At 40.0% G+C, this 278727-nt stretch overlaps 7 protein-coding genes and 4 long non-coding RNA genes across 20 annotated transcripts; 6 read left to right on the top strand and 5 right to left on the bottom strand.

Moving 5' to 3' along the window:
* Window positions 1-49413: 49413 nt before the first annotated feature.
* On the top strand, window positions 49414-58101 carry LOC147229288 (uncharacterized). Its single transcript, XR_015106846.1, has 3 exons — window positions 49414-49440; window positions 55052-55143; window positions 56118-58101. It is a non-coding gene; the product is annotated as an uncharacterized LOC147229288 (long non-coding RNA).
* A 640-nt stretch (window positions 58102-58741) lies between these two features.
* On the top strand, window positions 58742-62028 carry LOC147229289 (uncharacterized). Its single transcript, XR_015106845.1, has 2 exons — window positions 58742-59592; window positions 59781-62028. It is a non-coding gene; the product is annotated as an uncharacterized LOC147229289 (long non-coding RNA).
* Window positions 62029-71321: 9293 nt separating this feature from the next.
* On the bottom strand, window positions 71322-77060 carry gdf6a (growth differentiation factor 6a). Of its 2 annotated transcripts, none has more exons than XM_086154652.1 (2): window positions 76470-77060; window positions 71322-72611 (listed from the first exon to the last, which is right to left on the bottom strand). In XM_086154652.1, the coding sequence occupies exons 1-2, from the start codon at window positions 76849-76851 to the stop codon at window positions 71635-71637; spliced, it is 1359 nt and encodes a 452-aa protein (XP_086010778.1). In that variant the 5' UTR covers window positions 76852-77060; the 3' UTR covers window positions 71322-71634. The 2 variants fall into 2 exon arrangements, with proteins under 2 accessions (XP_086010778.1, XP_086010776.1); XM_086154650.1 differs by having other exon boundaries at window positions 71322-72674.
* A 2831-nt stretch (window positions 77061-79891) lies between these two features.
* Window positions 79892-90023, top strand: sybu (syntabulin (syntaxin-interacting)). Of its 7 annotated transcripts, none has more exons than XM_086154647.1 (9): window positions 79892-79995; window positions 83574-83626; window positions 83841-84027; window positions 84441-84641; window positions 85802-85901; window positions 85983-86135; window positions 87398-87556; window positions 88326-89179; window positions 89270-90023. In XM_086154647.1, exons 2-9 carry the CDS (start codon window positions 83603-83605, stop codon window positions 89482-89484), a joined length of 1893 nt encoding a protein of 630 aa, XP_086010773.1. In that variant the 5' UTR covers window positions 79892-79995; window positions 83574-83602; the 3' UTR covers window positions 89485-90023. The 7 variants fall into 7 exon arrangements, with proteins under 7 accessions (XP_086010773.1, XP_086010774.1, XP_086010775.1 ...); XM_086154648.1 differs by having other exon boundaries at window positions 87401-87556; XM_086154649.1 differs by having other exon boundaries at window positions 84495-84641; window positions 87401-87556.
* Window positions 80593-83671, bottom strand: LOC147229292 (uncharacterized). Its single transcript, XR_015106773.1, has 2 exons — window positions 83547-83671; window positions 80593-83473 (listed from the first exon to the last, which is right to left on the bottom strand). It is a non-coding gene; the product is annotated as an uncharacterized LOC147229292 (long non-coding RNA).
* A 1846-nt stretch (window positions 90024-91869) lies between the features above and the next one.
* On the bottom strand, window positions 91870-98552 carry ebag9 (estrogen receptor binding site associated antigen 9). Of its 2 annotated transcripts, XM_086154642.1 has the most exons (8): window positions 98461-98552; window positions 98253-98287; window positions 97758-97852; window positions 95995-96076; window positions 95670-95825; window positions 95356-95466; window positions 93848-93939; window positions 91870-93658 (listed from the first exon to the last, which is right to left on the bottom strand). In XM_086154642.1, the coding sequence occupies exons 3-8, from the start codon at window positions 97838-97840 to the stop codon at window positions 93541-93543; spliced, it is 642 nt and encodes a 213-aa protein (XP_086010768.1). In that variant the 5' UTR covers window positions 97841-97852; window positions 98253-98287; window positions 98461-98552; the 3' UTR covers window positions 91870-93540. The 2 variants fall into 2 exon arrangements, with proteins under 2 accessions (XP_086010768.1, XP_086010766.1); XM_086154640.1 differs by having other exon boundaries at window positions 98253-98548.
* Window positions 98553-98954: 402 nt separating this feature from the next.
* Window positions 98955-108912, top strand: ttk (ttk protein kinase). Its single transcript, XM_086155847.1, has 25 exons — window positions 98955-99098; window positions 99598-99685; window positions 99780-100002; window positions 100183-100289; window positions 100377-100520; window positions 100622-100736; window positions 100834-100915; window positions 101000-101112; window positions 101353-101437; window positions 101573-101681; window positions 101797-102019; window positions 102220-102326; window positions 102833-102976; window positions 103055-103200; window positions 104890-105038; window positions 105300-105429; window positions 105940-106032; window positions 106157-106314; window positions 106516-106667; window positions 106778-106902; window positions 107487-107567; window positions 107646-107822; window positions 108313-108409; window positions 108490-108575; window positions 108655-108912. The coding sequence occupies exons 2-25, from the start codon at window positions 99598-99600 to the stop codon at window positions 108718-108720; spliced, it is 3000 nt and encodes a 999-aa protein (XP_086011973.1). The 5' UTR covers window positions 98955-99098; the 3' UTR covers window positions 108721-108912.
* A 2841-nt stretch (window positions 108913-111753) lies between these two features.
* On the top strand, window positions 111754-166835 carry bckdhb (branched chain keto acid dehydrogenase E1 subunit beta). The gene is made up of 11 exons (XM_086154653.1): window positions 111754-111981; window positions 113341-113418; window positions 118126-118194; window positions 121082-121215; window positions 123070-123225; window positions 125187-125295; window positions 128700-128797; window positions 130077-130187; window positions 149613-149699; window positions 163924-164075; window positions 166383-166835. Exons 1-10 carry the CDS (start codon window positions 111786-111788, stop codon window positions 164062-164064), a joined length of 1179 nt encoding a protein of 392 aa, XP_086010779.1. The 5' UTR covers window positions 111754-111785; the 3' UTR covers window positions 164065-164075; window positions 166383-166835.
* A 43243-nt stretch (window positions 166836-210078) lies between these two features.
* Window positions 210079-212957, top strand: LOC147229296 (uncharacterized). Its single transcript, XR_015106856.1, has 3 exons — window positions 210079-210578; window positions 211404-211461; window positions 212925-212957. It is a non-coding gene; the product is annotated as an uncharacterized LOC147229296 (long non-coding RNA).
* A 24225-nt stretch (window positions 212958-237182) lies between these two features.
* On the bottom strand, window positions 237183-242700 carry tent5aa (terminal nucleotidyltransferase 5Aa). The gene is made up of 2 exons (XM_086154654.1): window positions 241360-242700; window positions 237183-240943 (listed from the first exon to the last, which is right to left on the bottom strand). The coding sequence occupies exons 1-2, from the start codon at window positions 241783-241785 to the stop codon at window positions 240164-240166; spliced, it is 1206 nt and encodes a 401-aa protein (XP_086010780.1). The 5' UTR covers window positions 241786-242700; the 3' UTR covers window positions 237183-240163.
* A 13440-nt stretch (window positions 242701-256140) lies between these two features.
* On the bottom strand, window positions 256141-278233 carry ibtk (inhibitor of Bruton agammaglobulinemia tyrosine kinase). 2 transcript variants are annotated; one of them, XM_086154656.1, is made up of 29 exons: window positions 278096-278233; window positions 276516-277341; window positions 276088-276184; window positions 275882-276006; window positions 274046-274156; window positions 272584-272754; window positions 272287-272404; window positions 271854-272034; window positions 271333-271456; window positions 270106-270283; window positions 269663-269816; window positions 267815-268199; window positions 267411-267658; window positions 267246-267332; window positions 267063-267145; window positions 266762-266799; window positions 266565-266661; window positions 266347-266448; window positions 265826-265943; window positions 265598-265658; window positions 263770-263897; window positions 263408-263520; window positions 263105-263247; window positions 262770-262888; window positions 262420-262518; window positions 262142-262300; window positions 261021-261230; window positions 258280-258412; window positions 256141-257839 (listed from the first exon to the last, which is right to left on the bottom strand). In XM_086154656.1, exons 2-29 carry the CDS (start codon window positions 276837-276839, stop codon window positions 257714-257716), a joined length of 4032 nt encoding a protein of 1343 aa, XP_086010782.1. In that variant the 5' UTR covers window positions 276840-277341; window positions 278096-278233; the 3' UTR covers window positions 256141-257713. The 2 variants fall into 2 exon arrangements, with proteins under 2 accessions (XP_086010782.1, XP_086010781.1); XM_086154655.1 differs by having other exon boundaries at window positions 263105-263250.
* Window positions 278234-278727: the final 494 nt, after the last annotated feature.

Genomic DNA, 278727 nt, shown 5'->3' on the forward strand with positions numbered 1-278727 from the left:
TGAGGAAACACTGTTAATGCAGTCCTGTGTTTTTTGGATGAAAATCAACAACTATTTGCTAACATGTTAGAGGAACTTTATTAGGCGATAACATGTCAATGTTGGGTTTACAACTTGTTTAAGTGCCTCAAAATCACTTAATAATGCTCTAAATAGACTTTTCATGGCAAAATTCCTACCCTTGATGCAAGCTCAATTAAACCCTTCACGATAATAGCCTTCAGTATCAACACAATTTTCCACTGCACACGTAAGAAAACTGAAACTACTGTGACTCCAACTTCAGTGGAAGTGTTCACAGACTTCATTTCTGAGAATCTCATTTGATTGTTTTACGCGTCTCTGCTCGATAAAATAGCAGTCAAACCGCTGAAAGTACTTTCACTGATCCATGTTGGATTTCGCAGTGGCCTTTAATTGTGAAACTAAAAAACCATTGGCCAATGCATTTTTATTATCAGTTTAGCACGGCTAAAAGCTCAAGGGAGATGAAAACAAAAAAAGTGTCCAAAACTTGAAGGAAGGAGTCCAGTCGAGCTTGCATCACGCAGTGGAAAAATAAGTCTTTATCGGGATTTATCGAGTTGCCCAGAATGTCAGAAACTATCAGTTTATTCTATGGTTTGAAAATAGAGTGGTTCTGTCATCTCTACTCAGGACACTTCAATTTAATTTGGTGTTGTAAAATTCCTTTATTCGAAATATCGAGTGTCTGGGAATGACGAATAACGGCACAAACTTCATGGTGTTCACCCTTGGAGTCGTGAAAGCCTCGCTGGATCATAACAGTAAGTAAGTGGCTCCTCAACTGGAAAAACATTGGCTTATAGTTGTAAAGACCTAATGAAGCATTAGCTCATACTGCTCCAGCCCCTAATGCGCTCCCCTTGTCTTTCTCAGACGGAGGAACTTCTGGCAGATTTAACAGGGGAGTCGGGCCTGATAACGTAGGTGTATATTCCGTTATCTCTCGGGCAACCTGTTGCTCCTCGACAACGAGACCAAATCTTTGCAACCTCCCCGTGGCTGGAGGTTTGTCATGCGCTCTGCAGACAGCTATCGCTCGGAGCAATTGTTGGTAAACACTACTGAACTGCTTAGCCCAGCGACAGGTTTCTCTAACCGTTAATCCAAGCCGTAGAAGAGACCCCCTCTTACCCTTTTGACCCTTCCCTCAGTCCGAACCCCCTCAATTCCTCCTCCTCCTCCTCCACCTCCTCCCCCTCCTCCGTGGTGGTAGTCGATCGGCCTGTGAGATAAGCCTGGGTGGAATTCCCGTCTGGGTGTTCTTGGGAGTGACCTGGGTGGTAGAGGAGTGTCAGTGAAAATCACTCAGCACTCTGCTCGAGGAGGAGCCAGTCTGAGCCGTGGAGATATTTCATATCATTTTATATCTGTTTCTCTTTTCAAATCCTCTTCGTTCACTCATCATTTTTGACTTTCTGTTGTATCTCGAAGATTTACGGTCGAGCGAGACGGCTAGAGCGAGACAGAAACTGATTCAGAACTAGTTAGGAACTTGTGTGAACTTTTCACAACCTCTCCCCCAGGGTAAGACGGGCTTAAAAAGTCTTGTTGTGCATGAATCAAGAAATGAGCTTTGAGCTAAAAAAGAGCTTGAAAATGGCACCAAGAATGTGATCTAATGCCAATCCGATTTCATAGGCTTATGGAAAAAAATTATATTTGGGTCAGATTACTTTATAACAAGACAAAGTTCTATTTTATACGAAAAAAAGAAAAAAAAGAATGCAAAACCACTTATAAACTGCCCGGATTTTATAGGGGTAACCACCGGGGATTGTTGTCCTCGTGCAATCGTTGACTTCTCATCAAGGTATAGGAAGATCCGAGATGAAATGCGCAACTACACGCTGAGTCCAATCGACCATATTTAACCAAGCATCTAGTACTTCCTTGGAGACCACAGATCCATGTTGTAGGGGCCGGTTGTCTGGGAAAGAATGTAAGGGGGCTAGAGTGGTGCGGGTTAGGCAATGGCCTGGCTATTGTGCCCCAGGAGAAGGTAATTAGGAAGTGAAACCTTGACCAGTTGACAGCAGGCTTTGTTCAGGAGCGAGTGGGCCAAGAGAAATGCTTTTGAAAGCTTTATAACTTTCTTTGCTGAGGTGACCTCAACCCCTTCCTCCAGGAACACACTTGGGAGATCATATAAGTTTCTGAAGAAAAATGCATGGAAAGAGGGTTAAGTGGTATTTATTGAAAGAGAAGAAATCTATATGCGGCACGGTGTTTGACAAGAGTACCAAGTGAAATATACAGTGTACAGTATCTGTTTACGAAAAATGTCATTCCTAATTCATGTTAAAGTGTAGTTCCAGCAAATGATATTTATTTCTTTTCATACTGTACAACTTCTTATATTTGAAACTTTACAAATTCTAATAATCATGCAAATAATACCTATATCCGGGGCAAAAATCAATGTTCTGTGTAGCACGAGTAGAGTAGCACGGCCCACCACCTCTTCCACAGAACTGCAGCTGCAGGAGGAGCTGCTTGCCAACCCATAATCAGCGTGTTCTTTCCTGCACTGGACATTTTTTTCTCCAGCTTTAAAATTTTACATGAGCCAAATAACCAGCATCACTGCGGTGAGGGCATCCAGCACCGGCTGCCTACGCCTGTCCTGTCCCTGCCGACCCCTCTCGGCTTCTAAACGTGGCAGGAAAAGTGTGAACAAGGCTTTGGCATCTCGCAGCTCAGTTCATCACCACCGGCCGGTTAGAAAGACGTGCACACTTTTTGGACAGCTGCTCTACAATTTCCTGCAAAGGATTAACTCCTTGTACTTCTGAATCCAGATTTCAAGTATTAATCCCTGACTTATTTTGACATTAAAAAAAAAAGAATCAGCTTTGTTCAGTTTAATGTCACAGTGTTTGAACTTGGAAATAGATGTTCTGTTTCATTTATGAAGAGTAGCTATAGGTTAACAAGATAACACTTGATGTGTTGCATGTGTTAAAGCAACACAAAATCATGTTTCATTCCGGAAGACCATTTGTTCAATTCCTTGGAATAATAATAACCATCTTTGTCCCTCTTAGTGCATTACAATTGTATCACTAGAAACTTGTTGGTAGAAACTTTGGTGGAAAAATGAATATGTCAAAAGATAGGAAGTGTAATCAATAGCCTGCAGAACTGAGAAACATGTCTCACATTAAAATATGGCAGTATTACAAGCATGTGATCAAGAGCCGCAATAGCTGACATTAATAAACATTATCAATGTATAGTGTAACTTGTTTAGTGGGGATATTTGTGTCAAAAATGTATCCCATATTTCATGAATGTTGTAAATAGACCGTATACGTGATATATTGCCTCGGCGACCATTTATCATGTCGCTGGCTCCCTCCAATAAAGCCTGAAGGCGTTAACAAGATAACAGTAGAACCTTTGCTCGATTGACCTCCACTAGTTTTGCATCTGCCTTGCATCTGCATTGTGTCTACATCAGGTGTGCTTTGTGTGACTGCTGCAGAGCGTTCACTACACCCGATCGGGTTTACCAGTGTTATTGCGGTTGCCCAGCTACTGCCAGCCCCTCTATTTACGAAAAATATCTGGCCTCGCTTATGGCTATCGTTTCATTTTCCGTAGCTTTATCATGCAAGTATCTTGCAATACCAGAAAGGGACTCTGCACAAATAAAAAATGGCCAGAATTGTATTGACAGTTGAAGTCCATGTAACTATTAGGAGATCTAATTGCACTGCCTCCACAACCAAAGTAGACTGGGCTGTGTAAGACAGCCATGTTGTAAAAAAATGACCTTACTACCACGATAATTTGTACAAAGCTGTCGTAATCCGACATTTACCAAGGTTTCTTTTAATGTCTCCATACCTTGCGTTTGAAACAAGGCATCGCTGGCTATCAATTGAACTCCTTCAACTCTGTTACCATAAAATACGGTCAATATAGAACCAAAGTGCGACGGAAAAACCCGAGGGCCGTCGTGGAACGATCACGTCTTTAACCTGAAAAGGCCTCAACCACAACAAACAGATTCCTCCTTGCTTGGGTTTGAGCATTAGCCTTGCAGCCAGTCTATAAAACACCAGAGAGGACAAGAGGAATCTAAATGTACTTTGTTAGCCTCTTTGTTCTCCGCCCTGTTATGGGAAGCCTTTCGGCGGTTTTGAAAGACACGTTTCACCCAAAGCTTGTCAACAACTTTGATTTTCCCTGCGTGTCTGTTTTAGAATAAGCAAATTAAAAAAATAGATGCATGCTTCGCGAGGGAGTGAGTAAATCAACATTAATGAGTGTAATTAAACTTCACTTTGAATCGCAGGCTATGGCTCCTGTGATGCCGACAGCTTAGGCAGGAATTAAAGCTAATTTGTCAAAAGAATGTTTGCTTGTTTGGAAATATGTCATGGTACTAAATGACCCAGACCGGTTGCTTTTAAACTTACCGTAAATAATAAAGGTAGAATAAACACGGGCTTTCGCAGTGAAGGATCAAATATATCATCACTGGTGTATATCTTCAAACACATGTCGCTGTCATGTTTTGGAAAAAAATACATCACCTACTTGAGGTGGTTATTCTTAACATCACACAGGTTTTATGAAGTTGTTAGGGAAAAATCTGTGGCTTTATGGGTGGTTTTTCACTGCTGTCGTCCATCGCTTACGTCTCTTAGCACAGGTGTCACAAACACGCTTTTCCAAGTAAATGAAGTCAACCGATTGCTCTTGATTTTCTCCTAGAGACTGTTAGACTGGAATGGGGATCAGTCATCTGTGACTGCAGTGATTAAATTTTTTATGTAGTTGACAGAGGAGTTAGAAAACGCCAAGGGACATTTAGATTGATGATGGCATCCATGAGGCCAGTATTATGTCACTCCGAATGAGGATTGAAGAGACAGAGGGATGACATTTTTACAGGCTTGGTACTTATAAACAATTGTGTGTGCATTGGTGATGTGAGACACGGCAAACGCAGAAACGCGGGGAACCAATGCGTGAACACAAGGCATGAACTTCTTAAGCACTTTACCATAAAACAAGCAATCTATTGCTGCCCCACTCTTTGTATTTAGTTGATGTGTTTATATGGGTATATATAAGTGTGGTGAGTGCCATGGTTGGCTTATAGGGCAGTGTTTGATGATGAAGTCATCAGTTTAAGTAAACTCCAGATGGCCGGGCAGAAAGTAAAACAAGTGCCATCTGCTTAAATTCAACTGCTGCTCGATTACTCCCCTCTCCATCTCCCTTTTTCCCTTCCTCTCTGAGTTGGCACAGCCAAGAGCTGGAGGACTCAGAGCATTAATGCCATTAGTTAAATGTTTCAGAAGAGGCAGCCAAGCACAATGCATTACACCAGCCGTGCCCGCTGCAACAAAAAAAAAAAAAGAATTCCCTGAAAATCGACTTCAGTGTTGACTTTTTATGTCGAGTTATCTGCCCCATAATGCTTTCGAACCGCCGGTTGTTTTCTACCATTAGCATTGCTTGACTACAGTACTATGTTGCATGTCCGTTAATACTACTTAAGGTCATTTCTTTTCAAAATTATAATGTTGCACACTCAGTACAGAGTTATTTTTTTAAATACTTTAAAGAAGCAGATACTAATTGGAGCATTTATCACCATAAATAAAGCAAACTAACATCCTGAACCAAAGAAGGGAAAATTTCCTTCCTTCATGCAGTTGTTGCGCAGGTCTCATGTCAGGCTTTTTCATAATGGAGTATTAATACATAAAGTGTTTCCTCCTGGAAAAACAAAAACGGAAAAATAAAACATCAGAATAAAGATTTTTTTGCTGCCAAATGTCAGTTGCGCAATTAATATTTTCATAATGTACAAATGCTCCAATCTGGTTAGCTCCAATGGTTTCAAAGAAAAAAATAAATACATTTTATACATATGTTGCTTTTAATGTGAGATCCAGAGATGAGTTTTCAGTGAAATTGTACCTTTAATTATATAACACACACATGTTTTTCTGTTTGCAAATAAAGTTTAGCAATAAAAGGTTTGATTTGTTTTGATGTGGCCTGAAAAGCTTCCAAAATGTGAAGAATCCATCTCATGGGGAGCATTACAATCAGATCTACTTGCTGAAGGCTGAAATAAGCTGCTTTATAAACATGCTTTCCCTCTCTTACTGCAGGTGCAGGTCTTTATATCACAAAGTGCCGTATTGATAAACCTTACATTGTATGTCCTTAAACTATGCACCAACAAAACTGAGTTAATAATGCCTAAAACATGATCCCTTAAGGCACAGATCTGTGAGAGAGAGGACCTTTTTTAAAGCTCTAAAGGACCTAGATGTCTTGAAGGCTTTTGGAGTTGCAGATTTCTGGGGCAAATTTCCTGAAGTTTCCTATAGGCAGAAAACTTACCATCATGGAGCTGCCACAATGAAAGAAAAGCATAAACTGGTTCAAAAATTCTCACCACACCGGTTTGACCAAACACATCAAACCTTATTCATTTATTCAATTTTAGTTATTATCCTCTCTTTGCGGACTTCTAACTTAATATATACATATGTATATATAATGGTTTGCAATGGTTTGCAGTGTGTTACAGTTTTGTGTCATAGATGACGTGAGGTCCTCTCTTTATGTCAGATATAAAGTATAAAAACCCCAGCTCAACTATGTCATGCATTAGGCTTTAATGAAGTTTTCTCTCATATAAAAGAATATTACTAAATAGTTAGTCAAACAGAACATTTTCTTCAAATGAAATCCATTGTTAGCCACTCCAATTACATAGTTATGGTCTGGTTGGATTTAGTCAAAAAATAAATAGATGAAAAATAAAATTATTTGGCAAGGGGTTAATAAACAAGTCTTGGCCAGATGTTGTCAAACAGTTTTTAAACTTGAATAGGGCTCCCTCACGCATCTGCTACTGCAAGGTCCAGTCCAATGTTTCTTGTTACCAACCAGTGCAACAATAAGCTCCTGATATATTATTCCCATTTGTACATATGCATCATGTTTGTGCATAATTTTAATACATAAGTGCCACCACCATGTAATGAGGGTTTTAAGGGGCTGAAATTACATTCTGCAGGTACACTTTTTGTTGATAACGGACATTCCTCAATGCATTCCTACATTAAAACTGAGTTAAGTGTGTTATTGTGTTCTTTGTGTTGGCAAATATTGCGTATTTCCTGTTACCAGTTTGACTTTTTTCCACATAAAAAAATACAATGAATGCTATATACCATGTGTGTGTGTGTGTGTGTGTGTGTGTGTGTGTGTTTGTTATTTTATTGTATTTATTTAATCATTTCAGATGCAAAACTTTCACGCTGATGCTTAAAACATTGGACTTTACACATCGGTTACACTGTGTGTCCCAGAAGAAAAACAGGACCAGTATCCTTCACCGCTGTGTGTTGTAATTAAGCCCACAGCTGGCAGTTCCCATTACGCCATCAGAGCAAGCCGGCAGTCCTGGTCTATGGCACTACAAGCCCTCCGCCTCACCTCTCTATCCACCGCCTTTTCCTCTCCTCAGCACCTGTACATTGTAAAGAAGCAGTGTGTCAGCCAAAACAAGCCCGCAGCTAACATATTGATGGAGAGTGTTTGTTGTGAAACACTTTTGTGTAACACATAATCTCCCCCACCTTTGTGTACATTTTCACATCCCGCCTTGCTGACTGTTTTTGCCAGATGGGGAAAATGTCCACACGTGGTTTTATGTTCAGTAAAATTCACACCAGCCTTTTATATCTGACAGGAAACTACATGGAAATGTGGCATAATGGAGAACAGGCAAGTGTTTGCGACGATTGGTATGGGGCGACCAAGCTGATGCAGAGCAACGAATGAGGGATTCCAGCACATCTGCCGCCCTCCCCTCCTTTCTCTCACTCTGTTGGCTCCCCTCCCTCCCAAGTGTTATGTATTACAAGAATTTTAATGTTGTGCCGCTATGAGTTTGCCCGCAGCACACACCAAAAGTTAGGCTGTCCCTGTAGGCTGAATCTCTCCTGGCCAAGATCAGCTGTCTGACAGCAGAACAGCCCGGGGTAAAGACCGGCCAAATTACCGCACACACTATTTGCACAAAACTCTGTAATAATTTTCACACTTACAAACATACACGCTACCTTTGTCAACAAAATAATTTGCCTCCAGGTGCGATGTGATTTATATGGAGGCATTTTAAAGGGATGAATACAAAATGTCGCTGTCCAAATGCATTTCACACGGTGGGAAGGCTTATGCAACATTTTGGAGACAAAAACCAAAAAACCCTTAATGTTTGATAATGATATGCACATGACAGGCAATAGCTGATATCTTGCCTTTTCCAAATTCACTCGAATTCCACCCTAAAACTGCTGCAGGTGCTGCTCATGCACACTAAAAGGTAAAAAGCAAAAAATGAGCAACCACCGGGGTCACAGATGTTATTGCTCCGAGTGGCGCTGTCAAACATAAAAATGACCATGCATTTTGTTGGTCTGTCTCTCTTTGTTCATGTGTGTTTATGTAAGAGTTTCTGTCAAAACATAGAAAAAAAAGATAAATGTAGCTAATTAAAAGAACATTTCTTTGGTAGTTGCAGTAATAGATACCTCATTGTGGGGTCCTGTGGCAATATTCCCTTTAACCAATCAAGGCTATTGTTCCTATTGAATTTGACTGCCGACTTTTTATTCATTTATTTTTTTTAATCAAGAATCTTACTTATCATTGCTGCGCACAGTGGCAAACTCAAATATAAAAATACGTTAAATAATATTATTTTTGGTGTCACGTCAGGAGGGCTTGTGGAGGACCGAGACCGAGAACAAATGGAGACACTTAGCTCCGGATCCGGAGCCAAACTGGAGAGAAACACGGGAACATTAGCACACCTGTTGCACCTTCACCAAGAATGGCCTGCGCATATGTGTGACCCCTGCAACATGTTCCAGATGAATGCAATTAAACAGTAAACTGGAAATGCTTGCCTTTGATTAAGTTCTACATAAATTGGTCACAATGTGTCCGGGGAGAGGCCGGTTACTCCATCGGTCACCACCCAGAGCGACGGTGAACAGAGTTTTGCAATTAGTCCACCGTTCGCTCCTCTCCTCACCTGCACGTGAAGGCAACACCGAGGTCATATGGAAGAGACGGCTATGTGAATTCACATACGCGCACAAATACAGACGCACAGATTGCAGACTTCGCGATCAATCACCGAGAAGAGCTGCGAGGTATCGAGCTGAGAAGAACATGTACGAGAAAAGAGAGCTTAAGAGAAAGCACAATTTCACAATTTTTTTTTTTCCTCTTCTTTATTATTTGACTCCGTTAAACATCATAAATCCCGTGGATGGGAGAAACTCAGTGAAAGATTTATATCCCTTGCCTTTTTCTAATCCAATATCCCCTCCTCTCCAGCCATTCCCAAAATGGTTTGGCTGTGAGGGCTCAGTGGAGGCTCTGCTTAGGGGAAGAACACACACACACACACACACGCACACACACCCTGAGTGACCAGAGCAACAAGAGGAATGTAGCAAGTTGCGCCACATCCCAGCTGGACTGACAGTGAGAACTAGCGGTGTCCTCCTTTCCACCGAGGAGGATGAAAGGACATCAGCACGTTTAAGACACAGAAGGAACGCCTGGAATTAGGGGAAGGGGAAGCTCTCCAACAGGGGCTTGCCTGAGAGACGACCTCAGTTCACTGCACAAGCTAAGAAGACGAAAGATGAAAAAAAAAAAGGTAGAGAGCGAAGAGAACTTCAAAAACATCCCAAACACCGCACCTGTGATCAATTATGAACGGCAAAATTAGAGAGTTACTAACAAAACCCTGGCCTGTAATAATTCATAATTATGAAAAGAGCAGCAAGGAGCTTGTAAGGTTCACATTTACTCTAGAGTGTGAGTGTGTGTGTGTGTGTGTCTGTGGATGTGTGTGTTTGTGTGTGACATACGATGTGCTTTAGTTTGGCACGTTTTTGCCAAACTAAAGCACAGACGTTTGGCCTGCCTTCTTTAGCTGGCTCCTTGCTCATCCAAGGGGTCAAATAGATGTAATTATGGCTTTTAATTTTTTTTTTAATATGCTTATTCCTTGACACACATATATGCATATATGTATGTAATCTCAAATATATATTACATATATACACATATATAAACATACATATACATATATATATATGCATATTGTAACGTCGCTTTATTCCCAATAACTTCTCTTGATAAAAGCAGACTCGACTCCGCGCTCCACATCACTGCTTCCATCTTCCCAATCCAACCCCCGTGTATGTATATACATATTTATATATATATATTTGTAATAAATAAAGGTTTTCTTCACTGAGTTTCTTTCTTTTTTCTCAGACTCCCCTCATGTGAAACTGCACAGTAAGATTAATCATGTGGCCTTGAATACCTGCATGAGTGTTGTGAGGACACAATGTGTATAACTCAATCAAGAGTGTCTGCACACAAAAAAATCCTACAAGTGGGATTTTTTTTAATCTTTATTACCACACTTTATGGTCGTTGAGACAGCTCTTATCTCAAAAAGGGATTACAAAAGATAAACCTGGACGATTGTGCCACAAACCTGTCATTCTTGTTTTTTTCCTTTCTTTCTTTTTAGCACAATCGTTTAAAAAAAAATGCAAAGTCGAAGGCGTAAGCTGCCCCCACACAGATATTTGACACACAAGAAGTGTGAACTGTGATGCTATAATGATAAAACTATCCCACTTGATCATTGCGGCTGCTTAACCTGTCTGAAAATCACTGTAGAACTAGTCAGACATGGTCTCACCAGTGGACATTTCTGGCACAGCGGAGAGGAGGAGGAGGACAGGGATGCAAAATGAAACTCGTTTTCAAACAATCCCCTGGCCAGAGAATATCCCAGAGAATACACTCTCCCTAAAAGAAAATAAATAGAATCTCCTGTTCGGGTTGGATCGCTGAGAAATAAAGACATTTTGCCTAAAGAGCTCAATATGTAGTGGGTTAGCACAGAAAGGTAATTTGAGGAAAAATGTGCTTCTTTTTCTTTCGGCTGCTCTCTCCGGGGGTCGGCACAGCGAATCGCCTTAATCCATCTAACACTATTATCTGTATCATTTCTCTCACACCAACTAACTTCGTGTCCTCTTTCACCGCATCCGTAAATCTTCTCTTCGGTCTTCCTCCAGGCCTCCAGGCTGGCAGTCCCATACTCAGCATCATTCTACCAATATAATCACTATCCCTCCTCTGCACATGTACAAATGATCTCAATCTAACTTTATCAGCGGTGGAGAAAAAACTGTGCTACATGAGCCAAAACAGAAAAAAGTAGTTGTGTACTATAATGAGTAAGTAGTTTACAGCACCAATGTAAAACACAGAAAAAGTTGCTTGCTTCAAAAGAGGATTCTCATTTTTTAATCACAATTATTATTCTGCAAATCAATCAGTTTAAGAGAATAGGCAAAAATTCCAATTTCAGAGTTAGTACCAAAGAAGGAACGGGGTTGGCCTTCTGGATAACTGCATTTGCAACTATTCTAAACCAAGCAATTTGCTACCTCACAGCTTGAAAGTTCCCTATTCGATGCAAGCTGGGGCATTACTGTGTGGAGTTGTGTGCAAACATGTTGTGTGTTGTGCGCGCTCCCTTTCCCCCCGACAATCCAAAATCAGTCAGTAGGTTAATTGAAGACTGTCCCGTCCCCGGTGGATAGTCCTCTGCGAACAGTCTTCCGCGTCTTGCCAATGACAGCTGGGAATGGCTTCGTCTGAATCACGATCCTACGCGCAACTCAAATCAACAAACTATAAAGGGGTTGATATTTTCAATCATTCTATTTGAATTACAGTCGGGGGACACGGTTTCATCAGGAATACGAAGGGTGAGCACACAAACACTTCTGTTTGTGTTCTAACTCACTATATTTGACACGGATTAAATGTGTTCAGGTTTCAAATATAAATCAATGTAAACATGAAAATAAGGTCCTGTTTATTACAGGTATTTTATAACCCTGTCCAAAATAAGTGGTCTCTTGAAGCCTAATGTCGTTCAATGAGGAAAAGTGTGTTACCAGAATACTGCTATTCTTTCTTGCCCAACCACATAAAAAAATGACATGATAAAGGAACATTAACCACTTACAAAATCCAATGGCACTATTTTTGTGGGTTTTCAAGCATGTGCATGTAACGTAATCTTTCTTCCCAAAAAACATTTGGTTGGATAACATCCATTTCCTTTCTGGAAGTACATGGGCTTTCAAAATGAAATGTGTCCTTTGTGTTGGGAAAACTATTCTGGGGTTGGTTTTCACTGAGGCTCAATAATTCTGTTTCAAAAATGTTGAACACAGACTTGGAAGAAGTGGGTCAGCAATCCCACCTGTCAAAGTCTGGTGTCTGTTGACAGCTTGCAACATAAAAACAACCCAAAGAGGCTGAAATGATATCTAGTATTTTGATAAATGCATGGGTATCAAAAGAACAAGAAATTCAGGTGTTTGGTGGTTTCAACCAAAACAATGTGTACTCAAATAAAACATTTCATCCCAACAAGTGTATACCATCACATTTGTTAAAGATCACTGCACTTTGAATTTAGACAGACGGGCAGGAATACTCTGCATTGCCATCAAAGTTTGATCCATTGAGTCAGGAAGCAAGGGTGAGTTTTTAACAGTATAAGCGTGAAATCAGTCTCAGTACTATGTGTTGCAAGAAGTGTGATTAGGTAAATTAGCCCAAAATCTGGCATTTTGATTATGTATCATTTACAAAACATATTTGGTTGTAATGTTGTGTTGTTCAACACAAGATGCAAAATTTGCATATTTAACTAAACAGGTTACTTCCTACAGAAGTTCTCAGATGACTTTGCCATCGTGGCTGTATCAGCGGCGGCCAGGAGGCTGAGCACAGGAGTGTGTTGGACAGGTTTGTGGAGTGGTGTGAAATAAACCATTTGCAACACAACGTAATGATGATGAAGGAGTTGGTGGTGGACTTTGGGAAACGGAGGACCTGTCCAAACCCGTCTCCATCTATGGGACAGATGTGGACAGAGCGGACGCGTACAAGTACCTGGGCTTCCGTGTCGACGATAAACTAGACGGGAATAAAAACACATGTTCGTATACAAGAAAGGTCAGAGCTGTTGTTTCTCAGGAGACTCCGGTCTTTCAGCGTCTGCAGGGCCGTGCTGTGGCTGTGACTGTGGATGTTTTACCACACTCTGGTGTCCAGCGTCATCGTCCACATTGTATTGTGCTGCAGCGGTAGGTTGATGGCAGCTCGTTGGAGTTGGACTTGTTATTGGAAGTGTTTGAGAGGAGGTTACTGAAGAAGCTGCTCAGTGTCAGGGATATGGCCTCTAACCGCTTGTATGCTTTACTGAAGTCCCACCAGAGCGCTTTCAGCCGTAGATCAAGACCACTGTAGAGCGCCACAGAACGCCACAGACGGTCTTTCTTACCTGTGGCCATCAAACTATATAACTCATCCCCTTTCTGCAAGAAGGAAACCTGACAGCAATAAAATCAATATCACATTTTGTGTGAATGCATGTAATGTTGGAGCCCTCCAGCAAAATGATTTCCTTCGGGATTAATAAAGTTCTATTCTAATCTACTGTAAGACATTGGCAGGTAATCTGACTTACATATCTTTACTTTTACACTTTCCATACTCTGCATTTTCTAAAAAGCACCATATGTAATTGCATCTCAAGTCAGGAATGTAACCTAACTAATCCTAAATTGGAATTTCCCCATTGGGGGACGATTAATGGCCCTTTCCATTCTATTTTAACCGTCCCATCTTTCTTGTTAAAAGAAATTGATAAAAAAGTGCAATTAAATCTAGGTGTGTAAGCTTGAAATTAAACAAAAGATTGTTACAAAAATAAAAAATGTTTCATCAAAAGATTTCGTAACTCATCAGAATTACAGCAAAATAAGGATTTAGCTTATCCAAAAAATCTGTTAAAATTATAGTACATATTCAACTTCTCACATTCATGTATTCAGGTTTAATCCAAACAACAACAACACACTCGAACCGAGTGTTTATATAACATTTATTTATCTTTCAAGAAAGCTGTTGAAAGTGGATTGATTACAGTTTTATAACAATTAATATCAAAACATCAGTAGGCCAGTACCTGTGGAATACTGATATACCTAAATTAAAACCAGGAACAAATAGTTGTAGTCTGAGAGACTTAAATTATGCAAAGAGGGTCAAGTTGCTCAAACAGTTCGCCTGCAGGGCTGGCAGGGTGAGGTCCTACCGCTGTGGACTCGAGTAGCAGGAGGTCCAATCTGTCTCCCGAAAAGCTTCAGCGCTAGCATGATTCTCATTAAGTTAACAGCTTGCCGTCAGCACTGAGACAGGAAGTCAGACTGTTGTGTCATGATGAATGCTCTCGTAAGGACCACATGTCATGGTTGGAGGTTAAAGTGACTGGAAACACAATCTTACCTACTCATTTGAAGAGGTATTCTGACGGGGGGGATGGGGTTACATTATGTTTTTGCAATATATAAAGTCTTTTTGTTTTTTCATTCATCTTGACAGGTTGACTCAAATTTCTCAAGGAGCTTTAGATATCATCAAATGGTTGTTTGTTTGTTTTTTTGTATTAGTTTATTTCCTCCAGTTTTACATGTCTCCAAATACTATTTCAAAAAAGATTAGATTATTTTCCCTTGTTAATTTAGTCAATTTGAATTGTAAACAAATGACATTAGGTATCCAAATTGTAAAAATGCAACAGTTTGACTACTAGAAAAAAAAAAATCAGTCTATCTGTGTTTAAATTACCAGACTAAAATCTGTATCACATCAACTTGGAAAAAGATCTTTTTTCCAACATTTTCATATTTTTGTCAGCAAGTGTTGATCGATAGATTTAGAGAGACAGATAAGAAAAATATATTAGTGTGCCATAAAAACACCAGTCTTTACAATGCAAGGTGCTAACCCCACCATCAGGAGCAACTGAGAGTTTGCTCAGGGATGAATCCACATGCAAACAGGAGGAGCAAGGATTGAACCGCTAACCTAATCTAGCAACTTAGCCATAGTCACCACACAGAAGTTGTAGCAGTATCCAAAATACTTTTAATATCTGATAGATCATCCTCACTGTAAGGGAGGACTTCTCATCTCAAGGCTGGTCAGTCAGATTATCTGCTCAGATGATCCTGTTGTGTCAGGGGTTCAAATATACTCTTAAGTTCTTAAAATGGATTGGATCGCTTTTTTTTTTTTTTTTTGTGAGAAGTTTTTGTGCATTCCAGCGTGAAATGTCAAGATACAAGTGGAAACAACAAACAACAGCCTACCTCCTTGTTTGTTTATTTCTGGAGTTATGTTTGATCATATGATATTAATGGCAATGCTTGGAGGCGGGAGGGTGCAGTAAAGCAGCAGCAGACAGGCAGATAGTAAATGAATTAAAGATTTATTGTGACACAATAGGAAAGTGGGTCACTGGAGCACGTACATAAAGCTGCAACGCAGAACAATTGTTAATTCTCAAATGAAACAGAAAACAAGGAGAAGAATTCGTCAAAGCAGGTTGTACCACTGAACTAAAATACGATAAGTGAATTATACAGCGGGACGTGTATATTTTGAGAACAAGCAGTGAGCTGATAGAAGTTAAATAGATGACACAAAAGAACGATAGATTGAGCGGTATTTCATATCACTCGTTATGACTGCGGTCTCCCGAGTTTTAAAAACTTGAAAGATTTGACTTGGAAAAAACCTGGAACTTAAACTGAGCCAAAAGATGTGGAAATTACTTCAACAACACCTACATTATTTGCTTTGCAATACTGCAAAACTAACAACCGATCAATTCAGCAGAGACAAGAGGAGGATCTGATCATATATTCACGCTTGCCAACTGTGTTTTATTTGATCTTTTAATATCAAGCACTGTTCTTTTGTTCTTTTTATTTTTGGCAGGAACATTAATGTGAAGCAAATGCATTTTCCCAATTTTGGTTGACGCAGCTGATGTCAAATTCCTGTAGCTTTTTCTAGTTCCCCCTTTGGAGTTACTGTCTACTCACCACTACCTGCGTTTAGTAGATTATAGCACTTATTAAAAATCAATGGATAACGGAGCAAAGCAGCCATCCTAATAAATTCCACGATAACACCCCCACCCCCCAAAACGACGGCTCCTCCCTCTCTCTCTCACCATCTCAAACCAACCCCCAGCTCTGGTCCATTGGCATCTTTCCCGACCCCTGCCAGTCTCTGGGAAACTCCCAGCGTGTTCCCTGTTCCACAAGGAACAGCAGGAAATGAGTCTCAGTGAGCGCTGAAGTTTAATAAAAAATAAATGAATGGGGTGTCCCTGGGACAGGGTGAATGAAGAGTTGGAAGGGGAAGCTGGTACCCTAAAGTGGAGGATAAGCAGAGAGAGGAGGCAAAAGGAAAAATCATGTATAAAGTTTGAAGCTATTACGGCGTGTTTCTGTACATTGATGAATCGGGGAAACTGAAAGCAGCTGGGATGAGGGTTCTTGTGAACAAAAGTGGCAATGCAGATCAGCTAGCGGATCATTTAGAATAATCTAAACCTCCTTTTACCCTTTCTTACTATGACCGGTGGGCACCGGGCCTACCAATACAAACTCAAATTGCTCCCTGGGTTCGTGCGTGTGCGCGTGTTTGTGTGTGTGTGTGTGTGTGTGTGTGTGTGTGCGCGCCATTAATTGTGTGCACAGAGATAGCTACATATATCCCTTACCTTCCTCTCCGGACACAATAACTCTCATGCTCTGAATGGAGGGACAAACATTCCAGACATGCCACATGTTGTGGCTGCTAGCGAATCATTAAACTGTGGAAGAGAAACTGCAGGATACCCTCTTTTTCTCCCATGTCTTCTCTAATTACCCTTATAGCTTTAATTGATGTTAAACATGAAACTAGTATTAAGAAAAAGAATAGAAGGAAAATGTAAATCTGCAGCGCATTTGGAAGGAAACAGCTATACTTCATGTTCCAACGAGGATATGTGATAACTTTCTAAATGATGGTGGGTATTATCTCCCTTCAGCAGTTGACTGCTCCCAGGATTACAGCTCAAGCTGGGCCTCCAAACCAAAAGTGGAAAAAAAAAAAATCATGAAAGAAACATGACAAGAGAGCGGTAAAAAAAAAAAAAAAAAAAGCTGAAATAATATAAGTTTACGACACGAATCAAACTCCGAGTTCCTCTTGGAGAAAAAAAAAAAAAAAAAAAAAAACGGTGGGTAATTTTCAAATGCTTGTTGGATATCTACTCAAAGCTCGCATGCCCTCGGGGTCCCGGCACCCCTTTGAAAGCACGGCCATCTAAGTGCCTGAAGTGTAACACCAAGCAGTCTATTGAGAGGCAGGTGATGTGCAGAACAAAGGGAGGATTCAGCACCTCAGTGACACAGTGGGAAAGAGATGAGTGATTATTAGCCCCACAGTGGGCCTTGACAGACCATTTAAAAGCCGCTTCCTTTGATTGTGACAGTGTAATTGTTTCACAGATACAATCACGTTGAGCACTTACCTGAGGCAGAGGAAACTGGACTTTCATTAAAGTGTGGGATCGTCTCCAGGCTGCTCTGTAATTGTGTCTGTTGTCTTGTTTTGTGATGTTGTCGGGCTCTCCCCTCTGCTCTGAGGTAATCCGGAGTTGTGTATGAATGTGTGTGAGAGCGTGTGTGTGTGTGTGTGTTTGGTTTGGAGTGTGGGTGGGGGGGGGAATTTGACTGTAGGCTATTTCAAATCTGAAACAGCTCCAGATTCCGCAGCATTTTAGAATCAAATGCAATAAAACAAATGCATTTCCAGTTGCAGATTTCACGGGGGTGATCGTTGATAGAGCGAGCTTCAGAAATGCGCTCCTTACCTAAGTGGAGAAACGTCCTGCAACAGTGACAGGACGTGAGAATAAATCAAACTCGAGCAGTGCAAACAAAGCAAAATAAACGGTGAGGAGAGTTGGAAGTTTTCTCACTTAATCCTGGCCCCTGCAAAAAAACATGAACTCACCATTCTGTTTGTTTTTGATTCAGCAGGCTGAGATGACACAGTCTGTTGGGTGCTCTATTGGCCATGTGGTCTGGGTCCATTGAGCGTGGCTGTGTGTCCACGACCTGAGCTGATTAGATAATAAACCACAGAATGAAGAGAATGGGCAGAGCATGGAGATAGTCAATGTGTTGGAAGCTTGTTTTTGCACCCCCCCCTCCTCCTCCTCATTCCCTCTTTTTTTTCTTCAGCTTTTCCCACTGCATCTTTTTACAAGGATGCTCGACACTGGATGAAAAACGTCACCGGCCCAAACGTGTTTAGAAACCAAGTTAAATGTTAACATCCAGTTAGCAGTGCCGACATCAAATGCATTTTAACAGACTTGGAGTTATCTGGTGTGTAAACACAGGATGTTTGTGTGTTTGCTGTAGAAATTACATAAGTTGAGAATTACCTGTGGATCGCAGATTTTGCAAGATGATAAGTAAAACATACAAATCACTGGTGCTTTGATATCTTTTGCAGATGTTTGATTTAAGAACATTAGTTCTGGTGTAATAACAGACCCAAGCTCTCTTCCAAACATGATTTAGTATGAAGAAATACACAAGCGCACTGCTAAAAGCTTGACATAAGAACTCTTCCCCTGCTGTTTATTTCTCAATTTCCGAATGTGGTGTGAAGTATTTTTTCATTAAAGAAAAATAAATTAGTGTTATTTTTGTTAAAATCAGTTACGCTTTCCCTTTGCATGAAATACAATCTTGTTGCCCTTCCTCTCACTGTTGTGTGAACCGCTCAATTTAAATGATGTATTTTTATCGTCAAAAGTGACAAAAGTACACTCTGGAAGCTTGAGTGTGTGTGTTTGTGTGTGTGTGTGTGTGTGTACAGTAAAAGTGCCAGTGACCCCTTGCCCTCTATGTTCATGCATAAAATACCCAAAGCTAATTTGAAAGCTGTCGACGGGTACGGCACAGATCAAGAGCAATGACGGGGAAGCACAAAAACTCCGTGGTGAGGAAGACAAATAGTAGATTCTCTGTGGGTGGCATAAAGGAAAACAAATTTGTTTCTGCTCAATTAATATATTTTATGACAGCAGTGATTTCACCTGAATGTGCATTAACTGGGCAGCAGAGTAGCGCGGTGGTTAATACTTCCGCCTCACAGCAAGGATGTCGCTGGTCCGACAGCAGGCCTTTCTGTGTTGAGTTGGCGTGTTCACCCCGTGTCTGCGTGGGTTTCTCCCAGGTTCTCTGGTTTCCTCCTGCATTCCAAACACATGCAGTGGTTTCATTGGAGACCTTAAATTGCCCAGACGTGTGAATGAGAGAGTGAACGGTTGTACGTCTTTATATATGGACTACAGGACTGTCTCGGAAAATTAGAATATTGTGATAAAGTTCTTTATCTTCTGTAATGGAATTACAAAAACAAAAATGTCATACATTCTGGATTTATTACAAATAAACTGAAATATTGCAAGCCTTTTATTATTTTATCGCTGATTATGGCTCACATCTTAAGAAAACTCAAAAATCCTATCTCAAAATATTAGAAGATCATGAATTTTTTTTTTTTTTTTTTTTTTTAATTGCATCACAGAAGATAAAGAACTTTATCACAATATTCTAATTTTCTGAGACAGTCCTGTATATGTGATCAACTAGTGGCAGATCCAGGGTTAACGCCACTTCTCACCCAATGTCAGCCGGCGAGGCTCCAGCGGTATCAACAAACAATGAGTGAATGAATGAATGTACATTAACTGAAGAAAAAATATATTCAACTGAGAAATTGTTCCACCAGAATGCCCGTAATAGCTTAATAATTCAGTCGTCATCCATCATGAAATCACAGAACTTAATGCCTCCATGCAGAAGGATTGCTTCTTGTCACTGTTTGTTTCCTTTTAAAGTTATAGGCAAAACTACTATATTGCTGCTCACACACTGCAAGTCTCAGATATCTGATAAAATCAAACGCTGATACACCCCAGAAATTCAAACTGTTTTATCAATAACAAAAAGAAGAAATCATAACCCCGATCCAGGGTTTCATTTTACATTCATATAATGTATGAAGTATTCCTAAAATGGGATTATGTCCGCTGTTTCAGTAAGTCAGCTTCATGCTTTGTTAGTTTAAAAAACATGCAAAAGTCATTTCATGTGACTGCTTGGAACACGGATACAGGTCTTATCTTCCATATGAGAACCAGCTGTTTTTCTTTTGTACTTTGTTTCTCATCTGCATCCTTCCGAGTCTCCGGACAACTGCAACGATGTCTCTTGCTGTCACTGGCACGGTGGTTGGACAGCAAGCTCATGGCATCTGGTACGAATAATCGGTTATAGCTTTTATATTAGAAAATAAGGATTTACTGATCATCTGACAAAGATACATCACTCAAGCGTGGCCAGTTCTATTCCTTTAAACAGAACGCAGAATTATGGTGAGCCATAACTAGGCCAACATCATGAGGAGTTGAATATAAAGTTCTTATTAGGAATTGTCTGAAAGCTAACAATAGCAGTTAAGGTGTTACACTGCCAGATGACACCAAAGTTGCACATGCAGCCTATTTGGCATTTCTCACATCCCATGGATCAAATTCCTTCTCACCGTAAATCTAGGGGGCAGCGGCCCTGATCAACATTAATTACTTGCACTCCTCCCGGAGGAAGTTCACTCACTTAACAAATAACTGGATCGGCTGTTAATGTGAGCAAAAACTTAGCATGCACGTGCATGTGTGTGTGAAACTGGAAATTGAGTTACGATAACAGGAGATGAGCAAATTGAATTCTCACACCATACATCCTTTCCAAGGGACAGCCCAATTCCTCCCTCCTCCGCCGGCTTGCCACCTCCTCCTCCCTCGATCCCCCAACCCCGCCCGACCCCCCTTCACTGCCAAGTCCCCTGCTCTCTGTTTATAAGTGCCTGAGCCCCCAGAATTTAAAATAATAAGATCAGGTTTCCAGGCAGGTAAGTGCATCCAGACTTGTTATCTGTGATATCATTGTTTCTTCAGCCCTCTTCCTCCCACTTGCTCGTTCTTTTCCCTTATCCCTTCTCTTTCTCTCCCGCTCTCGCTCCATCTCTACTTCTTTCTAGAGTATCTCCCGCTTTCCTAAAACTGTACAGTGAAACACAATACTTTGCATTATATACTTTGTAGAGCAGTTTCTGCCGCATCTTGTCATCGTTTGGGTGACCGGCTGCCGTTTGAAGTGCTCTCGGGTTCAGGGCTCAGCGTATAACGGTGACGGCTCGGCTGCACAACAGCGTATTATTTACCCTGATGGGGTTAATTGCTGAATAAAAGAATGGTTCTTTTCAGTTGACCATTGTAAAGCTTTGCCCACCCCTCTTCGGAGCCCTCCTCACCACACACTTGCCTAACTGCATTTCACTATACGAATGAGCACAAAGATCAGAAATCTTCATTTACACGTGAATAAGCGACCAAATAAGTATTAGTACATGTACAGCATGCACTAATACGGGTATCATACAAGTATGAAAAGTAAAGCCAAGACTGTATAACACCGTAAACACGCCCACCCTCCCAACCCCATCGGTGCATGTGTGCGTGTGTGTGTGTGTGTGTGTGTGTGTGTGTGTGTGTGTGTGTGGTGGAGGGTAAAGGGGATGGGGGTGATAATCCCCCGGCTTTCCCCATCTGATCATCACTGTAGGAGGTGGTATCATTGCGCAAAAATGCAAGCCTCTGATCACACACTGTACAGTCGCTTATTTAAATGAAACTCACAGCGCCTGTGTAATCAGATGACATATGATGGTATGAAATGAGACTGAGGGAAAAATTCGTATTGCAAAAGAGGGAGGGGGTTCCTGCTTCAAAGTGGGAGGGAGAAAAGTGGAGAATTTGTGGAAGAAAAAGGGGGTGAGGTTAAATAGCTCCCACACTATAGGGCAGGATGGCAGGTTGGATAGGGCTTGACAAGTCCCAGAACAGTAGCCTCTTCTGATCCCCATTAGCAACAGCCTGACAGTATTTCTCCTTTGAAGAACAAAAAGTCAACACTCCATTTGTGGAGATAAGATGCAGGTGAAGAAGAGAGCACGGAGCCAGAAAAACGGTTCGAGCTATACTTGCTTGGAAAGACGAAAAGGTTAAATCATTTGATCTGCCATTCGGCTCCATTGAAACAACGTGTACATTCCATGTTCTGAGCACTGCTAGTCAGAGGTTGCCATGCTTAATGTTTAATTGAGGTTCTCTATTGCACTTTTTTTTTTTTTTACTAATTTTGTGGTATATAAACATCAATGCATGTAAATTTTAACTGCATAACTTCCCCGCCTTCTGCTTGTTAACCAAACTGCAATGGTATTTACAATGTCATAAATTTGAAAACTTTGGATATGTTTCCATTTTTGCTCTGTAGTGATGAGTGCAGCATCTTAAATATCAGCAGTGTACAGAGCAAGTGCAATAAAATACACGTACTGCTAATCTTGTTATTTTTGAAAATCTTCGGTATTATTCAGCTCTTTCCAACAAAAGTGGGGATCGTTATATTTAGCCAGACAGAGAAGCTGAAAAGCATTTCTGTCTGTTGACACAGTTTCAAACACGGAGCGGTCTAAGGAGACGAAAAGAGACGATCGGCCAAATACTTTTTGTTTAATTTCTCCAAAGACCTGCACCTTTAGTGAGGTTGTTGCCATCCCCTTAAATCCTGAAGGAATCAACTGTGAGTAAAGTTCTCAAAGTTAAGGATCTTGGAAACGAGTTGAACTAAGAAAACCCTCAGCCACAATGAACCTTGCTTTGAACGGAAAACACATTATTTATCGCTTATTTTTACACATTTTTGTATGAAGAGTTGTTGTAAAAATGGTGGAACATGACTATTTACTTACTAAAACGACAGCTTTATATAAAAAGGTAGGTGGTGGATGTGGCTTTGGATGAACCTGCAGATACAAAGCTTTGGACTTAAGAGTTCCCACTCGACATCCCGGTCTCTTAAAAACCTCAGACTCTCCAAGTGAGACCCCCTTTTAGCAACCATAGTGTCCCATCCTGGCCCTTTTCAAACAGGCATGTATTGATTAGCATGGGGCTTTCACTGCTATCTACCTATTAATTATATGGCTTTCATTAACACTGAGCTGATGAATGGTCTCTGTTGGAAAGGCGAGTTAAGAGGAGGTGTTAACACAGCACCTGCCTGCACTCATGTGGCCACTTATTAACCAACAATGACCTTCCACATCATAAACTCACTGGCCGGCTATTTGCTGTCTAATAAACGGAGCCCCTCTCCCTCGGCTTCCCCTTTCTCACTCAGCCCCCTCTACATCAGCCCCTTTAGAGTTTATTGTTCTGGAGAAAATAAAATAGATGCCTCTAAACTTCGAACACCTGGAATCAACTAAAAAACAGATCCATGGGAGCAAAGAGGACTTAGGTGGCATAGGTGGTTAATGGGTTGATGAAGAGCCTTTCCACAAGCTCTCTGAAAAGAAGATTCTCTCTTGACATTGTGGCTAATTGCAGCGGCTCATCGGCTCTCCAAAGCGTATCTCAAATTACACTTTGGGTGCACTTTGCAGGTAGAAGTTCTTCAAATTGCAATTGCACAGAATTATGACTGTGTCATTTAGATTTCAGAAGTGACTTTTCCTTCTTTTCTTTTTTATTAATTGAGTCATTCCATTCTTACGTCTGTTTACGCACAGACCCAATGAGATTTGTTTTTCTTTAATTCCGTCATAAAGATTGATTAATCAATTCCCGCCGGTTCTGTGATTTGCTTTACAAGTCGATCTCCTCCGCGGATCTCTGAAAGCTGACAGCTCCGAAAGGTTCAGCTAAAAGAGGCAAGGTTCTAGTACACTTGGTGGTAGTAAAGTAGTTGTTTACATTTCTCCAACTTTTTTCCAAAACAGTTTTGTCCTGTTATGAATCTTTGGTCTCAGCAGGCCTTTACAATATAAACTACCTGCAATGTAAGATCATAAACATTGTCCCGTCCAACAAGTGGATGTTCCTGACAAAACCGAAGGAGGTGGGCAAAAGTTAAATGTTCGCTGATTTAGTACAGCAGAACATCTATAGCTTCTGTTTGGTTGCCAGCAGCCTGCGACTTTGATGAAAAAATTGGACATTGAACAGAGATTAACACTATTAAGACGCCTTTGGCGGATGACGAATAAGTAAATTGCGAAATATGATCTTGCATGAATTAAAAATTTGAGTAAATAGCCCAGAATTTATTACAGAAAAAGTTAATTTCTGTCTTTGTCAGAGTAAGTAGATCAGTGTATTAGGCCAGTGCTTAGAGTGCTCTACAGTAGACTTGTGGATGGAGACCTCTCAACACAAGGCTATAGTTTAGTAGATCTCAGACAGACATAATGGTCGAGTGCTGAGCCACTACTCAGTCCCTCCACAAACCAGGGAGAAAAATGGGAGAGAAAGGCCTGGTAATGGCCCTAATGTGAGGACGTATTTATTTCATCCACTGGCCCAAGTAATTGGCTGTCTTTCACAGTGGCCTTGGTTAAAATGCCGAGTGATGGATGGCAGTTTTGACAGAGGTTAGCTGGCTTCGTTTTCACCGCTATTCTTCTCTCTGAGACATGGATCATGTCACTGGCTCTGGTGGAATGATCTACTATGAACCCTGGATGTCCATTCGAACTAAATCCCCTCTGAACATTAAATGAAAAAAATAAAAGAAAAATGAAAAAATAAAAAATTATGGAAAACAAAGGAGCTATTTTAAATCAGCTGAATGTACATATTTACCACATACTGGAATCTTATCCCGTAAATAATCTCTTTGCGGTATAGGGCTGTTGCTATAATAGTATAAGAAATATTAACTTTTGAGAACAAATCTTAGTATAGCAATGATGAGGGGTAGATTTGGAGCGGAAAGCACACAGCACACCAATAAAGAAAGTCATTGCTAAGCTGGATGAGAATTTGAGACTATAAGTAATATAATGTAAAATAAACTCGGCCAATTCCAGTGTCGATGTGGTGGTCTCAGCAGATGGTCATGCTCAAGTTTCATTTGTTTAAAGCTTCTCTGTTGATCCTTGTGCTCTTTTATGTCAAAACTAGTATTGGCTGCAGAAGGTATACATTTGGATTTAATGGACATTTCGTCTGATAAAACTTTTTAATTGTCCTCTTCATCCATTCTTGGCTGTCCCAGTAGAGTTAAACATTCTGATTTAACCCTTACAACTGTGCCAAAGCATTTTGAGATGGAATTCTAGGTTGTTTTTGAGTGATTCTGGACGGAAAGCATATGGATGAACAAGATACCAAATGACTTGTATTTTGAACAGGTTTCCCAACTTGTTTTCAGATACTTGCGTTGATTCGTAAGGTTGAACCAATCCATCACTTGGGAGGAACGTAACCGTGCGCAGCAACCTTGGTGACGAGGCGGGCCGCCTAAACTTCAAGCCAAATAAAACCTATTTAATGTGTACCATAAATCTAATCAAACCTCTCTCATTACTCCATCGGATTCCGCTGTGCTCCCCCATGCCATGCACAGCATGCCCTGCCAGGACAGCTGAAAAATCAGGACTTGGAACCAAAAAGAGTCAAGTTTTCATTTTTAAAGCAGAGGTATACACAGGGTATGGTTTGATTTTTCGCTCAGAGGAGACCTTAAGAATTATGTTCTCTGTTATCCTTCTGTTGATCCCTTGATTATAGTCATACAGGTTAGGCTGAAATTCCTAAGAAAGCTGGGAAAGGGGCTTTGAGCATGCAAAACATACTGCTTTATGGGAATGAATCAACCACGTGACAGCTTTTAAATTCCTCAGTCTCCCAAACAAATGTTACTTTCTGATGGTTCGAAAAGGGAAGACTTCACCACATCCAAAAGTAAATCAAATGCATGTTTTTTTCTTTTTGTTATTTTTTAAATCTTTTTTTTTTTTTTTTTTCTTTTTTAATGTCCCGGATTCATTTGTTCCTCTTCCTTCTCTGAAGAAGTGCCGAGATGAAGAACTTTTGCCTGCTTCAGCAGGCCAGGCCAAAGGAATATTAGTCAAGACAGGCAATAGTGTTGATTACTCATTGGCCATTAGATTGCTTTCACTGCAGTGGCTAAGCCTCCTGCATCATGAGATCGCTTGGCTGACTGCAAGATTAGAGAGCGTGCTTTGCTCAAATCCCCTCGTGCCCCCCACCCACCCACTGACCTGCCACCCCTTCACCCTTTCGAGCCACCCTTTCCTTCCCTTTCCCTCTTCGAAAAAAAAAAAAAAAAGTTCATCTGGCTCCCCTCAGGTCAGCGAAGCAGTGCAGCAGCTAGACAGGTTGACTAGCTGTGCAATCCTTATTACCTCATTTCCTTTGACCACAGTTTTACCCCCTTTTCTTTCACTAGAGCAGGAACATGTTTTATGATGGTTATACATAGTTAATGGTCCCTATGACTTAATTGTTTTTAGGGTCAATTTGGAGTGACAAATTCAACTGAACCCAATTGTATTGTTGGCTCCTCGGAACACGTTTGGCAAGGAAGAGGGCAGCAGGTTCTGTTTAGGATTTTAAAATGTTCTGCTATGCGTACAGTCGCTCCGTACAAAGCGCATACAAAAAAATAGCCGTAAAATGCATGGATAAACACACAGCCACACAAATGTGTATTTATAACACCCATGTGGATAGAATGATAGACTGTAAAACCTAAATATGAGTCATGTGACCTGTTTCAACATGAGTTTTATACTTCTGCTTCACATGTTGGCGTCCTGAGCTCCAAGATTTTAGAAAAACAACAAAAGAGTTCCTTCTTAAAACAGAACCAGAGCAGTATCAAATCAACAGATGCTTTCGCTGTCTGTGGCAAGCTAAACCATAAACTTTCAGTGAGATTTTATAGCTTTTAGCCTCCTCCTTAAAAATAAGCTTGGACTTGAAATGTGGCAAAGCAGAAGCGGGAGCATAGCGCTGCAGCTTAAAGCTCATTACCCTCTCTCCCCGGCACCTTGCTGAGTTGAAAAGGCTTGGCTGCCTCTCGCAGACACATCCACCGGCTGCTAATCAGGTCAACAGCAGAATTAACCAATCTTTTAGATTTGGTCACTGATGCTTGCAGGTTGTAAAAATACTTGCTTTTGAGTGTCATTGGGGTTTACGGTGATATCATTCTTGTTTGTGATTTTGAACAATGGGACATATTTGAGAGAGTTGAAAGACAAGATTAAAATTCAAGGATTAGAAACATAAGACATTTTGCATTGGTGAAGGCAGAGTGCATCTAGTTAAGATATGGACATGAATAACACATTGACAGTATATTTGAAGCTGCTGTGTACTGTACCTCTCCATTGCAACAGCATTTGTTTGAAAACTTTGAATATTTTTGATAAAAGAAAATCGCAATCAATAAATGAATTACAGCCATATCCAACAATCAGTAAAGTTGTGCAAAATACCACTCATTAGACTTACAGATTTGATACAAGTCATTTTTAGAATTGGGGATCTTTCAGTTTACTAAGCAAAACATTTGGTGAGACACTCATTTTTCAGATTTAATGAGACAAAAATATTTGATGCTGTGCACGGAAAATGAATAAAAACAAAAAACTTGAAGTGACTAAACTTTGAATTATATGGATGGTCCTTTTGTGAGATTTGCACACGTGTGTAATGTTCAAATAAAATATAAAAAAAAAAGGCCAAATCAATGCAATGTATTGATATATGCTCTATATATATATGTGTGTGTGTGAGTGTGTGTGTATATAAATATACATATACATATACATATACATATACGTATACATATACATATACATATACATTTTTTTACTTGATGTAGCAGTAGTAAATACACTAATACACTACACCTCTTAGTTGCTGAGAGCTGCCTGTTCAATGACAGGAGGTCTCACCTCCAAAGTTTGATCTCTCCAGAGCAATGTTGTCGATATCCCTCATAAACATTTTCCAGGCACTAATATTGCAGTCGATTGCCTGCATTGAATTGTATTGGAGGTAAAGCATTCACATCTACAGTGCAATACCAACATATGTCAGATGCTATTGTCTTGTTTTGTTACACCTGCGCAGTGGAATGCAATACACTACAAAAATTCAGAACTGAGGCAGCAATTCCCTGGTGTTATTGGTTACATTGTAAATAAACAAATCAACACAGTATCGGGGAATCTGTGAGATGACGGGCCTTTTGGCTTCGATGACTGATGTTCATCGCAGACAGATCCAAGTAATTGGCCTGCAATATGTCTGGAATGTGTCAGTAATGCCTTGCGAGCCACTAGACTCAAATCTTTGAACAGTTCACACATAGTGCTCAAGCACAGATTTGTCTGTGATATTTTGTCCAAAATCCATCCGTGTTTATCCCTTAGATTATTTTTGCTTTACAAATGGTAATTTAAGCCATTACCAATAAAGATTTGTAGTTTTATGACATACGTTGTGATATCTGTCTTTGGGTCTTTCATTTATCAATGAACTTGAAAATGTTCTTTAGCCATTGTAGTTGTCATTTAAATTTTTCTTGTAATTTTAACTATGCCTATTAAAATGCTTTAAAAAAAAACTAGATAATAAATGGGGGTTAATATTCTTCTAAATAAAATGCCATTATTATCAAAATGTTGTTTTCTCTGCATATAAGCTATGACATTTATTCCCCCAATGACAAACTTTTTATTTAATTCTAGAATCCATGATCATCTCTAAATGGATACAAGAATTTAAAAAGTTTGTGGTGTTTAGAGTTGAATTTCTTTGGCCATTTCAGTCATGTATCAATTGGCCCACATGGCACTGGGCTTCACATTGATCTGTAGGTAGATTTTGTCACAGAAACAGACTCTCTGAGAGGAGCTCTTGCTTCCATTACCACGGACAGTCATTCGGTGCATTGTCCTTGACGACAGCTACATCAATCTCCCTCGTGCACAGAGGCATAAAACTGCTAAAACATAAACTGGCAAATGTTTGATCTCCCCAGAGGAATTTTCACTGAGTTTTTTCTTCTGAACACAACATGGCCTCCATGTGCAAGCTTAGACAGACAGGTGGACTGAGGAGGCTAAAGCAGAGGAAATTGATGTCTAAAAAATGTAATGCCCAATATTTGTAGACCTTATAAACCCTTCAGTTAAGGCCCCTTGAATTCTGTAAAAAATAAGAACGGCCTCTACTGGAGGTGATGGCAGAATTTGCCACGATTCCTGTGATTTCATCAGATGATAAAGTGGGTTCAAGTATTGCTCTCAGATGAAACTCCCCTCTCAGTTTCCTAAAATATGCACAGCATGTCAAACAACCTATGACATAATAATAGAGGGTTGGCATTTTATTGCATGCATCCACACACCGGTAGCAGGCCAAGTCTGGAAAGATTATCATTAACATGAGTTACAGTGGCCATCTGCATTGACTGTTTAAGTTCTGAGTGCAAGACAGAACGAATACGGGAAATTTCCAATGATCCCCGAACAATCTATACTATATAACATATCCAGCTAGGACATGTTTGACAACGTACAGAAAGATCAAAGATTTACCACTCTGGCACGAAATACTGAAGGGAAGCACCAGGAATTGAGAGGAGCACAAGAAAACTAATGATAGAGGATGCAGAGTTAACCAAGATACATTAAGATAATACTTTATTGATCCCCATTGGGGAAATTCGAGATAATAATAGGATATGGAAGCAGAGAAAAAGAGATGCCAAGGGCATTATGAGTTGTCGTTCAGCAGTCAAGGAAATTGAATTTTTGGATAGTCTCTAACATAAGCACAAACACAAGTAAGCTGCAGACTGTCATAAAGACTTGTAGTACTATTAAAATAATACATGAGGATGAAATCGCGATCCATATCTCCTAGAAATTTCAATTATCTACCCAGAAAATACACGCACTAACAAGTTCACAGGAATGGCAAAAAATCCCTGGTTCAGGAGTTGCTCTAGAAGGATCATATTATGGTTTTAGGAACCCCATATGAGACTTAAATGCCGGGATCAACACTTGGTTTTTTTACCATCTTTGCTTTGCAGATTGGCCTCGATATGCCACACAGAGTGCTACTTTCTGACCCCTAGTTGCTCTCTGCTGAAATTGCACAGAACCTCACCCATGAACACATCCTGAAAATGATAGGCTTGGTTATTGAAGCCGCGATTATTCTCACCGCTCAAGAAAGACAATTACATGATGTCTTGGTGGCGGTGGGCGGGGGACGGGAGGGGGACGGGGGAGGGCGAACGGGGCAGCACAGGTGAAATAAAGCCTTAAGGAGGGTAACGCATAGCCATTACATGACATACAATTCATCATCCAGGAACTCTTATTTTGAGGCCGTTAATAACAGGCAGTCTGGATTCTGACATCATGACTCAAAGCATTAATAGAAGGCATACCAACACAGAGAGGTGGATGTAACACACCTGTGAAAACAATTCAGAACGGAATAGAAAAATAGATATAAAACTGAATAGATGAATAGTTTCTGCCCTTGTCCCACAGAAATGCCTTCCCCCAGTGTGTTCATTCCTTAAATTCCAACAAGAACTAAAGCAAGTCTAACCATTGGTTCATTTAGAATGACTGACAATATTCACCACCATTAGCCACCAGCATGCAGTTGCCCTGTGACCCCGTGAGAAAGCATGTTGTTTGAAACAGCCTCAAGTGCAATTGTTTAATCTGCTTGGAGAAAACTAGTGGCACTTGCCCCCCGAGATCAATCAACAATTAGAGGTGAGATAATAGCAGTTGAATCTTTCGGGTCAGTGATCGTCTACTCCTCCCTGTCCATCCTTTCCCAGCCAAGTCCCTCCCGCTCTGGTATGACGGCCAAAACAAAAACAGAGAGGGTTATAGCTGATTTGTGTTAAACTGCATTTCTTTCACCACATTTTGACGCTGAGTGAAGTAGAAATGCATTCTTTTTCTCCGAGTGACAGTTCGACTTCCCGCCTTAGCTTCATCTGACTGACACATGTGGGGATTGAGCATTGCAACACACGGACAACTTGGCACAGCCGGGTGATTTACGAGCAGCAGAATTTTGACTGACAGTTTGATCCTTGAGTTGAAAGCTTGTTTACCATCTACCGTGTATGGTTTGTGGCTGAGATGAGATATTTATGCTCTGTAAAAGAGGTTATTGGATTCAAGTGAAGGGTACTGCAATGACCATGACACATGCACAAGGCTACGTATCTAGAGAGCTTTGTGCTACAGAAAATGTATTTCTGTGTATCGGTGCATTTCAACAGGCTCCCAACTGTAATTTAGGGTCTTGAGGAAAGCATGCGCAGCTTCCCTACAAAATCCTGTTATCAAAATGTGGCCACATTGGGTCAGTGCATGTTAAAGGTGGCACTGATGTCAAAACGAAGCACACCTGAGGTATATTAAGATTGCAACAGGCTGAACTGTGACCCTCCCATATTGAGCATCTGGTGTGAAACAAGGGTTAACAACATCAATACTCCCCCTCTAAAAAAAAAGAAAAAGAGGCAAATCATCACTCCCTCCCTTAAAGGACTACAGAGGTGGTAAGGGGCTGCTTACGGCACACATGAGGTAAGAAAGAGGGATTGAGGGGAGTACATAGAGAACCAGGGGGGTCGCTAGCTTTAAAACAAACACAAGCTCAGTGCTACGATGTCATCAGCGCTAATGTAAGTGGATTAGATACCTCACAGTATACAACAGTTTAAACCATCCAGGTGAACGCTTCTGTTTTTTCTCTTACATGTGATATCGATTTGCTCTTGTCTGTCAGTAAAGTGAGTCATTGTTTGACTTCCTCTCCAACACCCTAAGCCGTCATCTCTCTCCATGGGATGAGGAATGTTTGGATGTTGAAGGTTTGGAGTTCTACTGTTGGTAATAATCCTGCTCGCTGTGTTGCATATACACATGTATCACACTGCTGACAGCTAAGAGCTAAACTGAAAGTAAACATATGGCAGCATTGTTCGAGTCAAATATGTAAAACCTGTTCTTGGATATTTTCAAATACACTCTTCATATGGAATCTCTTGCCTGGCGCGTCGTCATGACGTCCTGCGTGCATAGTTTATGCTGTGCGTCTGTGTGGCTACAAAGTCATCTAGAGTCACATCTAAGGTGAAAGGACATTTACCTTATGTCGAGCCTGCTGCTGACTCACAGAAGTATTGAATAAAACAGTAAGACATATGGCTGCTTAATCAATTTGCTTGTAAAAGTTAGTCTTTATGATTAGTTAGCTAGTAACTTGATCCTTTTCCTTGCAGAAAATGCAAAATTGGCATGAACTACAGGTGTCTGGCTATGGTAAGCAAAATAAACTTGCCCGGTATTGACTTTAACTCAAAGTGGCACAAATTGTGAACTTTGTTGTGGTAGATCAGCAGGCCTTTTCTTTTTAAATGGGTATCAAGTAATGCATAACATTTTTCCAGCATTATGACCGTGACTACTCGGTTTGCCAGATAATTCCAGCGTCTAATGCTTCTATCTGACTGCCTCGCCTTTTATATGTACAATTACAGCACTTTTAGGCTCACATTTTTTTCTGAATTGTGAACCAGAACTGAATGCTTTTGTCAGAATCCCCGCCCGTGTTTATCAAAGGTTCTTTGATATAATCATAGTATGACGATTTGCCTTTTCTCCCATTGGTGAGGGTTCCTCTCGCATGTGTTTTACATGATCTCCGCATGTCACAAAACATGTGGGAACACTGTTCCTACATGTGTCAAAGTCGTGTGTTTTTCTTTCTATGAAGGCCATATCGGAGGACATATTGAGAATTCAAAATTGTCAGTTCACTCATGTCAGTGAGAGTCTTGTCATTGGAACAATATTTGATGTAAAGTGGACGGACATTGGATGGATGGAAATGAAACTGTTGTCTAGTTTCACTTCTTGACTGAACACCTAAACTGGATGTTAACAATAGAGTGCTTTAGTTTGTAAGCGTTGTCTGAGTTGGGATCTTGCCTGGTATGCTTACACAGCCGAACGAAAAAAAAATGCTCAATTTAAATGTGCAAGACCTTTTTTTTTTTTTTTTTGTTTAGCTCACCCGTTGAAAGACACGGACACATGTTTCCTGTATGTGATCACAAGAAGAAAAATATCTCTGCTAATAATCTTTGATAGAGATTAAACATCATGGATAGGGTCTGGGACACAAACACCTGGTAGTTACGTCGGTCCAAGTTGGATCGCACCCAACCCAATCCAAAGATCTTAATCCGCTTGTTTTGGTCCATACCAAAGCGTGATTACCATGTGCACGCCGATCATACCATGGATCGCATGGAGAGGGAGACAAACCAGATTCACATTTTATCGCACTAAATGCGCCAATGTGAAAACACGTAAAAGGCTACAGTTCTGTGACTTCCTTACCACCGTGCAGCTTTTCTTTAAAATACATAAGCGGCGCAAACGTGGTACCATGAATATTAATCACATGCTGTTGAACGTGCTGATTTCCTTTTTAAGCTACACTCCAGGTTAAACTGTGACATTTTGCATCATGGGCTGATGGCAGCATGGTTATAGTTATTTCTGTTTTTTACCCTCTTATATATCTCTGTGTACCATGAGGGAGATGAAAAAAACTAGCATTTCCTTACTTTAAGCGTTCCAGATTTACAGATGTTTTGACAATTGTTAAAAATGAATATTTTCCAGGTGGGACCAGACAAGCATTCAGCTCTCCACAGATATTTCGAGACAGTGCAACCATTTGTGGGCCCTTTCATTGTTGATGCAAAAAGAAAAACATATGACTTATAATGTGATTATATTTTAAATGTCTGGGCAGCAGGTGTTTGCTTGATGTGTTGTTATATACCGTGTGTTTACTAAATATAAAGGTCTGGCTTCAGAGCTGTTTGTGCCCTCTTTCTGCCAAATGCTGATGCTGCACTTATGGTCTTTGTCCATGTGGAATCACTCGACTAGCCAAATGAGAAAGGGGAAAAATTGCCACGGTGAGAAGAGAACCATCTTTCAAAATGGCGGCTTATTAGAAAACATCCCAAAATTTACAACTGTCTCCATTGCTCATACCGACCCCCCTCAGTCTTAAGCTGACCCTTTCTCCAAGGGGTAAATCAGGCTCAAAACAAGTGCGCTGATAGATAAGGTTTATATTTATACACGGGTTCCGGAGATCCAGGACAGTATTTTTGAGTTATGGAAGTACATGTTCACGCACAGCCACATGCACACACACTTTGTTTTTCTGGATAATTCATCTTTGGCTCTTGTGTCTTCGAAAGGCATAATTGAATTTTATGTCATGTTTTAAATTCATTTCCCCTGTGGCTTAAATCAAGATTTATATTCTGAATTGATCGTATTTCTTTTTCAACATGAAACATTTGCATCTTACATCAGAAACTGGTGATTATTAGACATATTTGATTTTATATCACATAAACTAAAAACTTTCATTAGTACTTATTACTCATCCCAGCAGCTTCAAAGAGGTTGAACTCGGTCCGCAGCCAGTTAATCCGTAAGACAAAAAATTAAATCTGTGTTTTGTGCAGTACTCATCGTTAAACAAAATTAAAAGAAATTTTCTTCCATATAGCCCAACAACATTCAGCTCTTTGATATTTCCCCCTGACAACGCCCCCAAACATACACAAACACGCTGACACAACACGTATGTGGGCAACCAACGTAAATGTCTCCATTTCACTTGATGATACCGCGAAACAAATTCCCCGTGGCAGCAGCTTTTTGTTTTGAAGACTGTAGGCATACATTGTCTTAGGACACATACCTCTTTCTCAGTCTGCTCCAGGTCCCTGAGGTTGAAAATGAGACGGCTTCATATCGAGACACACAACTTCACTCCTTGCCATAGGTCTCTCTATATTACAAAATATGATTTATAGCCCCTAAATACAGCCATGAGGTGCTTTAATAAGACAGGGAGCTTATAAAGAGGGACATGTGATTAAGAACAGATCCCTGATCCTCTTGGGTCAACAAAGAGCGCATAATGTGGTTGGGCGGGAGGGGAAGGGGTGTTATAGGACGGACGCACAGATGTCTTGAAGGTAAAGCTATGAGATCTTATAGGCTGTTAGACACAATCCAGCCAGTGCTGGAGTCCTGCAGTCATCCTCCTCTGTGGGAGAAGATATTACAGAACAGAGAAGGAATTCTCCTTTGTCATCTCTGTTGGACAATTAAAGTGGTAGTATTTATCTCCTGCTGTAATGAACTGCGACTTGTAATATTGCGTAGGGTCAGGGATTTCAACTAGACCACTGAGAAATAACTAAAGCATCTCTGTACAGCCCCCTCTGACTGGACTGTTTAGAAACCGAGGCTGTGTTAACTCTTAAACAATTACAAACGCTCTATGTGACATGATCCAGGCAGCACTTGCACTAATTGTGGCATTTTAGTTAAAGGGTGGGGTCTCTGGGATCCTCTGTAAGGTTAGAAGCGTGCGCACACACACGCACACTTCTATTCCACCCTCTGCTCGGTACCTACAAGGAACAGAGTTCAGCTCTGGCTTCAGTTACATGACAGAGGAGTCTGGTGGTCAGAATCTGTGGACAATGTCCAACCGACACTGCTTGAACTGCAGACTTAGCGGGGATGGACAGAATAAAACCATCTTAATTTAATAATTACAGCTTGTGTAGGGCCAAATTCTTTGCATGGAGTTTGGATGTTCTCCCCATCCCTGCTTGGATTCTCTACAATGGCTTCCTTCCCTGGAGTATCTAAGTGCGCAGTAACTAGTTCTAGATATGGGTGGTTAGAGGTCATACCCAAAAAGAACAACAAGTGAATCTAACCTGTCAAAATCTTGATCATTTTACTTTCTTCATGTCTTTGAGCATTACAGATACATCGTCTGAGCTGTAACCCAAGCCAGGAAAGTGTTCACAGGACGCTATTTAATAGTGTTTCCATCATCTCCTGGTCAACTGGCACTTTTAACACGATGCCTGAAGTAGTATTGCTTTTTATATAATGCTAGCATGACTCAATTCACCATCAAAGGGTAAACTGTGAGTCATACGAGGCTTGCATCTTACACACTAAATTGGTGGTTGATGGACTTAAAAGCAGCAGTGAAAAGTGTCTCATTGTAAATGTGTGGCGCACCTGCACAATTTCATGTACTAGTCACAGCTGCATTATGGTATTTTATGTGTGACATTACTGGCACTGACTTTGACCACTTCCAGAATAAATGGAAAAACCAACTAGAGTTGGCTGTCTCACAAATTTCAGACAAAAGTACAGTACAAATCAAACATGAAAAGATTATAGTTGCAACTACACTACTGTTCGCCCTCTATTTCATAAAAATCTCACATTATGCAACACCATCTGATGTCCGATAGATACGACACTTTCGGCTAATTCTAATCAAACCTGTCAATGAATATGGCATCAATCAATTGTAAGGATTGCTCAAGCAGAAAGACAAATCTAACATGGTAGAGATCACTGATTATTTTTGTAGAAGACCAGATACACTAGCAAACTATGAAATAGTCAATTGATTATACCTTTGGTAATGGCAATGTACCGCTGTAGTGCGCCAATGCAGTGAATATAGACATTTGGGTAACTGGTCAATTTGTCCACCATACATGCAGCTTCCATGGTACATGATTTTGTTCATAAATGTGAATAATACAAAAATGGTCAATGGTTAATGCCTTGCACGTTGACCATTAATATGGAACTAATAGGAGCCACTTTATTGTGAGGCTACTGAGCTGGACAGGCGGCAAGCATGTTTCCAGCAGGCATAGGCAGTTATACAGGAAAAGGGCTAAAATTAGTGTCTGCTGAAGTGATATTTGCATTACTGCTTGTTGCAGGTGAGTGACAGATATCAGTGTGTGAACACAGATTATACCCTTTCACCCAATAACCAAGCCTGTTGTTCATGGAGTTTGCCTGCAAAGAAAACAGGCTATTGTGGACAGTTCACATTTCCCAGCGTGAATCCTAGCTAGGATGAAGATGTGTGAAAACATAATTTTACACACGTAAGTGTGTGACTCCGACTGCCTGAAGGTCCCATATTTAACACGAAGCCAAATGTTTCTCATGTGTAAAAATCCATCACAGTTTAAAGACGTTCTAAATGCATAAAATGGCCTTCAATACTTGCATGCCTCATCGCTGCATATACTTTGGTTTTTATTGAATTTGGTCCAATGACTTACTGGCAGTAATACGGATGAATTTGATCGGTCTATTGACTCTTTGAGAATACATATACCGGTCCCAGTTTAATGGATTTCATTTGCAATAGTTTCATAAAGAGTTTCTTCTTTTGTCAGCCCTTTTTCTAATTCACCTATTAGTTTCCCCACCTGTGTTATCAGCCGATGTTATTTGATCTCTGTAAGACTGTTGACAGTTGCCAATTAAAAAGAGAAAAAAAAAAGAAAAAATTGAACCACTCTCCCGCACTGAGCTTTGTTCAGCAAAAGTCTCTAACTGGGGAGCTGGGGAAGCTATTAGCACCAGACGGCCTTCCACAGAGATGTCCCTGTAGCGCAGAGGCCCACTACAGTTGGGGCTCTCATTTGGAGTCGTGTGGCTAACAGGCAAGGTCTCATCACCACTCCTTTGCTCAGAGCCTCTCTTCCTCTCTCTCTCCCCCTTTCTCTGTCTGTGCGGTCCACATTGTAGACCATCTGGGAGAGATGGAAGATGAGGACAAGGTCCCAATCCAACTAACTATGTCAGCAAGGCAAAGCATCCCCCCCCCCCAACTCTGTCAGAGCAAAAGGAAGCACGAGAAGTGAGGGAGAGAAACAGACAAAGGGAGGGAGAGAAAGCCTGTCCTCACTCCGTCTAGTGTCTGCTCACTGCTAACCTCCCCAGGTCCTGCATTGCCTCATCCTATATGAGCTCAAAATGGGTTGGGACCCGTGTGTCAGGGGTCTCACTGCGGGGACTAGGCTTGGCCTGAAAGCCTGGGAAACATGCGGCTATTTGGCCATATACATGGTAGTTGCCAAGAGCGAATGCAGCATGCATGCATGGATATATCTGCACACAAACACGGAAACAGTCGCACATTTAAAACACATGGCAAAGAGAGCGGGTATAAAAGAGGGAACAACAACACCATGTAGGTAAACAGGTTGGGATCGTCGTGGTTGTGCGGTGGGGAAAATCCCCCTGGAGGCTCCCATTCCCCTGTTGTCCCTCCACCACACACACCTCACAAATCATAGCAGCTTCTCACTAAAGTCCGCATTCCTCAAGATTTAAATTCATGAGAAACATATGGCTGACATGAATCACATTATTCCTGATTAGGTGAGTATTAGAGGAAAGCATTCATAATAGACATTCAGTATGTTAGACATTAATTAATGATAGCTGTAAAGCCCTTACCCTATTGAGATCCTGAATTTATTATTTCTGTAACCTAATTTTTCTGTAGGTTTTGCATTCCAGTATACTTTCGAACATAGAAAGCATTGAAATATGACTGTGATTTATTTACTTATTTTTACCATATTATTAAATAGCAATATTTTTTTACTCCTTTCAAAAATGGGAGTAAATAGGGGAAATTAGAACTGTAAAACTATTAATTTGATTTTTAATTGACACTGAAAATTTTGTTTGGGTTCTGCTTCTTACCCAGTTTCTAAATGATTATATTTAAAGCCTACTGCTTGGATGCTAAAAGGTAAAGTGGATGTGTTTTGAAATACCAATTGAAAATCAGGTGTAAAACATCACTACTTTTGTGACTCCCATCACTAAAAACGTGACCCAAAAATCTGAATTACACTGTCGAATCAGATTGATCAGAATCAAAATAAACTTCATTTATATCTGAGGGGCAACTGTCCATCCTAAAACTTCTGGACTTCGTATGAACATTGGTTGCTTCATTTTTTGAAAGTGGTGCCTTGTCATTGAAATTGTCATTTCATCCCTGCTTTAAGGCTCTTTCTTTCATGCAGGATATTCACCCTCATCCAGGTAGAGCAGCAGCCAGATTGCCTATCCAATAATTCGTAGGGATTTTATCTGTGAATTGTTCGGTGAATGGCGAACTCTCTTGATACAAACAGCCATATCACACATGTTGCTGGCTTTCTAAACTAGTTAATCTGCAGTTTATTTGGTAGAATCTGGCAATTCTGTCTGTGTGACTTCAAGCTTCGGTCCACCATGCGCTCCTTAAATTCTATGTATCTTAACAGCAAACCCGGATTACATGATGTATTTGACCAAGAATAATAATAAGTGTCGTAATCATCTAATTATCATGTAGTACCTTAATTTACCCAAGGTCCTGCAATTTACCCAAGGTCCTGCATTTGTCTCGGTTCAATAGCACCTGGAGTCTGAATCCTGTACAGAGCAAATGTTGTGCAGGGCATGACCAAATATATTTGGGTGACCAAAGACAAAGGGACACCTGCAGCCTGGCGTGGTGAATTGTTTGAGGACTGCTATACGTTATACATATACATTAAAACAGAGGGGGTTGAGGCTTCACTTGATAAAACCACTGCAACCAAATCACGTCACTTAGTTTAATAGAAATGTGCAAACGGTTGAATAGGCACTGGGAAGCTGTCTTCATGGAAAATTATCAAGCTTCAGATAAACCGGAATCAGACAATTTTTTTGTTTCTCTGTCATAAACCTGACATACGCCAAACCGTGTTGATATTAGGTGTCTCCACCCGTTAATAATTTCACAGACCATCTGACTGAGAGCATTCAACAAGCTGGTAAAACCTCAACTCGTATTTTAACGCAGTAATGGGGTGTTGTAAAATCAAGAGGGACGTGACTGTGAAAAAGAACACAAAAAAAGGAAAGGTAAAATAGTTCAGCATTACATTAGTATTACATTTGTCTCGCTATCTCCGATTAGAGTATAGAAGATGGTACTGTACAACAGTAGCACTGGAACCATCTTGTGTCCAACAAAATACCAAAAAATATCTTAATAAAAGAGAACGTGTAAATTGAACTTTGACTTCAACTTTAAAATGATCTAATACTACAAGATAATGGATCTTTCTCTTTGCTTAAAGAATGACTGATCAACACTCTTATTTAGCAAAATTAGTGCATAATTGATAATTGCAACAATGAGATAAAATGTCAGAAAACTGTTTTTCGATATCATCCTCTTGAATTTCATTCATTCATTTATTCACTTTTTTTTCCCGGTTATCTTCTTTTCAAAATTTTGTTTCAATATCTCAATGTACAAATATTTTTCAAAAAAGCATATTTCGTCAGCTACATTCCAGACAATAAATGGCTCATTTTGTAGTGCAGGTGTCCTTCCAATCAGGAGGTTGTTGGTTCAATCCATCAGCTCCCCACACTTGCATGCTGAAGTGTCTTAGGGCAATATACTGCACCCCCAGTCTCTCTCGATGGCCTTTTGAGCACCTTGCATGGCACCTCTGCCACCGTCGGTGTGTGAGGTTCTGAATAAATGATTGCAATGTAGTTTAAAACCCCACCTAAGTTGAGACAATTACCATTTACCATGAATAAACACAAGTACAAAAACTGCCCTGTTTGGTCACAGACTATAACCTGGATTTTTCCGCTCCCCTGTATTTTTCACTCCAAACACGAGCGCTTAATCACCTGATTGCACTGACTAGCAATCAGAATCAGTATAAAAACAAAAGCCTCAGCCTCACCTTGTTACTAGATTGTCATCTCTCCCAGTTGCCTGGTTCCCGCTGTGCCCCGGTGTCACGGCCCTCCGATTTCCTGGTTCTGATGCTGATACTTCTGCCTTAGCTCCCCTTGTTTGTTTGATTATTTTGTTTCGCTGTCCTTTAGACAACACTGATTGTCTCCTCTGTACACTTGTTCAGTCGACTTATATAAGACACTAAAAGACAGATCATTTGCTGGTTGTGCTACAAGAATGCAATGTCATACTACATGTAAAGACAATCATTTTAATTTGTGGACTGTGCCACTTACTGCATGATTTTTAATCTATAAGGAGCTTTATTTTTCTTTTCAAGTCGTATCACTAAAGTCTCAACCGGACTGAATGTGAGAAACATGCAGTAAAGCACAAACATGAGATATGGTTTTTCAAAAGTGAATATTACTGACCTGCAGTTGACTTTACAAAAAGAAATATGGTCCTGTGGTATTTACCAGTGTGAAAGGTTATTCTTTATTTACACTTTGGCATATCAGATATGAAGAGCACCATCTGTAAGTTTGGCTTGTGGTGACATGGCTTAAGACTTGTGTGCGTGTGTGTGTGTGTGTGTACTGTTAGTGATGGCATGCCATTCGGTCATTGAAACATTCTACCCTCCAATTCTCACTGTTCCACAGTCTGCTGAGAGCGCAGATGAAAGGAGAGCGACTGTGCCAACACGGCAAACGGAGAAAAAAATATATTGACAGGAAAAACAGACATGACAAAAAGCTGCCCCTCCAAACCTTGGCGGTGGATAATTAGAGGGCAGGATCTTGTCATGCCATGCGATTACTTGATTCCTGTGATATTCTTGAGCAGCTCCAGTCAGCCTGCTCTATAATCTAATGCTCAGTCAAAGAGATATTGCAGAGAAAGACGAGGGCTATTGAGGACAGACGGATGCAGTGAAAACAGGGCTTTGATTTCAATATGACCGAAACCCAGCCGCAAAACTCATTTTCTGAAAAGAATGAGACCGCTGACAATTTAAATTTTCATTAGATCTTCAACCAGATCTACACACGTGAATGTCTATTTGGGCACCAAACTGTACTGGGGACTGTACAGAGCACCAAAAGGCCGTGTTCTACGAACGCCCAGTGTTTTTCATGCACAGAAATGGATGATGATGGAATTTTGTTCAAGGTCTTGGGTGCATTACTTTTAGTCATTTCTTTTGTTTGTCTTGTGGCGGCTGTCTGCATTTTTCTTTGTCCTTATGAACAATTCACACGGTAATTGTGACACTTTATGCGTCCGGACAGCATCATTTTGTGCAGCATCGTCAATCCAGACAGTGATTAGTTTAACCAGAAAGTATTCAAAAAACTGAATAAACACAATCTCCAGCATAGAAACCTGATCTTCCAATGTTCTGACTGACTTTTGTCTAACTCAGATCTTAAACCGTTCGCTTCCAGCTTATACCTCTGCTGCTCATCTTTGACTACTGGCCAAATAGTTTGATGAATTGGTAACAAGTGTGGAAGTAATCATTTCAAAAACATATGCTGTCAGAGTGCACAAACTCACTTGCATGAGATATATTCTGAATCATTCACAGACGCCGTGATAATTTGGAAAAAAAAAAAAGAAAAATTCAATGTGCATTTTCTGCTACAAAATAAGAATCCCAAACAAAATCCCAGCAAAAAAAAAAAAATCACTAATAGCTAGTTTTGTACACAACTACACATAGAGAAAATTGTGAGAAACAGTGAGACAACTGTAGGTATGGTAGTGTCATTAAAATGACTATCATCACTTTTCTTATTTGTAAAGTTTCTTTAGGAAGACTTAAGATATTAAAGTTTATGTTTGATATTTTATGATTTCTTCCTTGATATATTGGATTGCACCATCTCAGTAACAAGATTTATTCACAATTGACATTTAATACCAATTTGCAAGTTAAATCCCAAATATTTTAACTTTGGAGTATCAATTAGCACCTTCCCTGATGAGCTGCTTCCGCTCCATTTGCCTGGAGATTTATGCTCCGAAGAGGGGAAAAACAGAGAAAGAAAGAGCTCTCTGATTTCAGTCTCTTTTTTTTTTTTTTTTTTTTTTTTTTTAATGCTTTCCTCTCAGACCCAATCCCACCTCCACGACCTTCCGACTGCCTTCCATAACAGCGCTGATCTATGAAAACATACAAACATGACACTGAGCCTATGATAAACACCAGGTCTGTATTTGGGGAGGAGAGGAAATCAACTCCAGTTCAGGATGTGACCACTACCTCTGCCCAGATCAATCATACTCCAGCAGCCCTGCATGTGGGGGGCAACCATATCAGTACTGGAGCGGGGGGGTGAAGAGCTTACCACACACACAACCTGATACAAAAGTCTCCAAGCGGTGCAATGCATACATGAACACAGCACCCACTAGATTAACAAGTTCCCTGGGCAGGCAGGTAAAGAATGAGCCCTCTGCAACTTGATTCCGGCATTGTGGTGCTGGGTTTACACTTTCAGTTGCCCGCCTTCCTTATCTCTCAGATTAGCTCGATAAGAGAATTATGAAGCCAGACGGTCATCTAAAGCTTCCTGGGGGGTAAACTGCATGATGAGAGACAGCCCAGGAGGGGCTACTGCCGCCTCTGAAACATTTAAGCCTCCCGCAACATCAATGTACTCACAAAAGTACTCATATGTGCAAAATCCCACCCAAGGATGTTATATAGTCCCCATTATCAGAAATAGAGAGAGCAGGAAAGACAGGAAGAGGGAAGTAGAGGAAAGAGGTGCATAAAGATACCTTTGCTCCCACAACTTCCTTCCTGTTCATTCCAGGTTAGGTGACCCGGCTTCAAGGACAAAGAGCTGAAACAAACTTCCCTCCTTGGATTCCAGAGGATGAGGAGAGGGAAAAAAAAAAAAAAGAAAGCTTCAGTCGGCAAGGGTAAAAGACGATTAACTTTGGAAATCAGAGAGTCACCTGGTCTCAGAAGAGACTCTGTACTGCAGGCGAGGCATCTGGAATTGAACTGTTAACATCCTTTTGCATCCGCAGGTTTTTAGTAACTGGAAACATCTTAAGTCTGCCAAAAGGCACCTTTTAACTTAAACCAAACTAATCAAAACCTGGGATATAGCTCATTATATGATCACTGTTCAACAATTTGGCCGGTGACGTGTGGTGAGGTTAATGGCTGGTGAGGCACCAACTTCATCACAATCAGATTTACAAACATATGAACCCTACAGAGTAGATTATTGACTTGATCACTATCAGATTTACAAACATATAAACCCTACAGAGCAGCTTATTCACCATTTGATTGGCAGTAGTTAACGAGTTGTGTTTAAAACCTCATATCGGCTTTCTTCACTTACCGTGAGGCAGGAGAACTGCGTGCCTCACTTGGTGGATCTTCGCAGCTGTTTTCTGACCCCTCAGCACAAAAACACTAGTAACAAATATGGTTGTTGACGAAAAAAAAAAAAGAATGTAGGAAATGCAGTTCTTATAGCAAAAGGGATTAAACATTTTTTAATAGCGACATACAGAGAGACAGCAATACGGTACGTGCAGAGCATGCCAGTAGCCAGCCGTCATTGCACAATCTACGTTGAGGCTTAACAGCCTGCAGCCTCACCACACAACATTTTTCAGCATTTGAACAGTAAATGTGGAAATCCAGCAAATTTGATTAAAATCTTTGAATCTAAAACTGGTGACATTAAATGGAAAATACCTTCATAGTGCACAGTCACTAATAAATGTTATTCCTTTTTTCATTTTCTATCTTTTTCTTTCCAAGATTGGCAAGTAAGGCATGGTCTTTCCTTCCTCCCCTGACTGCATGTCACTGAATGTGAAGTCAAGAAGTAAAACACCGGTCAAATGTGTTCAAAAATGTCCAAGTAAAAGTTTAGATTATATTACATTTTCGATCATCCACCTCTAGCACCCATGTCCAGCCTGTCCATGGAGAACTAGCTGCAACATGGCATTCTCACCGGATGTAAAGAGAACTGACTGAACTGCCAGGTGATGCACAGTGGTAACTACATGCGTCCCGAAAGCTGTCATTGAGTAGACCTGATTAGCTTTCATTAATCTGGAATATCTGTTGTATGACGTCAGCAAGTTTCCAACAACTAAGAACAAAGAGCCAAAAAATGATATTAGACAGAAATGTTTGAACCGCTGCACTTTTCCCCTTTGTTATCCATTGAAATCCCTGCCAGTCCTTGGCTGATGAACGACTGTTGATTCCCAGCGGTCTGAGAAGAGGTAATTGTAACAGTTCCTCTCCCCAAAATATCCACTTTTTTCATTCTTTCTATCAGACACCAGCAAGATATGTTTTCATTGTCCTCTGCACTACTTAATGAAAATGCGGCACACATCTGGGGAGGCTCAGGGAGAAATTACATGAAGATTATTTTATTGTCAGTGCCTTCACACTGCAGCATAATGCAAATTTTCAGTTTTGTATTTTAAGAGAAGGGTAAATACAATGTAATGTTGGGAATATTTAATTGTTCATTAAAGAAATTAAAGCAGTGTTTAGGAGCTAAAGATATATATATTTTTACACCATTGGAAATGCAATTGAAGCAGAAAACCTTGACCCTCGATTGGAATTTTTCGGACAGCCATAAACCAAAATCTCACCACCTGCGAGTGAAAACCACTCGGGTTGGTTTTCACTGATTTCTTCGTCGAGTAGCAGCCAATGGAAACAGCCATAAAGGAAATTTCACATCAAGGCTCAGATGGGAGCAACACTGAAAGCCCCACCAAAGAGTCAATAAAACAGGGGATCATAATTTTAAAATCGCATGTTTTTGTTTTTTTTTTTTGCCTGTCCTTCATTTTACAGCTTCAGGAACAGTTATTCATTGTGAGATGTTTTTTAAATTTGTATTTATAAAATTCTACAGTATCAAGTCATATTCATTTTACTATTATATCTCATTTTTTTATTATTCTATATTTTTATTGTTAAGTCTATCATGTGTGTGAATGTTTAAATATTGTATATTTTCTATTATTATTTGTTTATGTGGTGGTCCCATGTAATTTTAGCACATAACTTCTCACCATCACATGAGGTAGTGCTAATCAATCCTGGTCCTTTCACGCGTTCAGTGAGAACGGACCCGTTTTACAAAGGGAGCAAGTTTTTAGAGAAATGTCAGCGGCGAGGAATTGTGTCTTTTGTCCTTTTCTACATCCTGTGCCTCATGTCAAGACACAAGATTTATTTTGTGACCCATTGAATGGGTTCCAACCCTCATTTTGGGGCAGTTTTTGAATCCTCCAAGGTTATACAGCAGCCATATGGTGTCATTGAAGAAACCATGAATAAACAAATTATGCTTTATTCACCATAGAGCAGTAAAATTCACTGGAGTCGAACATCTCCTGTATAGTTTTCAGCTGGCAGACGTGAAACACACATCCTGAAGTGGGCAAACACCTCGCCGATGCCAGAACCGAAGAGTTTTTTTAAAGCTTTAAAGAAACCAGCAATAACCCGGCCTTCTCCACATGTCCACCACATCTCCAAACCAGTTAGTCTCGGCAGATGCCCATCCAATGATTCACTGCGTGATTGCTGTCATCTGGCAATAGTGACGCATCCCACCGCTGCGGGCGTTGTAACCTTTTACGGAGAGTGCAGCCACAGCGGCCGACCCGCTCCTGGCGGCGAACTTCACCCATCACCTGGGCAAAACTGACTCCATTAAGTCTCTCCGACTGACACCCACTCCCCACCTGTGCCCTTGGCCCTGGCTCAGACCGGCCACCCTCTCATGCCATGCAAATTTAATCCAAAAACACTTCCTATGGCAGCCTGTTAATGTCAGGGTGGATTTCCTCTGCGTTCCCCGTGACCCTGAAAAGAGCACCACCTTGCCACCTTGCCAGGAACCTTCCTCGGTTTAATGTTTCTCAACAAATGGCAAATATGCTTCAAAACCAATAAACCCAACCCTGATATTTATTAGGCTGTTATTCAAGTAGTCTTTTCCCTTGGCTACACACACGCAACGCACAAGCATACACACATGTGAGCATGCAGGCAATTATACACCTTCGGTCAGCTGCAGACATATTAGTAATTCAAATGAGGAGCTGAAGATTAAAGAGATGTGTTGACTTGGGTGTTACAGTACACGTCCCTCCTCGCTGCGAGGACCAGAAGGTCAAAAAGAGGAACATAAAGAGAGGAAATTGAGAACATTTCTTGATTAAAGGCCTCTGTAATGTCTAACCTTTGACTGCGAACAGACTCGACAGCGAGCCGAACGCATATGCTGCTCTCTTCGGGTCGGCCCCGTGTGTCAGGGATTTCCAGTGTGACCCGGAGAGAACAGAGGATAAAGGGGGATATTCAGGGACTCGAATCACTTGTCCAGACATCTGGGGACAAACCGGTAATAGCGGCAGCCAGCTTGGCAAGATGAGTTACTGTGCGGCTCGTTTAATTGTGAAGAGAGAACACTTTATTTTGGAAAGAACCGGCGCATATTTTACATTTTTCCACTTTAACTACTTTTGTGGCGATTCTGTGGGGTTCGATTTTTTTTATTTTTTTTTCCATCGGCCTTCAGAAACCGTTTAAAATATGCCCCCGGCTGACCGAGGCGTCATAAACAAACGTATTCACCCCGAAAGCAGGTTTATTGGTCGCATCTCCACCTCTTCCTCTGATTCAGACAAAACCCTGTTTCCTCGTGCGTCCCGACCCTGCGCACCCTTCACCCACCCCTCCCGGGAGCTCGCTTATCAATCCTCCGCTAGTGCCGCCATCAATCTCTCTGTGAAAATCTCCTTGTTTCTGCCAGTTGTTTCCTCAACTGCCAGCGTGTTGTTAAGAACCCACAACAGCTCCCCCTTTTCCTGCCGGCTTAGTCCGAGGCTAATAAAACTGTCTTGGTCAGTCATAAGACACCCTGAGAAAGAGAAAGAGGCTTGGTGGTGGTGGTAGTGGGGTGAACAGGGCCACGGCACAGAATTGGTTCAGTCAATACCTAACTGGCTCAGCTGAGGGGAGGGTCTAGCCTTTGGACCTCCAAACCTGGAAGATGATAAATGACATTTAAAGGAGACAGTAAAACACAACTATTGCATAAAGTCATCAGTTAAACTTAATTACAAAATATATGGGGGTTTGATTGAATGGGTCTCCTGGGAGTGATCAGGCAGAGAAGCTGCAGGCAAGCTGTAGACAGTCGTCCGATGAGCGGCAGTGACTCACAAGCATTCCTTTGACTGAGACCTGGTCTGTGTAAAGGACTTTAGTAAACAGGGATGATTCATCCTGGGCCACCATAAAAGCAAAAGCAAAGAACAATGAATGTTGGTCACCAGCAGAACCAAGCTTTGATGGGAGACCTGGAAATAACTACGCGATACATCCCGAGTCACACGAATTTAGTATTTCTTCTATATCCGAAATGAGAGCTCTTTATTCTAAAATGATTCACGGGAAAATGGTCAGAATCTCCGTGCCTCGGTGACTCCGGTACACCTCGGCGTACTCATGGACTCGCTAAAAAGATTTTTTTTTGTCAAAGTCCGAGTTGCAGCTATATATAAGAAGTCCAATTTTCAAGAGCGGTGACTGTTAACCACTTTCTTTGTTACTCAAATACTTAAACCACTTCAACTTGAATACTTTTAATATCAAAGAGTTGAGAATGAATTATTAAAAAATGACTTTACACTAGAGACCCCAATGACGCTTTATTGTATGTCACTAGGTTGACACTTTCAAGCCCCACTGAAATACATTTTCCCAGAAAACCCTAAATTATGATGAACTGCAATTTTCTTCCCCAGAATATCCAGTTCCAACTATTCTAAATGTTCACTCCCTTCATTAAATGGTAACTATGATATAGTTACAGTGAGGGAATTATAAAGTTTATAGCTAATAAAACACTGATTGCAGGTTTTCGACATGAACTCCAGTCCTCTGATGAAAGTCAGGCATGCTGTATTCCTGTCCAACAGAAAACCTCTCACAACACAACAGCCAGCACTTTGTGCTAATATGGGATATAAATTATGATAAGAAAAAGAGCGAACATTGACATTGTTCCGATGTTGAGCTAAATGTTCTTATCTTCACAATTCGGAAAATCGGATCTGGCTCTTTGTTTCGTAGTGGGTGATGAGATCATATTTCCAAGAGTGACTTGGGAAGGACCGACATATTATTACATCTTGTTTTGCCGCTACATGACGGTTGTTCTTAATGGGTAATATCCCAAGCGTAAAGAAAGTCAAATTAAATTCATACATTATAATCTTTATTTATTTGTTATTAGTTCACTGCATTCAGGAAAAAAAATGTTCGGAACACTGTCAATTGCAAAACTGTATAAAAACAAATGAATTAATCTAGAGTTTATCTGTGGATATAAGTATTGTTTATTTGTTTGTTTATTATCATCATGTGTTTCCTCCTTTCGAATCCACCATTTGGATGTGTTTGTGTGTGTGCATGCGTGTGTGTACATGCGTGTCTGTGTGTGAGACTTTGAATTATGAGTTGTTTGTTTGCTTTTCCTCAGCTCTCACCCTCCACCCACACCCCTACCCCTCGACCTTTCCCCAACTGTTGTTGCCGAAAAACTTTGGCACCCCAGTCAGACGCTGTTTCTACAAAGGTACAGAAACCTCCCGTAGACGTGAACGCGGCACTAAGCTGATCAGCTATAATTACATGACTTTTTTTCATAATGCATAATTTAACGTATTATGTCATTATTGAATCGTAATTATTCTGAATTATCTATAATGACATTTTTGAGATATCAAAGCATGGTAACGGGGGGTTTTGAGATTTGTACGCATGCCTTGTGTAATCGCATACGCTGGTGTTTGTGTGTGGGACAAAGTGTATTTAAAGGGGTCTGTTACATTTCAGACTGAGGGCTTTGTTACTGCCTCTGAGTGTCGGGGTGCAGCCATGCATGCAATCAGTCTATGTTTCTTGGTAATTTTCAATGAGTGTGTTTTTGGCCTCCTATAACTCAGCTCCATCTTGCCAGCACAATCACACATTCCCAGACACACAAACACACATATAGATACAGAGAAACACATACATAAAAACCAAATGATTTAAGCCAGCTCCTCACTCAACCGGCAGACAGCATGTGTTTCTCATGTTGCTCCTTTTCATGAGATCGTCATGTTTTATTTCAAACTGAAGCAGACATAAAGTGTGTATCATGCTATTAACTTCAAATCATGTTGTGCTAAAATGTTGGAAGGAGAAAGAGTGAGTAGTGGGGGTGGCAGGCAGAGTGGTATAGATGTTGGCATATAAATCTTCATGGGGTTTGCAGGGAAGGAAACTCTTAGGGTGAGGAACAAGAAGCACATGTAGCGAGCAAGCTACCAGGAAATTGGTATAGTCTTGTATGATTTTATAGGGATCTTGGGCATGCCCTTCACATTAATTAGGATGTGGAGTGCTGAGGTATTTTTTACAGGAAACTAAGTATGGAACCCCTGCTGTCTGCCTCAGGGCTTCAGCTTCTGAGTCAAAAAATCTAGAAGACTCTGTAACCAAAGTAAAGCGGGATAATGCAGGTCATATGCACACAAACATGCTGACGGACAGCGACAAACACGCGCAGGAAAAATATTGTACACAGGCAAGAGGGGAACATTTGTCTTGCATTTCATGAAAATTTTCTGATGTACAATTTCAAATTGACGATTGTTTGTTTTGGGGCCTGTTTCTTATTTCTCGTTTTTTTATTAGTTTTATTCTTACCAGTGTTAGTTTTGGATTAGGGAAAATCCATGAGCCAAGCCTCTGGATACAAAGGTTAAACTTTGGATGTAGAGGTATGTCCTCTGAACATCTGTACGTGTGCGTGTGCGTGTGTGTCCAACAAGGGAGATCATTTTAAAAGCACAGCAAGGTAACCCGAGTGTCTAAAATACCAAAAAGACCAAAAATAAATGCAATTCATTAGTTCATTCATTCACACAGAATATTTTCATAATTGGCTTAATTTTGGTTTTGACCAAAATAATAAAAAGAGATTACAGTGTAGTACCATCAATTCTATCCAATTGCAGAAAATAAAAGTTGAATATTTTGGAGCGCCTCGCAGTCTGGTTGACGTAGAAGGAGATTCCTTCATCGATTCCAATGGCTGTCTGGGGTCTTTCTACGTAAAGTTTGCATCCTAAACCCCCTTTCCTTCAATTGTCCAATGCAATGGACTGGACTTTCCCTAATTTTAATTGTGAGTTGCATGGTTATGTCTCTACATGTGGTCCTGTGATCGACTGTTTCAGGGTGTACCTTGTCTCTCACTCAATAAGAGCTCTTTTGGATCTTGGATAATGACTGAATGCTAAAGCATTGCAAAATTAATAGGAGATATTCAGGAGCCATGAGAGATTTGTAAACTGTGCCACACCTCTGGGATTTTTACTGCTGTATGACATACACTGCCCATGTCGTATTACATCAGCCCCTTGTATTGTAAAATGGTAAACGCTACCTGCCACCAGCCAAAGTGCATACCTCTCCCACTGTTGTTTGTCTGATGAGTTCATGTGGGAACGTAACTATGATTTGCAAAAAAATATATATATACTGAATTATATTTCAAAATGAAAATGAAAAAAATAAATCTCCTGTGTGCAATTCTCTCCAGTTGACATTGCAAGAATGGTGGACTCGCCACATGTATCCAGCTTGTTTGGTTCAACGGTCCATTGCATCATCGGTCGCGTGCAAGCAAAATCTCAATCTGAGTTTGCAAATTTCTTACCATAATTAAACACATATTTGTTAAAAAGACCTTTGGGCCAATCGGGAGGTCTTTCTCTTCAAATCTATCACTGGATTGGTGTGCAATCCAAAAGTATTTTTGGTCTTCCATAGTGGCCTTCGCAGTAAGTAAGTTAGGATCATCATCTTCTTGTTTTACTTTTGACTTTTCCCTTCTGGAGTCACCACAGCGAATCAACCTCCACCATCCAACCCTATTCTCCCTGTCCTCTTCTCTCACACCAACTAACTTCTTCTCCTCTTTCACTACCTCCATAAATCTGCTCTTTGTTCTTTCTCTCGACCTCCTGCCTGGCAGTTCCAATTCCAGCTTCTACATTTATATTCACTATCCCTCCTCTGTATATGAGCCATCTCAGCCTGGCTTCTCTGACCTTCTCTCCAAAACATCTAACATGTGCTGTCCCTCCGATAGACTCATTCCTGATCCTATCCATTCTCGTCACTCCCAAAGAGAGCCTCAACATCTTCATCTCTGTTACCTCCAGCCCTGCTTCCTGTCTTCTCTTCAGTGCCACTGTCTCCAAACCACACAGCTCTGCTGGTCTCAAATCTGTCGTGTACACCTTTCTTTTAATTCTGCCTGATAATTTTTAATCGCATGGCAGCCCTGGTACTTTTCTCCACCCATTCAGACTTGATTGAACCACTTTTCCACACTCTCCATTGCTCTGGACTGTTGACCCTAAGTACTTATAATATCCCACCTTCTGTCCACTTCTTGTAGCCTCACCTTTCCACTTGGGTCACTCTCATTCACACATATATATTCTGTCTTGCTGCAGCTAACCTTCATTCCTCTCATTTCCAGAGTATACCTCTCTTGATTTTCCTCCACCTGTTCTGTCCCAGTAGAACATAAAGTCATCTGCAAACATCATGGTCCATGGAGATTCCTGTCTATCCTTATCTGTCAGCCTGTCTATCACCACTGCAAACAAGAAGTAGCTCGGGGGGGGCGAACCCTGATGTAGTCCCACCTCCATCTTGAACATCTCTGTCACAAATATAGCACACCTCACCTCCATCTCGCATCAGCATACATGTCCTGCACCCGTCTAACTTTTCTGCCACTCCAGACTTCCTCAAACAATACCATAGTTATGACTAGGATCCTCATTAAGAGAAAAAACAAAAACAAAAGGGTAGCAGACACTTTCCAAAGATAATCACAATACCTGATTATGAGTTGTAAAAATCAGATTTAGTGACAATTTGCATGGAGATTTGGGGGGAAAAACTGCCTTTAATAGAGTGATAATGCAAAGGAGTCTTTTTTTTTTTTGCCTTTGATTCTCAAGCTGAGCAAAAAACACAATTTTGGAAAGTAACCTACTGCAGCTGGGAAAGGAAATCCTACTGCAGGTGAGTGGCAATGAATAATCATGGCTCGGCTCCGCTGAGTCCAAGCCCTGGCCACAATTCCACCTCAGCCACCAGAAAGCACTTCTTCACTTCCAAGAGGGCATGGTGTCAATATTTCCAGACCATTCTGCCGAGGTGACTGTACAGTGACAGGCCTTTAACAGGGTGCTGACAGATGCTGGAGTCAAATGCATGCTTGACTTTCCAGCGGAGCTTGGAAGTAAGCTTCTGCAGCTCCCTCAGTGATCTAGGATGGTCTGCCGAGTACCTTGCCAACTAATCTTGCCTAGTGACCCAGATTATGACTGATAGACAGTGTTACACTGATGCTGAAGACAATGCACTGATGGCATTCATACTTCTCTGAATGTGAGACATTTTCTGGTATGTCCTGTCCCTGTTTACCAGTCTTGCACTGATATTTGAGACATCCATGTATCTCCCCCCCTTCATAATTTATGCTTAGTTATGCTTACTTGAGGCACTCTTCTCTCCTATAGATCTTTTATTCTGCCTCCTCTATCTTAGACATTTTCCTCCTGTCATCAACATATGTTTACTCTTCCCCTCATATGTAAATCTTTCACAGCACACCACTATTAACTTAAGATAGAAGTTGATAGTTGTCTGATAATACCACAAGTAACACCATCATAACAAGCTGCTGAAGTTTTAATAATGTAAAAGAATATCACAGTATTTAAAAAGTCATTTTACTATTGCTATCCCTGTTTTAGCTTTAAGTATGTTGTTTAAATGTTTTAGCTTTAAATATGTTGTTTATTGGTTTAATTTGCTTTCTCAGGAAAGAAAGAGATTGAGAGAGAGAAAGACAGAAATGAAGAAAAAGGGATTGTGCAAATGTATGTATGAGTGTGTGTGTGTGTGTGTGTGTGTGTGTGTTTGTCATGTTTCTAATTTGCGCATGCCTTTGCATAAGGGAGGGGAGGGCTTTATTTCTTTTGTTTGAAACTGTGTTGTTGGGTGTTTTTGTTCAGGCAGGATTCGTATGTAGCACATACCTATCTAAGTTAAATCCTGCTCTCCTTTCTTTATGCTGCCAAACCATTCAGCCAGGCCAAGGCTAAGTCACATTACATTCATCCCCTGTAATTGTAGGGGTGTTGGCCAAGCACTAAAATGAGGAGAAAAAAAAACGTATATACTTAAAATCCCTCTCAGTTGATATAATATTTCTCCTGGAAACTCATGTAAAACCAAATGAACAGAGGCATCTAAGGTCAGCACACCGTTGCAGCTGAGAGGCTGCAGTTAATCACATGTTTATACAAGTAGTATTAGCATACCTTGTAAAGATTCTCAATGCATCCCATCATCTCATCAATGACTGAACATGACTGACTCAAAATGTGTTCAATGTTCTTCAAGCAGTCAATCAAATAAAAACACAAACTTCCGTCATCTAAAAAGTTGCATCGTTTCAACACCAGGATCTGTGTGACTCGCATTTGCACATAAAGAACGGCACACAAAGCATCATTGCCTGCCAGCTCAATGTATTGACCCTTTGGCTCCACATCTGGTCTTTAATGTTATTGCTAAAAAGAGATTTGATCCTAAAGTCATAATTTCAACAACAAATTAAATCATGCTATGGCACCGCCTCAAGTTTTTGAAAAGAAGATTTAGAATTGCTCCACTGTACAGATTTTATTGGTGTGTCAATAGATGATGTAACACCTATCTTTATTAATATCTTCTATCTCTTTCAGGTAAATAGACAGTTTCTCTGTTGCCCCGCTTAAACTCTGTTTCTTAAGCGTTGCACTGATTTCTGTTTTGAATCCTGCCAAACTTAAAAATATACATTTGAGACAATCCTCAGCTATGACAGTGTCAGTTAACTGGGGAAAGGATCATTACCTAAATTTCTCAGGTAAATAAACAATGCCGGATTCCTGTACAACTTGATTTATGTGACATTTTGCAACAGCTAGAATATAATTATGTCAAGCCAATGCTATTTTTCAAAGTTGACCCAAAAAAACGCTTTTGATAAACATCCTGGCTCTTTTATCCCGTCAAAAGATAAATTCCACCTCCCTCACAGTCACTTTTTCCACTTCCTACAGACAGTTCAGCCCACACGGACATCATGCCCAGAAAGCACGCCTTCAAAGAATGGATTTCTCTTGCTTTCACCTCTGCACACCCTGCACAGTTGGTAACCCATTTTAAGGATATTTTTTGGCATTTATATGTCCTCTGAATATATCATGGATGCATGTAGCAAGGAAATTGGCTATGAAATACTCTTGAGTATTTCATTGTATAAATCTTGAGTACTGGGGGAAAGGATTGAGTAGAATTACAGACATGTCTGTTAATGCAAGATTTCAACAATTGTGCACAATATACACAGTTTGAATGTCAAGCTGAAAACGATTTATTCTTCAGTCTTTCTTAATCATGACAAATGTAAATCAGAAATGTTTTATTCCCTAAATTTCAGAGGTTCTGGGTGGATATGTGTCAATTGTTCGTTGTAATATTTTGGTATTATGTCGACCCTGACTTGCCAGCACATATGTTATTTTGTCTTTAGAATCAATTAAATCCCACATAAAAATCCTGTCCATCTTCAATTAATCACCCCCAGTTGTTTACTTGGAATATGGAATACCATATCCTCCGCATCACGTTTTGAAAAAAAAAAGTATATGTATATCACAAAATTATGTGATATAACATATGAATATAAATAGCGTGGCATATATGATATGTATATAATTGTATATAATTCCTTTTTTGGTGGTATGGAATGATGTGGAGTTGGGGGGGTTGTTTGGATCCCTATTTTTTCTTTCTCAGTGATTTATAAATGAAAATAAGTAAGCCAAGTGCAGTGGGTTCCAGATAATAAAGCTTGAACTTGAAAGTTTTACAACAGAAGAAAGGCATAACATATGATATTACTCTAGACATCATTGTTACCCGTTACACTTAAACTGATCACCTACATGGTTAGTTTGATTTCAGTACCATTATTTCCGATGCATACAATGGAAATTCCATTTACGCAGCAAATAATGAAAAAGCGGCTGAAACATATGTGAACTTTTCATTTCACAAGCGATGCCATGAGTTGTTTATGCAGTCTAACCGATTGCACGCCATTTTCTTTTTTCTTTCTTCAAGGTTTGTCACAGGTGAGCTGGCTGCCTTCTGGCACCGCAATGAAACAGAGACCATTTGAGCAGATTAAGGAGGATGTAGCGATAGACATTTTCCACGTGCAGAAACCAACCGTATGCACCGCACTGGCTGACCTGTTCAAATAACTGCAAGATATTATGGAGATGTTCAGAAATGATCCCCATTTATCCCTCATTCATAAGGAAAAAAATGAGTGAAAGATGCCTGACACACTTAAATATAGATCTACAGGTTAGTTTAAAACATGAGTCAGATTCAGTCGCAATATCACAAAACTAAACCTATATCATACAGGTTTCTAAACAATAGTTATACCTTAAGATGTGTGAATCTTGTACTAAAGCTTAAATTAAGTGCAGGCTCCTCAAATCCCATGGATTGTTTTGAAATTTTGGGGTAAAACTGGTAAAACAGAATGTCATTTGAAATGGTTACAACCGTTAAACGTATGAAACGGATCATGAGGGTTTTCAGATAGACAAGGCTTTATCTGAGGGACTGGGAGCTCAAACAAAAAAAGTTGGGATCCATCATAGTGTAAGTTGGTTTGCTGGTTTTCATTTGACGATAAGGCGCGGAGAAAATCCAACATCCCAAAACGTGTCGCTTTTATTTCTGACCCTTTGCACTCACTCACGGGGAGACTTGTGGGTAAAACCTGCAGTTACGAAGGACGAGCCATCAGAGCGTCAGGACAAGCTGTGCCTTAACGTCTCGATGTATGTTTACACAGTCTAACGCACAAGTTCAAAGGTGAAGGGGAAAGGGGATTTTAATGTTTCCAGGTTTATTTATTCTGCCTAGTGTCTGGCTAAGAACTAACTCCCAACTACCCGTTGCTGCCCCCCCGCTCAACCCACCCTTCACCTCAGGCCCTCGTGTAAGGGTTCCCACCTCAAATGACATTGCAAAGCATGTATAGTTAGTGAAGAGCACAATGTGGTCTGTGTAAGAAAATAAAAGAAAGTAGCTGTAACCTCTATCCACATGTTTTTTTGGGGCGAGTTAAGTACACACAGTGGTATATAAGGGTAATAAATCAGCAAACAGCCAACCACAACAGCCCTTCTCATTTCTGCAGAGGGCGGAGGGGGTGGGCTCCGTTATCAATTTCCAATAGCTCATGTAATTTTCTTTACAAGCATTGTGATTGCAATGTTTTATATGTGTTTTTTTTTTTTTTTTTGAGAAAAAAAAAAGTGAAATCTGAATTTCCTTTGTAAGTGTGCATCTGCATCACATTTGTTGGGAAAAATGCATCGCTCTCATTCCGAGCAGATGTTCAAAGCAGTTAAATGTACACAGAGGCACAACACATACACACACTATAAAAATTGCTATAGGTAGGCATACACCGTGTGCCCTACTTTAACTGTTGTTCCTCTGAGCCCATTCAATCATAAACAGTTGAGCCATTTTATTTGGCCAACTCGATGTTAGTGGATAGTCTTGGCACTCCAACCAGAGGCTTATAAAATTGACATGTCTGTAAATTTATCCATTTATTGACAAAAGTGACCAAACGCAATGTCTCTCTTTTTCAGCCATTCCAATCTATGATTTTCTCCAAATTCTTAACCGATTGGAAAGCTTTTGGACCAGCTAGGAGACTGGGGGGAGGGGGGGGTCATTTTAAAAGAGGCAAATTTCAAAATCACAGAATATTACATCCAGACTAAACAGAAAAGTTTACTGTTCACAGATGCACTCACATCAAGCTTGAGTCCAGGAACGAAAGCCAAAAAGTCATGGCTGAGTGTATATTATGGCTATCCAGGGGATCTCTTCTTCAGACAAGGACAAACCATTACATTATGCTGTGGAGAAAATATTTTTGAATGGGCAGTTTGAAATCCAGCGGTGCTTTCTGTGTGGAGTCTGCATGTGCTGTCTGTGTTTGCATTGGTTTCCTCAGGGTGATCCTGTTTCTTCCTGGTCTTCAGTCAGGTGGAATAAAGTTGCAATTTGCACATGAGATTAATTCCTCTTGTATCCATTTCCTCTTGCAAGATCTTTTCTGGGATTGACCAGTCTTTACTTTGGTATCCATTACAACTGCAAATTTCCTTTTTTTTAATATGTATGTGTGTATGTATATCTAAAAACATATATTCATGTGTTCACAGGCAATTGATTTTTGTTTTTACCCTCAAATTTGGACACCTAACAGGATATATGGGGAAACACAAAGTCAACACAAATAAACAGAAGACATTTTAATCCAAAGTAAAGATAACAAATGGGCTAAATGTCTACAGAGAGAAAAAAGCGAATCCCAAGACTTAAAAGCCAGAGAAAATGTTTTTTATGTATGTATGATATTATATACATATATATCTATATATATACATACAAAAAGAGGCAAGTGAAGTGTACTTTTGCAACTATATTATAGACTTGTTTTTATTTGAACTCCTTTTTTCACTCGGTTCTCGTTGTCTTGCTGGCAATACTTTTGTGATCGTGAAGTTAAACCAAAATGACGGTAAAGTTTATTATGGACTGACAGCAGATAACTCAATAGCAACAGGTGGGGGTATCCCGCATTCATCATTTCAAAATAGAAAGCAGAATACCTCAGACCGATGATATAAACCAATCAGCGGTTGCCAACCTTTCATACACCTCTCACATTGGGTAAAATGAATCGAATGGAAATAACGTCTGATAAAACAAATGTTGGACGTGGTGCTAGTGTTGTCATGAATGATCACAGGAGATATGGTTGAAGAATCGTAACTCTTTTTTGCTGACTTGCTCAGTCCTGTCTCTTTTCTCATGCACTGATGCGCTTATATTTTTCAGCCAAATCAAGGGATTTCTCCTGGCTAAATCCTCTGCTGCAGATTAAATATGATCATCAGCTGTAAAAGCCAATGAAAAACACAGACTATAATCAGCCCTTACCATATACGATAAAACTACTGACAGTGACACTCAACAAGAGCCCGACAGCCGCTTATTAGTCTTGAGTGTCAGCGACCCCGAACATATGGTCGGGTCTTGGTTTGTTTTTAATGTGTTTTGTAAAATATGCTGTGACTGTATCACACCGTGAGCCGAGGTGACAGTATTACAACACCTCTTGTTACCGCTCCGGCACGTAGCTCTCAAAAAAGGGTCTATTCTCAGATTCGGTTGCAATAATCACAGCGTATCCGTTTTTATTTTTCCCCGTTCACCAGTCAGACCGCGGGGGATTGAAAAAATGTATTTCAAAGGTGACGGCGTTTTCTCGCCTGAATCGTTTAGAAAGAGATTAACAACCGGACTGAGACTTGGCCGGAATCTGCCTTCTGATTCGTCCTTGATCCCACCCAGCGACAGGAAACACTGTACATTACAGGTTAAACGTGCCATGAATTATGGGTTAAGGTTTTACCCTGGAAGACAGTCCTTTCATGTTTCAAAGTGGCGTGCAGCAGAGGAAGGAAAGGCTCTTGCATGGCTTTTGTTGGTGAGTAATGGTTGTTTAGTCATTCTGATTTGTTAGATGTCTCGCAACGGCGCATTTCTAAAACCCGTCTCCTAATTCCAATCAAAGGTCATCGACTGCAGTCTTGGGAACAAACTAACTCGGCTGTTCTAATCTCATTTTCTCAATTTCACCCTCGCCCTCCCCCTCCCCCCGCCTCTAACGAGAAGTGCCGATCACAGGAAACCCTGCTGGCTGCAGACAGCATTGCCTCTGCGGGACAGATGAGGAGCAGGCTTTCGCCGATCAGCCTGGCTGGAAATCAGGAATGCCCTCCTTCTCCACCTCCTCATCCACTGCCACCAACTCCTCCTCCTCCTTCCTGTCCTAATGGCTCATACCAAACTCACCAGGAAATCTGTGACCACACCATCCTCAGTCCGGGAGAAGACTGCCATCAGCTTCCCCAGAGGTGGAGGATTACGGGTGCAAATGTTTTGCATCTGTGTTTTTTTTTTTTTTTTATTTGTGCATGCCGGAGTGGTCTCGGACTGTCCAAGACAGTCAAGTTTGCACGCAGAGAAGACAGAGATTTTTGCATCGCAAGCATAAAAGACAAACTAGTGATGACGTTTACACTTTTCAGTCAAAAACTTTGTTTACATCTTCTAATGTACTGGTGGAATTCAAATCATAGATTGGTATTTTTATTGTTCTTTATTTATGAGAACCTCATTTCCCTCCCTTTCCTTTCGTTTCCCTGCCTCAGTTTACATTCCCTTTACTGCACCTACTCCAGAGTTCAGCTGGAAGCGCTCTGTTTTTGCCACTATTTTATTACTCTCTAACAGAGTGTTGAGACACAAAACACTTGAGCTTGTCTGAAAAAGTCACCGGGATGGAACAGACAAACAGCGACTCGCAGCCGCAAAAGAATGAGAGGGAGAAAGCTATAGAAGGGAAGACCGAGTGTGTGGCCATGTTTCAGTGTGACGACCTGTCGTTTCTTTTTCTACTTGTTATTACTTGTCATTTCCAACCTCCACGGAAGCGTGTATTTGGCTCTCAGAGGAAATATTGTACGAAACCTACCTCCTCGGTTCTGTCGCGGCCTTTGTTTGCGATTTAATGTCGATGAGCTACATTTTATATGTTTAATGGTTCACAGCAGCTCAGCGGCATCTGTTCAGTGTCGATCAGAGAGTGGATATGCATCTTTAAGGGTGGACGAAACTGTTTGCCCCAGATTTATTGGACCCTGTGCGGTCCCACGGCAATCTGTGGAGATCTTCCCAGAGGTCGGCAGATAGCTTCATTCAGAGCTTTGTTGCAAATGGCTCTGGTTGGGGAATAAAAATGGGTAGTTCGTGAGAGCATCTGGATTCGGTGGCAGAGCAGGAAGAGCGGCAGCGTACGTTCCATCAAGAGCCCTCTGCCAAATCCCCTGCACCCAACCCCCCTCTCCAACCTCCGCCCTCATCTGTTTATCATAGGACCTCCATCGCACAATCAAACATGAAAGAATGAGTGCTCGCAAGAGCCTTTTTAGATTTGTGGAAATGTGACATCTCTGGAAACATTTAGCCTGTCATAGCTGCTGCTGCTTTTCAAAGAGCGGCGAGAGGAATCAATTCATGTTGCTTCTGTATCAAACCCTCTTCCTGTCTGTGCTCCTTTCATACAAAACATGCACTCTCCTTACATCGAGTGCACTCACAGATTACTGACTGCTGCAATAGGCAGCTAATTGCTTTAGGGTCTGCATGTTGGCCATGATCTGATTTGTTCAGAATTTTCATATCCCACAATATAAGGTAATTTATTCCATTATGTAATCTACATTTGAACGGGTATTTATGTCTTGGATTATGCTGACAAAATGGGGGCCTCTGTGTGATCGCTAAATATTATGTACATACTGACCCCTGTTCAAGGTGGCCCTTGAAGTGAAAAGGAATCATTGAAATTATTTGGGGTATTTATTGCGCCGCTGCAATTTTACCCGACTTTTGTTGTCAGCCTTATAAAATGACAGAGTAACCAATCAATGCCATTCCAGTGGTCAATCACACCCTACTAAAGGGAGGGTTCAGCTATTAAGAACTGCATTGCCATGGAACTGGAGAACGTCAGACGCGGGTTTAAAAAAGAAAAAAAAAAAATAGCTGGTCTAACTGACTCGTGTTGTTTTCGTACAGCTCACTGTGAATCAGGAAAAGTCGGCCTGTTGCAAATTGCATATTTTCATTTGAGTAAAAAAATGTGCTCATATCCGAGCTCTAAACGAATCGAGTGATTAAACAAACATACATGCTGACTAAGAAAAAAAGATAAAATGAGAACAACTGGAGGACTAGAACATGCAGTCCTGATTTGATCACAGGCAGTTATATGCAAATATTTTTATTCGACCGCTGGATATAAGAGAAACTTAACACTGTCATAAACGAATATTAAAACAACCTGTTTAAACCAGAATGTGCAATGACGTCATTCTATAAAGTGAACCTTAAGGTTTGGGCTCCAGAAAGAAAAAAGAGCACACTTTTGAGACGGAGGGGACTCAAGGGTGGGACAAGAGCGGCAATTTTGCACCGGACATCATTTTTTTTTACATAGACATTTGTCAAACAGTTGTACGAGTTCAAACAGATCACAAAAAGGTCACACTGATTATACTTGATCAAAATAACCCTCAAAATCTTTGTACTTAAGACCGTAAAACACTTTGTAGCCATGGCTTTGACACTTTATAGTTTTATTTTTATTTCTGATTTTCCACCCCCCCCTTTTTTTTTTTTTTTTTCACTTTTTACACAATTTTCTACTATTATTTATTATTGTTATGTTTTACTTGAAACTCTGGCACAACAATTTCCTTCGGGATAAATAAAGTTGTTCTTATTCTTATTCTTATTTTTATTCTTATTCTTATGTTATCATGAGGGGCAGGAGATGGCAAGGTTGGAAACTTGTGCATGTACCGAAGGATGGCTCAATTGAAGCACCGTAGGTCCATGAATCTGCCAAATCACTGCACCATGATGCCACAGCATACCAGCGGTCTGACATCTCTGCTCTTCAAGAATAACTTGGTTCATCCACCGAAGCCACTCCGTCATGGTTACCAGGCAGCCCTGATTCATGTTAAGTGAATTGAATTTAAAGTGCATAAGTCGCCATCACACAATCGGAGACAAGATCTTTAAATATTTCCCTTCTGATAAAACACAGATGGACACAATCAGACCAACAACGCAAAGCAGAGCCCCTAAAAATCTAAACTTCCTACAGTATTTCTCAAATAGAAGAAGAAACACATTGGAATCTCTGCAGTCACCGGCAGATCGGAAAGCCTTTGAACCACTTCAAGCAGGGAATTTGGGAATCGAGGAAAATATGGACTGGGTGGAAAAAAAGTTTCCACATAAACTGAAACATGCTCACCAGGTAATAATATTGTCTTTTTTATTGCCAGAAAAGTTTCTATTATTATTTAACATATGCATAATTTAATGTAGTTGAAGTATAATGCCTTCCATGATCTCTGAATATCAGGGTCAACCCATATTTTGACGTTTTTATCTTTACAAAGTTTAGACTATGTCATAGTACAGTCGATTTTTTATAACTTCTTCAAAACAACACCTTTGTGTTAATTTTTGCTGTTCTTTTTTGCTGTTCTGTTTTGAATTTTTTTCCGATATCGCATGCATTCAATCTGACATTTTATCGACTGTGAATAGAAATTCAGCAGGTGCAAACTGTTGATTAGATGGATTTTAAAAGATTTCTTCTATTGTTGCGCAAACGTACAAAACGATTTGCGAATTGCCAAAAAAAAAAAAAAAAAAAACACTAAAACAACACAGGATCTTTATTTTATCCTAGCCATCGGTCTTTTTGTGACGGGGCCTTGCATTGGGAAACACAGAACATTTGATTTGATGTCAGGAGAAAATAATATGTTTCTGACAGTAGAAACAAACATAGATGGGGTGCTATTTTCACTAATATAGACAAGTTGTAGTCAAGCAAAAAAAAAAAAAGAGGAGGAAAGCCGGGGACTAGAGGTTCAGACAGAGCAAAAGGAATGCTGTTTACTCATTGCACTCATCCATAAGAGACTTCCATCTCGACAGTCACTCAGCCGGACATTGCCTTCACTTTAGCAACAACATCCAGCCAACCTCCCCCCTCTTGTTCTGCCCAAAACTACTCGACCCTTAACCACCACTTTACCAACACAAAAAGATGCAGCATGGCACTTTCCTTTTCACCCCATACCATACAACCCCCCCACCTGCACCCCCATCACATGCACACACACACACACACATACACACACACACACTCCCAGCCACCACCCCCCCCCTTTCCCACCTTTGTATCAGTTGAAAGGCATGTGGTTACTGCCATCCGATTCCCCCCAGCTGAAAGTGCCTTTCACTTTACCGCAGTTCACAAAGAGGTCAGACTATAGCAAACAGAAATATTGTGTGAGAGCTCGCTTTTTTTTTTTTGTGCCACGGCTAAAAGATGTGAGAGATGCGAGAATAGCAGGGGGAGATGGATGGAGAGAGCGAGAAGGAGAAAGAGAGAGAGAGAGAGAGAGAAAGAGAGACGGTCCCTGATAAAGTTACATCTGGTCAAACAAACCTCACTCCATTCCTCATGCCAGAGGTAGAGAATTTATGCTATAGAGAATAGAGAATGGTATTTGAGAGAATTGACAGAAACTAAACATGGTCGGGCCAAACATCGTTCATTCAAATCCTTGTCAGACGAGGACGAGGTTTCCAGCTAGGGTGAATTTCCCGATGTTGCTCAAAACAGCTGCTAGGCGCCGTCCGTTCAGAGCCACAGCGCAGGGACACGTTGCAAAGTCGAGTGGTGACAGATTCAGGAATGCAGAGTGCAAGAGTATGAGGTGACTGTCACCGTCAGAAAATCAATCATCGCCGGGCCGGCCGGGACGATAGAAGCAAGGTGTCCTGGGCAGCGGTGTAACACGATGAGGCGGTGTTTTACTCACAAACCTCGAGGTTCTCCGACCTATCTAGTCTCTTTCCAGCTTTCTTTGTGCAACTCTGGTAAATGATTAATACCGAGTGTTCCTCCTCTGACCTTGTTTGTTAAAGACATGTACCTGACAACATTCCACTGTTTGAGCTCCAGAGGAGCATTTTATTTCTCACGTTTCACAGAGTCTCCTTCAAACGGATAAAAAAAAAAAAAAAAAGAAAATCGAGCTTTCGGAGACTTCGGGCGCTTAGCCCCAGCTTCTATTGTTAACCTTAATAATTGTAGCCCTGCGTTGCTGGGTAAATTTTCAGTATGCTGCCTTGTAATTGCAAGCACCAACATTTTTCTTGGCATAGAAGCTACTGAAATAAAGATTTGATTTCCAAAAGAGAACTCTGGGGAACCACACCAAACAGCCTCTGGAAAGAAACCGCACCGCCCAAGTCTTCAGCACTTCAAACACTTCTCAGCGAACTAAAAGAGATTAATTCTGAAAAGCTAACTGGTGTTTACTTTGCCCTTTATGATGGTTGCGTTTAGTAGGATAACATTTGGTGAGAAAGTGTCAGACTTTGTTTTACTCTAGGCCTGTTGCTTCCCAGCAGACCGGGGACTCTTCGAGGAGGTCTTCCCCCGGCAACCTCTCTCCCTGCCCCCTTTGGGGGAACGGACTGACGAGTGGCCTGGAAGTGTGCCTTTTTTCCACAGAGCCATCAAACATTTATTTCTCTCATAAGCGCCTGCCAACAGCCCCGCTGGCAGCCGCGGGCACAGCAGTGTGCCGGCAGGCAGAGTTAAGCTCAACATTACGGCAAACGATTCCGCGAAATTTCAAAATTTGCTCTTATGTATTTGAGAGAGAGCTGAGGGATTTTGTCCCTGAATGGAGAGCCGCCTGGCACCTTAAATCTGCCCCTCGCTGGGAACACAAAATGAAAATGGCCCTGTCATAAAACATCTGTAATGGCTCCATCTACCACCAACACATAATAGGGCAATTACCGAGAAAGGGGGCAGGGACGGACGCGACGTCTTCAGCTCTCTTTGCCTCAACACACAATGCTTTGGGATCCGATTGTGTCCGATATGCATAGATGTCCAGGGATGTGCGCTTCATATCATACCTGCTTGTACCTGTTCATTTGTTTGCCGGTTAAAAAGGTGTCAACAATGCGCGTTCAAAAATGAGGCTCACCCAATCTGAAATTACATTATTGATGCCTCTTTTGCACGAAACCCCGCATCTTCCACACCTTGTAATCAGGCGTAATTGAGGTTAACTGTACAGCGGGACTGAAACGCAAGACAGGTAAGCTGCAGCCTCTCATGATTAATGTAGTGTGTTAGTGTTCTGGGCTCTGACCTTTTGAGATAGGCCAGGCACCATTTTTAAGTGAAAGCTCTGCCTCTGCTGAGTTGTGGAGTTGTCCATCAAGTCCTCCTGCGCCCCTCCACTTTCCACCCTACCGTCATTCCCTTCTCCATCTCAGATCCTAGCCTTACTGCCTCATTGCCCCTGACCCATGTTTGTTTGCCTATGTGTCTCATTTTACACTGCAGAACCCAAAGCTCTTTTTAACTCTCCGGCCCCTTTTTAAAGTTGGGAATTAATAGGCACGGACCGATAGTAATTCAAAAGAGCCGCTTTCTCTTTGGCATACAAAAATGAATCCTGACAAATCTGGAACAGGCTAATTTCTGTAATTTCCTTCCAGATTGTATGTCAGTGCACACATGGAGGGTCTCATTTGTCCTCCAGTGGGCTGAGTGTCCAAACCAGAGAAAGGCATTGTTGGTCAGCCACCCTCCCTTCCTCTCCTCTCCACAATCCACTGCGGATGTGAATTGGCAGCGGGGTCATGTCCTTGCTTTGCTCCCAAACATCAGCATTGTCACAGTTAACTGAGTAAATTTACTTTTGACTTAGGCTCATTCAGGCCCTCACACACACGCACTCGGGGACTCTCAACAAAAAAAGGTGGACGAAATGCGTGCAAAGAGACAATCTTTTTTCCACAGTGATTCGCTGGAGAATCTGAAGGTGTACTTGTTAATCAGGGATGACGAGGACAGGGTCACCATCTGTAACATAGACCAGGGGCAGTAAATGGATGAGGGGAGGTGAAAGGGCACCGTCAGACATTCCTTTAGAAAATAAACAGAACAAAAACGACTTCTCTGAACAGGTATGCCATGCAGACATATTAACTTGATTGTGTCTGTTGTTTGATAAGAGTTTTTAGACACATGGAAACATCCAAAGTGGAAAAAATTAAATGCGAACTGGGGTCAAATTGTGTCCCGGCCGCCGAAGCTACATTAGCATTCGTCTTCGTATTTCAAAAGCCCGGTCAGGAGTGACTTTCTTGCAATTAGCAGGTTATCAGCGGTGGCGGTGGAGTCGTCCGCTGTCTCCCTGTCACTGCAGGGTTTGACGAAAGGAGACGAGGCTTTCTATGTAGGAAGACAGAAGAGGCAGAGGAGATGGATAGAGACCCCCTTTTGGAAGAAAACCCCAGGCTTTTGTTACGCTACAAAAAGGGATTACAGGTCAAATGCTTATTTTCATCAATGTTTTGAATATCATTTTTTTTCTAAATGAATACCAAATTTTTTTTTTTTTTTTTTTTTTTTTTACAAAAATGGGTTTACAAGAATGATTCACAGGTGGAAAAAAGTGACCTTTATCCTTGAGGCAAAAGCAAGTGTATTTAATGTTTGAGGCCGCCCCCACCTTTGTGATGAAGCCAGTGGTTCAATGAAAGGCAGCAGGAGGGGTCAACTCAGGCATCTGCTGCTCTGCTCAACAACTCATCTGTCCATCTGTGTACGCTGCTATTCTCTCCATCGGTGCACACACACACACACACACACACACACAGGGAGGGAGAGACACAGACAGGCAGACAAATGCAAATAGATATAGAAAAACAGAATCTGGTGGGTGTAAATTCACAAGAAACCTTGTTTTTTTTTTTTTAAAGTTTTGTTTTTTGTTTTTTGTCATTCAATCCTGGAGCACAGAAATATTCCTGTTTGTTTGCTTTTGTCCGACATTTTTAAAAGCGGAACCAAAAAAAAAAAAAACCCATGTCCGTTTTTATGTCAAGTATGTAATTAAGGCAAACAGACTGCACATAATTCAAAAGAATATGAACTATCGCTCTCTTTATGATAATAAACTCATGGAGTTTTTTTTTCTGCATCTGTTTGGCATGGAGAAAAACCACCTTGCATTGGCTTGTACTCTTGGCTGGAGAAAGGTGTCAAACTTTATTATAGAGACAGTGTCTGCAAACCATAACAATGGGAACTGGAAGAAACCAGAGAAGGAGTAACTCCTCTTGAGACAAAACTCCAGAGACAGAATGCATATAGACACTAGAAAATAAATATGTCCACGCTTGCGTTTGTTCGTTTAAAAGTCAGTCCTTGGCAGCTCTTCCTCGTATCCCCCATGTAAATCGCATCCATTCAACAAACCGATGCATAAAATCTAAGCCGTTACAATAAATGTTCTAATGCTTCTTAATGCCTGTTTAACAAATTTCAGCTTGACCAGACTTTTTCACCGTCTGGAAGATCAGCAAGATTTATGCCTTTCCTGTCGCTGATGAGGACATTACTGATAACAGAGAGGTTAAGTATGAGGAACATTTACGTCTCTGTATGAGCCAAGATGATTTTTTTTTTAATCTTGGAGAAGCTCCCAGGCTTTCCACTCCGAACAACACCTAGTAGATCTTCACTTGTGCAGCCGACCAGTAACTTACAGATCTCTGAAGAGGAGCCTCCACACACAGATGTGGGGTGTCAAGAATATTTGTGTTATACATTCTCCACATTTCTGATGAAAAGGACCCGTCTCTTTGCCAATTTCACTTTGCTTAGACTAATATATTCGAAGCAAGTTTCAAATAAACATAGCTCTTTTTGCTCTCTCTGCCTCGGTGTGGAGCGGAGGGACAATAAGCCGGTTGTGATGAAGAACTTTATAGGAACATTTAACTTAAGAGTGTGGGATTGAAGCGAGTAAACAAAGCATTCCTTTCCCTTTCATCACCATTTAACTGTTCCCTTCACATTCAGTCTCACCTCCAGGCCAGTGCCCACCAGACCGGAGAACTTGTCAAATAAATATAAATCAAAAAGTAAAGGTTTATCCCTTGAGTTAACACACAGCTGCTTTTGGTGTCGTTGTTCATTCCAGAAATTTCTAATCTAGTATCAGCTGCGGAAGCCCTCGTTTCAAAAACAGCGAAAATGCTCGCGCACTCCGTCTCCCACGGCACACATGTAAGTAGGAAAGGATAGCACGGCTTGCAGTAGCACCCCGGCAATAGTGTTCCAGACGCGCTGCCTGGAGGGCCATTTGGTTGTACTCATGGGAATGGTTGTTGTGTCAGTCATTTGCAGCGACCGCTAAAGAGTGCACTTAGCATCCTCTGTTTCCCCCTAGCAAACATGTGGGGAGTGACATGATACTGTACAAGAGCCTGGACAACATATTACATTTCAAAGCAATTTCCTAATTGTTTCCAGGCCAAGGTCGATAGCCTATATGGAAGCAATCCCTTTCTTTCAAACTTTTTTTTTTCATCCCCAGATTGGGAAACATTAAAGTGTTAAGTAAACTTGACCCAGGCAGGCTAATTCATTGGGAAATAGCTGGGGTTCATACATTCACTGCCATATCAGTGACAGTCAGTCAGTGGATTTCCCTCTATGTGGATGGTCACCATATGTTTATGTGTTTTTTTTCTGCGGGTGTAATCCCGAGGCAGGCAGGCAGGCACTGAGCAATGACATTTTTTGTTTTGATGAGACTGTTTACAAAAGGGGAATAGATCAGTAGGACACCTGAAGGCAGAGGTTAGTTTGCCGGATTACCGAGGCGGTCTGATTCTGGCCTTGATTTTCTAACAAAAAATCTTAAGCTTGGAAATGTCTCCTTGATTGTACGGAATTATCGCTGTCAAATCTTATCATGCCACTGGACTCGGTTCTTTTTTATTATTATTCTTATTCTTCTTTTTGAAGACATTTCAGCTTTCATGTCGGGTTCGGTTCTCTCTGCTCAGATGGGAAACGTCTTCAAGAAGAGAAACCGAGTCCGGTTTCCATGATCTGATGACTGACCGCGAGCCGGATAACCTTCACTGACACGTGCGGAATTATTCAAAATTGTCACTTTACTTGTCATGTCAACCTGTTCACCAGTCAATGAGGTAAAACAATCATGCCACATTTTTATAAGATTTATGTGTCATTACAAAAAAAAATATTAAGAGAAAACACAACAGAATAACCATGTTTGTTAACGGTTCCAAAGCGTTTGTCTACAGGAAGATGTGACAACATGAAAAACAACAAATGTTGCAAAAAAGAAAATGCTGTCATTGCTTCTCATCAAGAAATGCCCTAAAATTGTATTATTTTTTTTCTGAATTCTTCAAAATACATCGACATAAAAAAAAAAGAAAAATGAGGGTGGAATTAATCACCAAGGGTACAAGACTGGTGGACTTTGTTTTTAATTTTATTTGTACAGTAATGGTGTGGAATATTATCCAGTAATATATGTATATAAATGATTTTATATATCATTGTAAAAGCTCTTTACACTCTAACTGAATGCACCTCAAAACTCAGGTCCTATGCAATGATGAGGTAGACATTAATACATTAATAACGGTATTTTCCACCCTCTGACAAAAAAAAAACACACCTTAAATTACTCTTATCAATGTAAGAAATATATGATTATCATGAAACTCTGTACATCACAAATAATAAAATAATTATAGAATAGAAATTATACCGATTTGAGTGCATTTTGTATATTTACAAAGAAATGCCGTTTTCTCATTTCTTCATTCGTAGCACTTTGTAAAGTTATCAACTATACAAATATTTACAGCTCAACAATAATGAACAGCAGTGCATTCAAAGCTAATGTGCATTTAAATATCGCCTCGTTCTCGAGTCTTTTTCTTTTCTTTTCTTTTCTTTTCTTTTCTTTTCTTTTCTTTTCTTTTTTTCTTTTTTCTATTTTCCTCGTCAGAGCAGAACAAACTGGCCGCGCGTCCACGGAGCGGCCACCTGTGGAAGTGCATTTCGTAAAGATGCAGACTTTTGAGCAAAAAAAAAAAAAAAAAAAAAAAGATTCACCCCAGTATTGTGTGCTTCTTCTTTTTTTCCTTTTTTTTTTCTTTTTACATTCTTTTTTTTTTCTTTTTGTCTTTTTGTACAATAACAACAACAACAACAAGAGCGGGGCCCCGGTGAGACACAGATCCGACCGGGTGTCCTTTTCCGTGTCCGCCATGACGCACGACGAGTCCCGGCGCGCTTTCTCCTCTCAGTCGTCTCTCCGGGTGAGGCGCAAAAAAAAAAAAAAATCTCTAGAAGGCATCGTCTTATCTCCTCCAGTGCGTGTGTGTGTGTGTTTGTGTGTGTTTGCGTGTGTGTGTTTGCCTTTCTGTCATTCTCTCTGTCTTCTTTTCTTTCCTTTTGGGTAAACGTGCGCTCGCCCGGGTCCTGAAACGACTCCAGCCGGACGGTGGCAATTATGGCCCGGACGCACAGATCCGGAAGAGCCCGGCTGGCAGGCGTGATCACACGGCAGAGAACCCACTGTCCTTTGGCCTCGGCACGAACAGGTGCACGGTTGGACTTCATTCACACACACACACACACACACACACACACACACACACACACACACACAATCAGACTACCCCCCCCCCCCTTCCCCAGCCCTCATGTTGCAGTATGGACACATTTCATCTTCTGGGAAACAAGAGCCTGCTTGATGACCTTTTTTGCGTGTTTAGGAAATAAAGGCTTTGTATTATTGTGACTGGTGACGTTGAATAAATAGTGACTGTTGTGTGTGTGTGTGAGAGAGTGTGTGTGTATCCCTTTGAGAAGGCGCGTCATGCCTTGAGGACTTTATTCAAACAGGGAGCCAATTCAGAGATATCTTTCCTGTCTTAATGTTTGAGTGTGTGTGTGTTTGTTTGTGTGTGTGTGTGTAGTTTTTTTGCGTAATGATCGCTACCTGCATCCGCACTGCTCCACCACCATGTCCTCGTACTGTTTGTACACCACGTTGTTGCCCGAGTCTATGTACAGGATGCTGATGGGGCTGAGTTTGGTGGGGACACAGCAGCTGGGCGGGGTGCTGTTGGGGTCCATGGAATTCATGAGCGTCTGTATGATGGCGTGGTTGGTCGGCTCCAGGTGCGACCTGAGGGGGAAATCGCACACCCCCTCGCAGTGATACGCCTCATAATCCAGTGGCGCGATGATCCAGTCGTCCCAGCCCAGCTCCTTGAAATTCACATGCAGCGCCTTTTTGCTGCACCTGGATTTGGATTTCTTCCCGTGTCTCTTCCCGTGGCGGTTGCTGAGGGCCGTCCTCCGCCGCCGCCGGGGCCCCTCTCCCCTGGCCCCCCGCGGCGGTGGCGGCGGTGGCGGCGGCAGTGGCGGCGATGCCCCCTCTACCTCCTCCTCCTCCCTCCCCCTCTCCGCGGACCTCCGTGACTTGATCTTCTCCTTCATCTCATTGAAGAGGTTCTCCCTCTTCTTGGAGCGGGTGTAGACGACCAGAATGGCCTTCTCCTGCTGGGACCGGCCGCCCCGGTCAAACCCCAGCTGCTTCAGGTCCACCTCGGCGTCCGACTTGCCCACGGTGACCCGCAGCTGCAAGCAGAGCTGACTCCCCTGCTGCTGCTGCTGCTGCTGCTGATGATGATGGTGATGATGATGACGGTGATGCTGCTGCTGCTGTTGCTGCTGATGGTGATGATGCTGGTGATGATGTTGGTGATGCTGATGCGATTTAAGCATATCCCACGCGTCCAAAACCTCCCAGCCGGGCTTGACGGAATCCAGAGGGTCCAGCGGCCTGGAGTCCAGCAGTCTGTCCGAGTGGCAGGGATAGAGCTGCATGTCGAAGAGGCCCGTCGTCTGAAAATCCCCGGGCGCTCTCCTAAATATCCTTAATTCCGCCCCGACCAGCTCCTCTTTGTCTGAAAGGGTTGAGACATCAAACAGATACTTTTGTCTTCGCAGAGGAGAGTGCAAAAGATCGTCTGCAAGGATAAAAGAAGAAAATAATTGCAGTCAGATTCACTTAGGGTGTACAGTGTTCAGGGGAGGGGGGGGGGGGGAGGAAGGGGAGAATGAGAGGAGGAGGGGGGTGGATACTCGCATTCTCCCACAGAGGGCTTCTCCCTCCCTCCCTCCCTCCTCTCTTTTCTTGTTTTTCAAATGTCCACGATCAACCTGGTTGAAACAAACCGCAGCTGACAAGTCCAGCGCGATGGTTAGACGCGTCTGCAACCTCAAGCCGAGTCAAAACTGCCTTGTTATTTTGTTTTTTTGTTTTTTTTGTTTTTTTTGTTTTTTTTTTGTAATTTCGCCTCGCGTTTATTTAGATGCAAAAGTTTCTAAATTCAACATCCGGATACGCGACCTTTTTTACGAGTCTCCTTAAAATCACCCTTTCTTGTCCGAAAAAAAAACAACCCTCATTGCATTTCCTTCTAAAATCTGGTCGCGCATGACGGGCCCGATGAAAAAAAAAACGCACCACCGTGACGCGCAATAAAAGGACGCACCTAGTCCTTCATGCGCTTTTGTTTTCAATCTTCAATCGACGGGTTTAATTTTTTGTTTCTGTTTAAAAATTACAAAAAAAAAAAAAGAAAATCCAATCAACCTCCCTCATTGCCATGAGAGAGACGTCGGATTTGTTTATTTCACATGTTGACAGATGGATTTCCAGCTTCCACCTCCTTCCCAGAATGGAACTGGTTCTTATTCTGTGCTTTAAAAAAAGGGAGAAAAATAAATAAAGTGTTTTGTAGTACGCAATGAGACGTCTCGCAATGTTGCAAATTAAAAAAAAAAAAAAAGAGGCCGGTAAAGTAAAAGCCCCCGGGTGCTGCCAGACGTGGGACCAAAGGCGACAGACATATTGTACACTCAGCTGAACAATACACAATTAATGCATTATTCCCTGCTGGAGACCCAGGAGGCCTGCAAATATTTCATCAAGGCCGAGCAGCGTGGCTGGAATATAACACTGGCCAGAGCATAGGAACCCTTTGCAAAACAGATATTCAATATCTCTTGTGTGCCTCTGCGTGTGACTGTGTGTTTTAAAAAACAATACATTTCGGATTGGGGGTTGATTTATGGTTGCGTTATCAGGCCTATCGGGTTACTCCTCGTTATGATAAAATTAGCAGCACGGGAGAGAAGACAGTTTTTGCCAACGGGACACAAAAAGAAAGGGTTGTGACGATCAGGATCGTGTTTGTAACGGCATTATTCAAAAATATGTTGCAAAATTGAGCTTATGTAACATGCAAATACACGGATTGCTCGGTAAAATAAATGTATATTACTATCAAAATCTCAGTACATAAAAAGACGCGCGTCCTTCTTACTGATCTGTATGTGCGTGATAAAATAGATATTTGGTTTTTTTTTTGGTTGTTTTTTTTTTTGGGGGGGGGGGGGGTCAGGTCTCCCCCGTGAAGCGTAAAAAGCAGGCTGAAACTTTAACGCAGTGACATGGCGCGTCTGTTCCACATTATGCATATAGATTTTTTTTTTCTTTTAAAAACCTCAAACAAATCGAATAGAATTCCAGCAATAATTAACAGTTCCGAATTCCCATCTTCCTCATTAAAGCACTTCCCCTCTTATATTTCAGCCCGTCTTGCCAACGACAACATTCCCCTCCGAATGCGCCTGCACGGACCGAGTGCACACACTGAGGGATATTCGCGTTGACAGTCAAAAATGTCTTGATATCGGGTTTTTAAAAGTTTTTTTTTTTAATCACGTTAGATGTGTCAAAAAGTGTCGAGCAGGACTGGGTGGAGAAAAGAGCGAGTATTTACAATATAGTCATTCTGTTTGTTTTTTCAATGCAATTACTTTTTTGCAGTTTTTTTTTTGTTGTTATTTTCTATTAATAATTTCTGTTTACGCGTAAAAGTATGAACGCCATCCAGGTTCGGATATGCACAGTCGTGCGTAAAAGCGGAAAAAAATCATTTTATTTCATCTGTAAGTGAAAAAAAGCTCCAAACCAAAGTATCTGGAACTAAAATGTGTAAATTCCTTTTTTTTTCTTGCACGGTAAAGCCATGCAGCGCTTCAGGGATGCTGACAGCAAAGAAACGAACAGGAGCTGAGTTGAAAGAAGTGGAAGAAGAAGGAAAAAAAAAATAGTTCCCGTAATTAAATTGGTGGTGACAAAAGGAGTGGCAGGGTAATTTTTTTCTTTTTTTGCTTTTTTTTTGTTGCTGTTTTTTTTTCTGTTTTTGTTTTTTTTGTTTTTTTTTTTTTTTTTTTATGACATTTTTGGTGGTGTGCCTCCGTGGCCCAGGCGGGTCATTCCGGGAGAAGAGACACTGTTTGATATGTTATGACATGAACACTCAATTAGATCACCGAGTTCAAATACTCCGATCGGGCTTTCGATGCCAAGAGGGTCCGGTTCGGGGTCAGAGCCGGTGACACATCACATCAGAATCACAGGAAGAGAGTGAGGCGTTTTCTTTTTCTCTTTCTATCTAATCAGTTCACACTGCAAGGAATAGACGAGCCTGCAGAAGACACGTACTGGCGTGTTCGGGGGTCTTTTTGTCATCACGCGAGATTAACAGGGGGGTTGCTCTCGTCGTGTGATTGGTCCAAACTCGTTATTCGTGTCGACTCATGAAAAGGTTTTTTTTTTTTTTTTTTTTTTGGCCACGAGTGAAGTTTAAAAAAAAAAAATTGATTGGATTGTCGTTAATTAGAAATAACCAAAGTGGCACCTCTTCTCACGTCGATCGATCTTGGATTGAGCCAAAGGTCGATCTATAGGTGAGTCTCAGCTTTACGTGAGAGATCTAAATTTTTTTTTTTTTTTTTTAATTTCACTGCACATTTTAAACTGTCTTTTTTTCATTTTTTTTTTGTTTTGTTTTTTTGCATGAGCCACATCGTGTTTGTGCACGGAGGCCGGTCAGATCAGATCAGTTGGTTGCACAAGTTAAATGACCCAAACACCTGCTTCTCACACCGAGCACCCTCCACCCTCCACCCCACAACCCAAATCTGTCCACCCCCACCCCCAACCTCCCTTTGTCAGAGCAGGCTGGCCAGAATGGACACCATAATGCATTTCACTTTTTTTTTCCCCTTTCTTTTTCTTCCAACATCCCGGGGATGGTGCCAGTCAACGCACGTACAGTATATTCCAAAAATCCATCCATCCATGAAAACATTCATCCATGCATCTATCTATCCGTCCATTATCATAACCTGTTTACTTTTGGATTAGTTGTGAGGGTGGAGGTCAGGGTTGGGTGGGTGTTGGATGAAAATTAAACATCTAACCGGTAACATTTGAACGGAAATGTTTCTTTTTTCTTTCCTTCTTTCTCTCTTTTTTCCTTTTTTTTTCTTTCTTTCTGCTGCCTGCAGTGAAACTGATTTACAACCTTCATTTAGAGAGAGCCTCAATTAGTGTTTTACTGTCGTGTTACCCAGAGGTTAAGTGTAATATAACTTAATACCTTTTAAAAGAAAGGGAAAAAAAGGGGGGGGGGGGTCACACGAACGGGATATGCAGATAAACACGTGAATTACGAATAAATAATACCCTATCAAAACAATGCTGTAGATTAAAAGTCACTTTTATGGTTTCTCGATATTCTTTATATGTATATATATATAATTTTCAACACTAACGGATCCTTACCTAATGTCTGTCAGCAAATTTTCAGTTCCTAAACATACAGATGTATGCAAGAGAGAGGTGATGGTGAAAGGGAATGTGGGGGGGGGAAAGAGGGTGAGGGTGGCAATGGACCGAAACCAACCTGTTCCTCTGTCCACAAAACTTGTGATAGTGTTGGCGGATTTGGAGGAGCGGAAAAAGCTTGCGTTTAGTCCGAGTTTCTCTGCAGCCGAGTAAGTCCTGTATATAGACAGCATGTACTCATGGGGCACGATATCGTCCTTAAGGTCTTCTTTGTGCTGCCGCGCGAAATGATGCGAGGAGTAGGAGGAGGAGGAGGAGGAGGAGAAGATGTCTTTTAGGAGTTTGGTTGACCTCTGAGAGTCCTGGTGCGGGACCCTGGTCCCCCTGCTCCTCCGCGGCGCAGAGGGGGAGAGGAGAGCAGCTGAGTGGCAACGCGGTATATTCCCGAGGAAAACGAGGAGCAGGCCCAGAAAAAGCGTGAAAAGTCGAGATGCGACCATGGCTGGATGATGTTGAAAGAAGTTTTTTGTTTGTTTGTTTGGGTTTTTTTTGTTTTTTTTTTTTTTGTTTTTTTTTTTCTCCCCCCCCTTGCGCGGTGAAGTTGGTATCTGAGGGGTTCCGGGGGGTCCGCCGGAGCCGGAGACGGTCTGCGCGTCAGGGTCGCCGAGCTGCTACTTTTGCGCTCTCCGATCGCGCCAGAAGAAATGCGTTGGAGTCCACGCAGGAGCGGAGACTGTTGGGCCGAGAGAAACACGCCCACATGGTTGCTCGGTGCAGGGCTTCCCAAACAATTTCATGTCACGGACCTCCGAACGCACAAGAGCGGAACGGACGGCCGTAAAATACGCACGCAAGAATCCATGTGCGGGGAAAAAAAAGGTAGTTTCCCAGCAAATCCATCAAACGCAGCACATCCCCACCAAAAACGTATAATTTAATCCCAGTACGATTTACCGAAACCAACGTGCAACAACCAGCAAAACTCCCCCTCTCTTCCTTTCTCTCTCTCTCCCTCTCTCTCTCTCTCTCTTTGGTCATTACCAAGGTCGTTCTGCACTACAATGTCGACGTAAGTCCAAAAAAATATAAAGTAACTGCCGGGTGTGCTTTTATCAGCGAAGGACGCTTCTCAAGGACACGTCACATCAGATTAGATAAGATTTTACTTTCAGATATCTGTACGCCTATAGGATCATAAAGTTGTGTCATTAAAAGGCGGCCAAGTTTAGTCGTCTTTTTGCGATTGAATCATGCGTGTCATTTTTTTTTTTTTTTTTTTTTGGGTGGATGTTCCCTTTAATAGAATGATTATGGAGTAAATATTGGAACAAGGCACAGGTTGACCCGGGTTGGTTTACACCACCTGAATTCCGGGAGAATGAGAGAAGGAACTCCGCAGAAAGGGATTAAATAATCCGATGACGTAATTTATGGGATTTCAAATGTAAACCGTGTGAGAAAACAATGAAGTTAATTTGTTCTGTAAAGTTTTAGTGCAGGCTTTTAAAATCACCAAGGCCTTTAAAATGACTCTAGTGACCTCTAGTGGCCTTTTTAGATCACCTTTAAGCCAATTTTAGGAACCAGGCCTAGAGCTGTTCCTGTCACCTGGGAAAAGTTATATATAACAATAATAATAACAATAACAATAATAACAACAACAATACTAATAATAATAATAATCGTCATCATCATCATTATCATCATCATCATCATCATCATCATCATCATCATTATCATCACCCATTGGCCCCAATATTGATATATCAATTTGCTGTTTCTGTACAAAGTATAACTTGCATGACATTTCGAATCCATTGCACAAAATTTGCCTCTTGCTTATCTTATATCTTTGACTTTTGTCTTCTTTTTCGAGTTTTATAATCGATAGATATACATATATAAACTTTGTATGTGCAATAAAAAAAAATGCAGTTTCTGTTTTGTGCAGAAATAGTGCATCTTGTGGCGTTTACTTACTTATTTACCACTCTGGATCAGACGTGTCGAATCTTTTCATCAATTTGTGTGAAATAAGTAAGCACACTAGAGGACGCTATTTCCCTCTCTGGTGATGACACCATAAAAACAACATGATAACATAAAAACAACGTCTTCGTCAATCATAGAGGTGGCAGCAGTCGTAGTAGCAGTAGAATAAGTAGTTGTTGTTGTGGGAAAAGTGGTTTCGCAAATATGTGATAAAATTCAATCAAACAATACATTTTTCCATTTAGGTAAACCAAAATGTTTCGATTAAGACCATCTGTGAAAAAAGATTATACACCATAGTGACTCATCATTATTAAGATTAATATGCAAAAATATGGAGTAATCAATGTGTTTATCTCACTGCTGACAAATCCTGCTATGTTTAATAAATAACATGGAACCTTTGGGTAAAATCTTCATAACTTTTGAATGATGGATAATTATGATTTATCTATTCATTGTCATCCTTCTACATTTGTTAAAATTGCATGTGCCTTTTTAAGGGATCATTTTATTCCATCTATGGATGGAATGATCACATACATAAGTGATCCATTTTTGTGCCGATTAGGCAGACAACAGTTATTGTTGTTGTCAAAATATATTCCCAAGGAACTCAATCCATGCTTTGCCTTTTTTCGCTTAATCAGAGTGCTTTTATCAAATTCCACATGTTTAAGATGTATATCAATGAAAAAAAATGTGTGTTTTGATTGTCTTTTACGTGACCAGATGTCACCTTTCATATACCTTTTTATCTGTTACACACTGGATATACTTTATTTAACACTACAAATTTCTACACTTCTACACGTAAAATCTTCTTTTTAGCATTTCACGTTTGCATGACTGGACAGTTTTTAGCAGGTTATTTCAACGCTTCCTCCTTTATGTAGTTACTTGATGCTTCCAGCAGGGGACGTAGAGATGCGAGGACAAAATTCTGCTGCTAAACATTTCATTCACCCCTCACAATGACACACACACACACACACACACACACACACACACACCGCCCAGTTTGACGCACTTATGAACGAGTGACCCAGTTTAAGCAAAAATAAGATGGATCCACATTTCCTCCCAAGCACATGTTTACCATGTGCGTGACAATGCGTGCACGTCACAGTACTCGGTTCTCTTCCAGGCGCTGAGATGGAGACAGAAAAAAAAATCTTCCTCTGTGATTTCAGCACCATGGAGAGCCAACGTGCTTTGACTGGACAGAATCTGACTTTGCAGCTGTCGGACGCGCCTCCTGCTTATGTCGATTAAACATCCCAAAATGATGCCACGTTTGTTTAATGGTGGCGTCACCCATCTCTGAAAGATGCAACTCTGAATTTGAGTTATGCGTGAAACGCAAGTCTTATCTATCCAAACCCTATGTCACTATATGACGCCCCAAACCCCCCCATCATCATCATCATCATCATCATCATCACCATCACAATGGTTATGTAACGCACGCGGGATGGCCGTCATATTGAGTGTGCACTGACGGTGGTTCTGCCTCTCGTCCAATCGTGTGCGTGATCAGCGTTCACGCATCTTTCCTCCGAGCCACGACCCAGCAGCAGAGCGCAGCCTGGCACCGGAGAAGCAGCAGCAGCAGCCGAGCAAGCCTTTGTCATACGGAGGACAGCACCCAGGCAAGCCTGTCATTTATTCAGTATTTCCCCATTTAATGTCTGTTATTATTATTATTATTATTATTATTATTATTATTATTATTATTACTGATTGGGAGAAGGTGGGCATGAAAAACAGCAGGTGTTTTTTTTATAATGAGAGAGACGTGTGAAATAAAAACAAAGATATGGATGTGTTACAAGCTGCAATGTGGGCCAACATTTGGTCTCAGGTTTCTGTGTTTGTTTGTCTTTCACCCGCCTTGTTCTACTCATTTGCCAGCCTTCATGCCAAAGAGGAAAAAAAAAAAAGAATCCAAGTAACTGTGGTGAGCCAAATGACAGTAAACAAACCTAACAGGCTAGTTTGAAGTAGATGCAGTATGTTTGTTGTTTTTTTTTGTTGTTGTTGTTTTCATAGGTTATCAGAACATTGGATTCTATGCCAATTTTTGGCTGTCCAGTGAGAATGCGGATGAAATGGAGATGTAAAAAACAAAGCATAGATGAAACGATATAAACAATGTAAACAGATGGGAGTGATTTTGAGTGTTTTTAGTTTATTATATTCAGAAGAAAAAAAAATTGTATGCTCAGTCGAACTTTGTATTTGGTTTTGGAGCATCTTAAAGAAAGGCTACTATAAGTCAACGGTACAGTTATAATAAAGTATGCTGTTGGTGGAGAAACAAATTTAATAGTATAATTTTAGGAGTCTAATGTGTCTCGGTTGTGTGATATGATTGCTGGAACCGTGATATTCTCATTTGGCATTCATATCAAAAGGGAAAGAACAGTCTCCCATAGCCCATGATCAGATAGACTGGGACAGATTAAGAATTATTATTATTATTATTTTTTTTTTTTTGATGCCCACACCATGCTGGTTTAAATGGACACCATCTGGGTCAGGCTGATACGGTTTAACCAAAAGCTTAAAGGCTTGTTTACCAGCCTTTCCCTAGAGTTTACATCCCAGTGTTTTTTCAGGACGTTAAAGTGTGAAATTGGCCCTCGATTCCCAGTTAAGACAATTTCCAAATCGGTGCCCCGAACGTACGCGAGTGTGTGTCGCGATGACTGGTCCGAGTGACAGGATGGAGCACTCAGTCTCCTGTGTTTACAGCTCAGATGCTTTGCTTCTGAGTCAGCGGGAAGCCAATCAACCTATCAATGCTGCCTGGGGTCAAGTGGATGAGCCAGGTTGGGGGGTCTAAACTAGTTTCATAATCCTGCTTTAGAGTGTCTATTTCAGGGTCTGGCCACATCTGTGATGAGAAAATCCAGCAGAGGTAGGAGATCATACACGGGCTGCTTTACAGGGTTCACTGGGGAGGAAAAATCAGTGTAGAAAAAAAAAAAGGGTCATCTGTTTTTTCACTCTTTATGTTTGGGTGATTATCAGGTAAACGCCTTTAAGACTTTCAGAATCACAAAGCAAGATTTGCCTCAGAATCTGCTCTTAGATCTTCAACCGAGGAGAATCTGTAGGAAACTCTAGGATTTCCTGCCCTTTGCCGCTTGTTAGTTCATGAAACTTCAGCCAAACCACTTCAGCTCAAGAGAAGTGCTTTGTTTCTCATTGTGGAAAATAAACTTCCAACCACTTCATCTTTTTTGTTCAAGTACATCTTTCATTTTATTTTCATGATAGCAAATGACTTCCTATGCCTGGATTGAGGCAAAACAAATCCCATGTTTTCCATGTTTGTACATTAGCAAAATTGGTACAAAAGTTAACATGACATTTGTTTTTCTGAAGATTTTATGAATATGTGATTTATTTTTTATCTTTTTGATTTCCTAAGTTTGATCGCTGGAAATGTGTTTGTATTTGTGACAAAGAGGTTTAAAGTCTTCAGCTAATACTCGTGATGATTGCTGAACATGGGTTGGTTTATACTTGTGATGTCACAAACCCTGTTTTGGGGCATACCTCTTACAATTAGATTTTAGATTGACATTTAAAATCCTGCAAAATTGTACAAAATCATACTTTTGATGTCAAACTTCACACATTAATCCATCGTCATAGTTGATCTAAAATGTACTATCGATATGTTTAAAACTATATTCGGAGTATGTACATTTCCTGTATAGCAATACCTCCATGTGAACCTCTGAGGATTGCCTTCTCCTCTCAATCTGCGAATGAACTGCAGAAAACTACACTGTGTGCAAAACAACATATAATAGATTCCACGGTCTGTGCAACAGTCTTCCCTTGGTTACTGAGGCTGTTGCTAGGGCACGGACATGGTTGCTTGGTCCTTCTCAGTGCCTGATACTGATGTGCCAGCTCACAATAGCAGCTGTGTTATTGTAGTGCGAATTCAATGTGGGAAGGCCACTACAGAAAACCAAAGTGAAAGAGAAATCTAAAGAAGGCTGTACAGAACTCCAATCTATTTTAGTCTGACAAATTGAGGTAGCTTTCAATTCTCACAGCTCCGTGGTCTATTTTCAAATTCCTTTGAGGATTTAAGGGAGAGTCTGAATCGCTCACCAAAGGAATCTGTACCTAAGTCACACCATAGAGTAGTGATACATTCACAATTTCTGTTTTTACGATAAAAGCTTTAATGTGAAAAAAAAATCCAAGGGCACATTCACTTGCAACATTAGCATGAAGGCTCTGGGTCCCTGACGTCATTCCTAGATCAGAAAAAGAAAGATAGGAATACACTTACGCAACTGACCCCCTTAAGTGATGCTGCTGGGCCGCTGAGCAATCAACAGGCGAGAGCAAGTGATGTAATTGTCTGAAGCTCATTCAAGCATGGCGGAAAAAAAATCTGCATTATTTAGAGAAAGCATCAATAAAATATTGTTCCTTTTTCTGTTCAAATGTACAAGAACAAAAAAAAAAGTTTACTCCCTTACCACCGGAGCACAGTTTGTTCAATCGCTATAAAAGATTTTATTTGCAACCTTTCGCAGGGCTTGAAAAATATTAATAAGAATAAATAATAAAAACAGATAAATATCTTTTATTGCAGGATACAAACTATAGTTAACATTGTACAAGTATTCTTGAATATGGCAAAAATGTATTGATTTAGTGCAAATTGTTGTTATTGATGTTTAATATTAATGCATTGTTTTTCTTAGAATAAATTAAAGCTAGACAGATTTAACTTTATTGCATAGACCAAACATCCATATATTGACCATTTTTGCCTATCTGGAACTGATATTTTGAAGCCAGATCATGGATGTAAATTTCCCACTTCTTCAATAACCGTAATTCATATGTTACTCCTTCCAGGTTGTGCCACACACATTATGTGACTTACATTCGCATTTGCAGCTGGTTATGTGAATGAATCTGCCTTTGGGAAACAAAACAAAACACAGTTCCATAAATTTACTGTGTGTGGGTTGTTGCTGGCTTTGCACTTCTCCCGCCGTCTGCACAAGGCAGAATATTTTTTCGCCTGCGCTGGTTTGCTGGGTTGGGTTTAGGCACGTAAACACAGCTCAAACAGAGGGCCCCTGTCTGCAAAGATTTTGCGCCACGTCAAATTTCTGCCACATACTCAGTTTCACATGCAGGAAAAGGAATGACTCACCTGATTGCTCTGTTTTCTGTTCATCAGGGGAGGAAAAACAAAACTTTTGAAACAGAATGGGACCATTCCAAGAATATGAGGTGAGATCTTTCAAGGAACTTTTGAGAAATTCATGCCTGTTTAATATTTTGGAAGTGTTTGCGGCGAAGCCCTGAAAATAAGGATGGATAAACTGTTCATTATTATTTGAAAGAAAACAATCATAAATTTGAAAATGCTATTTGAAAAATTAACTTCTGGTGGATAGCGTTGTATTTTCTTGCTTTCATCACTGATTGCTTTTGCTTTTAACAGGAGAAGAAGTCCACAGAGAAAGGAAGCCCTCGCAGCCGCATCCCTCGTCTAGTCCTCCATCCTTTCCAAGCAAAGGACAAAGGATCACCCCTGTCTGACTCACCTTTCTCAGAGGAAGAGGGCAAAGAGTGTGATGTCAGCTCCGATCATTCCAAAAGGACGATCAGCACCAACAGTTTTTGCTCTGGTAAGATCATCGGCTCCAGTCCAAAGACAGCTGAGGTCGTTCCTGACGTAAACATGATTTAAGCGTCCCTCGTAATGTATGAGCTGTCAGGAGGTTGACATGTCCATCATGACATTCAACCAAATACTTCACATAGAATAATAGATCCTTTTAAGACAAAGTAAAAGCCATGCTCAACTACGGTAGATAAAATGCACAGACAATGTGTCTGTTTACACGAACGGTGTAAACCATGACACGGCCATTGCACTACAAGCAATGTGTGACAGTGGCGATTGTGAAAGCTCCCATCTTATCTGTTTATCAAAAGCCCCAGATGGACTTTGAGGTCTGATTTAGCGCTTGTGTTAGCTGCTGCCTGCCGTGTGCTGCCTGTTCTTGGTTATTACTGTCTGTGTGCCTGTCTACAATAGATGACACCGGCTGCCCCACTAGTCAGTCTGTGTCCCCCTCAAAAACCCCGTCAGGCTCAGAGCAGAGTGCCCATGGATCGCCCATACTTCCGGAGCGCAAGACCAAAGTGAAGAGGGTGAGGGTGATGGCAGACTGGGGCGGTGAACCGCGGAGCACGACAAGGCACAAGAGGGAGCTGAGGTCGAGCATGAAAGCCAGAGGTAAAGAGGACACATAGAAATGCTTGGAAAGTTGAAAAATGCTGTATCCACAAGGAGACAAATGTATCTGAAATTTAATCTACTTTTCTGCAATAATACATCCAGGGAGATTGCAGTTAACCCACAAGGCATATGTGTCAAATCCCACCTAGTAGTCAAACAGTAGCAGAAAAGCAGCTGCATGATTCAAGAGATGCAGCCCTGCAGTAAATTCTGGATTGTGCATCTGCGCCCTGTTAATATGCAGCGTTTCAAAAATAATGGGAATTAGTCTCAATTCCAGACAAGGAATTAACTGTTGCTTTAACAAATCCAGACCTGCAGGAACATAAAAGCACTTGATCTTAAGGCAAAATCAAGGTGAAATCTGATTGGCTGTGAAAGAAGGCTTGGGAGCTTAAGCAATTAGTCTGATTAGCAGGAGGCTGTGACACTGATTTGAATGTGCACAGACCCTCGGTTGATGCACAGAATAGTGGAGGAACACATAACTGTTATATTTCACACAGTCGTCGCAGGGCGCGCTACAATGGTTTTGTTCGATGGCAAGATTTGCTATTCAGGTCTGGATTTCATTTAAATTCCAGTGATTGAAATGTGGCTCAGTGAAAGGTGATCAAAAAATAGATGGAGTTCAAGGCATTAGAACTGTGCTGATGTATGACTCATTCTACAACTTTTTGGGATATTTGGTCATATGTTATGTATTTCATTTAGTTTGCTGACTAGTCTCCGTACCGCTTGTCAAGGAAAGACGACGAAAAAAATAGCAAAGCCACCTTATAGCTGTTGTTTTTTGACTCCGCCTTTCAGGAAGACTTCATGAAACTTCTTCTGACAGGGGAAAAAACATTCATAGTGCTACTTGATTCTGTGCTGTTACACAGACAAGATGGTCTTCACTAAATTATTGAGGGACCTACATGAGGGAAGAAAGAGAGAGCGGGGAACATTTTAAGTTATGTAACATGGCGTTTTAGAAACCCTTCACAATAATAGAATTGGAGGATTTTGTATACGACTTATGGTAACATTAATAATGATGACCTTTCAGTGACGTAGAACATAGCATTCTGTGAAAGAGAGTGCTTTCGTTAGCTTATTAAACTTGCATCTTTAACTCTACCTCATCATTCAAACATTTATTGATCTCTTGACAGGCAGTGAGGCAGATTTCAGCTCCTCCAGCAGTGCCAGCAGCACAAAGGCCAGGGAGAGCTCTGCTTCCAAATGTGTCGGAAAGAGAGCTCCCTCACGCAGGTATGAGATCTCAGCAGATGTAATGTTTTTTTCAGTCTTTTAATTAAAGAATCTTTCTCATTACTTGCTTTGTTTCTCAAGCCGCAGTACCCACATCAGATCACTCCCGGTCTTCAAACCAGCAGGAAGCCCAACAGCAAACCGCGATGCAGAACTTTATGCCCCATACAGAGCTCCCCTCAGAGCTGTCTCCTCCACCAACAGCAGCAGCTGCAACTCCAGCCCCAACTCCAGGTACCGAACGTGCCTTAATCGGATAAATTATGAGATTGTAGTTGTGAAGAAAAACTCTGCAGACACTTTCTTCTCTTCTGCCCTTGAGCACACCTAGAATTTGCCGTCCCTGCTTGAAGGAGAAACGGTAGCAAAAGTAGATTCTGGAGTTTGAAAGATTTGGACCGTGTCTGTGTGCTGTTTAGAGCATAGATGGCTAGCTTAGACTCAGACAGTTATTTCCTCTGTTGCAGCTGGCTGGGATTATATCGGTCATGATTTGGCTGTGTTGGGATTAATGGCGATTCAATAACAAAATGTCTGGATGCGGAGCCCAGACAGTGACCCTGCTGGCTGCAGCTCACTCTTAACGGGACTAGTAGGAAAGCACCAAGGGCGGAGGAAAGAAATGATGCTGAAATTTTAAACGAGGCCCTCCTTGTAATTTTTTTTTTTTTTTTTTTTGACTCCACTCTGCGATTTCATTTTTAATAGCTCTGCAGGAGTTGAACCAAACACGACCTCTAACGTAATGCAAAATAATTACCCAGACATCCCCCTTTTATGTCAGTAGTCATTTGCCCTCTTGTCCATACAGCCCCCCTTTTAATGGATTTTAACCCTCTGCATTGATCACCTCAAGACATTGTCGTCCTTCTTCAGTTTTGTTCTTTTGTGTGACATCTCTTCCCCACATGCTACCTTCTGGGGTATTTCTATTTCTGGCAGGGATGCGGCACACTCACATCAAAGCTTCGAGTATCCTACGTTGCTAGGATATTCTGCAAGTGAGCGAGAGAGAGAGAGAGAGAGGGGTTTGCATGCTGTTTTACATTCTGTCTAAATCCACCCACTCATCCTCAACAGAAAGATAACCCGATCCTTTTAATCAGGGCTCTTTGAGCATAAATAGGGATCACAGGACACACAGAGGGCATTTGACTTCTTATACAATTATAGCCAATTACGGATTTTTACCAGTTTGGTGATCTTCTTAAATTGCTGTCTGTGCCTGTATGCAGATAAACCTAGAATTTTTTTTTTTTTTCTTCTATAGTCTATTTGCCAATAATCCCGTCGCAGTCATTTTAGGCTTTAGAGGGCACCTGCCCTGATAACCTTCTTCCCAGTATTTACCAATTACTGTCTTTAGGGATTTTTTTTTTTGTTTTAATTCTTCGCTTCAGAAGTTCCTTGCAGACAAGGGAATAAAATTGTTTGGGGAAAAAGAGCATTTGACCTAGTTTTTTAAATTTTTTTTATTTATTTTTTTCTCTGACCAACAGAAGAGCAAACCTGGGCCGCTACCACTCTTGTGGAGACAACCATGGAATCAGACCTCCGAATCCTGAGCAGTACCTCACCCCTCTGCAGCAGAAAGAAGTGTCTATTAGACACCTCAAAACCAAACTGATGGAGTCCCAGAACAGAGTTCATGACAGGTTAAGATTTCTTAGCACAGGACCCCTGTGACGATTATCCCATTTGTTTTTTTTTAAGGCAGAATGGTGGTTGTATCAGACAAGAAAGCGACTCGGTAGTTGTGCCGTAATGTCTATAATTCAGCCCTGCTGAACCGAAATCATCTGAAATTGGTATTTACTTACTTAAGATACCACTTGCATTATTGAACCTTGCATGAATCTCTGTAAAAACATGAAACCTGTGCTTCCGAACTATTTTGGGCCACCCCGCTTATTATACCACCGTGGTGTTTATTTATATATGTCTATAGATCAACTCTGTTGGAAATTCACGTTCCTCTAAGTTGTCCCCCTTAGCTTAACACAACTGAAATCTAGATAGTTGATGCTGTGCCAAAGTTGTGTATTTTCTTCTGTGGGTCTAAGACTATGGAGGAGTCTTTGGAGTTAAATTGGAATTAGTTTGGTTTTGCTAATCCCATCCATTGCCTCATATTAAGTATGTTTGAAGGTTAGAGTTGTAAAATACGAAGCTGGTAAAAAAAAACAAAAAAAAAAACATGTCAAAACCTAACGTGAATAGGCTGGCCCAGTTTCAGAAGTCTGCTAATATTTATATTTGGACACAGTTATGTGGGTAATTTCTCTCGCTCTTTATTTTTAGTGAATGACAAGCGCCATTTTAGATTTCTAGCAAATGGCTTAGCAGATAGATAGATGCATTTTCCCTAATATATCTTTGAGCAACTTCCCCAAATAAATGCTTATCTTTTTTTTTTTTTATCAGAGAATCAGAGATTGAAGAGCTTAAAGGCCAGCTCAGCAGGATGAGGGAAGACTGGATTGAAGAGGAGTGCCACAGGGTAGAGGCTCAGCTGTCCCTGAAAGAGGCCCGCAAGGAAATCAAACAGCTACGTCAAGTAGTAGAAACCATGAAGAGCAGTCTCATGGAAAAAGACAAGGGCATACAGAAGTACTTCATAGACATAAACATCCAGAACAGAAAGCTGGAATCCCTGTTGCAAAGCATGGAGATCGCTCAAAGCGGCGCCAACACACACGATGAAAACACACTGGACTTCATCTGTGACAGTCCTGATAGCGGGGGAAAGAAACCCATAGGGGAGGAAGAGGTCGGGATGGAGCTCGGGGACCAGGCAGCAGAGGCCATGGCTGACAGTGGGTTGCTGATGAACGATGAGATGGCAAACAGAGCTGACATTTTGGAGCAGGTCCTCTTGTCCACCTCCGTTGATTTTATTCAGGACTCTGGCGGTAAGCCCAGGCCAGGAGCCGAGCCCGGACCCGAGGCGTCGACGCTATCGGATGAGGGACCGGTTATTGCGCCAGTTGTTAAGGATTCGACTTCCGCCATTACAAGCGCACCTTCCGAGCAGATCACAGAAGACAGAGGGGTCCAGACTGACATGATGCCTTTGTCTCAAGATGTTCAGGCTTTGCTCCTGCAGCTGCTAAAGGTTCACGGGGCCATAGTGGGAGAGCAAGCATTGTCTGCTTCCACCACTCATGTAGACCTCCCAAAGTTGTCCACTACAACACAAGCACCTGATGTGACACCACTTATGACCAGCAGGCCGACTCTCGATCTACCCGAGAGCCCGGGCACCTCCACCGACTCCGGTATGTGGTGCACAGAATCTGCAGAAAGTCACCGGTTTATGGAAGAGTTGGACTTCAATGTAACTGTGGAAAATCCTGCTTTGTCCCCAGGATTGGGTGTGGTTGACAAGCACTACTGGAGCAATAGCTTCCTGGTGGATCTAGTTGCAGTTGCGGCCCCTGTGCTACCCACGGTTGCCTGGCTGTACTCCCGGCATGGTGTGGATGGAAGCGCCCCGGTATACAACATTGCTGCACTTATCAGGGGCTGTTGTATTATGGGATTGCACTCCCTTCGTCAAGTAGCTCACAGACAAGATGCTTAAAGACCATAATAACCCGCATGCACACGACTACTCTTAAACTGTAAGCACTTAAGCATTTTCTCAACCGTATTTTTGACTTCTGTCCAATGCAATTTTGATTGAAACACTGTTACATTGCACCAATTACGTTACCATGGTATGGTGACAAGCCATTATTTATTATGGGGGATAATTTATGTCTAAACAAATCATCTGGGGTAGATGGTTATGTGTTGTTGTCCTACTCTGTCCTTTGTCACTTGATTGAAAACAAGTTCTTGTTCAGATGAGGAGGCGAAAGATTGAATGTTAGTTTGGTAGATTCTGAATTTGTTTTCCTGTTCCAAACCACTTTCAGCCAAAGCTTTAATGTGTTCACTGTTATGTTTTGTGAAGAATTAGGTTTTTCCTATAATAGAGCTTTATCCAGTACAGCTTGTGTCTTGTTCATAGAAATTTGACGCTTCAAAGAAACTGACACATGTTACGTGCCTGAGCTTTGTGCAATACCAGTGGATTGCAAATGTCCTTGTATCTTTATTAAAGCATGATCATACTGATGAAGTGTTTGGACGTCTGACATTTCCAGCCTGATTACGTAGGGAAATTAATCTTATGTAAGAGAACTTGGCCAAGACTCTGTTCCTCTTTCTGTGCAAGATGTTCACATGAATAAATAAGGTGAAATATCTACCAATGTGCAACCACGCGAGTTTGTCTTGCAAAAAAGCTTTCAGTCTACATTTTCAGCAGTCCCTTAGGTTAAAGAGCCGACAATGTAAAATGCATTAGATCAGCTTTACTGGGATCTCTGAAACAGTCTTACCCTTCAGACTGATAGAAACTGTGTCAAAACCACGGCAGTGTTACGTCTGTCTTCCCACACTTAAAGTGTTTATAATCATGATGTAACGCCCAGCTGAATCTGCTGAAAACCGAATGGTGGGGGGAAAAAAAAGCTGCTTATGTCTCTCTGAACTGACACTTGGGTTCTTTACTATGATGACTCCATTCCGCTTGACCATGCGATGATCTAAGTTACGTAACCTCCGTTCACAGGGTATCCGTAGACTCATCATATGCTTTAATAAATACATTTTATCAAAGGCGCCATATTAAACTCTCAAGAACACCATATGGAGATATATATTCACAAAGCGAAAAGTGACAAAGAGCTGTGGTCAAGTGGAAATAGACGACTTTAAACGGACAGGTTTTGAGTAGTGATTTGAAGTGGGGGAGTGAATGGGTGTTTCTGAGTTGTGGTGGTAGTGAATTCCAGACACAGCGAGCAGAGCGGCTGAATGCTCTGCTCCGCACGGTGGTGAAGCGGGCGGAGGGAAAAGACAGGTGTGTGTAGGCAGGGGATCTGAGGGAGCGGGAAGGAGTTGGAACTCAGAGGTCAGACAGGTTATGGGGGGGTTAAGGTTGTGAACAGCCTTGAATGTTAACAGGATTTTGAATTGAATATGGAACTGAACCGGGAGACGGGAGTTGCGTGTTCGAGAGAGGGATTCGAGTGATGACACGAGCAGCTGAGGTCTGGACCAGTTGAAGTTTATGGATGGATTTGTGAGGGGAGAGAATTGCAGTAGTCCAGATGCGAGGTGACAAGGCTGTGGACAAAGATGGTGGTAGTGTGGGGAGGGAGAGGATGTGGGACTGAAAAGAAGGCTCTAACCCCCAATGAAGTAAATGATAGTTTTAAGTGCTTGAAAATCTGAATTGTTTGGTACATTATGTCAACAGAAAGACCAGTAACTTGGATTGGCATCCCACCAGGGACAATTTGTACCTCCTCCTAACACAAATCTGCATTTTCCTTTGTCCAAGGGGGATCTGGAGATGCTTTGAGAGCCATGAAGGTGGTCAGACCAATTATGCAAAACATCGGTTAGTGAATTTGGCATTAGTGAATTTCAAGTAAGCCATATGGAAGTGTCAAACACCTTCGGCTCTTGCAAGGGGCAACGTGTCATTCATAATGAGGACATGGCCAATGATTCAGGCCCCAATATTTCAGAGGATTAATTCAACAAATAATGGACATCCATTAGGTTTTTCATTAAATATAATCTAGACATGATAACTTTTCTTGAACACCATTATGGGAATAACAATAGCATATAAGTGTAGCTGAAGTGGTATATTAACAGTCTTTGGATGCCCTGAATTTTTAAGTATATTGAAAAAAAAGCCTTGGTGCTTTCTCAACATTTAAAATTGTACAGTTATTGAATTAAAGGAAAGTAAATTTAAATGTCATCTCAGGGCTACCTCTATATTAGTTGGCATGGAAAGGGTTCTATCCTTCAACTAGATGATATTCCTATGAAAGGTCACCGACCCTCTTGACCACAACAGAATATTCAGATGTGTCATTAAGAAGAAAAAAAAGATGTCTCATTTAGCGGTATGAATCAAATAAGTTTTATTAAAAACCTGTGCAGGGCTAATACAGCAGGTGTATAAATTTCCGACCCGTCTTGATTGAGCTTATGGATTTGTGAAATTATTTTTCTCAACCATGACAATCGGGAAAATCAGAAGCCCACCGAGAGTCAATTTATAAATAACTGTTCAAATGCGGAGGAAAAAAAATAAAAGATGGGAAAACCGAGCAACGTGCAACCATTTTTAGTGAGAAACAGTTGGGGGGCTTGCTGGAGAAACACAGATCCATGGAGAAATATAAATTCCCCGAAGAAAATCACTCGCTTTCAATTATTTCTAAACCTGGTCATGCATTGTCCTTTTATCAATTCAATTTCAAAAGAATCCTCTAAGAATCTGAGATCAAGAAATCATTTGAAGCGTTGGATAACATTTTCAATTTTCTTGCGAAGCAAAGCAAGTTATAGTTTTCAGTATAGAAGTGTTCCATTTCCCCCTCAGTCTATGCCGCGCATCTGGTCCAAAGGTATCCACGGAGCACAAACATGCTGCATCATAGAAACATCTTTTAGTTCACAAAGCCTTTCTCCACCTATTTTGCCATGACAACAGAATACAGATTGGCATTTTCATTTTATCACAATGATTACTAAGATGTTCGATCAAAACTACTGTCTGTAACCGTTAACCTTACATATTCAGACTAAAAGAGGAATGAAAATAGTTTTCGTAATATTATTGAACAGGCTACTTGATCTGAGAGTACGTGGTGATGCCACCCATGTCTCGTAAGGAAGGTCATTTGTGCAGTGGTAACATCAGACATCCAAAAGCCAAAGTAATGTTCCCTACACCTGAGGAAAAAAAATAACACAATAATCACTGGATCGTTCCCTTCAATATCAAAAGCTGACAAATGGGGAAGAAAATGACAGATTAGTAGCCATGAGATTACCATAGGAACCCATAGCTAGTGCTGACAGTCTATTTTAATCTATGGTCCTTTGGGCCATTTATCACCATAATGCCGATTTTCAGTGTAACAGCACAGCACGAGGAGACTTGAGATATAAACAGCATTAATTAGGAAAATCAAATATCCGAGACAATGAAAGACATAAATATAAAAACACAATAATTGAGCAAACAAGGGTTGTGTCACTGGTAAAACAGTGATGCTTAAAGTAATTACAATTCTTTGTCCTTTTAGGTTATAAATAAGACGAAGAAAATCAATCGTACTCCTTCTTTAAGCTTCGAGAAGGTAGTACAGGTACCAGTTTATTTACAAATGTTCTCGGGACAAACTTAAAAAGAACACTGTCTGGTGACCAACAGATGGAATCGCATTATAATGGTGCTGTCTGTTTCTGTAGCTCACTGAAAGACTAACCTAGGACTACAGAAAAGCTATTCTACCTTGAAGACCAAAATGACCTTGATACATTTACAGTAAGAATGCCAGGCTTGTAATCTGCTCTCAAAAATGCGCTTGATGCTGCGGCAGTTGGGAAGCAGATTGAAATGGTTGCTGGTGGAAACAGGATGGAGAAAGTTTACAGTTTGCAAAAAGATAATGAGTGCAGGGTGCTAATCCCGGTTGCTTTGATTGATAAAGATAAACTTAGGATTTAGTGTCTTTCCCTCTTTATCCCGCTGGCTCAAGACAGCTCTCCTAAAATGTTACGAGAGCTTGACGGCCATTTTCTGCTCTTTCTTTATCATCCTCTGAGCCTCTTTTTCCATCTTCTTCCTCTGCTGCTCCATGGATCGCTTTTCTCTCTCTGCCAGCTTCTGTTGCCTGTCAGTTGAAGGACAGATATCACAGAATTGCAAGCAATGTCATAACATATCACACTGGTCATAGTAGCAAAATTGATCGCTCCTAAGTCATACAGTGTCATACATTACTAAGCACTGCTCCCTGCTGGCCCCAGCGTGAACTTGCACTCCCCCATATGCTGCAAAGATTTTGATTCTTTAACGTTACCTGAGCACCTCCTCCGCTTCCCAGGCAGCGTCAGACTCGTCCTCCCAGGCGTTAGTGTCCTCCTGCCAGTTGTCCATTTCCCCCAACTCAGCCTGCACAAGTTTTTTTTTTTTAATAATGAGGCTTCCAAGATAAAGTTCAACAGTCCAGTTTATCCCCAAAAAGTAAACACCACAAGATAAGGAATAATTTGTGCTCCCAAAATGTGTCTTAGTCCTACATTTATAATTATTCATAAGAAACGATGGGAAAGGTGTTTCAACAGAGATTGATTGTAATTGTTCCAATTTGAGAAAAAATACCACTTATAGTCAAATAAATTTCACAAATGCATTATTTCCTGTCTAAGCACCACATGCAGAGAATTACAAAACTGTTAATGTATACTATGGCACTGCCTCCACAGGAGATACTTTGAGAAAGAAAAAATCTGTTTAAATGTTTAAAAACACATACCTTGTGTCTGTTTTTGTTCTTGCAAAAGCTTCATTTAACCTGGTTGAATGGCTAACATCCAGCTTTGAAAATAATGCTATATAAAAATTTAATTAAAGAGCCATTTTTTAAGTATTTCACAAGCCCCTTAATATTTTCATACCAGGGTATCACATAACTCACACATTGCCAAGCGTTTGTCCACTGAAAAGTCCCACCAGCCCACCACTGGCTACATTTCATTCTTAATCAAAGGAGTAAAACATTTCAGTATTTTAGCATAGTTAACATCACACACAAGAAGTTTAAAAATGAAGCCTGCTTTTAAGTAGAGGACTTAATTCTTTCCTACCCGCCCTTCCCGTTTGGTATCACAAGTCACAACTATCACCAAATAGAGTAAAAGCTTTCAATGGATGCTATATTCAACCTTCAAGAAACTTCCTTATATTTGCAGCAATTGTGCCATGGTGCTATGAAACACATGTACCAAGTTCACTTTGCAGGACTTTGAAAACAGTGATTAGAATATTAGAATTTTTGAACCATTGTTGTTTACTGACAAGAGGATTGATCAGCCACGGGATAAGAACACAGGACCATTTTTTGAGAGAATTCTGCTGGGCTCATGGATTTCTAAGCATATTTTATACCAAACATGCATATAATAAGTGACACAATAAAAAAAGCAGAATCTTCGGTATTACAAAAAGTAGATGTCCCAGGAAACAGACAACCAATTTGATATATGTCTGCACTTGTTTCGACAAAATTTTAAAGAAGAGTAAGAGACATTAATTGAATAAACAAATAAATAAAAACATGTCCATATCACAGGTTCTCAGGGAACCACGCTCATTGACAGGGCATTTAGCCCACTTGATGTTGGGTATGGATAAGTATTATATCACCCAAAAGCCAAAATAAAGAATTTGAGTAAAAGGATGCAGAGTGAAACACTGATTCACCATAAATTAGTCTGTTTTGTTAGCAAGATGTGGAAATAATCAAGGACATCCTTGCAGTCGTGCTTTCTGCTAGGAACTTCAAAGAGGACAGAAACATTTACTTACTGAGGGAGCACAGAAGGTCATCATATCCTGAGAGGCTGCTAGTCTGCTGGAGAAACCTGCTGAGCCATCAGGTACAAGGTAGTTGGAAGGCTCCCTTTTCTTAAGCACTATCTGCAATTAAGAAACCAGGGGGGAAAACAGTCTTCGGCATCAATGTCAAAAATCCCCTATAATATATGCAAATAATTAAGCTATTAACTAATCATGCACCAGTTTTGTTTACACAACTTTCTGAAAACGACAGGGACACATTTTTCTGACAGATATTTGAGATATGCAAAAACAACAATTGGGTTTATTATCTGCAGACAAACCTTCTGTGTTTTTCTGATCGTTGGTGCCATGTCTTTAAAGTAGTCTGGCTCCTCATCAACATCATCATGTGGAGGAGAAATGTTTCCATTGCCGCCTTCAATCTTAATACTTGTAGGTGCATCCTCATCCCAGGAGCTCCATTCTTCCACCTCTGGCTGTGCAGATTAGAATACAAAATACAATTTGTATGGGATTTTAAAATGAGAATTCTTTTGTGGGTCTTACCTGTGTCATTATTTTTTTGTCTGTGTGTGCTTCAATTTCATTAGTGCTTTCCAAGTGAGTCTGAAGGGCTTCAATAGTGCCACTAAAGAGAATACTTACCTGTTTTGGTGCAGATGAAGAAAAATCTACTGTTGTGGGGAGAGTGATTTGATCCCCACTGAGTTTTCGGCCCCTTCCACTTCTGTAACATCATAGCGTTAAAATGAAAGATGACAGGGTTATTTTCCCCTTGTACAAAAGAGGTGAACGGCAAAGCCATAATAGGTGAGGGGTATAACATGTTTGGCTATTTAATGTTAAATATGCACTATGTGACATAGCTGTCAGCTGAAGTATGCTTGATCAATTCACCATGTCCCCATAAAAATATAACAAATAAAACACAATTTCAAGCCACTTCAATTGGGAAACTTAGAATGCAATACAAATAACAGGATTCTCATTTTGGCTTTCACACTGACCAGTGACATTAAACTATTACTATCTCTGACATATTTGGGTAAATTAACACAACAAGACAGCTGGATTGCCACAAACTATAAATCTGACTGTAATATAAACCAACTGATAAAACTAGCTGCACTATGTCAACTTGCAAATCATACTTAATACATAAAACTGGGACCTTGCATAATGGTACTGTTAAATTCAATACTTCTAAGAACATCAAGATTGATTTTATTTTCACTCCTACTCATCACAAATGTCTTTACTGTAAGTAAACAATTGAATTTTGTCTTTCCCCTCACTGAATGTGAGTATCAGGTTTTAAGGCATATGATCCAACTGACAACAGAGTGGTTCATATTCCAATTATGTGTTTAGGGCATCTCTTTGCACATGATTTCAGATTTATCTTTAATTTCTTTTCAATTTACTTGTCAAGGGACCAATACAAACCAATAATTCCACATTTAGGGACGTGGAGATGCTTTGTATCAGAATTAGCTTGAGCTAATTTCCATCTGTTAGTCATTTAGTAAATAAATACCACAGAGAAAAACAAATACAATACAGGATTACAAAGATAGAATATGGATATTTTGGTAAAAACAGTAAAAAGTGCATACGATACAAATATTATTACATAAATATTACATACATATATTATATTACATAAATAATTAACACAGAAGTGCTTGATACAGTTTGGCAGAATGTGAAAATTGTGGTCCCCCCTTCTTTACAGCTCATGAGATCCCATGATCCTCAATGAACTGTGACAAAAGATGAGCCCTTTTGATGGACACACAGGCCAATACAATACATCAAACAATGACTCTCTAAATAGATATAATAGAACTGGGCCACCTACATAGATCATCACTAAACCATTATTTTTTACTGCAAAGTAAAACTATTGTATTTAGTGATTTTAAGTTACTGGGGACCTTGTTCTATTCTTAAACAGCTCTCCTGTCAATACAGGGATCTTAATGCTATTAGTGCAGTTTTAGTTGCCTGGGTCCAGCAGGGCATGTGGTAATAATAATAATAATTTATCCTTTATTAATCCCTGTGGGGAATTTTGTTCTCTGTAATTAACCCATCATGGATGAACCATAAGCAGCATTCACTTCACAACACTTCGACACACTTGGAGGAGCCGCGAATCGAACCAGGAGTGTTTGGTTCCAAAGACGGTTGCTCTTCTTCCTCCGCCCCCAAATAATAATAATGTACATAAGATAAAACAGTGATGTTAGGTAGGACCTTGCAACTTGAGTTGTTTGTAAACGTCTGAAGAGATCAAAGATTGCTATATAATATTTCAGATCATTGGCCATCTTCTACATATGCTTTTGTAAGACAGATTGGACTCTATGAAATAATCAACATTTGTTATTGCTTGGTATACTCACCTGCATAACACCCGTTTGAAGAAAGACAGCAAACTGGCTAAGCATGTGCAGATCTTAAATAGACGGAACTGGGTGATGGCCATGGTGAGACTGAACTGATGGCACAAACACGGAAGAAAAATTGTTTTACATTTTTCGTGATCTTGAGAAGACGTTCTCTACATGGGTATGTTTGCGATCCTTCGGTGACTTAACGACGTAAACTGTTACTTTACTTTAAATTCCCCATACTCTTTTAAGTAGAAACTTGATAAAAAGCCTCTTAAACTCTCTTGCATAAAACAATACGATTACCAAGGAAACCAACGTAGCACTTCAACCAAATTTTAAAAGATGAAGAAAAACAAAAATAATTTGCGGCAAATGTACCTTTCATTTCAATAACTCTTGTGTGCATCAATATATTAGCAGCCATTTGGAAAAAAAAACAAACTACACTTTTGCCCGTGTGTTCGGTTACTGTACACATAAGCTGTCTTATCGCTACACACTCACCTTGCAGGAAAACGCGCTGTTTGCTGAGCGGATACCTTTTGTGTGGCAAAAGAAGACAAGTTCATTTATCTGCTAATCGTGGCTTGCTAGCTTAGCTCACCAGAATACATGATCTTTCGCAGTGTTACAGCGATGAAATTCAGACGGCACATTGGTGCTAAGCAATAATAGTACTATCATGTTATAACCAAGAGTGTTACTGTCGTACAATCCAATTATGTTTCATAACAAGGCTCCTGAATTTGTGTTGTCGCTCATTTCTGTCCCATGGTTGCCATCTTTGAGCCGGAGGGAGGAGCAGCAGGAACAGGGAAGTACAGCGTGGTTCTGCTGATGCATTCAGGTCCCGAGAACAGAGTTGTCATTCCCAAGGTCTACGCAACGACCCCACTTTTAACCACGTTTGCACGATCTAAATGATCTATCATGTTGTTTTATTTATTCAAACCGAGATTACTTCCTCGTCTTATTATTTAACATTGAAAATTAATTTCAGTTCCACATCTATTACATTTATTTGACTTTTAACCTTTGCAGCCATTCTTTGTTTTTCAATACGATGTGATTTCAGACACATTTTAAACTATAGACAGCCAGAATAAGAATATGCATGTTTTTCTACGAAGGCAAATGATTACAAGTATAAAGTTTTAAATTGTTTTTTATACTCTTGCTACATTTGAGACGTAGCAATTGCAAATGAAGCGCGACCGGTCATTGGCGTCACAACAAACTAGCCAATCAACGCACGACTTGAACGGAAGTGGTATATTTGAAACTGCCAGAGGAACACTAACGTTGTTTGTGCCCCCTAAGTTGGAAGGGATAACTAACAGCATTGACAAGGTGAGAATAAAAAAAAATATTGCAACGCTCTTTTAAATGTTGTACTGTAAGTTATAATTTAGAACTTAAATTCACAATTCCTCGCCTTAAAAACAATTGTCAAACCCAACATACCTAACTGCGTCGCTAAGCTGTTAGTGTTGCTCACTTGCTAACACGCGAAGGTAAACTGGACGTAAACACAAACGAGTGAGGTAGAGATCGCAGACATCGGATAAAACGCTATCTATCGTGAATACATTTTAAATATTGTGCTGCTTTGACACAAGTATTCTTAAGTTCTAACGTCAACGCCATAGACATGAGTGACATAATTACGAGTTAACAAGACACAAAGGAAATGTAACTTAAAGCTGGAGTTGTCGTCGGAGTTGTAGTAATTACGTTTTCATTTGTATTCTAGCTTTACTTTTAACCTGAGCAACACTGGCGTAATTGCGTCCTAATAAATTACTGACTGAGAACGGATTCGTTAGATTTTCGACCCTGATTATTTTAGATGGAGGAAGAGGAACACACGGACAGGAAGCAGCAGCTTGCCATGCTTTATAAGAAGCTCAACAAAATAAAGAAGTGTCTGAATGAAGGTAATATATGTCTTCAATTGTCTTGTCATTGTGAATTCAGTATTAATTTTTCCACACCTCATCAAGCCAGTCTAACACCATGCACTTGTTACAGATGACACAGATAATATTAACCAGGTCATCAGCACAAATTCACCTGAAGCATGTCTGTCATATTTGATGGACTCAGAGAAGAAAGGGGACCCCCAGTTGGATCGTCAACACCTCGTCAGACTCATTGACTTCTATACAAGAGTATTCTCCTTTATGCCCCTCGGAAAAAACTGTCAAAATGAAAGCTATGCCAAGATGCTTGTCAGATTTGCACAGCTGAAAGTGTGAGTAATTGTTAATACAGTACCTCATGTTTAACACTTTATCTCAACCAGAAAAGCTACAATGGCAATGCAATGATGATATGCCTGAAATGTTTTTTTTTTTTTATTAATGTTGTTATTATTACAGCTTCTGTGATTTTGGGGTCAAGCTCTTGTCAACTGACATGTTTTATTTTGTAGAATTCAAGATGTTAATGAAGCAGAAGCCAACTTCAACGTAGCAAGGTCTCACAGCCAGAACTTTGCATTTGTCCACATTGCTCATGCAGAGTTTGAACATTCTCGAGGTACAAAGAAGTGTTATATGTGCTTTCTTATATAAAGACATTGTTTTGACGTGTTGTATTTCACTGTATGCAATTAAACATTCCTAGGTAACACTAAAAAGGGTATTTGCATATTGCAAAATGCGATTGAAGTGGGAGCCAAACCAAGAGAGCTTTTAGAGGCTGTCTTGCAGAAGTTGGAGGGTGGAAAGACACAATTTTCAAATTCAGAGGACAAAGAAAATGCACCATGTGAGTATTCATTAAATTAAAAGAATATGCATCGGAAAAACAAATGGAAAACGTATGATATTTATTGCCTCATTTTCAACTGTATGGTTTCTGTCTTTCAGTATTCTGCAGCAGTGGTGGTCAAGAGTCTGTCATAAAAGGATCAGCATTCCAAAAAGTAAGCAGGATATCCGATGGGACAGGTGACCTACAACTCTCTAGCATCTTCAGTACAGGGTATGAATACAACTACTGTAATGGTACTACTTTCAACACTAACAAGACTTCCATTCAAATAGGAAAAAAAATGTCTGTTTCTCCCTTTGGCCCTCAGGACTGAATCAAGCTATGCATCATCAGATGATCAACTGTCAAGCTGGAGATCTACATCTCAACGCAAGCGAGCAATTGGTTTTGTATGTTGTATTTTCTCTATTTCTTTACATTTTCTCAAAGATTTTGTAAAAGTATTTACCTCATTGAATCATTTTGCATTACAGCCAGGGAAGCTCCCCGTTGTTCCCTTTTCTATCCCAGAAAAGGAGGATGATGACTATATTGTTCGGAGGCTGTCAAGTAAAAGTGATGCATCGAATCCTGGCAGTCTGTCGAGGTAATTATGCTAAATAAAGATGATTGATGATTCAATGTGCTCTATACCGGAGTTTTTGGTCAGAATGATCCATTCTGTCTCCATGCTAGTACATTTTGTGTGCAATTATTGTGTGTATATTTCAGTATTTTATTATCAGAATTTATCATAAGGTGCTGTGTTTTCTCTTGATTGACTGATTTTTCAGGCCTGGTATTTTTAATAAGCTATTAAGATGGAACTGGTGCTATTGTGTTTCAGGCAAACATCTGGTTCTTGTGTGAACTCCATCTTTGTGCCACCATCATCAAAGATAATTTCATCTAATGATTTAGTCTGTCTTCAGGTTGGTCTATATCAATTAATCCATATACCGTAGCAGTTTGACTGAATGGTCTCACTTCCCAGTCTGATACAAATAAGTATTAGTTGAGAGACTGCTGAAGGCGATATCGTTTGTCTTTTATGGTGCTTTTTGCAGCCACCAACTGTCAGTCCAGAGCATAAACCTTTGGATGACCAGCCAAATGTGGATTCCACCACTTTACTCCAAGGTACAAATGATGCGAGAGATGGCTTGAGATTAGAAGGTACTTTATCACCAAGAAGTACTCCACATGGTGCATATTCTTAGTTTTGAGTGGACCAGAACCTTTACTGCTTTTTATTTAGCTTACTTAATACCTCACTGCTTTTTCTTTGCAGATATAACTTACAATTTTGACCAGATTGTCAGTTCCAACTCTCCTGAGTCGTGTTGGACATACCTGTTGAACCTTGAAAAAAGAGGCAACCCCCACACAGACATCAGCTTCCTGAATAAACTCAAGGATTGTTATTCCAAAATCTTCGCCCGCCTTCCAATAAGAAAATACAGCAAAAACTCCAGCTATGCAAAAATACTGGTCCGATATGCTGAACTCAAGGCGTAAGTTTGTCATCCAATGTTATTTTAATGTTATTTTAAAGGGCTTTTTTTGTCATTTGTACTCATTAGACAGAATAATGGGCACCTGAAAAACTACACTGGATATCCTTCACATCTGACAGCTACGACAATGACTCTATACTTTTCTGTATGAGGGTCAGTGCTGATTATTTGTAACCATATTTTCTTTTTCTTTGAAGCATTGAAGACCCAGATGAAGCCCAAGACCACTTCATAGTTGCAAGATCCAATTGCAAAGTCTTTTCATTCGTCCACATAGCACATGCTCAGTTTGAAGTCTCTCAAGGTAAATTGGTTTTCATTTATAAATATACACAGTCACAAATTTAATGCATACAGTCAGTATACAATTTAAATATACACCATAAAATCATCACTAAAGTACTTTATGAAACAATAATTGTTAAAAAAAAATCACCTGTTGGGTCTTTAAAAGGACCAATTGAAGAAATACTAGTCATTTAATAGATTATGACATATTGAAATCAAAGCTTATAATATATAGCAACTTCAAGGCTTTCACAAAGAGTGCTATATAAACTATAGGCGTGGTTGGCTTTCACTTGGTTATTTTCTTACTGTTTGAATGACTAAACATCATGTATCAGAATTACTTTATCAATTGCATGTTGTAATCTGGAATGTAAGTGTACAATATATTCTTTCTTTGTGCTGTTGATAGTGTTGAAGAGCCTTTTTCCTTGATCTGAATATGGCATGATAGATAGTTTTGTCATTTCTGTTTCTGTTCATTGAGTAGCTTTATGAAGTGCTATACATTTTCTTCCGAAGGTAATATGATGAAAGCAGCTTCAATTCTCCACAAAGCCCTGACATTAAGCGCCAAGCCAGTAGAGCTACTGGAGTTGGCCATGCGTAACCTTAAAGCTGGAGAAAAGCAGCTTCTGCCAAACAGGAATGAGCATCAGCCCACAGGTCGTAGTAGGACTTTCTTCAATAAATTCAAAGGGATTGAATGACTAAATCCTGATAATTCCCATATCTATGAAACAGGTATGGAAATATGTGAGGGAGACCAGGACTTTCATCTTCCTGCTCGTGTCCCTCTACGCCGTTCAGTGGACCTTCAAAAACCAGCCAGCAAAGACACATTGTCCGAGTGGAAGATGCCAACTCTGACAAAATATGTTTCTCCAGAGGTCTGAAATCCTTTTTTTTTTTTTCCCCATCTCTATGAAATCATTGCCACGTCAAGTCTTGGGGTTGTTAGCATTTGCAATTTGGTTGCAAATTTTGAATTTGAGATCTATTCGCAGCTTAAGTGTGACATTCTACATTATATTGGTTTACTGCTTTTTCGTTATCACATTATTTAAAATGTATCCACGGGGCATTGAATAACCTTAAAAGGCATTCAATATATTTTGCAAAATCAGAGGCATTAAATAGCATTAAAAAGCATGAAATTTAATGTTCAGAGACATTAAACATGTAAATATACCAGATGGTGAAAAAACATTGTTGTTAGCATTATATTTCGATGAGGTTATGTAAACATCAGAATAGCGGTGCTCAGTGGTAAGTGCCAGTTGGAATTGGGTATTGTTTAATGTTATAAGGCCATAGAGTGTCGTGCCGGGAAAATGGGAAAGTGTAATTTTCAACAAAAGTGGTTGAATGAAGGACTGTTCCTCTTTTTGTCGAGGTTGGCAGACCTTGATGAAGAGAGGAGGAGGCCAGGGTGCAATATGTGGCCTAAAAAAAAAAAAAGGATTGGAGGATAAGCCCGAAGCACTGAGAAAGAAAGGAGCTGTGTTGATAGAGGTGTGCACTAGCTGATGGATGTGTTTAAAACAACGCAGACAGTACACTCATGGCCCAATTGATCACCCAGTCAAATATGTTGAGACTGAGTTGGAGCAAAAAGGAAACCAACTAAGAAGTACGCACTAATAATCATACACAAACGTTGGTGAAACAATAGGACAAGATATTTAGGCTTCAATCAGTATTTAATTCAACAGTCAAAATATATAGAACTCTGGGTCTGATCATCTATTCTCTGACAAGCAACAAAGTGTGGCAGTTCACAAAGTCTGACTGGCTGTTCCCCTGACCCAGTGTTTTTTATAATACAAAGAATGAAATGTGCAGTTGTGGGTGTCTTATTCTCATTAGTAGTTGACAGTTGTTACGGTCTTCTCCCTGGATGTAGCTCCTGCCTGCTGTTATCTGAATCCTGGTGTCTTTTCGGTTCCTCTGAGGGGGGCTGTAACTCAAGTCGTCATGTTCACAGCACACACACCTGCTATTTAAAGAACCCTCAGTACCTACTTGTGTTTGTTTTTCATCTATGGAGTTGTTATCCATTTCTCTGCAATCATGTTCTTTACGAGAGGCCCTCTAATACGGTCAAGTGTGACAATTTTGGACGTGCAATGCGCGCTCTTTAATCTGCACTTCTCCATCCTGAGCTGCCTGTGCATATGATATTGTTTTGGTTGAGGACACATTGCTCTGCTGACGTGTTCCTGTTCTCATGACCTCTTAATCCTCTTCATATGGCTTTAGTGATTTGTCTTAATGGATATTATTGTAATAATTTGTTAGTGACCAATAGAGTGTTGATAATGATTGAGCATGAATGTAAAGCTGTACAAAGGTGATATGTACATATCTGCTACCATGCAAAATCTATTCCGGGTGAGAATGATTGACGTTTATATAAATAAATGTATCCGCTGTTGGACTTGGGCATTAGATTTGCTTAAAGTCACATTAAAAAGCATTGAATTCGATTAGCAGAGTCCCGCACAAACCCTAATCAGACACAATGATCCATTTTTTATCAATTATTAGTGGGTCATATACTGTACATTTCTTTACAGGATAAATATAAAACAACGCCTGACCACAGACCTATTTCACATGGAGAGATGGAGTCAGTCCCCACCCCATCTCTACATCTTCCGTCTAAACTGAACCCACAAACTATCTGTCAAACACCAGTCAGCCAACCCAACTACCATGCTAACAGGTAACTCCTTGACACAAGGAGCTTCTATATCAACAAAGACTTTACAAAAGCTTTTCAGTAGATAATGCCCTGCCTTTAATTTAAAGATTTGAATATCTGTTCTGATTTTTGCAACCTATAAGCTTGCGTAAAATTATATATTAAAAGTAAAAAATTATTTGACATAACAAAATTTAATGTTTCACTTTATTTCGTTTATGATCATTTAAATGGTGCAAAGTGACCTTTTTTGTAGCTTTTGTCTGTTTCTCTCCTCCATAGCTTTATTACTCCTGTTGCAAAGAAAGGGCTTGCAATGTCTACATCCTCTGCAACAGTGGCACAAAGAGCTGGACCTGTTCAGCAGCCATTTACACCACTACCCCAAACACCATGTTTCCAGACTCCACAGGTACTACTTGCTTTTAGTTGACCGCTGTGCCTCCTGAAACACTCCCAGCAGAGGCTGAACAGGGTGACAGTAGAGAATGACTATTCCCAAGGTGTAGTGTACATTATTAGCTATAAGATAAAATACCACAAAGGCTAGATTTGTACCAGTAGAGCCAGTTCTAATACAGATAATTGTGTTTTTTTTTTTTTTTAACACAACATACTTTAAAAATATTTTAACATATCTGACTTAACAGCTTTTCTCCAGTTGGCACTGATATTTCCATTGACAGATGCATACAAAATACTAGATAAGTCAAATGTCTCCCAAATGATCGGAGGGTATCAGAACCCAAAATGCTTGGTGCTAGTTTATATAAAACAAGCTCTAGCAGAGATGAAACAAAATCTCAGCATGTATATAATATTGCACATTCAGAACTACATGAAACAAGTGAATGTTCCTAAGCCCCTTGTGCAGTTTCAATCCCTATTTATGTTTATGTCTATCCTTGTTTTGTTTCATTAGACATCTTTTACCACTCTGTCAAACGAATCCATTACCATTAAGGGCAAACAGTTCTTCATCCTCAAGATGATTGGACGAGGTGGATCCAGCAAGGTAAATCTACTGTATACCAGTGAATTCCCATTTTGAATACATTTCCAACAGTTATTCCTCCCTGTTTAGCCTATGGTTTCAGTGCAGTTTTTAACTCACCGGTGTTTTTGATGTCTTTTATTAGGTCTACCAGGTCCTGGATCACAAAAAACAGTTGTTTGCTGTAAAATATGTTGACCTAGTAGAAGCTGACTCCCAGACAATAGATAGCTACAAAAATGAAATCGAACATCTGAACCATTTGCAGCAGTACAGTGATCAAATAATAAAGTTGTATGACTAGTAAGTAAACAAATATGTGTTTGAACTTTTTTTTATTTGGATGGAAACCATTAGTGGCATGAAAGCAGCAATGTAAATTTTTTGAGTTGTATTGAAGGTAGAGTTGTTTCTGAAATTTTTTGGATAAATATTGTGATTTGTTGTCTACACAAAGCATGGGTAAACCATCCGTTTTCTGTTATTTTGTTTCTCTGTGTGCAGCGAAATAACTGACAACTATATTTATATGTTGATGGAATGTGGAAACTTGGATCTTAACACGTGGTTGCGGAATAGAAAGAGTATGAATCCGCTTGAGAGGAAATTCTATTGGAAAAACATGCTAGAAGCTGTCCAAACTATCCACAAACATGGTTTGTTCTCTGCTCAACTTTGTTTTGTGGGAATGTTAACATTTGGTCTTTTTACACGATAGCAAGAAAATCTTAGTTCTTTTATTTGCTTTCTGTTGTCTTCCTTATAGGAATTGTCCATAGTGACTTGAAACCTGCTAATTTTGTTATCGTAAATGCTTCTCTGAAGTTGATTGACTTTGGCATTGCAAACAGAATCCAACCAGATGTTACAAGCATCATGAAGGATTCACAGGTAAAGTTTGTAACAATTATTGCTCCATATCAGTGATGTAGTGGCTGTAAAATATAAGGTTTACAACTAGATATTTTGACAGTGTAATCTGATTTATTTTATTCTATTTTATTTTTCTTTTATTCCTCTGATTTATCAAACTTTAGGTCTATAAAATAACAAGCAGGAACAGTGTATTGGAAACTGTTGAAAAAAAGGCATACACTCCAATTGCACTGGAATTTAGCTGATAGATGAGCAATATGCTACATTTGTTATTGCATTTGTCATCTCTACCTAGACGTTGATGATATGTCAGTGCTTAATCATGTCGATATGGTCAAAGGAGATACTGCATATGAGTCCCTTTTTTAGTATAACATTCAGGCGTTCATGTCCATGCAAGTTGTTACATTTTTGGCAATGAAAGCGATAACGCTGGTCCAAACCAGCATATTAGGAAAACCATCAGTACTGGAATATGACATTCTCACAAAAAAAATGTTGAAGGCTGGCATTGAGGTCTAGTTTTGCAACTTATATGGGATCATATATCTAACAAGAATGGACTACAGTGGTGTCATTTTTGTTTTTGTTAATCACAGGTGGGAACGTTGAACTATATGCCACCAGAAGCCATCAAAGACACTTCATCATCATCCCAGCATGGAAAAGCACGCTCAAAGGTATTCTTTCACAATGAAACTATGTTTTTATGGTGTGAGAATAGCAATTAAACTACTTTATGTATTTATATTTTGAAGATTAGTCCCAAGGGTGATGTGTGGTCCCTTGGATGTATCCTGTACTGTATGACATATGGGAAGACTCCTTTTCAAAGCATCACCAATCAGATCACCAAACTGCATGCCATCATCGATCCCTCCCATAAGATTGAGTTTCCTGACATCGTAGAAAAGGATTTGCTCGATGTCTTAAAGGTGAGAGATCAAGAGCTATCAATAAGTATGATTAGAACATAGTTTGACCATAGAATCAATAGATTGGTTTGGGACAGACCTTGTTCTCAGACATCTACCACAGTCCAATGACAGGGCTTCATAATTAAAGTATTTCATAAAATTCAGTTTATGGGTTACACATTAACCCTGGCTAGCCCATTTGGAAAGTACCGGTAGCTCTTAGAATTTGTCTTGTCACTCTGCGCCTGAGACACCAAATTCATTTGAACAGTCAGTGCCTTGTATTTCTTTAAACTGAAATAAATCAAACTTTTAGAGTGGCATATAACTGAACTATAAGAATGATCTTTTAGGTTACAAATAAAGTAAAAGATAAACTTGTTTCTACAGAAACAGACATTATGTTTTGTGTAGACCCACAAGGAGGGGCATAATACTGGGGAATAGCTTTGAGATGCTGCTGAATTGATTGTCAAGTACTAGCATACGGATTGTCTTGTTTGAACAGAGGTGCCTGGTACGCAACCCCAGAGAGCGGATCTCTATTGCAGAGTTGCTGGGGCATCCTTACCTTCAATTAAAGCCACAAGCATCTCCTGAACCAGGTACACACACTAACACACATACTTGAACAAAATGAAGTTTATGCAGGTGGTCACCTTTACTGTCTATTCCTCTGTTTCAGAAAAACCATGCAATAGTGATCTGAAGAAAATCCTAACTGACCTTGCTGCCCTCCAATCTCCCACCAGCATAATTCGTGCTGCCAATGTAAGATTGACTTTTTAAATCCATATATTCTCACACTTGCATTTGATATGCTACTAATTCAGTTGTCACAACTTTACAGAATCTGGCAAAAATGTGCAGCACTGGCAAGAAGTTGGATGTCGCCGAATGCGCCAAATCAACTTAATAACCTAGAAAGTGTTAATTAGAAAAATGTGTGTAAATATTTTTTTTGTTATTTCACTTTGATACAGTAAATACATATTCTATTAGATACATAACTTTTTTTTTTTTTTCAATTTTATTTTTCTCATTTACTAACTACTATGATGATAAAGGAAAGCTTGTATTATCAAATAAACTTACTGTATCTCCAGGAGTTTATCTATCTTAGCATTGCAGTCTAGGGAACAGAATTGAACATCTGGTCTGTCTGGTGCCTACCTAGTGCAATCAAGTTTTAACCATAGTTTGAGCAGTGATAAACAATACCATTGCATTCAACTGTTGACTAATGCAAGCAATGCATATACATCTAGTTTATATTTATTTTAATACCAGGTTAGTCCTTTTTTGATATATCTTTTCAAGGGCCAATATCTTTTCAAGGGCCACAATCTTTTGTGAGAACTATGAAGAATCTGCTGGTTTCAACTGATTTCACTTTTGTTTTCCCCTGTCAGTACCAGATATCAAAATAATAAACAAGCATTGTCTTGCAGCAAGTTATTCTCTTTTCGGCTTTTCCCTTCAGGTGTTGCCACAGCGAATCAACCTTCTCCATCCAACCCTATTCTCTATATCCTCTCTCACACCAACTACCTTCATATCTTCTCTCAATGTGTCCATAAATCCTCATTTTGTTGGTCTTCCTCTTAACTTCTTGCCTGGCAGCTCCAATTCCAGCATCCATCTACCAATATATTCACTATCCCTCCTCTGTACATGACCTAACCATCTCAGTCTGGTTTCTCTGACCTTTTCTGCAAAACCTTTAATATGTGTTGTTCCTCTGAGAGACTCATTCCTGATCCTATCCATCCTGGTCACTCCCAGAGAGAACCTCAGCATCTTCATCTCTGTGACCTCTAGCTATGCCATACAGCATCGTTGGTCTCAACAATGTCTTGTACACCTTTCCTTTTCATTCAGTTTTCTATCGCATAGTACCCCTGACACTTTTCTTCACCCATTCCAACCTGCTTGAACCCATCTCTTCGCTTCTGTTTCACACTCTCTGCTGCTCTGGACTGTTGACCCCAAGTATTTGAAACCCTCAAACTTCTAGATCTCCACTCCCTCTGTCCTCTCATTGTCATGCATGTACGGTCTTGCTGCGACGAACCTTCATTCCTCTCCTTTCCAGCGCATACCTCCACCTATCTAGATTTTCATCAACCTGTTCTCTGCTCTCACTATTGATCAAAATGTAATCTGCAAACATCATGGTCCATGGAGATTCCGGTCTAACCTCATCTATCCACCTGTCCATCACCACTGCATACAAGAAGGGGCTCAGAGCTGATCCCCAATGGAGTCCCACTTCCACCCTGAACTTCTCTGTTATACCTACAGCACATCTCACCACTGTCTCCCAACTAGCATACATGTCCTGCACCAGTCTAACATACTTCTCTGCTACTCCACACCTCCTCATACAGTACCAGAGTTCCTCTCTTTACACCCTGTCATATGCTTTTTCTTGGTCTACGAAAACACAGTGCAGATTCCTCTGGCCCTCTCTGTACTTCTCTTCTAGCATTCTCAAAGCAAATACTGCATAAGTATGCATAAGCATAAGAATACTGCAGCAAGTTATTGTTACTGTAATTTATACCAGCCTCTACTCTGCAGAAGATGAGTTACAGCTTATGCAGCAACTTTCATTTCACTGGACCAAAGTAACATGACGTGAGGAGCTACAGCTACCAAGGTGAAGGACATCAGGGAATGAGCCACATTCTATTTTAAAAAAAATAATCAATTTACTTGGTTAATTAAGGAGATATATTTAAAACAAATGAATAAATGATTGCAACATATCTTGTCATAATGTAACTAACATACTGAGGTATACAGAAAAGTATCTGAAGGAAATCACTGAAGTTAAGAAAATATGATGAAATAGAAATTCTTCAAGATTCCCAGGTTTCCTCCGTGTTTTGTGTTTGACCCTCTGAAGTGTTTTTGAAGACGTTTGTGCACAATCAGGATTCTGACTGAAAGGATGTTAATTCGGAAATGGCGCCATCTTTTGACGTGAAAGGCGATGTGACTGATTGCGCTGTGAATGTCAGACCCCGTTGTTCCTCAGATATGAAAAACATTATTTGTATTGTTACTTCATCAGAACTTTTGGGATACTTTGCAATTTTTGCACAACGCCCAGGGATGACAGTCATTTGCTTCTTATGCTAAATCAGGCTAGCTTTCTATGAGAGACAACATCAGGCTTGGGTGTAAATTTTATCATTGGCATGATTAGAAATAAGTCCAGAATGTCCTGTATTGAAATAATATCAGATAGTACAAGTTTGTATGTTTTATTGATTAATATGCGACCCTATTCATGATCGATCACGATACGTGTGTTCCTTTTTTTTTGCATGTTTGACATCTGGTGGTAGGTATAGAGGGTATTCGTACGTATTTAACATACAAAGTTTAAAACCTTGACAGTCGTGCCACCGACGCTCTATTGATCGCTAAAATAGGTGATCAGAAGTTCCTCCGACGCACACCGCCCTCCGTTTGGACCAATCACAGCCTTTGTCCTCACTGAGATCGTCAGAAAAAAAGAGCTCTTACTCTATATGAATCCTATTGCACCATAGCCCACCAAGCTTCCGTCAAAGTGTAGTACTAGGTTTGGTTTTCCGGCGATCTTTGAAGAATCTTTCACATTTTTTGCAACTGCAATTATAATGTAGTAAGCGTGTGTATTTAAACACAACACCAATTAGCAATGAATTTAATAACTGTGGAGCAATAACATGCGATCCACACGATCACATGTTGTGGTTCTCTATGAAGTGAGTATGCTATTAGACATTCTGGAAAAATGTGATAATATATTACACATTTTCAAGTTGTTGTTGAACATCAACATCCGATCGGAATAATTATGATAACAATAACAATAATAATATTAATAATAATCTCGTTTTCAGCCAATGAGGAAATCATCTGTTTAATAGACGATCTTTTTGGTTTAATTCATTTCGTCCTTCCTAACCAGCCACCACAACAGTCATGGCGGCTGCTGCTCGGTTCTTCATCCGGGGTGCAAACTGGAAACTTTCGAACTCTGCTGCAGGCACCGGCGCGGAGAGTTCATTTCGAGCCACCCTTCTGAAACTCTCACCGAGCTACACCTCTCGCACAAAAACACAGCGAAGACATGCAGCGCACTTTACCTTTCAGCCTGACCCTGTCCCGACACAATATGGTGAGTAGCTAGCAAGCCGGTTATGCTAACAGTCGCCAGGCTTCATTGAGAGGTAGTTTGGCAATTACTTTTATAAATTCCAACTTGTTTAACTTCAGAAAAGGAAAGTGAGTGTGATTCCAGTTGGTGAAAGTGCCTTGAATCAGGTGCATAGAAACGTTGAAACTTGGCGATGCCGAGTCAGTATTCCCAGCTCAGAGAATATTCACCTGTAGCTGACAACACATCAATTGCGCAATTTCAGGGTCGGTTAACATTTTTCTCGACCAACTGATGCGGTCAAAAATTCAATCGTCGTTTCTGATGTGGGTCGAAAGATTGTGTGCAAACAGAACTTGAAACCCCCAGGAGGAAATTTTTAAGTAATAATTTGCACCGAGGTTGATCTTCTTTTTCGCCTCGAACATTTTCATCCAGACCAGGGGTGGGCAATTGTCTTGCCTGGAGGGCCACATTTCTTATTTAATTTTTTTGCGTGGGACAGCTAGGTATGTAAATTGAACAAAATGAAAATTGCATTTTAAATATTTACATTTTTTGGCATTTTATTTCAACTTTAAAATAATTAATGACCACTTAAATGCACCAACATTATTATTTTATGTAATCATTCATACAAAAAGAAATAAAAATGAGTTTCTAATTTCAATATTGATCGAAAATACTTAAAATATATAAAGTAAATAGTTTGGTGGGCCGGATAAAAAAGCAAATAGGGCCGAATGTGGTCCGCAGGCTGTAAAAGCCCAGGTCTGATCTAGACTGCAAGATTTTAAACCAAGTAGAACCGGTTGGGTCAATTATGTCATGCGGAATTCAGAAACATTACTTTTTGATCAGGCTCACAAGCCTCTGACAAGCTGAGCATGTACGCACTCAAAAGGGGACGTGTGAATTGTCTACGAACGCGTATCCATTTAACGTTCACTTTTATGCAACACAGGGGAAATCAGCAGCAGATTTAAGGTGTGTTATTGAACATGTTCCACATAAAGGCTATTTTTACTATGCTGAAACAATCTAAAATTCTCACTGTGCACATTCAACATGCAATATTTTACACAATATAGTATAGGATTATCTTATCTCCCTCAATCTTTTCTTATCTTCTCTTGATATAACTTCTATCCCCAGAACTACTCATGCTCTTAAACTGCTTTTGATGTAACTGCTGTTCTTATTTTGAATTTCTGACAAGTTATTGTTGGCCCAATAAGTCTAGATGGGTATGATCTCTTTTGTTGTGAGGTTTATTTTTTGAACTCTTTGATTTTACTGCATTCCTTAATGTTTCTCAAATTTTTCACAGTACCTGTCAAGTTCTCATGTTTTTTTTCATTTCTTTCAAAAATCACTCAGGTTCCACCCAGAAGATGAACTTATTCCAGTCAATTACAAGTGCCTTGGACAACACACTCGCTGTGGATCCGACCGCAGGTAAAAGGCTTATGTCAGACGTGTAAAATGTACAAATCAGCATTCATGGTAGTTCACTAAGAATGTCACAGTTTTTCAGTCCAAGTTATGATATGTATATTTCTTTTTTAATTTTTTTTCCAATAAAATGTATAACTGATCTTGTGCTAATGTAAGCACATAGCACTGGTGAGCTGTTTTAATCTACGCGTAGTGTACATACACCAAACTGATAATGTAGTCAGTACGTTTGCAAGCATGGGTATAGTAAATTGAGCAGACCTCGGCGCAATTGAATCACTCCTAGTGCCAGCTCACTGCACAAACACAGACCAACTATCAAATTGCAAATCAGTCCTAGCAGTGGTAAACACTTTAAAAGAAAATCAAATTGGACTGTCCCAGGTCTTACTGACAAATTCTGCAACCCATAATAACAACAAAACATGGTAAGAGCATCGATAAAACCTGACTATCTTAGAGCTAACAAAACACTCCCAAGACTCTTTGCCGTAGTGTCACCAATTAGAGCGACCGCAACAATGATACTTGCCGCTGTCCTTGTTGATAGAAATAATCCACTGAATTGTTTGGATGACGTAACTTTTCCTTTGTTCCATGAAAATGCACTTTGGATCATTTTTATGCCTGAGCTTGGACTTTCTATAGTTTTTCTTAAAGAGGAAGGCCCAGGTCCATCTCTTCCCAAGTTCTGATCATATTCCATCTGAAACTTTTCATTCTGAAATTGTTGATTTGTGTGGTGCCAGTGAAACAGCTGTTCGCAGAAGAGTTCACAAAGTCTGAGGAGACATGTGTAAACTTCCAAGTGTTTGCATCAATTTTCCTGACGCTACAAAACAACCAAGCATGAGAGTGAAAGTTTATGAATATCAGAAAATTTTCTATGACTGTTCAAGGTGTATTCACTCCTAATTTGGAGTTTTCAGATATTGATGCCCATTGGAAAAGTGGAATGTGTGATTGAGAATCTATCTCAGCTCATAGTTATGCATTCAGTTTCATCATCCATCCATCCATCCATCCATCCATCCATCCATCCATCCATCCATCTTCCCCCGCTTATCCCGAATCGGGTCGTGGGGGCAGCAGCCAGAACAGTGAGGCCCAGACCTCCCTTCCCCCCACCCCATGGTCCAGCTCCTCTGTGGGGACTCAGAGGTGTTCCCTGGTCAGCATGGAGACATAGTCTCTCCAGCATGCCTTGGATCTTCCCTGTGGTCCCCTGCCAGGTGGACATGCCCGGAATACCTTTCCTCGGAGGCATCCAGGAGGCCAGATGCCCGAGCCACCTCATCTGACTCCTATTTATGCGGAGGAGCAGCGGCTCTACTCCGATCTCCTACCAGATGACTGAACTTCTCACCCTATCTTTAAGGGAGAGTCCGGCCACCCTGCGGAGAAAACTCATTTCAGCCGCTTGTATCCGCGATCTCGTTCTTTCGGTCACAACCCACAGCTGGTGACCATAGGTGGGAGTAGGAACGTAGATCGACCGGTAAATTGGGAGCTTCGCCTCCTGACTCAGCTTCCTCTTCCCCACGACAGACAGAGCCCGCATCACCGATCCGCCTGTCAATCTCCCGCTCCATCCTCCCCTCACTCGTGAACAAGGCAACGTTGCTGTTTAAACATCTCAGTAAACTTGCAGCCCAACTCCCTGTAAAGGCAGCCTTGGACTAACACCTTTCGTGAGTCATTGTCCAGCTTGTGTCAGACGAGTGGAAGAAACACTTTTATCCACTTTGGCTGTGTGTGGAAGTTCCTGGTGGGCAGGGGGAGACGGGACTGGTAGTGGCCATGTCTGTACTCAGGGGGGAGGGGTTGTGTGGTGGTGGTGGTGGTGGTGGTGGTGGTGGGGTGTCCGTGGCAGGTGCGGATGGGCAGGGGAAGGGGGGGGCAGGTATATTGGTTGCATCCGGGTTTGAGGAGGCAGGGTGAGCGGGGGCTGTCCTTCGGAGCTGCTACTGCTGCTGTTGGTGGGGGGGCAGAGCATACAGGAGGGGTGTGAGGGGTGAGGAGGAGGGGGATGGGAGCCCAGAGCTCACTGGGGTGTCAAACCTGTTGAAGAAAAGGTTTAGCTCTGCCGCAAAATCGGGGCCACCTTTGACTCCTGGCGTGGTTTTCCCACAGGCCGTCATCTTCCTCACCTCCCTCCAAACCTCACGTGTTTTACTCTGCTCCATCTTGGACTCAACTTTCTCTGTATAGTTGAGTTTTGCCTCCTTCAGTTTCCTTCTCAGCTCCTTCTTAAAATATGTGGATGAAGTCATTTTTGTTGCATTATAAGGTTAATGTCAAATTTAAAGATCTGACAGAGCAAGGAAATTTGGGGTTATGGGATTCTGTCTTGCGTGCCCAAAGACCTGAATCCTTGCCATGTACATTCAAGAACCGACTGGTTGACATTACATTTTCCCTGAATCCTACATTTGTGTTTACCTTTCTCCCTCTTAGAAACACATGTGAGGAAATTAAGAAAATAGTCCTCATATGTGAATATTATAATTCAAATGGAACAGAAAAGGAGAGTGTTTGGATTCTGGGTGTTTGCCAGAAATACCATAGCAGACAAACAAACTTTAAGCTCAGTGTCAGTTGTTGACCTACTTACCCAGTGTCAGTTCCATTACCAATAGAAAAAATCCAAGTTCAATTACAAGAATGTCACATTACAAATCAATAAATCTTATGATCTCCTAGCTTTTAGTCTACCAATTAGCTATAAACCAGAAGTCACTCACACTTGTCTATATGTCTATGGAGGTTCTCAGTCATACAAGTCATAGTTAATTCTTGCCAAAATCTTCTTCTCATAGCAACTGGACTTGATTCAGATACTTGAAGAAAATCAAGTCCAGTTGCTACGAGAAGAGGATTTTGCTAAGAACATTTTGTCTATAATTAATATTCTTTTGGGATTATCCAACTACTTTACCCTGAAGGGGTAAAAACTAAATAATAGATTTAGACTCAACTAACTGGATATGTGGAATCAGCAGATCAAATAACCAAGTCAGATTGATATGATCTCTTCCAGTTCATCTTAGCTCTTCAGGAGGTGTTCTCACCAGCCAAAGTCAAATGTCTGCTAGACTCAGCTGTAGACCCTCAATGAATGTGCTGGGGTATACCAGTCTAAAAAAATGTAACTTGCTGCCAACCAAAATTCTTTCAGAGGTCCTGCTCACACATTTTTCTTCTCAGTTAGGCTATATTGGTATTTTTGTTAATGTTGTAAAGTAAGTAGATCATCCATGCCTTTCTATCCAGGTTGCCTGTGGCTTAGTGGTTCTGGGCTTTCCTGCTCACTCAGTAGCTATTGGCCTGTCCTCGTGCTAAACCTGGCCTGACTGAGTTGTGATAGTGTTAAATTTCATGAACCTGGGGAAAATTCGAGCAAATCAGTGGGCGGTCAGGCAGACCTTTCAGATTTAAGTGAAACTTCAGCTTGGCAGAGTGGTCGCCAAGCTTGTCAACTTGTCCATCAAAAAGGAGCGTTCCGCAGTTAGCGCAATTCATGATTCAATCTGATATTGAAACTTTGTTTAAAAATCATTGCATATATTTGGAAGAATTTTGACGAGACAAAAATAATCCAGGCTAATACAGCTCCATGCATGGTGTTGGCACAGGCTTCAGACAGTCTCACTTATGCTATCAAAACCCTTCGAAACCATTAGTTTCATTGTCCAACAAGAATAAACATCCAGTTGAAATCCTGCGAAACCTTTCATCACTTAGCACCATTGAAAATAAAAGTGACATGTACACTCTTCTTTCCCTTCTTCTTACCTCAAATCAACTCTCCAACTAGCCACTGAATCTGGACTCGACTTACACATATAGACGTATGCATCCAGACTTCATAATGAATAACGATATAAAAAAAAAAGGTAGCATTTGTAATGGAGACCATATTGGATGAACTCCCGCTTCATCAGCCAGCGTTCCTCCTGGATCACACTAGAGCCAACTATATAAGTGACATGTCTGCACTGTAGAAACATTTCATGTCTGCTTCATGAAGAAATAGACAACTGTTTCCCAAATCTGTCTGCTTTTTTCAATGTCAAACCTGCTAACAGGATAAATGTAAGATCTGTGGCCATCCTCTTATGGTGTGCTGTTTTCGTTGCCTGCTGATATGAAGGTGAATGAAGGAGAGATCTTTCTTGCCTTCTTGTTTTTTCTCGTCGATTTGACAGACACAGTTTAAATATCCTCAGGCATTAGATCTACAAAACCTCTCTAGATTAGTATCTTGATTACTGCCACAACAGGTAATTGTTGGCATGGTTTGATGGAGTGATTTTCTTATTATTATCATTGTTATAAGTATTATCATTATAGTTCTTTTATACATGTGACATGACACCCCAAGCATTTGGCAACATTACTACATTTTGTATACTAAACACTTTTGTGACCTGACTCTGACTGAGATTAACTTCTTTGATAAAGATACAAAGTATTCATTTGGTGTAAAAAATGTTTGGAGCCAAGACTATATTTCTCCCTTGAAGCGTAATGAAGACGGGACGAATTCTCTGTTAGCACATTAGGATCCACTTGATGATATGGGTGGGCATTTTAATCTGCCCAGGATTTTCTTGTACTATTGCAATACATTTGAACTTTCACCGTTTCATTATCTTTGATTTTGATCAACATGCATTTACAACTATGTAATGTGTTTATCTACAGTCATCTTCGGGGAAGATGTAGCCTTTGGTGGAGTATTTCGGTGCACAGTGGGACTTCGAGACAAATATGGTAAGATTCACCCAGGTTCTTTTTTCTTTTCCTTTCTCTGTTGAAGAACCCAACTCAGGTCTCTGCAGCTTGTCCTCGCTCTCTACTTTCCCCACTAGGTGGTAGCAGAGGGCTTTAGTCAAAATCTGGTCAAATCAAATTGCTGTTCACTGTTCACCAAGTGGACCAGAGAGATCTGTTTGCACTTATTTGACCAGTTCAGCCTTAGAAAATTATAGATAAAATCTGATGTAGTATCACAGTCCTCATTTGTGGACTCCTGCATTAACGTTAAGTCCCTGTTGTGAATCTCAAGACACACATTCTTGGACTCCAGTTCATCGGAAATGTACTCTCTTGACAGAAACTGCCCAATAACTCAGTAATTTTCATGTCCATTGCATTCAAATGCAAGATATATTTAATGATATGATTCAGCATAGCTTGTCCTTTAGATGTACCTGTTGCCCTTCTCAAATGTCCCCTCTTCACCTATCAAATCAGGAAAACCACAGGGGAAGTCATTACTGAAATCTATTTAATTTTTTTTCAATTAACAATGTAGGAATACCACTTAAGCTTCCTTGGCCACCTGAATGGAACGTAATCTCTGCTATTGTTTTCATTTCCACCTGCACTTTTCCAGCTTTAACAAATCCAAATATCTGTCCTGACAAAGGTCTATTGTGCACTGTCACTCGCAGGCATGGCTTAAATTCAAAAATTAAATGGGTAGTAATAGAGTTAATGATGTGCGTTATGTATCCCCCTACCCCTTTTGGGGTGGGTGGTCAAAATGTTTGTTGGGATAAGGAATAACTTCTCTAATTATTACACTTATATTTTTAGGTGCCAATATGGCAGAGAAATTACTCCCAAGAAGTATTGCTATTTATCACATTTGCACCGCATCAGTTGGTAAGGTAGTACATGTCTGTACTCTGGATGGTTCAAATCCTGCAGTGTGATGTTGTATCAGGTAATACTTAATTGCAGAGGTATTGGAAAGTGATTGTATATGTTTGCTGACGCGTTGCAAAAAAAGCACTTTCTAGTGTCTGTTCCAAGTGCTCCATGGTAAATTTAAACTGTTTTATTTCTCATGATAATAATAATTTTTCACTTTATTGATAGATCTATTTATCCAGTGTAAACATTATTTTCAATTTTTGCAGCAGAAAAAAAACATTTATATTTCCCGTGATTCATCTTCATATTTCCATCATTAAAATTACAAAAAGTGTTCATCATTGCACACAAATAGCGGTTTGTCAGTTTTGGAATGATGTATTAGTGTTTCGGCACAAAGCTGGTGTTAACATGGCTGTCATAGAGGTCCACTTAGGTCCACAATTCAATTATTGCACTATCAGTTCATATATCATTTAAATCACCCTTCTTAACTGAGCTGTAAATACAGTAAGTCATTTTCATTGAGAAAACTTAAAAAGCAACATGTTATGTTTTACTGCTGTTTTTCTGTTTTACTGATATTTTGGCTTGTCAAAGAGGATCTATCGGGGTTGACTTACATCGAGCCGAACTGTTAAAGCAGGGAGAGCAAATACTTTTGCTGTATATAAAACTTGTCATCTATGTATCTTTGCAGTATCCAAATCCAAAGATGCTCTCCTTTGCCCACTGTTGTTGATGGTCAACATTGCTGATTTTGTGCATGTGCATGTGCGTGCGTGCGTGCGCGCGCGCGTGTGTGTGTGCGCGCGTGCCTGTGTGTTTTTTACAAAGCCTTATTTCTTCCACAGGATATCTGTTGACACCATACTAAATCTCCTGATAAGTTTATAAATTGCTTTCTTTTGGTGTGTCTTTGTTAACTTTTTAGTAATGGTGAGTCTAAAATCAATCCTACAGTAGCCGGCTTTGCCTTTTGTTTTCATTGACGTCAGAAGTGTTGACCTTTTGGAGAGGGATCATTATTTTCCATCTCATCCTTGTGTACAGTGACGAGCACAAAGCTGTTTTTATCCCTCTCACTCCTGAAAGGGATGGCGCACACCTCTGCCACCTGCAGCTGTTCTACAGAACAGAGGTTAATGCAGGTCTAACACTATATGGATGGCTTTTTACGAGGCAGATGCATTCACCTCGGTGATCCAGTGCTCCCGTGACAGACTGGTTACATCCGAGTGCCGTTTCCCTTGAGAAAAAAAAGCAGCACAAATTATGATCACTCTTCAAGAGGAGCCTATTAACGTGTTTAGCCTTTTTCTCATTGAAACAGGTGTCAGACAGTGCTGGTGGTGAAAGTAACCATAATCATATTACCGATACTGATCCAGATGAATTTGTAAAAGAGGTTGAGAAAAGAAAGTGGCACAGAAAATGCTAAATATTACCATTTCACACAATTGAAGACCGCTTTATTTTACTTTTACCGTTATTTACTTCCAATCACCCACAGGCTGTACACTTGAGGTAGGCATTATCTGTTGCACAGCACTCACTCTTTGCATGTAACTGCTGTTTATTGCTTGATAGGGTTGTGGGCTGAGGTTTTGCAGGCTGCATGGTTGAGATGCTGAGCTCCCAGCATTACAGAGTGAGATTGGATTGGAATTATGAAAAGGTGACAGCAAAAATAACATTCTCGATTTCAAAGATACATTATGTACTCTTGTGGCTTTCTTCAGATTATAGGGCGGAGAACAGTTGGGGGGAATCCTTCCTGTGTGTGTGTTTTTTTTTTTTTTTTTGTTTTTTTTTTAATCCATGGGTCTTTTGTGTATGACAGGATTTGTAACCGCAGATGAGGAGAAGGCATTGATTGTCACCTTAATTATTGCATCCCTGTACAAGCTTTTTATTATCAGCATAGTTGTCTTCTAGCTCTATCAGAGGCTGTCTTACATTCTGCTTTCTTTTTGCTCTTTTCCCCCATTTTCCCCAGGCAAGGACAGAGTCTTTAACACTCCTCTCTGTGAGCAGGGGATTGTGGGATTTGGCATTGGTGTAGCTGTTGCTGGTGCTACAGCCATTGCTGAGATCCAGTTTGCGGACTACATCTTTCCTGCCTTCGACCAGGTGAGAAGTTGTCATTGGTTGAGCTGGTGTTGACGCTTGAAAATTAAAGCATCTTTAATCAATAACTTTGTTTCAAAAGGAATGCCTTCTAGCCGTCAAAGCCTTTAAAACACACTTGATGTGTTTTTAGGTGCTTGAATTTTCTCAAAGTGTCCTAAAGTAAAATTAAATACAACTTCCCTCATGTATTTTTTTTCACTATCAACTCATCATAACCCTTTCAGTGAATGTTTATTCCAAGGATATTTTGTTTCTGTAGTTGCAAAACCGTACCAAACATGCAAGCAAACAAACAAGCAAACAAACCAACATAGGGACTCCATCGAAGCCCCAAGCAAACTTTATAGTTTTTAGTTTTTGAAAAGCCACTTGTGAATTTGCCCTGAAGAAACTGATGTTCATTCAACCTGGTGAAAATTAAATATATTGCAGTAATACATTTGCGGCCCTAACTGATAGTAATGTACCCTGAGCTTGTGCCAGTGTCCCTCGAGACAATAAAATCCAGACAGAGTTCATGTTGATAACCAAAGTTACTCTGCGTTAATTCGACTGTTAATGTTATGGTAATGTAAACAGTCAATACCAGTCTTTGAAGGTAACCGGTAACTTGCCGCTCTAAACTGACGGACTATTCTGGAATTTTATTCATGTATAAATGCTATGATAATCACTCGTTGCTATTGTTTTAAAAAAAAACTTTGAATAAAAACAATTCCTTTGAAACTCTCTCATCATTTGAAAATTCAATTATGTGACTACATCATGGAAACCTATGCAGGTTTATTTTTGCAGGCAATGTCTGAGAGTCTAATATAAGTTAATGTTTTCAAAAGTAAGTTCCAAAAAAGACAGAGATCCAGGGAATCTTAAACGTAATTTTCAGTTGCCACCCTGGCATATGTTATGGTAATTACTTCACTGTTATTATTTCATTTGTATGTTTTTCTGCATCGTCTCTCTTTGCGTAACATAGTGTAGAATTAAGGTGGCCCTCCAGACGTCAAGTTTAATAGTGTAAAAGAAATTCAAGACAATATACTCAGAAGAATAAATATCTACCTAATTCAAATCTTTTCCAGGAAAGATGAATGTGGCCTTGACTGGCAGAGAAGGCCAGCTATTTTACCATGCATACATGTTGACATGAGGGTCACACGCTGGGCATTCTTGTCCTTCACAAGACTAATGTGTGTTCCTTACTCTGTCAGGGCAGAAAGGCAGCCTGAACCAGAACATGTGATAATGAAGTGAGTGGGGAAAAAGGCCCTCTTTGATGCACAGCAACAGTATATTTAAAATGTGAGCCTTGAGTGGTATCTCTCTCTTTTCTCTGCTCTGTCGCTTAAAACACTTGAGTCCAAACTGTTCTTAAAAAGACATAAAACCCGAATTAACAGTCTACTGGAGTTTCAGAAAGGAAAACTTTGGGAAGCGTTTTGGAAGAAACCCATTACCAGGAACAGCAGCAATTGTTAAAAGAAACCAGACACACTTGAGGTGAATTTGCTCAATAAAAAAATAAAGTTGTGTTTAAATACCTTCCTAAGAGGGATAGCAGAGAAAATGGTTCAACACAAACGTTCAAAGTCTACTTGTCACGAGTCATAACAAAATGTTTATAAAGGACCAGATTTTTTTTTTCCTGAATTGTATTTTTTAATGAATTGTGCTAAATGAACTCCGCACACTGTCATAACATCTAAAACAGTTAATATAAATATATTTTTTTCTTTTATTTACATACAGTATGTCAGTTTTTTGCCATTTAGTACACACTCAATTATGAGGTTAAATCTTTGTGGACTAATAAACAGCAAAGGAATTAATCTCAGTTATGTTGGTCTTTTGTAGATAGTCAACGAAGCTGCCAAGTACCGCTACCGTTCTGGCAACCTGTTCGACTGCGGCAACCTTACAATTCGGGCTCCATGGGGGTGTGTTGGCCACGGATCACTTTACCACTCTCAAAGCCCGGAGGCTTTCTTCGCCCATTGCCCCGGCATCAAGGTTAGCCATCCAGGACATTACTGATTCTAACTCACCCCCACCCCCTTTTTATTTGTTTTGTGCTCTCTCAACACTCATAGCATAGCATAACTCACCCATAAACATGAGACATTAAGCTATATAGCTTGAAATTATTACATTGAAGACATGACAAGTTATAACACCGCCATAAATAAAATCCAATGTAAGAAAGAAACATTTTAGATTATTTTTAAATTAGCAGTTACTATATCTAAATCAGGAGAATCTCATCACATGATATATTGATTGGAAAATATATTTTCTGGCATCAGACTTCAGTTCAAGACTCACAGTCATGAGGTTGATAAGCGTCTTTTCAGCACAGTAAGTATTCTACAAAGTCATGTTGATGACTGTTAATCAGCATTTAACTGATATTCAGAATGATCAACATATACCACTAGGGAATCTGTCACCACATAAAGAGTGTACAGTAATTGAAATCAATAAATTGTATTATTTGAGATTTTCTGTAAGGATACATTTTTAATACTACTGAAATAAATCAGCACAGTTGTTCGTCTTGGTTGTTCACTTCTTTTTCCTTTTCTCCTCATCTTTCCCTTCGGCTGCTCCTTTCATGGGTCGCCACAGCAAATCAACCTCCTCCATCTAACCCTATTCTCTCTCTTCTTCTCTCACACCAACTAAATTCATGTCCTCCTACGCCAAAACCATCAATCCTCCCTTTGGTCCTCTTCTAGGCCTCCTGTCTGGCAGTTCGAGCCTCAGCATGCTTCTACCAATATATTCCCTCCTCTGTACATAGCCAAACCATCTCAGTTTGGCCTCTCTAACCTTATCTCCCAAAACATCAAACAAGTGCTGTCCCTCTGATGGACTCATTCCTGAAATTAGTCAGAAAATGATCATCTTAAAAATTCTTACTAGTATTGTCAGACAACCCAGATCTGAATGTCCTCAAATAAATCAGCTTTAGGACTGACTAATCAAGTCTGTGACTTAAATTTTTCATGTGATTGTTTCTTCTTATCATGGTATTGCATCTCCAACAAGTAATGTGAGAAAGATGATCTTGTGCTTTGGTAAACAGTTTGATGCAACTAGACTCCAATAGTCAGTAACTCGAGAAGCTAGAGAGATAACTATCGAGAAACAAACCCCAATGTAAAAGTGCTTCAAAGGTGTTTTTGTCATGTTGAAAGACCAAAGGAACATTATTCATTTTGTTGTTGATTGCCAATGCTGTTTATCTACTCTGATCTCTCTAATCCATACTCCATGTATCACCTTAAGCATATCCTAATCTTGTGTTCAGATGAAAATTAGAATTTACTGTGCACAAAGTGCTATTGGAGAGCTCCGTAAAATCTTTTGCTGAGATGGAATTAACAGCATTTTCTCAAAGTAAACACGTCTTTGCTAAAATGTCAGATACAACATCCCTCCCCTTCAGGCTCTTCAAGCATACATGTAATCATCAGCCTGAAAATTTCTTGTTTGCCACAGCCTGGAAAGGAATACGTGGTTTACAGCTGCAGTTCATCTACTGTGAGCAACTCGCTCTGGGAGCAATAAACATATTGTCTTCCAGCAAAGGTCATGCTGATAAATGTTAATCACTGTGCATAGAATCAGCACAGCCAGCTCCATCTGAGGGTCTACCCCACCAAATGGCCTTTATTCAATAGATCCGGTGTTGTTTGACCTAAATACAATTCAAATACTTGAGAGACAAAGAGGAGAAAACAAATATCAATTGGGATACGCCATCAATACTTAAAAGTTGAGAGTTACTTCTTAAGATGATGTCAGACTTTAATCTGCAGCCAAACAGGTTCTGTATCTATCAACAAAAAACAAAACCTTCTCTAGAATTCGAATGAATCTATCTGTTGACCTGGGCTGAAGGTTAGAAAACTTAAAATGTTCTAACTTTAAAAGCGTGATTCATCTTCTGAAATCTCAATGTGCCTCAGGTTGTGGTGCCTCGTAGTCCTGTACAGGCCAAGGGGCTGCTGCTCTCCTGCATTGCTGATAAGAACCCCTGCATTTTCTTCGAACCCAAGATCCTGTACAGGGCGGCAGGTAAGCTGGTTTGAAAAGAAATGTCACTCTAAAGTTGGTATGAATGATGCTGATGTTTTCTTTTTCTTAAGCAAGACAGTAAAGCGAGATTCCTGCTTATAGTGTGCTTCATTCAACAAAGTACTCACTTGTGCTTTTTTTCAGTGTAGCCTTTTTGCTTTGAAGTTGAACTTTTTTGAACCATTTATTTATTTATTTATTTATTTATTTATTTATTTATTTATTTATCTATCCATATTAAATGTTTCTTATTTTGAAATAGATAAACAAGGTAATGAGCTGATTTAAATCCAAACTATTAATCTCTGTGTTAATAATGCAACTATCAAATTAATGTTCTTGACTTATAGGACTTGTACTCCTAATTCAGGAGGCAAAGAAGTACACCATTAGTGTTAATACTTTTTTAAAGGTTTTACTGCTCCTTGAAGTGTAACAGTATAGTAATTTTGCAATGTATCCCGCAATGTATACAGGTGAATATATTGAGTGAAATTTTTAACCCCCTCGGTGTTAATAATGCAAGTATCAAATTAACGTCCTTGACTTCCAGGATTTACACTCCTAATTCAAGAGGCAAAGAAGTACATCATTTGTGTTAATACTTTTTTAAAGGTTTTACTGGTCCTTGAAGTGTAACAGTATAGTAATGTTGCAATGTATCCTGCAATTTATACAGGTGAATAGATTGAGTGAAATTTTAAACCCCTTCAGCTCTCTCATACTGTAAACCTAATCTCATAGTGTAATACCATTCACTTCAACTGATTGAGATGCTGCACAATAACAGTTCAGTGGTGACTAAAATGTTAAGCTTTCAGTGGAATGAGTCACGATCAGCAACCAGCTCAACAGTGTCAGTAAATCGGAGCCTAGGCTGATCTTATTTATATGCACAATGAGCAGGATAGTTCATGTCATTCAAACAATACAAGAAGCCTTCAATGTGGAGATTCTTTGCTGCAAGGAGGATGAGAAAAGAATTGTCAGCTGACTTAATCAGACGCACATCTTGGCGAACATGCCTGATTAGAAGTAGATGACAGCGACAAAGAGGCTAAGGATGAATCTAGTGAGGACTCTGAGCCCGGCTGCACAAGCCACTGTATTAATTGCTTTTGAAGAAGCAAGTTAGAAGCTGCACTTCATTCCAGCAGTTTGAAATCTGCATCCCAATCCTGATGTTTTTTTGTTGTTCTGGACAACAGTTGCATTGGTTTATTGCTCTGTTATACCTGTTTCCTTTTGGAAAAGTCCCACAGGCTAGATTAAGTGAAATGTCTCGCATTTTATTTAATGTTTGATTTTATTTGAAAGCCTGAGTTCTTCATTGTGGGTTTTTGTATTGTTATTATTCACTTTTTAATTAGAATGGTCCCTTCAGAAATCTGAAGGCTTCAGCTGTTGATCTAACAACAAAGGCCCTATTATTGATAGTGTTAAACATTAAAATAATTTTTGGTAGACAATTGCTTTCATGTCTCTCATGTTTCATGAGTTAGTTCGATTTCCTCAAGGGGCAGAGCGAGACAGCTCTTGTGCCAGGTCCACATGCCTCTAATGATCACTGCTTGGCTCCTAGTTTGCAGTCTTCCTTCTTTTGCAATAGAGAATAAAAAACACATTTGTTTCATTGAGGCCACGCTGTTTTGTAGGGGTACTTATTAAAGCATAACCTAGTTTTCATAATTCAATTTTAACGTTCTGCAAAATGCTATTCTTCCACTCAAAACTACTTATTTTCTGTCTGGTAGCTGAACCAGGAGTAACATGACTTACCCAAGCTATGTATGTAGTTTTAATGTAGGGAATTTTTGAGAAGATGGGCAGTTATTCTTTCCTTCACAGCTTCTTGAAGGGCTTAAAGCAATCAGTTTTTTTGGAAACATCGTGAACCTCACATCTAGTCATATAATTATTGTCCCTTATTGTAATTTTGATTTCATGCTTTGCCATGTAGGAATGCTTTGCTGCAGTTAACCTCAAAACAGTTTCATGCTAACACATCCACTCTCGACTCGTTTTTATACCAAAGCTATATTTGTCATTGAGATTGAAGTATGCTTTAATTTCTGAATGTTGTGCATGTATTGTCTGTGCTGCATGAACACTGCTTTACAAGTGATGGTAGTTTGACTTCCCTGGCTGTATTAAAGTTTCCCAAAAAAAGACAAATGACCAATATCCAAAGTGTGTGGTGTATGTACATGTGTTCTGTATTGGACTTGAATTTTAAGGGAATATGGCTGTGAGACAACCTCTTTTGGAGGCACGTCCCCTTTATGTGGTCCATAGATGTGGCTCACTTTTTGATTGATATCCTTCCCATTCCACCAACATTTTGTTGTCAGGATTAATCATATTTATGAGCTTAGAGATGACAAAAGTGCACATTAGCTCGTGTATAAGGTTGCACTGATAGAAGTACACTATGCCTCACATAAGAGAGGGGGTTCTGGAAAAAGGATGAAATAAGCCAGATATAATTCTCAGTGTGAGGAGTTTGGCTTTTCTAAAGGCTCGTCATTTCAACAGGTTGTCAACTGGTCTATCATTTAGCCTTTTGGTCAGTTTGGGGATCTTAGTATTTTCATGGCAACCTCAGTCTACACAGTGAGTCAATTAATGATTAATTGTATCATTATTTCTGAGAATTGACCTTTGTTTATTTAGTGCCTGAGCCAAGGAGCATGTGTGTTCTTAAGTTGAAACGCAGGTCAAAAACTAATCCAAGGAATTGTCTGTCTTTAGTAAATTAAACATTCAGTGACAAATTTACTATTAAAGACTGTATTCGTTGTATTTATTTAAGTAAACAAAGAATTTACTCTTGAAACTGTGTATAACAGTATGAAATCATCTATAATAAACCAACTAATCCTGTTTTTTTTTTAATCTTAGAGTTAGCATGCTGCACATTGCAATTTAGAGGGCTTGATTTTGACAGGCTTTTTATATGCACTAAGTGCCAAGTGAGGACCAGTTTGATAGTTTTTTTAAAAGTGAAAGCGTGATGAAAGTTCCGCCTTTGAGTTGACTCTACCCGCATGTTAGTTCTGTCTCATATCTTTACATTGTAGGAGCTGTAACAGTGAACCGGCTTTATGTAAAGACTGAGGAACTACAGTGAAATTTTGCATCGCTGCAACATTGAAGCACATCTGCATTGTGTAGGCAACTATACAAATTACATCAGTATGAATGAGTGTTCAGAAAAATTTGCAAATAGTTTCATTCACTTTGGCAATTAAGAACCGAGCACTCCAATGAACTCCAGAGATGCCTGTTAGTGGAAACATCCAATGTTGGAAATTAAACTATCAGAAATAAGAGCTTGACAATAATCATTGCCTCCAAGCATACTAAGATTGAGCTGCACCTTTTTTTTTTTTTTACTCTCTCAGTGGAGCAGGTTCCTGTGGAGCCCTTCACCATTCCACTCTCACAGGCTGAAGTCCTTCAGGAAGGAAGTGATGTCACTTTGGTTGCCTGGGGTACACAGGTAGGTGATCCCCTGCATCACTGACAGATTTTCAGTGGGTGTAGTGAATAGTTTAAAGTTGCTTATCTAACTTTGGATCATTTTCCATGATCACAGGATATAGGAACCAAGTCGCATCAATGCTAAATTATATTTAAAGCCATAGAGGCAAGCAATGGATTAAGTTTAAGTCTACCTCAAGCCTCCTCAATAGCTGCGGGGTCTCTCAGCTGGCAGTCAGAGACTGTATCTTCCCAGACATCTCCACAACATCAAGGCAGTTCTTGGCTCTCCACGTGTTAACATGTGTGTTGCACACTTTCCATTGTTGCTTTTCTTTTCATCAGGGAGATTTTATTTCCGCAGCTTTGGTATTAAGCTGCCTGTAACTCAACAGGAGTCAGATCAGACATTGATTGTGCCCAGCCATTTTATCAGGCTTATCCAGACCGTAATGTACCCGGAGCAGTGAAGGAAGGTTAGAGGGCATTCAACCCAAATATGTCTGTCACAGCCAATATGGCTACTGAGCAATAAAGATTGAAGATAGATGCGGTAAAGTAGAGGAAACCGTGATGAAGTCCTACTCTCCTTCCCAGAATATAATCCCCCCCCCGTTAGGCCTGCTACGATGAGGAGCGCAAAGAAAACGACTTGGACTTATCAGAGAGAAAATGCTCTCCGTGACTATGCTCTTGTCTTAACTAAATGGAGCATTTTTCTTTAACTTGTCTTCCCTCTTCATTAGTTAAAATAATTTAGTGACAAAAGAATTCCAAAGTGAATAATAACGGCTCATTTGTTAAAATAAAAGCCAGGGAAAGTAGCTTTCAAACTTCTGATAACTTTACCAATTGTAATGATTCTGAATTTCTACAGTATTTCCAGTTCGGATGTCATAAATGCCTGTCACTAAATATGGACTGAATATATCCTAATGATAAGTCCAGGGGACTGCACAACAGGTTCAGACATTAATTTACATGACTCTGTGGGAGAAACCAGAAGAACCTTATCTAGGCAGGATTCACAAGCCATGACCCTCAAAAAGCAGGAAGTTAATGTGTTGTCAAGAATCAGAGAAATTGTTCAAAGAAGGACCGGCAATTTTAAAAACTGATTGGGCTTGTCCATTTTTCTAACTTTGAATGTAATGGTTAAACCGCTTTCAGATGTAAAAGGGCTGCACAATTTAGCTGTTTTAATATAAGCCACAAAGCATGTCCTCAACCCAGTTAAACTATAAGTTGACCTCAACGTAATTGCATGTTATTTATTTTTTTCTTCTGCTTCTGATTAGGTCCATGTGATGCGGGAAGTAGCCAATATGGCTCAAGAGAAACTTGGGGTCTCCTGTGAGGTCATTGATCTGTGCACCATCCTGCCCTGGGATACTGAAACAGTGTGCAAGGTAACAGACATACTGTCAAAATATAAAAGCTGCATAGTATTTCACAAAGACCGTGGATGACTGACATGCAACCCTAAGCCGTGTGCGTGCGTGCGTGCGTGCGAGCGAGTGTGTTTGTATTTATATGCAATAGTGAACTGTAAAGTATTAACCCCATAATCTATTAGTACATCAATAAATATTTCACTATGTCAGACAATTTCAAAGTAATTCGGTAGATGCGTGTTTTTTCATATCATAGCTAAAGAGATCCACTGGCATTTTGGGGGGGTTGACATCTTTACTCCTTTCCACATCCTTTACATCATTCCCCAGACATGCAGTTGTATAGTGGATGCATGTGTTACTGGTATAAAATAGAAACCATAATAATCCTGTGGAAAATGTGTTCCCCTTTTGTCGCTTAATAAATAGGATTTCTCCTAACGTTGGTTTAGATTTGACCACTATTCCCATGTTAATGCAATACAAGCAAAAGGCACATTATCCATCAGAAAACCTACTATTTAAGCTGGTGTTTTAAGAGGGGAATTTTGTTGTCTCTGCTTGTTGCCTTTATCTGCAAAAAAGATTTTAAAAAACTCACTGCTCTGCAGTATGATGAATAGGGACAGAAAAAAAGATTCTTGGTTTCCAAAAGTATTAGTAGACTTAAACGATTAGAATGCTACTCTGGGAAAAGTTGGGTTTTTGTAAAGCCCCTTGAAAATGAACACCAGTGTGTGTTCTTGGGCAGACCTCTAGGGGTTTCAGGGTACAGTGTGTATCTATTTGCTCCCCCTCTGAGATACTGCTTTGAAAATGGTCCATGAATATGTCACATGCTGTCTTCCTTTGTCAACATGACTGCTCTTTCCAGACATCCTTCAGCTGAATCACCAGATACATTTTGATTTTTGCATATTTATTATCTAATTTTCATGTTCCTCCAGTGCAACATCGGGCTTTTCGGCCTCTGCTGCTGACAAGCAAATCTTAAAACTAACAGTTAAAGCACAGGATGACATTGTGGTAGGAGATTTGCAATTTTAATCGTGAGCCAGTTATAACTTAAGGAAGAGACCTCAGTTTTGTTTTGCCAAGGGTTACAAAACATAGGTAGCTTTAATCAGTTGCAAAGCACTGTCCCGAGTGTATATTGTAATGTTCCTCATTCCAATTGTCATGCTACGTAGTTGTGTATACCTGTATGTTCAGTGCATTGCATCTCAACATACATACACACGTCTTGCTTCCTCTTTCATTTTTGCATGTGTTACCGTCACAGTACTTTTAACACTCTGGCATCCCTATTGTATTTGTTTAAATGTCTCCATTGAGACCCCTTTTCTTTGGCATGGTTTGCTGACTGAGCTCAGACAAAGCCTTTAATTAAGCTGCCATCAAATGTCAATTCAGGCACATTATATTTTAGTCTAAATCATGATCCTTACAAGGGTACCAACATTTTAACGTAAAAACTGAAACAAGTAAACTTGTACCTTGATAAACTTGATAAAAATGAATGTTGATTACATGTTTTGCTATTTAAATTACAAAGTCTCTCAAAAATAAATAACCCATTTTATCTGTAATTGATTATATGCTTCTCCTTGCACAGTTAGGCTCTTCTACTACTTTAGTTGGAAGTGTAATGGTATAACTGTATAACTCAAGAAGTGCCTTGCACGCTGTCTGCCGTTCTGTGATGTCATGAGTGTCATTGTTTGCATAGTGTAATTTGGGCCTTGATAATGGCCATGGGATTCATGTTTAGGTTTTGGAAATACTTTATACTGTCAACTAATATTACTGCTATTGGTAGAAAATGAAAAAGATGTGAAAAACAGAGGTAAAAAAAAAACCCTGAAACAGCAACATTTAAATTGTGGCGTCTCTTGTAATTGCATTTTCAGATTATTATTTGGCAACATTTATACAAGTTAGCTAAAAGTAATACAATCATGGCTAAAATCAGGACAGAATGTCAATAGTAAATTTGAGCCTAAATTGTAAAAAAAGGTTATATTTTCTGACTTTCTTGATTAAGCAGTTGATGTCTCAGTTAATGTTATGCTGTGTTGCTGTGGCCAGCTGAAAATTTTGCAGGGAATGTTGCCAGCATAGAGTTTCAATTTTTTTTTTTTTTTTTTTGTATTTTTTTTAGGCAGTGGGCAATGTGCTGCTGAAAACAGCAGGACAGAAGGGTATTGCATAGCCTCTCTTTGAGCACATAGCACAGTGTTATGCTCAACCAGATGTGGCCTCTCATACCAGTTTTTAGCAACAATCAAGCTCAAGGTGATTTGACTTGTGTAGTAGGCTCGATTTTGATTATTACCGTAACATGTACCAAATTTAGTCCCCAAACCTTGTAATCATCAAGACTGCTAGCCTGGGATTGCCAGACCTAATTGCCATGGCAAAGCACTCCGGTCTCCCTCTGTCCCTTTCTGATTTCCCGGAGGTCGACATAAATACAGTAGCTTGACCTACAGGAAGTTAGTTAACTAGCATGATGCAACAACTGCATGCTACTTCATAGAAGCCATCGGAATACCAGAAAAAAATATCTTTTATTCTAAACAAATATACTGTCCATTTTGGAGGTGGAGGAATAATGCCTTAACAAAAATGTTGCGGAGAACCTATGATGCTACATTCTTTTTCCAGCTTTTGTATAAAACCCATTCTCACCAGGCTACCGTAGCCTATAAATATTATCTTACTTCTCATTTATTTTGCACAATAACATCAGATTTTACTGTCTTTAAACATTGTTATAACAATAACAGAGGAATTATTTCATTTTCTGCAATTGGATTATTTAGATAATTACTGTTTGATTAAAACTTGCTTTTGAGTTTTATCCTTTTTGTTTGTAAGTTTGAAGGTCTTTGAACAGGAAATAATACAAACCAGCTACTTTAGATGAAAAAAGAATGAAAAAAGTCATTTCAAAATAATTAAGAGCATGTGCTTTCTTTACACAGAATCTATTATTGCTACTATGTAGCAGTGGGGATTACAGTTATATTTTGACTTTGGGATTACATTTTTGATGTTCAGTTAGTGAATATTGCTTGTTTTCCAAATGATAAACATCTAATTGTAATACTGCTTAAAGGAAGTATTCTCAACTTTTGGCCTCAATAAGAAAAAAAATATTATTTCTATCAATATTTTGACCTCAAAATAATTTCTAAGCTCCCTGAAATTTTTCATCTTAAAATATACTGGAAGGCCAAAATGCTCTCTGATGTTTAATGTTTATTCTTCAGCAACAGTCAAGGACACAAATGTGAAATAATGAGAAACATGCCCATGCTTGTCCTCAGTAACCCTGCACACTGGTGCCCTAACTACTGGGTGCTGCACAGCTGCTCTGGGCTGGCATGACATCTAGGTGGTTCTGTGGCTGCAACTCTGCTGATCCCACAGAACCAACTAGATGTCATGCCATGAATGAGACATGAATGGGTCTCATCATGTTGTTCCCCACCCATGCAGAATGGCAGTAAATGGAATATTTATATACAGCAATTTTTACTCTACAAATAAGGATGAATGATATTGGGAGGAAAAATTAAATTGGAATCATCCAATATCACTATAATGCCATTCAGAGTGAGTTGTAATTTTTATTGCAGTCAGGTGATAATATCTTGGCTGTGCTGTATTTGTTGTCTGGGTTATCTAGTGTGGCTTATAATAGTTCTTATAAGCCTTACTATAAACAATGTGATATTTTTTTCTCAATTTTTTTTTTTTTTTTTGCAATTTGCCTTGATTATTCCGCTGACATTTGTACAAAAAATATATATAATTCTCCTTCTAACATTGTACTTTGTCAGGTCTTCATATTTTCTAAGTTGCTTTGTATTGCGACAAGTAGTTACCAAATAGTTTTGTGGTTATAACAAAGAACGTTTTTTTTTTCCACAAGTGTAGTTCATATGAAAGCTTTATATAATATCTGTACTTGATTGTACAAATCTCAGGACACACTAGTGCCTTTGTGTGTGTGGAGGAGGAAGCAACTACTATTTATTGTGCATAGCATTTTTATTAAACAATGAAGTCATGAATAGAATCCAGAAGAGCATTCTTTCTGTTCAGCTTTTTTTAACTAAATGATTGTATTTTCAACAAAGCAGCCTTACCAGGACATCACATTTTTGCGATTCCCCTGGATCGTATTAGCTTTCTTTATTTATCCGACTGAGTCAATACTTAAATAAGGAATTGGTTTCTGAGATGTCTTTTGTTTAAAATTGTAACACAACACAACTGCATCAACGATATCACTATATTTACTTTATGGTTCATATTTTCAATGGAGGAGGAGGACAGGATATTGATTAGAAATTATTCATACCTTTACCCAAACTTTCCTTTTTTCCTAAATAAATATTTAAATGGTTTCAAGTAAGGGGCGGTTTTTGATTATTAAACAGAATTCAGAGCCATTATTTCACAGCGACAGTGGGCAATAATTCTTTGTTGAAAAGAAATATCTCTACTGTCCATCATTTTCGGCGACACTCACCTCTCCCAAGCTGTCTCTTTGTGCTGCATCTTAATAAAGTAAGAAATTACGTTAGCGCTCAGCCAGTGAGAAAAAGTGCAGCTATGCATACATACATTTGCTGGCAGATTTGTCATGTCTCAAGAGACAAACTATATCATTCAATAAGGTTGTGTACACGTTACTGCTCTGCATCTTGTGGTGAGTCACATGTATTCCCTCTGTCTTAGCGTGGGTGACTCATCGTTGAACATGACGGATCATTTATGTAGTGCTTTAGCCAAGCGTGTCATGTCTTTCAGTTCCTGACGGATGGATTCTGGAAGCCAACAGCTATACCTCTGTTTAATGATGTTGTTGACAAAAGGAGTCAGAGACCAAGGGTGCTAGAAATATCTAAAAGAAGTGACTGAGCCTGTTACCCACATTTACAATGGAATAATGAAAACTGCTTGTTTATGCCAAACCATACACTTTGTAAAGTCCCCCTTGTCATACGTACTCTAAGCAGTGGTGTTAAGATGTATATTTTACACAGGAGTTGAGAGTTTTTGGAAGCTCTTCGCCACAAATTCACTCCCTATTGTTAATTAACTTAAGATGATACTTTTTCCATTACATCTGGCAGGGATACGCATTTGTTTGACTTGGCTGGGATGTGGCCAGTCAGCAGCTTAAAAAAATATGCATGGCCATTATAGTATTAGTCCGTTGTCAGTGATTCAGCTCCACTCTCATGTTTTCCACCCTCTAAATCTGTTGAATAGTCACAGAACATGTTTAGGGTGGCTCTGTAGGACAGCCATCCGTTCTTTAACTGTCGTTGGACAAGACTTGCATGTAATATACATTTGCAAAAGGCTTTTTTTTCATCCAAGCCCACTGTTCCATCCAAGTCTACAAGAAGAAGCAAATTCATTTCAATTAGTCAGGGAAACAGATTATCTTGAAAGTTCTCGTATGTTTGTCACCATTTAAGAGCTTTAGGAAGGGTATTAAGTAGCAGGATGTTTCCATTCGAATGCTGAAAGAAAGATAGGATATTTAATTCACACTAGCTCTAGAGTGGAGTTCAGGAAAGTACCCTGCATCTGTTTTGTTGTGATGAATGCTTTCAGAGAAGTTCCCAATACTAATACTCTGACAATTTTCCGTTAAATTGTGGGCCAAGAGGCTCCCTTTTAATGGTAAAGTCTGGTTTTGGGGGGGAAAGTTATCTTTATAAGCTTGTGCATTTGGTAATAATGGAATTTTCTTTTCAAGTACAGTAAGAAAGGAAACTAATCATGTCCTGTATGCAGTTCTTTGATGGGTCAGGGTCAGCCAGTCTCATCAGTTCTTATTAGACCTGAATGTTTTATTCATAATCTGTCTCAAAATGAATTATATTATTCAGAGAGATGAAAGTTACGTGTAAAACTGTTGGAGGCAGCTTTGTCTGTGGTCGTCATCAGTCATCATGTGTCCTCAGCCGAGGGCCATCGTGTTGGTGTTTTCTTCACGGAGTGAAAGGGTTGACTCTGAGCGGAGGAAAAAAAAAAACAGTGATCATTGTGTGTTTTGAGATAAAATTAAAACAAAAATTCCACATCCTGAGTATTTTGCAAATGAAACTATCCATTTTTTCCCTTAGTTTTGTTGCAACATTTTCAGATTTCAAAAATACGTCAGTATTATATTTTCATTTTAAGTAGCTGCTTCTCTTGAGAATTGGCACACTGTCAACTGTAAGCGACTTACAAACCCATAAGAAAATAGTTTGAATAAGTCTAAATGCATGCATGGCTATTTTTAATGCAGAGTGATAACATCGTATCTTTTGACTATTTGGTAAGATATGATGGAAAATTACCAGGTATCACATGTGTCATTTGTTTGCAGGATTTACACTGTCACTTCCAATTAAATAGAGAAAGAAATAGCAGGCGCTCAGACCTGCTTATAACATTAACGGTTCATGAAACTTTCTCTGGGTTGCCTGTCCCTTCTCACAGGTCAAGGAAGTTGACCATTAGCCCTGGATTGGCTATAGAGAGACGAAATTGAGATGACTCACGATTACCCTACACTCTAGCGTACATTGTATTCAGTGACTGAATTTAGTTTGGACGCAGTTTTGAGTATTCTTTTTCCAATAAAGCTCATCTCAAACTCACAGGGAGATCAGTATAAGCTCAGTAGTGACGCTGGCATTGCATAGCTCTCTTGTGGTTAAAAAAAAGGAGGTTATCTAGACAGTGACACTCTTAATTCACTAATCTAAGTATTTGGGACCCAGATCTGTTGTCATAAGCCCTGGTTAGTCACCAGAAATGATTAGTAAAAGTGGCTTAAATTATTTTCCTGCACAAGGTGGTTGGACTTGGCTTTACATAGAGCATGAGGATGTCAGACATTCATGGAGAACTTGGAGTAAAGCCGCAGCTCCTTTCTGTCAAATAGAGTCAGCAGATGGTGTTTTGGTATCGGGTACAGATGTCTCCTGAGTCCCTCCAATTAAAGCTGTTCTAGGCTTATCCACATAGCAGGAGCCCCAGTGGTCAAACCCAAAACTTGCTTCTCCTCTTGCCTTAAAAACCTTTTGGGTCATCAACACTGCGGTGCATCGTTTAGAAAAGGCACCTCCGGCTGACGGGTTTTGTTTGCTGCCACCTAGACCTGGCCCTGGATGAGCTGACAAAAATGTATTGTAATATGAATGTTAAAGATCTTATGGGTTTTTAGGTTTACTGTCAGTTTGGAAAATTTGTTTAGAAGATATAACAGTAAAAATCAGTATGTAGGATTAAGTCCTTCATATACCCTAAACAACAAGTATATTGGCAGAATTTGCTTTTCTTTTTGGAATTAGTTATTGGGCAAGTCCACACGTAGCCACTTATCATATCTTTTAAGGTCATTTAATAAAATTTTGCTAGGAACTAGTGAAACATTGTTGATGGTGCAAATTCTAGATTTGTGGGAATAATTGGAAAAAAAAAAATGAATATAGTTACTGGGGATTCTGATAGCGACAATGCAGGTCACTGGTCGGCCTGGTTAAAAAAAATTTCACTCGCAGAATGATTTGTATTAAATATGTGTAAAGTTTCTGTTCCAAAAGACATCTATTGGAAATGTGAAGCACTGATGCAACCAATCTGGCTGCCCCTGTTCACCCCTCAAAACAAATGCATGAGTTTTTAATTAAGCCACAATGTCCCTTGTCTTACAGCAATTAAATTGACTTATGTCTGAGTCACAAAGGCAAAATTTAATAGGAGTAGAGGTAAGCCGGGTGGGTGCTTAAGCAGGAATGTGCAGCAGCATCTGTTCCGCGGCCGCTGTCATTCTTGGAAGCGACGCAGGTTGCGATGTCTGCGGGCTCTGAGTGCTCTGGAAACTGTTGACTTACTGCACAGATAAGACCTCCTTATCAAGACTCCGCTCACCTCTCTCTCTCTCTCTCTCTCTCTCTCTCTCTCTCTCTCTCTCTCTCTCTCTCTCTCTCTCTCTCTCTCTCTCTCCTAATGGTTTCACTGTAATGTGTGTTCTGAGTCAAGGCCAACAGGTAAATACAGCGTAGGGAAGCAGCTGGGAGTAAGACAGGACACCGTAAGATCAAATGTTTGTTTGTCATGTGATGAAGTGGAAAAAGACAAGGAACTAAATGGATTCAGGGAGGCACTGGCATTTTCTGCCTAGTGTCCACTTCAGCATATGATTCTTATATTGATAGGGATGGTGATAGTTTAAATGCAAGCTGTCGTAATCTCATAGGGTGAAGGATTTCACATTTGAATGTCAAAGCCGTAACTACAACCAGGTGTCTGAAGAGCCATGCTTATCATACTGATAGAAATATTTCAAAACTGCTTACACATGTTACTACGGAATTCGGTAAATAAAAAGTTTAGCTAAATGAGTTCAAATGTATATGTACAATTAGTTTTAATCGAGTCAAACCACACAAAAAGAAAGCAAAACAAAACAGACAAGTCCCCTGATAATTCTAACATTGCATTGTTCTGCTCCATCTGGTAATAACATTTTTTATAACGGTTATAAAAACATCAAAAGCTATGCGCACATTTCACAAGAGACCCTGACTTCCATTTGCTGAAATATGATGTCAACTTATTAATGATTCTACATCGTGCAGTTCTAATCCTTTTTGTCAGGTGGTCATCGGGAACAAAAAAATGTTAAATTTTCATTGTAAAGAAGCCAAAGAAAAGTGACACATTAATATTTTACAAGTGCTGGACATGCTCCCTCCCCTTTGACTTCAACCACTCAATCTCAACACCATAAATTGGAGCAGTGAGAATATGCGGGACTTGTTCAACCAAGCCAAGTTTCTTCAGCGGCCACATGGAAATTTGTTAAAGAAACTCCAGTGGGAGACACTGACCTAAACTTTAGTCGCATGGGAACATGCTTGCAGATCGATCATGGCACTGCGGGATTTATTTATATTGTCAAGATGCTAATGATGCTGAAACCCAAGCTTGGTAGTTGCTTCCTGATTGTGCTCCAGAAACTCTCCTCTTCACTTAAGATAAGGAATCCTTGCACTTCAAATGCAGTTAAAGGGAAATGTAATCTGAGCCTTGCCTATCCCTGCTTTTTTAAAGAGTAATGCATTCAAGTGATATACATTGGGCTTCTAAGAACAACTATTGCTTCTAGTGAACCTTGCATTTCCAACATTGCCAAAACAAGAGCTTAAAGAAGAAAATCATTTTCCCAATTTGAAAGATGAGCCTTGAACTTGTCATCACAATAACAATGTAAAGCTGCAAATTACTGCTGCATCAGGTGGCCTCCAGATGATGGCACAGGAGCTGTCTGTGTCTTCCAAGTTTAAATCCAGTGTTATTAACAAGAAAGATGTTTCCACTGTATTGTAGACCATTGTTTTTTTTTTCTTTTTTTTTTGTTTGTTTTTTTAAATAGGAGCGAAGCTACTGGAAAAATACCGGGATTGGTAACTGTGGCAGATGTACAAAATCAATGACATTCATCAAAATATTAACCATGTAGACTCATGATCAGGGCTTAGATTTCTGTTTGTTTTTGTTTTTTTTCAAATCCCTCTTTCACTATTTGAATAATTAATGAATATAGAATATCATGTTATCCTGTCTAAATATTCCATGGTAATTCATATGCTGAATATTAAAATTGATGCAACGTATGATGAAATTAAGAAAAAAAAAATGTTTGTTTAATTCTCCACGTGTAATATTCAGTTTAACTCTGTGGCAGAGAACTGATCTCCAGAAAAACACACCAGCCACGCAATGTTTAGAACAATAGAATCTTCTACGAGCTAAATGTACATTTAATCCTCACTGTATCACTTACAGTAGCTGAATAGTGAATAAAAAAATACAATAGAGTTGAATAAATAGATTTTTCTTCAAATTTTAAATGCAATATGAAAGATAACATAAAGTCTAAAGGAACCCGGGAGTCCTTTTTGAACCATTCCCTTGCCTCTGTGATACCTGGCCAGATTTGACGCTCAGCGCGCTGACCCTACCTTTTATTTGAATCTGTGGTTCTGGATGTATGCCAGGGATGGGGCAGGCAGCCTGCTTGCGATTATCACACAGACAGCTTGGGATCATTACTGCTTTTCCATTTCAGTTCAAGGGGTTTCAGCCAGTATGTGCTCACTGGCCCACCACAACACTTCTAATATCTTTGGCCTGCTGTCGCACACACTGGAAACAATCAAAAGTTGAAGAAATGGCACTGGAAGAAAGTGGCCAGAGGTTTGGGCCCCACTCTCTGCATTCTTATTATTGTAGCCCATGTCTATAATTACAGTGTTAACACTGGGCACCTTGGACCGACCCAGCAGAACTCTGTGGAGAGAAAGAAAGCAAACATATGGGGCAAAAGAGGGCTGAATAAAATTTTGAGTCAGTCATGAGTGTATCATAACTCTTGTCATGTGTCGTGCTGCTGCAAGGTTTTGGTGGTCATATCTGTGGAAAATTACTCATAGTTGTTTTTGTTGATGGATCAATTTCCTCCTGGGTTATAGCTTAAGTAAAGACCAAATGGGGCAATAACATTTTAAATTTATGGTATATAGATCATTCATCTGGTCTAGATATGTCCAGCTATGTATTAGGCGGTAAACTTTTTGGTTAATGTCATTCATCTATAATTTTCCGTCTTTTCCAATGCTGCCCAAACCTTCACATTCACACTCAACTTTTTTGTGACTTCTCCATTTGTCTTCCAGGCTGGATCTAGTGAAAACATTCCACAGCTAGGCACCAGAAATTTCTCGAATATTTCCCTCTGCCACTGAGTGGAATAACTTGGCCACTAATTTGTTAAATTGAGTCATTGACACATTATAAAACCTTAGTCACAGAAGAAAAAAAAAATTGGGAACGGTCATCAGTAAGATGGGAACCGCTCCATCAAATCCCTTCCTAGCCTTTCTGGATCTTGGGCCAATATGTCAGTAGTACTAGATCTCAAGGCGTGAGATGGGACTCAGGCGTTATAATTACTCTGTTTCATTTAAACCATTTTGTACGCTTTGAATATTAAGGAGACATCAGTTTGCGTATTTAGTGGAATGTAGACTTTTCCAAGACCTTGAAACAGAAATCATATTCTTTTTAGCATTTTTTTTTTAATTTGTTTTTAATTTTAAAATCAGGACCATCTAACTAGACAAGACCACATTGTTCTCCTTTTGCCTTTTTTTCCCCCCCATCTCCTCTAAGTTACTGTTGTTCAAGCACAGTTACACTTCCAGATGATAACAATTATGGAAAGCGGGGTTGGGTAGTATTAAAATCATCTACATTGGATCTATACTGGTTATTTGCATTATGATCCACATTGAAGTCCATGGCTGACGTTTACAATTTTTTTTTAGAGTGAATTTTCGTTGGATTGGCGAGGTACCGTATATACTATATGTACGGTGGTGATAGATATATATATAAACGTGTGTCATTTTTATAGTGAACTTATAATTTAATAATTTGTTACAGTTTAGCCTACTTTATAAGAGGTGAGAAAAATTGTTATTGAGACTGTGGGCCCTCATTCTCCATAAAGATGGTCATCTCTGATCTTTTGGCGATATTTCCCACCCTTAAAGAAAATTACAAGTTTTTGTTCTTGGAACTATCCTTCTCAAAGTTAAAGGCACTTTGAATTGGTTGGGCTGTTGGACCAAAGTGACTGTTTTCCACCAGAGAGGACAGTGCCTTGGCCGGAGGTGCGGGCAAATTGAGATCATTGAGGTCAGTCTGTAGACCGATAGGATTGAGTGGAAAAGGCTTTGGGTCTGAAATCATAAGCACAGAGACTTATCCAAAATGTCTGCCAGGATTCAACACACCACTGGAATTTTGTTGACAACGGATTTAAAAATCAGTTACAAAAAAAAGGGATGCATTTGCTTAAGCTATAAATAGTGATAGCTTTTTTTTTTTATGACATTACTTTTGATTTTCCATGTAAATACATCACATTAAAAGGGAATATTTTATTAATCACTTGCATTTTTTCACATTTCAGCTATATTTTGTCTTGGGTATTATCTCAATTTTTGTGAAGGTTTTTTTTTTCTCAACACAGAATTTCCTCACAAATTTTCTTGTAACAATTGATGCAAATTAGCCTGTGTTTAATGATTCCACCCCATAGCCGTGTGCGTGTGTGCGTGTGTGTGTGCGTGCATGCGCACAAGGATTAGCTCTTACCTGCTAAATAGAAAAGATATAACATTGATTTTTGGGCAGCATTTGTTCTCATTTTCTCAAAATCACATGACAGCATTTTAGTGTGTTTTAATAATTTTATAGATTAATAATTGGCACTTCAACCGCACGTGGAGGTTTTTGTGTTACCTACCTCAAAGATTTATGAAACTGTTACATTAAGAAGAATTTTCTATTTCTAAACTGGTGGTGGTCATTTGCACACAGTGGAAGCAATTTGCTATGTCAGACATTGCCTCCAACTCCTTCTGCGTCTAACTAAATGCAACACCACACAAATACATTTTAGATGTTGTGTTCTCTGTTTACTAATCCCATATCTCTTTGTCTCTGTTAGGCAGGAGTTTGTAACACGGAGCGAGGTTTATATTAATTAATCGAAGACAAATTATAAATTATCAAACCAATTTTTTCTAGATGGGGTAATTGTTTTTTATCCAACAGGTACACTATTTAGAACAAACACTGCTCAATTGAAACTTTTTAAGCAGTCAAAAAAAATGCAAGTCAATCATTTTCCGATGCATTGATTCAGCTTGGTATAACCCTAATATATTAAGGAATGGAATTTAATAGCTCATAATGTCGCAAATTAATAAGGTGTTTTCACTAGCATTTGGGTACATCTGCTGCAGACGTGATATTTGCTTCATGTCTTTTTGTGTAATCCATCTATATCCATCATGCATTGTATTTCAATAGATTGTGATATTGACAGTGATTCAATTCTATACTCATTCACTCAGTCATGCATTTTAAGCTGAAACTGTTATTGCAAACAGGATACAACTATTTGGTGAAAGTTCACTTTTCTTTTGTGGCTTCTTTCTTCTTTTTCCACAAATTAGACAGAGTATTGCACAGACTTCTGTTCTGATTATGATCAGCTGCTGCACCAAGGGGCCACTTGGTGTACTTGTGGTTGCAAATGACAAAACCCCCCCTAACCACAGTACTTGATAATACTAAACACTTTATATATCAGGCATGAAAGAGGCAGTGGTTAACACACAGCAGTTTACTCCCAAAAAAAAAAGTCAGCAGTTAGCACAGTTTTTCTTCCCATGACTAGCAAAGGCATGAAAGCTGATAGACAGGTCTCCCCTATGTGCTGTCTGATGGGAAAACTAAAGATCCTAGTCAAGAGCAGAATGTTACATAAACTTTGATAGAGGTGGCTACCTTGTAATGCATTATGCCAAATAATCTTATAATTGTTTAACCTTTAACCATAAAGGTCTTAGATTAATCTCATTTAAGTACTTCTTAAAGTGAAATTTTATCAAGTAGTTATGACACAGACAAATAATATTCAATAAGGCTTGGTGTACAACTATGATAGATTTACATCATTCATAGTGTAGTCATCTCAGACCCAAAGGGTATCGCTACATTGCATTCATCCTTGTTATGCTCCTATTCATACATTTATTATGTTTTCTAATCCATTTCCATTCCAGTCAACTTCCATTTTCTTTCCATACACTAACTGACATTATGCACAGGTCCTTTGATATTCAATTCTTTTCCAATAAATATTTAAAAAATTAAATCTGCAGAATCCACCTGCTTGTATTTATTGCAATCAAATTTTTCATTGAAACTTTAAAAATAATTGATTTTTGCTACTTCTGCCTACCTACATACATGTGAAAGCATGTGGTCCAGTCATTATGATCCATCATGTTATATGTGGTTGCAGTTTTATTTGTTTGTATACATATCGAGGTATGATTGGGGTACAGTGTGGGTTGCAGGGTCGGGGTACTGTCTGGTTGCAGGGCAAGAAAGTGTCTGCGCATGCCCGTGTACGTTTGTCAGAAAGTAATTGAGTTGAATTGGTTTTATAAGTTCTTTAAGGGATGTTTGGTGTTATTTCTGTCTGAGGTCTCCTGGCGTTTCTGGAGCATGGCTTGGCCCTCCGCCCAGGGTCGCAACAGTTCTCTGCTTTCCTCCCTGCTCTTTCATTTTGATTCTCACTTTCCCTCTCCCTTGCTGATTCTCACTTTCCCTCTTTTTTGTCATTTGAGAGAGAGCAAGTCCTTTCATGGCGCTAAGAAAGTGAGGGAGTGTTTTCAAACACACTATTTACCTCTGACAACAGCAATAATACAACCTCCAGTTTATCAGGGATTCAAGGCATACTGCAAATCATTGAGCAACAATAAAAAGGCCTGAGCTGGTCATTTGGCCTCATTGGCTGCTCAACTTTGTCATATCATCATGTCAGCTCATTTGATGGCACAGTAGATAAGATAGCAGTTTTGTTTATCAAGGATGTTTAATGGCAGGACTTTTTAGGCAAAAATGATAAACTATGAGAATGCTTTCAACCTCATACTGACACCCTCATGGTTTTTGTTGAAATCTTGTAGAGCAGAGCACATCTACAGTGTTAGTCTTGGCTTACATGACAGAAGTTGTCGCATGTAGATCACGCAACTGCTCCTGTATTATTCCTTTAAGTGGTTTAAATTTTGGCCTCCCTTAAAATTACGTTGAAGTAATGAATTAGTGTTCTGTTCTCTATAAATCTTTTGGAAATATATTCCCTTTCTACAGTTCTTGTTTTAGTTTCTGTTGGTGTCTCACACATGGCCACAATGACACTTGAATTATTATATACAAAATACTGTAAGAGTAGTAGCAACAGGAGACCCCTGACCATAACTCACCGCCATAAATCTATTTTGTTAAAAAGCGGCTTTTTAAAAGCGTGTGTCTGTGTGTCTAAATGTGTGGGCAACTACTTTTACACACAAAATATAACTGCATGTGTGTATGTGGTTGTGTCTTTCGCATGCATTTGGGAGGCCCTTTTCTGCCTTATGTATGTGTGTGACTGTATAAGCCATGGGAGAATGACAGCTCTGACCTTAGTCTCTGAGGCCATGCCAGGTCATTGACCGCCAAAGTCTCAGACGAGAGGCCACATAGTGGGGAGTACAGGGACTTTGAGTAAAGGATTCATGAAAGAGTACGTTAAATGGAAATGGTTTGAAGGATGGATGGAAGGATGAGCGTAGAGAAAAACATGGGTAAGCGGAACCACAGCACGGAGGAACAACTGAATTGGAAAGGCAAAAGCAGGAAGTAGCCTGATGTAGAAAGGGGCAGATCAGAGAGGTACAACTGGAGCAACTGCGGCAAGATGAACTCCATGCTGCTCATTAGGTTTGGGTGTGTATGGGAATGGCTGTAAACACGACATTTCTCTTGCAGCCCACGGAACAACTCCGGCATCTAATGACAGCCCTGCAGCACAATGAGTAGTAAAGCTGTACCCACTAGAGCTGTCGCCCTGCCCAACCAACATCAGCCATCACCAGCTTGGAGCTATGCGGCTGTCTGAGCCAAAGCAGGAGCAGAAATTATGATGTATCAGGCAAGATCCTTACTGAAAAGAGATGCAGATTGATTAAAAATCAGCAGATAAGTTTACAAGACAGTCCAATTCTGGTGTGGACGTTATCTAACATGGGAATGATTGATAACCTCAAGAATTGTAATACTACCTTCATCTAGTTACTATGAAGTCTATGACACTTTATCATAAATAAGTTAACTGATTTGGAGGACTACTCTCTTGCAAATTGTTTTCAAAAGTTTAACATCCAAAATATATAGAAGTAGAAAAAAAGGAAAGTAATGAGTAAAATTCAAATCAACAATCGAATTAAGATATTGAGCCACAAACCTTTTAAAGACAATTCAATGCATTGGAATTATGTAATAGAGATATGCATCATGGAGAAATTTATAACAAGATTGATGGTGTTACATTCTAAAACCAATGAAAAAAAAAAGTTTGCCAATTTTATTCACCATTTATTCACACTAACATGTGAAGGTTGTTGGACATTGTTATGTCATGCCGTAACAGGTCTGCCTTCATCACATATACCCAGTTGCTCTCATTGTGTGTAAGGTTGAGTATGAGCCCTGCCATCAAGCTGTAACTTTGAGAGGGATGTAGCAATATATTGTCTGAAATACATGACCTATTATTTTGGGGTGTTAGCATTGTAATATATCCCACTTGACACTTTAAATTCAAATTTAAAATTAAAAAAAAAAAAAAAACAACTATTTGTCCTCTGGGGGGCAATTTCGAGCCAATTAATAAGTTGTCATCTCCTGTCCAAATATAAATTTTCAGGTGCATTACTTTCTGAAAAGCATCAGCTTTGCTTTAGCCTCAATTTCAGTTTCATGGACTGAAAACTTACTGTCGTGAGCACCCCGGAGGACAGGCTGACTTTTGTGAAAAGGGTCAAACCGCAAAGAAAGAGTGGAATATTCTGTCCCCTCAAAACCCACATCCAGCAATTGAAAACAACTGGGATTAAGTATACTGCCACAATTACTATGTAGACCTTGAGGTGCTGTGACGGCCTTATGTCAGAGATGCAAGTTCGGCTGACTGTCGATATGTTTTTTTTTTGTTTTGTTTTTTTCCTCAACTGCTGAAACTGTTTTGTACTTAAAGAATACAGAGATAAATGGGTAGGCCCATTGTCATGGAAGTGTAAAGCTGCCCATGCATAAGCATACATTGAAAAATGAAGTAGAAAATTAATAAAATAGTTCACTTGTTTCTTAACTAACACACACACCTTAATTCAGACTCGCTATGCAAATTAACATCTTCCTCTCTAACATTGTTACAGAAAAAGCAGACATATACATTTTAATTAACAATATATTTTAATTTTTATTAAAATATATTTAATAAAACTTACTGTCAAAGCTCAAATTTCTGCAAATGCAGAAATTTGAGCTTATTTAATGACTTTCACTATCGCTGTGTGTACCAGTGCACCAACTGCATCGCATCTGCACTGGAAATTCTTGTATCTGGCACTGCTATGGAACATGACTTCTGGAAAAACTTCAGTGAAAGTCCATTAAATGGGTCACAGGTTGCCCCAGCCACTACTGTCTGAAATTCTATCCCACGATATTGTAAAAACAGTGGCAGGTTCCCTTTGTGTTAAAAGCATCTGAGGAATGCACTCGTGATATAGCGTATACCATGATGGGCTCTGCACAGGGAGATAACAGACAGGGAGTTGGAGGCCATGTTAGTTCCCTAAGCTTGATTATGTTAACAATCTTTGTGTATGTAGTAGTCTATATATAGTGTGTGTACGCTGAATAATGTATTAAACCCTAGGGTGGGGATTGAAATTCAGGCAGCAGCACTGCTTATTGACTGGACTTGTATGAGTCATCGTGTAAAGTCGAACATAACAGCAACATGTCATATCAAGACACCGCCCAAGTCTCAACCCCTCGCTTGATTCCTCCTCACTGTGCAGATGAAAGTTGTGATTGTTGTCTTTTCCTGTTATTAACTTACACATTCCTAAAGAGGGTGTATTTCAACCTCAGATTTTTGAACCTAATCACCTTAAAGGTTTCTGTTTATATCTATGCTAACATGTCTGACACTACGATACAATTAGACAATACCTTTTCGGCCACAAGTTGCATCAGTGATCTTTTAATTTTTTTTTAGCCATTCATCAGAAACCTGGATCTGGGGAGAAAAACAGTCACATGTAATGCTGATCATTCAGTAACAATGACATTCAGCAAATGTTTGAATATTAAAAAATATATATTTCACCTCCGAAAAACATAAACAAAAATCCATATCATGAGCAGGATTTTTTAGCATATATCATGGGTGATATGGAGTAGCACTGCACATGCATGGCATGGTGGTATGGTTTGCCACAATTATTTACTGGTTCACAGCCAAACCATGAACCTCAGCGATGTAATCATTTGCCCGTTAACCATCAACCGTAAAGCCCTAGAATACCCCATGTTTGATATGATGTGGTCCTGTAAAATGTCAAGCTGAATTTACTTTACTGTGAGAGGCATGTGATGGTTTTTCTCCATAGGATGTTTTGTAATGACAGGTGTTTTGTTTGTTTTTTATGGGTTTTTATGCACCGGTATGTTTTTTCAACCATTACCGCAACTATAGTGTTTGTCCAATGGTAATACACTGTTTCCAGTTATCAATATACTGCTCACACATGTAATTCTGGCAGTGGTCTTCACATATTTGTGATTTTATCATTAATTTGAATCTGAATCACAATGGCTTTATTGATCCCCAAGGGAAATTGTTTCATTGTAAAACTTTTGTAGTTTTGGACTAGAGAAATTCCCTCTCTATGGCATTTATTGAAAGAACTGAAAAGCTTATCGGCTTGAAGCTAACAGAAAGAAAAAAAAAAAGGTTACTAAGAGGGAGAGAAAATGTTTGCTGAAGTTGCAGGGAACAGACATAGCTTTGGTCTGGAGCTGTGGCAAGTGGATGAGATTATAGTATTGGTTTTTATTCTGTGAGAGATAACGGGTGGAGCAGAGGCATCCTTTTGCAGTAATGTCAGGTTAGAGAAAACCCAAATGCTTTTGCCGGCAAGGCTGGGACCTCTAATGTCCATGATTGTCCTGTTGGCCCTGAGTACTGGCCCAAATCAACCCTCTAGCTCATACGGTTTTGTCATATCCATTTTATAAATTCACCCAAAGCAATACAGGCAAACACATACACAGCCTGCGGGTGGTAAGCAAATGAAGTCAACAGCAGGTTAGGCTCTCATTCTGTGTCAAACCCAAACATTCATCATATTAGCACATCAGCAGGTCTTGCACAGAGACAACACACATGATCACTGAGTTGTTTGAATTTTGATCAAATCTTCAGCTACTGGTCAACAAGTGTTCCTTGTTGTGAATGATTTATAAAGCTCATATACGATGGTTGTAATATTATAAAAAAAAAATAATACGGAGACCTAAACTTTCAGAACTACCCAATATTTTTTATTTTTACTGCTGATGGAATGCAAGCAGCCTTAATTTTAACCTAAATGTTGGTACGAAAGAGAATTTGACTTTTTTTTTTTTTATCTTTTCCTTTATTATTTATAGTATCTTGTTTCAAAGTTGTTTTTACCAAAACAAACTGACACACAAACATAAGATCCTCTTCTTCAATCTTCTAAAATCAAGATGTTTCACTCAGTGATGTGAATCTAAAAATTATAAACAGCAATCATTTTCTTTACATGATATGGGATTTTCTTATTGAGTTATTTGACACTGTGTACTAAATGTTCTCTAATCGCATGGGTTTTTGTTTTTCAGTCAGTTGTGAAAACTGGACGCTTGCTCATTAGTCATGAGGCCCCACTAACCGGAGGCTTTGCTGCCGAAATCAGCTCCACTGTACAGGTAGGTGTGTTTTCCACTATCCTCTGTTTTTCATGGATGAAATCTTTGCCTGCGTTGAGTTAATTCTGTTATTTTATGACATTTTATTGGGATTGTTAAACAAGTTTTTGTTGTTAACAGGATGAAATGGCTTCACAAGTAAAAGTAAAGTTTTTCTCATAAACCTAAAGTGACCTCTCTCTTTAGGTTTAGTGACCTCTTTTCTCAACTGCATAATCGATCTTCTTCACTTCACTTGTCCCGGGCCATGACAGTCACAGCCTCAGCCATAACGTGTCTGTTTGATGTGACTGTGATTGTAAAAAAAAATTATAGAGTGGGTTAAAAACATTTTTGTTAGGCTTAACGAATCACTGAGGTGTATCAAGAACATAAAGTTGTTTGTAAAGGTGAACAAAGGGGCCTTTTAAGGTACACTTAAGGTACTATACTGGCAGTGTTAAACTGTCATCTGGCTGTGTAAGGTCTGGACTACCCATGTGAAGTTTTCAAAAATATTTTAAATATTACCTGTAAACAACTCATGCCAGAGAAGACAGCGTACAAATACAGAGCGTTTTGCATGACTTAGACATTAGTGTTCCCCTTTCCATCTTCCTAATGGATCTATTTCTGTGTTGTGAGTCACTATCTTTAGTATGTGAGGTGTTTTTTTCCTGTTTTTGCTTTTGGCAGTATCACTTTCAACACAAAGATCCGTTTTTGTCTTAACCGTGATAATTCTATGCTTTATACACCTATACTCAGTTCTTTGCACAATGTGTGCTCATCCCTGTAAATATCTCACTGAATGTGTTTCTAGTTAATATGCCTAAACTTGAAGAAACAGAGTTCAGGATGAAATCTACTATGTGACTGTGAGATGATGATGATTTCCTCCCTCTGGCTAATGAGTCATCCCTCTAATTTCGTTGTTTCCATGTTTTGGGACTGTGTATGTGAGATATTAGTTGAGTCAGCTCACTGATTACACTGATCTGAAGTTTTCCCATAGCCTCAGGCAATCTGCTCCTCATGGAAAGAATATAATTTTTATTTATTTATTTATTTATTTATTTTTGCTTTTAATTTAAACGCTGTGGGCACCTATAACCTCAAACATATACATTATACTATTCACCCTTCAAAAACAAAAGGTGGTATGTTGCTTCTCACTTGATGAGAGGCTTTTGCAAAGGATATTGTATGAATAGTAACTTTTGCCATGCCATGATGTTATAAGATACGTATACACATTGGGCACATCCCAGCATGTGATGAAATGTTGACACTACACACTCTACTAGAGCACATTTAGGATACCAGACCAGCCATAGATTAGTCTTGCCCTGTCACATTTTAGGCCAAAGCAATAAATTTTCTGTGTCCGGCATTCGGGTACAAAGCAAGGGGCAGGAAAATAACATGCACTTCATTTGTATCTGCATTCCATTAGTTTTAATCACCCGCTGTGGTGCACAGAGGTAAAATGACAAACACTGTGTGTTTCCTACATACTTCTGGAGCTGATTGTGCTTGGCCACAAGATTGGCCACAAAAAGCGAAAGGACTAGCATGGGCTTAGATAAAGCTGTGTGTTAAACAGGTGATATATATAAACCAGGGCCGAACTGAACCAGCCCTACTTGAAATACAAATTTGATAAAGAAGATAATAACTTGGACAAAGTTAAATTGTGAATTGTGTTTTGTGATGTAATTAAGTCTGCTTGAAAAGCTACTTTGATGGAACTTGCATTTTTTTGCTGAGCAGTAGAGTGACAAATGGACTTGTCCCAGTAACCAAAGATGTCTTCTCTCGAGAGGTTTGACTTGAATGTAGATGTAAAACAATTCAAAATGAAAAAAATATCAAAGGCAGAATCTGCAATATTTCCGTACTCAATGTATAACTTTCTTCCAAGTTTTTTGCCCCCTCTTTGACTGGGTCAGAAATTACATTATTCCTCTAAATTATTAGCTGCATGAAACTAGTTTGATAGTTTGGTTTGTGCTGAGCATGTGGATGAACATTTAAGATCAGGCTAGAGGGGCTTAAGAGATTTTGTGATGGTCCTATTTTTTAATTTACCTGGAATCCGTTTGAATAAGTTTGAAACCGGAGCTGCTGTCCTCTGCTCATGCCAAAATAATGTGTAACAACCTGTAAATAAATCAAACTAGTTTATTAGAGGACTATAACATCCATCCATCCATCCATTGTGTACCTCTTATGCGGGATCAGGTCGCAGGGGAAGCATCCAAAGCAGAGAGGCACTGACTCCCCTCTACCCGGCCACTTGGTCCAGCTCTCCCAGGCGATCCTGATCCCCCGTTCCCAGGCCAGCCCAGAGGCATAGGCCCTCCAGCGTGTCCTGTGCCTTCCTAGAGCCTCCCGCTGGTTGGACATGCCTGGAACACCTCAACAGGGAGGCATCCAGGCGGCATCCAAACCAGATGCCCGAGCGGCTTCGTCTGACTCCCCTCCACATGTAGGAGCAATGACTCTACTCCGAGCCCCTCCCAGATGGCTGAACTCCTCACCCTATCTCTAAGGGAGATTCCAGACGCCCTGTGGAGAAAGCTCATTTTAGCTCTTCCTGGATCCGAGGTTCAACAACTCATCGGACCCTCTTCTCCAGCTCCCCTAAGCAGACTTTTTCAGCGATCCTGAGGAGTGTGATCCCCTGTAGTTGGCGCATACCTTTCGATTCCCCAGTACCACTACCCTAGTCTGCTAATCCAGCGGCACTGCCCCCACAATGCTGCTGAGTGTCAGCCAGGACAGTCCCACAACTACTCCCTCTCCCACCTTGAAAACAAAGACTCTTACCTCAGGATGCTCCATTTGGACGACAGCTCTGCATTCAACATGGTCATACCCCACAAACTCACACACAAAATGTCCACCCTTGGCCTGCGCCCACCCCCTGTGACTGGCTCCTGGACTCCCTGACTGGCAGACCCCAGTCTGTCAGGATAGATAATAGGACCCCAGTCAGCATAACCATGAACACGGGCACTCCTCAGAAATGTGTCCTCAGCCCCATCCTGTATACCCTATTCACCCAAGACTGTGTCCCGTCCCATGAGGACATCATCGTCCTGAAATGGACAGATGGACAGTGATAGGATGCGTCACCGGTGGAGATGAAACAGCCTAAGGGATGGAGGTTGCTAATCTGGTGTTGGGTGTGAGGACAAAAACCTCACCCTCAACATGGACAAGAAAAGGAGTTGATATGCCATGAGGAGGGAAGGGAGACCTCATCAGCTATTGTTTCTCCATGGTCTTGAGATTTAGAGGGTGAGCAGCTTCAAATACCTGGATGTCCGCATAAGTGACAACCTCACCTGGTCCCTCAACACCACTCAGACAGTCAAGAGGGCTCAACAGTGGCTATACTTCTTGAGGAGGCTGAGGAGGTTTGGCATGTCACCTAAGAGGCTCAGCAACTTCTACAGCTGCATTGTTGAGAGTATTCTGACCAGCTGCAGCACCACTGCTCTGGTACTGCAGACGCCTGCAGTGAGTGGTAAAGACTGCAGAAAGGATCACCAGAACTCCACTGCCTTCTCTGGAGAGCATCTACCACTGCAGAGTCCACAGGAGAGCTGCCTCCATCACCAAGGACCACACCTACCCTCAACATGTACTGTTCACACTCCTACCCTCCGGCCGTGTGAAATGTAGAACAACAGAACTAAAGAACTCGTTCTATCCGACTGCCATCAGACTCCTACACAACTGACACTTACTCAGCACTGCAAATGTAACTCATCCTTGCACCTGCACTTTGTGAGTTGCACACCAAGCTGCCAACACCGTTCATATTTATAATAATGTTTACACTACATATTTATTGTCAATACATATCCAAATACACTGTGGACAGCAAAGTATAAATTTGTTTCCACACTGTACATATAACAACAAACACTTGCATCTTGCATCCAGACCCTTAAAGAAGACAGCAGATCTCATCCATCTACTGGGTCCCACCACAGAGAAGCTGTCTGACTACCTTGGCAACTTCAGAATCTCTTCAACTTTAGAGGCAACCAGAATCTCCTTAGTGCCTTTTGAAAGTCGTTCTCCATGGCCACACCAAACTCCTCCCACAGCAAAGTTTTGCCTCAGCAACCACCACAGCTGCGTGTCGCTTGGCCTACCGGTACCTGTCAACTGCCATCAAGCCCTACAGGCCAGAAAGGCTCGGTAGGACGTCTTCTTCAGCTAGACGCCATCCCTCACCACTGGGGTCCACCAACAGGTTCAGGGGTTACCACCTTGATAGGCACGCCTTACGGCAACATCTCCAGTTTGCTGCCTCAAAGATGGAGGCACAGAACATGGCCCACTGGGACACAATGTCCCTTGCCTTCATGGTTGACATTCTGTCTTTCTGACAGGGGACTCTGCTAGACGTTCCCAACAGACCCTCACAATGTGTTGGGGTCTGCTAGATCTGACTGCCGTCCTCCCCCACTATTAAAGCCAGCTGGTGGTGTTGAGCAGTTGACAGCTTTGCCCCTCTCTTCACTGGAGTGTCTTGAACATGCGGCCTCCAGTCCAATGATATGACCACAAAGTCGATAATTGAACTGCGTCCTAATTTGTGCTGGTGCCACACATGTGCACACCTTTATATATGAACATAATGTTCATTCTGGGCAGACCATGACAGGCACAGAAGTCCAGTAACAGAACACCGCTCGGGTAAAGATGGGGGGACCATACCTCCCAATCATGTCTTTCCAGGTCACTCTGTCACCACCCATGTGAGTGCTAAAGTCCCCTTGTAAGACAAGGGAGTCCTCGACAGGAGTGTGCTATAGCAGCCCCTCTAGGGACCCCAAAAAGGGTGGATAGTCTGACGTGTTGTTGGGTGTTAAGGCACACACAACAGTCAGAACCCGTCCCCAATCCCGAAGGCGACGGAGGGCTACCCTCTCATCCACCAGATTGAACCACAACATGCAGTTGCCGAAATGGGTGTCAACCAATATCCCCACACTTACCCAGTGCCTCTCACCAGGGGGCAACTCCAGAGTGGAAAAGAGTCTTACCCCTCTCAAGAGGGCTGATTCCAGGTTAATTGGTAAAAATTGCCCCGAGCGAGCGAGTGAGTGAATGTTGTCTAACTTCAAAGCACAATGTTATACAAGAATGTTTGCTTTGGTTTACAGCGAGGTCCAAATCATAGTAACATATTGAATGTGCACTGAAATGACTTGAAATGACAGAATTCAGATGTTTTATATATCATGTCATTTTGTAGTTGAAAATGTGTATTGCCAATCAGACAACCAGGTTTTATGATGAAGAAATGTACTGTAAATTTACTGTTTTTGTGTGTAAAATGTAATACAATGAATAATACGTATGTCACCATCGCAGGAGCCTTAATCTTACAGTAGATACAGATGCCTTCTTTACTTTCATGAAATGCAACTTAGGATATATATCCAACCTGTATAATGTCACTCATAGGATATGATCAAAAATAATACGGTTTTCAGTTACTGTTGCAAAGCAGTACAGTCACCAAATGATTAAGCTTGGCTATAGTCCATCATGCTGTTGAGTTTTACAGAGTTTTTGCAAAAATCTCTTCCCATTCTTATACTTCTGTCTGTGGGCTTTAATCTTAAAATATAGAGCACAGTGTGGCTGCACAGAAGTTTGCTTTACTCTGTTCTAGTCTTGTTGTTCTTGATCTTTTCTTGCACCACAGCTCTCTTTCCTCATACACTAACATGTCAAGATATGTTTGGCCACTCCCGCAGGACAAACTGTCACGTGGTATAAACCGGGAAAAAAAAACAAAAAACATGTAGTTATGTATGAATGAATTTGCAAAGAGGCATGATTGATTGTGTGGTCCTGCTCTGCCTGATAATGGAGTGGAACAAAAACGTTACCAAAAGTACAGCTTTAAGCAGAAACATTGAGTCACAGTTCATCAGAAACTCCAATGACAGTAATAATAAATGAAAGGCTCTTGGGTTTGAGTATGTTGGAGTCAGTCTATTGCAGAACAACCAGACAGTTTGGCTGGTGACTGATAGGATGCAATGTGGAAGGACAAGATGAGAACAATGCTCTCATGGGCTACAAGGATGCACAGAGAGAAATGGAGAATCAATCGTATTCACTTAAAATCCTTAAACTTTTACAGAATGGCCTTGACATTATTGTGATTATTGTGCAAGAGTCACCCAGTAAAGATGTTGGGTCAAGTGGGTGAAAATTTGATTTTGTGGGGAACATTGGTCCATCAAAAGACTGATGGTTAAATTAACTTTAGTCATAGAATTGAGAAATTTTAAGTGGCTCTCAAAAAGATTTAATAGAGTCCTATATCAAATCAGAGGTATGTGAACATATAACTGCACATTTTTGTATTCGTTAGTCCAATCGGCAGGTTTACGAACATCCATGGCAGGGTGTTGCCGTGGAATTTAATGTCGTGAAATGCTTTTTTCAACAACGTAATTGAATGTAAATTCCTAAGACATGATAGCTGTGCCAATATAATGTAAAATCATAATTCATTTTATTATATTTATTACATCATTGAAATTAGAAATGGCCTCATTACTACATTAATACTTATTGCATGATGTTTGGTACTATGAATCTATGGCACTGCTTGTGCTCTGTTGCAAGCACCTTTCAAAATTAAAAATATGGTAAAAGGGCAAAATCAGGCTTGTCCATAGACAAAAATTGCCCATCAAGGTAGAGCTATCGTATGCAATCCATCAGCACATCTTGCCTCTACTCTGTCCCTTCTATTTCATTTTTTAAGAATCTCTTGCATTGCTGAGGTAGCATCAATATACTTAGTAAAACATATATTTGATACATACACTGAAATTTTAATCTCCAAAAGAAAAAATCTGGACACTTGAAATTGAGTTGGCTATCACATGGATCTTGGAATATAACCTTTTTATTTAGTCCTTCAGGACTAAACATGAACATGAAACATGAACATGACATGAAAAAAAAGGAGAGAAATAGTAATATTAGGCAAATTCCAAGAGGTTGGGATGATTGTACTTCTTAACCCAGTTCGACTTGCCAGGTTATTGTTTATAGTACAGAGCCCTCTAACTCTGATTCCAGTCTGTTAGGTGTCTAATAGCTTTGACCTACTGAGCCAATCCAAACCAGGTATCTCATATTAATCCGTGATTAATTCAGTCAATAGCCAATTGATTGCATGGATGCCTTTCTGATATTTATTATAGATAATAATAATAATTTATCCTTTATTAATGATTGGTTTATCATTAATGTAAATGTTTGTCATTGCTGAAGTCGATCGTATGATTGGGACATATTACTGATCAGTAAATGATTAATAAATAAGCAAATACCCCGAGGAGGTAGATCATGGTTTCTGGATCTTTGATGGAATGTAGTTTCACTAGTTGTTGCATTACATGTCTTTGCAATTAGTTATTAAGCATTCTTCCAGTATAAAAAATAAAATAAAATAAAAAAAATATCGGTAATTATTTATTTTTTCACCTGAGTTGCATGCGAGGCTCCTAAACACACATACACTACTACGTATTCAAAAGGAGAAAGCAGTGCTCACACATGTTTTTACTCTAATATATCACAATTTGAATAAAACCGACAAAATTTCAGGTATGCTGAACTTGAGTGAATGGAGTTCCACAAAAACTTTTGTTGTTTATTCTTCTGATGTGTCCTTTAATTGCATAGTTTTACCTTTGAGCTCTTTGTTTCTGTTTGTAATTCAACCAAAAGCATCGCTAACGTTTTATTGTAGTTATCTTTCCCATGCATGAAGTCATCACTGTTGTCTTTGATGACTTTTTAAAATGTAGAGTATTATTTCTGGAGAGACTCAGATGGATTTGATTTTCCCTTTTTGTATCAGGAACAGAGAGAAATTTGGTAGAGCTTGGCAAGTTTTCATCATCAGACTTTGACTGCTGCCTTCAGGAATTAATAATGTGTCATTGGCTGGCCCTTCCCTGAGTGTTTGGCTGATGACCTGGGAGGACACAGAGTGGCTGCATGAGATGTGGCTAAACATGATGCTTCTATGGACCTCAGGGATGCACAGACCAAAGTGGTGAAACAGTGGGTTCATCATTATTGAACAAAATGTAAATTGTTTTGGTTGAACAAAGAGGGGGGCTGGCTCAGCAAGACACATTAAATGTCTAATAATCATGCAATTGTATTGAAATGGAAGTTTTGTTTTTTTTTTCTTTTCTTAAGCCAACTGCTATGCTATGCATTGCATGCATGCATGCATGCATAAATACATACATACACCATGTATGTACAGTAAATATGGCAATATTTACACCATGGCAATTTGAATCACACAGCAGTCTCTCGGGGGGTCTCAGGGTTATCTGTGGTTACCTTATATTGCCTGGTTGAAGCTCCACAGCTGTGTCTTTTCAATATTGGTGTGTAATTTAAGCAAACAATATTCAGCCTTTTGCCTGACACATCCCGCTGCGTTGCGGTACTGTTCTTGGACATGGTTCATCTGCAAACTAGACATTACTCTGGCTCAGCTCGAGAAAGAGGCTTTGCATGTTGTGTGCCATAAATGCAAATCATATTCAGAATCAGACTAATAGCTGCCTGGGGTTTTTTCCGACCAAGAGGCAAGCAGGCTCAAGGCTTCAGGCACGGTGCCCCGCTGTTAGTCACGGCAGTGGCCCCACATCTCTCCCCATCAGGGGAAACACTAAACTGACTTCAAAGCACAATGTTATACAAGAATGGCCCTTAAAAACTCTAGAACTTGCTACAGGTATTAGTAGCCTGATTGAGAAGGTTATATAATAGCACCCAACACTCCCATCAGTTTTTATAACTGAAGGCCTAAACACTGACCATGATGTACTGATTACTTCTACTCCAAATGTTTTTACAGAGTAGTATCTCCAGATTGAGTTTGAATGCTATACGCTACATTTTGGAAATACATGTAGAAATCACACGAGTTACTAAAAAGTAAAGTGCAATGACTTCTCCATGCAGTAAGAAAGGCATTAATGTGACAGCACAATACTGTTTTTTTTTGTTTTTTTTTTAATTTATCAGACCATGAGAAGTATTTATTAGAATGTTGGATTTCATCCACGTAGATCAACCTCGATTGGGATAACATTGGGTTCTGTTAACATCTCTCCTCTATTGTGTAGGTAAATTATTGTCCATTATTTAATTTCAGCGGCTCCCTTTGATCTAGATACTGACGAAGCTTATAGAAACTGTGTAAACTAAAATATGTAAACTAATGTCTACACACATACTCCCTTCAAGTTAACTAGTCGTTTGTTAGGTTATGTTGACTCATAAAATGACCATGGTAAGCTCACCATTGCTCCAGTTAATGGAATACAATTTAGAAGTAATTAAGTTTGTTTGTTTCCCTCTTTTTTTTAACAAGTATCCATCTCATCCACTTTTTTTTTTTTTTTGGAGTTGGATTGGATTTCCTGGTGTATCTTTCATAGCTGATGCAGCAAGTGATATTGGCACACCTCGGGCCCTGTTTTACTGCAACCATCAATCTGTGGGTGTTAGATTCAAACTCATTTTTTCAGTGACAGTGGAGTGGGAATATAAACCAGGCAAGTCTTAAGGCCTCAGAATGAAGTATTTTTAAAATATTGCACCACTGAAGGACACACTTTTTGGTGCTGCCATATTTTTATTCAGACATTTAAGTGTATTACATATAATGATGCACTTCCCAAAATGTAAACACCGATTTGAATGAAATCTGAGTTGTGTGGCCATCATCCGTCCAGCTGTGGTGGCAGGCAGTCAGAATACTGTAGTTTTCTCCCACTTGCAGTAAATGTATTTAGAGGAGATTACAGATGTGTTCCAGACAAACAGGGCAAACACCCTGGTACTGTCTGCCTGGTTGTCTGTACCAAGGCAGAGAGTGGTGTTTTTTTTATTTTTTTGAGGGTTGAAAACTCCATTGTCAAATTCATCAATATGCTGAGATTTAAGGACCGCAAGGTGACTTGTGGTGTTTACTTTGGGTCATTGCTTGGATAAGCCTTTACCATTCAATCTCACCACTGCCCACAAATTGGACAAATACATTTTCACTGGCCATTATGCTGTCAAATAATGCCGTAGAAAAATGTGTTCAGATTCAGGGCTTTACAGAAGCGTATTTATGAAAGCGTGTAATGCAGTATGGGCTTCTCAACCACCTGTCAGTTGTGACTATGACAGCCACATCCAGAATTGCTCTAGGCCTAGTCTGTTCATGTGCACTCCTGTTTTAGGTTATGCTTGTCCAATGAATTCGAAAGCTCAAGAAAACCACAGTTGACAGAATAGGCCAGTTTTCAATCACAAAATCAGTTGTGGCAAAAGTTAATGCTAAAACTATGGGTAGCGCGAGACTAAACTGTGAAATTGAAGTAATAGATTTTGAAATTTGCATCAGTAGTCAACTTACGAATGTGAAATCCAAAGAAATCGATAATGTCGTCCCATTGATGGTTGCCGGAACAAAAAGTACCTTAGATAATTGAAAAACACAAAACATGCCTTCAGGTTGCATTTTGGAAAGAAAACCTGCAAGGATCTCAAAGCTTCTCAGCAACACAAATCCCTCACACTCTTTACTGAGTTTTTCAATATGAACCTGGGTCTGATTTCACATGAGACCCTAGAGCCATACATTTGTCAGTACATGAAAGCAATGTGCTGAAGCAGAGATGAAAACACTGGAAAATACCAAGACAAGAGTTAAGGCTTTACGTCACCTTTAGTATATATCGAGTGTTGTGAGGATCTGCCACAGCCTGTTGGAGAAAATGTTCATGGGTTATACTTTGGTCCACAAGAACATGATAATGCTAGAGGGAGGGAAGTATGTGTAAGATGGGGGTCCTTACCAAGTTTTCTTGAATAATTGTATACTGTAGACCTTATTAATTGAATTGGGATTTGACTGCAAGTCCACCAGTTTAGTCTTTTCTCCTGCAGGGTAGATGACGACACCTCAAGTTTCCATAGTCCCCCTTGGCCTTCATTTGTTCTGATGCCAAAATTGGAGATCACTTTCAAATATCATACCAATCATGTTCCAAAATTATCAAGATATCATACACATTTTTGTATCACTTTTGGATGCGTTTTTGGTACTTAATTTTCCATTTACGGTAGATGTCACTCTCTGTAACGTCTTTTTAGTCACCTATGGTATTCTTGTTAGTGGTGTGACAACTCCCAAGCCCAATTAAACCCCCCTGTAGGATAGTTAAGAAATATTCTATTCTGTTATAAAGTTCCTTTTAATCCTCACATTTATAAAAGTTGACTAGATTTTCCTGCATTGTAATTACCTATTCAATTCAAGCTGTTTTATTTCCCATTTGACTGTTAATATATCCAGAATGAAACATGTCAATTTCCAAAGGCCAGCTGAGCAATAAACTTGTTGCTCTTTAAGGGATGTAATTTTACATGCTATAAAAGTATAGAAACACAAAAGGCTCTTCAAGTCATCTGAAAGACTTTGTAGATGAGATGAAGAAATGTGTGAAACACGCAAGTCTTGCCTTGACAAATACCAAATTGCTCAATGGCAGCCAATTGATGCATTGGTAATGTGCGATTTCACGGATGGCCAAGTTTTGAAATTCTGTTAGTGTAACTAGCAACGGGTCAAAATCTGTTCGGTGTCACAAACTGCACAGAAAGAGTTCCCTACTTTCACTGAGGCTGTTTTAATTTGTTCCAAGGTCAGTATAATCGCAGAGGGTACTTCAGGTCTGTTTCTGTGAGTCTTTGTGTATGTGTCCCAAGTTTCGCTCCTCAGGGGGTTTGTCCCATTTTGAGTGTTTTGCCCAACTTCATTCTGCTTTGTCTCCATGGGAAGAAGTCAAAGGCCAATTCACAGACATGAATGATGGCTTGTTTTGCACTCTGGCCAAATTGCCACAGTGCTGGCTATCTCGCAAGTTGAGTTGAGCCTTTTCGTTCTCATCTTTTTAGGGTTGATATTGGATCAAACGTAGCAATCAAGTTATTTATAATATTAGATATTTTGCTAGGTGATTATTTTACTTCTCAATATCACTTGAACTTCACCACCCTCCCCTTCTCCATTAGGATGTTTTTTTTAAATATACATGTTCCAACATTAGGAAAGTGACTAGTTCTACAGGTGAGACTGGAGAGGATCTTGCATAGACATTGAGCAAGATAATCTTTCTTTTGGGCAAGAGATATGTTGTGGAAGTCCTTTACTGATCAAACCTCCAGCATTGCATTGATTGCTTCTGCAGCTTTTTAAAGAGAGCTGTGTATTATGGATTTCTTATTTTTCACTTTTATTCTCCATAGTTAATGTTAGGTTGTGATCACAATGAAATGTTAACATACCGTAACAATAGGTTCGTTAAACATGCTGATTTGGCATTACAGTTATTAATTACACATTCTTGTCCATGATCTGCATTACAGACCGTGCATAAATTAGCACCACATCTTTCTAATTCGTCACAGAATAAACCAATTAAACAAGAAAAGGATCACAAGATCACAACAAAGTGTAGTCCCGCCTTGTCTTGCATACTGATACGTCTGTTTTGATCATTCTTCTCGTAATGTCTCAAACAATATCTAGTTACTGTCACCTTATCAGATTTATTGGCTATGGTTGAATTTGAATGCTCATGCTTAACTGTGAAAACTTTAGTTAGCCAAAATAGACTTTGCTGCATGTCATATTCTTTGTAATGTATTTTGATAGTGGTGATAAAGTAACCATTTGATAGATAGAAGTGGTACTTGAACATGCGTCGCAAAGGGGTGTGTGTGTGTGTGTGTGTGTGTGTGTGTGTGTGTGTGTGTGTGTGTGTGTGTGTGTGTGTGTGTGTGTGTGTGTGTGTGTGTGTGTGTGTGTGTGTGTGTGTGTGTGTGTGTGTGTGTGTGTGTGTGTGTGTGTGTTACCGTTGCAGCTGTGCTTTTTTTTTTATATCCAGTTGAGACCCAACAGAAATGAGTACTGCCACAGCTAACATTCATGATTTGACTTCATCTGGTCTGTGTCCATTGGAAATAGAAGTTTCTTTTGGCACAGTGCTCTAAGTTAATGAAAAACAAAAACAAGGAAAAATAAAACTTCTAAAAGTTCACTGTTTTTCTTTCATTTTCACACGCACAAACAGTCACACAGGGAACTGCAAAGTTTAGAGGTCAAAGATGAGAATGATCCTGATGAACTGAAAGTCATTTATTCTCAAATGCATAACTTTTCCACAACACCGATAGGAAAAGCGCTTCTTCTAGAAAGTATTTGGGTAGTTTCTCGATTCAAGAGTTTCTTTGTGAGTAGATGTTATAACGCAAGCGTAAACTGCTATAAACGTGTGAAACAGGATATATTTGATAATTATGAGAAGAATCCCATTCCAGTGTGGGAGAAGGACTGCCAACCATTGATTACAGGATGGACTGCTCAGAGCCAATAGGATCCAATTTCATTTTTTCTTTTCTATATTTTGAAAGTCTTGACAGAAACATCATGCTCAGGGCAGATGTTAAATTGTTGTGAGAATTTCTGGCTATATTAAAGCAATAAAATGTCAGTTTGTTCACATTTGTAAAGAAATGCCAATAAACACCAAGACCATTGAGTTTCTATAAATCTAACTACCGGTACCTGAAAATGAGTCAACCTAACATTATCTCTTGGTGATTTTTTTCATTCTTATCATTGGGAGTTGAATAAATAAGAACAATAAATCCACCCTGGCCAATGGGTCAGTGGTTTAATCTTGGACCCAGGACTTGAAATGCCCTCAGAATGATTGGTGTTATGATGTTGTTATTCATTTTGACTGCAAACTGTGAAATCACTCAAAAAATATGTAGCAGCCAATTCATGTGTGGGTTCATTATCCTAATAAAGATAACTTAAACTACAGTTTTTACTTTATTTTTCCCAAATACCATATTAATTATTTTATATTAAATGAAAAGCATTGTTGTCTTTAGGGTTAACCCCAAAACCCCACAACCACACAACAATTCACCATGACCGCAAGATCTGAGCCCAAAAACCAAGGGAAATCCTCTGCTGCCATCATCTAAATACTTCAGCCTGTGTATCTTGACTGTCTGAATTATGTTTACACACTGACAACATTTAGCTGACAGTATTTGTCCTCCACTGTTATTTTTTTTTGTCTCTCAGGAGGAATGCTTCCTTAACTTGGAGGCTCCCATAAGTCGGGTTTGTGGTTACGACACCCCATTTCCTCACATCTTTGAACCCTTCTATATCCCAGACAAGTGGAAGTGCTTCGACGTGATCAAGAAGATGATCAACTACTGAACATCAGTCAGGTAGAAAGGACCTTGCAGCTGCTTGTGAATATGTTTATAAAGTCATATGAATTAATTGCGTGGCCTTTGTATGTGTTAAGGGCTGTCAGCAGCTATCTATTGATCTGCTTATTCAAATAATACAGTGGTGAAAGTAGCGACCAACCATTTTTTTTTTTTTCCCAAATAATGTTTGCGTGTAATATATGGACTTATTTCCTATCAGTTTTTTTTTTTTTGTCCCCCCCCCCCCCCCCCCCCCCCCCCCCCCAATGTTATTTTCTCTTTTGAGACTGTCACCCTGCTAATAACATTTTCTGGAACTTTTTCAGATATGATGGATTTAAATAAGTTTAAAACCTCTTTTGGGAACTTTGTCATCGAATGCAGTTTAACTTAAAACTATTGATAAAATTACCTATTTTAGTTTTCCTTTAAGTACCCCAGTAAGCAGCTTATTGAATTTTAAACATTGGTTTTGGCACAGTTGTTTAATTACACACTATAAAACTGCCTCTAGGTGTTAATGCCAACTCTAATCATTGTCTGTCTCAATGGTTAGTCACACTAGAGTCCTGAACCTTTTCTTTTTTTAATGTCACTCACAGTTTCTTTCAATTTCAGAGTGAACATTTCAATTATGACTTCCATATGTGCTCCTGAATGAGATCCAGATTTTACTTTTTTGCAAAGTAAACTTGTTCTGAGCAGTAATATCTCAATTTCTGTGCCTCTTATTATTATTTGTCACTGTTCTGTGACAGTAAGTCACTTAAAAAAGCCCGGTGTACCGGGTTTCCTTTTACTTTCAGTCATTGAATATGGCGGGTGCAATGGAAAACATTGCAGTGAAAATTCAATGTGACTTTATTGCTATTTGGGGTGATGTTCCCAAAAGGCTTAATTGAAGGCATGAAAAAATTACCGCTCAGTGTTTGAGAGCAAAGTAAAGCAAACAGCCAAACCCAGCATTTGTTGCTATTTCAATCTTAGATCCAGCTCTAAGGATTCCCATTGAAATCAAGAGATTTCAGATAATTAATATCTCACACTATTTTTAATGCAGTGTTAAATTAGCACTGTAACAAAGTTGTTGCTGCAAGTCACTTAAACAGTCTTCAAAAAAGATGCATATCATTTAAAGGTAATACTCAATGACTGTAGTCACTGTAAGAGACTGATTGTTTAATTTCATTCACAAATATAAAAAAAAAAAAAATCATCATCCTCTCTAAATCTGCATTCGTATCATGGCTTGTGCAATGTGGCAGAGCCAAAAATGCTAAAAACTCAAAAAAAAAAAAAAAAGATCTATGCATACAATGACATTTTACTGGTCATTTCCTTAGTGCTACTTAAGGTAAGTGAGATGCAAATTACAAAGCAATAAAAGTCAATTTTATTTATATCAAACTGATAAAATAAGTAAGTGTGTGTGTGTATACATATATAAGACAATAAACAACTTATTAAGTTTTGTTATCAAAATAAATCAATCCGGCCTATAGTTGTTTTCTTAATTTTTTCTTTAAAACAAAATTCTGCTAACCTCTCTAGCCTTTTAATGAAAGGCAGGCTGTAGAAAAGGTTGGATGGTTCAGGTTAGCCCAAATGTTTCTACTATAGAGCAGATATGAATGAAATAAAACGCAAACCGTGTGTTTCAAATTTCCAATTGCTTTACAGCTGTCAGCCATTTATGGCACAGTTTACAAGCTTCTTGGACTATTGAGAAGAAGTAGAAGCATTTTTGACAGGTGCTTGTCACTTAAACACTGCAAATCTTCTGTGGCCACACTAAGGCCATGCACGAAACCGTCGCTCTGCCTTAATGCACTGGGAAACGTTTAAGGACTGAGAGTGCGTGTTCAGTGTGCCTGCTAAACAAGAACATTGATTTTGAGGGCATTCACACCTGTATTCAGAGCCACTGCCTTGTAAGCAGACCACCCAGGGTTTGTTGTAGTGCCATGTGTTGACAAGGCAGCCTTGCCCCATTTAGTTGTGTAACCACATGCTGTCATCACAAACTGCAAGTTTGACTATTGTCTTCCAATGATCTTGTGAGCTGGAATGCAGTAAATCTGTCTGACTCTTTTTTTTTTATTCCTCTTAGATTTCTGTGCCATTTTGAGTCACAGCCATTACAAAGTTGGCCAAGATTGATAAGAGGGACAGGGCCATTAATAACACTCTCAGCTAAATCCAACACATGTCAAATCTCATCGTCACTGCTCATCGTCTCCCCTCCAGCACATTTTTTCCACCTCATCTGCCATCATCGCAACGCTCTTCTCTTTAACTTTTTCAACTTCTCTCCTCTTCCAGAGCCAACTTCTGGAAGCCCTGAACTTGGTGCTCTCCCGTTTTCTATTCATTTATCCAATCAGTGGAGAACAGCCAGGAAAAGACACTTTGTTGACCATCCAATCGGGAAGCAGTATCCAGATGGGCTAGTTGTCCCCCTGTGTCCTCCAGCTGAAAGACTGTTACATTAACCCCAGATTAAGGAGCAGTGGTGATGACTTCATCCAGTGTATATGGTGAAACTCCACTTCAGCTGTCAACATAATGCCCATAATTTAATTTCCTCATCGACTAAAGAGGGAGCATTTGGTTGAGTTTGCGACTGTCTTCCTTTCTCTGCTGTTACTTTTCATTAAGTGTGTCCAACTCTGCTCTAATCTTTTCCTAGTTTGACATAAACCGAAGCAAATTGTGCTAATATAACGGACCTGTGGTTTTTAAGGGAAAATAAAATTATCACAATTCATGAAAACAGTCCAGTTTGTGAACTTCCTTTTTTTTTTATTTGTTGGGATTTCCAGCATTCAGCGAGTAAAGTGGATATTGAACAACTCAGATGAATTGATTAAAGATTTCTTGCTTTTTCAAATTCACTTGTTTTTTTTTAAATGAATATCCATTGGAGTAAGTCCCCAATGTATTCATTGCTGCTTTTTCCCTCATCAATAAGTGGGAAAGAGAGCTTTGATTTGTCACTGATGAAGAATGTGTCCGTTTCTTTTTCCCCTTTTCCCCCTCCCCTACATTTTTGTGCACATTAACGTAAATGCATTCCATAGAATGAGTGATGAAATATATATTATTACCTCCCTTGTTAAATTATATTCACATCTCAGCCAACTCTTAATGTAGGAACCCCCCTCGCCCCGTTCTTCTGACACACTAAATTGTTATAAACATATTGGCGTCAAGATAATGTCTGCTTGCAAAATGTTTTATGAACTGTCCTTTTTTTCCTCTCGCATAACCTTGGAAACCTACAGAATAGATTGATTGGTTTTTGTTTTTTTTTTTTCTGAGAGCCCGTTGACTTAGAAATGAAAAACTTTCACATATTAATAAAACACTAGATTAATGGTTTTTAACTTTTCTTGTAAAGGAATCTGTTACAAAGACTTATAAGACTTTTTTATATTTTAATTGAATTAAAAGCGTCTCCTCTTTTTTTTTTATATAAAATTTTCTTTTTTTTAATATGAAATTTTTAGTGATAACTGAATACACAATCTTAAACTTTATAATCATTTTTCATTGATAGATATTTTAGCTTCTTAAAGAAGTATTTAACTTAATCTAACTCACAAAACCTTACATTTCAGAACTATGATCGATAAAACACTGTTCAATGCAAACTTTTGAAACCTGGCAGTTCTCATTCTCTAGTCTGTCATTCAATGTATATGCAATGTATCTATATGTAATATTTTATAATGGGATATTATTTATAATGGAATCTTTATTTTTTTTCAATAATTGAAGACATCTAGCTGTTTTTACATCAACTTGCTGCAGGATGTGAAACAATTATGATGGAAATTCGAACGCCAAGATTGGCTTTTGACCAAATCCCTCCTGTGGCTAAATCTGGTACTGCAAATACAACTATTAAAATTCTCATTACACCAGTTAGAATTTGTCTTTCAAGAGGATAACTCGCAACATTGCAGTCCATTATATATGAGAGGCAAAAAAAAACCAAATCTCATATTTATAGTATTTTATGTTGATTTCTTGGACATGGGAGCAAGTACTGTACCCTTTAGTTTGCAGTTAGAATTCTAACAGAAAAAAAACAGTTACTTAAGGATTACAGACTGCTCTGTAGGCCACTAAAAGGTCAGTGATATTGCAGCAAGGGAGATCATGAAGAGCGTTTGATAACATTTGATAACTCAGACCATTCTCAGTATTGTGGAAACCAAACTGAGACTTCCTTTCGCAATGTAATATTTTTTTATTAAATTGGATTGATCAACACCCCCCTCCCTCCCACACACACACACACGTGTTTCATCAAACTGCTGTAAAAACTAGAAGTAGGGAATAGTAGACGTGCAAGAATAAAAGCTCAAGGTTTCATAAAAACCTTTTAGTATATGAAGAGGCCTGGAGGTAAGTCTTGTGGGATACTTATTTTCTACAGCGAAAAGAGAAAAGGTAATGGACTAAAACACCACTTGTAATACAAGACCGAAAGAAATGATACTCAGTTGAAGAGTAAACTATTCGGTCTGATAATGTAATATCTAATAATTCTGCAGAGGACAAAGTTACACCCAGGGTAAATACAATGTGCAGTTAATCAAATGATAGGAGGCCCTGCCAAAGAGATTATCCAGATTCTGTTTTCTTTGGGAATGGGAGCACTCAAACACTCGGTGTTTTAGCATTCATTTATTAAATTTGTATGTACTGATAATTACTTCCATCTTGTATCATGTTTATGTGAATGCTGCTCTAGCTGACAAGGAATACATTTTTACTACTTACCAAATTGAACTTTGCCTGTAGAATCCCAGGTGTTATTTAACATTTCGCTCACCACAGAGCGGCCGCTGCATTTTCTCTCAACGCAACATCAGCCGGGTTTCTAGATCAATTTCAAGACTCCAGTTTAGTAAAGTGAACCGGGCAGTATATCGTGGATAGCTTTCTCTTTTTATATGCCAGGTGGAGTTTCCACTCCGCTGCCTGTTTTCCTCCTTGCAGATTACACTTCATGGTGTAAGCACGTGCTAGAAGAAGCGCATACCATTGTTTATCGGACTATCACACCTTTACGTAAAGTCCAATCCTTTTCTGCCTGTTCTCTTGTCTGCTCATCTCATCAGAGGAGCATGTCGGGGCAACGCACCTCGATCCGCAGCGCTACGGCCTCCCCTCTCTCCGGGGACTCCTGCATATTTTAAACAGCATTTCCAACGCATCAAGAAGAAGAATTCGAAAAAAAAGCCTGTTAATGCTTCATTGTCATACTGCATTTCTTTCTTGAGCCACCGACACACGCAAGTGTTTGATGATGTCATTTTAGCAGGTTTCTAATTGCTTGTCCTCACTGTGTACAGTATTGCTCCCTTATTGTCACATTAACGGAGTCTGCGCCTCCGGGGGAAAAATAATTAGCCCTCTAATGAAGTAGTTTCGATGAAGAACACCAGGCAGACCAGTGAGACTGGATGGCCCCGTGCGTCAAGGTCTCCTTTTAATTTGTGACTCAAGTGCCAAGCCTGACACAGAGCTGAGGAGGAAGGTGAGAAAGACTTCAATTTGAGACTAATAAATGAAACATTATGTTTCCTCATGGCATGGAATGGTAGTAATATAGCACATATGTTGCCGGTATGAATTTGAATCTGGACACCAGAAAATGTTATAATCTAACGCAGTCGACTGAGAAATATTCATTTGTACTTATTTTTTATTTAGAGATCCAAATGTGTTGTGACTTTTTTCTGGCTTTGGGAGCAACTGCCTGCAGCACGCCAAAGGTGATGAGTTCAATTAAGAATAAAGAAGAAAAAAATCACCGATAATGTTTTTAATTTCTAAGTAATCAGATGTATGTGTTAAATTGAGAGAAAATTTGGTTGGTAAAAAAAAAAAACAATCTGGTGTCTTTCAATGTATTAATGAGGACAGACTGTTAATCTCCAAAGGAAATTAAGTGAGAACGTCCATCCAGCCATCCGTCCGTCCGCCCTTTGTCTACGACTTATTCGGGATCGGGTCCTCGGGGCCGAAGCAGAGGGGCTCAAAGCTCCCTCTCCCCGGCCTCGTGGACCAGCTCCTCCGGGGGGCGGGGGCTGATCCTCCAGGCCGGCCTGGAGACGGTCTCTCCAGCGTGTCCCGGGTCTTCCTCGGGGCCTCGTCCCGGTTGGACAGGAGGCATCCGGACCAGATGCTTGAAATGTCTTTGAAGAGGAGATGCTGTAAATGTCTTTTAAATGTCTTCTCGGATTTTCTCAAAGCAAAAAACATGACAGATACTTTCCTTTGCGCCAAACGCTCTCACGCTGTTCCCCATGATAGCTTTGATTTACTCCCTTTAACTCTGTTACCGTGACATGCATTTGGATGGACGGCAGATGAGGGGGATAAAGACTTCGATGGATTACACCATGGTCGAAAAAAAACAAACGACTAATCAAGTAAATGTTAAACCCTAACAAAACTCTCAGAAATGATTCTCAGCGCTCTCCACCACCAAATCCTGGTCGAAATGTAAAGATAAAACCCGCCTGTCATTTTGGTCTGGGTGAAAGCAGGGCCTTTAACCACAGTAGCGAGGCGGCCCCTCCTTTGGGCGGGGTGGCAAAGATGACCTCTGCTTGGTAGGAAGGCCATAATAGCATCTGTGCTCTGACAGTGTGTAATTATACACTATATTTACATGAAACGCAAAAACCAGGGGTAGTAGGTGGCAACGTGAAGCTGCGGGAGGTGAAGATGCTCTGGTGGATGTTGAACCGTACAACCAGAGATTAGCAGAGATTAGAGAACCACTTTGCCTGTCATGTGGTTTGCTGTGCATTTTACTGGATGCTGGGTCATGTTTGACAGCGCCATAACAAAGCCAAGGGATAGCCATAATTGCATTTTATCCAGCATCGAATTCATATTTTATTTAGCAAGTTATTTTTCCTGTATTTAAAGCTCACTGTTAGTGGAAAAAAAAAAAAAAAATCTTGTCGGATTTCAAAAATGTCCAATTGTCGCTTTTTTTTGTACCTTGTAGGAATAATTGAATGATGACTTAATTCCGGCGAGAACATGCAGACATTCTTTGATAAGAAAAATACAATGTATTCACGTCTACCGAGTAGCCGGTTTATTCAGCTCCAATTTTTAGGCACGCTTTCATGTGTTCTTTGTGGAAGTTTTCACACTGAAAGTCCAGAGTGAAGACCAAACCAAGGTCTACATCTTTTGCTTGCTTGTTTTAATTCGATCCAGTTAGTTTTGGCGTCTCATGACAATTTTGAGAACATACTTACTTACATAGCCAACCTTTTGTTGGTGTTGTAACTGTAGTTTCTGTTTAAATGGAGAAAAGACAATGGAAGGCTTCATTTGGTTGCTCATTGTTATAAACAGGGTATAACTGTCAGCAGTGACAATTTCAGGTGCCGTGAACACGTAGTGCAAAAGTATACTTTGACTTATCATGGTATTTCTTCACTTTGTAAGGACCTTTATTTGGGTTCTCAAAACAAAAAAGAACACATGAGATCATACGGCACAGAATAAAAATTTAAAAAAATGAATTCAGTAAGATCAATACTGTAATTTGAAGGGAAATGTAACAGAGGGCATGTTGACATAGAAAAATGAATAAGCATAGCCCGATTCCTCAGATTAAACTAAAATGTGGGACAAAGGGAACTAAGACCACATTGTTGCGGCAGCCCATATTTTAGTCTTAAGAACCTGTTCTTGACAATTCATGACAATTTTTACCAACAAACTGGAACTTCTAAAGATGGAGTCCACATAAGGCAAGTGTAAAGAGAACCTTAAGTTGTTGAGATTTGCTGACGATTAGTCAAAAATGAAGCCGAGGGAAAGATACTTTTAAACATCAAGCTTCTTAAGTTGTTGCAAACACCTGTAAATTTATATTTTCACCGTTGGCCCGATCTCGATACTTCAACTCAACGCTCCAAATGATCTCCTCTCAGTTTATTTGCTCATGGTCGTATAATTCTCGAGCTTCTCAATCTTTCTCTGCTGTTGTTCAAGTGAGTAGCAGACCATCTCTTTCCCTCTTGCTCTTTCTCCCATATTGTTTACATTGGAAACCCTGTGGATGGAAATCTGTCTCTTTGAAAGGACAGTTTAACCAATCAAAACAATACATTTTTCCTCTCGCCCGTCATACTTTTTATTCATCTTGATCATTTCAGTAAGAGCTGGTGAATTTGGAGGTTTCATCTGTGGCAATGTCTAATCAGAATCACTCACAAGGCCTGTGGATTATTTTAAGTAACCCTGAAAGGAGAGAGTTTTGTTGAGTTTTTTAAGTTTATTTTTGCTGCCCCGAACAGTACGAGAACAATTCCACGCAGTTTGACGGCTCCTGAGAAAGGATGGTAGTTACCGGTCTCACCAATGACTTCATTTATGTCAAAATCATTTCAAAGTCTAGATGGATGAATTGTATAATGGAAAACTTTGTCTTATATGACTGTAAGAGACAAATCCAGAGATAGCTTCCAGACATTCGACTCAATGAGGGAGAAAGTATAATAAATTAACAGAATTTTCCTTTTAATTACCATGTTTTTATGTGATCATAAAACATGATAGCCAATTTACTGTTTATTATACATCATGTTGGTTTTCATTGTGAATTTCCCACAGTCACATTGCTGTGCGCCCAGAAACCACTCGACTACTTTTTATCAATCATTCAGAATTTAAAGGAAACATTAGCGTCTTTGGGGGGGAAGAAAAAAAAAACAACATTCACCAGTATTTTGCTGCATGGCATATTATAAACAGGGTCGGAAAATCCTATTAACAATCTCTCACTAGAGGTCAGACTGCACCCCGGAAAAGACCCGGGTATACTAATTAAAAGAAACACAAAGTAGCCATATCTACGTAGGTAGATTTTCAATTTTGTGAGTAAAATTTGCAAAGGAGGTTTGCCCACAGAAACCATATAAAAACAGACTTTATATTTAGCTTCTTTCTCTGTCCTAAAGCAACCAAGGTTTTTCTTGGTCACAGCGAACCAGCTTCTGGCATGTTGGTGCCGTTTATCCTCCCAGAGAGATGTGTTCTTGCTCCCAACATTCAGTTAATATTTGAGCAGAATCACTGAAATTGAGAAAAATGATCAACAGGAACTGTAAAAATATGAAATGTGATTTTGATGGAAAGCTTTCATGCCTTTTTTTTGGATGTCGATAAGAGGCGCTTGAGGTCACTTCCTTGAACTGTGTCCCTTTGCTTCATGGAACTAGAGAACATCATATAAAAGTAGTAAAACTCTTCCCTGAAGGACAGAAATTAAACATCACCGAAGTCCAAATATGATATCATGTTGAATATTCAAGCATAACTTAAGTTTACTAGGCTTAGCCTGCGGCTCCTATAAGATATGAGCTGCGCCTTTCGAAACAATGCCTCTGGGCTTTTGCTGACCACAGCTCCGAGCACGGAAGGTGAATTTTCTTTTATTTATTTTCTTTTCTTTTTTTTTTTTGGCTTGTGTTTTTTTAAATCCAACGCCTCATTCTCCATTAAACATTTACCCAGTGGCACAAACTTAAATTGGGGAAGCATGAATTATACTCGGTACATGACATTACTGGTGCCATAGATTTGTGAGAGTTCACTGCACAGCATATATTGTTTAGGTTTCCAAGCTGTGGTTCTTTAACTGAAAACAGCTCTCTTGACAGCTCTGAAACAAAAAACACATGTACATCTGCACACGTCTGACAATCAGACCTTTCACTCCCACACTAACAGGAGGGCAATTATAAATGTATTTTCCTTCATCATAAGCATCCTTTATCACATATATAAAAAAAAAAGGGGAACAGCAAGGGGTGGTTTTAATCCTGGATTTTTGCCCAATATGGTTTCTATGGAGGGGCGCGGGGAGGGGGGGCACATTCTTGGTCAGCAGAGGTAATTTTGCTGTCGGGGTGTTTGTGTATCAGTGACATCCTGTTGGACACACAAGGTGGCTCAGTCCCGCCTGACGTGAGCGGTGCTAATTTGCGCGGCAAAGAAATCATTTATGGCCCTAATTGAAGTAGCGACGCATGTGAAGCTCACACATTTGCACACCTCCACAGCAAACAAAGAGCCTGTTACTAAGTCGGAGGTAATGGAGGTCCCCCCCCCCGCCATCGCACGCTGCTACACCGGCTCGGTGGGAGCGACACGTGATTGTCTGTGAAAGTTGATAGCACACAAATGTCTACCATCTGTCTCGCAAGTCTCACAAACAGGGGAACATGATGTTTGCAAAACTGTGGCTCGCAGCTCACTTTTGTAAACCCAAAAGGCTTTGGTGAAGGAAATATCATACTTATTGGTGAAATTATGTCATCGTAGCGTTGGTTGCAGTGGAAAGAGATTGGGTTATGGACAATTACAACTCTGTTTGATGTTTTGCCAGAGTACCACGTGTGTATGTGCTTAGCAGGGAAAACGTACCGAGACTAGAACTGTTTTCCCCTTGAAAATCAACAATATTTCTTAAAGTGTGAGTCACCTTGAACAGCTTTCCCTTTTGCTTGTATTTACTCTAACAGGAGAAAAAAGAAAAGGGACATCACCAGCCAGTGTTATAAATATTTGAGTATAATTAGGAAAGCTGGGAACAAATCACGAAGGTTAAAAAGAGATGAAATCTTCAGTTGGGTTAAGTTGAGTTTTTGTTTGGAGTGGTGTTGGACATCACATCCAGAATCCCTCCACAAATATCAGGGACCACAAATCAAAAACAGTGGAGTTGGCTCCTAATGACCAGTTCCAATTTTCTATCCAGTTCTCATTTGGAAAATAAAGTCAGGGTTTTACAGAGCTTCATCGGCATTAACAGACCCTTTTTTTCATGTTCATGTACACACAGGCCTCAAATTATGCAGAAGCGCTCGCTCCTTTGGCCTCGGCTGTGTAAGTGCGCTTATTATTCTCCTCGAACGGTACTTTTCTATCTGCTTTGCTAATGTGAAGGCGTTAAAAAGTGTTTTCCATTTTGCGAACAGTCACTCTCAAATAAGCTATAAGCATCTCCCAGTGCCCGTCATTGGCGTTTGGGGTCTAAATTTTCAAGATGCATGACCCCTGCCCCGCCCTCTTTGACTTCCTTCGCTGCCAAACACGCTTCAACCGGTCGAGCTCGACCGCCAGTGGAACCAGCAGATTTAAAGTCTACGTGAAAAATAGTTGTTCAAATGTTAAGATACCATATTCAGTTATCGTTCAAACATTCATAGTGGTTCAACTGTAACAATTTGGAACCTTGTTTGAATAAATTTTCATGTGTATTTTAAGTGGAAGCAAAGAAATAATTGTGTCATGATGTCATTTTTTCCGTCACATTGTGGCCAGAAGAGTTTCAATCAGTTGGCTCGCCGTGGACGCTTTGGCTTTTCCCCCTTTGGGTGATATTTTCTGTAATTCTTCAAACTTTGCTCTCTAAAAAGTAAAAATTTCTGTTACGCTGTTTTGAAAAAGCAGAGAATAATTAGACCTTTACATACAGGATGCATTTTAATTGATAATTCGTATCTAGACAAACGTGTATTGCAATGATTTCATGTTTTTTCTCCCTGTCTGATCCAATTTGCCTGAATGCAACCCTCTATTGTGTTCCAGTTGGATCGACCCCAGTCTGAAAACAGAATCCTGAGCGTTCCCTGAGATGAATATTCTGTCTATCCAACAACAGGAGTCACTCTAACACGAACTGTATCAGTTCTGTGGATACTAAGAGGGACTAATGGTTCCTTCAAGACCAGAAACGGTCAGTTTGCGTTTACATGGTTAAAACGTAACATCATCACCTGCAGATCGCATCCAACATCATGCCTTTGACAATAATAACAACATATATAATAACAGAGATGTTTATGTTTGTACCATTTTCTGAGGCGAAACATCAAATTGTCACTGTATGTTCGAAGCTTTTCCTAAACACAACGTTTTATATCTATGGTCAACGCTGTGTTCGCTCAAGTGTATCATCCATCGGCGTATACATGCGTCACTCGGGTTTCGTCTTCTGTCTTTTCCCTGAAACAAGAGCCTGAAAGCTTCCTTGAAACCTCATTCTAAGAAGCACCATTTCAGCCAGTTCCTTTGCCGAGCTCTCGAACAAAGTGGCATTTGTTAAAGCTCTAATTCTCAACTCTTGAGGATATCGTATCGATATTCATTTTTGTGCGTTTATGCATTTTGGGTGGTGTCGGCTCACCATGATCCTAATTCTTATCATTTTGGAGAAGGTGTTACGGGAGAAACTCCCGTACGGTCAGACCTCTGGGATAACATCTTTTCTCCGGGGACAAACTAGTTACTGATTTTAGGAGATGAAACAGGACAGAAACTGTCCAATTCATTCATCACTTGAATGCGCGCAGAGATCGAGTTCTTTCATTGGCACAACAGCAGTAGCTCGTAAAACGTGTTTCTTTGTGTCCTCTGTTCAATTCTGTTGACATTTGTGGAAGAAGGTTCAACATTCAATGTGTTTGTTGTCACATGCACGGTGTAGAAATGTGTTTCCCAGTGAAATTCCAAGAATTGGATGAAGAACCTAAAGAGAGTTTTCAGACATGTCTTTGAAAAATTTCTCCTGATTTTGCCCGTCTTGGACGGGTCTGTGTTACATTACATTACATTGCATCGCATTTGGCGGACGCTTTTATCCAAAGCGACTTACAATAGAATGTTAAATGTAAAATCAGTGTTGATTTAAATGTGTTAAATCAGCAAGCGGAGCGAAAACTTTTGTGAAAAAAAATCAAGTTTGGCTGAAACAGTGTGGCTGTTTTATTCCTCCTTTAGTCAGCATCTCCTGATTATACAGATGGTAGATGTTGATTAAATGTTTGTGCAATGGCTGAAGTGGTCACAAGGTGAAGGAACTGTATTAAAAATATGTTACAAATGATTAGATGGAATAAAACAGTTTTGGGAAATGAACTGAATAAGGACAGTTTCGGTCAGCTGACGTAAACTCTGGTCCGCAGCTGGGTACAAGAAAGTTGAAGATTATGGAAAGGCAAAATAGAAATGCATTCATCTCCTTCCAATTCTTTGATGACCATGTGGTAGTGCTCACTTGGAGAGAGACAAGTGTAAACCACTTCTTTTGTAGCAGCGGTTAACAGAAAGCTGTTTTCATTTCGGATGCATGTCCAAGAATTAATATTGCACATGTAAAAATGTGGGTACAAAGGAGTGAGGTCTGCTCACACTTAACCTCCCAATAAACAATATTACAGTCTTTTGAAAACAAGGGTCCCATTTAGTGTTTCCTCAAAAGACCTTTGTAATGAATGTGCTGCTAAGGGAGTTCCTCAATGAATAATAAAACATAAAAGTAATTGGTTAATACGGCTAAATAACTTTATTTATCATGATTATCATCAGCGAGTCAGCACAAACGATTGAATGGAATTAGGGCATGATAATAATCTCACATTTTTTTCGGAGAACGCAACATGTGTATTTGACGGCGTTATCCCGTAATAAATAGGGAATAGCCAGTACCTAAGTCCCCGACCTATATTTGGAGATACTTCAAAGTGGTAAAAATGAACAAACAAAAACAAACAAACAGAGAAAAACACAAAATCCACAAATTCAATAGCTGAGAGGTCTCTCTTGCCAAGCAGGTGCTGGCAAACTAAATACACAACGTGGCAGTTGACGAGAAATGAAATGGATGATTGGGAACGACAAAAAATAGTCATTGAACTGAGTAATCTTCGATGATAAACATGAACCCGCAACAGTCTCTTATCGCCAAATCTATAGTCAAAAACCAACAATCCCCCTGCTTTTTTGGAATTTATCTTCATCAACAACAAACTATTTAAAGTCTAATTTCAGGCTTCAAGTGCCATCTCAAAACACTGCAAGCTGAAAAAATACACATACAATATCTGGATTATCTGTTTTGTGTTGTGTTTTTGTCAAAAGAGAAGATCGTGTTTCCTCTTAATAATGCCGGGCAGGATATTGCCTCAGTCACTGTAAATAACAATCCCGAAAGGATCGAACATCAACTTGGACCGCAAGGTTCATACTAACATTATTCGCCGGGTCCGTTCAGCGGGGAGCGTCTTCACTTGCACGTTTCGGTGATGCCGTGATTTGTGCGCCCTTCTCATGGTGCAAATGTAAATCTCATGGCGTAAATGTAAATTTTTGAGACCTGTTCTATGCAGTGTTTGCCCGTTCTCCCCCGGGGCCCCTTTGGTTTCCGTCTTGGTCCCCCAGCTTTCTCACACAGTCGATTTCCAGTTCAGTAGGTTAATTGAAGACACCGTGTTTGCCTGAACGGTTGTATCTTTCCATCGCGGCAAAGTGATGGATCGTCAACCCGTCCAGGGTAAAACCCTGCCTCTCGCCCAATCGCTGAAATTCTGTTCACCGCACAAAAACTCCACAAGTGCAGTCACAAAAAGCCACGGTTCCCAGCGATTTGACTTTTCCGTGCATATTCCAGCCTGTTCATATTCATAACATTAGCTGTTGTACTTTAACATGCCAAGTAAACTCGGAAATTAAACAATTTACGCTTAGTTCCAGAGAGACGTTAAAAACGGGCTTATTGACATTTGACACAGTATATTTATGAAGTCAGATTAGTAAACGTTTTGATAAACGGGATTGATGCTGAAGTGCTTGTGAAACAAAAATGATTAAGAACACTTCTTTTTCAGCTACAACTGTAACTTCCTTCCTTCTTTCATTATTATGATAATAACAGTGATGAAAAATATAAAATAATAATAAAATTTATAATAATAATGATGATAATAATAATAGGGGACACGGCGCAGTGGTTAGCGCTTTGGCCTCACAGCATGAAGGACCTTTCTGTGCATGATAGGTGGCAGAAGATGGATGGATAATAATAATATAAACAATAATATAATATAATATAAACAACTGTTGCTGTTGCTGTTATTTCTTCTATGTTTGTTTGTTTCTTTCTTTCTTACTTGTACTGATATATAAAAAAACTGAATAGTCTTTGCGTGTCACAAGTCAGTTCAATTTTATCAACAATAGTGATGCTTGACCTCAATGAATCAAAACAAAAGATAAATTAATGTTCAATAGAGATAGAGATAATTAAGCAGGGTGTTCTAACTTTTGGCAACAATGCATATGATTCATCACACTAATATGTTATTAATGTTACTGTCTCCCCTCGATAAAATTTCAAGTCAGGCTTGGCTTGCATTGAAGTTGACCACAAGTGTCATTTTGTTAATATTTATGTGGCAATGCAGTTGTAACTTTATTAAGTGGTTCCTCTTTAATCAGGCCTACGTGACTGTATGAATAATAGTTTTCATATTGCATAAAATGACACAGCGCTGCCACACTGCCACAGCACTGTGGCCAGTAAAATTTCTAAAAACATAACTTTGCGATCATGAACAAGGCGGTATTATGTCATTTGTTTTTGACTTGCAATAACAACAAAAAAAGTGATTCATGTTGTCAGTTCAGACATTATCAGCAGAAATGAAAAACGAACCCATGCCGCAGATGTTGCAAAAATTCTCACAGTGTAGAATTTTATAAGAAAACGTAAAAATGCCCGGCGCACACGACAACCTTGAATTTACTATCGGGTAGGTTATAATATTATTCAGTTAGATGCGGGAGTGAACGCTTTATATATGCACTGAACGCTCGAGTAGCATTGAGTCAAGCTCGTAAATATGTCTTTATGCTTTAAAATGTTTGCTGGTCACATATTTCCACAGTTTGAACACGCCAGTCGTGGCTCGCGTCATTACTTTCATTCTTCAACCCCACATGCACTCTCATTTTTCAAAAAACACATTTAGACACATAGCATCTAATCCACTCTGGCTTCCCAGATGTGTCAGACGTGCTGGTGAGCGGCGGTGCTGAAGGATCTCAAGGAACGCAATTTTGCAGGGAGGGAAGAGAGGAGTCATTTGAGGTCACAGAGGGGGAAATGTGTGAACAGTGAAACATTTCACCTTCCTGGAGGCTGAGTCAGAGCTCTTGTATTTGAGGTGGAAGCGAGGCCGGAGTGAGAGGAGCCGGTGAAAAGACAGTTAACAGCGTTGGCAATCGTAAGACCTGTGACATGGCTGAGATCACACTGGAGCAGTGAATTTGATTACAATTCCGCTGCTTCTTCTTCGAGAAATACGAACCAGATTGTCAAAGAGAAAAACGTTCGGCATTACCGTGACTTTTCTGTCAAAAGCATTAGAAATTGTTTTGTTCAGATTTGAAGCATTATTCGGAGTTTAGATCTTATCCGGATAAATGAGCAATTTAGAAGATTAAATTGACTGATATAATGTGGCAATAATGTAACACTGTGGCTGTAACATTTTTCACACGGTGCGCATTAATATTCACAAATTCCATATGAGTTGGAGTTTGGCTTCGGCCTGCAACGACAGATCCAGCGCGAAAGAATTCCAGGGAGAGTCTTTTCCGCATACTTATGTAATATGTTACAATACGGTTCAGCACAGGATCCTCATCAGCTCTGGAGACCATTTCGGTTCATTGTCTCTTGTTTTACATTTCACCACCTGTTTCCAATCGTCACTGCTCTGATCAGAAGACAAACTTTGCGTAGCAACAGGGGGTCTCGCTTGTGGCCGAGACCAAAACATTCAAGCGGAACGGTGGAACCGAGCAGAGTATCGGTTCCAACATACATAAGTGATTTATTTTCGGACGGTTTTCTTAAAAACGTTGCACTCGAAATTCATTTCAGTGACACTTTTTGTTAGCGCAACAGGAGCACACGTTGTTGCAGGTCGGATCTGCAAACCCGAACTTCGGTATTTGACATTGAGGCATTACGACACGAGGGGAAGGAGTGTGTCTCGTGTTTGAGTTTCCTGAGCTGTGTCTCTGCTGTCTCTGTGACAGCGTGACCCTTTCTGCACCATTAAAGCTACTAATAGCCGCTGCCACAACAGTCCTCGTCCGAGCTCGTGACCGATGACTTGTGTCACCGCGCCGCTCCTCCTTCAATAAAACAAACTCACACAAATAGTCACCTTTCCGGTTATATTTGCAATTTTGACTTTCTGTCTAAATGTTTATAATTTTCACTTTGGCAGCTTTGTTTTTGTTTTGGTATATTTAGCCATCCCTCGTTCTGGGCTCCGTGCCCGTGTGACAGACAGTCTCTAATTAGCGCAGCAGAAATACATATTTAGAGCCATGTGGTTTTGGAGACTCTTTTTATTTAACTCACCGGGGAGAACAATAGAGGAAACAATGGTCGCCTTCAGCAGACAAGGTCCTGCCACAATTCAAAGTTTTTTTTTTTAAATTGAAATATCGCACAACAATTCATAAATTGCAGAAGCTGCGGATGTGTTTATTTTTAATTGTTTTGGTTTTTAAATCCATGGAAAATGGTTGTGGTACAATGTCTGGTTAGGACTTTATTTAAGCATATTCTTATGGCACGCTCATTTCAACAATAATAATGAATCACAGCTTCAGTCATGAATATCCTGGCTGCTTGTAACTAAGACAAGAGTTCTTTCTCCCCGCCTAATCATGGCTGACATGGTTGTTTTCAGGCATCATAATAAAAGCTCTGAGAACAAATAATTTTAATTTTCCTGCGGCAGTGTTGATAAGAGGAAGCTGTGTCTTGGTGCTGAAAGATGCTTAGGTCATGTCCTCCATGAAGGCAGGATCACGCAGGAAGTCTGGGTGCGACTGGCAAACATTTCTCTTGGCTCCACGCTGAGACTCCTTAAAAAGTGAAACTTGAAACAAAGCTTCCACACTTTCCATTGTCTGAGGTTTCACAATCGAATGAGCGGGCAACTCCACATCTTAAGTGCTATAATTCAGGGAAAATTAACCCGCGTCAATTGTGACTTAAAAGATAAATTCATAGCAGTCGTGTCGTAACTCGTATTCCCAAGGACGTTAACTTCCAACGAATTTTGAAAGAGACGGACTCATCGAGCAACATTTTCTTCAATGTGGATTTACTGATGACTTTCAAATGAAAGAATACATTCACCATCGTCAATTACAATTTCCCGACGGTAATTTCTAGCGATATGAAGAGCGAGTTCAACTGGCTGGAAGTCAGGGTCTTGTCAGTCCTATCATATTTTGACAGACATGATAATTTTGTCGCGTGCGCATGGCGTGCGTGCATACATGCCTGCATGGTGGCGTGTGTTGTCTTTTTTTGTTGTTCGTTTCCACAGAGATCATCTGACAGTTCAGAAAACTGTGGAATTTGCTTCAAACACTGTTCAGGTTTTTCCTCAACATTTCATACATGCCTGCATTAATTATTTATTCTCTATTTAGAAGGAATTCTTGGTCTTCATATTATCATACGAACCCACAAAGACCTGAAAATGTTGTTCCCTGTACTGTACAAGTCATGTCTAAAACCGGAAAGCTGGTAGCCACGTTGAACTGGAGATAATCCAGAACCAAACCCAAAATATAACTTGTTATTATTGGAACACTAGGAACCATATCCAATCCATATCCAATCAGATTTTGCCACTGATTAATCGTCACATATTGATATGAACATTATAAATTGCAAGAACAAGACTCAGTTTCAGATCTACTGTTAAACTTGCAGAGTCTCCCTCTCATGCCAAGTATGGTAAAATGTATCCAGGTTTTCATCTTCTTTTGCAAACTGAACCAACATTGCTATTCCATTTGTTATTCCGGGCCAGCAGTTGCCATGGTGACATATGAAATACCTGACTCATTTGAAATGAGCTCTATAATTTGTTGCATTTTGCATAATTTTCACTGTTTGCGATATGGAACAAATTATAGATTGTCCATCACCATGGCGGCTAACATTAGCTCATCAATTAGCGCGCTTATTCATTCATGCATCTGCACGATCGGCGATGAGTCTGACCTCGGCCAACCAACATTCTGCCCGGGATTCAGCTTGACGTGTCAACTTACTGTTTTATTTTCTTTCTTGTAATTGTAATTCTTATCGAAATATTCTCCTCTTGGCAACTGGATTTGATTTTCTTCCATTGAAGACGTTTCTCCTCTTATCTAAGAGAATTCTTCAGTTCGTAACGCGTAATTGCAATATAAATTGAAAAAATAAAACGTACTAACAAAGTATCACAGTGGACGGATGAATCTCCTGCCATTTCAGGGAGCCGCTCTATGTGAAACGATGCAGTATCATTCGGGTGAACAAGAGAGGAGAAAAAAAGTAAAATTTGCGTGTTTTCATGATGCGGTCAGTTATTGAGCAGAGAAGAAATGGCAGCTCAGTTCAATAAGAGGCCACAGAGCAGAAAGCATTTGTTTTTTTTGAGATATCAGGGGTATTAAGGAGGTTGAACCCGGGCAGCCGGTGGCTTTCTGATCCAAAATGGAAACCGGCATGCGACATGCATGAAATAAAGTCCACCTCCATAACACACTGATATTATACTCTTTGGCATACTGTGGTTTTCTTCTTGCATGCTCACACATCTCGCACTCTAGCCGCTTTCTGTGAGCTGCCTGCTAAGAGTCACAATAATTAGAGGAGCTTAGTGTGATTTTCAGGGTGTTTGGTAGTTGCACAAATTGTGCACATTTGATATTCTTTTTCTCTAATGCTGCGTTTGGCTATTCACAAGCATACAGACGAAGTGCCATTTTTATGTACATGCAGTTTTTGAAAAAAATATTTTTTTAAAACACATTTTTATATATATATATATATATATACATATATATATATATATACACACACACACACATATATATATACATATATACATATATATATGTATATGTACATATACATATATATATATATATATATATACGGAAGAAAGAAAAAGAAAAAGAAGAAAAAAATAAAAAACATATATATATATATATACATGTATATGGAAGAAAGAAAAAGAAAAAGAAGAAAAAAATAAAAAACATATATACACGTTTTATATATGTTTATATATATATATATTTATTTATTTTTTTCTTCAAACAATTCATTTTTTATATTATATGGCTCAAAAATATTCCTATTTTCAAAAGTGAAACAGGTTTGCTTATGTGCAAGAAAAACGAGAGTGTTACAAGGCAGTGACACAGTCGAAAAACAGTGCATCACTATAGGTGCACTGAAAGCTGATAATCTGCCATTTTCATTTGTTTTATCATCGCAACAAAACGTAAACAGCCACCAAACAGGTAAAACAACCCCTGCAGTACATGTCACTCGAACCTTTTCTTGCCGTCAGCTTTGACTGAAGGGCTTTGTCCGTGTTGACCTGCTTTCCTGATATTCTTCCATGTTAACCATCAGTCAGCAGACGGCCGTGTGGCCCAGATGTGTAGGTGTAAACATGCTGGTAATTAGGCCAGAACCCGCTCTGATCTCCTTTCCAAAGCAGTGTCTCGGTACCGACACACCCTCTCTCTCTCCACGGCCCCCAACACCCAGCCACTGACCATCTGTACACCCAAGGCAAATATTTGGGGAAATAGCAATGAACCCTGTGTTATAAACACACAAATACACACTCTTGCATTTGTGTAAGTGCACTTGTGAGGACCGTACGCAGCAGTTCACAAACCCCAACATTATTCTAACTCTGAATTCACAGCCCATTGGAAAAACAAGCATGAAATAACTCCTCAGTGATCTCCAGTAAGTTCCATTTTTATTAATCAAATAATAACTAACACGGGGCAAAGTCGAGAAGGAAATCTCCGACCGGGTAAAAGAAAACGACTTAGTTCATGGGATTTATCTTTTTGAACGTAGCCACAGTACAACAAGCTTCGTGAACTGACACTCGCCTTCGGCCTCTTCGTCCTTTCATTTGTTCATTTCTTTTACTCTCAAGTGACGCATCTTACAAATAATGAGTTTAGGTCAGCCGAACATGCGTTCAGTTAAGATAATCATCCACCGCTGAACACCTTGTGAGGTTCTCTCAACTCAATCAGTACGATAAACACAGGAAGAAAGGCCTAAGGAATGTCCAATTTTCCCAAATATCAATCAGAACAAGTACTTTGTTGTTAGTCCAGGTCAGAGCAAGATTAATTAATTCAAAGTGCACCGAAATGTTGCAGCACATCTTGTTGTCATAATGATAAACAGGTGAATTGAGTCATGCATGGCAACCAAATCTTAACCAACCGCAATAAGGCGTCACGACAAAATGTTTCTTTTTGATTTTTTTTTTTTTAGCTCATCATCTTGCAGTCCTCACCCCAAATAGCTATAATCAGTTATAATATTCAGTGCTAAAAAGTTCACCAACTGGCGGATGGTGTTTCCCAGGTGGTGTTTGGTTTAAAATGACTGCAATATAATGCAACAGTTAATGTCATCACTACTTCTCTCTGAGTTCCAGTGAGTACAGAACTCGAATCGAATAGATCAAATAAATCCAAGTCCCTATGAAGGATTGCAGCAAAGGTGCATTTATATTTTTATGACAGCCCGCGTGGAATGGTTTTTGCAACAGTTGAATCGTGCGTTTTGCATCATGTATTCTTAGTTATAGCTGTGTCTGCGATTCCATTTAAAGTGGATATACTTGGATAGACCAGAGAATATGGCCTCTCTGAATGTATTGCCTTTTGACTGGAAAAAAAAATAAAATTTATACATTCATTGACACAATTATGTGGACATAAGACATCAGGACTGAGGGAGTTGTATCGTCTTACGGACGCAGTTTCTGAAATCACCGCTTACAATATGATTAGGACAGCGCTTGCAGAAAATCTGGCAGCGGTACAATGATACACGTTAGCGTCCTGATATCACTCCAATACTGAATTTTAGAGATTTATAGTAGTGGAGTTGGGGGACAATTTAGTTTCCAAGCCTGAAAGCAACTACGATAGCTTGATGGCTAATTGTGTGATCCTTCGTTTGTCAAAATAAAGCAAATTGCATGCCATTATCCTCAAAGCCCTTATTTAAAAGAATAGGAAAACTGTAATCATCCCTATAAGGGAACTCCTTGGTCAACCTACAATAGCTAGAAAAACAGATATGAGTGTGTCTGCTCTTACGTGGCTGAAGGATCTGGTGATCAGACAAAAAACTGGATGCGACGTCCATGGTATTATTCCTCCTGTTTCTTGTTTAGCAGAAAGAAGGAAGAAAACAAATTAAAACAACTCTGTGGGTATGTAGTATGGATGTGACTTTAGGCCCAAGCAGACATTTCCATGTCTGGGCTACAGAAACTTCACTGGAATGTGATCAAGGGGACACCATCTGTTCTTAAGAGAAGAAGCAATCCCTGCAGTCCGGATTTATTTCTGTCTGCTCGAAACATCCCAACCTGTTGATGGTAGCAATGGGGTTTGGAGTATTTACCTGCAGCACGCATTATGTCTCTGTGTAAACATACCATTCATCCTCAGGTTCTTCATTTGCATGACCAGAGGAGACACACTGTAAATCTCATTCCTCCTGGTCTCTATTGGGCGGAATCAGCAATCTTACCTCATTCACTCATTCACAGATGCCTTGGCGCTGTTCGAGTCATTCGGTTATGCACGGCTAGAAAACCCAACACCGGAGCCATGTTTCGCAGGGAAGTCATGTAAACCTTGTCAAAATATGATTCTTCCTCCAGTTGATCCCTCTCCGGGGTTTTTCTCTTTCCCCCTTCTGTTGGTTGGATCTGACAAATTATTTCAGAAAGTACAGGAGTCAGTCATTTTAAGTCATACTTGGAACTCTTACGCTATAATAGACTAAAAGTCCCGCAGACTAACATTCTCCTAAACGTCTGGTAGAATTCAAAATTTCAGTGGGGATCGCCGTTCCTGCGGTCACCCTCATGGTCAGCTTCAGTGTGATTAGCTGTAAACAATGTGGAGTGGCTGCATGAAGGCATTCAGAGAGAACTGTAGCCGAAACAAAAGTTTCACCGCAGTGAAAAAACCATGATGACAAAAGACGATCGGCTTGAAAAAAACGATTCTCAGCTATTACGGCGACGACGGTATGCGCCATTTCTCGTAGGGCCCCCGTATAGACGTTTCCATTCTTCGGAAAGGCACGGTTTATAATCCCAGGATATTATGCACATGCAAAATCACACGTAAAAAGCATTTTAATTTCTGACACACTTTAAAGATTAGGTTTTGATGGTACGAAAGCAATAATGAATTTCAACTAAAATCCTATCCTTAGCTGTGACAAATACAATCCCTTCCTGCTGGAGAAAGAGAAGGAAAATGGAAAAATCCACCAGTTCATCCCTCAGGGAACCATTCATAGTATTATTCGGTGATGCCTGGAGGATGTTCTTCCTCGCGAAGCCACAACACAAGACTTTGATCACCATTTCTAGAAATGTTTGCCAGGAGGACTGACTGAAATTAATGCCATTCGAATGAGTAGTTTTTCAGAGAAGATATTGGCACAACCCATCACAGCAGGGCTCCGGATGACGAAAGGAATACAACAAATGAACCAGATGAGAATTTATGACTTTAATATGAGGTAAATGTTGCATTTTAGATATCAATTTACAAGTGTGGTTTTACTGTCATGTCCCTATTATCCCAAAACATATATGCATGTAACAGTGTATAACAGAACCCAAGTGTTGTTCACAATAACTTTTTTTTTTTGCAACTTTTAACGTTGTAAATTCATTACATTTATTCAAAGTCCCAAACAGAAAGAAATACCGTTTAAAGTTTTCCATCTGAACCCTCCAGCTCCTGTTGCTTCCAAAGCAGAAGCCCGCAAGCAAAGTATCACCATAACATCAGTAAGAAGTTACTTCTGAAGTGAATCCCTGATCCGACAGGAGGAATGGACACATTCACCACAATCCAATAAACCTAATTTGTAATAATTAAATCCCTAACTTTTCAGTTGTGTTTATATTGTAGAGACATTACAGATTTCATGGTGTTCAGTTTTCCACATTAGAATATACTTGACTATATTGACAAATTTCGACAAGGCGCAATTACATCATAGGAATCATGTTATATTGATTTTGTGCCGGGGACAAGTTTTTTTCTGACTCCTTCGGTGTCTTTTCTTATGGAGTAATGACACTCTACATTTCCTTTAAAACATCACCCGCATCTCTCATCTCTGACCGACATTGACTTTCACTGTGTTGAATGTCAGCCAAGTATGTGTGCGGCGTGATTTATTTATTTATCTACAAATCGATACAACATACTAGCGCTGTATACTTAGGGGCCAAGGAAAGATTAAAAGATTAAATGGAAACAGTGGAGGGTTAGTGCCAGTGGCGCAAAAAGTAGTAGGTGGAACATCGTAGAGGTCAGGACCGCACAATTAATTTAACGTCTTCGGAACACGATATACAAATCACAGGAGATGCATTTGTTGACCAAACTCATGATGTTATACTGCTACACTCAAACAAATCAATCGAAGTGCCTCCATCACTGCTTTTTCTTTAACCCAAAATCTGTCCGCTGGGAAGCACACTTTAAACATTTTTGACAAAATCCCCTCTTCGGGCCAGTCGGATTTTTCCTCGGCTGTTTCACGCTGCAGCCGATGAGTCAACTCTCCCGCTCTCAGCTCATTCGGGGTCGCCGCTGACACGAGTTTCACTGTCCACCGTTAAGAATCGTAACGACGGTCCGATCCTGCGTCTCTTAGATTTATTTTTTTACTATTTAGGGGAATTCTTGCACCACTCGTGAAGATGGAATAAGTGTTTTGTCAACTTTGTGCATGGTGTGTCTCAGCCTTAGACATATACTGTTGTGTCATTGACAACATGATTCAATCATACTTCTATTACAGGACTGTTTCAGAAAATTAGAATATTGTGATAAAGCTCTTTATCTTCTGTAATGCAATTACAAAAACAAAAATGTCATACGTTCGGGATCCATTACAAATCAACTGAAATATTGCAAGCCTTTTATTATTTTAATATTGCTGATTATGGCTTAAATCTTAAGAAAACTCAAAAAGCCTATCTCAAAATATTAAAATATCATGAAAAAGTAATTTTTGTTTTTTTCATTGCATTACAGAAGATAAAGAACGTTATCACAATATTCTAATTTTCTGAGACAGTCCTGTGTAGAAGGTGAACATTTACACGTACACGCATGCTAAAAAAATACACATTCAAGCACATATACACGGCTATTTTTCAGCGCTTGTAAATGAGTGGCGTTCCTCTTTAGAAGATGAAAAAAGAGGGTATTTATGTACAATAACGCATGTCTTTGTGGATGTCACACAGCGGTATTTTTATTTCTCAAGTCTGTGTTCACCATCACCCGCTCGGCCGTTTGACTGGCTCGGTAATCCAAAAAGCCGATGCCTCTTTAACCTTTGCACCTCGACGTTTACATTTTTTTCCCCAATGTCAATCTTGATTACGAATCAAATAAATACCCTTTATGTTCTTCTTTAACTGACTCAATCTTTCATGTTAGTAATAGACTGGATCTTTCATGTTAGTAATGCTTGCCTGAATATTTTTGCTTTGCACTGGTGTTTCTCATCAGCACATACCCTGTTTGACTCATTGCTAAATACAGCTGAGCAGCTCTCTGCTTTGTCCATTTATCCTCAACGATCCTTTGCTTGTCTTGAAACGTCCTTAGCGTGTTATCTTATCTCCCACTGTCATGAAAACCCGAGTTACTTTGATCAAAGGAAATAGCACCGGATGGCTGAAAGAAGGACAAGATGTCTGCAGGTTTGTTTCTTTTCAACAGTTGTTTTAACTCAAGTGTCGTAGAGAGTATGTAAAGTCCTCTGAATATTGACAGGGCACATTTTTAACATTCGCTCTCTTACACATGTCGTCTGCCCTTTAATCGAGACCACACACATGCAAACAAACACACACAAGCAGACACTCTTTCAAAATGAAAATATGAATTCTTACTAGATACATAACAATTCTTTACAAATAATTATCAGCATTTTCTTTTCACAGAGCCAAATATCACACAATATTTGAGAAAAAGAAAAAAAAAGTTCAATATTCTCTGCACTAACCACCAACTGAGAAGATTATGTGACTTTTTTTTCTTTTTTTACATGATTTAGTTTTATAGGTTTCTTTCCACTGAACTACGCATACATTTGTCAGCACTGGAAATGCAGAAACCCCAAGCCTCTCTTCCTTCTCTCTCAGCACATTCCTTCTGACTGCACGCCAAGTGGCAGATCTGATGAAGGGCACAGGTGGGATTGTGAAAAATTGTGTATTTAATCTTTCAACTGAACCCACAGGCACCATATTCATTATTAGTCAATGTAAAGCCTACAATTAAACATCAAATCTTGGCCAAGGTGACTTACTTGCAAGTTCAGGAGGTGCTAACAGCAAGAGAGGAAAATCTAAGAGCACAGCTGCCAAATCTTTCACTTGTGAATCGCCTGGAACACTCTTCAGCCCCGAAACAGGCCGGAGAGCACCGTTATTGGCAGTCTCTTTCATCAAATCAGTCTCTCGTGACTGAATCACCTCATGAGAGCTATATTTTTAAAATATTAACGCATCAGTCATAGAGATGGTTTCAAAGAAGAATAGAGTTGCACGAGGTGTCCTGTCTTCCTTTTCTTTTATCCATTCCTATTAGTCGCCTGGTGACTTGCGAGACATCGGTTTCACATCCCGCAGGAAGGCCTCTGTCCCGAACTCAGCTGAGCACAGAGACACTGAGATGCTATTTCATCATGAGATGATTTTTCTGGATGCGTCCATGTATAGCTCCTGGCTATTAATCTCACAGATGTTTGGACATTAACAACAGCACATCCATTACCCGCTCGCTGTTTATGCCTGTGGACTGTGCGGATTGTCTTCCCGTGTTTCCCGTGAGGAGGCCTTGAACAGTATCATGCTGTACTTGTCCTAAACGTGTCCTCGTGTGATCTCGGCCGTACGGACCAATATGGCTTCAAAGAGCGAGGCACTGATGTAATTACACCATGGCTAGATCCTTAGCTCCGTTTTGCCATGTAAAATATTTACTTAGGTCAGTTGTAATCATAGTCATTGGGGAGGACACCGGTCTACACACAGTCTACCATGCCCTGAAACTCTCATCGGCTCGTCAGATTTTCATGACGGTCGAACGAGTGAGAACTTCCAAACATAATATCTAGATAGAATTTGGTGTTCCTCTGTAAAGAAGTGCAACCCATCATTTAACCCTGCACTCAAGTTATTGTTTTTTTTATATCATATAATACTGTATATAGAGCTATTTCCTGTTTAATACCCTGTAATATGCAAAAAACTATACACAACATACTAAAGATATCATTATATGTTATAGAGCAAACAAAAAGGAAGCCCATTTCCTCATTTGAACCGAACCGAAAATGACCTGAAATGTAGCTTTTCCCATCCATAGAGGTGTGGCTGCCGCTGAATTGCTTGCTCCTCTCTGGATATGTTGAAGTTTACAGGCAGGAGTCCAAGACGGCACTATGGCGAGACCTCAACTGCTGTACCACCCTGTGTGTTCCCCAACCCGTCCGTGTCATCCGGCCTGTAGTGCAATGACAGCTGCGCCTTCACTTTCTCTGTGATTTTAACCTCAGAATTCAACCATAAATCGGGTTCCCATTTGAGGGGAAAAAAAAAAATCATGCCGTGCTGATGTAACCCCTAATTACAATTGATGTATTTCCATGGATTTGTATTTTGCACTGCAGACTATTCACATGGAAGGAAAATGGTAATAGTTTTTATTTTGCCAAATGTTGTCCAGTCTTATAAATGGATTTTCAATACAAAAAAAGACCACTTCTTTTTTAAGATCAAAATATATTTTTTTTTTACGGGATCGTCAATTTTTAGTCCAAAAACATAAAAGAAATTACTTCAGTGAAGTCACGGTGCTTTCAAATCTAACAATTTGAAAATTACATGTTTTTGTGTAAACTGAACTGTTATGCTGTGTAGCATTTTCCCTTTGTCTTTTTTCCAGTTTTTTTGTGATCCTTTTCATGCTTTGACAATCTATATACTCTAAATCACCGACAACCTGGCCTGTAAACTGACTGAAAACGTTTAATTGAGTTATTCCCATGATTGTTCTTACATAGTGGAAATCTAAATCCACGTTTAGTCAAAGGAGAGGAGAAGGCGCGCTCGGAAGCAGAGACAGAAGTGGAAAGGCAAGAGTCTGGGACTGAGAGTAGGGACTTTGAATACCGGGACTATGACAGGAAAAGGTAGAGAGTTGGTCGACATGATGCAGAGAAGGAAGGTGGATATATTGTGTGTCCAGGAGACCAGGTGGAAAGGTAGTAAGGCTAGAAGCTTGGGAGCAGGTTTTAAGTTGTACTAACACGTTACTGACAAAAAGAGAAATGGAATGGGAGTTATCTTGAACGAGGAGTTTGTCAGGAACGTTCTGAAGGTGAAAAGAATGTCAGATAGACGTATGAGTCTGAAATTGAAAATTGAAGGTGCAATGCTCAATGTTGTTAGTGGCTATGCCCCACAGGTGGGATGTGAATTTGAAGAGAATGAGAAGTTCTGGAATGAGTTAGGTGAAGTGATGCAGAATGTCCCCAGAGATGAGAGAATGGTAATTGGTGCAGACTTCAATGGAGATTTTGGTGAAGGCAATAGAGGGGATGAAGAAGTGATGGGCGGATTTGGTATCCAGGATAGGAATGCAGAGGGACAGATGGTGGTAGATTTTGCAAAAAGGATGGAAATGGCTGGAACAGGAACATATGGTAACTTAGAAGAGCAGAGGTAGGAGCACCAGGTAGACTACATCTTGTATAGACGAGGTAACCTGAAGGAGATCAGTGACTGCAAAGTAGTTGTAGGTGAGAGTGTAGCCAAACAGAAAAGGCTGGTGGTTTGTAGAATGACTCTGGTGACAAGGAAGATCAAGAGGACAAAGGCAGAGCAGAGGACAAAGTGGTGGAAGCTGAAAAGGGAGGAGGGTTGTATAGTTTTCAGGGAGGAGTTGAGAAAGGGTCTGGGTGGTCAGGGAGAGCTTCCAGAAGATTGGACAACAACAGCTAGTGTTATCAGGGAGACAGGTAGAAGAGTACTTGGTTTGTCATCTGGAAGGAAAGTTGATAAGGAGACTTGGTGGTGGAATGAGGAAGTGCAGGAGTACATACAGAGAAAGCAAAAAAGAAGTGGGATACTGAGAGGACTGAAGAGAACAGACAGGAGTACAGAGAGATACAATGTGAGACAAAGATAGAAGTAGTAAAGGCAAAACAAAGGGTGTACGATGACCTGTATGCTCGGCTGAACACTAAGAGGGACAGAACAATCCATACAGGTTGGTGAAACAGAGAGATAATGATGGAAAGGATGTACAACAGGTCCGGGTGATTAAGGATAGAGAGGGAAATGTATTGACAGATGCCAGGAGAGTGATGGGAAGATGGAAAAAGCTGATGAATGTTGAAAATGAAAGAGAGGCTAGGGTAGAAAAGGTGACTATTGCAGACCACAAAGTAGCAGAGATTAGTAAAAGTGAAGTGAGGACAGCATTGAAGAGGATGAAGAATGGAAAGGCAGTTGGTGCTGATGATATCCCTGTGGAGGTGTGTAAGTGTCTAGGAGAGGCAGTGGTAGATTTTCTGACTAGATTATTCAACAGGATCTTAGAGAGTGAGAAGATGCCTGAAGTGTGGAGCTGAAGTGTGATGGTGCCTATCTTTAAGAACAAGGGGGATGTGCAGAATTGCTCATCCTCCTGCTCATCCCCCTGCAATACCAGAGAGGAGCTCTGGTATTACATGAGGAAGTCTGGAGTGGCAGAGAAGTATATTAGACTGGTGCAGGACATGTATGCTAGCTGTGAGACAGTGGTGCGGTGTGCTGTAGGGGTAACAGAGAAGTTCCAGGTGGAGGTGGGACTCCATCAGGGATCAGCTCTGAGCCCCTTCTTGTTTGCAGTGGTGATGGACAGGCTGACAGATGAGGTTAGACAGGAATCTCCATGGACCATGATGTTTCTAGATGACATTGTGATCTGTAGTGACAGCAGAAACAGGTAGAGGAAAATCTAGATAGGTGGAGGTATGCTCTGGAAAGGAGAGGAATGAAAGTTAGTCGCAACAAGACAGATTATATGTGTTTGAATGAGAGGAACTCGGGTGGAATGGTGAGGCTACAGGGAGTGGAGCTAAAGAAGCTCGAAGATTTCAGGTACTTGAGATCAACAGTCCAGAGCAATGGAGAGTGTGGAAAAGAGGTGAAGAGACGGGTCCAAGCTGGTTGGAATGGGTGGAGAAAAGTGTCAGGGGTACTATGTGATAGAAGACTATCAGCCAGAATGAAAGGAAAGGTGTACAAGACAGTAGTGAGACCAGCGATGCTGTATGGCCTAGAAACAGTTATGATGACCAAAAGACAGAAGGGAGAGCTAGAGGTCGCAGAGATGAAGATGTTGAGGTTCTCTTTGGGAGTGACCAGGACGGATAGGATCAGGAATGACTCTATCAGAGGAACGGCACCTGTTAGATGTTTTGGAGAGATTGTCAGAGAAGCCAGACTGAGATGGTTCGGTCATGTACAAAGGAAGGATAGTGAATATATTGGTAGACGGAATTGGAGCTGCCAGGCAGGAGGTCTTGAGATTTATGGACGTAGTGAGAGAGGATATGAAGGTAGCTGGTGTGAAAGAGGAGGATAGGGAGAATAGGGTTAGATGGAGAAAGTTGATTCGCTGTGGCGACCCCTGAAGGGAAAAGACAAATGAAGAAGAAGAAGAAGTTTATTCTTTAACCCCGTATGCAGATATTTCCAAATGTTGTCAACCTTAAAATACACAAATTATCTTTTTGTGCAAATGTGTTTTTGTTAAAGAATTTAGATTTTTATGATAACAGTACCCCTTGATTTGCTTTATTGTTTAAAATGCAGTTTCTCACGCATTGGTTCTAGCATAGTGACGGCATTCATATTGGAAAGGGATGAGCTGCAAGTGACAAGGCACTTCCAAGCTCTGTAGTTATTCGGACATGCTGCAGGGACACTCCCTCTCTGGGCAACAAGTAGTTGAGCTGGCAGTAAATCAGAATGAGGAAACCATGCTATGTATGGGTTGCTCACGGTTGTTGTCGAACAGGTTTTAACATTTAATTGGCCTGTAGAGCAACTCATTAGGATGGTAGAGTTAACATTGCAAGGATGATTGTATCTATGCATTCAAGCTACACACCCCTAAAAAGATCAAGTGCAGAAACGGAATATTGTTCTCAGTTAGAAATGCTGTAATGGAACAAATTTCCTGCTATTAGCAGTAATGTGGTAATGTATCAAATAGCATCCTTCAGCACTGGATGTGATGCATTTCAATAAACTTTCCTTTTTCTGTCCGTATTTCTGCAAATGCTTTGCCCATTCACCCAGATATTCTTGTGTCTACTCCCTTGTTTGCATTTTTTTTTTTGTGTGTACTGTGGATCCTCCTCCCTTTTCCTATATTCCTGCTCAGACATGTTCACCCGAACAGTATCTCCAATCATCTCACCTACCAGCCATCGAGTCATCAGGCTCTCCTTCACGGGAATGGCATCATGACAATATGCCGTGATGACACTACGATGTCATCGCCAGCTGTTAATGCTGTTAATGCTTCCTGTTATTTTCTTCACATGCCTGCATGTAAAATAAAACCGAACGGCATTTGTCTCGCAGCGCTATGTGTACCAAAAACCTTTCAGCAACATTAATATCTGGGAGGCATGGCGCAGTCATTTTAAAATGATTCACACATTTCCTTTGGGCTACATGACTCACCCAACCCTATCATTTCGTTGCATGAAAACAAGGTGATGCTTTCACCTGTCCGAGAAGGTTAGGGTTGCACGGTTTTGGAGGAAAAGCACATTTATCCGTGGCAGGGATTTCCAAAATGGAACCCCCCGGTAAATCAAGGTGGATAGATAAATGGTGCTTGGTGAAAATAACTTTTTTAACCCTCTGCTCCAAATCCAGATTTCCACACCTCCTGGGATCTGCCGCCTTCTCCGTGACTCCTTCGCCACCACTTTAGCACACTTACCGGCCCTTGTCTTGAATAAAACCCAACCAAGTGACTAGCTTTTAAAAGGACAACAATTGGGTCCACTTGAGTACAAACTCGTGGCCCAACTAATAACTCGAGCACATGATTGTTTGGCCTTGATTATGGTAGAACAAACAGACTGGGGAACACAGTCTGAGATAAAAATGTTGTCCAGACATCTGCTTTTCAATCTCTTAGACAGCTGATAGTGAGAGCCAAACTAGACTCAGCAATATCCAACCGCAAAGAAAAGCAATGAACCAATGAAATGTTCATAGAGTTCAAGATGATTTCATACCCTCCGGAGAGCAGGCTGTGCCGTCTCAGTTAATGACATGCGACTATGTGATTCATATCCAGTGACAAACGTCATATATCTAATATTTGACTGCCTGCCTCCCACACAAGCAGGCAATTATCAATTCTTGTTCCTTGACCCTTGCCTCCCCCAAAGTCTGATCTGGGATCAGAGGGATTGCAGACGAATATCACCCACGTCATATATTTGTGACAGCGTGTGGAAGTGAGTCACAAAGGTGCAGTGACATACAGCATGACTTGAGATTCAGAATGAGATACTGTTGTGACCTGAGCATTAGTTTGAAAATCTAATTATATTAAATGTGATAAAACTGACCTTCCACCTCATGCTCATTAATCACTTGCTATTGTAATTAGAAGACAGTCTGCTTTTAGACATTTTGACTTTGAATTGTGCTCTTTTTCAGTAATGTTTTCAGCATTTTTTTTTTTGTTGTTGTTGTTGGAACACAATCTTTGGTTATCTTGATTCAAACTTAATCTGTGTTTTTTTTTTAAAGTGCTAAATTTCATTTGCATAAAATGTACTCATCTTCAAATGATACATTGGAATGCGCATGGTTTTAGTTTTGAAACACATGGAGCTCATGAAACGGCCTTCAAAACCAAAGCCTTTGTGTTGTTGTAACCACTTCACCCTGTTCCAGTTGAAAAGGTTTCTCTGACTCAAACCAATGTGCTGTCCTTATGTCTTCGAGTTAAACTTTTTTTTATTTTTAAGTTATTGTCGCACTGTGATGTTGACATTCCACGCTAAGCGAAAAGTGACGTTTCAACGGCAGTATGTTATTGAAGTTCGTCTGTTCAGCCTCTTCATTCCGACGGCAGGTGACGTATGCTTTTCAGATCTGCTTTTCAAGCCAGCATGGCACTTGATGTAGGTCAGATAAGATTTCCTTATTCAGCTTTGTAAGACATCCTTTGTAAAAGTCTTTCACCCAAAACCATAGCATACTTCATAAGTATGACAGTACAATATGAGTTTGACAGTAAAAAAAAAAAAATACTCCTTAAATATACAGCCAGTCATATATGTAATGACAGATTCATGGTGGAAACACTTAAATTGCAATTGGAGAAGCATCTCTTCTGCGGGAGGAAAGGCAAAACCAGCTATAGAAAGAAGGAAATGTGTCAAGTGGGACACACATGCGAATGGAACAGCATCCCAGTAATATAAGGATGCGTTGTCTTGGGCCAGGCCGGTGGGAAAACAGCCTGTTCTAATCATATGCCGATGTTTTCTGCTCTTCACTGAAGCCAAAGTTGTAAATGACTTGATAGACATGATGCTCCCAACATGGTGCTAATAATTCTATTTGTCCATTCTGCTTACGGTGCAAATGCAACTTAAAGATACAGCAATGATATTAAATGGAAAACCATGAGAGAAAGAAAATCACCCCAAAAATTATAGTACCACAGTGAGAATTAAATTAAGATACGACGGAGTTTCACATGCAGTTCGATCACATGGCCTTAATCATCTGATGCAAGAAATAAAAATGTAATCACACGATCACATGTTTATTTGGTGCCTTGATGGGGAATACAGTTCTGTATAAGGATCTCTCAGGAGACAATCTAAAGTCCCAACTCAGCATTTTTGCTGGCACAGAAAGTGATAGAAAGGGAAGGCAAGAAGTTGAAGTGTGGTGAGCGTGAAAAGCAAAAGTCAACCCTCAAAAGCGTGAGTCAGTGCAGCCAACAATGTCTGCTTTTTCCTCAAATGGGTGCTGTTATATCCACTTATTTTTAGACTGTGTCCGCAGAGCTGCTTATTGCCTGTTACTGAATATATTTTGGTCATGGTTCTGCTAGTGCTAGTGTGACATCTCACTTATGAGCTTATTTGTCCTCAAATAACATTTTAAACCTTTAGGGTTCTTTCCATTGCTCTTATTTGGTCATTTTTGGTTTACATGTGTCCTAATATGCATTATGTAAATTTTGTATTTAGTCTTTATGTCGAGCTCTATCTATTCCTAGCACAAATTTAGGGTGTGTAGGAGCGAATACCAGCACAAGGACTTGCAGTTCAATGTAGCACATATGAAAAAGGTTTGTTACTACTAAGCACTCCAGTTGATGCTGCTCTTCTTTACAGATATTCCTAAAACCAACTTGTGTTTATTGAAACGTAAATCTCTTGGACTCATCTTGGACTTCAGGGGTCAAAAAATGGAAAGTCTTAAGAAGAGCCCTCTCAGATTTACTACCGAAAATCAAGTCGTGTTATCAACAAGGGTTAGCGTTATTTGTTTATCATGGGGGTAAAAAAAAAGCAAATATTCACTGAGTAATGTGTGGGAAGTGCAATAAGAAGTAGTAAAATAATTCAAAGGAAATAATTAAATCCTTATATTTCTTATGTATGCTTTACAGTTTTGATCGTTAGGCTGCTCGAGACCAGTGGTGTCTTACCATTTCTGATCTTCACATCTGGAAATAAAAATCATCAAAAATGTAACTGCTGCAGACCACCGCCCTTTAATTCATGTCTGCTCATGCCTGTTGTGGGAAAAGATGGAGAATAACAGACTTTACACACACACTACCAGTTTAGTAGATAATATAAGCCTTCAATCTTATTTATTTTATGGGATGGCTCATGTTTCCTTGGCAAAACCTTGCTCAATTCCATGAACAGAAATTAAATCATTTTGTTAAGACCTTGGATGGAGTGCGAACAATAAAGCAGTCAGGCAGTGTGGAAGTCTGCGGTCTTAGATTGCCCTGAACACCATAAAATGACTGTCAATTTTAATTAATCCCAAAATAATATGCTTCTAGTTAGTCTGAGCTTTGCAGTTAACAGTAAGCGATTCTCTCGTGGTTTGTAAACAACTAAACTAGATGCTACACATGCGCCGGTGTTTGCCAAAGCAGAGCTTTCTCATCTATTGAGTAAAAGGAAGTTACCGGTTTAGTTGAAACACTCATTCCTCCCACTCTTCCTTCCCTGCGTGCACTTATCTGTCTTCATCGGCGCACGATCGTAACCTCATATCGTTTCGCGAGTCCCTTGGCTGTCTCATTTCACAGGCCCCCAGAGGGCTGGGCTTCATCGACTGCAGGCATCCTCCATTGTTATTTCTTGATGAATATTTAAGCCGTTATTGTATCATGTCAGCTATTACCATGTCATTGTTAACGCCGCTATTGCTATTAGCATGAGATAACTTGTGCCTGCCCCTCCCAACCCTCCTACCCGCCATCTCTATCACACTCGCTTTCTGTCTCTCTGTCCTTCTCTCCATCTTTTTTTACCCCGACCGGTCTAGACAGAGCGCCGCTCGTATTGAATTCGGGTCCGTCCAAGGTTTCTTTACCGGTAAAATACAGTTTTCTTCACCGCTGTTGCCAAGTGCTTGCTCATGAGGGAGAATGTTGGGTTTCTGTAAATCATTTTAAAGATTGTGGTTAAGACCTGCTCTACATTGAAAGTGTCATCAGCCAACTCAGTTGTGATTTGGTGCTACGTAAATAAAATCTGACGTGACTTGATAATAATACTCTCGCCCTCTCTTTCTTTTTCTTGCTCTCTTACTCTTACACACACACACGCACACATGCACAAACACACACACATGCACAAACACACGTGTTTGTTGGCTTGTGAAATTTACATAAGCACCACTGCATTGGCTGATGACTCATAAGGAGTGTAGGATTCGCACATACATGACAATGTAATCTGAATAAAAAGCGCGACCCCCTGCAGTTACCTGGTCTTGTTGCACACTGGTTGAAAATATTCAACACATGGACCAGATTTAGCTCAAGAAAAGCAAGTGAGACATATTGCTGGCACTGATGTTTTCAGATTCAAGTTCTGTCCTTCACAAAACATGTCATGTCAGGTCTATTAGGGAAACCGATGTGAAGCACAATTTATGCTTCAACTAGTTCACTGTCTCTAGGGCTTTGTTTTTGGTATGAAGGATACATTTTCCCAGTCTTTCTTGACAATAATGAGTGCACACCATTCCTCTCAACTCTGATAGTTCCAGTGCCCTGATGTATAGAGCAGCAAATATCTCTTAGTCATTAAAGATACCCATAGGGCATAAACTCGTGAACTGTTGCACAAGGTCTATGAGAACAGCAAAGAATCGAATCTAATTGGCCTCCTCGTCCCTCGGAGCAACCACAATGCAAGTGTGAACTAAGTCCTATTCAGGAGTTTGTGTAAAATAAAAACATTCGGAATTATCCAACTTTGACATACGGTAAGGGCAGCAGCTTGTCTTGAAGCGTTTACATGAGTTTGTAATCAGCGTATTTGTTTGAGGTAATGGTAAGTAAAATAAGAACAAAAGACATTCAAATCCAAAATTATTATCCAGTAGTTTCGGTCAATATATGTTACTAGAAAGACCTTCAACTTGCCAATGTGTTGTTTATGTTCTTGTAAACTCATTTCTAAGGCTTAATCCAAATCAGATACTGTTGTTATTGTTCCTTTGGTAGGATTGGCTATTTCTTGTCGGACAGGCCTGTTCAAGGAATGAAAGTATTTAAAAGAATTGTTAAAGATTGTATGAACAAATGTTTTTTTTTGTTTGATGTTTTTTTTGATTAGACATTTCTGAACTGTGGCAATTAATGCACACACTGGAGCACAACGAGATCCACCGTCGCATCATGGCTAAGATTTTTCTACTTCAATTAGAGATAAAATACAACAAATTAGATTTGCTGTCACTCTTTCAAACAAGATAACTGCTTCCAGGGAAGGGGTAGAAACCTGAAATCCAAGTTCTTTTATAAAAGAACAACTAAGTATCATCTGTGAGTCGGGCTATTACTTCCAAAAGTGGCTTTTTACTTCGTGACCACTTTATTGTGCAGCAATTTTTTTTGGCAAAATTTAGTGAAAATGGGAATACTCAGAAACAGAGAAAATGCACAACAGATAGGAATAGCACAATTTTTAATAGACCACATTGAATTGGTATAAACAAATAACGTTGCCAGACAAAGCTTGCTGGACAGAGCTTAAAGGCCCACAAGGTACGTATGATCGAAAACAACAGTAACATCAAAAGGTCAAAGGATTGATTGTGGCGTGTGTGATTTTTTTGACAGTCTTTTTTTTCTCATTTATAAAGACGGCGCTCTCTAGAAGCATCCGGGGATGAACAAGGCAAAAGGTGTCACCTGTGCCAAACGGCTTTGCTTTGCAAAGCACTCAGGATTTATAAATATTTTCGCCCTTTGAGTTTGTGTTGCCTTTTTATTGTTGTCGTCAGACAGACATCTGTTTCTGAGGAGATTCTTTCCATAATGTTACGCTTCAAGAAAACTTGTATCTCCAAGTGGAAAAACAAGTACTTTTTTACTTTAATACGAACGATTGACCTACTGCAGCTATTTTGCGGTCGCTGAGTGTTCTTGTTCAGTATTGTTGTGAATCCAAAAATGTTTTTTTGCTTGTTTTTTTTCTGACTCCTTATTTATCATTTAAGCATAAAACATTTGAAAATAGAACCCAGGTTTAAAAAAATAGTTATACTTTAAGATGTGGTGTTATTGATGCGGTATCTCAGTAACGTGGGACAATGCATCATACTGGCAATTTTGCGGGTAAACTCCCCTTTAGAACCCTCTCCTGGTCCTGCACAAACCAATTTTTCTCTAGCTTGATGTCATTTTATTGTAGAGATGGTTTATTTGCCTGGCTCTTCACTGCTTTCCTTGCAGTGCCAATGCAATGTTTACACGTTGCTCAGCCTTTTCAGCATCCTGTTAGCATTTTGCACGCTTTAACTTGTTCATCTTCCATCTTTCTTTTCGATCAAGCAACCGTCGCTGTTCTCTGGTTGACATGCTGCTCTCGGGGTCGGGCCAGAGGGTTGACCCTGGTCACCACGATTTCAGTTACATTGTGTATTTTCTTTACTGTTGCTCTTGGTACCCAAAGTGCAAAATTGCACTTCTAACTTCAAGCATCATCTCGTATGACTCACTGACCTGATCAAGAACCGTCTTCACGGCATGTGTGTTGAATATGCCTCATGCCTTTACTTGACGGTTAACAATAGGAAGGAAAATGATGTGACGCATGAGCGTTCCACCGTCTCACTCCATGTATCTTGAACCTGCGATGTGAACAAATCTGAACAAATTGAGTTCAAACTTTGCACTTAATTAACCAAACAATTCCCTCATCCAAGCTCTGTCCAATCATGGTTACAGACACATGCGCAAATGTGCCAACACGCACAGACACATGCAGATGTTTAGTCAACAACTTCCCATTTTTGGCAGTCTGGTTTCCACTCGTCACAGTGACCCGCCAATCCTCCTTTCATAGAAAACCTCCTCTTTGGCTTTGACAGACTGTGTAATTATGTCAAAGATGCTGTCAGCTTCCTTCGCAAGATGCCTCTAAAACATTTACACTCAGCAAAGGTACATATTAGTGTCCCACACCTCACAACATTCACATACACATGCTCACACACTCACATAAACTTTACAGTAAACCTCAGCCTCGAGCCAGCGCTGGTAAGCCTGCATCCTGCCATGCCCTCCCCACCACAGGCAGGCTCAAACAACCTTGGAAACACTGCCGCTGCGCAAAAAGAGCATTCCCTAAATTCTGTCTTTATGGGAAAGCCTCATGTGTTGGTCCTGGGTTGGTCCAATCACCCAGTTAACACCAGCAGAGCCCTAATGATTTGTCAAAGCTAAAATGTTAGCAAGTCAGATACCATTGTATTGCATGGATGCCCGTTAGTCCTCACACACCAGCTCTTCGTAGCGCGGATATCGCGTACGATAAATTGTCTTAAAAGACTTTCGTGGCGATTAGTATGAAAAGTTGAATTTTCCCTTACAGTTAATGTGGAACCTGAAGATGGACCTCATGGCCAGGGCCGTATCTCCCTCCACTGTGCTTAAGAGACTTGCTTCACAGCTGAGCTTCAAAGAATGACATGCTATGCAGGGATCTGAACTAAGCTGAATATGCTTTCAGTTATGGCCACATTCTCGTCACAGTGAGCTTTTCGCTAATTTGATAGTAAAACACAAGATATCCTCTTGCATGTGCCTGAACTCAAGTCTTCAAACCTTGCAATCGGCAGACAAATTTACACTTCTGTATTTGGTATCCTCAACCGAATGAATGTGATTTTGTTGTTTTGTTTTCTTTGGCTTCCTGGAGAATTGGAGCAACGTGTGGCGGTCCACACATTTTCTTTTAATTTGCCCCGGAGACATGGTTTCTTCCTGAGTCCAAGCTAGTTAAATGCCCAAACATTTCACAGATGCCTGGCGATATCAAAGACCTTGTTCTGCATCAACCGAACAAGGTCGTGAGAGATACAGAATCTGGACACAGCCTGTTTTGAACAAATTTTATCTTGTCATTCTATCCATGTTAGAGGTGTAGGAATTTGAACTAGCACTCAGACTTCCAGTACCCCGGTGGCATTCCTGGACACGGAGTTTCATGTGAGAACAAATCTAGAAATACCCTCGGAGATGGTTGACCCTCCGAGGTCAATCGCCAACTTGAAAATCGGCTACTACATGTTTGTTAACGTCCAAATGAACACATCTCAAAACAATGATATTGCAGAAACTACAGGCGTTTCCTATTTGAATTGTTTCTTCCCTGAACTTTACAAGAGGGTTCGTAAAAATTAAGCCTGTAACACGCACACACGTCCGCAAACGGACAAAAGGCATCGAAAGTTTCGCTTCCCAGATCGTAGTAATACTTCCCTTTGGATGTTGACATTGAGGGCTGCATAACAGTAATTGCACTTTTGCCCTCGAAATGTACACACACAAACTTTGGAAGATAAAAGAGAGTTGCCTAAGAGAAAATGGTGCTCACATGGAAATTATTTGTTTAGTCATTTATTGTGCATTAGGGTCTAATTTGATCTGCATTGCCTGTAATAAAATCTAATAGATATCATGTAATAATTTTCTTACGTACACAAGACTTCCAGAACAAAGTCATTAGAGCCAAAGTGTATTTCATACAGGTTTTTATGATCCTTGTCCTCAGCGAGAGCATCAGCCCAGCGACTGTACCGTACAGTCTCACACTTCATGACAAACATCTGGTGATTGTTTCTGCAGCTTCAGCATCTTGTTTTGCTTTTGGACACTGAAAAGCATAGCTGTTTTATTTTGTCAAGCCAAATGGAGAAAATGTTTGTGTCTTGGTGGGTTTTCACTCTGCCAGACCTCATCATTGCCCTCGGAAAAGACTGAAAAATAGCTTCAATTAATTTTGGGGATCATGATCCCCCTTCAAAGGAGTTTGGTTTTGCTGATACTGAAACAGGAATGCATCCTGAATATGTCTACAACAAACTGTAGCGTGTGTTTTACAGCCCAAATGTGTTTTTATAGACCTTTGAGCAGAGGTGAACGAGTGGGCATTGATGCCACACTGAGGAATTCCGGGATGAAATGGCCACATTGTAGCTACTCATCTGGTTCCCATGTCTTCTGGAGAGCCAGTAAAAAAAAAAAAGAAGGGCAGAATTTTTGGCAAGCCAAAAAACTTTGAACTGTCTCCATCAATTACTGCACTGGACTTGGAAGACGCCGCTTGCCACTATGAATACTATTTATACTTATTGCCACTTTTTCCTTTTTTTTTTTCCACGCCATATCTGCCAGACGGTAAGACAAACAAACAGTGCGAAAGCTCAGTATGGCTCGGACGTGACTGAATGTTCTTTTTCCTCAGATCACTTATGTAACGTGAGAAAATCTGAAAGTCATTAGGATGATCAGAGAGCAAACAATTGTGGTGTGGCATCATCAGGTTGGTTCTTACTCACTAAACACCCTCCTGGATGCCTGGTGACAGAACAAGATGGATGATTTGTCTCCGAATCCAGCCGAGGTGCCCCCCTGCAAGCAATTTATGCCTGACATTTGCCTGATGGCTCACTTGGTCTACAGAGTAAAACAACGGAGATCCAAGCACCCCTGTTGTTTTATTAAGCTAACGACAAAGGAAAAGCTGTTAGAAAGGCCTACAAACTCAGCACATCATTAGTCCAGACCACAATCCTTTGAAGTGATAATATCCCTAAGCTGTGAAATTTTCTTGATGACACTAGCAACTTTTATTCTCCTTAGTAAAAGAAAATTGTTCCAAATTTGCAAGTGTTCAACTGATGCCCTTGCACTTTGGTCATTGTCTAGTCAAATGTGTTCTATTGCCCTTGCAGACTTGTTGTTTGGATGGGCAACATTGTAGCTGAATTTATATCCTCAGGCATGGGGGGGTCTTCTGTCACTGAACATTCCTCAGCTAAGTAATTTGTCTTTTTAAATGCACAGCTCAATGGGAGGTTCCTGCTATCTCTGACTCTGCATCAATTTTTTTACATTTTATGTTCATTCTCTTTCCTTATATTTGTTGGTCCCTCTCAGACTTTACAATCTCTCCAAATGCGGAGAAGCATCCATCCTCAACAAGTTATTGCATGAGAACATTCCCTTGCCTGCGTTAGCATTAAACTGTCCATCAGTCTGCACAAAGTGCCTGTAGGTTGTTAGACCAACAAACAGCGATAGGCCAAATGTATCTTTACCGTCCTGATAAGGTTGTACATGTACAGCCTTACTACACTGTAAGGTTATTTCAGTGTTTGGATAGAATCAACAGATGGAGAGAAGATGTCTTTTCATGGGAGGTCTGTGGAGGTTTTAGATGGCTTTTACCCAGCGAAGGTGAGTCAGTCCAAAGTGGATCTAAGCCCGCATAGTGCTGGCTTCGATTCACCACAATCATTTGTGTCTTTCAAGTCTACAAAGATTTAGTATATCATACTTTGAAGGTAGGTTCTGGGTGAGGCATTGATTTAAATGCATGACAAGTCAGTGCAAAATATGTACATCTGGAGTCAACAACTCAACTTGGCACCTGTGATAAATCTCATTCTTAATGCTACATTTCCATACCAACATACATTTAATTCTTTTCTTCAATCAATTTAATCAGCTTCATCCCTTCTTTTAATACATGACAGCTGCCTTTACAAAGTTCTGAGGCAGCCCTCCTCCCTAGCGTTACCTAATGCGGGTCACGGCAGAGAGGCCTGGCACTTTTATAAGAAAGAGAAAGCCTCTTTAAGTATAGTGTTCATAGAAATATATATCCAGAATGTGATTTCTACACATGAATGTGTGTGTGTGTGTGTGTGTGTGCTTCTGTGTTTCCAAGCAGCAAAGCAGAGGCTGACGTCAAGCACTGTCCTTGGGTCTGGATGTGTTTACTGCTGTGTGAAGTGTCTTTTCTGGCCAACGGTGATGCAGCCCCTGGGTCTGGAAAATGCTGCTGCATGTGTGTGAGGCCACACCAACATGCCAAGCAAGTAAAACATGCACTGCCACCAGCCTTGTAGGGTATTGCAGCGATGCTTAAGTAGGTGCATGCAGAAATAGAAACACAAAGCTTCAGACACACTCACACACTTTCATACCCTGCATCAGATGAAGTGCTAGACACACAGTCATAAACATCCAATTACCACCAAGACTTTGTTTATATGCTGATTATTAGGAGAGAGAATTTTTTTCTTGACTGCTGAAACTCTGTTGGATAGATGGCAAGACTGCACATAAAAAGGGATTTTTATACAGCTGAATGTTCTTCATAATTACCCACTCTATTGTATTACACTTTATGTCATACCACATGGTCTTTCACTCCTGCATAGCTTCTCCAGGTAATATAACGCCAAGATTGCGAATGCATTCCAGGTCAAGCTATTGGAGATGGTTCCTCTCTAGATAGCAAGGAAAACAAAGTAAGGCAGCAGTTACAAAGCTTGTGAGACCTGTAATCCTCAATATTCTTCGTATAATCTTCGGCCACTATCCAGGCAATTTCTGTGTGTGAGTGTGTATGTGCGTGTTTGTCTTCCGCCGCACATTGTTCTCATTCCTGTGTTTGCCTTTATCTTATAGTCCCTTGTTAAGTAATTTTGCTGTTTGGTTTCCTACGGTTTAAGTCCATCTTCCAGCTAGTGTGTTCAAGGAAGCCTCAAGAATTTTCTTCATCAATAATATGATCATTTGCCACCGCGATAATTAGTTAACGAACAATGAACATAAACCTTGCAAGCAAAAATAGTTTTCCTTTCATATAAAAGACAAAAAAACAATTCATTTCAAAAGATATTGTCTGTGTGATCTGTGTACAATAAAAATATAATTGTGGGTAGTAATAAAGATTTATTCCTTATTTACATATGTGGTATGGTAAGCTTATCCAATGTGACATAAAGTTGTCAATCTTAACGTTAAAATATGTCGGAGAAAAACGTCGATAAACGAACAATATCTGCTTAAGTTTCAAAAATGTCCATCTGGTTACCATCGAGCTGGAAGTATATAAAGCAACCGCATTGTTTGAGATAGCGCTTAATGCAGCTTGTTTGAGCATCATGCATATTGTTTACAGGAATTTCCATGCTGCATATAGGGACTCGAAAGTTCAAAATTTTAAATCCAACAGTTGAACCTAACCAACATATTTTCATATTTCTGGCAACAAAGCACCAAGTCTTTACTTAATGTGTCACACGCAATAAACCCTTGAAAGTTCATCTGCCACTTCTTGTGCTATCACAGAAATGCTGATGGGTTGAAACGGCAGTAACCGCAGGGTGCAAACGTTTTCCATACTTCCTGCGGCTCTGAAAGACTCTCGAGTCCTTTAAAGGGATGTTTGGGGTTTGCCATGGCAGTTTCTGGTCAAATAGAAGTGGCTTCGCTCAACCCACGTACAGCTGGAATTCTATGGATGATGTATAGTCGACCCACTCCACTTTCAAACATTTTTGCGTTGGCATGCAAAAGATGCATCTCTTGCAAAGGTTTACTTGAGCGCCCCTCCTGTAACCCCTTCTATAGCATGAGTCTTATTGTGATCTGGTTTGATTCCCTGCTCATATTTCAGTCTTAAAGCCATAATTCACATTCTAATTGTTGGTTGTGCATCCATAATTTGGAAAAAGAAATAGTGAATTGGAACCAGAGAATCTATGTTTTCTAACTAAAATCCAATTTACGTGTGTCTTTTGGTTGGTGTAATATACTTTTTGAAGACACGCTTACTTGGTTCAACTTGAATGGAAGTATCATATTCAAAAAGCAACATATGATTAGATCTTGTAGAACTACTTTTGAATAATAAAAGATACCTAAAAGACCAGGATGCAGCAAAAAAAAAAAGCCAAACTACAAACCTCTCAAGATGAGTAAAACTGAAAAAAGGAAATGTACACGGCAAGAACGAAAATTATTACACCCATGACATACAACAAGAAACAATTGGAAACGTGAAGAAAAGCCCGGACGCTGAGTTACATAGAAAATGTCTCTTCACAGCAAACATTTGCCTCGTCAACACATTCGTAGCACAGGCGGAATTAATGGTTATATAAGTGCAATAATGCACTCGCTGATATTTCAGCGGTGTAATTAATGGAAGGGAGCCATTGTTAATTTTATAGTGAACACCTGTGGCCCTCATAGTTCGACAGGTCAAGGTGAGAAGGGGGGTCGATGTGTTGGGAAAAGGGAGGGGAAACGGTTTCTTTGTTTGCCGGTAGAATTAAAACGCTGGTTAAGGCTGCAAATGAAATTGAAGCATTGAAAACAATGGCGTCGCAGCGGTATCATCCGCTGGTTGGTGTTTCGCTGCGAGGAGTAAGTCGTCCTTCTTTTCTTCCAAATGAAGAGATGGTTTCACAATTTCCCGCAGAATGGGATCTGATCTAGGAGGTAATTGGCCAAGTGCATTATGGTTAATGTAGGGTTTTTCTTGTGACTTAGAAAAATAAATGCACTTCTTTGTGGGTTTCTTTTGTTGTTGTTTTGTTTTATGATTTGCTGGTTTTGGTCATATGCCGCCAATTGATCAAGATCTGCACCTCCGCACCCCAACAGTACCCGGTTTTAAGAAAATACCACATTTGAAATGGAAATACCACCTCATTGTTCTAAAAATAGGACCATAAAGATTAAGAGTTAAGTGAATCTGATTTTCAAATTAACTAAAGGTATACTAAATCACTTGTACACAGCCATGGAAATCTGAATGCTTTTTCAGATTTGTGGTCAGTTTTGTGACATTTACTTCATGATTATTCTTCCACCACTTTTTACCTCCCCGCCTCTTAAAAAATCTATTTCATGCTATCACTCATTCTCTTTGCCTCAATTTCATAAATACGCTTATTTTTCTCCAGCTGTCTTACTTCATTTTGTTTGTGGTCTGGCATGTCCATTGCTATTTACTGTCACTTATTCTTTAAGAGGCCAGCTGTATTTACTGCCTCTCAGACCGCAGGAACTGATATTTCAAACCCCAAAGTGAATAAATTATGGTCAATAAGATGTTTGTAAATTCTAAAGCAGGAGACTACATTTTTTTTTATTCATGTTCCACATGTTACTCCGATTTAACAAATACAAAGACAGAAAGCAGAGTTGGGGGAGACCAGGGAAACTCCATTGCTACTTATTAGGATAATGCACGGAGGTGTTTCCATAATGGCTGCAGAACCACAGCAGAAGACAATGTGATACGTGATATGTCCGTATTATTTATAAATGCGTTTAGTGCTCTGGCAAATGTTCCAACCACCACAGTACCATGAGGCTAAAACTTGTTTTTTACGGTCGATGTTATTCCTCGATTCACATTCGGAATAAATTACTTCTGCAGAATACAAATGACCTTGGGTGTTGTTAGTGAAAAATTACAGTTGAGTCAAAGCAAATAAAATAAGGAAATCACATTCATAAACTTGTCCGCTGGAAACAAAGTCATTTTCACTGCGCAGATATTTGGTTTGCACATCGTGCAAGAGAAGCCCCGCAGAGGCCGATTTGTCTGTTAGCGGAGCAGATGGCATGCAGTCCTCAATTGGACTCTTAATGCCAGGTCTTCAGAGCCCAGGGAGCCGGTCTGCTGAGTAGCTAATGGTTCCTCACTCTTACCATCACCTCACCGCTCGGCTTCTGGGAAACCCTTGCTCGGAAAAAGTGGGTGAAATGCCTGTTCCGATTTGATTCATTCGCTCTCCGGTGGCTCAAATTGCTGCATGATCGCCTCTCCCGCTCTGGTTTTATAACCAGCTGCTGCGGAAGGTAAGCCTTTCTTCTCATTCACCCTGCATTTGCATAAAGATAATGTTTGACTTCACTTTCTGTGAGAGTTTCAATATGGATATGTCACATTCCTACTTCTGTACAGACCACTGACAACAGCTATGGGCAATTTTTTAAGCTGATATTCGAAATGTAAATATTTCTTATACCCTCTCCAAAATGTTCTGTACTCTGTAAATCTTTCCAAATGACCGGCCTTTAAGATGAATGTAATTCATGGATTACAACCAGCAAAATGTCATCCAGCACCGCACCGACACCGGGGACTTAGCTGCATGTAGCAGGAACATGCAGGGTAGCAACATAAAAATCGGTCAGACCAGTCCTATTAAATTGTTCCTGGACAACCATTTGCTCTTTTATTCCCCCAGCTCTTCTTTCGCAGCTCTGCTCTCACTCACTGTCATGCATGAGCTATTCGTCCAATAGCAAATAATTTCTCTTCTTGTGAAAAGCCTTTGTTATCCTTTTCGGGGGGGGGCCAAAAAATCCCACCATAACTTGGACTTTTTTGGTAGTCTGGTGAACTTTATAGTTCATACCAAATATCGATGACAAATCTAAAATGCCGGTAATGTAATAATCGGCAACAGTTTTCAGAAGTGTCTTGTTTTATTACGTGTCACCAACACAGCCAAGGAATGGAACCTGTCAATAAAAAAAAAGGGGGGAATAATCAAATGGTGGAAGTCTGGCCTCGGTTCTCCATTTGTGTGCATGCAAATAACCCGAGGATAATTTATGCAACTTCATGTGACAGTAAATGCAGTGACCTTTCTTACCTACAATGAAATGGGCCTACAGGGAACAGCTGGCTAAACAAGCACAAAGTGACTGAGTCGGCCATCGCGGGGAGAAAAATGTGAGTTTTTGTACAGACAATGTGACCTCTGCATGATCAATCTTGCTCCACTCTTCATGAATTACATCTATTTTTTTTTTCACGTAGTTTCACCCTTCTGCCTTGTCTCTACACGCCGCATAGCTTAACTTCTGCTTTTACGGTGAATGGAGTCTCATCCCCCTCTTCTTCCTGATTTCCTCTTTAAATGCAGACAGCTGCACTTCAGCACCTCAGGGTTTAAGCTCAAGTCTAAATGTTGCCCTTTTTAACCCCAAGAGTGTGCCCTTTCTTCAGCAACTGACATCGCTATCCTTATCTCTTTTTCCCTCTTTATGAAGGAGCCTGCCCTCGACTTAATAAACAAGCTGTTTCTCCAGAGCCGCTCAGAGACTCAGGTTTGCAGAGCAGGTTTATGCAAGCTGAAACTGGAGCTGTTAGTCAAATAAAATCTAGTTTCAATCTCAAAGAGGTGTTTTTTTTACAAGCTGGAAATAACCTAATTTGTGTCTGAGAGGATGTTTTACAGAGCTCAGAATTTTGCAGCGCATTAAAAGTAGTCTGTTTTAAAAGCTTATCCTTCCCAGCGGACCAAGACGAATATCTCTTTAGTAGAGTAATACTCACCATCCGTCTGGCAGCGCACATGGAAATCTGCATCTGTCTGCTCCGGCAGCTTATGGTACGTTGTCTGTCTGGTGTCAACAAGCAGCTGCTGCTGTGTGTGGATGATCCCGTTCCCTCACCCACTCTATCATTTCTACTGTACGAAGGTTAAGGGTGATTAAACCGTGGAAGAAATAAGATTATACATCTTTTAACATCTGTTTAGCTTCGCAAGTGCTACTGGAAGACGTCACATTATCACCGGTGCTATCAAAGTGTTCACATGATTTAAGGGGGTTTGTAGCACCCATATGCACTGTGTGTTTTCCATAGTGACCGTCCAAAAACAGACGGTGCACTGTGTGCTGGAATATGTAAATAGTGTAATCTGAGGAGGAAGATGTGAAAACTGGAAGTGCAGCTCCAATGCTAAAATATGTGAAGGAGTTTTCCACTATGTTTACGAAACCCAAACACCTTTACAAGGCAACAGTGTTATACCTAAATTATATTATTCACTTTATCCCCTTTAGACGTCTTATACTCTCACACGTAAAGGACTTCATGCTGTAGGTGAACATTCCTTAATCCACTGTTGAAACTGTGCCTGTTGGGAATGTGGTAATAGCTTGACGCTGGTATTGCTGCTTTTAACTTTCTTGAGACCTGTTTATTGAAGCCAATTCACACTGACTGCCTGAGGTTAACACAACATTAAGTTGAAATACACTGATGCTTCTTGGTGACTTTGTGACGATGCAGTATGTGTTTTTTTTTTTTTTTTTTTTTTTTACTGTGTGTGTGTGTGAATGTGCATTTATCATGCACCGATATTGCACAACAGTATTAATGTACTATCCCCATCAATTCACTTACAGCTTCTTATCCACACCAGACGGCGTTTGCAGCAGACTAAGAATGGCCAGACATCCTTCTCCCCAGCAACCTGTTCCAGCTCTATCTCAGGGCCCAAGGTGTTCCCAGGCCAGAGGAAATATATAATCGTAACAGTGCTCTGGATATGTCTCTGGGCCTGCTACTATTTTAGCAGACGTTGTCAAGACAAAAAGGATCAAATGCACTCAGAATCATCAGCAAACTGGAAGGGTTGGCACGTCTCTGTGTTCCCGGGACTGTGTTGTCTAATGCAATCACCCAATTTTGGGGCAAACAGTGAAAGTAATCGGTGAAATTCCAGATAAAGCCCAAACCGGGGGCAATAATGAGCTATCGTGTTGGAAATGTACAAGTCTCCCAAGGGAGTGGACAACCAGAGACATTCCTGCTACCCGGCGTAGTAAGGGAGCGTCTGGTAGTCGACGTTTGGGATCCCGGACGCAACGGTCAGGAACGATCTGAAAAAAACAAACAAAACGAACAACACCGTCGTATCATCCAGCTGCCGTGAAAGGCATGAGGGTGGGCAAGTGGAGTTGATGTATCCCTGTATGCTGAACCCTGGCTTGTTGGATGGGCTCTACGGGCAATGAATTAAGCCGAAATATGTATTAACATCTTCAAATTCTACATTTCTCTTGCTTAGATCCTGTAATAAACCTGCCAGGTTTTCAGAAGATTTGTTGAGAGATGGATGAAAAAAGCATAAAATCCTGAACAGACAGAGATTCCTTCCTTTATTGCAGTGAAAGGACTCGGGGAATACCGCAGGTGTTGACAGCCAACCTTTCTGCTCTTCGACAAAAATAGAAATGATTTACACGATAATATTACAATCTTAATATTTTTTACTCAGCTTAGAAAGACAGATGTCCTCTTGAGCACGCACTGTAGGCTACAGTACGTGACAAATGCACTAATTCCCTTCCTTCACGTCTGTGACTTAAGATAAGCCTTTTATCATCATGATTTCCCCGCTGTAGAAAGTTATCTAAGAGAAATGTTAAATTCCCTGCCGTAATAAAGCTGTTGGCTTTATTTATGGTTAAAAAATAATTTGTACATGCTTCACTGATAGTTACAGCAGCAACTGCGCAAACATGATTATTATAACTGTTATTATTACTTTTTAACCAGGCAAAAATACCTTCCATTCTCATTTCGACTGAGTGTTTGGTTCAATTAAATGTCAGTGGCAAGAAGAACAACCAAGGTCTTTATAAAAACAATATTAAGATGGTGATATAAATAAGAACGGGGTCAGATGAATGGAATTCAAATGAAATAAATTTCATTTAACAAGCTAAGTCAAACTACACATTATTCTTCAGTCAGGATTAAAATTTCCTGCAGGTTTTCCAAATGCTGCATTTGTTGTGATTTGTTACATCACGAACCACAGTCTAGTGTGGAACCGATCTCTAAAAATATAATGTGTAGACAAAGAAAAACGATACTGTAGTAGCGGTTTCTGTCTAAGGTCCAAGTTGACCGGTCATGCTTAGATTATGTGGGGAAGAGTCGTTTCAGTCATCTTTAAATTATATTGAGAAGAACAAATTGACAAAAATGAGATTTATGAGTCCGCTCGTGAACGTCCTGTGCTTATTTAACTCTTTATTTTTCATTAATACCCAATCATAGATAAACTGTCGCGCTTATCACGTTTTTGATCGGGGTTAAACAAAAGTGTTTGGGCGAATGTATTCTGGCAGTGGCAGAAACCTCAAAACATTGGCTGTTGCTCCTGTATGTTAACTAGAAGACATTCTGTGTCAAACTTTTGAAATGAACAGTAAAGATTGCGAACATAGATGGATTCACTTTTTCATGATGGAGAGGGAGAATATGTCATCCTGCAAGTTATAATCTTGTCGTTGGGCTTCCGTGGAATAAAAAAAATATTACATTAATGACTCATATGCCTTACAACATGTCTGGAAGAGACCTTTAAAATTTTTATTAAATCGGAGCAAAAGCTTCTCACTCGCTTACCCAGTAAGTGCAGAATGATATTGCAACTGATATTTCTGTCCAACTGATGAATGAAGGACTCACAGTCATTCTCCAGCTGAGGCTGTTTTGCTCGCCGCCAAGCCCTCAGGGAATAATGCTGCCCAAACTGGCAAGTTTTAACTTTGTATGCTAGCTGTTCGACACAGTGAGCTTTTTTGTTGGACGCAGTCCCCTGTTATGTCAGTGACAAGTCGATGAGAGCATTGAGACTGCACCAGAACACTTTTGGGGTAACTTGTAAGCCCCAAAACAACGAGTTAAATGTTGTTGATTTCCATTGTGAGTAAAATGTTTTCTGTGTGTGTGTGTGTGTGTGTGTGTGTGTGTGGAGTTCATCATGATTAAATGTTAAAAACACTTACACGATGGTCATGTAAAAATGCAAAACAGTGCAGTTCGTGTGGGAGACGCTCCAAGGTTAGTTGATTATCGTAAGAAACAACAATTTTAAACATGATTTAGTGTGATAGAAGGAAAACTTTTCCCCGGTTACCGATTTGTCACTCTGTTATCATTACAAATTCTAAAAAAGCTGCCGAGCAGACCGGCACGGTTCACTTTCAAGCCATTTTAAGTAGGAGACAGGCTGATGCAGATGTTGGTGATATTTTATTTGTCTACAACAGCCCTGTGTGCTTCCCTGGGGGCTACTTAAAATATTCTGGCAGCTGAAAAGTAGATGTAAATTGAGAACAATGTGGACACAACAGAAAAGTGAATTACAGCAGCTAATCACACACAGATAAGGTGAAAGAGAAAAAAATATATAGAAAAATAAAAAAGGATGACACGGTATGACTTCTAAACTGTTTTCACAACAGTGTCTTCCTCAATCTTGTCACAATGTATGTAAACAGAGTTTGCTGGCTGCAACATAAAGCCCAACTCCCCGTTGTGCTGGATAACTTTAGTATTTTAAGTTCCCTCAAAGCTTCTGTTTTTGGTGCCAGGATTTGCATGACAGCATCTTTTAGTTTGAAAGTACCTGGCAGAAAACCAAGAAACTGTCGTAACTGGCTGATTGTGATCAGTAATGTTCTTCATGCTGGAAGTGTCCTGTTGGCGGGGTCCCCATGTCTGATGCATGTTACAAACTTGCAGTACGGGAACCTCTGCAGCATTAGGCAATTCCCCTGTTTTGTGTTATGTCTCTACGGGTCCATTCCATGTTTAACAGAATGTGATCTGCAAGACCAAAGTTTTGAGATTCGAGCCAATAATTCTGTATTAGTTGGCCTAATTGTAGGTGATGGTGTTTCCTGTTATGGGAAGGGACATGCTGGCGCGGTCTCAACATAGGGTCATTGCGATCACAGCTAATAAGAAGCAGAATAGGATTCCTTACGAGTCTTAGAGCCAAGCACATTAGGAAGTCATACAGTGGAAGGAGGAAGACGAAGGGATAGATGAAATAGAAAGGTCATTGCAAAGGATGGAAAAGAGGGAAAGTATCGTGAGGCATAGATCTAATTACGAGTAAAGCCGAGGAGCACTTGCAGGGAAGAGGCTTACAGGTCTGCGGTGAAGTTAAGTGTTTGTAATTTCACCATTTTACGATGGGCCTTATGCATGATCACACACGCAGGAGAGATGAATGAGCTGCAGAATCACTCCTCAATGAGTTTATCTCGGTGGGTAGTGCAGCTATTATCGCTGCACCGATGCACCCGTTATCCCTCTAAACGGATAAGAACAGGGGAAACGTGTCCAGCTCAGGGATACATATGAAGTGAGTGTTGGAACCTCACGCATTGCGTAGTCAAAGTGAAGGGAGTTTGTTCCAAGGAAAATGTGCTGTTTAATATGTCTAAGAGCCAAAATATTGTCTTTTGTAATTACTCCTTGGTTCATCTCAGTGCAATCATGTGCTTTTGAAGTTGTTGACGTGCAACCCTATGCCGTTTTCACAGAGGTACTTTTTGATATTTCGGTCTTTACGCAAAACACACTGCATGTTGGCTGACGGACGCTCTATACATTGTTACGTATTTCATGCACTGATTTACGGGCAGAATGTCACAAGATTTAAATAAATGTCAGAAAGTAAACAAGTGCTTGTTCAGGAATCATTCCCTTAATCTCATTCTCTTCCCCCTTCTCTCTCCTACATTGAATCTTGAATAATTTAATTCATTTTTTTTTTATTCTCCAGACTTTTCTTTGGAGTTGTTTTCAGTTGAGAACCAGCACAGCGGTATCCTGAAACAACAGCAACAGTTACGTGAGGGTCTCAGCTTGAAGTGGGCCAGCTCATGACCAAGAGCAGGACGGGAACTTGGATACAGTGACCTTAGATCAGAAACAAGGGCTGGAGCAAATCCCATGCAGAACCAAAAAACAAAATCCCAAAAAGGTTGATTATCCGAGTAGTTTTTGATTTATAAATAATGGGAAGTAATACTTCGCTCGTACGGTACCTTCATGTTTGCTGCTGCAAATACTTTTTTCAGAATGAGAACCTTTTTCAGAATGAGAAGCGACTGGCAGTGAGGTACGTGAGTGTGTCCTGCAAACACGCCTGGTCATTTTAAAGAATGTGATTTATGCCTGCAATGACAAACAAAGTAATAGGCGTTTAAAGGAATTGTTCGGCAGTTCAGGGTTAGCATTGTATTGCCCTTGCATGGAGCCGGAGTGAAGAATCTAGTTAATTCAGAGTAAGATTTTTTGTGTCATGTTTAATCTTTACACACCATTGATTTCTTTAGATTCACACCTTGTTTTTGATGACAATTCCATATCTTCAGTCCACTTAATGTCTTGTTTTAACATAACCCTTCTATGTTGTGTTGCAGCAACTTAAGCCCGCGTTGGCCGTTGAAGCCGAGGACCTGGCCTGGGATCAGTATAATTACTGACCTTTATTTCACGTGGTCCATTGGTGCTGCTTATCATTTTATATAAAACTGAATCGATTTTGGCTTAAACACAGCACGATCAGGGGCCACTGCTCAGAGTTTTCTCAAAAGGGGAAATAGTGTAAGTTGGCTGCTTTTAACAGCATGAAACTGAACTATGTGTATGTCATTCCTCCCTGCTGAGTGGACTTTTGCCTTAAAAGTAGCAGTGAATAAACCGCAGAGTTTCGGTTTACATGTTGGGAAAAATACCTGCCTGTTAAGTTTCTTGACAACGAGGACAGATTATTTTGAGCTACTGCTAACTTTCTTTATTTGCTTTAGGTCGACACAAGGGTTTTTATGTCAGTTGAAATCAGTTGTGAAACCATGGGGTCGAGCAGATTTGAGTCTCTTTTGGACTGAGATATCTTTTTCACAATTTTGTATGGTTCTGGGTTTTACTAACTGTCTCAAAGTATTTCTGGAGGGTTTTTTTTTTTTTTTTGCCACCATTTGTGGACCAAGCAAGAACTCTTAATGGTTAGAACAAATGTTCCTGCTGTCTGTCCATCCAAAGGTGTCAGTAGTAGTAATGATGTAATGTAAATTAAAAAAAAAAATAAAAAAATATCTCTGGTGCTTCCATCATTTGACAATTTCAGATCTTGATTGTTTGGATCAGTCTGTTTTTTTTGTTTGTTTTTTTTTGTCATTTGTGTTTTAGCTGTGTAATGTTTTATCTGCATAGGTTACCTGTTGGCGACCATCCACATCCTTGCAACCAGGTGTTTAAAGGAATGATCGTAAAATTCTGAAAACCCTGCTGACTTGATGATAGCATGGCTTAAATAAACTGAAGGTACTTACAATCTAGTAGTGACTTAACTGCGATGAGTGGGATCAATAAAAGTCACGGCATTTCACTCTTTCTCTTCTATTTGAAGACTCATTCATGAATGGAAGCATCTGTAGTTCGAGCCTAAGAATTGCTTTTCTGTAGGAGGGTTATATTTACCTTTCCCTGGGCAGGTGTCTAAGGTGGAATGGGGATTCCACTCGTGCTGGTATGACGATGGGAAACCTGATAATTACTGTCATCTCTCTCCCAGATAAGTATAGCTATGGCTCAGAGGTTCTGAATTGGCGCGTTGCTCCACTGCTTCAGCACACAGTCTTGTCCAGGGAAGATTGGCTTCAGGAGCTGCGCTTTCACCATCAAGCTCCAGCAATACAGTGGTTTATAAGCCTTTAACTAGTGTAATTTTAGCTTTAATGAGCACTTGAGGGAAAAGGTATGCTGAAAATTGTTACTCTGTGCCACTAAAACATTAAAACAAAGCTCCTGGCAACCCTTATCTTTCAAAGTCTCCGTCACTGTTCCACTTGTAGGCTTTTAGTATAATTCCATCTCTGTGGTAGCTGCAAATGTACCGTGGAGAGCAATGTTGTGGGGAGCAGCTTAACATTGTGCTGTACCTGAGCATTTGCAGCAGCAAACTTGTTCAGTTTTTGGCCCCTTTTTCTGTGTTTTCCTTTAGATAAACTGAGGTACACTCACCCAAGCTTGCCATTTCTAGATTATTCTTATCCACATTCACATGACGCTATATTGATTACCGCAGTCTGACTCTGGAAAAAGTGATGCATTGTTACAGTTATAAGTAGTGCTTGTCCTACTGGCCCTGATATCGAAGATAATTCAGTTTGTAACTTGAACGTACAAAGTTTGAAACATCTGGACCTCATGTATCGCGCTGCTGAAATGAAAGTTAGGATCAAAAGATCAAGAGAAGGATGGTGTTGATTGATCAGAGGTTAATACTAATGGCTCGATGCACTAAAGGTGCCAAGGCCTCTAGACACTGATCCGGATACACTACATTGCTTGTTGGAAAACTTTCCAAAATGTTAGCTTGTCAGCAGCAGATGAAAAAAGAAGCTTTTACCTTTTTTTTTTTTTTTCCTTTCCCCTGCTGGATCAGAGCAGTATCTCGTTTGCCTGAGATGCTAGACATCTCTTACAAATGATCATGTAATCCTCCACTTACGATGAAAAAAAATCAAATCTCATCGATCTATAAGTCTTTATACCAGATCAGTGGCAAGAACTTCGCCGTAATCATCATTTGCCACTTTGAGGTCAACCTCTGCCCCAAAATTTGCCGGCCCAACGACCTGTCTATGAGGTTTGGGTTAAACATCCTGTCAACAAATGACGCGCAGATATGGGAGTTAAGGCTAGCAGGGGCCAGCCACTCTGCAGAGAGGTTTAAATCACCCAAACAGGATATAAAAAGGGAAGATGCTTGTAAAACAGATTCTGTTTATGACTCATCAAGAGACCTGGCACTCAGAGTTGGAGTCTGGCATTCATCTCTCAGCTTCAGGCCCACTTGAACTTTTTCCTGGTGCCACTTTTCTCCATTCATAAACTGCAAGATGTTTACCTTGAAATGCCATGCTTGTTTGCTTTTAAAGCTTAATTGGTATTGTGGAACATGAATTTGCTCAAAGTAGCAACACTCGAAATGTTTATTATTAGAAGGCGTAAGTCCCAAAGGTGCATCACTGTTTTTGCAGGTCTTTGTAGATGCACATGTAAAAAGTAAGAGCAACATTCACAAAAATCATGGCAATTGGCTGGCCTGGGGTTTGCACTTCCACTGTCTGTATCATGTTTGCATTCTAGTGCATCTCCATTTTTTTTTCAGCACACGTATTAAAAGCTTTGACCAGTCACACCGTATCGAACTGGTATGGCTTATAAGTACCAATACATCAGCCAGGCTCTCGCTTCCGTTCCTCTTCCATCTACTGCATGGATAGACCGAAGAATCATCTCCTAATAGCTGCATTTTGTCGATAGCTGCACAACTATTTGCCATTTCAATGCAGTCAAAAGAATACGCTACAAGTCATGCTGCTTTCGTCTCTCGTCCTTTTGTATTTTGGATGTTACGGATGAAACGCCCGAGCATTTCTGTGCGAAGACCCTTTGATTACAAAATATGTGTCGAATTTTGTTTTTGGACCTTAAGTGGACCGATACATTTGGAGACCATGTGCTGACTTTCAAATGAGGAAGATACAATCTTTTTGATGTCTGTTATCAACGGCAACCTCACGAACAAACAGAGCGACTGGCAGCAGCAGCAGCGCTGAAGCAGGTACATTTGAAACGCTGTCTGTGTGAACTGCTGTTGAAGACCACTGAAAGTTTCTACCAACATAGGTACCGATCAGAACAGGAAAGGTAACTCCCTGAGTAGAGCATCCAGAAAGAAAAGTTGCAGCAACTCCAGCCCAGGATTATTTGTGTATCTTCCAGCAAAGGCAGAAGATTTACAGGTGATGGTTGACTTCTGGAGGGCTTATTACACCGATCATACTTGGGCAAAGCATTATATCGCTGCCGAGAAAACCGTAAAGTGGGCCCGCGGGGTTGGAGGAACCTGTGCCAGTAAGGTAGACGAGTTTGAGATGCCTGTTGGCAAATCCAGCAGCAGGGGATGGAAGAACTCTCATGCTGCTGGAAAGGTTGATCGGTTGGAAAGACTCTGCAGGTTAATCTCCCTACAGAGATCGTGAGGACTGTGCAGCAGGAGATGCACTGCGTTCTTTCAGATGTTGAGTTGAAGGAATTACATAAGTATCAGGTCTTGAAAGAAAATGCCTTTCAGATGAAACCATTGGGAATTAGATTAGAGTGCGGTTCCTCTTTTCTCCGTTCGGCGAATTCAAAGACCACCCACACTCGGACACAAACTGCGGGACCAAATCATTTCTGACAGGCCACCACGGGAACGCTGATGATCATTTTGTGCATAATTCCAACAATACGCGATACATGTAAATGTCAAAGGTGATTTGCATGTCCTTTCCAAAAAGTTAATTTGTTCACTTTCGAAAATCTCTGCACACACACACACATATATACTGACATACATATGAGGATCGGTAAAAAGACATATACAGGACTGTTTCAGAAAATTAGAATATTGTGATAAAGTTCTTTATCTTCTGTAATGCCATTACAAAAACAAAAATGTCATTCATTCTGGATTCATTGCAAATCAACTGAAATATTGCACTATTTTAATATTGCTGATTATGGCTTACATCTTAAGAAAACTCAAAAATCCTACCTCACAATATTAGAATATCATGAAAAGGTAATTTTGTTTTTTAATTGCATTACAGAAGATAAAAAAAACTTTATCACAATATTCTAATTTCCTGAGACAGTCCTGTATACTGCACCTATATGTATGAATGGCGCACAGATAAACATACACGCATAAAAATACATATATTTTTTTTTTTATTTGATAATCCTCCCTAACTTTGTTGTCCCACAACATATAAATGGTCATCATTTATAAGCAGTACAGATTTCATTATTTGCATTGCTAAATGAGAATCATTTGGGACCTTTGTTTTTACATTTGTCTGTCACAAGATTTCTTTGTTTGTTTTTTTTTGTCCAAGTGCAGATACTTAAGGTCAAGTTATTTTCATTAAAACTATACAATATTTAACCATACATTTAACACTTGTTTTCAATATTTCTATTTTTGTCAGTTTGCTTTGTCATTGATATTACATCCAATTCATATTGTTTATTTACTGTGACTTTATGGACAGGCATGCTAGGTGAGTCTTTTTTTAGTTTGGGCATTGGTTAGCCAGTCACTTCTATCCAGACTGGAACAGCTCAAAAATTAAAAGAAAAAATAACCTTGACATTTAAAGCAACCTTGTCCTGGAAAATGTTTTATATTTCTCTAAGCCTCAATTATGACGAATGTTGTAAATATAGTAAACATTAAGCCTGATTAGCAAAAGCAAATGTGTCTTTGTATATATGCTTGTGTGCGTGCATGTGTTAATTTGTAGACATCAGCACGACAGTGTAGGTCAGAGCACAAATTCATCCTCACAGAGCCACAAGGCTGCAGACTAGTCATCTTTCAAGTCCAAGCCACAGAGTCTCTGGACTCTGAGAAAATTATACTTCTCATATGGAGTATGGAGTCAAAATTGTCTGCCCTCTCCTCTATAAGCAGCTCTCCTTGTCCAACTGCACCACTGGGGGTGGGAGGCTGTCCTCTTTCTGCACGGTCCGATCATTTTTAGCATCGTGTCGGCATCTTACCTTGTCCCTCATTGTGCAAATCAAAAGCGCAGTGGGGGGGAAAAAAAAAAACATAACCTCCTTGATCCAATGTGCCGGAGTCCTGAATCAGAGTTGACCTGGACAGGTATCAGGGTTTCTTCAGCAGTTAGCGGACTAGACAGGAAATAGTCCTACATGCCATGTTCAGAATTGGCCGGTGGAATAAAAAGTCTCTATAAATGGAGAGATGGAGGGATGGACAGAAAAATGTGTGTTCATCCTCCCACACGCTGGCTGCCTTGATGCATAACCACAACTCTTCCAGTCACACTTGGAGTCAAGTAGGTCACTGCGAGAAACTTAAAATGACACTTTGACAGTGCAGCATACTCCTAAATTACACGCCAATCCAAAATGGAAGCTATGTCATTACCATGAATGTCTGGAAATGTATCAGATCTACTATTAATATGCTTTCTTTTAGCATATTATTTCTTCTCCATCGTGAGAAATGAGTGACAAGTTAAAAAAAATGAAGAAAAAGAACTCTATTCTGCAGTATTGCATAAAGGCAACCCACAGCTATAAATATTTTAATTTTTCCACCATCGTAGGGTAGAAGCAAGATATTTCAAACCTTTATAAAGTATACCGAAGACAACTGGGAAACTTTACCCGGCTCTTTTGATGGAAACAGACAAGCTTGTCGCTCTGTAATCCTGCTGACAGACCTTCAACAATAAAACATTATTTTTTCGACAGTGGAGTTTTAATAGTAGCTGTCTGAGGATTTTGTTTCTGTGGCATATTTTGACTTACACTACTAAGCTGAACTTGATCTTCTTAAATTTTTTCTATAATGATCTTCAGTCTGATTTTGTCACACAGTGCCACACTTTTGCCCTAATGACCATGTTGTGGCACGGATGTGGACCGCACATGGGCAAAACCCCCGTTACTATTAGTGTGTTTAATCTTCCAGTCCTGAATATGTGTGCATAAGAATCCTGGAATGATTGCAATTTCAAATGGGTGACAACCAAAAATCCTTCTTTGAAGGAACACCATTTTGAAAACCTTCGCCAACCATCGGCTGAAATGTGACAATTTAAAATTGTATTTGAAACCTACTGCATATGATTTATACATTGATATATTTTACAAATTTACAGCATTAGTTATGCATTTCTTACATGGATAAATGTAATAATACTTGCTTGCCTTCACACTCTTTTTTTTTAAATTTAATTAAAAAAAATGTATCTTATCTTATCTTAATTATCTCAAGCTAATACAAATATTTTGTACATTGATAGATGTTACAAATGTACATCATTAGTTATGGGTTTCTTACATCGATAAGTATAATAATGGCCGCTTGCCTTAACATTCTTATATTTGTAACCTTATGGGAACCAGAAAAATAAAAAAACTTAAACCCTCTAACATCTATTTATTTCAACTAAATTTGTTGCACAACTGAGATTTTCATCTGATCTTCTTCTTCTATTATTCCATGAAATATAACATAAAATGATTAATAAATTCCAATATGAATAAACATAAACATAAGCGTCATTTAAATATCCCTTCAATATATGTAATGTCTGTCAGTTTTCATGATATACTGTAGAAAGTTTGCGGTACCAGAGCTGCTTTTTTGCAAAAGGAATAACTCTAAATCATGGCTGATTTTAGTTCAATGAATTCCAGTTTAATTAAACTCCAGGGTTTGATGTCATTTGTGTATGAAACTGATGGATACAATTTGAAATGAGAACCGTAGAATAGAGATGATGTGTTGGTGCTATTTTCTTGGTGTGTCAGCCCTAGACTCATTGACTTTTTTTTTTTTCTTTTTTTTGTCGGAAAACATCCAGCTGGCTGTGTGTGTGGAATTACACCCCGGGATCCAAGCAGGGCAGGCTCACAGAAAAGAAAACAGCTGTCAGACAATGAATTACTGTTCTGTGACCAGACTGCCTTTCAGAGGAGTGGATGAGGAAGCTGGAACTGTGTAAAGAATCACACACAGAGGCATTCACACTCTCACGTGCACATACAGTGCAAATACATATTGCGTGCTTGCAGAGGTCACACATATAAGAAACATTACAGTTGAGGCACTTTTCCTTTCTAGATTTGAACCAATGAGACCTGTAACGATTTGTAATTCAACGAGTCAAATATTTCATGTTGCGCTGCCAATATAACAGACACATAACAGACTTTAGATAATCTTCCACAAGTCCAGCGCTACAGAATGATACTGAGAGGAGAAGAAAAAAAATGTTAGACTTTCCAAAAATGCTTTTCTTTTTCTGGTGCAGCCTCTAGAAGGTCTGCACGGCTCACTTTGGCAGCAGTGTGGCTTTGCAATGCAAACAGCGCACATCCTCAGACTGACCCCTGTGAACCGAGCCGGCGGCTCTGCATACTGACCCCGAGCCGGCAGGACTCAATGCAGTCTTAGTCTCACACAGGACTGTAAGGGACTGAGGCTCAACAGCCTGGCAGCACAGAAGAGCCTCTTAGGGAGAGCCTGGTTGGAGACCTCAATTTATTAAAAATATTTGTCCAAATACGGAGTTAAATATCAACCTGGCCCTGACGGTCCACCAGACCCCCCCCTCTGCAAGTGACATATCGAAATATAAAAGTTTTTTCATTAATTCTTTTAAAAAATTGCATTTCCTTTGCCTCCTAGAAAATCAACATTCTGGGTATTCCACTATTTGTAGTAGTTAAACGGACACACAGCTTCTCCTCCTCTGCTGAAAAATCTCCAGAGACCTCGAGTTTCCACAAATCACTTTTTGGTTCTTGACTAACTTAAAAAACGTGTTGCATTCCCAAAATCCCACATGGCTGTAGCTTCCATAAACAGATTTAAGGCAAGAAATACAAAAATATTTGAATGACATAATATTTCTGTATATCTGTTTTTTTCGTAGTAAGGCTCCATAATTCCGATGAACTGAAAATAAACTAAATCCATTAGAGAGACGGAAATCGTGTCATGAATCGTGTCCTTTTTTTCTTCTTGACATTTTGAACCACCGCAGGGGATTTTTAACTGCGTGTCTCAATTCTCGGCCTAATGAAAATCCTAGCATCCAGACATGGTTTTATTTCCGAATTAATGATGGCGGTGCCAAAGCGCACATTTCTTTATGTGATAAAGATCTTTTGGTGAATTCAGTTAGGATCACTGTTTTTCAATACAGGGGTAAAAAATGGCAACAAAACTTAAAATGTAGCTTCCCTTCTTGAGATGTACCATGCACCAAATTATGGGACAGAGCCTGTATTAATTGTATGCATCATACAAGTGTTTTTAATTTTCTGTGATGAAATAGTTCCTGTGGAAAAAAAAAAAAAATTCTTATGATGGCAACTCCGAACTGAGCTGTGATGTCATGGAAAACACATTTGATTCTAGATAAACATCTTGAAACATTAAAAAAAATGTATATCAGTACAGTATCAAATGTGTCAGCCATCTTCTTCGGCCTTTTTCATTTTCTGAGTGTGCGATGTTTGCTGAATTAAATCTGTGAAAAGGGTGCAACAGCAGCACACTTGCAAAAAGATGTATTACTTGGAATGAAAACATCAGCTTAAAATAACTGCACAAAAATAGCGCAGTTAAGTGTTAGAATTGGTTTGGTTACCAAGCACGCTGATATGCTGTAAAGAAACATATTTTCAGGAGAATTTATACTTAAACAGTCCCACATTTAGACAGGTTTGTCCGACCAATGAAATTTTTGTTACAGCTGCGGTCGCACCTCCCCATAGATATATTGACAGATAGCTGCCAAAATGGAAGAAACTATCAGCTTACTCAAAAGGCCCTAGATGAAACAAACACTACGAATAATACCAGCATAAGCACCAGCAGTCAAGTCATGAGATATTGCTGGAGATATTTTGAAATGGTAATGTGGCTGATATGCGCATGTGCCAACAGAATGGAGCTTTCCATGAGTATTGGTATCCCATTTCCTTCCTGCCCCTGTTACACCTTACAATGCTTATTTCCATAGACATTCTGACCGACTGAGTGATTTGCTTTTTTTAAGTTCATTAAAACAGCCTTTTTTTTTGTCAACAAGTTCAAATTGAACACAGTGTTGAATCACTTTCTGAATCACATCTCATATACTTCCCACTCTAGTTCCTTTATGAGAAATAAGATGTTGTCAACTCACATTTAGGCTTTGGGCATATTCTCAAAAACGGTGAAAAAAAAAACAATCTCCTCGAAGCCTAAAACGCTGAATTTAATCGGAGGTTTGTTTTTTTTTCTGCGCAGCGCTTTTTGCATATGGCTCTGTGAAAAAGAAAAGAGAAAAGGAAAAACAACTGATGGATGGAAACTCAGGCAGTGAGATCCTCATCACAATCAAAATATTATTTTCTTTAATTTCAAACTGGTAAGGAGGTAAGAGGGTCAGATTAGTGGTAGACTTAATGTTTGCACAGTTGAGTTTAAATATATCTGTATCTGGACTCCCACAAACTAAGCCCTTTATTTTATTTGGCTGCAGAGTGCAAAGAAAACAGAGCATTTTCCTGAAAATCAACTGCCTTAGGATTATTTGCACATTCATGACAACCCTCCAAGTCGGAGACATAAAGTATATGTGCATATTTACGTGTTCCTGTGTGTCTGCACATGAAAATTGCATTCAACCATAATAATCCAATCATCCTTCAATCTCAGGCAACATCATCCAGCTGCATTGTGCAGCTTTCAAATGAAAATCAAGCTCTCCTGCCAGGGGGCTCTACATTTCTCCCCGCCTGTAAGACTTTCCTCCTCACCAATCAGATTTAATTGAAAAGTAATGAAATTTCTTTTTAAGGAAATGATACACATTTGCGAAGAGCTCCTCATTCGGAGGGACATAGGATAGCCTTATCTCTGTTTGGATGTACGTGAGAGTAGCGTCTGCCCCCGGTCTGCTCCAATTCAAACGAGAATTGTCTGGTCCTTTCACAATGCTCTTATATGAAATTACCTGACTTTATATCGGCTCTGCCATCTGGGTCCTATTACCTCAGCAACTGATGAGCAAGTCTAAAATGGTTTAATTTGTCTCCGGTAGAAAAATACTGCATTTACTAGCAAAGGATATGTTGGTTATGCGGGGTCCACCTTGATAAACTCCTAATTGCCTGGCACTCATTCAGTTGTTTTTGCTCTTGTCCTCAGTGTAAAACCATTTTCAGACCCAAGTTTACACTGTCTGTAGGAAAATATGAAGGATTTGATCTCAGTGGTATGAATTTAAAGTTTGGTAGTTTTAGGATGGGACATGAAGAGTGCATTTAATAAATAATTTTGGGGCGCAAAGATCCAGTGCGATGAACAGGCTGCCCAAAGGAAAACGCAGTCTGTAAAATCAGAGCCTTACCTGATCGTATAAGTATATCCAAACGAAGGTTTGATTAAATCTAATCGGGAATCATTTTAATTTCGAAGGCTTTAAACAACCTACTAGCTAATTCAGTGTCTTGACGGCCAATATTTTCTTCATTCTTTTATACCCTTTTTTTTTTTTTAACTGATGTTTACCTTAATATATGATCCTATTTGAAAGTGTGAAAAACTTATGATTATTTCACATTTTTAAAACAATTGCAAGTGGCATCTGTTATTGTTATTAAGATAAACAAAGATATTGCTCCTCACGGGGATAACAAAGTTTAAATTGAAGTGAAAAACCCTCTTACTTACCAAAGAGCAAAACACATACATGTGGAAATAAGTCACGGTAAAGGTGATACAGATGTCATCCAGTAAGTACCTTTATGTTCGAGATTAAGTTCTTGAGTAACAAACCGAAGCCCTAATTGCTCCCAGTTCTGTGCCATCAGCAGCTCTCTCTGCCAAGAGATGTGAAATGTGTTTGCCAGAGAGTGGAGTAGAGTAGCTGCAGTCCATTTACCATTTCCCATACGCGTCTAATAATTCTGCTGGATTTAAACTCGTAAAGCTAACGTTTGTGCAAAAAAAAAAAAGTGATATATAACCCAGATTTGTTACACTAATATGGTTGTTATGTGGTCTAGTTTGGATTTTGTACAAGGGAGACATTTCATTTTCACTTGTCAACAGTGGTTAGTAAGGAGACACATGCAAGAGCCACCACCTGCTCCTCACCAGCATCGAAGTGAAAACACACTGACAGGTGCTGAGAACACGCTGCACAGTCACAGCCGCCACTTCATAAATCAAAATGCCCCATTATGACTGGTGTCAGTGCCAACATGAGACTCCTATTCACTACAACGCAGGCTCTCACAGGAAGGGTCATGATGCTGTTTTTGATGCTCAGATTGCGAAAACAGGCGTCGGTCAAAAAAACAACCCCGCGCTCCGCATCCCAACCGGCGCGCACATATAACCACTATTCAAATTTTTGATGTGCATGTGCAAAAATTTTTTTTTCACAACAGGTAAACTATATTGATACTGCCTGTAACTAAAGTTATATTGCTACATTGAGATGCATTTTATTTTTTAAGTTAAAATAATAATAGATTAGCTGCATTTTTTTAGTTAAAAGGAGCATGAAGGGAGGCAGGGCTAAAGGAGTTTTAAAATCATGAAGAGGTCATGATCTGCAGCCACTGATAAATTGTTTAGCCAGAAAACGTACAAACTTTTTATAACCGGGGAAACTGTGCTAAAAATACAACTCTGATCATTAGCTCAATAATGCTCATGTAGGAATTCTGTTATATCTTAATACATTATATTATTATATCATGTCAGATCATAGCCAAGGCCTTCATTTCAAAATAAGGCAAGAAAAGGGTACATTGCTTATAAAATGTTCATTTTTTTTTTGACTGGAAAAAGATGCCCTCACCTCTATTTCTTCCCTTCTCTTCTCTTCTCTCTCTCTCTCTCACTCTCTCTCTCTCTCTCTCTGTGCACTTGTTGAGTAAGACAGGACGCTCATCTGTCCTGCAGGGTCTCAGACTTGAAGATAAAGCGGCTAAACTCAGTGACACTAATCTCCTAGACAAAAAGATCACCTTCCATCCTTGCCCTCCCTCACCTTGTAGCCTCACAGACACAAACATACAGGTCTATCTCTCTTTCTCTCTTTCTCTCTCTCTCTCTCTCTCTCTTCCACACACACACACACACACACACACACACACTCACACATACAAACTCTGTTACTCCGCGTCTACTCTTTCCACTCATTTTACTTTTCCACCTAGACACTGTCTGTATTACTCCCACCCCACCTATAAGCTCTTCCAGGTTCCATGAATCACTTCACTCCATTCAATCTTTCTGCTCTGTATTTTCCTCTCTATTGATACATCCAGCTGAGGTGTCCTTTTACAAGTTTCAATAACTTGTCAAGTATCACAAATAAAAGCAAGCACCTCCCCTAAATGGCCAGCGATATCCACTGTCAGCCTATGTATTTGTGTATGTTCTTTCTATTGTGTTTTCACTGCAGGTCATTGGTGAAAAGGTGTTAAAGCTGGTCTCGCACCTACTGGTTGACAAAGCTTTTACCGCAGACTCCAGTTTCCTACAATTCAGCTCATGGAATTTTTTGCTCCAAAAACCAAACATGGCAGCAGATGAAGAATACATTGACTAAAAGCAACGTTTTCAAAACAAATGATCCGCAGTCCTAGAAATACATTGCTTTCTTAGCAAGTCGGCCCTATTAATGAAAAAAATATTAAAAGGTGTTAATAGCGGTTCCATTTCCAAACAAATAAAACAATCTCAAAAGTGATTTGATCCTGGCTCAACAAATGGTAATATATCACTCAAATGGATATAGCCTCTGTTTAAAAGCAAAAAGAAAATGTATTTTCTGAAAATAATCAGCCATCATTGAAAACTAGGCTGCCGCTACTATTTTTTACCAACCCCCGGGTGTTAGTTGTGCATACCGCAAATGCAACATTAGAATTCTAACATTTATTTTCAAGATCCCTGCAAGGAAAGTATGAGCGTTTCCATCGGCTAAAAAGAAGTGTTGATGTGTTGTAGCAAAATTATATTGAGGAGCACATGTGCAAAAGCAAGGTATTGCAAAATAAATTGGCCTGATAAAAACATTAGCGGTTGAAAAATGATTTCTCTTCATCGAGTTCTTGGAAGAAACCCCCATTAGCTTAAAGACGCACGCCGCCGTGCCTATGACATCACCGGCCTCACGCTGGACCGTGGAGCAATAACACCTGAAATCTGACTTTCAAACAGTGAAATAGCAGCCTGTCATCAGAGAGAATAACTCGTCAGGGGCCAGAGGCTACGGATCTGTAGCGACGTGAAATTCGAGATGCACCCTCGCCAGTATAGCATTTCTATTATTGCCATTGGATGCTTATTTGTGTCTGCAGACCCACCATGAAAACCTGCAGGAAGTTCAAATGCAGTTGTCAAGTTTCACACAGTTACTCGACCCATCAATCATTTCAAGACATCACTTGGTGTGGTCTGACTAATGCATTTGATATTTTTGTCCTTGCTACGATGATACTCTATCATCATATATCTATTTCTTTCACTTTAATGAAGTGGTAATTATGCCATTTGCTGGTTCTGCAGAAGTTTCTGTGACCTGTATCTGACTGTCATTACAACCCTGTATCTCATGACTGAACTTAACATGCATGATGAATATTATCTTTGTGTTTGTACAAACCCATCCAGCTGGAATTTGTTTGAAAGCCTGGCTTGATTTTGAGGGGGATTTCTTCTCTCATGCTGTCTGCTCAGTGTTATCTCACACTCCTTAAGTGAAAAACTATTCTAAGACGTTCTTATTACCGGGGGATTGCCGAGTCTAAAAGTCACATCGTAAATCAAACCGCAGCGTACGGGTCTAAGGACTGGGCCGACTCCTGCAGTCGGTTTGGTCAAGCCACCCTCTGAACAGTTCCTGCTTTTCCATAAAAACTTTTATCTGGAAAAAATTCTTCACAGCAATTCAGAGGAAAAATGAAGACGAATCCCAAGAAGCCGGTCACTCTCCAGTCTTTTCAGTGGAAAAGCCATCAGAGAGCAGCCAGGAGCCCAAACTACCAGGGGGGACAAACTGCAGGAAGGCTGAAAAGTATCTAAACTATGCAACTCTACTCTACATTCAAAAGTCAACGGATAGTCGTAATGCAACAAGGACTCTTTCTGTGTCGTTTCTCAGCCCTTCCCAACCCCCCGACCAGCCGTCAAATTGATATAGATGCGGTAAGAGTGTGTCAAAACTCCAAAAACCCTAAAATCAGCATCAAATTAACAGACGACCATGCCGTTTGATGCTGCGTCTCGGTATAAGGATCTGAGATTTATACCCTTTGGCGCCTTTCTGACACAAAGCTGACTTGTTTAAAGCGAGACACTAATGAGATGGCTTCTTAAGACGGGATAAAGTAGAGTCATGCTTGAAATTAGGGCTGAAAGATGAGAAGCGCCAGGTATGAGACATTGGCAGTCACAACATCGGTATTACTTTGTCTCACTGTTTGATGGTCACAGGTCAAAGCGAGAGAATGTTGTATCCTTGGCTTGACTTTAACTTTGGGTCTTTCTATTGCTTTTAGAGTGCTTATTGATTATTCAAAACCTCTTGTAATAACAATTTCTTTCTTATTGTCTCTCATACAGTCCTGCACGCCAAGGACAAGCCCTATTATACACTGGACTAAATACGGTATCCGGTATGGGAACCCATTCTGGCATTCAGACCACCACTTGGGGTCAGCGTAAATAGAACACTGACATATCATTACCATACAAAGTTAAAATGGTGAGCGTGTCTAATATTCACTCTCGTTTTAGCTCTTTTCTGGCTCTCTCTAAGTCCTGAGGTTACCATCTGGCCCTTCCGTGGCAAAATGTTCCACTATGTTCAGCAGCTAGTCGTTACCTTTCAGTGCGTTTATGAGGAAATGGGAAGCGGGAAAATTCCAACCGGCAAGGTGGGAGAATTCAGTGAGGTCCTGTCAAACCAAGACCCGGGGAAGCGGGAGGCTTTCGGAAGTTCGGAAACAAAAAGCTTTGACCTCGCTTGACAGCTGATGTTGTTGCTTTCAATTTCCGAAAATCTAGGTGGGATTTCGCAGCAGTGCGGAGATGGCGCCAGAGGCAAACCAAGGAGGAAAAAAATTTGTGAAAAAAGCTAGGATGGAAAAAAAATATATATATATATATATATAAAAGTTACCCTTTACTCTCTGCTAGTTCCCCAATAAGTGAAATAATTCTAGCATTTCAAAACATGCAACACGCTGCTGGTCCAGATTAGAAAGTCGCTATGAGATCATGAAGGTACGCCCATTTCTTCAAATTGATGATGAAAATATATGTTCTATCGTTTTTCTCTCTTGTTTTCTTGATGTTTTCTTCCTGTTTTCTCATGTCAGGTATCACGTTTGTTCACTACTATGCTCCGTTCCTCAATCTGGGGAAACCGGGTAAATATATTCTCCAGATATAATGTATTATACCGCTGGCTTGTAGCCATAGCAACACTAAAGAGCACAGCTGTCACATCTTACTCTTATCAAACGCGGCATGCCAGCTGAGTTAGCAACTTCAGCCTCTTCACACTCCTCTGGCATATCCGTGCGAAACCACAGCCTTGTGAACGCGGCTGCAGTTCAGCTCCCATCTTGAATCTTGAAGTAGAAAAGCTGCTGCATTATGTGTGTGACGGGACACTGATATGAGACCAGCCTTAAACCACTCTGGGTCCGATCCACACTGAAGAGAAATGCAATGAGCCAGAACTTGTTTTGGATTACCTCAATAAGCACCATTAAACATCACCAATCCCCAGGTCAGCAATCTTTCAATTTTGAGTGCAAAACTTTCACCAGGATATGTTTCTATTGTGGGAAATTAGGTGAGAAAATCTAGTTATTTCTAGATCATTCTAAAGCTTTTTCCAAGTTTTGTCAAGGCCCCCTAGCTATGTTTAAAAGCCATTTAAAAAACACTTGACTGATATTAATCCCCTTTGTATTCTTTTATGACCGAAATTCATACAATATGACACACTAGTGCATTGACATTTGAACTACTTTATCAGCAGAGTGTGCTGCTGCACAGCAAACTTTAAAGTGTTATTTTAAAAGCAATAGCACCCTGTGTGTTCTCGAATGTACATATACATATACATATACATATACATATATATATACATATACATATACATATACATATACATACACATACACATACACATATACATATACATATACATACACATATACATATACATACACATACACATACACATATACAAATACATATACATATACATATACATATACATATACATATACATATACATACACTTACACATACACATACACATATACATATACATATACATATACATACACATACACATACGCATACGCATACGCATACGCATACACATACACATACACATACACATACACATACACATACACATATACATATACATATACACATGTGCTCGTCTGATTTATTTAACAAATCCAAATTTTTCAGCCTCCTAGCAGATGGCAGCCCGTGCCTCAGACCCAAGATTCTGTGATCCGTGGCGCCGCCCAGGACCCCAGGTTCCTAACCACCGTTTTAAAGGATAGGTTCACATTTTCTTTAAGGAATCTTAAAACACACAGATGTTAACATGTGTATTGAAATCTTGAAAGGTGGCTGCGATTTTGCCTATTCTTCTTCTTCTCCTTCTAACTGGCAATGAAGCCACACCTTCATATAACAAAACCAAAATAAGTTGTAGGGGACAAACTGCGGTTTATTCTGTGCAACAATACCTCCCAAAGTTCAAGTTCCTGTCCTATATTCAGATCATTTCAAAATTAAACTCAAAGTCTTTAACTGTGAACGCAGAACTGCCACCGTTATGATAAAAAATGACTCGAAAAGATATGAGCATATCAGACCAGACAAAATGAAATATGCAAACATTTGATTTACCTTTACGACACTTGTCTTCATAGACATTTCTAAATTAGCAGCAGCTTGTCAATCATTTGCGGCTCAGATTAATCACCTGTGAATGTGCTTAAGCGAGGTGATAATGTTCTTATCACGTCTGCTATACATAGCATTTGCATAGCATGGCATAGATGTCATCTGAATCCCTTACTCATACGGAGTTTCCTTCTCACGTCCCTCTGTATCTGGGACAGCGGGTCACGTGACCCGTGTGAGAGTCATCGCTGTTGTGGAGTTTTACTTCAGCCTGACGGCCTCGAGGCAGTTGGACTCTGGTCTCTGCAGGCCTTAGTGCTGATTGTCACCGCATTGCTGTTGGTGTATGGGGGGGGCTGTTATCAGAGAGAATTCGATGAGCACGCAAAGATATTCATTCTACAAAAGCGTTAAAGTCTCTTTTTTGGGTGGATGTAAATCCCCTCACATTCAGCAGCAGCTATGTCTGGCAGTAGCTGGTGAGTTCTGGACGGGTTTCTGGCCGGGCCTGCTGGGCCAGGCAGGCCATGGCAGGGATTTACCTCTCTCAGCGGAGAACCCATGTGAAAGCCACTGAATGGCTAACGTCAGTGAAAAGAGACACTCTGACTCTTCTCGTTTTTAAAAATAAAGTCTGGATGCGTTTAAAGCTGGCTCCTTACCGCATTCCATGCAGCCATATCTTTCATCCAAAAAAGAGAAAAGGCATGTCTCTAGAGACTATTCCTATTTAATTTTTTGAGGGGGGAAAAAAAGTCCTTCCAAAACTTATCACGTTTACCAAAGGCCACTGGAGGCAAAGATCACACCAAATTGAAAAAAATATCATATTGATTTAATCACCAGGATGCGACAGCCAACGATGAATGCTAGGTTTGCTCCAGATGGCTTAATTCATAAACATCTGAATGGATGTGGTGGCAAATGCTAAGGATATTTTTTTATTGTATGCAAACATTATCTTACTGTATGGGACAAAACCCTAAAAATATGATCCCCTCATTATAGAACTGTGATAATTTGTAATCTAGGGGGGGAATGGGGATCAGAAGCCACTCATTAGTCTGGGGATTTCCATGATTTTCTTCCAGCTGATGGAAATTTGTAAGTCATTGAAGGGTATCAAATACTTATTGTGGTAAGATTTTAGAAGGCATTATACCAGTGTTTCATAAAAATAAAAATAAAATGTTTTATTGCGGATAGACCACATTACATCTTTCTCTTTGGAGCAAAACCCACCCTTTTTAAAATCATGACTGAACCTGTAATTTATGATACCATTTCTCATCCCCCCTCCTGACTCTGACAGAAAGATTTTCCTTGGGGCATCTCATCACATTCTTCATCAATTTAAATGACAAAAGTGCTTGCTGCAGGTCTCCGCTTCAGAATGTGTTAGTGCTTTGGGTAAAGTCTAAGAAATGCGTGTGTAGGGTTAGGTAAACATCAGAAGTTGAGCAAAAGTTGTGAAACTCAAAGTGGAAAACAGAGTGCAAAAAGGAAAAAAGGAAGCCAGGGCGTCTTCAGTTTTCAAGGCCATTGTGTCCGAAAATCTATGTATCATTGCAACAGGCAGTTCAGTCAACTGAGTGCTTTGAAGTGCAATTTTATAAAAAAAAAAAAAAAATTTAAAAAAAAAACCTTTTCCTAGAAGTATGATGTTTTTTTTGGCAATAATGTCATTAATCTCAGAAATTATTTCAAAATACACGTGGAAAATGGCAATTTTACAAATGACAAATGTTTCTGAAAAAAAGGGCAAATATTAAAATGTTAATTAAAGACTTTATTATTTTTTAACTTGATTTGGCTGTCTGTGTGTATGTGTGTGTGTGTGTGTGTGTGTGTGTGTGTGTGTGTGTGTGTGTGTGTGTGTGTGTGCAGATCACTTCTTAGGAAAGTGAGACGTTGCAAGTCTAGGACACCTATTTTAGCCTCTACCATGGGCTGCGTGATGAAAGATTTGATCAATAATTTATTAACCTGCACAAAGACTGACGTTATTGGTTATTATTTTTAACTACTCAGTGCTAAAATACTGGCTGAATAATAGACCAAGAACCGGGATCTGTTAAAATCCAGATCAACCACTGGGACCATTTTTCTATCCAATGGAAACATAATATGAAAGATAGTGTAAAGACACTGCTGGAAAAGACTTGGTTGCTATTTTATATATCTTTTTTTTTAAATAAACTCAATCACTATGTGCTTTTTATTTATGAGTGCATATGATTGTAGTAAAAGTTATTTTGATGGATAAATATAGAGCAAGAGGCATAAATTTGGTTTTCAGATATTTTATTGTTGAAAACATCTGTAACCTTTTGACCCATTGGACACTTGACATAACATAGCAAAAAAGCTATTGAGAACATATCCTCTGAAGCCCAATCACAGATTCAAAAGCACTGCAACATCTGCAGTATCTGATAACATTTATAAAAATAACAATCATAAAAAATATACATACAAGACAAAGATCTTTTTTCTTTTCTTTTTTCAAGGTGTGATTTGTAAAAGACTGCATCGATCAGAAACGGACACTTGAGATGATGCATACGAGACAACGCAGTAACCCACAATCTCTAAGTGATAGGCACAATCACTAATCGACAGGCAGACCGGAGCTAGCTAGTCAGCTGATAAAACGTCACCGGGTATAAAAGGCAATACATTGCCTGCACAATCCAATGGATAGCATCAACAAGGACAGCCACAGTGACAAAGAAAGATCTGAGCAGAGGAGTAGTGGATTATCAGAATTATGCAAGACAGAGATGAGAAGGACATCCCCCTATCAGCCGAAGAATTTGTATTTTCATTGCAGTATTAAATTGATGCTGTTCTTCTTGGCTTAGCCTTCATTATGTATACAACCACACTTCCTGTTTCTATCTACCACCAGGAAAGGCTGTAGAATCGTTTGCAAGGATTAAGTGATTGGCAAAGCTGAGGAACGTAATCATATATGTACAAAGTTCTTTAAAAACGGTGTGGAATGAAGCGGGGAAAAAAAAAAAAAACACGTACGTCATCAGTTACCTCTCAACTTGAACTGAAGAAAGTCATGCAATTTTTTTTTTCTGGAATCCACGCTTTTTTGAACAACAATCAGATGACTAAAAGAAAAAAAAAAAACAGTCATCCGATAACAGAATGGTTATCCTAAAAGGAAAAATAAAGAGCTGCAGCACAGTCCATTAAGTTGTGATCTACCTTAACAGACAGTTTGTGCAGTAACGCATGGTAGCCCTACAGAGATAAACCCCATCACCAGCTGCACCCATCTCCCCAGCCCGACTCCCTTCTGCCTTTTCACCACTACGTTTCCTTTCTCGCTTTTCTTTCGCTCTCTCCCGTCTCCTGCTCTGCCTCCTACACTGACACAGCATCTCATTCTACACCGGCGAATGGCCTCATTAAACTTAAAACTATCGGCGGGTCCACCACAATGTTTGGCACAGCATTTTCTGAACCCTGAACGGAGCGTCTGCAGATCCAACTCAAGTTGACTTCGAGCTCTTGAGCAGCAGCTGAGGAATTCCCTGTCAGGGTGCTACAGCAAATAGTGTCTCATCATCTGAGGTGTCTCTGCAAATATTCTTCGAGCAGGAAGCAGAGAAGCACACACCGACTCTCTGTTGGACTCTCGCTGAATGCTTTTTTTTTTTTTTTCTTTTCTTTCTGTCTCTTTTTAGCTCCGCCAAGGAGGCTGCTATTTTTTTTTATCTTTTTTTTTTTCAGTTTTATTTTTTTCAACTGCCATTTATTGGTTTACTAGTGAGCTTGTCTGACAGCGGCAAAATAGATTAAAATTCCAGGATAATTCTCATATAAACTCATGAAGGGTTACGAACCCAGAGCGAAACAAAATCTGGGTTAAGGGAGTTTTTTTTGGTGATATATCTGAGAACGCGGCATTCTATCGGCCTTGGCGGAGAACTTATCTTCTTGATTTCTTTTTTCTCAAATGAGAAAAAGTAGGAGCACCACTGTACAAAATATACATAAAAAGCTGTGTCGGTGAAAGTTTCGTTTTCGCGGTGGCTGACATGAGGATATGTGATAAACCCCACCGGCCATAATTTGAGAAGTAATGTTTGGTTCAACAGCATCACTTAGCGGGTCAAATTCATACTGAGCATCCACGTGTTCGCAAGGAAAACATTAACAACCTCTCTTTCGGCTGTTTTCTTTCCTTTCACTTTTATCAACACACTTTCAAGTGGTGCTCGTCAGCTCCAAACGTACACAAACACTGACTGAGCATGATTTCATATATACATTCACAAGCCTCTGGGTTGCTAGTGTCTCAAATGCCCGACTGTGAACAAGAGTCGGGCTAATTCACAAAAAAAAAAAAAAAAAAAAAAAATCATATGGCCTGCTCTTTCTTTTCCCTGCCCCCCGAGAGGCGATAGGCACTTAAAAAGCACATGTTGACATAAACAAATAGACAGAGCTTCATAATTAATCTTCCCCCATAAAAACTGGGTTTTAATGTTAGAAACAATCCAAAAAAAAAAAACAAAAAAAAAACATCTTTGGTCTGTAAACAACCATATTTCTATCCAAATGCAAGGAGGAAATGCTGGTGAGTCACCCGAACAATCAAACAGCATCTCCCCTCACCTCTGCTGTTTAGGGTGCTTTATTTAAAGCCGTGCACACCTTTGATACGTGTGCATGTGTGTTTCTGTGTGTGTCGGGGGTTGGGTGAGGGGCTGCTACACACCCTGGAAAGCTGGGTCGGAGCAGATGTCAACTTCAGGGCACTGATGCAGCCATTTGGCCCGCAGATGGAATGTGCTGTGCTAATCGGTTCTTGACAGATTCAGGCAGTCTTGTGGAGTTTGGTTGACAGCTCTGCCGCTTGCATTAGTGGACGTCATACATTTTGCACAGAGCCAAAAAAAAGAAAGAAAAAAAAAAAAAGAAAACAAAAAAAAAAAATTGTCTTAAGAAAACCTGGTTGGCCTGGGCAGGATCAGCTGGGGGTTGGCATTTCAAGAAAATGTGAGATATTCACATTGAAATATGTGCTTGAATCGAACGCCAACTGTTGGTTATTTATCATTCATACTTAACGTATGAACAAAAACACAAGCTTTGATGCAAAACATTAAAAAAGAAGAGTCCTGTTTCTTTTGTTGTTGTTGTTGCTGCTGTTGTTGTTGTGTTGTTTTCGTCGGTTGTTGGTGGTGGTTTCGTCAGCGGTCAAACACTGGGCGGGTGTGAGGCGCTCCAACAGGTCCTCCAGACTCAGTTGCACGGCAGCCAGGTGGAGTAGGCGGGGTGCTGACACGCAAACACCGGCTGTACCTGCGCTATGTAATAGTTACTGAAGTTGCAGTCTGCCACATAAGGGGCAGGCTGGTAGTAGCAGGTTACGTTGGCCACGTTGGGGATGACGTTCTGCTCGGCGAGGACGCGCACGGCGAGCATGGCGATGAGACCCAGCGTCTGCCGCCGTTCGTGCCCCATCAGGCACACCGTGCTCTCGTTCACCACCCCGTGGAGGGTCATCAGGTAGTCGTACTTGCGGTCCTCCAGGCCCACGAAGTGGTTCTGCAGGTAGGACTCCAGCTTGCGCTGCTGCTCGCCGATGTCGGGGAAGTCGATGAAGAAGCGTGAGCACATGTAGCGCTGCAGAGACTTCATCTCCGACTCGGACACGGCCCGGAAGCCCCGCACCAGCAGGTGACAGTACTTGAGCAGGCCGCCGCCCCGGATCTCCTCGGGGTTCCGGGTGCAGATGATCTTGTGCCGTAGATGGTCCAGGGCCTCGCCGAAGTCCCCGTACACGCTCTCGCCCATGATGGTGGGGTGGAAGGTCTCCGCCATGGGGTTCTCCGAGCACTCGTAGAACAGGAGCAGGGAGTCCAGCTTGATCTGGAAAGAGTCCACGCTGAACTCGAACTGCCTCCGTAGGGAATCCACGAACTTCAGCTCCACGTTCTTCCCCCGGTTGTTGGAGAGGGAGATGAGGCTCCAGCGGTCTGAGTCGTTACACACCTTCACCATCTTCTGCACGTAGGCCTCCTGCGTGTGTGTGAGGAAGAGGAGATGGGCGGAAAAAAAAAAAAACGACAAGGATTTAGATGCGTTACGAAGCCGCGTTTACGCACGACAACACATCAATGAGACAGTAACAAGCAAAAAAAAAAAAAAAAAAACTTTACATTTTTTTTCGCAATCCGCCCCCATAATAAAGAGCAAAGAATGCGCTGGGATATGAGATACTGATGCGTCTAGGATCCCCTTCCAAATTGGTTTAACTTAAATCTCCTTAAGCGCAGGAAAACACTGAATTAACGTAATTGCGCGTTAATGTGCGCACTAAAGTCGTTTAAGACTAAAAATAAAAATAAATGAAAAAAAAAAAAGACGTATCCAAACCACATCAGACAACGTGAGAGACACAGGAGGAAGAAAAAACAGCTGGTGTCAGAATGTACCTTTAATGTTAACGGGGTTATTTTCTCTTTATTCACACAGTCGGGTAAAAAGTCCAGGAGACAGTCCAAAACTATGTCCTTCACAGTCTGGAAATCACTTTCACCTTTCATGTCTGCGCAAAATATGAGGTCAAGATCCTTATAGCCCAGTCCGCTGTCCTCATGCAGAATGTGACTGGCTGCAGAGCCGTTTAACCGAACGTCCCGGACGTGAATCTGCTTCTCCTCCATCCGACTGCGCACCACTTTGACGATCTGCCGCGGTTGCATCTCCAGAGTGGGGAAGTTCCCGCGGCCGTGGATCGGGATGGTCTCCGTCAGGATGGCGTCCAGCCGCTGCACTTGTTCCCAGTTAAGGACACTGACGCTGCCGCCTTCCGATTCAGAAGTATAACTGGTGGTGGAGCTGCTGTCGTCCTCTGACATGTTGCTGTTGGTTAAAATATCTTTTTTTTCCCCTATGCTCAAAAACCTTTAAAAAAACCCCAATCAGTAGTTGCGTATTTACGCGCGGATCGCACTAGAGGGAAGGTAACTTTATCCACATCGATGTTTAGTATTTGAAGTTGTCCGATTCAACCTTAAAGAAATAGAGGAAGGGGTCAGTATCCCCGAAAAAAAAAACCAATTATAATTGCAGCGGAGCGTGTTGGTCTACGCAGTAAGTATGAAGTAAAAATAAAAATTAAAAAAATAATAATAATAAAAATAAAATAAAAAAAATCCAGAAGTGGCGCAGCAGCAAAGTGGATGACCGGAGGGAGAAAAAAAAAAGTGCAACCAGTCAAGAGTGAGGTGAGGAAAGTGAACCTTAACTTTGTCTTCTCTGCGCCTTTAAAACATTGGTGCTGCTGTCAGTGCGTCCGAGCGCTGCGCATCAGTCTTTGAAGGTCGCCTGGGATCCAGGAGGGGGTTTGCTTTTCCGGCTGTGACTCCATCGCCCAAAGGCACGCCTATGATTTTATAAATTTGCATGAACACGCTTCTCCTCAAGTCGCACTTTTTTGGCCACGGTCCTCCCTCTCGACGATCAGCCCCTCGCAGGAATCTTGCGCGCTTTCACGCACCGCTCCTACAAATTCCAAGTGTCTTCCGGTTATGCCAAGAAATGCTCGCCTTGAAAAAACTTTGTTTTGTTGTTGTTTGTTTGGGGTTTTTTTTTTGTTTTTTGTTTTGTTTTTTTGGAGGGAGGGAGGTCGGGGTTTGGGGCGCTCAGGTGACGCAACTTCGCCCTAGGCTCTTTACTTCAATGCGTGATTTCCCCACGCGTGGAGAGCTAAAGCGTTACCTGTCTGCTCCAAGTGCCGCGATCTTCTGCAGGGGTCAGGTCGGCAGTCTGGAGATGTCAGCTCAGCTGTGCTTCACCCCGCCCCCTCTCTATCTGCTGCTCGTTGCAAACCCTGCTCCCCCTGCGAGGTTTCCAAATGCATCGAGCAGATTTCGAGATAAATCCAGTATGCTCTCTTTATTATGACACTACAAACTTTTATCCGAGGCTTAAAATGACACTTAAAACCTCTAAATGTATTCATAACCCCAGTGATATTTGATGATTGCACATAAACCCGTATTTGGTCCCAAGGTAAAGGCAGAATGTTCAGAAAAAAAATAACATTTAGGTTGCGTGAGCTTGACATATTAAATGCACTCGTGTTGCCATAGCGCCCTCTGTAGGTTACTTTTGATAAAGTGTTACATGATTGCATTTTATAACAGCAATTCCAAGCTTTCGTCAGTGATAGTCGACGTGGAAAACGATTGTTTTGCTGTTTAAAACACACTGACAATATTTCCCTCTCAATCTCTTAATCCTCTTGGCCCCCAGACCACAAATACCTCCAGGTCAGGGTCTGCGACATGTAACCGAAAGGTTTGCCCCTCAGCTGATAATGAAGTGTTTGGATGACCGGTTTGCCCTTTGAACCAGTTTTAAAGTACACGACTAAATCCCGAATAAATGTGTGATACACCTGGCGACACACGATGTCACCTTCAATGCAAGGTTACCCTCGCTATCCAGATTGTCTCATAGGCGTGCTCTGCTATATTTACAGTTTGGGTCTCATTTACAGAAATGAGACCCGGGTTGAAGTGGTGCATACGTAAGTCAAGGATAGCATAAAAGCGTGGGATTAGACTCACGGGTGAGGGATGTGCACTGACCGCGTCAGGGCCGGGCAGCTCCCTTAGGCGACGTAAAGCCCTACGTCACTGCAGCCACTCAGATCTGTAAACCCTGATTATCCCATTTACTCCATGACAGTGTCTTAACTCCGTGGCCCACACAGGAGCTCTACCTCAGCTTGCACCGAGAAGGACACACCCTGTTATATTCAAGTTTATATGACCCTTTTACAGTCAGTATAGTACAAATTAAACAACGGTATAAAATTAAAAAAAAAAAAAAAAAAAGGCTTTAAGGGCTTTCAATGCAGTAGTTTGAAATGTTGGGCCCTCATTGCATTTTTGATTTAGTACTTCGCCTTTGCATTGTTGGGCAGGTTGATCACAGATCTTTGAAATTGAATTCCACATCTGGAAATGTCCATGGAACTATTAATCAGTTACAATGGACCGGGAGCAGCGTCTTCAATGTGTTTCCCAGGTGCGGAGTGATAGTTGCTATGGATTGGACCGAGTCCTTCGGCAATGCTCGCCGCAGCTGCCGGCTGAAAAGCTAAATCAAAGCAGTTGTGAAAGAAAAACAGCAGGTATATGCATACCTCATACTGCCCGGCCAACACAGAGCCCTGCTGATGAGCTGTTTAGTTCAAAATAATACTTGGCTGTGACTCGTCACAGTGTTGATGATCGATTGCGTCTCTGCTTATTGACATGATGAGGTTTTACTTTCAAAAATTGAAAAAGAAAGCATGGAAGGAAAGAAAACAATACACAACTTTCCCCTCTGGGTTTGTTGATGTCTTTCCCTGTCATCAGGTGGGTTTCTCTTTAAAATGGAAAAAAAATAATAATTCAAGGTTAGACCTTGGTTTCCTCACTTCGGCGGTGGTGATATATGACGATAAAAACTCGTCTAATTGACACAAAGTAGATGTTTTGCAGTAATATTCAATTTGCTTCTGGGATAAGTGATGCATTCTAGTGCATTTAAGCCCAATGAAAATTGAAAATTTCATTTTTCAAATGCCAAATATCTGTCTGTGTCTGTCTGTGTAAAAAAGTATCTGCCATGAAATTTCTTTTAGGTCAGGACTTCCCGCTGAGCAGGATAATCAAACGTTCTCTCGTTGATTTGATCAGACGACACGATCACGTGAGTTTGGTTGATACGTCTTAGAACGATCACAGCTCGAGGTGTCACAATACGACGCGCTCACGATTCGTTTTTTTTTTTTAGATGATGCAAAGCTCGAACAAAAAAAAAACAGTGAAAATAAACTTTGGAATCCCTTTCTTTGTTTCATCAGCATTGGCGTGCAAACCAAATTCCAAGGAAAACACAAGATAAAATCTTTCCATTGTTTCAGTACAGACCGGCGAATGTGAGGTTCAATATTAGGTCAACCGAGCAAAACAGAAAAACCTATCGTGTCCTCCTGTGTTCTGGGTTTCAAAGTTGACACTAGAATGGATTTATTTACTTTTTTAATACATTTTTAAGAATTTATTTGTATTCAATCATGATCAATCATGATTACATGCAATAATGGCACATTATTATTTTGCGTGTTTCATTTTAGTTGATATCCGTTGTTACTGAAAATCGTTTAAGTGCATGAATTAAAAAAAGTACAGTTACTGTTTCCACATTTATTTTCTCATGCAATTGATTTGAATTATTGAGTCGTCGGATCAACATCCGCTGCCCAATCTGGTCTTTTTGATTGAGTTATGCACAAACCATTAAAAGTATATCGGCACAATTTTTTTCCAATCATGCACAGGTCTGTCTCAGAAAATTAGAATATTGTGATAAAGTTCTTTATCTTCTGTTGTTCAATTAAAAAAACAAAAATCACTTTTTCGTGATACTCTAATATTTTAGATAGGATTTTGAGTTTCCTTAAGATGTAAGCCATAATAAGCAATATTAAGATAATAAAGGGCTTGCAATATTAGAGTTGATTTGTAATGAATCCAGAATGTATTAAATTTTTGTTTTTGTAATTGCATCACAGAAGATAACGAACTTTATCACAATATTCTAATTTTCTGAGACAGTCCTTTACTGTCTTATATTTTTATGATTTTAAAGTCATGATTATAGTTTTTAGGAGTCACACACACTTTTTACAGAATCTCACAATTTCCAGGTCCCCTCACCATCTGATACACAAAACCACGACAATAATATTTTAAGCCGTAGGGCAGAGAGAAATCCTTGGATAGAAAAGAAAATAGCTAAATGTTTTACAACAGTCATGCACTTTGTATTTCATTGCCTTGGAATGACTTAACAATATTACATGCAAAAAAAAACAAAAGGTATCTTTCAGACGGCACATACTATGCAGCTTCTTGTTCTGACACGTTGCATCTTTGACAGATGTTGAAGTTTTACTATTAGTATTACAATTATATAAGCATCGTACCGGTAAAGGAGACGCTTTAGAAAAATGAGCTAACGGTTAAGAAAACACAGATTCAGTCACTGTCATCCCCACCCCCGAACTCCCCTGTCACCCCTCATCCACTGTTCCCCAGGAGATAACTGGATTTCCAGGAGGGCCGCATTAGCGTATGCCGTCAGTGCGAGATATTCCCTCCGCTGACGGTCGAGTTAGTTTTGGGTGTGGATCAGAGGGAAGATGAAAAGAGATGGGATTTCCAGTCCTTTTCGGTCAAACTGTTTCTGACCCCCAAGTGACAAAAGTCTGTGGAATCGTTCTGGAAATGTTGCACGGGGTTATGTAGGGTCTGTGGAGAGGAGGAGGAGGAGGAGTAGCAGCAATCAGTGGAGAGAACCCCCTCATTTTGCTTTGGCTCGACGCCGGGGGGGGGTGGTATGCGGTGCGCCGGGTTTGAAATATCGTGCGAGGTTACAGAGCACGTCCCGTGAGACGGCGAGGCCCATCTCATTTAATCTGTCTCATTATAGGGTCTTTCTAAACTCACTCTGCAGGCCCAGAGACAATGAATGAGCTTAACGCTGCTAAAACATTTGAGTGACTAATAGATGCTACAGACTCACCGTGATCTGGGTAATGTAACGTGCTGTCTACTTTAATTCACTGTGAACAGCTTGATCCCGGAGCTTCTCCCTCACCTGGATCTAACATCTGGGGAAGGCCCGGTGAAAAACACCCACTTGGAGCCACACCTTCAACCCAAGGGCTTAATGTCACGTATTTTGGCACAGCAGATCTTGTCTCGCAGACGAGTGTTTCTGAAAGACATGACTGACATTTTGGCAGCCGACAGTGGAGCTGTGGAAAATATGTGCTAATCAAAACAAGTTCTTCGGCAACTACCGAGTTGTGATGCTGCTGATCAGGATGGGCTTTATGATGTTTCTTCAGAAGGTCCGCGAGATGGAGGGCGGGGCGCTGACTCTTCTCGGTTTGCAAACGACAAGAGACGCTGATGTGCTTTCGTTTTTGTTTTTTTGGTCCGAGAGAGGTTCTTTGATACGCGCACACCCAGGAGCACGCTGCTGCTCCCACTCTCTACAAAAGCACTGTGGATGGTCAGAGGAGCATGCTATCCTCAACCGTTTCCTGCATCTTCTCAACATTCAGAGAGAGATTTTTGGCACCGCGCTACATTGCAAAGCAGCTCACCTCGCTCCTGTAGCTTGGCTCACCTCTGTTACCGATCGGACCTACCGCAGTCTAATTGTGCATGAACCAGACAAAGAAGTTGGAGTTGTGTGTGAAAGTGAAGAGGGAAGCTTGGAGAGGGGTCTCTTAGTATATGGCCAGATATGTTGGACCTGGATTTTCACGTGCGTTGATCCTGACAAGGGATCTCCTCATGCTGTCCAGGGTTAGTGTCAGCACCTGATCACCAGGAGGGGGTAGGAGTCCCGCAGGGGTGCTGCTGTGTGCCTCAAGACTTTGTTCAGCTCATTCAGCAGAGAGATGGGGTTATCGCAGGTGAGTGATGCTGGGTCGCGGTCCATAATGGTCTGTAACCCCCAACACAGGTTCCTGGATGTCTCTGCTGTCACAGAAGCGATGAGCTATCCCTCTGGAGTGCTACCCCTTGGCCTCTCTGATGGCACGAGACAGGTTGGCCCGAGCTGTCCTCGGGCCTTCGGAGCCCCAGCTTGGAAGGCAAGCATTCCGAACCTGCAGGAGCCTGTAGACCTCGCCTGTCAGCCACGGTTTCTACCGGTCTTGTGACATCATCTATGCACTTTGCGTTGCACGCTGTGAAAGGCTCCGTATTCTCCTGGAGGCCCGTGGTATTGTCAGAGGTTGCAGCCTGCTCAAACATGTTCCAGTCGGAGGTGGTGAAACAGTCTTGAAGTGCCTACAAACACCCTTCCGGACACACACATACCTGTTTCCGAACCGGTCCGGTGACTTTGACCAGTGGTCTGTGTGCTGGCATTGGAGTCAGAGGCACTGAGATGGGGGGAAGGGTAGGTAGGAGTGTGCAAGCTACTTCCCGGATTGTGGAGACATGGTCAAGAGTGTTGTGTAGGAAAGTTAATGTGCTGGAATATATGGAGGAACACGCTCTTTGGGTCCGCGTGGTTAAAATCCACAGTAAAGATAACAAAAGCAAATTAGCTATTTAGATATCTGAGAGAAAAAAAACAGAAATACAAGTCTTGCTTCAAGCCTTGCCTCTGCGTGCACTTTATACTATGTAGTTTAATGTTTGTTTATTGTGCACTTTACTGCTAATGTGCACTGTACAGTATTATCATTTTGTAAATCTCATGTCACTGTGGGAAAGTAAGAAACTTCATCTCGATTCCTTTGTATATCTAGTACATGGGGAGAAATTGATAATAAAGCTGACTTAGACTTTAACTTGCTTCATACTAAAATTACTGATATGCTATAACAACTATAACACCAATTTATGGGGAGACGGGTAATGTGGTGTTTTATATTTGACTTCCAACAAGAGAGCTTGGGATTTTGCTGCAAAATGTCAAATTACTCATTCAGCCTGGAAGCAGTGACAAGGAAAGCAATGAAAAGCATAAGACGAACAAGGAATCAATCAAAGTTGGACCCAAGGTTGTTCGTATTTACTCGCAGACCTGCCAGGGAGCTGTTTAATGAACCTGAACATCCATGTATCCAGAAATATTTTGGAGAGGTAAGTGGGTCTATAATTCCATAGCGCTTGTGACAGATGGGTTTTGATCAGAACAGGAAAAGTATCAGGAAACTTTGCCATTGAATTGAAATTTCTCAGTTCATAGCAACAACCCAACATGTAATATGAAACCAGTTAGATAGAAAATTTAGTTTTCCCTTACTCAAACCAGCAATGGGAATTTAAGATATATGAAATTTCACTTAAAAACCCATGTTATCTTGTAGTGCAACCTCTAAAATTCAGACCTTGAATGAACACATGTGCAGAATTGTATAAAAAAATGAAATTAATCAATCAAAAAAGAGTCTGTGAGGTGCAAAAATGCAACGTGATCATTTTGGTAAAACAATCAACAATTCAACTAAAAGGAAAGAATAATTAAATGATAAATGCAAGGATGTCCCTAAAATTAAAAATACCATCAATTATTTGGGACATTTTTTTTGGTATATTTGCAAATTGTGAGCTAATTCTGTCACTCAACAATAAATATGACACACTATATGATTCAGGAAGTTGCCCTTTTTTTCCACTGCAGCACAACGGCGTCACCACGTGTGCGAGAATGTTATGTTGAACTGGGAACATGAGAAAAATTATTCTTAAAGCAAAAAAAATAAGAAACCTGACCATTAACTGCAAAGTCAATAAGAAATTTTGTTGTTGTTTTTTCAACTTGGAAAGTTCTATTTAGAAGTTTTCAACCTTGTTGTTGGTTTTGGTGAAAATAATTTTCCATACTGGGTCACAAGCTAAATGTAATAATATTCCATGACTTTCCCTTCTCATGCTAAACTGGGAAAATAGACCCGTTCCTGATAGTCGTCCAATCCAAGCATGCAGAATGCAGGTCCTTTGTATTTTACTGTAATGACACAACCTCAGAAGCACAAGTGCTCCAGTTTTAACTAGCTGAATGGTTGTCTCTGTAATTTATGGTTCTATTTTTAACTAAAACTGACCAAACCATGTCAGAGTTATCCTTGGCTAAAATTGGGCACCTGAAAGGACTACTGTTGTTAAAAACAGGGGTAACTTGTCCTTGGAGTGTTTGTGAGGCACTGTTATCCTTGCATATGTGAACAATGTTCACACGCAACACTCTTCCCTTGTTTTTTTTGTTCATGTGTACCAAAGTCTTTGGTATAATATCTCAAAAATGCAGTGTTCCCCCCCTGATTGGGCCAATATCATCATTTTCATAATCCATGGTTAGGTGTGTAAGCGGTACAACAGACGCCTTCTCATTTTGTCGGTCGGTACATTTGAAGATAGCACTAACTAGTTCATCACAGGCATGCGCACTTTGTTTCCTCACTTTCACAGACTTTCAGATGCACACCTGTAAGATTGGAATCCAATGAGAGGAACCTAATAGTCACCGGATCTCCAGTTTCTATCCACCCTGCTGTGTTCAGTCATGATCCTTTGTGTTTGGTGCAAAAGAATCATTGACATCTGTGTGGATGAAGAAAGTGTATGGACAGCACAAATTGTCTGATGCATCAAGCGCGATTGTGGTAGTAAAACGGAAGATTTGTGTCTCTTCTCAGATGTTTTCAACTTTCAGGCCAAAAACTACATGTAAGCCCCTGCTTTTCTACTTCTCCGCAAAGATTCCTGCAAAGTCTCCCTCTGGCACGCATGTTATAAGTGGGTGCAACCCCAGGTAAACATGGCGTGGCATCCTGAGCTCCAGCGGTTTCCGGAGATACAATTTGTCCTCCAGTCATGTTTTGGGTGATCTCAGAAGACAAACACGAGGTGAGAGTGCCGTTAGATGTATGTAATTGTTCATGCATGCCTGCGAGCTAGCTTTGATAGACTTGGACACTTGAGATCCTTTGCAAATGTAAAGGGCTGCCACTCATTATCATGTCAATGGATTTTTTCCCCTACAGAATAGTGTCTTCGAGACTCATGCATCCGCGGTGGCACTTAAATATCCTCATTAAGGAAGTCTCTTCTCTTGACCTTGGTGGATTAAGGGCATAATGTGAGAGCACATCACCACTCCAACATGGCAAAGCTCAGTGAGAGGCTCTTGATATTTCTTGCCTGCTGTGTTTGCTTTTGGGATACCCTTGCTCACACTCGGTCAGAACAAGAACATACCTTATTCAGAGTCTATGGTATATAGAGTGTTTAAGTCATGAAGGCATTTTTGAGAAATGTATCAGACGTGCACAAGACAAGAAGGGCAGACTTCGGAGTGCTGTGGTTTGCTTAATTTTTCACTTCCATAAGTTGGTAGTATTGGTTCTGAGAGAAGATCCAAAGCTTTATCTTTGCTTACTGCAACCTGTTGGTCTAACAGGTACTCCTGGAAGTTCAGCATCAGACTTGAATTATCTAGGAATGGCAATGCTGAAAAATTTCTGTGGCTATGTTTGCAATTACCAACAAAATAGGGTTGAATTCTGTACATAATGGTGGAGGAGTTCAAATTCATCCAAACAAAAGCTCTGTTCTTCCGAGATTCCACTTAACACTAGAAGCGCTGGAATGAAGAGAAACACCCAATATGTCGTTTATTTTGGCGGAGATGAGGTTATGTCATAGAATCCCGATTGGGCACTGTGGCCTTTTGTTCAGGGCTTATGTGATAGCAAGCGATCAAGAACTCACAACAGAAAAGACAAAGGGAATAAGGGGCAGAAGAAAACCCAGACTCAGCTTAATATAGAAGTGCGGGAAGTTCTGTTCATCGGCGTGGCGATCATGTGCAACTGTGAGGGCTTGGACACGTGGGATCATGAAGATGCCCAAAATACCTTATCGGAACTTTGGAAGGCAGAGCCCCTCAAATTCAAGTCTCCTAATCCAGTAAACAATGTCCTCCAAAACCCTTAAGGAAACCTCATCTGCTAGTAAACTTGGGCCACACATGTTGTGTGGCTTGAACGAATTGTCCCCTGACTGTCAGATGGATGAGGTACAAGAAAGGAAGAGAGCCAAATTTGCAGAGCTGAGAGCTGAGCCTCTTCAAATGTGTTCTCAGGGCTTAGCAGGTCACTCTTTAAACTGGCTCTTGGGAAACTGAGGGATTTGTGGACTACATGTACAAAGAGCCATTAGGAAGTTACTGAAAAAGCTTCCCACTAGCACTGGTTAAAGAGAGGCGATATGCGTTGCACAGTGTAACTTCCTGGACAAATTCAGTCACGGATAAACTGCGGTCGCGTGCTCGGGGGGGGTGACGGTTCCTAATGTTAAAATCAAAAACACTTGTAAAACCCATGTTGGTCTGGTCCATGTGTGCAGTTCCACACAAGTTCAATCAAAATACCAACATACAGGAACTACTTACTCCATACATTGGATTTAGATGAAAAGAATAGCTAACAATTCCATTTTATTTTGAATCCACAGCCATCAGATTGTATCACAGCAGTCTGGACGGCACACAAGTCTGACCGGCCCGAGATGCATCAATGCTGCTACCACAAACTCCCTACCTCACCCATTCACATGTCATGCCCTATCTCTGCTGTCTTTCTTATCCCTGTTGGTCCCAGCCCGCGCACATCCTGCCTATTTTTTTTAATTTATTTTATTCTTGTTATTGCTATTTTCCCCTATTTATATTGTCATTTAGTTCTGGTTTGTTTTTTTTTCACCCTGACTGTTCCATTCTGTTGTCCATTGTTATCCCTGATGTTGTTGCTGTTGTTGTTGTTGTTCTCCCTGCTGTCTATTTATTCATGGATGTCTTGTTATCCTCTGTCTTCTTACTGTCTCTCTATTTAAAATGATATTCATATTTATTTTTGACATCATAACTGTTACGCTGCTGTGACAAAATCATTTTTCCTATGGGGATCAATAAAGTTTATCTTATCCGATTTAAGCATCTAGGAAACATGTATTTTTCAACTCTTGATATAGCGTTTTAAGCATTAGAGAAATTTCCTCAATAGCAATAATCGTAACAGGTGCAGAGGAAAAAACAATGATTCCCCAAAATCATGTGTTTTAAAACATTTGGTCCTGATGGTAAAAATGAGCTTGAAATTGACTAATTTACAAAAATGTGTTCCAATGCTTTAAGCAGCATTTTTAAGTGGTTAAAAGGATCCAAGAGGGAATAACAATCAGTCGCCACTCAACAAACTGTAATATCAAAACAATACAAACCAGGGAAATAGGGAACCTGAAACAGATTACGACTCAAATTTCCCACCCCCAGATGGTACGGATATTTCAATTTGTTTCTGGCCCGTGAACAATTAGTTTTTCCAAATTTTTCCTTAAATCTAATATTTGACTTCTAAAATGACCTCAGTATGCTAAGATAATAATGATAAAAGAATATTTCAGCAGCTGTTATTTTAGTTGTAAATAGGAAATCATAAAGCATAGCCTGATTGTACATGATGTGGTTAAATGGATAGCTCATAGATACAATGGAAAAATGTATGTGTGCATGCTTCCACTTTATAAAGTAACCGGGACCTTGTGTGCATTACTGCTCATCAGATGTATCTTGTGCTTTCGTTGCCAAGGGACACGTGGTTCTCAGGCTGTCAAACTGACAGCACGAGGAAGCCAGGATAATAATGCCACTGAACTCCATCCAGCCTGCACGTTCTGGCTGCACTCCCAGTGTAAAACACTTCCTGAAGCTCTAATGATCTTTGAAAAGCTGCCAGCACTGATGGCCACAAAGAGGTCGGGTAATCCAAAGCTAACTGGCTCCATGTCCACTAAATAGGATTGAAAGGTCTAGTTGAATCTTTACCCCTGTCTGACAGAGGCCACGAGGAGTAACTAAGCGGCCGGAAGTTTTTGAGCCACAGGTCAGCACTTGTACCAAGTATGAATAATTCTTTAGCAGCTCTTTTAATGAGCTGATGCCGCTCTGTCTGTTATCCAATATTCCATACTTTTTTGCTATGTTTTGCTGCAACATTGAGAATATAACAGACTGTGTCCAGTTCCGGTTTCGAAATAGAAACTCGCGTTTGAAAATAGAAAGAAACCAGGGACCGGGAGTTCAAAAGAACAGAGATTATCAAGTATACTTAGGTTGTGCTCATCCTGCTGAAGGATGTAGTTTCAAGCGGCATCACCTGCTATAACAAACATAGACCACTGTTTCAATTGGCAGCATGTAGATGGCTTTTTACAATTTACTAAATCAAATAATTAAATCCATCAGTTTCATAAATATTATGAAAGGGTGCCAACTGTAACCGTAGTATATTGTGTGAAAGTCCTTTGCTGTGAGTGTTTATCGGGAGTGCAATGCAAAAACGTCAGAATCCTCTCACAGAGGAGATTAGCATCAACACAATTTTGAACCCTTCAGAGGTACGGAACATGTTTATATTTGTGTATATACCAGTGGTGGACCATCAGGGCCAGCAAGGCCTTCTCTGCTGGCCTAAACATACTTGGCAAAGCAAAGTGGATTTTTGGGGGGAAATATGTAAATAAAAATATCATTTATAGTCTGTTCTTTTCATGTCATATTATATAAATTTGGCTGTGCTAACATTTTCAAGACGGACCTTTAAAAATAAACCTGGATCTTGTGAGATAAGGTCGACCAACCCCTATGCTAGTTAGCCATGTCACAGCAGCCACTGAAGTCTTGATTTTATTTTCAAATACGCAGGTGCTGAGGAAGAGATCTGTGTTGGAGAGTGCAACAAGTATTTCATTTTTATTCTATAATGTTTTTGTCATTTTATTTCATCGGTATTAAATCAATGGTAAGAAAATAAAATTAAAAAATTAAAAAAATTAATAAATTTGAATCATCTATAATTTTTTTATGTAAATAATGTGGCACATAGACTGCCAATGAACATGGTGGTGCCAACATTGTTTTGCTGTTGCACATTTTCAAAAACAAATGTAAATAATCTAATTGTTTCAGTGGATAGTTTGTTTCATCATCTTGCAGGTGTCTTATATGAAGTGGCGACATTGTGCAGTTCATTGGACAAGCTCACAGTACGTACTTTTGGTGGACTTATCAAAACTTTGTTGACTAACCTCTTAAAATCGCCTTTTATTTTTGAGTTTTGACAGTATCCATGATCTTCGTTTCAAACTCTCAATTGTGAACGTGAGCTTTAAATGCTCTGGAAATTAAGTGTCACTCAGCCAGCCTATATCAAGGTGATGTAATGTGTAAGCGTGATTCTGTATGGATTTTCAAGCTGTGGTGTCATATTGATGGTAATATGAGGTGAATTTGTTTAGGCAGGACTAAGTAGGATGTCACTGAAGGCCTAGGTGTGGAATACAGGCCTGTCACTGGTACATACACACTTGCGATGGATTTTGGTATGTGACATTCTTTGTCACCTTCCCAGTGAGTGCAGCAAACAAGATAAGTAAAGGTATGAGGAGCGCAGTAGCTGTATTTCGGGTTGAAAAGAATGGCTCCTTTGTACAGAATTGTAGTCATGCCAGAAAAATCAATTTTCTCTTGTATTTTTTTGTTCAAAACAAGCTAAATGCCTTTCTCTAAATGAATGAACACATAAAAAACGTTTACCCTATCACAAAAATTTAAACATATGATGAGCCAATATGACGGCATAACAATAGATAGAACCCTTCAACTGACAAAGACAAAAACCCTCAACAAACAGACAATTCAGCTCCACATGTAATGAGATTATACAGCTTTTTAAGTATACCAAATCTAAAATATTTTAAGATGTGAAATTCCACTTGAACTAATATTTCTATTCACTAGTTTCCATGGCACACTGGACTGGAATACTTTGCATGAAAGAAGTTTGAGAACTATTTAAGTAATTTACTCTGGCGAGAAACATTGACAAGTCCAATAGGAGATGAAATCCGTCTGGATAAATGGTGGCTTGACATTGCTCATTATGCTTGAGCTGGGACTCTTTAGAGCTATGAGGGTAGGGAGGTATACCGCAGTGACTAGAATGTCCCCCTTTTTTTTTCTCCACAAACAAATTAATCCTGAAGTTGGATGAAGACTCTATGACTTTCCCATCTGCCTGGCAGGAAAGCTCTATGGCCAAGTGCCTATCCACCACCTGCCTCCAAAATGCTCCGTCACATCCTTACACAAAATCTTCCAGTAGTTACATTTGAGGACAGTGAGTTCATGTCCTTATAGGAATTGAGGAGATATTTTTTTGTCATTGCTGAGGGATGTGGGACTTTACAACCTACTTTTATCAAAGACCTTATACATTTCATTCTTATTATAATAAATTTTCCTCACCAAACAATAGAACACCAGAAAAGCCTTCCTGGCAGTCTGGAGAATATCTCCAGCGAAAACCATGTGTATAAATGTTCCTTTATTATTAATTGTCCAACTTCTTCTAAAAGAATTTAAATAAATCCCTTTCGGATTATCTGAAAAAAGGGCTCATGGAAACTTTTACAGAACATCTGCCTTCAGGATGGAAACTTCATGAACGATATATTCTAACAGTTAAAATAATAAGGGCTGAGCTTCATGGACTCAAAACTAGGTTGGCACTTCAGTGCTCAGTGTGTAAACATGAGAAAACAAAACACAAATGCACTCACTTTTAAATTAAATTGCCTTTATTAATTTGTCATGGTCGTTGGGGAACCTTTAAACACAATATTACACCCTGGTCATGGAGAATGAAGAGAATGCCTTGGAGTTGTACATAAGAAAAAAAAATGAAATGAGAAAAATTATTTCCTATGGATATAATAAAGGAGAAGCAATCCACTTTCTTGCACTGTGCCATGAAGAGACTTCAGTTCATCCCATCTGCGCACCAGCTAATAGGTCCTAATTTGTAATTAATATTTTCCTCACAGGCAGTCTCTCCCTGACTCCGGATGTAATGCTCTACCTGTAATTACGGCCAATAAAATCCCTAAATTGCCACACTCTGTGTTCAGATCAAGGTCATCACAGTTAATCAGCGGTTGGGACGTGATAATGTCGTTTGCTCATGCCGTGCAGCTGACTTGTCAGGAGACAACAGATCCAGTGTATCTTCATTTAGATCCATTGACAGATACATTTTATCATGACAAAATTTAAGTCTCTGATGAGCAGGGAGTGACCAAGAACATCAAATGTGTCACACTTTTCATTCGCGCCACTGAAATCTAGTAAGGACAAGGCCAGGGTTCATGAATGCTTGGGATGTTTTATTGCATGCCAGTTTCACATTCATTAGCTTTCGCGCGCACACACACACACGCACGCGCACGCACACAAAATCATGTGAAGATGACATACTGTTCCAAACAGAAGTAACTACAAAGCTTGCACAGGCTCAAAAAGATAGAAAGGAAAAATAACTAATAGCTGCAGTAACATGGTGTTAATTTGATGAAGGCACACCACCGTATTTAAAACTTGAGGCTTGACTGGCTAAAAAGCCAGGACAACACAGTCAATGCTCTCTGGGTTTTTTTTTTTGTTTTTTTTTTTTAACTATACATTTGATTAAAATGAATAAAATGCTTTTCACGCCAATGAGATCACTACAAAGAGCTGAAATTTTCTCGTCAAAATGATACAGATTTGTTGAGCGCGAAAACAACCATACAGGTCTTACTGCTTTGTAAATAGCTTAGTTTACATAAGTAGAGATATTCTGCCGCAGTAGCTGATTGGCATCGTAAGCTTCGTAAACACTTTGAGAGCCTGCGCTGATTAGGTCACACAAAAACTGGCTGTCTGGGGAGAAAGTTTGGACCCATTTTGTGGCTCGAGCATCTCAATTTCCTTTCATTACTTTGGCAACAACACATAAAAAAAACAAAAAAAACAATTATTATTCGGAAACATTTTAGCCATGTGAGAAATCCATCAAAGGCGAAAAAAAAAGAAAAGAAATAAAGTCACGCAACTTCGACCCTCCAGGCCCAAATTAATTTACCATTAATACTCACTCTCTTACAAACATTGACTAAACTCTGAGCAGCGTAAATGAGAACTTATGGTAACACTGCATAAGATATATCTAGAATCTGACCTGTTCTGCGGGGTTTCATTCTTTCATTCTTTCCAGGTTCATGTCAATGTGGGTTGATGAAGTTTTGAACGGGAAGCAGCTAATGATAGAGGGGGGGGATCTTTTCTGTCTGATGGTACTGCATGAGGTGTTGATCATCAGTGTTTGTTCCAGGTTGGGGCTGCCAAAGGGCCTATGAAAGACCTCTCTACCACGATAAGTTCATCAGGGTTGTCGCAAGCCTTATAATGGAGAAGGAGGTCTTGGATAGCCCTCTCCTCGATCTACCAAGGCAGATAAAACAAGTACAGAAGATCAAACTGGGTGTACTGCGGGCAACAAAACCACACTCCATCTGAGGCTGACAGATGAAAACGTTGAAACCGAGAGCTTGATAATATACATTTTTTTCACATGATGGCAACCAGAAAGCCAGATGGAAAAAACTAAAACCTGCTTTGTGAAGGTGTTGACAGATGTCTGGCAGCTGCGAGAGGATGGCTGTCAAAAGCAAGAACCTCATCGCTTAGTAGCACTGTACTGAATATGATGTTCATTCGATTAACTGCCTACCAAACAGGGAAACATAGAAGACTCAGGAGGCACCGCCACATGCTATATACACAGTCTGGCCTGGTATGTAGGTGTGTGTGTGTGTGTGTGTGTGTGTGTGTTTGCATGCAGGACTGTGTCTGCGCTAATATACATAGATAAGAACTGATACCTGAATGAGTGCCAGGGGCTTCTCTCGACTGCGGATCAGCGCTGCTTCTTGCTGCCGCTCCTCCTCCACAATAGAGGCAAAGGTCATCTGAGAGGTGAGGGGAGGGCTGCCCACGGCTCCAAGCACCCAGGGCCTGAGGGAAGATAGATTGCGCAGACAGAGAGGAAGAATAAGAGGCTGTGCTGTAAGTGATTACGAAAAGCAATGAGTACCTCGGTGAGTGGGACAACTGTTAGGTAAACTAGTATTGGCAAATTCCTGTTTGAGGGGGCCGCCTGGCTATAACAAGCTTTTTACATTGTCATGGAACTTGACAGCATTTGTGTATCCACTTATATGCTCTCTCTCACTCTCTTTTATATGGTCTGGGAATAATCGCAGACACAGTTCAAAAGGAGTTATGGTTGCGGGGTGTGCTAAGAACATAAAAGATGAGGACCACATAACATTTTAGGTTTCTAATTCATTTGAGATAAGAGCAAACCTGTTTTTACACACCAATATGGGCCACATACATGAGCAAGTTCAATGGTGGACAGATTGGCTTGTCAATGTTGTCACTGAATGTTTTTTTATTACATTTTTGTTGTTATGAAGTAGATGTGTAAGACAGGGAACAGAGCGAAAAGGTATTTGAAAACAGTAGTAAATGCTCGTCTTCAGAAACTAAACAGGCTTGCCAAATACTCAATGACTGCAGTAAAGATTGATGGCCAACAAAGGGAGATATCTCTAGTTCTCAGGAAAAATTTTTGGTTTACAGTGTGCTACTGAACAGAATTCATAATGTAAGAAGAAAGCCAGGCAGCAGCACAAATTTTGTTTTTTCTTCTGAGAGGGACGGTCGAGATCAGCGAAGCTTCATTTGGTTACACAAGAGACCCGCTTCTTCCCCAATTCAATTTGCAGTATATATGACCTCAAGTTTCCACTTAGCCAAGATGAATATCTCACAACGACCGACTTCCACGTTCACAGGGCACTGTTAAAAATCAGTATTTTCAACAAGTATCAAATAAAATATTGATCTAGCCCCCCCCAACAAGCATTTAAACAAGACAAAATGCACACTGAAATGTGAGTCTTCACATTTACACACAAAGGCTTGCTATAAAACCATTATTTACATTCTTTGACTGTAAAAGTCATGCAAGTCTTTTTCTACCAACCGCAGTGATCCTGCCACTTTATTCAATAAGACATGTACATTATGATAAATACAGTATTACATTCCGGGAGCCTGGTTTTCAGCTCAATTGATTTCCTTTTTTTGCTCTGCATAAAAGACACACACTATTTATAAGGCAGTTTGTTAAAGATGTGGCCCAAAATTTTCCAAATCAATCACATGTTAATCATGTGGAGAATGATGTCATTGTGTGACTAGTAATCTGGACTCTCAATCATAGTACAAAACATTACATTGACCTGTAAAACAGTGTGGCGAGAATGCTTGAGGCAGCTGCTGCCTGCTAAGCCTTGAACTAATCTATAAACTCTGCTCTTCCAAAGACCCAGGGAAACCTGAAACCTGCTCTCTGGTCTGTATGACTGTGTGACACAAGGGCTGCCCTTATCAACGTGGATTATCATCCATGGCTCTACTAGACTCACACAGCTTTTTAAAAGCTAGAGATGGTCTCAAAAGACCAGAGAAGGACAAACACACAGAGTAGGATGTGCAATAATAAATAAGAGATCAACTATTGAGGAAAAACAAAGTGGAAAAAGTAAAATTATAGGACATTACATTAATGGAAAATTGATAGCCTTAAAACAACTGCGGAGTTTCTCTGGCCGTTCTACTCACCCAGAGACTGACGTCACAAAATAAAAGCAATGTACTTAGAGTGATTCCTCACTTTCAGGGATAATGATCGGAGATTAAAAAAAGAACCCTAATTTTAGAAATGAGCTCACACTCCAGAGTTTATGTATGCACTTTGTTTGTCCTGCTGTGTGGAGATGCTGTAAAGGTCAGAGTGACTGTATGCGGGCAGGTCAACCTCACTGACCAGGTCATTTCAAGCGTCATGACTTTCTGTCATCTGAGAGAACAAGATTCTGTCAGTAGAGTTGATCAAATACTTGTTTTTTGTTGTTTTTTTTTCCTCTTTACTTTCCTGTACAGGTGCCCTGCAACTGACCAACCATAATATACCGTACACAGAGAATGTATGCCATAGAACTGCGCAGTACAATATCCTGTGTAAGTCACGATTGTAGTTTTAAACATGTAAGACATGATCTCCTGCATACTGACAAAAATGATCGATAATAAAACACCTGGTAACTTGAAACTGCATTCTCCATGATACCTCATTTTAGACAGCACTGAAGACACGGAACATCAAATACTGGTGTCCCGTTGGAACAAGTGTGGCACAGACTTTCCATTCAACAAATTGACCTTTTGAATTTACAACATGGTAGTTTGTCCTCTACCTTGGAAAGAGTTCATACAGAACACTCTTTGCCACCAGCGTCCACCCCTTTTTTTTAAAGTATCTATACAAAGCTGGGGCTGTTTTAAACTCAATAACGCCTCAAAAACTACAATCATTATTTCATATTTAGGGATTCTCGGATGTATTTCTGACTTTAAAATAATCAAGAGTGAAAATATATTGAAAGGTATGCCGTAATTTCAGAAACCTCAGGAATTTAACGACAATACCTCAACATCGCCACCAAGTGGTGAACCGTAACACAAACCTCTTATGTAGAAGCCTTTAACTCACCCGTCGCGCCTCTCTGGCTCACTGCTTTCAGCACATTTGAAGGTGACCCTCTTACTAGCTGGGGAAACAGTTATAGGGGGCACTTGGGCTCCTTGGCTCCTCTGAGCTCTTATTTGCTCGTCTCTGACTGATCTGCTTTCCTGCTCCTCCTCCTCCTCCAGCAGCGCCCTGAATGAGTATGAAGTTGGCGGTGACTGGACGGCTGTGGCCCTGTCCATTGACACAGAAGAAGGAAAAGCATCGTTGCTTGATTCAAAATATAAATACATCATATTTTTCATGGTTTCGGATGTTCTAATCTTCCTGTATGAATGCATTTTAAATTGAACTCTGGCCTTATGCATGTGCTTCTTTAGGAGAAAAAAAAAAGCTCTAGTGTAAAATTACCATGCACAAGTACAATTTAGGTACATTTCTCCATGAAAACCCATTCTTCACGCAAATGTAAAATAATACGATCACACTGATTTTCAAATTAGGTCAACCTGAAAAAATCTGATGAGATCAGAAATCAATAAATAAGGGAACTATGAAAAACTGTGTTACTTGTTTGGTAATTATAAGAGCATTTCAACTAATTACTTTTGAAGTGCAAAGTCTGCCTCATTGTCTCTGCATTTGTGAAGTTACACACCAAAAACAGTTGCCAGTTGGAGAAGTCTATTTTGCAGAAATATAAGACATTAAAAGAGAACTATTTTTACTCTAAGTAAACATCCATTTCCAGAAGTTATGCTGCACTGTGTGCTGTATGTAAAATTGTAATACATCTAGGCACTCTTACAACAGCCGCAGTCATATGATTCAAATAATAAGGTTACAGTTCATCAAACCTTTCTGGTTTGAATATTACAAGAAAGTGGCAGGCATATTAATCAACCATCATAGTGGAGAACAAAGGGCCTTTGTTCACTACAATGATGGTAAAATCTTGAAGGATCGTCATTTAGACAAAGGATGGAGAGCAAGAGGGTTGAATACAATTCTTTCTTTTATAAGGGCCTAGCACACATCTCAAGTTTGTATTTCTTCATACCTGGGAGAGCAGTAAAGCCGTCAAGGGTAGCAAGAAAGTTATTTTGTGACAGTCTGGTCAGTGATCTGCATACTGGTTTACTCACCAGGCCTTCCCGCTGCTGCTTTTGGAAGGGGTGACTATGGGGTTAGGTTTGGATGCTGCAGACTCCACAGTGGCCTCCTTGTTGGCCATAGCCAACATCTTCCTTTGCTTCTGGGACAGTTTAGTGGGAGTGGGGGCGTGTTTGCTGCTGCTGCTGACACTGTGGGCGAGCAAAATAATGTATGCAGTTAGCAGAAGCAAACAAACAATATCCAGTTATGTATGGCTTTGCTAAAATAGCTCTGCTATAAATATAAAAATACAGCTGACTTCTCATACCTTCCAGGGCTTTTAGGAGATGCCTTGAGAGGCTGCAGGGAGTTGGCCTCCAAATTCATAATAGTTCTCAGATCAAGTACTGGGGAAGGATGATCAGGGCTGAAAACAGCAATAACATTGACATGTCAATTTGCCACTTATTTATTAAAGTGGTTATACACATTTCCTTCTCCTTCCATTTCCTTCTCCTTTCCTTCCACCTCCTAAAAGTAATGTGAAAGAATATCAGGCCTGCTTTCTTGTTTAAAAGTCCCTTGTATCAAATCACACACCCGCCTTTCAGAGTACTCCACAGAAAATATATATAGATGAGGAAAATGGTAAATATGAATTGGTGAAGCCTGTTTTACCCATTCAGGGGCTTGGGGATGGCGTGTGGAGCAGAGTAAGGGGCAGCTGGGAGCCCAATTCTGAGGCAGATTGGGTTGCTTGACGGGGTCTTCAGCTTCTGACTAAAGGACGTCTCCTCCTGTGGAAGATAAACAGATTTAAGGGTCCAAGCGAAGCCACTACAGCAATATAATCTTTTTTTCCTGTCTTTGTGCAAGAGAGAGAAGTATTTCATGGAAAGATGAAGTCTATGGCACTGTTATGTTAAAGACTTAGATGTTTGTAACTTGTGACTTAGCTGAACCAAAGTCAAAACCAAGGTATGAAAAATCTTTCATGCACTCAAAACGCAAACCTCGGTTCGATCCTGGAAGACTGGTGAATGATTGTCTCGGGGGCTGCCCACTCCAATGCAGCTACCCTCCGAGTCCGATGTCAGCAGCTCATGCAGAGACTCTACAGAGTTGGCCTTTCCCGTTTTTCCCAATGTCGGTGAAACTACTGAGGAAACAACATGCGTTAGTCATTCGAATGCACCCTAAAATAATCTCATGCTTTTGAAAGGAACTGATGAATGTCAAACTGAAACTATGACTTGTCTTAATTGTACAAATCTGTGCTGAAGGAAACTTGTGAGCTTAGGCGTGTTGCGGTAAACCTGCAGCAGGGGGGCTTTGAATAATATCAGAGAGCGTGTAGCCTCCTGAGCTGTCAGAGCGGCGCCTAGGTTTCTTCTTAGCCTTCATCTTGGCCTTCTTCAAGAGTATTTCCCTGTGGAGGAGCAGTTCAGTCATATACATATATAAAGGATCAATGTCTTTATGGTGTTTTGTTCCATGATGGCATCTTTTTTTCAAATTGAAGCTCTTTAATTGATATTTAATGATTAAAAGCTATAAATGATTGTTTCTCCTAATCAAGCTTTGTGATATGTGGGGCATTTGGTAAAACCACAGAATTCAATTTTAACCAAGCAAAACGTGGATACGGATTTGATTGAAACTGCTCTTGTATATAAACCTGCAAGAATGATCCACTTCTGATTCTGGACTGGGGCCAAAGGTTTGGTCAAGATCGTCATCATCGTACACACTCAGGTCTGGGGCTCCAGGGTATGGTGTAATAATTCTCCTTTGCATTGCTGGGATCTGGCAATCGTGGGGGCAGGGGCATATTAGAGGCAGTACAACATAAATGTGTTGTTTAAAAAAGGTGCATAGTCAATACACTGCATTACATTGAAAACCTTATTCAGGCAGGCATGGTTCAAGGAGTTCCATCACTGTCACTTAACTCTGATACAGTAAATGACATCCATCTTTAGGCCTAAAAAAATGACCAGTTTCTACAGGACAATAAGATTACAGACTTTCAAAAGACTAATTGACAAGAAAATTTAACTGGGAAAAACAACTTCAGTGACACTGAAACCTTTTTCCTCCAAAAGAAGAATAATCCAGAAAATGGGGCTTTTGTAGGGATACCGTTAAGCACAAGAGATCTGCCAAAATGTGTTACTGAAAATTAATTTCAAAACTGTTCTGCTGGCAGAGCCACACAACATCCTTACACTTTGGAAGTGAGATCTATGAGTTCCTAATGTCATTTCCAACATTTTTTTTTTTTTTTTTTTTTATAAAAGCACAAGACATTACCTGAATTGTTTTACAGTATATCTTAGCAAGTATTGAGACATAAAAATGACATTCATAAATTCCTAATGAAATGTATAAAAAGTGTGACCAATGCATAATACCAATTACCTACATTTCTTTTTTATTTCCTAAGGTCTTAACTCCAAAATATTCCGTCCAATACCCTTTTAAGACGTTATTATGTGATCCTTTTTCTGTTGGCAATTCAGCTCTGAAGAAAACAGTATTCCAACAGGGGGAAAAGACCATAGGAGCGGAACAGTGTTGACATGAGACCACTACATGGGGAAATGATGACGTGCCGATGGTTAAGGTGGAATAAGGCATAAGCACAAAACAGGAATCCTAGTATTTTCTTCTATAAAGTTTCTTGGATTTTTTAAACCCACAATTAAGCTAGTGTGACAGACCAAAACAATTCACTATTCAGACATGATCCCGCTCTGTGAAAGAGAGATCAGGGCTGCACTGAGAAATTATTTCTGTAATAGTATACCATAATTCCATGGAATTATAGCCACACACACTTTGGCTATAATAAAAAAAACATAAGTATATAAAAGACTAAATAAGACAAGTGTCACAAAACTAATCAGTAACTGGTTTCTTTTCCAAAAATAACTACCATGATTCAAAATGTTTTTGTCCATAAATTACTACTACAATTACAATTTTTATGGTAACATAACCCATTATATCTGCCATTTCAGAGGGCAGTTAGCTCAAAAGGAGCTATATGCGGTTTTCACAGAAAGGGCAAGGTTTTCCAGAAATTTAGCTTTTTTATTCTCCCCGTGTTTTACATGTGAGGAAACAACATAATAAACACAATAACACTATTACTAGATTTATCTAGGGCGAGAATACCTATTTGGCTGAATAATGGCAATGAAAGAGTCCAATTAAGTCCGTGTGAAATCAACCTATTTTGAAACGAGTTTTAAAGTTAAACTTGTGGTATAATGGCATTTTATTCCCACATGCCTAAACATAGCCTATCAGAGGTTTAATATTCCACTGCAAGATATTAGACCAAAACAGTATTTACAAGAGTCAGTCCTTCTACTTCAGACATTTAATTGCACTAAATTTATTAGGGCTATTGATATTTTAAGAATTTGCATTTAGGAATTGAGTTAAATTATATAAAAATCCTTTAGACAGGTTTCTACTGGTAGATTTAGTTGGCTCACCATCCTTCTGTAGGCTGCAGAAAGCTCCACCAGCACTTCATCACTAAGAATATCCAATGCTCTGAGGGGAGTGCAGAAGAGAAAATAGTAGATGAGACATAAAAATATGCAGAAAATATTTTGAGTTCTTCCCTATTGGGAGAAAATATTTCCCCTACATAAATCAGACTCAGTGAATATTAGAAGAACTTTGGAAATCAATAATGTGCTATTCATTCTGATTCTCACTTTGACTCCAGCATAGCAGCCATGTTGAGCACAATGAACTGAAAGCAGGAAAGTTTAAGTTGCTCCGCATTGTAACAGGTGGCAAATTCCAGCAGTTCTGCAGCATTTTTCAGGGTCACTAAGGAGAGAAGCCAAAACATTAATTTGTAGCTCAAAAAGGGTTCTTGAAAATAACATGATAATATCACTGTATTTTTCATACAGTTTGCCATGGTTGCAATTATCATCATTAATGTTGATTTATAAGAGCTTATAAAAGACTCATTTCTGCCAATTTTAAAATAAATTCAAAGTAAATGGGATATCACCACAGATCAACTGTGCAGTCTCTAGTACACTTCTGTCACAGTTTCTTCACAGTTCCGAAAAATATCAGTCGCATTAGCTTCCCTTATCTGAAGTTCTATACATTTCCACATGACACAATTGTACAACACCAAATCAAGATAAAAGGCAGGGAAAGCAGGCAAAGGGAATCACATTATCTGGAACAATCAAGAAAGAAGACAAAAGGAGCATACGGTTCTCAGAGATGACTACTTCACACATCTCTTTCAGTCGTGTGATGAGCAGCTGATCGGCTACAACAAGTACGTTGCAGACAAACTCTACATTCTGAGACTCTGTTGACAGACAGAGCAGAACAAGTAATCAGTTTACTATGCAGCAAATAGAACCAGTGAGTAAATCAGAGAAAAAGCGATTCAAATGTTTCAGCTTACACAATTTGACAGTTTACCTTTAATCATAGGAGACTCGTCTGTATAAATGTACTCAAGAATGACTTGAAGAATTTCAGAGCTAGTGGGCATCTCAAGGGCATTACAGGATGTAGCCTGGGGTGGGATGGGGGGCAAAGCAACAAAAAATCATTCCTTGAATGTGACATATTTATATGACATAGGTAAATAAAAATAAAATAAAAACACACTATACCTCAATCCAGGGATTTCCAAGCATGCTGTGGAAATATTCTGCAAAAATTGACAAAAATAAATGCTTATTTCCTAGAAGTTTCAGTTATGGTGATAAAGAGGAGCACCGTAGGAGAAATAATGAGGGGGTGAAAAGTGAATCTTGACAGTATTTTAAACCTAGGGACTAAAGGTCATTCATTTTCCATACATTATGCTACATACTTAATGGGACATATTGGTTTTGGCAGTGTTTATGCAAAAATAAAATACTTAAGATAATAAAGGCAGTATATAGATGTTCGTTTTACTGGAGATCATACCTTGTCTTGCACAGAGGACACTTTTATGACAAGGAAACTCCTTCCCATCTTCAGACTTCAGAGTAACATCACAAAGGTAGGTGCTGCGGAGAGACAGACAGAATAAGGACACGAGCCCCCCTTTGAAATTTAATGTGTGATTTATTCTGTAACAGTAATTACCAATATACCTCAAATACTTACCATTTATTTAAGTTGAACTTGGGGATTTTGCAACAAGATTTGTTGACAACATTAATCTGTCCATATTGGTATTTGACTCCATCCAGTCTGTTTAAATGTACAAGAGAGTCTTGTTATAAATGATTTAATATTTAACATTGCCTCGGGGTTCAGGACACCACTCACCGAGAGCACAAGCCAGCCAGGCCGAGCTTCTTTGCTACACTCTGTAAGGTTTTCACTGGACTGAATGTTACTTCATTTGCTCCAGCTTTGCCTCCTTTCCTCTTCTTGCCAGCTCTGGAGCCCTGGCTCTGGGCCCTGTCAGGATCTCCTGTGGTTGTCGGGGGAAGTGAGCGATACACATCCAGAGCCGAGCGACCTCTCAGACCCAGGTCCTGCAGGCTGCTGATAAGCCTCTCCTCCTCTCCATCCTGGCAGAGGCACAGAAGAGGGTGGATCACTTTTCAAGCTGTAAACACAGCTTACTGCTTTTCTTGCAAGCAGTTGTATGAATGCACATGAGCAGACAAAGACTTAGAATAATAACCATTCCCAAAATAATGCTAAGATTTAAGTCATGGCCTCACCAGGATTTTTTCTGTCATGGTCCTTGAGACCCTTGGTCGAGCCCCATGCACCAGCAGCTCACAGGAGTCGGTATAAATGAAATGGAGGACATATTCTAGCATCTCTGGTGAAACCTTTTCCAAAATGAGTAAGTCACAGCCCACAGTGTCTTCACTCTTCCTCACGTCCTTGTCATTCTCCTCCTTTATCCCACAATGCCCCGCCATGAACTGTTTCCGGAAGAATTCAGACCTCATCGACAGGATATATTTATGAGCTGGAAAGGTTCGATCCCCTGCCTGAAGGGTCACATCATGAATGCTGTCCATTTCATCTGCCTCATCCAAGAGCCTTCGCATGTTTTGTGTGAAGCAGGATGGAGAAACGCTGGGAATCTCATATAAGCTAGATGGAAAAATATAGGGAAAAAAATGCTGTAATATTATGAACCTTGAAAAACTATAGGGCTAAACTCTAAGTGCAGAGAAACGTTAATGCTTTGTCCAATAAACATATCTGATACCACAAGACAAGGTAATTAAAAACAAAAAAAAGAGCGCAAGCACTTTAAACAAGAGGATCAGTAATGTCGTCTAATTTCTTGTCGATATATGTATTATACTCCACCACTAGATGGCAATATTACCTGTTCACAGCGAAAAAAATAAAAAAAGAGGACTAGATGATCTTGACTGAATATTGGTAACAACTGATTCGATTTTGAAGATGGCTTAGCAGCATAAACCTGTTACAAAAAATAGGTATGAAGGTAAAAAATAGAACCAAATAGGTCACTGATTTATGACAATCAGACATTCTGAAGTTAACCTGAGAGAATAATGAGGTGGAAACCAATATTTGCAAGTGTACACCTCTTGTCCTATTATACCTAAGTCCATAACTGAAGCTGTTATGGTAGACAGTGCACCTTTCCATTCATTGAAAACCTGAATTTCCCAAAACTATGGGGTATGTGCATAGAAGCAAATATCCCATTCAGTCAGATCTAATATTAAACAGCCATTAATTAAACACTGATAAGTCTAAAGTCTTTGCTGTTTCTGAATAAGCCCACTTATGACACGGAAGCAAGTTGTCTCGTGGATTCCCTGCTGAGCCAGTGAGTTGATGATATTTATCATGTGGCTGTAGATAAATTAAAACATCTGCTTCTGGAGAATGTTTACAGACGAAATGCCAACGCAGAACCCAAAAAAATGTCTGGCTGGACAAGGTATTCGGCCACCCGGCACAAAAATTGTCAGGACTGTAACACTGTAAACAGGAACAACAAGGGACCTCATTGCATGAAGAAACAGTCCCCAATACATCTATTGAACATATTCAACTGCAATGGATGCTGTGTTTATGCCGGGCATATCTGGACTACATCCAGGTCAGATTCTCTACATATTTTCTGCTGGTAAAGGACCGATGTCTACAACATTTCTAAAAGTTCAAGAAAAGTGGAAAATTAAATTTTTAATTAATCCCTATTTCTGAAAAAATATGCAAATTCACCATAAGGTCTGAGAAGGGTAATAAAAGAAGACAACACAAAAATTGGATTAGCCTATGATTTCGATGTCTTCCCTTGGCCAGGAGGCATCAATGACAAACTTTTGTTATAAACACCCATTGATTCACATAATCCTACTGAAAGAGAGAGGAAAAATCATCAAGTGAAACCAATTAAATAATCTCCTGTTGAGTGATAATTACTAACCAGATGTAATAATGTCTTCAGAGCTCATGCAAAGTCCTGATCCTTCTGGCTATTTTCATTCTTATACCTTATTATACTTAAACCCTATGCGCAAAATATGTGCCGTATTTAACGGCTGGGGTTTCTGCATTCAGACACGTACCTTGTTTTTGGGTCAGACTGCAGCACTCCAAAATTTCGGGCATTAGAGTCCATTGTAATCTTCACAGCTCTGTGAACATTTGGAAGCCTCTCCAGACGAATCCGCTCGATAACAGCCCCAGCATCTGAATGTCCACAGACCTCCACATTGAATTCTGTGAGAGCATATGAAAGATGTCTTTTTTGAAAATACAATATCATATGCCCCGTAAATAGTAATTATTTAAGCTTGCAATACTAATGCCAATTTAACTTTGTATTTTTTCTCTTCTCCAATATTTTCTATCAACTCCTTTCGCTTAGTAGCTCATTTTTGGTCTAAGCGGTTAAATAATACTTTAAGAGCAAAATTGTAACAACTACCAAAAGAAATGAAACATTCGAACATTAAATGAAACCCTCTACAAGTTTGGAGATTCAGCATATAACACTCCATTTCATCACCTTTCTTCTCTCCATGCTTCTTATGTTCTCTGGCCCACACACCACTGAAAGCCTGCCCCTCCTGAGTCACAAACATCATGCCATTTTTGCTGAGGGCAATGTCGGACATGAAAACCTGACGGCCATATGCCCATCGGCAAGGTCTTACAGAGACGCCTGAGGAACGCCAGCAGAACACCTAACAGAGATGGAAAAACAAACGAGAATTATTGTGCATTCAGTTACCATTTCTACAAGTCATTGGATTGGAAAAGTGTTATTCAGTATACGATAACTATCTTGGGAAAGGAGTGTCACTGCTTTAACAAAAAATATCAATATTGTCAAATAAATTTAACTTCTATTCCTTTTTTAATGAAATTTTGTGTGAAATGACTCCTGACATACATGCAAACAATTGGCAAGGGTGAGTCAAATATAGTTCTCTCTCATAATGGGAAAGAGTGGAAAATATCAATTTTCCTATCTGCAAGGTCAGACTTTCTGAAGTCAAAACATTCAAAGATGTTTTTTTCCTTTTGAGCCAGACTAATCTTTGGAGAAAAAAAAATCAATATCAGCATACCAAAGGACATAACATATCCTGTCTTTTAAGTCAGTTTAAGTTTGAGGTTACATGCAGCTGGTTTTGAGACGTTGGTATGAAAGAGCTTAAAGTTTAAATGTGTGCAATGTCCATTTCCAATTACAGATGGCTTTCACCATCCAAAGCAAGCTATATGGTGAGGACGATAATTCCCTGCAACCATCCTCTCATTTGACTGAAGTTTTATGGTGTCTTGTTAGATTGTAGGTGGCTGAAATGTCACAGTTTTAAATGTTCAAAAAGGAACAGAATTGTAATTTACAAGTTGCAGACTGACAGTGTTCTTTAAAAGGGAGTACTGGGTTGAGCAAAGACCACAGAAATCGAATGTATCAAATAACTTTTTGTGGGATCTTTTGCTGTCTGCAATGTAGCAGCTAATCAGTTTATCAACTGGTAGACTGATAAGGATGCACTTTCAACTTATGGATGTTTGGCAACCTCATGACCAGGACAAAAACTTGACAGTCATAAAAACCAGTAAAGCAGGTCAAAATTTATCGTGTTTTGTCAGAAGAGAAGTCACGGCAAAGAACTCAGAGGAGAGATGTATGAAGAGAGAGAAGAGGGAAAAATAAATAAATGTGAGATTTCAACGAGACTTCACACAAAAAGTATTGCCATGCCCTCTAGACACTCACCCTACCAGCTTCATCCAAAGCCAAAATTGCCACCTTTTCCCCTCCTCCCTCACAGAGAGTCTGTGGATCTACACGATGGTCAAGGCTGCCGCCCGTGACGAGGACCTTCTTGATGTTGAGCTGCCTGAACAGGGCAGAGCAAAAATAACCATGCTGCTGAGGTTTACAGGGCAAACAGTCAGCAGAAGTCAATTCTAAGATATACTGTTGTATGAATGATTATAGTTATCATTATTTGGAGGTTGTGGACTACAATTAAACAGGTGATCTAACACTAGCTTCTCTTCAAAGCAGGTCTGGCAAGAGTAACAGGATAAGGAGCAAAAACTGAAAACCAGTCTCTTGCACATTCAGGTCTGTAATAGTGGCCTTCATATTACTGTCATACAGTTTAGTATAGATCATTCCACTATACATGTCATTGCCAGACATATAGGCACAATTGTACTTTATTCATTAATTAAAATTGCACCTTAAATAATAGATTCAAGACTTTATTCATCAAGTTTGTGATTTAAAACCTTGAAGCCATCTTCTTGCACGAATAGTCAGTTAAGAGGTAGACGTCCCCCCTCTCAGTCACAATCACAGTAGCACCATCACTAGCTGCAGCCATTGCTATAACAACATCCTTGTGGTGCAGAGCAGAGACCTGGCGTGGAGTGGTCACACATTTATCCCCATTAAGGTCCAACAAGTAGCCTGAAAACCAAAATAAACATTATTAATTTGAAAATTTAGTCCACTGTTCATACTTTTTTATAATATGAATGATATGTAAGAACACCCCTAAAGGAGACTAAAGTTAAGCCTTAGGACTGGTTCTGTTATCCCATTACTAACAAGCTGTTTACCCACTATTCAAAAGTATAGGCACAATGTTTATATTTTTTGTGTGTGCAATGGTTAAAATTATAAATACTTTTGTTAATGCGAACCAGCTAAATGTCTTACCCAGCTGGCCTCCATTGAGCCCCATTGTATAAACAGCATCCTTGGTCCACAGCACTGTATGGAACCTTCCAGCTGCAACTCCAATCACTGCCCTCCCTTTTAGCACTTTTGAGAACACCTGCATAAAAGGAGGCAGTCAAACTAAAGTTTTCCCATGCTAAACATAGAAAAGGATACTTCTAATGATATGCCAGTAACACTGATATTGAATATAACAAGGGCAGATGACAAAACAGACAGATGTTTACAAATCACGCCATACTGAAAATGTTAATTACTTTGTCTGTTAATGCCTACTTGTTTAGGGACGTGTGCTGAGGCTGGAGGAGGAACCAGACCCAGTTGGTGGAAGGTGTTGAGGCCAAAACTATAAGCAAGGCCTTCTGAGGAGAGCACCACTGTGTGATCCTTAGCTGCTGCCACCTGAATGCAATGATGGGACATCAAACCCTCAACAACTCTGGGAACCTGCAAAGAGGGGGGAGGAGTAAATAAGACAAAGGGACTGAAAATTTAAATGTTTAAATCACAGAGATTAATACAATTTTGTTGCCATTACCAATAATAGCCCCTGAGAGCTGCCTATTTTCCACTGAATGTTTAAAAAGTATTCACTATCTTGATTTTTAGGCAACAAGGCTTTCCCTGCCCGTAGAACACTGGCTTTTTATAGATTCAAACTAAATGTTTGTTTTCTGCTCTAAATGTTAAAGCAAAAGTACAAGTCGTGTGATAGTTAGGTTACAGTGAACTAATTTGGTGAAAAGCCTGAAACCTGACCTGAAGTTCTTTCGAAATCAATGCCAAAGAATAGAAACCTTGCATCTTGAGAAAAAAAATTGCAATCAATTACACTGGAGAATTTATGTCCTTTTTTAACACTGCTGGATTTTCTGTAACATACCGGTAATTGTAAAACTAGACGTTATCTAAGGTTTTCCTGGTACTAAAAATTGCTTTGAACAACAGGCAAGTAGGGAAGTGAAAAGGAACAAGCATTTCTAGAATATTGCTTTAACATTATTAAGATGGAAATATTCTAGAGAATTTAATAACCTGCCCAAGTTTCCAAGTACAGCAATTATTATTGTTGCATTTATAGACAACATTGCCTCCCCCCCCCCCCCCCCCCCCCCCCCTTTCCCTCAATTTCCCAGAGAGATATTATTCTCAAAGTTTTTGGGGTCTGTTGTAGAAACAGCAAACTTATGTACCACTTTCCTGAAGACAACACTGCCATGAAAGGATTAAGGTGGGACACAGTACACGTCACTCATGTCACTTTACTCCTGACTGTCACTTACATCACTTTACTCCTGTCGTCTCATCACATTTACCTGTTTTAATCTTTCTACTGTTGTCTGTCCTTTTTCTCTATTTATATTTATGGTTATTGTGTAATGTCTTGTTACCTGTCCTCTGCCCTGTGGTGCTGCCACACCTGAATTTACCCCATGGCAATTAATAAAGTATATCTTAGTAAACAAAACAGATTTTAGAAAGCTGGTTTATGTCAGGAGATCATGCTTTTTGCAGCTGAAAACTAAAGCCAGGATCATTTGCATGATTATTTTCTTGATATTTAGATGGTAAAGTGCAACAAAGGTGACACAGCATAGCGGCTTTGCCTCCAGGCTATCAGAACAAGGTTTCCTGCTCAGTGGCCATAGAGCATCTGGTTCTTAGTAACTTAAACTAATGAAAATTAAGATATTACATGATACACAGAGCAGGATTTATTTTTGTTACATCGTCTCACCAGATAAGTCTGCTCATCTCCGTGGCCAAGTCTTCCACCCAGTCCATGTCCACAAGTGTAAACCCGACCCTTCTGAGACAGGAACACGGAGTGGAACTTACATAGAACCACCTAAAGAGTGTGGAGGAGGATAATTGTGAGTTTCCCGTTCTTGTTTTTTTTAAAAACTCTACAGTATAAAATCCAGGTGAACTGATTAAGGTTTTTTTCATTATAATTTTAACATTGTACTGGACGCTTCAATGCATTTCTTTCCACGTCTGTCAACATAGCCCTCTTGCAGTGATAGTAAAACACTACACCAATAAAGCCCAGGGCACAAGTGGAAAAGCAAACATCATTACTAATACATTGCTCCCCTCAAGCCTTCAATAGGGCACGGGGATGTTTCCCTAAGTGTCACTTTGATGTGGACATTTACACACATCATGGCTGTTCATTTAATTAAAACATGTCATTGTAGAATTAATATTTAACCTCTGGCACCTGCTGGATTGGACTGGGAAAACAAAGACAACAGGCCGTGCCCCTGGGTCATTCTGTGGTCATGACATCAGATCCATTTGATACCATTACGCTACATGACAAGTCCAGCAGATCAGCAAAGCAAACACATGAAAGGTTTCTGTAAACAGGAATATCCTTGAAAATGAATCCACAGACCATGCACCTGACTCCGAATGGGGGGGGAAATCAAGCAATCATTCTGCATTACTTAGACTAACTAGCATATGGCGTGTACACAGATCACTGGGTGAGCAGACTGGTGCCAACATATATATCAATCACAAGAGCAGCATCCACATGTGTGAAATTGTAGAAAAGTTGGCAAAGCATAGACCACCTGGTTAATGGCACAAACTTGAATGACAAAAAGGACAAAGCAATCGGCTTTGAAGAGTTCTGATGTTTTATTTACTAATATTTCACCCCAGATGAATATCTTACTATTTTTAAAATGTGACATGAACATTATCTGCATTGTCATGGTTTACTTTACTAATAATTTTATTTTTAAGGCGCCTCACTCAACTTTTTTGAAGTTCTCTTATCGAAAGAGTTTTGTCAAGAAAAAATTCAGAGGCAAACCACCTGGTAAGACTGAAAGGGATCAGATACACTGGTAAACCCTAACATACTAAGAGGTAATCCTCTGTTAGGGTTGCAGCTTTATTCTTTTATAATAAAATATTCTACAAATTAATCCTTTCGCGCTCACTAAGTTCCTGGTTCAATTCCCAAGCTCCAAATAGCCTGTTGACAAATTGATGAGCAAGACACTGAACCCCTAACTGCTCTCAAAGGCTTAGTGTTCATACATGACGGGTAAAATGCAGAACAATTTACTCGCACGGGATTAAATGTAGGTATGTTATCCTATAAAAACTAGTTTCTGCCAATCTGTACATTAATCAATAACATAGCCTGTCTACCAGTCATGTTTCGAAAAGGAACACTTCAACACTTTTCCAAGAATGAAGCTCAGGACAATCTACATCAAGATAAATGTGTACTTTACGCAATGCTCATATTTTCAAAGCTGTGGATGAGAAAGTTTATTCTTCTGAGAATTCAACTTGGGAGATGGTTATATAATGCAGGACTATGGGGAGGGTATGTTTTGTATATTTAACCAGGTGGTGCACCATGTCTGGAGAACTATTGAGCATTGACTTGCTTCTATTGAATTCATAGTGGCAGCGCTGAAAGCGTAAGGCCATTACTGGTGAGACACAGAATCATGACAATTGAAGTTATTAGAATAGGGAAGCCCTTTGCAGCAAACGACGGGGCGTGGTGGAGACATGGAATGTCACCTGTCTGCTGTTTGCCTACCTGTTTGATGTAAACTCTAGTCCTGGCAAACACATCCACTGGCTCAGGGTGCTGTCGACTCTCCTGATTACCGTGCCCAAGACTGAAATTAGTATTGCTTCCCCATGTGTATACTTCAGTCGGGTCTGTTAGGCGAGGGAAAGCACATCCATAAGCACAGACACATTCCCAACTATGCTTCAAGATTAACTACCAGTTTTTCCTACCGGTAGTTTTAAACACAACATGTGTTGGTCGATCCTTCATTGCAAGATCCAGGACAGACAGGCCCTCCTTGTCCTGAGTAGAGAGGAGTCCACCATGCTGAAAGAGAAAAGGAACTACATCTATATATACTATATGACTATATCTATAGTGATAGATGTCACTTCCAGCTCTGGCTTTACACATGTCACGTATGTCTGTGGGGGTTCTCAGTAATCCATGCATTGGTGAATTCTCGTCCTGGCCACTGACCTCGAATTTCGTCACTTGAAGACATGTCACCCCTCATCCGAGAGGGTTCTTTAGTTCATAAAGAAGCCTTGAATTCTGAAGAAATTCAAGGTCAGTGGCCACGACAACAAGATTTTGACAAGAAACCCGTTACTTTGACAAATCGGCATATTTGTGAGGATCTACTCTTAGCACATACCTTGTTGAGTGATATGAGACAATGGATTTGTCCATAAAAGATGCTGCGGTGCAAAGCTGTCCACCAAGATTCCTTATCCTTCACGGTCAGGTCAGCATTCTTACACTTTAGCAGCCACTCCAGCAAGGCCTTCTTCCCCAGGGAGGCTGCTAGATGCAGTGCTGTGCGACCAAATGCATCCCGCAGGGTTGCTGCATTGTGGCAGTGTGAGATCAAGAAAGCGCGAAGCTGTCCCTCAGAGCCCTGTGTTAGTGCTGCTACCACCTCGTCCGCATGCTTCACAGAGCGGCATTTAGGTGTGCAGTCCAGTGGTACTAGACTCATCCTGACCACATGAAAATCTTCAAAGTGAACCCTCCTTACACCCACAGTGACAAGAAATCGCAACCAAAAACAAAAAAGATGTTGTAAAACAAAACTGCACTTTAAGTCACAAAAACAAAAAAGCAGCAAGGCAGGTCAAAATGGTTGCAGAGTGCTAGAATTGTGCTTGTGTTGAGTTTCCACTGCACCCTAGCGACTCTAGAGTCTGGTCAACTTGTTTCAGTCCACCATTTCGAACCAAACATAAAAAGACAAACTACTGTGCAGCATTCTATGGCATCAAGAATTCAATAAATACAAAACCTCCTATTTACTTCATACAAAACCATATGCTTTGATCATTGCAAAAATAGTTTATAGAGAATTGTACAAAAGGCAAAAATTGCAAGAGTCCTATGACCTTCTCATCCAGCAGTCCAACCATCCAACTTGAGGGGAAAGGCTCCCTTTCCCCCCAAAATTCACACTTTGCTTTTCAAAACTCCATAATTGTAGGGGGGACCTGTGAATTAAGTCAAAAATGATAAAATTTTCAGTCATTATTTCCTTTGATGTATTTCAATGTATACATTTCTAACTCATTTGATTTTGATTTTAATTATGCATGATTCAGCAGTCAGAGCCATTGCTAAAAAAAAACAAGTCATACATTACTTATGCTAATTCAGATTACATAACGCAAAATTGACAGACTTACCGGCTTGATAAGAGCTATCAATACTGAAACAACACTGAGACCTGACGATTAATTCGCGTTGAGTTTTACAGTTGCAATTACATTTTGTTGACAGACAAGGCCTTTTAGTTGAGAGGCCATCAAGATCTTGCAACAATCTAAAAAAAGCCCAACTACCGACAGCTGTTCAACTTTTTATCTTGACAAAAAACCGCTCATTCCGTCATATGGTTTAAGTAAATCGAAATTGGCCGCTGGCTTGGTTTCAGCAGGTCTCTCGATATAAATTGGGTACATGTTAATTTTCTACAGCTGGAAGCTAAGCTATGAGCAACTTGAACAGTCTGCAGTTTAAGGAATGTTGTTTTGAATGAAAATCCCCGAGCTGCAAAACATCAAAACTATGCATGCTTTAACGTGTAGCAACAACCTTGGACAGCTTAAGAAACATTACGAAGTTTAACGTATGCATTTTGTTGAAGCAGTAGCAGTAGCTAGCAACCGAAATGCACTGACACATCACCGAAAACAAGCGTCACCGAGTTTTCCAAAGTGGCAGTAAGATGAGTTCGTTACCTACCTTCCGTTAGTTAAAGAAAACTGAAAACATGGTGAATGTTACTTCGGCAAGGTATATCCACAGTGTCATAGCGTCAAATTGTCTGCAACTGTTGCAAATTTGCAGCTCCTCGCCAGGTTCGGCGACTATACACCCCAACCGAATGTCGAGTTCTCTGACTGGTTTACGTGTGTGCATTCGAAGTTCCTATTGGTTGGTTTTATGGGCGTTCATTGGGCTCTGCGATTGCTGTCGCTGCACATATGATGTAATTGTATATATATATTTTTTTATTTTACGACATAATTTTGAACCCAGAGACAGATATTTTCGCTGTGGTGAATCCTTGAGGGGACCGCCGAAAGGAAAAAGGAAAAAAAGAAAATAAAAGTAATGCGCGATTAAATATCAAAAGATCAAGCAAAATGACCAAATCAAAAATCAAATCAAATACAAGGCATAATTATTCTGCTCCAGCTAAATTATTTTAACATTTATTTTTTTATAATTTTACGGGTCATTTAATGGAAAAAAGCACCACATTCGAATATAATGTTGTCTAAGCAAGAGAAAAGCACTTATTTGGTGTCTGCTCTTTACAACCCAGCTAACCACTGTTATATCTGATGGGAAAGGGAATGCCCTTAATTACA

The sequence above is a fragment of the Fistularia commersonii genome, chromosome 11, assembly GCF_037954325.1.
Source record: "Fistularia commersonii isolate RoL2024-O1a breed Wild chromosome 11, RoL_Fcom_v1.0, whole genome shotgun sequence".
In the NCBI taxonomy this organism is placed as follows: domain Eukaryota; kingdom Metazoa; phylum Chordata; class Actinopteri; order Syngnathiformes; family Fistulariidae; genus Fistularia; species Fistularia commersonii.

What these genes read in the sequence shown, in the direction of transcription:
- ibtk (XM_086154655.1), bottom strand. Translation starts at nt 276,839, where the DNA reads ATGAGTCTAGTACCACTGGACTGCACACCTAAATGCCGCTCTGTGAAG. An exon ending in CTAGAGTTTACATCAAACAG is followed by an intron (nt 274,157 to 275,881) that starts GTAGGCAAACAG and finishes CACACTCTTTAG; the next exon opens with GTGGTTCTATGTAAGTTCCA. An exon ending in GCTGCTATGCTGGAGTCAAA is followed by an intron (nt 265,659 to 265,825) that starts GTGAGAATCAGA and finishes CACTCCCCTCAG; the next exon opens with AGCATTGGATATTCTTAGTG.
- sybu (XM_086154643.1), top strand. Translation starts at nt 83,603, where the DNA reads ATGGGACCATTCCAAGAATATGAG. An exon ending in GACCATTCCAAGAATATGAG is followed by an intron (nt 83,627 to 83,840) that starts GTGAGATCTTTC and finishes TGCTTTTAACAG; the next exon opens with GAGAAGAAGTCCACAGAGAA. An exon ending in CACCAACAGTTTTTGCTCTG is followed by an intron (nt 84,028 to 84,440) that starts GTAAGATCATCG and finishes TGTCTACAATAG; the next exon opens with ATGACACCGGCTGCCCCACT.
- ebag9 (XM_086154642.1), bottom strand. Translation starts at nt 97,840, where the DNA reads ATGGCCATCACCCAGTTCCGTCTATTTAAGATCTGCACATGCTTAGCC. An exon ending in CTTCATCTGCACCAAAACAG is followed by an intron (nt 95,826 to 95,994) that starts GTAAGTATTCTC and finishes TAATCTGCACAG; the next exon opens with CCAGAGGTGGAAGAATGGAG. An exon ending in CGATCAGAAAAACACAGAAG is followed by an intron (nt 95,467 to 95,669) that starts GTTTGTCTGCAG and finishes TCTTAATTGCAG; the next exon opens with ATAGTGCTTAAGAAAAGGGA.
- tent5aa (XM_086154654.1), bottom strand. Translation starts at nt 241,785, where the DNA reads ATGTCAGAGGACGACAGCAGCTCCACCACCAGTTATACTTCTGAATCG. An exon ending in TAACCCCGTTAACATTAAAG is followed by an intron (nt 240,944 to 241,359) that starts GTACATTCTGAC and finishes ACACACACGCAG; the next exon opens with GAGGCCTACGTGCAGAAGAT.
- bckdhb (XM_086154653.1), top strand. Translation starts at nt 111,786, where the DNA reads ATGGCGGCTGCTGCTCGGTTCTTCATCCGGGGTGCAAACTGGAAACTT. An exon ending in CGCTGTGGATCCGACCGCAG is followed by an intron (nt 113,419 to 118,125) that starts GTAAAAGGCTTA and finishes GTTTATCTACAG; the next exon opens with TCATCTTCGGGGAAGATGTA. An exon ending in CCCATTGCCCCGGCATCAAG is followed by an intron (nt 123,226 to 125,186) that starts GTTAGCCATCCA and finishes AATGTGCCTCAG; the next exon opens with GTTGTGGTGCCTCGTAGTCC.
- ttk (XM_086155847.1), top strand. Translation starts at nt 99,598, where the DNA reads ATGGAGGAAGAGGAACACACGGACAGGAAGCAGCAGCTTGCCATGCTT. An exon ending in CATGTTTCCAGACTCCACAG is followed by an intron (nt 105,430 to 105,939) that starts GTACTACTTGCT and finishes TTGTTTCATTAG; the next exon opens with ACATCTTTTACCACTCTGTC. An exon ending in ATGGAAAAGCACGCTCAAAG is followed by an intron (nt 107,568 to 107,645) that starts GTATTCTTTCAC and finishes TATATTTTGAAG; the next exon opens with ATTAGTCCCAAGGGTGATGT.
- gdf6a (XM_086154650.1), bottom strand. Translation starts at nt 76,851, where the DNA reads ATGGTCGCATCTCGACTTTTCACGCTTTTTCTGGGCCTGCTCCTCGTT. An exon ending in TTTTGTGGACAGAGGAACAG is followed by an intron (nt 72,675 to 76,469) that starts GTTGGTTTCGGT and finishes TTATCCTTGCAG; the next exon opens with ACGATCTTTTGCACTCTCCT.